Source organism: Sminthopsis crassicaudata, chromosome 3, assembly GCF_048593235.1.
Source record: "Sminthopsis crassicaudata isolate SCR6 chromosome 3, ASM4859323v1, whole genome shotgun sequence".
Classification (NCBI taxonomy): domain Eukaryota; kingdom Metazoa; phylum Chordata; class Mammalia; order Dasyuromorphia; family Dasyuridae; genus Sminthopsis; species Sminthopsis crassicaudata.
In genome coordinates, this window is record NC_133619.1 from 81,058,854 (window position 1) to 81,347,211 (window position 288,358).

The 288,358-nt window shown below is 35.2% G+C and overlaps 4 protein-coding genes across 12 annotated transcripts; 2 read left to right on the forward strand and 2 right to left on the reverse strand.

Annotated features, from left to right (window-relative positions):
- Positions 1-22,549: 22,549 nt before the first annotated feature.
- On the reverse strand, positions 22,550-74,793 carry CARF (calcium responsive transcription factor). 6 transcript variants are annotated; one of them, XM_074299005.1, is made up of 16 exons: positions 74,717-74,793; positions 69,843-69,933; positions 65,412-65,532; positions 64,066-64,293; positions 56,769-56,889; positions 55,540-55,669; positions 54,145-54,229; positions 39,669-39,858; positions 35,928-36,051; positions 34,439-34,582; positions 32,877-33,110; positions 30,198-30,360; positions 28,473-28,548; positions 27,683-27,813; positions 26,902-27,268; positions 22,550-23,907 (listed from the first exon to the last, which is right to left on the reverse strand). In XM_074299005.1, the coding sequence occupies exons 3-16, from the start codon at positions 65,520-65,522 to the stop codon at positions 23,816-23,818; spliced, it is 2,196 nt and encodes a 731-aa protein (XP_074155106.1). In that variant the 5' UTR covers positions 65,523-65,532; positions 69,843-69,933; positions 74,717-74,793; the 3' UTR covers positions 22,550-23,815. The 6 variants fall into 6 exon arrangements, with proteins under 6 accessions (XP_074155106.1, XP_074155107.1, XP_074155108.1 ...); XM_074299006.1 differs by having other exon boundaries at positions 69,843-69,959; positions 74,717-74,752; XM_074299007.1 differs by lacking the exon at positions 74,717-74,793 and having other exon boundaries at positions 65,412-74,404.
- Positions 74,481-96,591, forward strand: WDR12 (WD repeat domain 12). Its single transcript, XM_074299017.1, has 13 exons — positions 74,481-75,674; positions 80,987-81,081; positions 82,680-82,774; positions 83,488-83,594; positions 85,750-85,865; positions 86,483-86,637; positions 87,040-87,085; positions 89,216-89,301; positions 91,659-91,799; positions 91,906-92,011; positions 92,158-92,290; positions 95,039-95,111; positions 96,073-96,591. The coding sequence occupies exons 1-13, from the start codon at positions 75,634-75,636 to the stop codon at positions 96,142-96,144; spliced, it is 1,266 nt and encodes a 421-aa protein (XP_074155118.1). The 5' UTR covers positions 74,481-75,633; the 3' UTR covers positions 96,145-96,591.
- A 9,899-nt stretch (positions 96,592-106,490) lies between these two features.
- ICA1L (islet cell autoantigen 1 like) lies at positions 106,491-185,646 on the forward strand. Of its 3 annotated transcripts, none has more exons than XM_074299014.1 (13): positions 106,491-106,711; positions 134,179-134,347; positions 136,815-136,887; positions 147,858-147,981; positions 149,493-149,691; positions 150,859-150,984; positions 152,405-152,503; positions 154,105-154,190; positions 156,886-156,932; positions 174,562-174,636; positions 180,560-180,817; positions 182,130-182,228; positions 184,105-185,646. In XM_074299014.1, exons 2-13 carry the CDS (start codon positions 134,186-134,188, stop codon positions 184,221-184,223), a joined length of 1,467 nt encoding a protein of 488 aa, XP_074155115.1. In that variant the 5' UTR covers positions 106,491-106,711; positions 134,179-134,185; the 3' UTR covers positions 184,224-185,646. The 3 variants fall into 3 exon arrangements, with proteins under 3 accessions (XP_074155115.1, XP_074155117.1, XP_074155116.1); XM_074299015.1 differs by lacking the exon at positions 106,491-106,711 and adding an exon at positions 128,522-129,337 and having other exon boundaries at positions 182,175-182,228; XM_074299016.1 differs by lacking the exons at positions 174,562-174,636; positions 180,560-180,817; positions 182,130-182,228; positions 184,105-185,646 and adding an exon at positions 157,622-158,119 and having other exon boundaries at positions 106,492-106,711.
- Positions 185,647-188,527: 2,881 nt separating this feature from the next.
- FAM117B (family with sequence similarity 117 member B) lies at positions 188,528-286,601 on the reverse strand. Of its 2 annotated transcripts, none has more exons than XM_074299013.1 (8): positions 285,602-286,601; positions 254,420-254,571; positions 237,777-237,869; positions 226,778-226,891; positions 207,853-207,996; positions 206,079-206,247; positions 202,685-202,805; positions 188,528-194,244 (listed from the first exon to the last, which is right to left on the reverse strand). In XM_074299013.1, the coding sequence occupies exons 1-8, from the start codon at positions 286,233-286,235 to the stop codon at positions 193,926-193,928; spliced, it is 1,746 nt and encodes a 581-aa protein (XP_074155114.1). In that variant the 5' UTR covers positions 286,236-286,601; the 3' UTR covers positions 188,528-193,925. The 2 variants fall into 2 exon arrangements, with proteins under 2 accessions (XP_074155114.1, XP_074155112.1); XM_074299011.1 differs by having other exon boundaries at positions 206,022-206,247; positions 285,602-286,599.
- Positions 286,602-288,358: the final 1,757 nt, after the last annotated feature.

The following is a 288,358-nucleotide window of genomic DNA, read 5'->3' on the forward strand; positions in this document are numbered from 1 at the left end:
AGGGGTACCGCCCATCATCTTCTAGGTATAAAAGAAACAGAACCGGAGCGCTCTCTTTGCAGGAGCCCTTCCCCCCAACACATGGTATCCTTTCAGCCATGTAATGGTTCCTGCCCACCAGTGGCCACCTCTGGCCCTGGCATCTTTCTAACTGAACTTTACTTCCAAATTTCTACAATAAACCTTTTATTTATCAATTTAGGTTTTCGGGCTTGTAAATTCATTTACAAGGGACACTGCACCTCATGGGATTATCTTACTATCTGTGCCGAGAAATAGGGTTCCCCCTTTCCTTTCCCTCATTACTTAGACCTTATCATTTAACTCCCTGACCATTAGAAACCCCAATCTCATTTTGGTTCCCTAAATCTAGACCTCATCAAAGGGAACCCCAAAACCTAAACCTCATCATATTTTGGTTCCCATACCAGGAGCCCTGAAAATTAGACTTTACCTCATCAACATCAGTGGGACCAGAGTTCAAATTTGACCTTAAACACCTACCTTGTGATCTTGGACAAATCACTTAACTGCTTAATTTAATTTGCTTTAGTTTCCTCATTTTCAAAATGAGGTTAATAACAGCACCTATCTCTTAGGGTTTTTAAGCAAAATGAGATATTTATAAAGTGCTTTGCAGATCTGAAATCACTATAAAAATGCTAGCTATTATTATCATCAACATTGTAAAGGCAAACAACTTTGGAATTTTTAAGAGCTGTGATCAAGGCAAGGAACAAGCATGAGATTAGTATGCTTGAAAGAGGGGTGATGGGTTTAAGATATATAACGAGAAAAATATTTTTATAACTTGACTATTATAGGAAGTTGTTCTGCTTGACTACATATTTGTCCCTGGTTTGTTTGTTTGTTTATTTTGAAGAAATGTGGGAGAGAAAAGAGATTTTTGTTAATTGAAAAGAATATTAAGTTTAATAAAACCCAAAGAGTCATTTCCTTCTGAAAATTTCTCCAGTCAAATGGAAACAACAGTTAAACCTCATAAATAAGGAGGATGAATTACTTGAGGAGAACTGAAGGAGAAATAACAGAGTCTTTTATAAACTACTACAGGTCAATAGGGGACAATTCATTCCATTTCATGAATTGTTCAATGGACAACACTAAATGAACTACTGATCTGAGTGCATTTCCCTGAGGACTGCTGATCACGTCAAGGGAAGTATCATTGCTTTCATTGAAGTTGGCTGACTCACCAGAGAGAATAGACTGCATGGAGTCTGGAAAGCTTAACAACTTCTCATCCAAAAAGTTGTTTCTAATAAGGTTGAAATCTTTCACTGTATTTCCTATTGTTGCTTTTTCTAATTGTGAAAAATATTTGTAGCAATGTGAAACAAACAAAATATGAGGAATGAATTTTAAACTTAGCTTAAAATGGCACTGATGCTCTTGAAACACCTTTTACAGAAAAATCCTCAATGCAAAGTATAAAAGTGTAACTAAAATTATATCATTTGATAACAATGATTCTTAAAAAAAAAATAAGCAGAGATAGTGCTGTAAAACTGTTGAGTAGATGCTGTCATAGCATTTGATATATAGGAAATAAACGCTTGTAATTAAAAATTAAAAGAGACCCATTGTTTCCATGGAAATGAAAGTAGCTCATAAATGAAGAATGTGGAATAGGTAATTGATATGAGAATCTGCTGATCTAAAAGCCACTCCCAGTTTTTCAGGTAACTGTAAATTACCTGTTGTACTAGTCCAGTAAGAAATACCTGAAGCCTCTGAATAAGGTGCTTCCTTTTTATAAAATTGTTTTTCATCCCAGCTTTTTTGTTGTTATTGTTGTTTTGGGTTTTTTTTTAATGAAATTGATCCAAGGAGAAATTCAATTGAACATGTATTAAGGACTTATTTTGGGCAAGGAATCTTGGGAAATCTTAGGATATAAAGATGAAATAAGATATTGTTCCTCCCCTCCAAGGAGATTAAAATCTAATAGGAATAGTGGAATGCAAAATAAATAAGACTTAAAGAAATATTTATAATAAAAGGCAAAATGTAGAGTGCAAAAGGAGAGGTGCAAAATGTTATAAGAAAATTATGAAGATAGAGAGATTCGTTTTAGCTAATATATAAGAAGCTTCATTGAGTAAATGGGACAGGAAATGAACCTTGATTGAAGGGAGGAATTTCAACAGATAAGAGTTGAGAAAGGTAGGGATTCTATTCCAGGCCTGAAGAATGGAGCAGACAAAGTAAGAGAAACAGATAACCACCCAGATAAAAATCAGAAGACAGATAGTAGTCCTGTTCGGCTAGAAAGCAGAACACATGAAGGGTAATGATATGAGATGAGGCTATAAGAGTATTAGGTTAATTTGAACCCGATTTGGGAAAGTCTTAAAATGTCAGACTAAAGAGTTTATTTAAGACAGTTTGACATAGCAGGCACTTGATTATTATTTATCCAATGAACGAACATACTTAAAAAAAAAAACAAAAAACAACCCACCTCACCTGCACTAGAATAAGTACCCAATCCCAAAAGATAGAACTTGCATAGAAAGATTAAAAAAAATACTTATTAAAGTAAATGTTGAAAACTATCTTTATATGTATTTGGAAAAAATAAAATACTATCAAGTTGCAGGGAGGAGAGAAAGGTAGGGGGAAAAAGGATTTATTGAAAGCAATAAAATCACTATTCTATTGAAAGTAAGCAGTGGTTTTAGAGAGAAAAGCAGAAAATGGAAAAAATAATTATTGGAGTCATTATCTTTCCTATTACATCTTCATTCAGAAGGAAACACTAGGAATTTACACAGCAAAGCCAAATAATCCCCTCTCTATATAAAATAAACATTTCTCCAAAAAAATAGATATATCAAACCTTGATATACTCTTCTTACAAGATATAAACAAGCCACTATCAAATCCTAGAAAAGGCTGCTTATTTTTTAAAATATTCTTCATCTTACAGGCAGTGTGGGAGGTAACTATGGTCAGGAACACTTGGGTTCTACACCTACCTGGGATACTTAAAACTGCATGAAACTGAATGATTAACTTAATCTCTCAGGAACCTCAGTTTGCTTATTTTACATAAAATGAGGAGTTGGGTTCTATAGCTTCAATGATGCTTGTTGATTCTAAATCAATGACCCTCTAATCTATTTTACCATGTACTCATACTCTCTTATTCCAGAATACTTCCTCCTTCAAGATGACTACTCGCTCCAAAACAACTAACATCAACACCAAGAATTTGTGAAGTGTTTTTCAAAACTCAAATATGTGATCTTGTCTTTCTCTATTTAGGCTGCACATCCCCCTCCCTCATGACTCAGTGTCCTTGAGTTACAATCTTCAGATACTCCTATCTGAAATAAATTCCTTCTCCTGGGGTATTCCTACCTTCCAAGACATTCCCTTAAAGAATTCCTACTCTAGAACACCTTTTTCAAACATTTTTTCCCCAAATTTTTTTTCTTAAAGTATCCTTTCCATTTTGAGACTAACTTCTACCAGAAACTCTTTTATGAGACAACTTCACTTTCAAATGCTACCTTTTCATCTCTTGACCTTACATTAAATTTCAGGGGTTTATTACAATTTATTGACATATAAAAGGACACTAACAACTGTTCTTAAGAGTCAAAGGAGTGTAATCCTGGGCAAATCACTTAATCCCAATTGCCTCAGTGGGGGAGGAAGGGAAGAAGGAGGAAGAAGAGTCAAACTCTGCTCTGATTTCCTTTTCTGAATATACAATAGATTACTCTGAAAATTTAATTTTTCAATTATCATGCATTTATTTTTCTTTCTCATCCTTTCCAATTTAAAAGGAAAAATAAAAACAAAATTTTCATAATAATTACAAACTTAAGTAAAACAATTGTCCATGTTTAAAACCGTATGACTCATTCTGCATGTATCATCCATCTATCAGAGGTGAATAGTATAATTAATCATTAGTCCTTTGGAATCATGGTTTGTCATTGTATTAATCAGAGTTCTAGAACCCTTTCAAAATTATTTGGTTTTACAATGTTATTTTACCAATTGTTTTCCTGTTTCTACTCATTTCCCTCTGCATTCGTTCATCAGTCTCCCCACATTTCTCTGAATCCATCCCCTTTTGTCATTTCTTACTAAATAATATTATTCCATTATATTTGTCTGTCAAACATTCATCACTTGAGGGGACCCTCATATTTTCTACACAGTTCTTTACAAAAAGAATTGTATTTATTACATAGACATAGATCTTTCTTTTACCTATGCTCTCTTTTTTTTCTTATTATAGCTTTTTATTTACAAGATATATGCATGGATAATTTTTCAGCATTGACAATTGCAAAACATTTTGTTCCAATTTTTCCCCTCCTCCCCCCTTTTCCTTCCCCCAGATGGCAGATAGACCAATACATGTTAAATATGTTAAAGTATATGTTAAATACAATATATGTATACATGTCCATGTCATTTTGCTGTACAAAAAGAATTGGACTTTGAAATAGTGTACAATTGTGCTACTACTGGGCTTATATCCCAAGGAAATACTAAAGAGGGGAAAGGGACCTGTATGTGCCAAAATGTTTGTGGCAGCTCTTTTCGTAGTGGCTAGAAACAGGAAAATGAATGGATGTCCATCAATTGGAGAATGGTTGGGTAAATTATGGTATATGAATGTTATGGAATATTATTGTTCTGTAAGAAATGACCAGCAGGATGAATACAGAGAGGCTTGGAGAGACTTACATGAACTGATGCTGAGTGAAATGAGCAGAACCAGGAGATCATTATACACTTCAACAACAATACTGTATGAGGATGTATTCTGATAGAAGTGGATATCTTCAACATAGAGGAGTTAATCCAATTCCAATTGATCAATGATAGACAGAATCAGCTACACCCAGAGAAGGAACACCGGGAAATGAGTGTAAACTGTTTGCATTTTTTGTTTTTCTCCCCAGGTTATTTTTACCTTCTGAATTCAATTCTTCCTTTGCAACAACAACAACAACAAAATTCGGTTCTGCACATATATATTGTACCTAGGATATACTATAACATATTTAATATGTATGGGAAAGCCTGCCATCTAGGGGAGGGGGTGGAGGGAAGGAGGGGAAAATTCGGAACAGAAGGGAGTACAAGGGATAATGTTGTAAAAAATTACCTATGCATATGTACTGTCAAAAAATGTTATAATTATAAAATTAATAAAAAAATGAGCATTAAAAAAAAGAAATAGTGTGCAATTAACCTGTGAAGGAAATAAAAAATGCAGGTGGACAAAAATAGAGGGATTGGGAATTCTGTGTAGTGGTTCACACTCATTTCCCATAGTTCTTTCACTAGGTGCAGCTTGTTCAGTCCATTACTGCTCTATTAGAACTGATTTGGTTCATCTCATTGTTGAAGAGAGCCACGTCCATCAGAATTGATCCTCATATAGTATTGTTGTTGCAGTATATAATGATCTCCTGGTCCTGCTCATTTCACTCAGCATCAGTTCACGTAAGTCTCTCCAGGCCTTTCTAAAATCATCCTGTTGGTCATTTCTTACAGAACAATAATATTCCATAATAATCATATACCACAATTTATTCAGCCATTATCCAATTGATGGGCATCCACTCAGTTTCCAGTTTTTGGCCATCATAAAAAGGGCTGCCACAAACATTTTTGCACATGTGGGTCCCTTTCCCTTCTTTAAGTTCTCTTTGGGGTATAAGCCCAGTAGTAACACTGCTGGGTCAAAGGGTATGCACAGTTTGATAACTTTTTGACTATGCTCTCTTTTGTACACAGGCCTAAAAGAGGTATGATTAGGTCAAGGATTATTTGGAATATAATTTCAAATTACTTTCTACTTTGGCTTTAATTCATTCACAACTCCATCAAAACAGTGCATTATTGTATCCATTTTTTCACAGCTCCATCAACATCTGTAATTCTCCCTTTTTGTCAATTTTACCAAACTGATAGGTGTGATACACAATCTCAAAATTTATGTAATTTACATTTCTCTAATTATTAATGATTTGGAACACTTTTTTATGCGGCTGTTGTTAGTTTGAATATAGTATTCCTTTGAGAAAAACCTGTTCACATCATTTAACCAATTTTTAATTTGGGGAATGCTTCTTATCTATTTGAATCAATTCCTTGGAGATCTTGAAAATGAGTCCCTTATTAGGAAAACTTGCTGCAAAGATTCCCCTCCTCCTCCCAGTTACTTATTTCCCTTCTACTTTTAGCTGCATTGGCTTTAAGAGCTTTTCAATTTTATATAATCAAAATTGTCCATTATGTTCTACATGTTAGTGATGCAAAAACTGGGTTTATATCTACCTGAAATTCCCTCTTAACTGGAATTTGACCATTAATTGTCTCAGATATAGTTACTTTTACAATTTAAAAATTATTTATACAGAAGCTACCTTTTGTTTTTACCATTAGAAATTTTTCATTGTCATGTTTTCAAAAAAAATTTATTTTAAAGTTAAAATCATGAAAAAAAAATCAAATATGCCTAAGGAATAAAACCTCATGTCAACCTTTTATCATTGAGTAAAAGTGAATAAATCAACAAATTTGTATTAAAAAATAAATTTACTGGGGCAGCTAGGTGGCACAGTGGATAGAGCACCAGCCTTGAATTAAGGAGGACCCGAGTTCAAATCTGATCTCAGACACTTAACATTTTCTAGCTGTGTGATCCTGGGCAAATCATTTAACCCCAGCCTCAGGAAAAATAAATAAATAAATAAAACAAAATAAAATAAAATAAATTTACTGAGCAGAACCAGGAGATCATTATATACTTCAACAACAATACTGTATGATGATCAATTCTGATGGATGGGGCCCTCTCCAACAAAGAGATGAACCCAATCAGTTCCAATAGAGCAGTTATGAACTGAACCAGATATACCCAGCGAAAAGAACTCTGGGAGATGACTATGAACCACTACATAGAATTCCCAATCCCTCTAATTTTGTCTGCCTGCATTTTGGATTTCCTTCACAGGCTAAATGTACACTATTTCAAAGTCTAATTCTTTTTGTTCAGCAAAACAGCTGTTTGGTCATGTATACATATATGGTATTTAATTTATACTTTAACATATTTAACATGTATTGGTTGACCTGCCATCTGGGGGGTGGGGGGGAAGGAGGGGAAAAATTGGAACAAATGGTTTGGCAATTGTCAATGTTGTAAAATTACCTGTGCAAATATCTGGTAAATAAAAACTATTAAAAAATTAAATTAAATTAAATTAAATAAACAAACAAACAAACAAATAAATAAATAAATTTACTCTGTATTCCTGATTTTGAAACATTTGGTAGTAGTAATGATTTTTGTGTCAAAAATGTTTATTTCTGGATTTTCAAGTTGTGTTTGCAGAAGAAGTGAGATGTGCACCTGCAGAAACATTTGCCAAGTCATAACTCTATCCTAGTTGCTTATGATGCTGTGGGAAGTCCCTGGGCTGGAAACTGGACTAGTGGTCTGGGGGACACTATCATTCATGGGAGTTGAACTCCAAAATATGTTGGGTTTGGGGCCGATGTCTTGAGGTGTCTCAAAAAAATTTATACTCTTAGGTCATCTCTAAATCTAGAGGCAAAGATTTTATTATGATGCTATTGATTAACAGATTAAGTTCCAAAGAAAATTAGAGATTATCAAGGGGAAATCAGGGAAGGAGGGTGTTACCTAGTGGAACTCACCATTAGCAAGGAGGAAGACATTCTGAAGGGGAGCAAATTCCTAATGAACTAACCATTGTGAAGCTTAGTAAGTGAGCAAATTTCCTAAAGAATAATCCACTGTTAGGTGGTGCAGTGGATAGAGCACCAGCCCTGAAGTCAGAAGGACATAAGTTCAAATCTGGTCTCAGACACTTAACACTTCCTAGCTGTGTGACACCCCCCCCCCCAATTGCCTCAGCAGAAAAAAAGAATTGTAATGATGACTTTAAGGGGATGGAGCTGGAGCCAAGATGACAGAGTAAAGTTAGGAAGCTGCTTACAGCTCTCCCAGTTTCCTATGAAAACCAAGTCTCTGAGCAGAGTCTGATGGGAATGAAACCTCTCTCCAACTCAAGTTAGACCTGAAAAATTTCAAGAAAGGTCAATCTCACTGGAGTGAAAAGGGTCTTCAGCCCAGATCTCAAATCAGATCTGACTAGGAAAGCTGGTGAAGAGGGTCTTAATCAGCAGTTAAGACCCTCAGTCCTGGTTCATTACAGAAGTAGAACAGTGGGGCAGCTCAGAAGGCAAACTCTGGGAAACCAGGCTGGTTCCTGAAAAAAGCAGGCAAAGATACCCCCGCACAAAGGAGTGCTGTACTCACAGCCAAGGCTCAGAGAGGCACAGGAAGCTTGGAACAGCAGAGCAGAGCTCCACCTTAAAAGTAAAAAAAAGAGGAAATATGGAAAGAAAATGAGCAAGAAATAGAAAAGAATCTTTACCATAGAAAGATATTATGGTAATAGGACAGATCAAAACACAAACTCAAACAAAGACAAAATGTACACAGAAGAAATCTCAAAGAGTGAGATAAATTGGTCTCAAGCCCAAAGAGGCTTCTTGGATGTGGTCATAAAAGATTCAAAAGACAAATAAGAGAGGTAGAAGGGAAAATGAGAAAGGAATGAAAGGTATGCATGAGAAAGTCAAACAGCTTAGGAAAAAAAAAATTACCTGTAGAAAACAATTCCTTAAAAAATAGAATTAACCCCAATTGAAAAAGATACAAAAGCTAAAATGAAGAAAATCACACATTAAAAACTAGAATAGAGCAAATGGAAGCTAGTGAGATGGCAAGGATCAGTGAAACCAACTAAAAATGAAAAATGGAAGACCTCATTGGAAAAACAGCTGACACGGAAAATAGATCAATCCAGAAGAAATAATTTTAAAATTATTGGCCTACCTGAAGGCTATAACCAAAAAAGGAGCCTGGATAGCATTCTTCAAGAGATCATTAAGGAAAACTATCACAATATTCTAGAAACAGAGGGGGAAATACCCATCAAAAGAATCTATTGATTACCTTTAGAAAGAAATCCAACAAGGAAAACCCCAAGTAACATTGTTGTGAAACTCCAGAACTACAATCTCAAGGAAAAAAATACTGCAAGCTGCCAGACAAAAGCAATTCAAATATAAAGGAGAAGCAGTCAGGATTATCCAGGATCTACCATTTTCTACAGTAAAGGATCAGAGAGTCTGGAATACCATATTTTGGAAGGCAAAGGACCTATAGTTACAACCAAGAATTAACTACTTAGCTAGATTCAACATCATCTTTCAGGGGAAGTAATGGATCTTCAATGAAACAAGAGATTTTCAATCATTTCTATTAAAAAAAAAAAACAGAACTAAACAGGAAAATTAAAATCTACAAGAATTGTAGTAGCAATTAGGTGATTAAGGCCAATTCCAATAGACTTGTGATGGTGAGAGCCATCTGCCTCCAAAAAGAGGACCATGGAAACTGAATGTAGATTACACACTCAGTATTTTCACTTTTTTTTTTTGTTAGTTTGATTGCTTTTTTTTTCTTTTTAATTTTTTTCTTTTTTGGTCTGATTTTTCTTGTACAGCATAACAACTGTAGAAAAAGTTTAGAATAATTATACATGTTTAACCTATATTGTATTACATGAAAGGGGATGGGGATAGGGAAAGAGAAAAATGTGGAACACAAAGTTTTGCAAAGGTGAATGTGGAAAACTACCTTTGCATGTATTTTGGAAATAAAAAGCTATTAAAATTTAAAAAAAAAGAACTTTGGATCAAGATATCAAAAAAAGGGGGGCAGCTAGGTGGCACAGTAGATAGAGAATCAGTCTTGAAATCAGAAGGACCTGAGTTCAACTCTGGTCTCAGACACTTAACACTTCCTAGCTGTGTGACCCTGGGCAAGTCACTTAACCCCAGCCTCAGAAAAAAAAAAAAAAAAAAAATTGTAGTGCTATAAGGTGGGCAAAGCTCCTAATGAACACAATAAGTAGGGGACCAGTAGATTCCTTTATATGAGAGAAATAACCTCAGGGATTGCTATCTTTAATTTGGCCTCCATATTGGATCCAGTAACTTGGAATCAAGATAATCCTATCAATACAATGAATTCAAGGAGGATCCACTGCAACAAAGACCTACTTGAGGACAAGAAAATCCTGTCAATGTCTGTCTCTGCTTGCCTTAAAAAGTAGCTTAGCCTCCCTGTGGGAATTCACTAGGAACTATTTAAATTCTACTTAAATTCAACAAAGACCTCTCCTGTCAATGCCCTTCCCTATGGTCCACCTAGACACCAAAGATCTACTCTTTTGCCAACATCTTATTCACTCCACCAGTACCAATGTGAAAGGACAGAAAAGAAAGAACTCTGGAGAGGATGTATCCAATTTTCCCAATAAATCTGTCCATGATCCCTGCCATCTTTGCTGAATCTCTTTTGGATTAGCTTGCCATGGAATTCTGCCTTGTAGTGTCTTTCTTCTCAACCCTTCTTTATGCCTCACTGTAGAGGGTCACAGTCAGTGGGGAAACTCTAGGTAAGGTATAAGACCCTTCAGCCCAGAGGGAACCTGCTGACAATGTCTGGTTCAATTCCCAATCTCCCCTAAGAGCTCTAACCCTTCCTGAGAGGGAGTGACCACCAGTGCTCTACTTGAAGCAAGGGATACTTACAGCAAAATGCATTTACATATCAATAGCAGGGTGCTTATAGTTTGCACTTGTGCAGTGTGCTGTGGTGATGTAATGGTTTTATAGTTGGCACATGCTCAGTGTGCTGTAGTGATGTAATCATACTAAGGCATTTAGGGGCTGAGAGGACTTGAAATAAACGGATTCCATCTTTGGCCATCCTTGTGGGTCTCCTGCTTCTTCATTCCTCCACTAAGACCAAGGACTCGGGCTGATCCTGAGATCCTCCAGAGAGCTAGTCTGGACAGTACATTTTGGCACCCCAGTTTGGGGGCTCTAGAAAGCACACTACACCCCAGAGCATTTTTCTCCTTGTTTTAGCTGACTCTTTTAGGGTATTAAAATCCTCTATCGATTTATCCTACCAGTCAATGGTGCCCTCCCACTTTTCTTCTGGTTAATTGTGAGTTCCACTGGGGAAGTTGTGTGAGATATAAGACCTTGTATTTCTACAGAAATATGCAAGTAAGAGAAATATCCTATGAAGATAGCATCATATTGTGGATATTAAAATTTGAATTTATAGTTAAAACTAGACTAAACTAATTGTGGGTCATGAGGGCAGGAAAGTAAAGTTTATAACTACAAACTAAAATTGCTTTATGAATATTAATTTCTCCTTCCCAGGAGAAGCTTAGGTTCATTTTAATGATCATGCAATGTATGAAGAAAGAGGGGGAACATATGAAGAGATATTTGTTGAAGGTGGATCAGGAAAGGGTTATTAACTTCAATATTCCAGTCAATGGAGTAATGACAGAGAGACATTATGCTCCAGGATAGGATAAAACTGCTTGATCTGGCTTCTGTACTATGTGTCTGTGTGTTTGTGGATAGCACAACTGCTTCCTGCAAGAACATAATAAAGACCTGTTTCACCTGGGAGGCAGTTTTGTTTTTCATACTAGACACAGAGATTTTCTCATACTTCTTTTTTACCTTGTTAATTGTTAAAAGCCTTTTCCCTGCTAACTATATGATCTCCCTAGTCTATTTCATATTTACCATTCCTGGTTTCTATTTTACCTCTTCATTTTGTTGGTAACTTCTCATGACTAAAAGTATATTTTGGCAAGGGAAAGCCATTGTGAATTCTTCACATGTACCTCATATTCAACCTAAGAATTGCTGCCCCAATCTCATCATTTGGTGCCAAACCTTATCAGCTAAAAATGATTATACATACAAAATCATCTCATAACAGGGGCAGTTTAACAGTCATAGTTTGGGAAAGGATATTTTATTTAATTTGTTTAAATAATAGATTTTATTTTCTTTCTTTTTTTTTTTTTTTTTCCCTGAGGCTGGGGTTAAGTGACTTGCCCAGGGTCACACAGCTAGGAAGTGTTAAGTGTCTGAGACCAGATTTGAACTCAGGTCCTCCTGAATTCAGGGCTGGTGCTCTATCCACTGCGCCACCTAGCTGCCGCTTTTTATTTTCAAAATACATGCAAAGATGGTTTTCCACATTCACCTTTGCAAAATCTTATATCCCAAATTTTTCTCCCTCTCTTCTCCCAATATATTAAACATGTACAACTCTTCTTTTTTTTAAAAATTAATTATTTTTAAAATTTTATAATTATAACTTTTTTTTTTGACAGTACATATACATGGCTCATTTTTTACAATGTTATCCCTTGCACTCACTTCTGTTCTGATTTTTCCCTTCCTTCCCTCCACCCTTTCCCCTACATGGCAGGTAGTCTTATACATGTTAGATATGTTATAGTATATCCTAGACACAATATATCTGTGCTGAACCAAATTTCTTGTTGCATAGGAAGAATTGGATTCAGAAAGTAAAAATTACCTGGGAAGAAAAACAAAAATGCAAACAATTTACACTCATTTCCCAGTGTTCCTTTTAAGAGTGAGGCTGATTCTGTCCATCATTGATCAATTGGAATTGAATTAGATCTTCTCTTTCTTTGTTGAAGATATCCACTTCCATCAGAATACATCCTCATACAGTATGGTTGTTGAAGTGTATAATGATCTCCTGGTTCTGCTCATTTCACTCAGTTCATGTAAGTCTCTTCAAGCTTCTCTGTATTCATCCTGCTGGTCATTTCTTACAGAGCAATCATATTCCATAACATTCATATACCCATGTACAACTCTCTATACATATTTCCATATTTATTGTGTTGTCTAAGAAAAAAATCATATTAAAAGGGAAAAAAATGAGAAAGAAAAAACATACAAGCAAATAACAACAAAAAACATGAAAAAACTATGCTGTGGTCCACATTCAGTTCTCTTCCTGGATGCAGAAGGCTCTCTCCATCACAAATTTATTAAAAATGCCCTGAATCACCTCATTCTTGAAAAGAACCACATCCATCAGAATTGATCATCAGATAATCTTGCTGTTGCTGTGTACAGTGTTCTTTTGGTTCTACTCACTTCATTTAGCATTAGTTCATGTAAGTTTTTTCAGGTCTCTCTGAAATCATCCTGCTGATTATTTCTTTTTTTTTCCTCCTACATTATAGTTGCTTGTTTTTTTTTTTTGTTGTTGTTGTTTTTTTTTTTTAAGCTTTTATTTTCAAAACATATGTAAGGATAATGTTTCACCACTGACCATTGCAAAACTGATGGGGGTGAACCCTGAAACTGTGTCCCCTTTAATCTATAAAAGAGGGGTGATTGGGGTCTCAAGCTGTCCCCTGGGAAAAGCATATCTTTCCCAGACACAACTTAAGTGATCTCATTCAGTTGGAGATCTCGGCCTGATATTCCTATGAGGTAATTCAAGCCAACAACAACAAAAAGAGTGAAAATGCTGTGTTGTGATCCATATTCAGTTTCTACAGACCTCTCTCTGGTTGTGGATGGGTCGCATCATAATAAGATTATTGGAACTGGCCTGAATTGTCTCACTGTTGAGAAGAGCCATGTCCACCAGAATTGATCATTGTATAGTCTTGCTGATTCTGTTCATTTCACTTAGAATCAGTTCTTGGAAGTCTCTTCAGGTCTCTGAAATCATCCTGCTGATCATTTCCTATAAAACAATAATATTCCATTACATTCATATACCATAACTTATTCAGCCATTCTCCAGTTGATGGGCATCCACTCTGCTTTCAGCTCTTTGTCATAAAAAGGGCTGCTACAAACATTTTTGCACATGTGGGTCCTTTTCCCTCTTTTATGATCTCTTTGGGATATAGACACAGTAGAAACACAGCTGGATCAAAGGGCACACACAGTTTGATAGTCCATGGGGCATAGATCCAAATTGCTCTACAGAATGGTTGGGTCAGTTTACAACTCCACCAACAATGTATTAGTGTACCAGTGGGAAGGGGTTTTTTAGAGGAAGGTATTACACTCAAGGAAAAGTAAAAGATTGAAAAAATGGTTGGGGAAATTATGTATGTGTAAGTGGAGATTTTTTTACAAGACTTAACTAGGAGTATGTGATACAGTGACCATTACCTAAATTAAAAATCAGAGATTCTCAATATTAAAAAAAGGCAAAAAAGGGATTTATTATACTCTCTCTCTCTTTCTCTTTCTCTCTCTCTAGAGCATTTCCTAAAAGACAAGGTGTCAGGAGTGTAAAGCACAAACTGCAAAACACAAGTTTAATTACACCTTAAATGCAGAAGCCCCCAACCTCTTCTCCTATTGTCTGAGGGACTCCAGACTTACATTCTAAGCATGGAACTCTATCCTAGAAACAAAAGGATAAACAATAAACACTTAATTCAAATTTCCCTAGAGAACTCCTATACAAGCAGATATTCTTGGATGAGAAAATTCTTACCTGAAACCCCAAAGCCATCATCACCACTTGTAAAATGAATATTTAAGTGCTAATTAAGAGATGGGGGCAGAGGTACAGAAGGGGAAATGTTCATCCTAAACAATTGAACATCTGAAGGTTTTAACTATAACACAACTTGTCAAGTCACAATAGGGCACTCAGTTTATCCCATTCAGGAGCATGCTTATAGACTTGAACCATGAAAAAACTTGCTGGTTTTTCAGAGAACCTTCTTGTTTTTTACTTTCTCACATTGGATAATTTGTATTTTATATAACATATACGAATTATAATAAATAGAGGTTTATATTTTATAGTAGCATAATTGAGAACTGGAAAACCAGTGAAATGGAGAACTATAGAAATAGAAAACTAAAAACCCTTGCTTCTACCCACCAAAGGTATGTTTATATGGACAGGTAATGTTGAGTTTGTCATACAAGAGCATTAGTACTTTCAATAAAAGGGAGAAAAACTGACATCCCACTTCTTAAATAAAAAATTAGTGCAAGGAGTCTTTTTTTTGCTGTCCAAATTACAGTACTGCACCAAAGCAATTAGGCTTTATTGTTGACAAATGTGCATAATAAAGCCTGGAATGTGGACTAAATAGGTGGAGTACACAGACCTTCCCTGGCTGAACTTTGGTCCCGGTTCAAATTCATTTACAGTAAGCCTGATAGGATCTAGATAGGTAACAAGTATAAGTAGATAGATAAATAAAGCATTCTTAAGAGCTTAATACTTGCCAAGAAAATAAAGTAGTTATCTTTAACATGCAGATGACTGATCTATATTCCAGATGTAAAAGTCAAAAGGACAGATTTAATTTCAGTCTGGAGCACTCTTGGCCAGCTTCTGTTATCTTTTAGTGATAGCTATGACTTGATAGAAATCTGCCACCTTTATCTGGACAGGTTCAGGCCACTAACCTCTACGTGACTTAAAGCCCAGAAAAGTAGAAGCCTGCTGGACCAGGAGTCAGGAAGATTCTTAGTTCTAGGTTAGTTTCAGTTTCCTTGTCTGTAAAACTGGGGTGAATAAGAATGAGAATAACAATTTCCAGGTTGTTGTGAGGATCAAATATAATATTTCTGTAAGGCACTTAGCACAGGGCTAGGTAGATAGTAGGTGCTTTATAAATGTTAGCTATCCCTATTATTATTAATACTATTGGACTAGATTATTAAGAGCAGACCCAGCCAAGACATTGTCATGCTCAGTGAGAAGCAGGTCCAGCAAGCCCAGTGGAACAATCAGTTCATCAGGGGTAACACAGTCATCAAGGACCAGGCCTAAGAATATCACCAATAAATATCACCAACAAGTACAGGTAAATCTGGAAATAGATGAAAGATAAATCGTTAATTCATTTTTTTATGAAAGCTTTTTATTTATAAAACATATGCATAGGTAATTTTTCAGCATTGACCCTTGCAAAACCTTTTGTTCCAAATTTTCCCCTCCTTACCCCAATCCCCTCTCCTAGTTGGCAGGTAGTCCAATACATGTTAGATATGGTAAAACAAATGTTAAATCCAATATGTGTATACACATATATACAGTTACCTTGCTGCACAAGAAAAATCAGATCAAGAAGAAAGAAAAAAACTGAGAAAGAAAACAAAATACAAGCAAATAACAATTAGAAAGTGTGTTGTGGTCCACATTAATTTTCTATAATTCTCTCTCTGGGTGTAGGTGACTCTCTTCATTACTGAATAATTGGAACTGGTTTGAATCATCTCATTATTGAAGAGAGCCACATCTGTCAGAATTGATCGTAATATAGTCTTGTTGTTGATGTGTATAATGATCTCCTGGTTCCGCTCATTTCACTTAGCATCAGTTCATGTAAGTCTCTCCAAGCCTCTCTGGATTCATCCTGCTGGTTGTTTCTTACAGAATAATATCCCATAACATTCATATACCATAATTTACTCAGCCATTTTCCATGGGCATCCATTGAGTTTCCAGATTCTAGCCACTAGCCACAAACATTTTTGCACATACAGGCCTCTGTCCCTTCTTTAATATCTCTTTGGGATATAAACTCAATAGTAACACTGCTGGATCAAAGGGTATGTACAGTTGATAACTTTTTGAGTATAGTTCCAAACTTCTTTCCAGAATGGGTTGGATGTGTTCACAGTTCCACCAACAATGTATCAGTGTCCCAGTTTTCCATATTCCCTCTAACATTTGTCTTTATCTTTTCCTGTCATCTTAGCCAATCTGAGAAGTGTGTAGTGGTATCTCAGAGTTGTCTTAATTTGCATTTCTCTGATCAATAGTGATTTGAAGGACCTTTTCATATGACTAGAAATAGTTTCATCATCTGCAAATTGTCTGTTCATATCCTTTGACCATTTATCAATTAGAGAATAGCTTGATTTCTTATAGAGTCAATTCTCTCTATATTTTGGAGATTCCATCCCCTCAGTTTAACTGAGAAAAAAAGAACCTTTAAGTGGAGCCTGTATGCCTATCATTTTCAGTTGGTGTTGATCCACGGAGAACCTTGTACCTAGTGTAGGTATTCTAGGGAACCCACATGTGAAAAGGATGTGCAAATAGGTATAATAGTACCAATTTGATGGAAGTCTATAGAAATGAAATTCTCATTTTCTTCTGTAAGTCCTTCTACAGAACCTCCACAAACTCCTTAAATGATAAGAGCATTGATTGATTTCATTGAGTTATTATCTGCATTGCTAGGTGGCAGTGCATTTATAATATTCATTCCATCATCATGCATTATAACTCATCTTGGGAAATTTTGTCTTATTCAGAAATTTTGTCTTATTCATATATATATATATATATATATATATATATATATATATACATAAAATCAAAAAGGAAAGTATACTTTGTCACTCTAGTTGTAAGCTAGAATTCTTATGAATCCAGGGACATTTGTTTGGTCTTTTCTCTCAAAAAGGAAGGCAATAATGATCTCATTCCCTAAAAGACTCCAGAGAAGCTCTTAGAAGTCACTGGCAGTATTCCTGGCTGAGAGTTTTATTCATTTTTTTGTTAAGCATGGCGATCTAGATTTAGTGAAAGGTGACCTGACAATGGAAAAGGCCTATAAAATCTATTTTATTGACAGTTTTTTTTTTTTTACACCATTTACATTTCTTCCTGCATCCCTCTCCTTTTTTAAATCAGAGAGCCATCCCACATAAAAGGATTTTTTAAAGAAAAAAAAAAAAGAGAAAAAATAGTGGAGTTAATTGGTAGATTACACATATATGCAAAAGTTGAAAATACATGCAATGTTCCATATTCATGTACCTCCTATCACTGCAAATGGGGAAAAATGTCTTCCCAAATCTTTTTTTTGGGGTCAGGCTTTTTGCAATAACCCTTTAAAGAAAGTGTTCTGTGGTTCTTTCCAATTGTTTAATTACATATATGTATCTATAAATATATGCATACATATGTATGTGGAGAGGCAGAGACAGAGCATATGTTAGTTTTTTTTGGCTCTGCTTAATTTACTTTACATCAATTTATGTAAATCTTCTCATGCTTCTTTGAATTCATCATAGTTATTGTTTTATAGCATAATAACATTATAATTATGTATTGGAATTTATTTAGTTATTTCTCAAACAATGAACATCTACTTTATCTCTAATTAGTAGCTAACACAAAAAGTATTGCTATAAAAATCATGTATGTGGGAACTTTTTTTTTTTAATCAATAACCTTGGGATAGAATCTGCATCAAAGTGTATAAACATTTTAATTACTTTATTTGCATAGTTCCAAAATTATTTCCAAAAGTTACGCTAATTCACAGCTTCAGCAACATTAGAATGGTGCACTACAAAAGGTATATTTTTGTTCTGTTATTTATCCATTTATAATTTATGAATCAAATTTTCACCTAATTCATTTTCCCAGAGGACTTTATTGAATTATGCCTCTTGTACTTTATCTTATAGGTATTTATTATTATTATTATCAAAGACCAGATTATTTTGACTTTCAGTTCAATGACTTTTTTTTCCTATTTAGTCCTATATAGTTTTAATAGTTATACCATGATTTGCAATATGGTAGTACAAGTTTCTGCTTTTTCTTATTAGAGTTGCTGATAAATTTTTTAACACACAGCTTTCTGAGAAAAACAAACCAAAACACTATAGGGCATACTTTTACATTTAATTTGCATTATTCACATTTTATCCATCAACACAACATACCAAACCTTGTAGAGTTTGCCGATTTCTGAAGTGTAAATGTTCACAGTGAAAATTAAACAATTAAATTTAACAATAGGTTCTCCCAAGTTTATAAAGTTGGCTCCAGCAAAACCTTGCTTCTCTTCATTTCCCAATAATTACCTTTGAAATTTTAATGCAATTTTTTCTTTCTCATAGATGTTCTATTGTCTAATTTTTTGAAATAGCCCCATTTGAATTTTGATTGATTTTACATTTCATCTACAAATTACTTTTCCCAAATCTTTTCTTGTGTTACAAACAGATATCGACCATTTAAAGCACACCATTTTTCTCCTCAATTATTTATTCTCCCTTTAGTTCTATGGTAACTATGGTAACTCACAATAAAAAGAAAAATGGCACTTAGTCCAGTGCAATCTCTTGTTTATTATCAGAAAGACAGTGATAGAAAAGTAGAAAAGAAGTAGAGAATGTTAAGAATACACATCTTCTGAGACTATCTGTCAACATTAACTTAGTATAGCAAACTCTTTGTTCAATAACCAATAAACTGACTTACAATTAGAACTGAACTTCATTTATGTTGATATTTTCACACAAATGAAACCAGGAGGCAAGAGGAACTTGCAGTTAAATGAAATGATTGCTCATGTAGTCTCATGAAGAAATAAAGAATTTGGTAGAGTTGTTTTATAATGCATCCAAAGGCAACAAGATTTATATTTCATGGTATACTTAGTCACTAATTTTGAAGTCCCTTGGAAGAACATAAAGAAAAAAACGCCACTGTGAGCAAAGAAGTTTATATGGGATGACCTACTGGCTGATCTTCCTGCCTCATTTCTTCTTACTCCAGTCCATCCTCTAATGGATCATCATCAACTTAATCTTCATAAAGTACAGATCAGATCTCATTTTCCCCCTATTCAAATTCCAGTGGTTCTTTTTCTTCAGTGAGTTTATGTACCTCTTTTTTCATTTGACCAATTAAGTACAGCCTGAATATGTAGGGGTATACCTAATGCCAAATCTGTTGGTCCTTCAAAGCTCCTAAGGCCCAATTCTGACCATAGCAGGAGGGGAAGTCAAGGCAGAGGCACTCTCTTCCAACCCAAAACAAATTCTTTTCAGGGATTTAGCTGGAAAACTGTCTCCTAGCTTGCTGCTCATTCACATTTGCCAGTTCCAGAATTGGTTTGATATTTTACTGAGGACCCACAGGTTGTGAACAGATTAGGGTCAGAATTAGGAACAGTGATTAAAAGTTGCACTGATGAAAACTTTAATTCAATGTAAAGAAAAATTTACAATGAGAGCTATCCAAAAGTAGAATGGACTGTTTGAGAACTAGTGCATTCCATATCACTATAAATTTTCAAGTGGTAACTGGATGACTTTTTTTTGAGGGACATGTTAGAGGGAATTCCTGACCAGATCCAGGTGGGACTGGGTGACCTCTGAAATCTCTTCCAATTCTGAAAGTTCGTGATTTTCTACTCAAGTGAAAACAATGTGGTCCCTTCTGGCACTACCGTTTAGTTACCATGACTGAAATTGTTAATAATCATAAACATCAGAGTCTATCATTGAAGGCTTCTGGACCTTAAATTAATCTGGCATATCTGATGGTAGAACAAAGACTTCTATCCCTTCTGAGAATGACAGCAAACTTAGAGTGAATACAATAAAGAAAAAGGAAAGAATTAAAGAAGAAATAGGCAAATTTAGCAGACTTATTTACAAATGATCCTTTCCACATCTTTAAAAGAATTCTTTTAAATGCCAATGTTTGTTATTATAACAAGGCTAGTTATAACTAGTTATGCTTAATTAAGCACTTTCAGATTCCAAATAGATGTTTCACTATCAAAGTAGTTAGGTAACAAGATGTTTATTTTATAGCATCAAAATAAACAAAAAGCACCTCAATCTCCAAGAGAAATATAAAAATTTTTATAACAAGTTTCTTTCTTTTTTTTTTCTTTTCTTTTTTTTTTTAAAAAAGGCTCTTTTTGGTTTGTTGAAAAAAATTACATTATAACAAGAACACTATACATTGTTACAGTAAATATACACTTTATCTCTTTTTAAACTTTATACAAGTTATAAACATTTTTCATATCCACATGATTAAGCATGTCTCTATAATATATAAAGAGAAAACGTGGATTTGTTTATTTTAATACTAAAACTTGTCAAGACTAAAACAAGGGACCCGTGTTTTTTATCACTTTTCTGCATTTTAGTCAACAGTTTTTAGATGCATAAGCCTTTTGTTTTGAAGATACTCATTGCCTTTATGGGAAACTGACATTGAGAGAAATTGTAGTTGTTTAAAACTGATTTGCAGTGGGACTTGAAATAAATTTGGTGGCTTGGAATATGAAAAGAATAATTTTAATTAGTCAGTATTTCAGAAATTTGCCCAAATGTCAATTCTAAATCTTTACCTGCTTATTTAAATGCATAACCCCACTACCTGGGTCCACCTTATATATTACATACAAGAGAACATGTAAAAGTTTGCTATATAGAAACTAGGAGAATGCCAATTGTGTGGTTATAGAAAATGTTATACCATTATGACAAATTCAACACATGCCTTAAAACAAATCTAAGACAAAATATGTAAACACTTAAAAAAAAATTAACAAAAGCCTAGGCACCTTCAAAGACAACACTGATATAACCTGAGCATGCACTTGGGAGAACAAAGAATATTAAGTTTATAGAACTTATTTGGTAGTTACTTTTGGAAGAACTACTCAGTGAAAGACCCAGATGAAAATAACTGATATTTCCAGTATCTATCTATAAGACTGAAAGAAATGTAAAATCAAGGATTTAAGCATTCTTTTACGTTTGTTTTTAGGATATACTGTTGCTTTTTGTTATAATAAAAAGCAGAGATGAAAAGAATATTTGTACAAAAATCTCTTCTCATTAAGAGTTAAGTTTTATTATATTCTCTAACATCTCTTTAGCATAAGGTAACAGAACAAGATATGCTTCTTAATTATCATTTCACTAACCAATTCAATAACTAAAGGGAAAGAAAAATCTCTAAAAGAAACAGTGAAAATGTCAAATTAATAATTTCAGTAAGGCTGAGATTTACTATTTGAAATTTTAAGGAACAGTAATAAAACACTAATGTGAGAGGCAGCAATGGAAAGTAAAAGTTTTTTTGTCTCTATATCCCTAAATTTGAAATATAGACAACTTAACAAATTCACTCATTGGTTTTAGGCAAGATATCCACAAACTTCAGTAGAAATTTAAATTTAAGGCAAATTATCAGTGGACTTAACCAAAAAAAAGATCAAATATAACACAGACTTAACATAATTTGATCTAGCAGAGCTGGAGCCACTATGAATGCCCACATTCAATATTTTCATTCCTCAGGAAAGAAAACTTTTCTTACTAAAAAGTTTTAGACTTAACCAAAAATTAAACTTTATATTAAATAATACCAAAAGTATAAAATATATAAAGCAAAAATATTTATAATTAAGATATAGTTTCCATTCTTTATCCACGTGGAATGAAAGAACTCTCCAAATATAGACAGATACTAAAATAATTGAAATTAAGGAAGAGAATCCTTCATGACTTTGCCTAATCATTTTAGAAAAACAAAAAGTAGTCAAAATATTAACATCAAACATCATTTTGCATTGTCTACATGAAAATTCTGGATCTTTAATATCTAACACTGATGAATCCTTCTGTATAACTTTTTAAATAAAAAAAATTTAAGTAAGATGAATTCTTGACACTATTCTTGACTTTTCTGGCTTAGCAATATACCTGAAAACAGGGGCTTGTATTGAAAATGCTACTATGATACTTGGCATTTAAAGTTAATATTAATAATTTAATTAGTAGATGCAATAGATCAATACATTTTACTACTATAAATAACAATAAATTTTATGCATAAATACTTTTAATGGAAATACATTAGTTCTAAATGCCAGTCAATCCATGAAGAATTTTGTTTGGCATGGGAAAAAATGTAAATACATGCCCATTTTGTTTTTCAATGTAATAAAAAAAAATCCTCTGAGATCAGTTTAAAAAGGTTTATAAATAGCCTGTAACCTCTGGGAACCCTTCTGTGTTCTCAAAAGTTCTCTAATTCCATTGATGGTAGTGTTTTAACTATGAAGATAGTATTAATCTATGCTACATGTACTTCTATTGCTTTTTTGTATAATTCAAGTTACTTAAGGATATAGGATTTTCTGTACTTAGAATATTCTAAGTATCTTTCTGAAAATTATTAATTAACAAGCTCTTTTTAACTGGAAGTGCAAAAAGTTAAAGGGAAATAGCTGAAATAAAGCCACATTTCACCAGAAATGACTATGGGTATTAGTAATCATATTATAAAAACCGTTGTGTTTTTTTCCCAAGTGAAATAGATTGTAACCCTAGAGAAAATAATTTATTGTGTTAAAAATGATTTTAACAAACGATACCCATCACATATCATATTTTTTAATAAGCTTTCATGTATCATCCATGTTTTCTTTAACCTTGGAATGTCTAGCTTGTATTCAATCTCTTCATTAAGTACTTTTTCCCAAAGGAAAAAGGATCTGCTTATGAAAGCCATTTTTTTTTTCTTTTAGCAGTTTAAGCCCTAGCATCTTGTTTCTAAAAATTTAAATAGGAAAAAGGAAAAAAGCCTGCTTTATGACTAATGCATGTAAGAGCATGTTTTTGTCAGCTATGAAGCACCAGAATCAGATAAGACTTTCTGCAAGATGAGTAAGAGAAATATTTACATTGGCACCAAACCCTTGCAAATCATTCATTTTAGCTTACTTTTTGAAATACTGGTTAAATCAGATAATTTTGAAATAGCAAATCTACCCAAAACTGAGAAGAGAAACTCTTTTATAAGGTAACATAATGACTCTGAATTGGCACAAATCATTATCAGTTTTGTGTGAAAACATCCATTAGAACTCATCTATAACATACTCTTTATAATACCACTATGAAGAATGGCACCATTTTGACACTACTTTCATTTCCAAGACAGATGAATTCTTCAAAATTGTAAGTATTAAAAAGGCTTAAGAAAGTTAAACTATGGATGAGGTATTTCTGTTCAAATATTATCTGCTTGCTCAGATAACGCTGTTTCGCTGGGCTCTTCTTTAACTTGATTCACAGAAATAGGACCTTGTAGATTTTCTTCAACTTTAAAAACAAACAAAATCAGATATTAAGGTTTTAACAATGATAAGAACTTTAGAACTATATATTTTTAGAAGCCAAGCATGACAAGTTTAAAATATAACACAGTTAAGTTAAACTCTAAATTGTATATCTGAGGATGTAACAATTTTGTGCTTTATAATATTCATGTTACTCTTTGTGTGTGAAAAAAATTTATTGCTTGAGCATAACTAACAACAAAAAAAGGAGAGGGGAATGTGGACAAAACCATAAAGTTATTCTTCTCTAAATGTCTTCTATGAATAACCAGCTCATTAAATTTTAAAAAATCATAATAAATAGCATTTTTCAAATAGATGGTTGAAATTAGTTAAATTAGTTTTGGAAGATAGAATACAACTAAATATTTATGTAAATAAAAGGCAACAAAATTCACTTTTTTAAAAAGGAAATTCCAGATTTTTTTAGGAACATATGCAACAAATACTTATATGTGCCACCATTACAGCAACCTTTAATTAAACAGATTTCCATGCTTGTGTAGTTAAAAGTTGAATGAAATTGTCTCTTGATTAAGAAATTCTGATATTTATCCTAATTTGGAAAAAGAAAGTTACATCTTTAAATTAATTAATTAATTATTTTTTTTCTCAGGCAAGTGGGGTTAACTTGCCCAGCATCACACAGCTAGGAAGTGTTAAGTGTCTGAGATCATATTTGAACTCAGGTCATCCTGACTTCAGGGCTGGTGCTCTATCCATTGAACCACCTAGCTGCCCCTTTCAAGAATGTTTTAATTTGATATCTGCAGTATTCATTTCTTCTATTTACCAGAAAAATGAAGGGTTTCAGTATGTGTAATTTCCAACCTTAAACTGATTTCAAAGTAGTTGAAACCAAATAAATCTAAATCTAGTCTATGCCAGCAGCACTACTGAAAATTGAAAAGTAGGAGATCTGAGATGAAATCTTCATCTCTCTCTGGGACATCAATTTTTTTCAGATGATAAAAAGAACAGAGATTAAAGCAACCATATAGTTCTTGAAAGGGAAGTTGTATGTAGTAAATGCATATTCTCCCGCCCCCAAGCATCCATCATCAGCTGTCAACTCTTACTATTCTTCAGTGAAATATAAGAAAGATGTTTTTAATCAGCTAGATAGTATTTAAAACATTTCAGTTAGTGTTTTTTTTAATTAATGTTTTCTGAAGGAAATTACCAGACTTAATAGTCTGAATAAAAAGAAGTGATACAGTAAGGTTAGATAATTGTAATTATCAGTTCTAAAAATATATATCTTATGTTGTCTGTGACTGAGTTAACTTGGTTAGAGCATAATCTAGAGCTGAGGCTGTCAGCTGGGAATCTGTCAAATGTGTGCCACTGACTACTGGGGAGAGTGGACCATAATGTGAAGACCTCATACAAGTTCACTACCATTGCTGAACATTGAAGGTTCATGACCTAAGGACAATCAACAGTGTTACCCATGTATATCTAGGAAGCACATCAATGTTTAATTTAAAAAACTCATTACTAGAAATGTAATTTTTAAAAATGATTCTCACTTTAAGTTTCTGACAAATGTAATTACATTTCCAGTTATTTCTTTGGAGATACTTTATTCTCCCATTAGAATGGAAGATTCTTGAAACTAGTAGCTCAGTTACTTGGTGGATATAGCACTGGATCTGGGGTCAAGAAATCTTGATCTGGGGAAAATGATAGCACCTACCTCCCAAGGTTGTTGGAGGATAAACTGAAATATCTGTAATATTTGAAAAGGTTCTGCAAACCCTAATGTACCATAGAAATGCTGGCTATTATTAGAAACCAGGACTTTTTCACTCTTGTCTTTGAATCCCTAATCAGTGCTTAGACCAAAGCCAGGATTATCCTAAACTTTTAGTGAATGCTTGTTGATGGAATCAACTTCTATATTGTAGTCACTTACATTGATATAACTCATCATTCTAATGTATCCTTCCTGATAAATTGTTTCCATATGAATGACATGTTGAATGTCTTATACCTATACTCTTCCTTCCTTTTTTCCTATGAATTCACTGTGACCCACCCACTAATTTTTCTTGTTTATAAAATGTTACATTGTTCTTTATTTTCCTTACTAATGTTCTATTCCTTCAAGATATGCCTATTATCTTTAGTTGCAGCAGCTGAATCTGGTGTCTTTTTTAGAGAAGAAAAATTTACACACATGCAACAATCCTAAAACAAAAACACCAGAGACAGCAGTACCTTCTTTTCCTTTCAGTAGTGGTTTGTCTATCCTACAGTGTCAAACTTCAGACAAACTGCTACAAATAAGAAAAGAAAGGAAAAATCTACTACTCCTCTCAGTTACAGCTAGTAGTTTACTTGAAATGGATAAAGCCCATTATTGCTTACAGAGACTGTGGAAAATGGGTTCATTCATCATTTTCAGATTTCCTGGAGCCAACAATTCAACCTTTGTGATTCCTGGCTAAAATTCTTATTTCTTTTTCTTCCTATACAATTTGACTGATTATCAATTCTATTTTTTCTTCTTTTCTTCCCCCCTTAGTCCTTTCATTTTTTTAAACTTCCCATAACATATATACTTTCATCCTTTATCCTTCCATTAGAAGTTTCTTCATTTTTATTCATGAAGTACATTACTCTTCACACCTTCAAAATCTTGGTTTTGCACCTTTGTTGATTTTAGTTTTGATTAAATTTAGCGATTTAAATTTTGAACTAAGAAGCTGGGAAGGACAATAAAAAGAAGCAGAATAAAATAAACATGTTTAATTTTAAATAGCGAGATTTTTCCTTCTTTCTTTTTGTTTTATATATTTATTTTTGATGAGGCAATTGGGGTTAAGTCCCTCTTTCTTTTGCAGTTTTATTTTTACTCGAGTGAGATTGTAAATCTATTGAGCAAACCATAAATTTTCTCTTGCATGTATTCTTATATTGCTAGTTTCATAAATAGTAAAAGTGGCAAAAATGTAGGCAGATTTCAACTTACTAAAAGTAGGATGGCTGTTCACAATCCTGATTGGAATGGTTTGCACATCTCCCAAAAAAATCTGATGAATACTTCCTTCTAGGTTTCTTGTATCCTCAACACCTCCAACTGCTACCAATTGGCCCATTGTAACAAGGTTCTGATCTGGCCCTGGAAGGTTCCCCAAAGCAGAGGAAGCAGGATGATTCTGTGTCAGGCAGGTTCCTGCTTGAAGGTTATGTCCTTGAGTGAGCACGAGAGAATGGTTCATAACAGCACTTCCTACTGAATCCAGAAGGTTTGCAGAAGTAGAATGAGAGTGACTATTTACTGATATCAAAGCAGTTGTTCCATCAGTAGAAGTGAATGCTGGTTGCAATTGTAAACCCTTTAAAACATAAAAATCGATTACTAAAATGTCTAACTTAGGCACATTTTTTTTTTTCTTACAGGATACTGTTCTTCATTCAGACACTTGATACTTGGGACAAAAAATAATACTGGTTAAGTTTTCTTCCTCTAACATCCTTTGATTCTATCATTATACCATACTAAGAGGAGAAAGGAGAGTGTGTTAAGGGGGTGAGAACTTTAAGTAAACTTTAAGTATTAAAATTCAATTCAATTCATATTCAGTATATCATCAGTCAATGTAAAAAGTGCTAGGTTATTTCTAAAATGGAAATTTATAAGGAATAAATTCTCTGTGAAAATTATCATAATCTTTCTATCAAGAAAAAAAAAAGTTCTTTGAAAATCTGAATGGAAATAATTAAACTTGGCTGCTTTGTTGAACACCTACCTGCAACTGGGCAAATATTTTGGGCTGAAGTGAAGAGAGTGAAGATAGCAAGTGGGCTGTCTCTGGAGACAAAGACTCCCCTGTCTGATTTGCTTCCACTTTAGTGATAATCGATTCTCCTGGTGAGCTTCCTAAAGTATATCACATCACCAATAAACTGTTAAAACAAGAACTATTTCTATTGAATTCTAGGGCAATTTATTCCAGTCCCTAATTACTTGAGTTGGTTTGAAAAACTGGATTATAGAACATCATAAAGTTAATCCCTTCTTCATGTTTTTAGGCAAAGTAACACCTAAAATTCTCCAGATATATAAGAACCCTATCCTAGTTGCTGTTGTTTAGAAATCTCCCTTCATAACTTTCACTCTCTTGTTGTTGCCTCTTTATATGCAATATCAGTAACCAATCAATAACAGCATGCCTACTATGTATATTAACCAGCACTGTGGTAATAGGCACCAAGCTTTTTTGGTATCAAGATAAAAAATATCTGAAAAGACTCTTGGAAGATTAAGCTCAGAATAAAAAAAGTAACAATTACATTGCAGAAAGAAATAGGAATACAAAAAAAAAAATCACAAGGCCTTAACTTTTGGGTCAAAGGTACCTTTTTGGTTCAAACCACCTCAAGATGGTTGCTGATAGAACTTTCTTAGCTCTCTAGTTAGGTTAACTAACTGATTATCTTTTTTATTTATAAGAAAACATGCAAATTGGTCTTTAGGGAAATTTGCAATTGGTCAGATTCAGTTAAAATATATTTTAATTATATTTAGCATGAGCCTACCCTCAGTGGATGGCGATGCAAATGTAACTGTTACAGTCTCAGTGAGAATGTTCGCACTGTCTGAAGTCCACTGGAACTGAAATGAAAAACAAACTATTCAGTAAACATATGAAAAATATACATATCAAAGGAATGATATTGAAAATAATTAATAATTATTCTCTGTGTATTTTTAAAATTACAGTTATCTTTTAGTATGCATTTGTTCTCTTTATATCTGGGTATTTAATTATATTACAATGCTATAACCCCTGCCAATCAAATATAAAATAAAAATACGTCTGCATAACTTTTAGGATTTTAACATCACTGCAAAAAATGATAAAAGTAATGAGAATGACTCTAAAAGCCACAAGAAAATAATATTTCGTCATGGTATATTTCTTCAAGTGTGCCTAGAAATCTAGAATCATCTTTGATATGCAAGGTATTCCATTTGAAAGGAACCAAGAAGAAATCCTTAGTACCTGAACCCCACCATTGCAGTGGCTTCTTCCTCTTATCTCTTTTCCCTTATCAAGAAGGAGGTTAATAGAAGAGAGAAATGGGTTAAAGACAGGATTAGAGCTGGGATCCTCATCCTAACCTCACAAAGATTATAGGGTGAATGAAGGATTAATCCTACGTTTTGAAATCTTGAAGTGACAAGTCACTTAGCCATGTTAGCCCTCAGTTTCTTTATTTATAAAATGAGGGGTTCTGACTCAATGGCCCTGACTATAGCATATTTTAACATAGTTGTTTTCATCTTCTCTCCTTCACAATAGCATGAGCTCCCTGATACTAGAAATTGTTTTCTGCTTTTCTTTGTATCCCAGGCCCTTAATAAGAGTTTTCTGGCTTGACTATAAAGGTCCCTTGTAGCCCTAAATCAATGACCCCATCACCTTATCTATTATGCCTTGTTTTTTTGGTTAAACTGCCTACTTTGTCATCTATTAACTACATATTTCATCTGACAATGTGAAAATGAGTTTTTTTTCTTCCCAGGCCAGATGATCTAGGAAATTCAGATATACCAGATCTGTGCCGTATGATCTGAGAATAAGAGGAATAGGATGGAGTTCACTATCTTTTTAGGGATGAGCCACATATGAAAACCAATCTCATTACTCTGTAGTTGCAAGTGCATGTAGTCTACCCGATGATTTCACTATTTTAACTATACCATCAGTAAAATTTGGAATAAACTTTTTTTAGTTATAATTAAGATAATTTGAATAAATTTACATCAATAAATTGTTTGGGAAATGAAAATAATTAAGTACCACTTGTCTGTCCTGGGATGACACTAGCTTTCTTGTCTAAAATAATGGGGCTGGACTAGATCTTGCAACTTTCTATGAGTCTGTGAACTAATGTTGTTAAGGAGAAATCCATCAATCCTTAGGGATTTATGTTTAGATAACAAACACTCCATTATCTACTGCTAACACTTAATTTATATTTATAATTTCCTTTACAAAGTAAATATTCTGGTCTAGTCTTTTACATGAAAATTTACTATTCCTACTTGGTCAAGAAAACAATGCTATAAGCTTAAGAGAAATAACATGCATATTGTCAGAGTGACTTTTTATTGGATAAATTATTTATTTTTATAATAAATTCTAAGAAGTAAACTAAATGCTGGTTAACGTCATAAATGGAACCTATCATAGACACAACAGTAAAAGGAAGCTAAATAAGAACCATAAAAGAAATTAAATGAACTTCCAATCATACCGTAGCTGGAGGAGTTTCTGAATTATACACCATCTCCCCGTTTCTTAAGGACTTCTGTACCTCATGAATATGATTTTTTATGTCATTCACAGTTGGGAAAAAAGACAAATTATGTCTTTCAGGTATCTCATCAGGCTTAAACAATTCCCTCTCAACAAATTTTCTGTATGAAAAGGGAAAAATAATAAAATATATATGAAACCAAAACCAGAAATATTTTTTCTATATCAAGTATGGCTTATTAACTCCATAACTTTTTTATATTTTCCCACTTTAAATTTTTCTACAATAGAGTGTTCTAGACCATACATGGATAAGAAAACTTTAATGTTTTATTTCTTTAAGTGACTACATGTAAACTATTTTGGCATTTAATGGGGATAACTGAAAAAAATAAACCTTTTCTGCCCCAGGAAAACTAAGGGAGCATTAATAGAATAGTACAGTGGAATGGAATAATATATGAAACATAATGTACATAAAGAGATATGACTAGGAAAGTAGTAATTATACCAATTAAATGTGAAATATATGATGAAAAAGAACATACATACAGAATACTGGAGCTATTATTAGATAAACCATGATATGGTTTATCTAATGACATCATATACAAAAAAATATATTCATGTCATGCTATAATACTGTCTTTAGAGTCTGCATTTAAGATCTTTTTTAGGTGAAATCATATTATAACTTAGCCCTCTGATAATATTATGAAGTCTCTAAAGAAGAGGGTTCAAGATTTACTAAATTATGAATTTTAACATGTCATATTCATATAGGAATTCTTAACTTGGAATTCATTAATTTTTATAAAAACATTTTGGTAACTGTATTTCAATATAATTGGCTTTTCTGGGTAATAAATTCATTAAATTATGGATTTAAAAACATTATTCTAAGGTTTAGGTCTGCCATAGGTCTGCCAAAAGGGTCCATGACAAAAAAAGATTAAGAATCCTTACTCTAGTATATATTAAGTATGAAGTAAGAAAAAAATGCTAAGATGATTGCTATCATTAAGATCTATAAATAATCACACAGAAAAGTTATTGGGATTTTCCCAAAGGAATGCATGAAGATAACAAGTACCAGCCTGGATTGCAAAGATCATCAACTGATTTTGAACTCTCCATCTCTGATACTAGCTATGTGATCATGGACAAATTGCTAAATTTCAGCATGAAAAAATTTTCTAAACTTCAGGTTACTCGTCTGTAAAATGGAAATCATAATAATATGTTTAAGTACCTACCTCCCAAAGTTGATAAGAGAAGCAAATAAATAATGTATATAAAATGTATTGTAAACTTTAAAGTACGATATACATGCCAGCCATCACTGTTATTATTAACATGATGAAAAAGACTTCTGGTTCTCAAATGACCTAATTTTAAGTGAAAAAGTTTAATTATTTGTTGCATATCAAAGAATTCTGAACAAAAATCTACAGGTCAATTTCCTTTAAAAAAGGGAACATCCAAATTCATCCATTACAATTCATCCACCACACAAGGTGCCTCATTAAATATTATGTAAAATATTTCAAATATCTAGGTCACTAGATAGGTCTTAGTCCTAAGTGCACAGATATTTTTCTGTGGCTATTTTTATTTTAATATGATCTGACAAATACACTATTTTAAGTTAGTTTAGAGATATTCAAATTTGCTAGATTTGAATACTGTATACATGGTTGGAAACACTGGATTTCACAGTACTGTGATTTGCCATAATCCTGCTAGGAAATCATTGGTTAAGGAAGAATCATATTTTCTAATATAACCACAACATTTTGCTTATCTACTTAGTGAAAAAGGATTTAACAGCTAGGTGGCATATTGGATCAAGCACTGGATTTGGAATCCAGCCTCAGATATCATATAAGACCAGGCAAGTTATTCAATCACTGTTAGTCTCAGTTTCCTCATCGGTAAAATGGGGATAATAATAGTACCTATAATTCACAGGATTGTGAGACTATGAGAACATATGTAAAGTATACTGAAAATCTTAAAGGCTAGTTATTATTTATTCTGTAGCCATAATATGTTAGGACCAAGGATATAAAGACAATAACAAAACAGTCCCTCTCCTCATGGAGTATCCCTACTGAAGGGATATAATATATGCACAGATTAAGTATAATAAAGGCAAAATTTAAAAGGAAGAAAGCTTTAATAAGGAGTTGAGACCTGAGCTGAGCCAAGAAGGGAAGACAAAGTGTCTAGGAAATAGAGATGAGGAAGGAGAGCCTTCCAGGAATGAGAACTAAAATAAAAAACCACATAGAGGCAGGGAATGGAATTCTGAGTTCTGGGAATGACTAAAAAGTTCTGTAACAGAAATTTATAAAGGGGAGTAATATGAAATAAAATTAGAGAGGTAAGTGGGAACCAAATTAATTGCAAAAGGCCTTAAATGCAAAACTAAGGAGTTTGTATATTATCTTCCAAACAATGGGGAGCTACTGAAATGTTCAAGCAGGGGAATTAAATGGTCATATTTAATGATCTTAGTAAGATTATTTGGGCACCTGTGTGAAAATGGATAGGAGACCAATGAAGAATCTATACCTGTAGTCCAGGCACAAGGTAAGGAGTGATAGCTATGTAAATGGAGAGAAAGAATAGATGTTGAACACAACTTTAAACCAATATCTTGTTTCCATTATACCTTAGTTGTTTCCTCACTGCATAGACTTGTTCTATTCCCTGAGATACCAGTTCTCTGATCTTATCTGCTACTTGTGGATGTAGACGTGAGGATAAAGTGCAATTCTCATCCCGAACTGTATCTTCCTCATTTTCAAGTGAAGACACAAGAAGAGGGGAAGGAGAAGGAATGAGGCAAGGTTTCTGCAGTTCATGATATTGATGAGCCTTTCGGGTGGGCAACTGTACATACCACCTAATAAAGAGGAAAAATTATAAATTAAGGCATAAAACAGACATAAGGAAAATAATTTCTACTGAAACTATCAAGAAAAGAAATCTAGTAATACAAAACTTCATGATAACACAATTTTATAGGAAATTATAACATATGCTCTGTTCAACTTTTGTCAGATTGTATTCCAATTAAAAAAAAAAAAACTGTAAGCCTTTATAAACCTTTTGACAGACCTAAAATTGAAAAGACAGTGGAGATCAGAGTATTACATACATATAATTTTATATCAAGTCCTATGTCATTAGAATTTTACTTCACAATAAAAAGGCAATACTGTCAACCATCATATCCTGAAATGGGCATCACCCCATTTACCCTCCAATTTACCCCAATTAAGCTTCTGCACTGCACCTACCATCCTTTCATCCAAAGAGTGGATGTGATTCAGAGCCTGCTGAGCTATTTGGGATACTCTTCGCTCACAGGGGCTCAACAACACTGCCTCCACAGCACTCTCAGCTCCTGTTGGCCCAATGAGCAAGAGAATCAACTGGAAATCAAACACAGGTCTCTTGTATGGCAATGCAGAAAGCAGCCACTAGGCAAATGAACTAGCTTTGAAGGATAGTATTTGAACTGATGTTTTTATACATGTTTGCAATGGTAACTTGATGAAATGAAAATTACTTACAGTATCACACACATTGGATCAAAAGAAGATTCCATTTTGCTCATTTCCCATGTAACTAAATCTTTTAAAGGCCACATGAAAGCAGGATATTACATGGTTACATAACAACAGTCAAACCTGGCCTAAGTTAACAAAAATGAGAAATTTAGAGATAAGGCTAACTCTACTTTCTTATTTAATACCTAAATGGTGAGGGCAATATATCATGTTAAGCTCTTATTTTATTGCAATTTATTTTTATCACATTGTAGCAAATTATTGTCAGGTAAAATCTCTGTTAAGGAAACAGAATAACTTATTTAAACTCAATTATCAATTTTTTCCTTTTCTTATATATTTGGTTATCATCAGTAAAACCGAAGTTGGGATTTTTAATTAGGTTATAGAAACTATAATAAGATCATTTTGAAAAAAAACAAAAAAACAAAACCCAAAACATGGTTTGTAAACTCTTTGTTAATGCTTATTTATGATACCATCTATAAATTCCAAGAATGGCACAAAGAAAAATCTTCTTAATCCTTAGTAAACTATTAGTGAGAATATTTCTTTAAAAAAAAAAAGATAAACTGTCCTTAGATATTTACTAATTTTAGGGATTCTCTCAATTTAGCTGATAAAATGAAAATATCAAAGAAAAGTATGAAACTCATACCTGATAACCCCTCCAGCTTCTATCATATTCTTCTTCAACATGTTAAAGGCTTTCTCCTGTTCCATTCTGATGATTTTCTTATCAATTTTGGGGTCAGTAGAAACTCGATATTCAGGAAATTTCTGTACCTTTTTAATGTAAATACTGTAAAAATGAAAGGATTGTGACAGCTTAATATATAATATTTCCAGGGAATTCTAAATTATTGACACATGCACATATACACATCAACACTCATACTTCTTAAGAGATTCATAAAAAAATAAATTGAGCACAAAAGGTTATTTTTCAGCATATATCAACACTACACATTACATAAAACTTCATGAATGCCTAATAATGATCTTTTCTGCTGGCTCCTTCAGCCAATTTAGCCAAGAATCTGAGGAGTTTTTGTTAATGTTATCAGAGACCTAGCCTTTTTCTCTACTACTATTACTACAAACAACCTCACAACTCTGTTATTATTTTAATAATCTACTATCTGTTCTTATTTCTAGTCAAGCCCCACTCAAAGTTACTGTGCACAACAAAATTAGACTGATATTTTGCTGCAACATATCATACACTCTTACTGTAATGCCTTTTTTTTTTTTTGTTTTCTTTTGATCTGATCTAAGCCTTTCAATTAGGTGCTCAAGGTTTTCCATAACCTGATCCCACATGATCTACCCAGCCTTGTTTCTGTTTTTTGCTTCTTCTTCAAACCAAAATTTGTATAGTCCCCCAACAAACATGCTTATTCCATTTTTGAACTGTTATTGTCTATTTTTACCTAGAGGACATCCCCCCCCCCAACATATATACACACCCTTGGCTCTTCTCCAAATCCCATACTATATAACATCTGTGAAGTGTACCCTGATAACTTCAGGTCATACCATATTCTCACAAGCATATCACAAATGCACTTATTTTGCTCTCAAATTGTTTTGTATGTACTTTGCTTCTTGAACAAGACTATGAGTTCCTCATGAACATGGATATCATCTTAAACTTTCATATTTACCAGTATCTAGCAATCTGTTAAGGAAATAGTAGGTACTCAGTAAATATTTGTTGATTTATGGAGAGGTACTGAAAGTCAATTCACTGAAAAATATATAGAAGCTTAAATTTTTATATTCTTTGCATAATGAAAAATATAAATTTCCCTTTGAGATGTAAATATAAATATTGCCTAAATTAATGCAATCAGATTAAATATGAAAATTACTGTGCAGTGAGTTAATAGTATTTTTAGAATATTTTGTGATATGAGATCTGATGCTAAAATAAAGTATTACAAAGTCTCACAAAATTCCAATTACTAGTTTGTTCCACTTTTTGCCTTTCCTTTTTATGGGGCTTTGAGGAATACTTTCAATTCCTGAACAAAAATAACAAAGTAACATTTTAAGAAAATTTTCTGATTCTCAGTGTTTTTTATGCTTCTAATTATAATGGTATGTTCCTTACTCCACTGGGTCCTAGTCTAGCTGAAGCTTACCGTGCTGGACAAGTGGCTTTGTAGAGCTGACAGGAAGAGGTGCTGTCCTGCTCACCAGTTTTTTTGGCCTGGAAACCTTTCCTCCTTGGCCCAAACTGACATTCCATCACTATGGCTCTGCTCCCTATGGACAGATACCAACTATTATAATTCAAATATTATATTTCAAGTATCCATCTAATCTAGCCACTAAGTTGATAAATAAATTGCCAATGGCAATAAATCTTTTTTCATAATTATCATTTTAGGGAGAAAGGATAATGGTGGGTACCCAACTAAGGTTAGGTAGAAACAAAAACTGTATCTTGTTCAAGTTAATGCATATTTGTCCCCATTTTTTTTAGCTATAATGTATCATATAAGCATAGCAAACACCTTAAATGTGATGTAATAACACATCACAAAATTGACAATCTTTTTGTTCATTGTGTTTTATAATTATAATACTTTCACTAACATGCTAACTTGTTAAAACAACTGTGAAAAACTTCTTATAAAGTTTAAGCTTTTTGGCTGAATATTCTGTTCCATTGAATAGTGTATTTTATCTTGTGAGATCTTTTTAGTTATTATTATACATAATAAAAATAACTGATATTTATATAGCATTTATATCTTTACCAAGAACCTTAAATCCAGTATCTCATTTGATTCTCCCAGCCACTTTTGAAGAAAGGAAAAGGAGGTCCAGATAAGATAAAGGCCTTGCCCATGGTCTCAATACTAACACATGTCAGAAGCAGGAATCAAAACTAGATTTCTTCCTAACATCAAATTCTTACTTTCCCCTATGAGATGATAGGTTTATATTATATAACCTACAGGATTTCCTTCCAAGCTTTAAAGTTAGGTTTCTGTAAACTTCTTAGGAAAAGGAAAGGGGTGTGCTGGTGAGACATAAGAGGCTTCAGTTTTTAAAAATGTTCCCAAAAGTCCCATTCCACATTCAGTAGGAACCTGGTTTATATAGGTCATTAATTCTTGGGAAGGAGATTTTTTGAGGGAGCAGAGGGGATATAATAAAAAGTAATTATGCATTATGTAAGAAAAGTTATTAAATTGTTCATACCTTTTGACCCAGAAACCCATACTACCAGGTTTATACCTCACAGAGGTTAATGGCAGCAAAAGAGGCCTATATGTATGAAAATAATGATAGAAGTATTATTTATAATTATTAAAAAGCTGGAAACAAAATATATGCCCAATGTCAAAGGCTGTATAGATTTTGGCATATGAATGAAATGAAATATTACTAAACTCTGAAAACTAACAAAAAACACCAGACATTGGTATAAAATAATGCTGAAAAATGAAAGTAAAGCCCAAGAAACAATATGTACAATGACTATAAAAGTGTAAAAAAAAGGCAACAAAATTAAGACAACAGACAATGTTGGTACCAAGTAATTCAATTTAAAGTGCATATTCTTTTTTTACTATTAACAATCAATAAACCACAAAGGTGGAAATTTACTTATATCATAAATATTATTTATTATTATATATTATATTATAAAGATACATTTAAAGTTGTAATTTTTTTAGGTGATTTTGCTTAAATATATTCATTGAAATATACATGAGGGAAGAATTATTGGATCATGTTCATGTCAAAACCCACTATAACAATTTAAAAAATTATTTTAAAGTAACAATGTTTTCTGAGTATGAAATAACTTGAAAAATGCAAGACAGAAACTCAGACCTCTAAGAATCCTAAATCCTTTGGGGAACCAACTTGCCAGCTCCCAAGAACTTGGCCTTCTAATGGAAATTAAGAGAACTGCCTGTCTTGTGCAAAGTCACATTTGGGTAGCATGTGTCTCCAAAAGAATTAAAATCTCTGTTATTCTTTGAGTAACAGATTTACATATAATACCATCCTCAGTATCAAATTCTGGCAATAGGTAGTATGCAAAACTAGCTATAGAGGTTGAGCTATTATACCCAAACTACAGAAAATGAGCTCAGAAGTAGAGACTATCCTTAAGAGAACTACATCAAAATGCATTTAAACAAGTTAATCCTTTTACTTTTATTAAATGTTATTCAGTATTATATTATATCATAGTATATTTTATATTAATATGTATAGCATATTATAATGTGAAATCAATTGATTACAATGATAATCCAACAAAATAAAAGTCTCCAGGGAGTAATGAACACCTGGACAGGCAGAGCCTTTGATAAGAAATTATAAGAATGTTATACTATGCTAGGATGGTAAAAGGCTTAAAGGAAACATTCTGGTCTGCAGACACCCTGAAAAAGAATTCTGGAATTAAATATGTTCTATATTGAATTGCTTGATGTGTAGGAGAAGGGGTTGGGGGGAAGGAGGGGAAAATCTGAAACACAAGGCTATGCAAGGTTCAATGTTGAAAAATTATCCATGCATATATTTTGAAAATAAAAAGCTTTAAAAATTAAAAAAATATGTTCTCATGTAGAATAATATATTCTCATGTAGAGTAAACTTGAGCAAATAAGTTTTATACCTTTTCTCTCTCCCCACCACCTCTAATACTTCAAGTGAATCTAATCCTTCCAGCACTGCATCTGAGATTCCCCAAATTGGGTATGAGGCTTCTACAATTTACTGTTACATAAAACATTACTCATCTCAGGACCTCTTTAAGCCTTGCTTTGTCCTAAAGTGAATCTTTTGAGATAACATTAAACTATATTTCTAGAAACTGTGGTGCTGATATATATAATTTCAGGGACATGAGTTAGAAAATTCCAAGATTTAATTCCATCAATAAGACTTTAACTATTTATGCCATGTGAATATTATATAACTTTCATATTATTCCCCTTATGATAGATAGCAATTAAATTATTTTATAATTATTTCTCATCCCCCAAAACTTCTAGTAAACATAAGTAAGAACAGTGATGTTAATGGGAAAAAGAAAACTCAGAGATGATTATTATTTGTTTTAAGTAATAATATTCTGCTACTACTACATTTTTTTCCACTAAGGGCTTATTCTGATGCCTCACTAATGTAAAGGTAGTGTTGGGTACCTAAATAAAACACCAGTGAAACATAGGGTTCAAAAATCCCTTTACTTAAAAAAATTTTTTAAACCTTAAAGAGAGGCCAAGCAAAGGATTATATATATCATCAGAAGACTAAATTCATCAGAGGAGTTTTCATCTTTATAGGAAAAAAAAAACTACAGTGATGAAATCACAAATTTTAAAAAATATTAATTTATATTAATATTGTTGAGAAATTTTTTGTTTTTCAAACTAGAAAGAACATTATGAATTTGTGTTTTAAAATAGGTAATTTTTAGATTAGAAAGCTGATTTATTTACTGACAGGTTTTTTGTTGTTGTTTAACTTTTATTTAAATCTGCCAACATTTAGATAATGAGAAACAGTATAAGGTAGTGAGCAGCTAAAGCTAGTATTGGAGTTGGGTTCAAGTTCCAATTCTGACATATCTTGGCAGTGTTTCCCTGGGCAAGTTGCTTAACCCCTCCATGTCCCATGAAGCACACTGAGACTGCAAATTACTGAAATGTTGCCCATCTACATTGGTAGAGAGGATTTCCTCACCATCAGTTCCTTACATTAATAAAATCATAGGATTAGAGGAGATAAAAAAAAAAAAAAAAACAACCTTCCACCTAATTATCATCTGTTAAAGTGAAAATGCATAATCTCAGGAAAACCTAATTGTCTATGGGAAACAAAGTATTAAAAATACTCTTCAAACTTGCCTGCATTGACAAAAGGGATTCCATCATATGGAACATACTGGGATTTCCACATTAAGCGTGTAGCAGGTTTTGCTGGGCTTGGAGATTGGCGTGTCCCCCATATAGTCTTTGTCTGCTGCTTGTGAAGTGTTAGTACACTTTCTAATTCTGTCTCACTCACACAATAACCACGGTATGAATCTCCAATTTTCTGCATGGATTAGTTAAATAAGAAAAGAAAACTTGCTTTACTGAAAAAGAAAACTGAGATATTTTGGTATTTTAATAATATTAATAACCTGTTAGGTTGTGGTATAACCAGAATATTAATTTTATACTATAAAGTATTTAGCCCATTGCATGGCACTTAGTAGACACTTAATAAATGTAAAGTATTGCTTAAGAGAAAAAAATAGCACTCCATTAAAAATTTAAAATACAATGGATAAGGAAAATGTATATAGTAGGTAGGGAGTAGCAACTTTTTAAAGCTGGGAGTACATATGCTATATATATATAGCACATATACATATGAGTACCTAGTACTCAAAGTCTAGTTAAAAAATATTTTAGTTTATTAAAGCAAAGAGAAACAAGTGGACATTATGGTACTTTGTCTCTGAGTAGTATAAAATGAAGTCACTAACAAGATACAACTTAAAAACAACTTGATTACTTCTTTCATGAGGCAATGAATCCCAAGTTTAACCACTGAACATCTGTCTATATCCAGATTCTATAAAGAGATCTACCAAAAAAATTCATTCACATGACTACTCTTCTAGAAAAAACCAAGGACTACTATAGAAATGAGATATCTAGAGCTACAAGATTATACAGTTTTCTTTTATAGACTACAAGAATGGGAATATAGACTAATGTAGGATTATAGTTGTAATAATAATAATAAGTAATCTAGCTCCTCTATTGTCAAACTGATATTTTAATTTTGGAAAATAATTTAATAAATATAAAGAAACTGGTAAATGTTTTGCTATGCCTACACTTTTAACCTACAGAAAAATTTCCCTATACTAAAAGGAATTATATTGATTCCAATTTTTAAATTAAATTAAATTAAAATGTTTATTTCTGGAATAAAACAAGTACAATAAAAGCAGATGCATAAATATATATATGTGTAAAATTATTTATTCATAAAATAGAAGATGAAAATCTAATTGTCTACATGAATTCTTATATATGTATAACAGCTGAAACACTAGATTTTAAACTAGAATTTTACCTAAGTGACAAATTCAGAATTAGCTAATATAGTTTCTGATTATGTGAGGAGATAAAGAAAAGGTTTTATAAACTGACAATGACATCATAACTAATGTCAAACTCTAACTATAGAGACCATAACATAACCTTACCAGAAATATATCATCCCAACACATCAAAAAAAAAAAATCCTAATAATCTTAAAGTTGCTTTAAAAAGCAACTTTAAAAAATAAGCAAAAGCAGAAATTTTTTTTTTCTGTCAATTTTAAGCTAGATATCAAGTTCAAGCGAATTTGTGTGGATAAGGTACAACCTTTTACAGAACATGACTGGAGATATGGAAACAACCTGAAAACGTAAGCAATGCTTATAAAAGATGACACTGAAAATTCAATTAGGAAATAAATGCACTAAAAGAATATCCTGTTATAAGACTTCAGGGTTAGAAATTATTTCAGAATGTGAAAACGATAGGACTTTCCCCAACTCCTACTTGATAAGTTTTTAAAATTATAGTAATCCTTTAACCTCAGCTTTATTCATACAAAGCTCTACTATAACATCTAACTAAGGTAAGGAGCTAACCCTAGGTTCTTTAAAGCTATACTAGCAAAGTTCAAAGTTAGACTTTGATTCTAGGAATAATTTTTAAGAGAACCTCAGGAGAAGATGTCTTTCATGAGGAGGCTAGACTCCTGGTGATGAATTTTTTGGCCATGACAACTCCATAAAAAAGAAAGTAAACCAGATGCCTTTCACTCTTTCAAAATCTTCTTCCACTTTTGAAGTGATGGTAACAGAGTATAAAGATGGCTGAGTGCTAAGAATCACTCCATTTTTCATAACATAACTTACTCATAGAAACTATAAATATGAGATTTCTGTCCAATAACTAACAAAAGAACATACTTCTGCAGAAACTGATTTATATCAATCTTAATATTCTAAACAAAAAATGACCGCAAATGCCAAGAAGTTGAGGCTAAGTGGAAAGATGGTTATAGGCTCTTCTTGGAGAAGGAAAAAAAAAAGTTTCTTATTGCCTTTGGTTTTATCAGAGGTAGTAAAAAAACAAAACAACAACAACACCACCACCACCACCACCACCAAAACACCAAAACACCAAACCCAGGACCAATACTTGGTCCTTTTATGTGGCAGTAATTCACAAGTATTTGTGTGAGAAATATACCACTGTCAACCAGACCAGAACCAGCTTTTAACCTCTGGTGGCTAGAACAGAACAAAGAAAGTGAAAGATAGGAGAGTCAGGAATCAAACAGAAGTTTAATTTCAAAATGGGGGAAAGACTCACAAGCCAAGACCTATGTGCCAGAGTTCCACCTCTGGGAGATCTAGAGATGGTGTAGGGAAATCTCAAGACACATTCCTATGCTTATGCAGTGAACTGGAGCCTTGACAAAAAGTGATAACTAACAATGTGACAAGTCTGATTCATTGCCAAAACATGGGTATTATAGGTGTTTGTCCAAACTCAGAGATGACTTGCTCCTGGTGTGAAACAATTCTAGGATTTTTCTGTGGCTAAGATCACCCAGAGGGTGAGCTCAAAGGATTGTTGTTATGTCAAGCTCAGGGCACAGCCTGCTTCTTGGGTCTTTGCTTTGGAAAACAGGGGGCCTCCTAATAGTATACCATTAAGATAAGTGTAGTTTTATGCACTCACACCTATTTCAAAGTATGATAAAGCATGGAAATTCTTAAGTTCCTATTAAGATCTTCTCAATTTAATCAGCATATACTTTAATAATGAATGACTATTATGTAAAGGTTGGCATTGAAGAGAACAGTAAAAAACATTTTGAAAAATATTTCAGGACTAAAAGATATCATCAGGTTAAATGCAATGGCTCCAGAGGGCCAATGATCATACACACTTCCTTCCTTCTGGTAGTTAGTGAATTACAAATGAAAGATTACATATACTTTTTCAGAGGTAGTTACTATGATATTTTGCTCTTCTTAACTATTTTTCTTTATTATGGAGAAGAATTATTTTTTGTTTGGGGGACAGTGACTAGAAAATGCTACAAAAAAGCATAATTTTTTATAAAACAAAGCAGTTCAAGAATAAGAAAAACGGCTTGGCCTAGAGATTATGCAGAAGCTTTATATACATATACATCATAAACATTTTCTTACTGAAGAAACAAAACAAATTAAATTTAAAAAATGAAATGGACTATATTATAATAGAAAGGAAAAAAATTATTAATGAAGTAGAAGTTACTTCCAAATAGACTATCCATGCAGAGAACTGATGTTTTAAAACAAAGATAAAAATCAATACCAAATAAAAAGAAATTATAAAAATGAAAAAGCATGATACACAACTGAGTCAACTAAAACTAGACTATTTAACAAACTTCTGATAATTTTAAAATGGAAAATGGACAAAGGAATGGACTACAATGAACTACCATTTTCAAAGAAATTTTTACTACTATAAATCAATTGCCATAATACAAGACCAAATAAACTTAGAAAATGCTTCTAGCAAGTACTTGGTAGACATATAGGATAGCAAAGGGAAAGATGAGTTTAGATTATAAACTGATTTATAAAAGATAATATAACTCATTTGTTAAACTGAAGTAAAAAGCAACTCACTTCAATTTAACAAACATTAAGTCCTTCTTTACCAAGGCACTAGGACTACAAGGAATAACAAGAACAAAAGGTTCAGTCCTTTTGTAGAAGAAACAACATGTACTCAAATAAGTCAATATAAAATATATTAAAAGTAATAATAACTGGATAGAGCACAAGTGGATAGAGGCCCTGGAATCAGGAGGACTGGAGTTCCAATTCATACCCAGACACTTTTAACTTACTAGCTGTATGATTCTAGGCAAGTAATTTAAACCCAATTGTATTGCTTTAAAAAAAAAAAAAAAACAAACTACAAAATAATTGTGAGGATGGGAAAGAGTACCTTCAGCTAGGAATCAGGAAAAATTTCATAAAGAAGAGAGACCTTAGCTGAACCTTCAGAGAGTGGAAGATTCCAAGAGACAGAAGTGAAAAAGATAGTCTAGACATGTTGTAAAGGCAGAAAATTGATGATTACATGTGAATAACAACTGGTTGGAATATCACAAGTGCAAGGGAGAGTAATGCAAAATCAGCTCAAGAAAATGAGTTACAGTATTTTTCCCCAGTTACATTTAAAATAATTTTTTACATTTGTATTTAAAACTTTTGAGTTATAGACTCTCCTTTATCCCCCCTTCCAATCCCCATTAAGGACAAGTGAAGCTAAGCAAAACGTTTCCATAAAAGTCATGATGTGAAAGAATATGTAGATTTCCCCTCCCCCCCCAAAAAAAAACCCTCAAGAAAAATAAATTAAAAGAGAAAGAGAAAAAAAAGGAGGGAGGGAAAGAAGGAGCAGAGAAGGGGGAGAAAGAGGGGGGAAGGAAAGAGGAAAGGGGAGGGGGAAGAAAGAGAGGGAGAGAGACAGAGAGACAGAGAGAGAGACACAGAATGCTTCAATCTGTATTCAAACAATTAATTCCTTCTCTAGGTATGGATAGGATTTTTCCTCATTAGTCCTTCAGAATAATAATCATGGATCACTGTATTGCTGAGAATAGCAAAGTCATTCATAACTGATCATCCCACAACATTGTTATTACTTTGTACACAGTACATTCGTTTTGCTTGAGTTCATGGAGGACTTTGCTGGTTTTTCTGAGAGCATCCTGCTCATCATTTCCCATAAAACAATAATATTCCATCATAATCGCATATCACAATTTATTCAGACATTCCCCAGTTTATGGGCATCCCCATAGTTTCCTTTTTGCCCTGAGAAGAGAGCTGCTATAAATATTTTTGTACATATAGATCCTTTTCCTCTTTTAAAAAATTTTCTTTTTAGATTCATGCTTAGTAGTAGTATTGTTAAGTCAAAGGATATATGCATGATTTTATAGCCCTTTGGGCATAGTTCATATCTTTTAATCACTTATCAATTGAGGTATGGCTCTTTTTTTGAATAAAATAAATAAATAAGGCTCAGTTCTTGCTTCAAAATTCTTTTAACAATTACTATTGCTAACTGTATTTTCCCCATTTATTCTATTTTCTTCCTCTTTTTATCATTCTATCACCCTCCCCCTTTCCCATTTACCATTCCCCTTCTACCTTCCTGTTGCATAAGATAGATTTCTATACTCATATGAAGTGAATAGGTGATTTCCTCTTTGAGCCAACTGTGACGAGATTAAGGTTTGCTCACTCTTCCTCTCCTCCTCTTTTTCCCCTCCATTGTAGAAGATTTTTCTTGCTTCTTTTATGGAAGATAATTTACACCATTCTACTTCTCCCTTTCCATTTCTCCCAGTACATTCTTCCTTCACTCTTTAATTTAAAAAAAAATTATCCCTCCAAATTAAACTCACACCTGTGGCCACCATCTATATATACTCATAACAGTCATAATAATGAGAAAAGTCTTATGAGTTCCATGTAGGGAATGTAAACAGATTAACTTTATTAAGTCCCTTATGCTATCCCTTTCATGATTACCTCCTTATGCTTCTCTTGAGTTCTGTATTTCAAAATGGAATTTTCCATTCAGCTCTGATTTTTTTTTCGTCACAAATACTTAAAAGTCCTCTAATTCATTGAACGTCCACTTTTCCCCTGTAAGATTATACTCAGTTTCGCTTGATAGGTAGTTGTAATTCTAGCTCCATTGCTCTCTAGAAAATCCTATTCCAAGTTCTCTAGTCTCCAGGCCTAGCAGAAGCTGCTAGATCGTGTATTATCCTGACTGTAGCTCCACTATACTTGAATTGTTTCTTGATAGATACTTGAAATATTTTCTCCTTGACCAGGGAGTTCCGGAATCTGAATATAATATTTCTGGGAGTTTTCTTTTTAGATCTCTTTCAGGAGGTGATTGGTGAATTCTCTCAATTCCTATTTTATCTTCTAATTCTGGAATATCATGACAGTTTTCCTTGACAATTTATTGAAAGATGATGTGCAGGCTCTTTTTTTGATCAAAACTTTCAGGCAGAGTTATACTTTTAAAATTATCTCTTCTGGATCTATTTTTCCAGATCAGTTGTTTTTCCAATATTTCACAATGAATGGATCCAACCATTCTGTAGAGCAATTTGGAACTATACTCAAAAAGTTATCCAACTGTGCACACCTTTGATCCAGCAGTGTTACTACTGGGCTTATATCCCAGAGAAATATTAAAGAAGGGAAAGGGAACTGTATGTGCAAAAATGTTTGTGGCAGCCCTTTATGTAGTGGCTAGAAACTGGAAATTGAATGGATGCCTGTGATGACCATGTTAGCACCCTGGATACCTTAGAATCAGCCAGAGTCAGGATAAGCAAAAGTCTTTATTCTTGCTCTTTAGCAGTAGAAGTCAAAGGAATGGACAAGTAGGATCTCCATGACCTCACCTCTTTGTCTCCTGCCCAGAAGTGATCCTGGCTAGTCTTACTCCACCCTCTATTCCCTCCTTCAATTCTCTGTATACACCAAACAATTGGGCCAGCACAAGATAGTAGGAAGGGCCATTTTCCAAGCATAGTCTTATAGAATATTATCCAATCGGTAATTAGCCTCAAGTGCTAAGGCTAACAGGATGGACTCTTACTGTTGTGTCACAGACCTTTCCTGCTGACCTTTCAAGTTGTCTTCAGCTGGAAAATTGTCCTTCTCCAGCTTTTTATGCATTCTGATGCTCTCAAATTTGTTTAAAGTCATTGTTTAAAGGAGTTTGGAGTGCTTTGTGGAACAGGGAGTTCCTGCCTTTGCTCTGCCATCTTGGCTCTGCCTCTCCAGATAGAAGTAATCTCAAAGGATAGAGCAATGAAGAGTGGGAAGGATTGAGAAATCCTTCATAAAGAAGGTGGGATTTGAATTGAGTCTTGAAGGAGATCTAAGAGGCAGTGACAAAGAAAGAAATCATTCTAGGTTGTGGGGACAGTCTAAAGACAGAATGGGAAGAAAGTATTGTGGGCAAGAAACAAAAGGTAAACCTAGATGGTGGAATGTTTAAAGAGTGGTAAAGTATGAGACTGGAAAAGGTAGGAATGGGCCAATGTATAAAAGGTTTTAAATGCCAGAGGACTTAATAATTGAACATGGAGGTAAAAAGGGGGAATAATTGAGAGTCAAGGATGACCCTGAGATTGAGAACTGAATTGTTCATGCTTCGTTTTTTGAAGAGAACCGATGAAATCATGGGGTGATGTCTTAATGTGCAAGGCTTTTGTTTGTTTGTTTGTTTGTTTATTTGTTTTTTTTTGGATTTAGGTAAGGTATAGCTGCAAAAAATTCTCAGCCTATTCTTTCTTCTAGAGTCTTCAAAATCCAGTGGCAAAACAGATCACTGACCATGGTCTGGGAGGCAGTGCATGGCTTTGGCAGCTTCCATGCTTGCTCAAGATCTAAGTGCTCTACAATGAAGCTTCTACTGCCTTCATGGTCATTGGAACAAATTGTTCTCATCTACTCATTTCACTGAGGAAAATCTTCATATTCTTAGGGAGACATGCCACTACCCTATCGATGGCTCTGAGGCCCAATGGTGATCTTTAACCTAGTGTAGCCCATCTATTGAGATAATTTTTACTGAGAAATGGTCACTGCATGTTATAGCTTCTTGGAGCCACAAGTGAGAGTTGAATGAAAAGTGGGCACCAAGGGTGGATAAACAGTTTTTAAAAGGGCTTGGCAAGCTCTCATACCAGAGGTGCTAGACCTCCTTGACCACCCTAGACATTCCATGTAGATGGCATACTAGGTTAATGACTGAATAATGACTCTCAATGTAAGAAGTAGATAAGAAAAAAATTCAAAGCAAGTAATAGTTCACTCCATTATAGAAGACAGCATCAATCAAAACAGTGAATGAGTACTCCATATATTCAGAGAAAATAGATTTCAGGGGCAGCTAGGTGGTATGGTGAATAGAGCACCAGCCCTGAAGTCAGGAGGACCTGGATTCAAATCTGGTCTCAGACACTTAACACTTTCTAGCTACATGACCCTGGGCAAGTCACTTAACTTCAATTGCCTCAGTAAAAAACAAAAACAAAAGAATTTCAATTCATTTTCTAGTTTTCAATTGGTGGGATCATTAACAGAGAAAAGTTAGAAAGAAGAATGGATTTGGAGAAAAATGAATTTTGTTTTTGACATTTTTGTCCTTCAAAAAGTAAATGGACCAAAGGGTTGAATTCTATTATGGATGTGATTCTCATCAACAAATTGGTAGAAATAAGAACCTTTGGGTAGACTAACCACTTCTTCCTTGAGTCTATGCTAGAGAAAGAAAGGAAAACCAAGTATAATACAATAAACACTCTAAATTTGGGAAAAGCAGATTTCAAAGAATTTAGAATAAATATAGGGAGAACTGCATGGAATAAAGATCTGTAAGGAAAGTCAGTTAAAGTTGGATAGGAAACTCAAGAATTAATTTTGAAGAACAAGTGCAAAACATTCTGCTATAGAAGACAAATAAAAATTTTGGAAGACAGTGATTTGGATATATTATGAGCTAACACTAAATTTTTTTGTATTTCTCTTTTTTTTTTCTCTTCAATTTTATTTTTAGCTCAAATTTTCTTACATTTCCTCCCCACACTGAAAAAGGAATACAAAAACTGTTATAAATATGTATAGTCAAGTGAAACAAATTCTTGTTTTAGCTACGTTTTCTGAAAATGGCTCACTCTATTCTGAATCCACCCTTTATCTAGATAAAGTTGGGTAGCATGTTTCAACAAATTCTCTAGAATTGAAGTTGGTCATTATGTTGATCAGAGTTGCTTGCTTCAAAGTTATGTGCCTTTATACTACATAAAGACTATTCTGGTTCTGGACACTTTGCATCAGTTCACATAAGTTTTCCCAAATTTCTTTGAAACTATGACGTTTCATCACTTTCATACAGTATGACTTGTTCAGCCATTCCTAAATGAAGGCCTTCTCCTCTTCCTGAGTTTCAAATTCTTTTCTATCACAAAAGAGTAGCTATTAATATTTTTGTATAAATGGGCCTTATTCTTATTTCTTTAATCTCTTTAGGGAATAAACCCAGCAGTGTTATTACTGGCTCAAAGGGTATGCACAGTTTAATAATTTTCTGGGCATAGCTCCAAATTGTTTTCCAGATTGGTTGGACCAGTTCACAGCTTCACCAACAACAGAACTATTTTCCCATGGTTTCCTGGCATTTATCATTTTCCTTTTTTGGTTAACTTTGTCAACCTAATGGACATGTTATAGTACCTCAGAATTGTTTTAACAGATATTTTTCTAATTTTTAGTGATTTAGAGAATCTTAAAAGTATGGCTATTAATAGTTTGTTTTTCTTTTTCTGAAAATTGCCTATTCATATCTTCTGTCCATTTATCAAACTGAAGAATGATTCTAATAAAAGATTCAATTGCCTATATATTTTAGAAATGAGATCTTTGTCAGAGAAACATAGTGCAAAGATTCCCCCTTTTCCACCCTGGTTCTCTTCTAATTGGTTTTCTTTGTACAAAAGCTTTTAAATTTTATTTAACCAAAATTATCTATTTTATCTTCTTTGAAGCTCTTATTTGGTTATGAATTTTTCTGTTCTAGGTCTGACATGTAATTTTTTCCATCTTCCTCTTATTTATTTGTGATATCATCCTTTATATCTAAAGCATGTCTTCCTTCATTTGGAACTTAGCTTGGATATATGATATGAGACATTAATCTATATGTAGTTTCTGTCAGACTACTTTCTAGTTTTCCCAACCGTTTTTATTGAATGATGAATTTTTGCTTCAATAAATGAGATTTGGGAGTTTTATCAAATATTAAGCTACTGTACTCACTTGCCTCTACATGATGTATCTAGATCTGTTCTACTGACCAATCTTTTACCTGATACTAAACGATTTCAATAAGTATGTCTTGTAGTATAGTTTCAAATATGGTATTGATAGGTATATTTCCTTCCACATTTTAAAATATTTTATTTATCTCTTTCAACTAGGTCTTTTTTCCTGCTATTTTGTCTGAGATCATAACTACTAACCCTGCCTTTTTTTTTTTTTTTTTTTTTTTTTACTTCAGTTGAAACATAATAGATTCTGCTCCATCTCCTTATATTATCTCAGTATTTTTAATGCTGGGTGTTTCTTTTAAACAGCTTATTGTTGGATTTTGTTTTTAATCTATTCTGCTATTCTTTTCCATTTTATGAGTAAGTTCATCCCATTCACAATTGTTATTGCCAAATTTTATTTCCTTCCATGCTAATTTGTTGTTTTTTCCTCTCTTTCTTTGATCCCTGAACTTTAAGAATTTGTTTTGTTCCTGACTAAACTTTTTTTTTCCTGTTTCCCTGTTGGATGGGAAATTTTACATACAAACACAAATCAAGAGAAGGCTAAAAAGATAAACATAAATGAGCAATTATAAGAGACAAAACAAAGTTAAACTGCTTATATTTTTATAGAGATGATACATGTATCCCTTCAGAACTCCAAAATTCCCAGGGATCATAAAGGGAGTCTAAATTAGACAGAAAGCCTGAGAGTGATTCTGTCATCTTGATCTTAAAAGAAAAATGAAAAGAAAGAAGAAAATTCCCCTTGGGGGCAGGGACAAGTAAGGAAAAGAAAAAAAAAATAGCAAAAATCATTTTATATAACTGGGTAGATAAGTAAAAGTATATTTAAAAAAAAAGAAGAGTGTTGAGGGGAGCATATGAATTATGAGCTTCATTATCATCAGAATTGGTAAAAGGAGGAAAATAAACATAGAGCTAGTTATAGAAATTTCACCCAATGTATTTTTGCTATTTTTTTTTTTTCTTTTCCTTACTTGTCCCTGCCCCCAAGGGGAATTTTCTTCTTTCTTTTCATTTTTCTTTTAAGATCAAGATGACAGAATCACTCTCAGGCTTTCTGTCTAATTTAGACTCCCTTTATGATCCCTGGGAATTTTGGAGTTCTGAATGGCTCAGTTTCTGTCCTCTTGTCCTGTAGGCTGTTCTCTTGGAATACTGATTATTGCATTATCCCAGGATCTCAAAGATAGCTCAGGTAAGGGACTACCAAATTTTCAATACTCCCAGTGTGATATGATCTACAGCAAAATCTTCTTACCAGGTTGGCAATCTGTGTTTCATACTTTCTACTCAGGTTTGAGTCAAGGACAGAATTCTGTCACCTTGTCCTCAAGTTCTAAGTGTGGAAGTTTTGTAGATTTCTGCTAGACTCAAGTTACTATTAATTCACTATGAAGCTCTGCTTTTTTTGGCTCTCCTTTGGTCTGTTATTCCTGCCCTCATTATTCAGTGTATCCCTCAATCTTAAGTAGAGGATAGAAGTGAATTCTTGCTCTGTTTTTCTGATCAAAGCCACATAGTTTTTACTATTTGCTTTGAAATTCAACAGGATCCTTAACTGTGACCATAACTTTCTGTCATTCCTAGGGACAGGTTCCTCTTATTCTGTCTGATCTATGACCCAGAACTAGGTGGTAAGGGACATAGCTGCCAGATAACACCAATTCTTGTAATCTGCGTTACTTCAGAAATCCCCTGAGACTTTTTCTTGCTGCAGAGCCAAGTCTTGGTTTTCCAGATGAGCTCCTGGATGCTTTAATCTCCACAACACAGTGTGTTACTGAACAGATTCCAATCCTACTATCTGCAGATCTCTCTGGCTACCTAAGATGAACAGGGCTAGAAAAATAACACATTGATTTTTTATCTGCAGATCTCTCTGGCTACCTAAGATGAACAGGGCTAGAAAAATAACTCACTGATTTTTTTTTTTTTTTTCCTGGCATCTGCTGATCAGAATTCAATTTGGTGCATTCTCTAGATGGCTGTGGAGAAGGTGTAGTGGAGAACATAGGCTATACTATTCTATCATTTTGACTCCACCTTCTGAGGCACTCTAAATTTAATTTTTAAAAATATATGTATGGAAGATGGAAGCCATGATAAACATTAAAGCATGGCATAATCTTATAAAAATCACATCATGAGAGCTAAAGCTTGGACTAAGCTGAGACTATTAAGGAAAATTAAGGACAAACACATGGTCTGGGTTTTTTGTTGTTGTTGTTGTTTTTTTTTTAGTTGTAATAGTAAAGTGCATTCATGAAGGGACTAGATGTGATAGCTGTTGGAGTGGATAGGACAAGTATAACTGAGATCTGAAAGAAGGTAGGTTACTTAATTCTTATTTTGCATTTGTTTTTAATTCCTAAAAAGGAATGAAAGGATAAAAGCAGCTAATATGGAGATTATCTTCAAGAAAATAAAAAAGATAGCTGTCTTTGATGAATTCCAGTAACTTTGCCCAGATGAATTATATCTTTAGGGAATGAAAGAATGGTGGATGAATTTTCAATGGTATTTGAGAGATTATGACAAGCAAGTAAGGTCCCACTGGGCTAGAAAAAAGCAAATAATGTTTTTATTTTCATAAAGGGGGTAAGAATTATGGACAGTGAATTTGATTTTATTTCTGGGAAAATTCTTGATTGTACTGAGGACTAGTGAACATCCAGAAAAGGAAGAAAAAAATTCATAAAAATTAACATGTTCATTAAAAAAAAAGTCATGTAATATTAAATCTTATTTACTTTTTCATAGGATTATAAACTAGATTGTTCAAGGGAATACTGTAGTATAGTTTACTAAAATTTTAGTGAAATTGCTTTATGAAGCATCTCAAGTTATTCTTGTGGGAAAAGATGAAGGAATATAGATTATATAATATTGTTAAGTGGAATGGGTTCAGAATTGGTTGAATGGATGAACTCAAAAAAGCGGCATTAATATTTCCATTTCACTTGGAAGGAGAACTCTAGCGAAGTTCCTCAGAGGCCTCTACTGGCTCTATGCTGTTAACAAAATCAATGACAGTATCTTAATCAAACCTGCAAAGTCAGGATTGGGTAAGCACCCTATTGGATGACCTAGTCAGGTTTAAAATAGTATCTGAACAGGCTAGAATACAGGCTGAATCTAGAGAGCTAAAGTTATATAAGGGATAAATATAATAAAGTTTTATGCTTGGGTTTATGGAATCAATTTTACAAGTATAAGCTAAGGAAGGTGTGGTTAACCTGTAATTTGATGACAGTCTATCTGTACTATGCTTTGGCTTGACAACATCCAGAAGATTCTTTTCTGCCCACCACTTTTTAAGAGAAGCACTGGTAAGCTGAAAAGCATCCAGAGTAGAATGTTGTAAAAGTCTTTTGAGTCCCTTTAGCCTAGAGAAGAGAAGGTACAGTAAGGGAACATGAAAGCTTTCTTCAAGTACCTAAAAGACAGTCATATAGAAGGATCAAATTTGTTTTATTTGGGATTCAGAAGGCAGAACTAAGATTAACAGTTGAAAATTACAAAGAAGGAAATTTAAGCTTAATATAAGACTAAAATGCCTAATCATTCCAGCTATTCAAAAGTAGGATGGCTTGCTTGTGGTAGGTTCCCTTTCAATAAAGATCTTCCAACAAAAGGTTGTATGTCCACTTGTGAGGTATAATGTAATGAAATCCTTTTACAGGTATGGTTTAGACTAGATGGTTTCTTTTAATTCAGACATTCTATGAAAATCATAAGATTGCAGAATCATAGAAACATGAGAAGAAAGAGATTCAAAAAGGAAGAAATGATTTATAACAATAAAATAGGTTATCTGGACCAGAATCTAAATTTTCCTTGCCCTGAAGGAACTTACAATTAATTTTATTTCAGCTCATGCATAATAGATTTTATTCTAGCCTTTTATCTTTACTCTATATGTATAACTCTACTTAAATGTGTTTCTTATACACAATATATTGTAGAATTCTGGCTTTTAATTCAGTCTGCTATCCAATTTCGTTTTATGGGAAAATTCATCCAATTCACACTTATAGATGAAATTACTAATCCTGTATTTCCAACCACTTTATTTTCCCCAAGTAATATTTTTCTCTTTCCTTTCCCCGTTTCTTTCCTACCCAATATTTTGCTTTTGACCATTATCTCCCTCAAACAGTCCTCCCCTTTTATAGCCCCTTTCACTTTTCTTATTCCTTTCCCCTTCTATTTCTTTACAATTTATTTTAAAGAAAAGATAGATATGGATAAATTTACTTTGTTTATAAATAAAATATTTCATATAAACTCTATAGGTACAGAGAAAAAATACATGTTAGTAGTAATCTCATCAGGATTTTCCCTGGACTTAAATTAGGATGGTTTTCCATCTACCTGACAATTCCGTAGACGATGAGCCCACGTAGGAGTATGTGGAAGAAGTGGTTGCAGAGGGACAGGAAAAGGGTCTTCAGCTATTCTGAAAAGACAACATATATATCAATGGCCAAGAGAAAAAATATTTTAAAATACTTTGCATTGCTTTGCTAGAGTCAGAGTACAAAATACTAAGACAATGGATGAAGTTTTATAAATTGTGATTAAAAAAATACACTGTATAAAGGAATTTTATAGATTACTTTTTCTTTTTTTTTTTTAGTAATCATATATAATTGATATGAAGTTATGCATGTTAAGACTGCTAATATCTTTATCTCCCTAAATACTGAGTTTGACAGAATATTCTTTTTTTTTTTTTTTCCCTGAGGCTGGGGTTAAGTGACTTGCCCAGGGTCACACAGCTAGGAAGTGTTAAGTGCCTGAGACCAGATTTGAACTAGAGTCCTCCTGAATTCAAGGCTGGTGCTCTATCCACTGCGCCACCTAGCTGCCCCAGAATATTCTTCAATACAATCTGCAGTCATTACAAAATCAGTTATATTATATATCTGGTTCCTACACTTACTATTTAGTACAAATCAGGTAATGAAACATTTTTATTTGATTTCATGAGTATTAACAGAATCCAATCTAATTTGTCAAATTAGGGTAAAAACAAGTATGATTTTTTTTAACCAAAAAACTTTTCAAGAAGATAAAAACAGGGGCAGCTAGGTGGCGCAGTGGATAGAGCACCAGCCTTGAATTCAGGAGGACTCTAGTTCAAATCTGGTCTCAGGCACTTAACACTTCCTAGCTGTGTGACCCTGGGCAAGTCACTTAACCCCAGCCTCAGGGAGAGGGAAAAAAAGAAGACAAAAACAAAACAAGAGAATATAAAGTATAAGTCTTATCATAGAGTAACATAAGCAATAGTGTTTTGAGGTAAGCCTTAAGTAACTCATTTTTTTGAAAGCTTATTAACAATAAATTGTTTTTATAATTCTACAATATAAAATAGCCAGGTATCAAAAATGAAGCTTTGGGCAGCTGTACCTTCTGAAACAGTATGAAACTATATACATATATATATATGTATATATATATATTTTTTTTTTTTTTTGCTGAGGCAATTGGGGTTAAGTGACTTGCCCAGGGTCACACAGCTAGGAAGTGTTAAGTGTCTGAGATCACATTTGAATTCAGGTTCTCCTGACTTCAGGGCTGGTGCTCTATCCACTGCTCCACCTAGCTGTCCTCTGAAACATACTTTTTAAATAAATCAAGACTTAATATATTTAATAATAAATGAATTACTAAACTTTTCTATATTAGGCCATCTTAGAAAACGAATAATTTGGAAAAGATGTCCATGGTACTAGATGAGTTCTTTTTTCCCTATTGACCTACCTAGTTGCTGTCTTTTTAGGCAAGGAGAGGGATGCTTGTGGATGAAGAATATAACTACTGGTATTGTCTGCTATAGCAGTCACTGCTACAGTCTGTAAGTGTCCATCAGTGGTATTCTCTTCTGAAATATCTTAATAACAACAACACAAAATAATCTTGTTTAATAACATCAAGGGAATGTAGGTAACTATAATTTTTTCTCTTTTGGAAAAGCAAGAATTGTAGTTAAGATAAAGGTGGCAAAACAAATTATTTCACTGAGAATTTTCTAAAATAATTTGTTTTAAAATTTATAATTCTATCACTTTGTATTTTTAAGTTTTAAGTTGGGAAACCAAGATATGAACCAAAAAAAGTAGAAACAGCTGTGACAACTATCATTTCACAGTACTATAATACTTTCAAAATGAGCATTTTTGTACATGTGTTCATAATGTCTTACTTTTAAAAGTTCCCTTTATAAAGTGTAGTGTGACTGCTAACCTAGATCATGAAATAACAGTAATGTCACCGTAATGCCACTATCATAAATTATTATTAAAACAGCAAAGAAGTAGAGCTACAATTTTAGAAGAGAAAGAGCTAAAGTACTGGAAAAATATTAAATTGGAAAAAAAAGAAAAAAAATTATTATTTGAAAAAAGTTTAATTTCAAAAATTAGTGAAAACAAAAAGTATCAGAGTGACCTAAAAGGGAGAAGTGAGAAAGTGAAAAGGAAGGCAGAATAAAAAGAGGAAAAGCATGAAGCGTCTTTAAACAACTAGAGGACAAAGGAGGGTAAAAAGTGCAAGGAGCAGAGAGAAAACAAGAATAGTTGGGGGGGAAAAGGTATGAGTAACATGCTCATATACAAATAATCAATCCACCCAGAAACAAATGCAATACTTCTCCAGTGCCTGTTGGCTCTATGTCTTATTATTAGCATTAATGTTAATATTACTACTGTTACTATCAAAATTTTATTTTATGCTCACTGGTCCTTTAAGGAGGAAGCAAGAGTCAACCAGCTTCACAGAATTCCAAACTGAAATAGACAGTTAACGTAGACAAGGGTTGGAAAATGAACTTGAAATTTATTTGGGCCAAGCATCTTTGTCTAGTTTATTAATATTCACAATCCTACCTGAAGAAATAAATTTTAACATTGACTTCTCTGAGAGGATTTTCTGAAATACTTGATCATTAAAAAACATCCTCAGGTTCCCCAAACAATATTCATATTACTCACCTTGAGGACTGGTCACATCTAGGAGCTGCCCCTGAGGAATGATAACTTGTGCCATTCCTGTCTGAGTAGATGGAATTACATGAAGCACCTGTCCATTTTCTGATGGACTAGTAACAATCATCTTGAAAATGAGAGGGAAAAAAAGCCAATGTATACTCTTATACTTGTTTAATAAAATTATTTTTTTGTCAGTCACTTACAGGTATTCTACTTACACAATATCTTTCATATGCCCCCTTTTCATCATGTATACTATGTACTATCCTAATTCTGGTGCCAATAAATCTAATCTCGCCTGCACTATTATAAGAGCATCCAATGTCTCCTCCTTTAAACCTTCATTCATAGCGATGCCAAAAGTTTTCCTAAGTCAAAATCTAATTATATTACCCTGTTCAAAATTCCCCAGGATTCCTCATTGTCTAAAGCCTCTGGAAGTCTGGTGAAACCTATATACCACTTCATAAAACAACAGCTTCAAATACATAAAATACATAAGATTACATAGAAAACCAATTATATAAGAATACAGTTTTCAAAATGTTAAAATAACTAGCTATTCACCTTAAGAATTCTCAGTCTAAAGAATAACTTCACAGCTTGATATTTGAGGTTCTCCACCATTTACTTCTAACCTACCTTTCCGGGTTTATGTTACTTTACCCCCCTTCACATGTTCAATGTCTCAGCCAAACTGGATTACTTGCTACTCAGTCTCACTTTGTTCTCTTTCATCTTGATATATATCTATTCATAGAACACATTCCCTCCTTATGTCTGTTTGTTTAAATTCCTCCTTCAAGGATCACCATGGGCCACCACCTCCATGAAACCATCTCTGATTTTCTGATCACTTTAACTTTCTCTTACATTTTTATAGTGTTTTGTCTAAACTCATATCCTCCCTTATGGTATACTTATTTGTACACAGAAAACAATGAGTTTAAATTTTAAAAATGTATTTATCATACATGAAATTTCCTCCACTAAAATCGTAATTCATTGCTTAATTGTGATATGAAGAAAACCTTATTTTTTAAAAAGGTTATATCAGAAAAATTCAAATTTTGACAGGTCTTGCCAAGCAGGAAAGGCTTGAGTATCGTGTAGAGATCAACTGTATATATGTTGTTTGGGGGTGAGTTTAACAAATTTTAGAGAGGCTCATCAACAGATTAGCCAGAAGATGATAAAATTTTCAATCACAGAAATACTTTAAAACCATTGATTAAGTTATATTATGGTTACAATCTGTATTGCAAGAGGGATAATAGACCAATGAAATTTAATGCTACTTGAGTTATGACACACTTTTGCGCTGACAAATATGGTTTTATATAGTAACTTGCCTGACACTTTTAAATGGCTTAATTGCTAGTACTCAAGAAATGCCACTGTCATATAGCCTTCTTTTCCCAATAGGTCTTTTACCCTCCCCTGCCTCTAGGTGGCAGGAGATGCCACATAAATTGCAAATAACCTACTTTTCCTATACTTCTCTGCATAGCAGAGTTAATATTGCAGATGATACTCTATACTTTGAAAACTTCTTCTGATAATGGTATTTCTAACTTTGGTGGAAAAGCCACAAAAGAAAAGGAATAATTACAAAAAGTTCACAGACAGAATCTGGCTAATATTATCTCATAAGCCTAGTAAGTTTCTTAGAAAAACCTAGACAGCATGGGATAATGATAAAGTCTTGGATCAGGAATTAATGGACCTAGGTTTGAGTTCTGTCTCTGTATGATTTTAAGCAAGCTATTTAATTCTTCATATATAAAACAAAGATAACACTTAAAATTTTTATGACAATTCAAAAAATTAAAGTGAGCTATAATTGTCATTGTTATTATTACAATTACTATTCATACAGGTTTATCACACTCATTATTATAACAAAACCAGGTTGGCAAGTTTTGATGCTGCCACTTAGGTAAAATAAACATTACTGGTCACTGACAAGGAACCTCTCCATCTACATCTAGAGTCTGGGAGATCCGAGTTGAAACCTGATCTAGATACTTTTTAGCTGTATGATCCTGAGCGACTCACTGTCTTTCTTTCTTTTGCTTCTATAAATAGGGGAAGTAATAGTACCTCTTTTCTAGGGCTGTGCTCATGAGGATGAGATGTTGAGACTTGTCTTAATCTGACATAACAAACAATGAAAGATATGAGAGGGAGAGGTTATAACTAATGATCTTCCCCATGCTAGGAAGCACTTCCCAAATAGAAAAAAGTTTTCTCAGCATTTCTTCCTTCTACTTTTACTTACTACCTATATAATCTTGGAAAAATAACAATCTCTCTGACCATTCTTTTCTTCATCTGTAAAATAAGGTTACAGATCTAAATCTATGATACTATGATACCTCTTCCCTCTAAATCCTATGACTCTAAGCCACAGAAACTATGCCATAAACTCAGAGGACATTCAAGAAATACTTTCTGATTGTAGCAATATAGTTCTACAAACTTAGCTGGGTAGCACAATTATTTTTCTATGAAAGTCAAATCAGTTCCTGCCCTTACTACTAAGGGACAATATGATTTAATGGGTTGTGTCCTGGATTTCAAATCAGAGGAAAGACTACAGCTACTTACTACTTGGTCTAGAGTTTTTGGAGGAATCTGAATGATTAGACCATACCATTTGGGATGGCTTTCTGCTTTTCATTTTCCTCCTGACATTTTTCTCCTTTTTCTGGAAAAGTTTCATAGAAAGCAAGTATTATTTTTGTTACAAGTTTAAGTTGGCCAACTCCTTGGCTCAGCAATTAATTCTGGGCAATTCAATTACCCTCTCTGGGCTACATTTTCCTGAAGTATAAAATGAGGGGGATGCACTAGATGACTATGCATTGTTCAACTTCTTGGGACAAAGCAAGGAGCTAAAGCATGGGTTCATCTGTATTCTTCACTTGAGTATCTTGTCCTATTCCAAAACGTGGTCTTACATATTTCGTACCTTCTCTCCCTCCAAATATTCCTACAGGTTTGCCACAGTGTCTATTCAACATGTTAGGAGCCTTCCTCAAATTATCTTTCAATTAAACATGAGCTGTCGATTGTCCCCCACTTTTATTACATGACTGGTGCATCTTTTTTTTGGGGGGGTAATTAGGGTTAAGTGACTTGTCCAGGGTCACACAGCTAGGTCCGGTTTGAATGTGGGTTCTTCTGACTATAGAAACAGTACTCTATCGACCATCTAGTTGCCCTGGTTCATCTTTTTTTGACAATACATTTCTTTGATGACATCTTTTATATAATTCTTCTTAATTCCTTACCTGTAATGTGCTACCACCTATTTATACCTTCCTGTGCCTCTCCATTGATTATGGGATCCTTATTTTCACTTGTTCAGAGATTGTAGTATTTTTTGACTCACAGCCCCACAATCATTGCTAGGAGAATGCTAGTGATCTTAAAATGGGCTTTTGTTTTCCAGAGAAGCTTTTGAAATAATTTTCCAATTTCCCAAAGACAATTCATTCCTCTCTTTTCCTCCTATTCAATTCTCAGCTCAGCTCATGGTCCATTTTATCTTTCCAAGACCCACTTGCATACATATTATACATATCCTCACATGCATACATACTAAATAAAAACATGAACTCTTTAAACTGTCCACCCAATTTGCATGGTTTGACCACTGAACATTCTATATTCACTTAGTTTTTCTTGTGTATATCATTAATCCAAACTAATTTGAGTGATTATGGATCTTATTTAGCAGCTCTAAACTACTCTAAGGTTCAGTGCAATTAGTTCAACTGTCATATACAAAAATGATTAAACACAAGAATCTCACCATCTGTAGAGAAAATCTGATATCAACTATATTAGATGACTTTTAGAGTGATGGTAATTCTCTAGCAATGTTTTGTGAATTACTTGATATCAGTACTCAAAGGCTCAAAAAGAGTTATCAATAATATTTTTTGAGAATTCTTATAATTTTGACAAATGCAAGGAAGATATCTTATAGGAGGGCTTTTAAGATAGATCTAGAGGGGCAGCTAGGTGGTGCAGTGGATAGAGCACCAACCCTGAATTCAGAAGGACCTGAGTTCAAATGTGGTCTCAAACACTTAACACTTCCTAGTGTGACCCTGGGCAAGTCACTTAACCCCAGCCTCAGGGGAAAAAAAAAAAGATAGATCTATAGAATCAAATGCCTTTGTGGAATTGATAAATCACAAGGACAGTGAAACAGTGTATTTTCTTTTTCTTTCCCAATATTGGGCTATATAGTTTCTAAGTGCTTCACTCAATGAGAAAAGCTATGATCTATAGAAAATCACTTGTAAAAGTCTTCTGATGCCCTTCCAAAACCTTCATCAAGGAGGCTACTGATGTATATTATTCTCAAATTTTATGAGTTGAAGGGGAAACAACTGGGATCAGTAATGTTCTCATGGTATCTTTGGGATGAGGAGGCAATAAATGGAATATTTTCCCCATGCTTTTTGAATCTTCTTCTTCAAGTACCTTATGAAACAATCCTGTAATGCCTTCAAAATTCTGTGATCTTCAATATAGATCTCCTCTGGGCACATCTCCTTTCTTTAATGCTATTTCAATTTCTGAAACTGTGATGTTAAATAGCCAAATTAAATAATTCTGATGGCAAAAGGAGGTTGCTCTAAAAATCTTCACATATCTATTCAATTTTTCATTTGTTACTCTCCTTCAAATTTCATCTTTAAATACCTTCATAGTAACTTTGTTTAATTGAGTAGCTTGCCATGCTTTTCCCCATTACTTCTGTTCTAATAAGGCAATAATGTTCACAATCTCCTACTCAATCTCTGTAGGATTTTCTTTCTTTCTTTCTTTCTTTTTTTTTTAATAAAGCTTATTTTCAAAACACATACATAGTTTGACTTTTAGCCTAGCAAAAAAATTCTGAATAAGTTTATATTTGCTTTACCTTTTATATTTGCTGATCAACAGATCAAGTATTTATCCTCTTAGGAAGTTTTTGGATTACCTCCCTGTTTCAGTAACTAGTTTACACTTGTAAAATTTCTGTATAAAATTGTTATAACGGTAACTCTAGATGTCCTTCCCTCAATTCGTTAATTTTTGGGGGAAAAGGGGAAGGTTTAAAAAGTTAACATTTGCCATATCGTCCATTCTTCTTGAAAGTATTGACAATATAAAGGCATTATACTTTTGTGTAGTCTATAAGTCTTTGGCCTCACTAAACCCTTTTTCTGAACCATATTTTCCAACAATTTTTTGGTAACATCATCTATTTCAACCTTTGTATTCAATTCACTGAGTGTAATAGAAGCATATGCTTAATTTATTCATAAAATTTCTCAACTTCTTCATTCTCTACAATGGATATTGGTGCAAAAGTTGTAATTATTTTCATGATGGTCTCTCTAAAAATACTTATCATGAGTCCTACAATTTTGAAATGACACAGTCTATGAAATATTTTTTATTGTCTTTGGGCACAAGATGAAAGCAACTTTAACAACTCATTTATATGCCTCTTTAAGAAGAACCAATAAATTGTTTTGTTTTTTTTATTAAGCTACAATTTCCTTTTCTCTTCTTGTTTGATTTAAAGTTTCAATGTTGAACATTATAATTCAGTGCTTCCAGTAACATATATATTTACTTGATGGTTATTTAAAGGCTGTCTAAAAATTATGATTCTAACATCTTCTCCCTTTTCTACCATTCTGCCACTACAGGGTTGGAATAAAAACCATTTGGTATTTCTCAGTTGGGTTTGGTTTGTTGGGTTCCTGTCTGTGGTCAAGAAATTCAACATCAAGCAGCCAATCTTGTAACAAGTCTCTCTGTACTTAGCTAATCCTTGGAAAACTGATGTAGTCTGTGGTCAAGTTTACCTTCTAATTATTTTCACTGTGATAGAGAACCTGCCAAAAGCAAAGCTTGTACTCTGTTGGGATAGCCTTTGTGAACTCAGCTCCATAACATGATTTCACTGTTATGTTGAGTCTAGCTAATAAAAACCTTTATTAAATATTTTCCTATTAGTTATTCACCCTTATCAAAAATTTCCAATAATCCCCTGCAGGTGTGTACATGTACATGTATACACACACATCCCTCTAAAAAATTTAGATTTTCATGTGTAAAATGAAAATATTAAAGTTTTTAATTTTTTCCTTCCATGAGCATCATCTCTGAACTCTAATAATCTTAAGAATTTGTAGATTTAGAACTGGATAGAATGACAATGGGCACTTAGTATAATTTCTTCATTTTACAGATGAGGAACTGAGGCTTATAGAGAGAGGTTAAGTTACTTGCCCAAATTTGTACAGGTTGTTCAGGTCTTCTGATTCTGAATCCAGAGCTCTTCTTAAGAAAACGTCCTATTGTTCATCTTATTCTTTCTACTATTTATTTCCAGTCTTTCTTCCATATCTATTTCATATTCTACATAAAGCAATTCTTTAAGTCATTGGATCAAAAACTCTATTAAAAAGGAATTTTGGGGGCAGCTAATTTGGCACAGTGGATAGAGTACCAGCCCTGAAGTCAGGAGGACCTGATTTCAAGTCTGGTCTCAGATACTTAACACTTCCTAGCTGTGTGACCCTGGACAAATCACTTAACCTCAATTGCCTCAGCTAAAAAAAAAAAAAAAAAAAAAAAAAAAAAAGGATTATATTTTCTTTAACTTTCTAGCCTTCTTAGCACTAGTTACAATGCAATACATATAGAAGGTATTCAAGAAATGTGGAATTAATGTCCTTCCCTCATGTTTATCAGTATATCATCTTATTAGAAGTATAAAAAATTCATGTCTATACCTATCAATTTATTCCAAAAAAACCCCCTACAAATCCTTTCAAAGATAGTGTCATTATTTTTAATTTTATAGTTGATGAAGCTTGCGTTACTAACAAAAACAGGTTCAGGTAAAACCTAGTTCTGAACAAAATGTCAACTGATGAAAAGTGCAACATAAAGTAATATTTAATTATAGGAATTGCCTGGGCAACTTCATATTTAGGATACAAACATCTAATTCTCATTTAAATCATTCATAAAACAAGGATGTGAAGCTAAATGATCTCCAAGGTTCCCTCTTAAATTTTACAATCCTGTGGTTCTAAGAAACTGAAATTTAATAGAAGAATGTATATAATTTTAGGTCCATATAGTTCTTTATTGGTGATTAGTATTTAACTTCATCCCTACAATCCTTTTTTGGAAAGGTAAGATCTAAAAGGCAAAGCTGTTTACCTTACAATTTATGAAACATCATGAGCACTGGACTGTTTTCAGATATACTCACCATCTGTGTATTATAATCCCCTAGTGACTGAAGCTCATATTGAATAGGATGCCCATTTTGGTCTACTAGATGGAACTGCTCTGTGGAAAGAGACTGTGGCTGTGACAGCTGGACTGGTACATGCTGTGATGGGAGTGAATTATCGGCTACACCAACTGTGATGGGCAAAACTGCAGAAGAATCATTTTGTCCAAAGGAAGGATCCCTGGAATCCATGCAGGTTAGATGCTTTTGTATAGGAAAAAACAAAATATCACTTCAATTCTCCTGAAATATACTTTTTCACAAAAATTCCCATACCAACCCAACAACAAAAAATTCATTTCAAACACATTGCATTTTATTATGCAGTTGTCACTTTCCCCAGATAAATAATACTTTTTCCAAAAGGTTCAGTGGCATTAAGTTACTAATTTTGACATGTTGTGTAGTGAAAGATGAGTTCCTTGAGTTTACTAGAAAGGAGAACAGGGGAATCGTTGTGAGTTTAATATATTTGTGATCTCATTCATCAGATAATATACCTCATTTTAATAAATTTGTGAATCCCTGTCCCCTAAGTAATTTTATTATCTTTTTCTATTCAGTTTAGAACAACATGATCATTTAAAAAAAACTCCTTCCCTAAAGTGTTTAAAAAAAAAAGAGTAGAGGGATCAATTACATGTACTTCTACAGAATACTGTCCTACAGTCTCTTCAGTTAAGCTATCATTGTTATTGTTCCTTTATACATATCAAATATTGCATGAAACACAAAAATAATTCTAACTTACATTCACAGTTTATAAATAATTTGATCCAAAAAAAGTCACTATTTTCCCATATGATTTAAAATTTCTGATGCATCAATATATGTAATTTTCATTTTTATTTGTGGCCTATTTCTACTTCTCTTTATCTTAAAATTTACATAGGCAGTTACTATATCCGCATATTTCATTTCATTTATTTTATTAGAGCTGTAAAGGACTTTAAATTTCAACTTGTCCAGTCCTCTTTTTTTTTTTTTTTTTTTTAAACAGATGAGAAACTAAGGTCCACAGAGATTAATTTGCCCAAGATCACAGAGTAACTAAGCAGAAGACCTAGGATTCCTATTTAGGACCTCTGATTCCAAATCAAGTATTCTTTTCACTGCCTCCCTTAATATAATCTGACTTTAATAACAAAATTCAACAAGTTTTGCAGAAAATACCTTGTGAAGGTATACAATATTTTTATGCTGTTATTATTAATGAAATATAACATTTCTTAGGCAAGGTAAAGTCATTATACAAAAGGCTATTTCCCCCTCAGAATGAAAATAAGCTGCAAAGAAAATGATTTTTAAGTCTTAACTCCCACCTGAAGCACCTGAACTTCTCTTTCTGACTCTTCGATGTTATTATAGTTGACTACTAATAAATCATGAGATTGTTCCATCCTGGCATCATGGCCAGTTCCATTTTCTTCCATTAAAAGACAGCTGAAAGAATCCAAATCAAAGTCAATAAAAGTACTTTATGAATGATTTTTACAACCCCCTCCATTCCCACAAGATTAAACTCCCATTTCACAGGAAATTTAAGATTTGTTTGAATAATTTGTTCACATCTATTGAATAATCAGGGGTAAATGTCAGTACTAGGTAATTCCTACACCCTTAAGTCACATTTACTCTGGCATTCAAGGATGCTAGGGAAAGAAATTTATAATATTTTTTCTTCTTTCTCATTTTAGAGATTGTTAAGCCTAGAATAAACAAAGTAGGTTTATTTTTGCAGTTGGACAAAGCCTGACCTCAATATCTCATTATTATAAACTGTAAATTGTTTGTCATGTGTAAAAAGCATTATCATAGAACTCATACCATTGATTAAAAGCATACAGAAAGAAGCCAAATAAAGAGAAGTAAATGCTATAAAAACAATCAATTTGTGACTAAGTGATTTTAGGTACTAATATAACATCTGGTATTCCTCACCTTAAAGAATAAATTTCAATACAAATTTCATAAAGATTAAATTTGGACTATATCAAACAGCAACGGGTAGAAATTTATTTTTAAACAGCCATTTAAATGTTTCCTTAGGTTAAGAATACCTTAAAAGTAGCAAATAGCCCTTTGCCAAAAAAAAATACCCCCCAAAATAAAATATTCTAAGATATTACATTGAAAATTAAGATGATGCTGTTTTCAGCATTTTTAGTAGGTAAAATTAAAATCCTATGACTAAAAATTATGTACTTCATAAAAGGCTTCAGGCTTATTTTTAATTTTTCTATAAATATCTACTCTGAAATATAATGCCATATTTTATCAGACATTATTGTAGATATATGATTTTTGTTCAATTAATAAAAACTTGTTAAATACTGCATAAAGTGAAATCTATGTTACCTATTTCTACTTCCCTTTATCTTAAATTTTACATAGGCAGTCATTATATACTAAATTCTATATATTTCATGAACAACAACAAAAACACATAAAAGGACTAAAAATACATTCTAAGAGATACCTTTAAAATAGTTTACATAGATTTTAACATCTTGCAAAATTGATAGAACTAAAGTATCCCTTGGAACTCAGTAAAGAACAGAAGTAAGGCAAAAGAGGAAGAAGGAGACCCCAATATGATGAATTTCCAAGGGGAAATCAACTTTGATAAAAGAGGATCCATATCAACATGGAGAACTACCTTTGGAATAATCAAGTTTCAATGTGAAAAGATCAGTTGATGCAAAATTTTGAGTTAAGCCCTTGCAAACATGAAACTATTATCATAAATTCAGCAATTTTAAAACAAAGTTTGTTACCAAGAATAAATTTGAAGATATATTGGAAACTTTTGTATAAAATTCATGAGGTCAAAACAAAGAAGTGCTATTAAGAACATTTTATTTAGATTTTCAAAAAATGTGTGTACTATGAGATATGAATTAAGATTTTACATTTTATTGGTATAGCAACATGAATTGTAAGAGTTCATTATACAGAGAATTTTTTTCCCCTTCAACTACAATAACTGAAAATTTCTTTAAAAAGAATAGAATGATCCTTCTTGGGAAAATTTTTGTGCAGATCATAATAATATAATAAATGAAGTTATTAAATAACACAATCCTAATCAGATTTTATTTGAACAATATTACCCAAATATTTGCTAAAGTATAATTTTGAAATTCCTTTTCCTTCTTCTTAAAGAAAAAATATTAAAAAACGTAGACCCCTAAAAGGTATCAAAATATAAAGGAAAAGGTGTTTTTATAAATATTGCTATTTTTTCACTATTTAAAACCTGAAATGTTTAAGAACAAAAGTTAGGATCAATCACTAGTAACATTAAGATTTTAGTCAAAATAGTCTTCCTTAGAGAGGCAGAAATATAAATATTACTTAGAGAGAAAAAGGAGATTCATCTTTAAGCAAGTAAACTAGAAGCATTACTGTTCTTTAGGCCTTTGGACTTAAATTGAAATTTTAGTATGGATGGTTTTTATAAATTACATAGATCCCTTTTTAATACGCTGCTGCTAATCCACTTAATGTGAAAATACTTCTGTATAGTTTTTGGAGAACTGGTATGTTCAGGAGGGAAAACCTCTTTGAAAGGCAGCCACTTGAAAGGCACTCTCTCAAGGTAAACATACTTAGGTTACTAGGTATCTGTTGTCCCTTCTCACCCTAAACACTCAGCTAGAATTTTTTTATTATTAATTTATAGATTTGTGTCAACACATACTTTTGAAATTCAGTTCCCAGTAAGGTTTTTAAAAGTGGTTATCAATCATTCATACTTTGATAAGATTGATCTTTCCTTACACATTTAGCCTATAGTATTAGGTATACTATAGGAACAAAAATTAAAAGCAATCTTAGCAATTAAGAAATTTGTGCCTGTGGCACAAGAAAAAAGAAGGAAAAACCTCCTTCTTAGTCTTCCTCTGTTTTCATACCACCCAACATTCAAGATACAGATCTCAAGTTAGTATCATAAGTACTATAGTGAAGCTACATTATGGATTGTAGCTTTTATGTAGGCAAACTAATAAGTACTTATAATAGTATCACTCTAGGCAAATGCACTTCAAATTTCAAATTGCCTTAAAAATTAAGTTTTGGAATCCAGCTGATCACTACAGTAGAAAGAGAAATGAATTTAGGACTTAATTTAATAACTGTTTGGGAATAGTACCTGAAAAAAGATCTGAGACTGCATTAGGAGATGGTCTGACTTTTAGATATAAAGATGGGGGTTCCATGGTATGTTTTGATCAGATTGTTGACAGCAGTCTGTTCATAATACTGCATTTTAAGAAGTATTCAGAAGATAGCAACCAGGATGAAGTACTTTGAGTTTATGGGATATAATTAGTCACATGGCAAATAAGTGGGATTCAAGAAAATGATTCAAGGAATATGGGTTAAGATCGTAGACTTCTCAGTGGAAATATAATAGTAGCCTTCAAATATCTGAAAGGTTGTTATAGAAGAAGTGATTAGATATTGTTTGGCAGGGTAGAATTTGGACCAACACATAGTACTTGGAGAGACAAATTATGAATTGATATAAAACCAAACTTCCTAACAACTATCCAAAGTGGAATTAAAAAGTCCAAGGAAATACGACATTATTCCTTTTAGAAGGTCTGCCAATAAAGGTTAGTCACTTGTCACTTATGATTTATATTAGATGACTTCTGAATTTCCTTCTAACTGAAATTCTGTGAGATTCTCAATCCCAATTCTTAGACATGAACTATGTGATCTTAGGGAAATATTTTAACCTCTTAGTTTTAGTTTTTTCATCTTTAAAATGATCAAACTTTCATCTACCTATTGGGGTTGCTGTAAACAAAATACTTTGTAAATTGTAAGATGATACAAAATTTTGAGGACAAATAAGTAGCCCAGTAAAAGAGTGCCAGCTGGGCCTGGAATCAGGAATATGAGCTGAAATATGGCCTCAGACTCTTACTAGCTGTGTGGCCCTGAGCAAGTCAGTTAAACTTGTTTGCCTTAATTTTCTCACTCTAAAATGAGTTGGAGAAGGAAATGGCAAACCAATTTCAAAAGTAGAGTTATGAAGAGTCAAACATGACTGACCAATAGCAAAAGAAATGTAAGACATTATAATTCTTCTAAATAATACTGACATTTATACGGGGCTTTAAGTTAGCAATAGGCAATTCTTCCATGATTTCATTTGAGTTTCACAACATCCCTGTGAGATACATACTATTATTCCATTTTACAGATGAGAAGACTAGCTCAGAGAAAAAGATTATCTTCTTCATTTTATAGAAAAACAAATGGGGCTTAGAAATGATTTACCCCAGTCACACAAGTAGCAAATAGAAGAAACAAGATTTGAACTCAAGTTCTTTGACTCCCAAGTGATTTTCTTCTTATCACATTATAATCTTTCCCTGAAGTCATAGCTAGTCCTCACTGGAAAAGAGATTCAAATCCAGGTCTTACTGATCTGAAGTTATTCGTTATTTCTATTATTCCATGTCAGTTGAGAAATATCTGAATGACACGATCTTCTAGATAAATACCAAATAAATATAAATATAAAAACTTTCCTTTCTCCCCATTATCACAATCCTGCAAAATTTTTTTAAACTAGATCTGTGATTTTACTGGGCTAGCAAATTCCTGTATTACTAACTAACACACACACACACACACACATATATATATATATATATATGGTATCTCTTCTTGGTAATTTCAAACACCTCATTTTATTATGTCAAGTTATGTAAATATTATAAAATAATACTTACCACACACAATAGTTCCATGTCAAGGCATAGTTACTTAAGGACCAGCATGTTAGGTATCATGTCCATCCATAAATGAAATCTTCTTCCCCAACTGGTTACCATAAACAGAACAATATTCTAAGACAAGGTATAGTTTTGACTTTTTAAGTATGTGAAATGATAAAAAAAATATTATTCACAGGCTCTATTACTATACACTATTAATTTCCAAAATATAAAGATAAAATATTATTTCCATGCAATGATTAATTTAAACTAGAGACCATTAAGCAGCCATAAATGTATTTGTCAAGAACTGTGAGAAAACTTAAGTAGAATGGTCCTGAATACTAAAACCCAATAGGTGCTACACCTACATCTATGCCATTAGAAAAAAACCAAACAAATAAACCTTTGCATGACACAATTAGCAATTAAATTTTTTTTTTTCTGGTAGAAATGGTAAAAAAACAATAAAATATATTTCTATAAGTTTTTAACAAACTAATCTAATATTAGCAGATAAAACCTCCTAAGAAAATGACTTTACTAATTTTAAAAATCTGGTAAGAGCTTAGTTTGCAGGGATACAATAAAGCCAGAAATGTATAAAAGATAAAAATAACTTAAAATTATTTTGTTAGTTTCCATTGTGGAAGGAAGTGAGAAAGGTTGGGAATAGACCCTAATAATTACAGCATCTTCCTAGTGCATTTCTAAAAGTATTTTTAAAGTAACTCTATACAACAATCTGGTTAAATAAGTTACAGGAGACTATAATATTGAATAATTTGTCGAAATTACCTCAAGAACCAGTGATATCAAAAAACAAAATCTAGGATATTTGTATCCCAGATAACAGGCCAAAAAAATTAAGAGTATTTTAGTGGAGGGGTTTATTTTTTTTCCCCTTGTTAAAAAGCTGGTCTGTAGAAAGTTGCCAAATTAATCAAAAATTACTAATGAGAAAAGTAAATTAGCACAATTTTAATATAAATATAAATTTTTAAAAAATGCTTTTAAATTGGTTCCTGAATTATGACTTTTAAAAATAATTCCTAAATAGTCTGAAATGGCATAATTGTATTTGAATAGTAATAACCAGATAAGAATAAAAACTTAATCATCTCTAAATTTTGAACACTGAAGTGTTGGCCTCCCCATAGTATGTCCTCTCCTTAGTTGTCCGGGAGTCCTAATTTTTAAATTCTATTCTTTCCCTGTGAATATGCATAGACACACAAATCTATAATTCATATCTCTTTAGTGTAGAGAATGTAGAGAAAAGGACGAGCTGCTATATTAGCAAGAAATAACAAATTAATTTCTAAAGCCCCTTCCAACTCTAATGACATAATAAAATATGCAATCTGTTTTATAATCCTTCTAATCACTTGAAACCACCTGATCATCTACAATTTCCTAAATGAGAACTACTATAATAAATGAGGAAGATAAGAAATCATCATGGTTTTGATGCACACCAGCATTTTAAACAAACCAGTAAAAGAAATGATGGATATGATATTTAATATCTTTAAGGCAAAAACACTACATAAAGGCATAGTTTTTAATGATTGACAATGGTTACATAGAGAATACTTGAATATATGAAGTAAACAGTTGTATCTGTTTATCTCAACTTGATGACAGAATATGCTTCATATTTCATATTTAAGGATATTGAACAATATCAACACTAATTTTCTTCTCTAAGCAACAATGATGGGATTCAGCTGAACAATAAACAAAAGACATTCCAGCAACTGAAGAATAATTTCCAGTAATGGACAAGAGGCTGGATATGGAATCAGAAAGACCAGTATTCAAGTCTCATTTCTAACACAAAGAAACTGTATAACCATAAGCAAGTTACCTAAACTCTTGGTGTCCAGGCAATTTAATAGACTATTAAATTACAAAGGAATTGCCAGTCTTCATTTGTGGACATAACTTTCATGTAAATTAAATTAAAGATCTGGAATGCCCCCCAAACAACTGAAAAAGTATTTTTGTTACTGATTAGTGAAAATATATTACATATATTAATTTTCAGTTCATTGAATTCTAGAAGCAGAAGAAACTTCATAGATTATCTAGTTCAATCCCTAACATATGACAACTCTTTTCCATACATTGATACTAGTTTTGTCTGTTCTTTAGGGTCAAGCTAATTTTAAGCTGAAAACCTCTTAAATCTGACAACACTTCAGTATCCTTAGACTACAACCTTTTCCATGCTCTTTTCTTCTCCAGGTTAAAATGTCCTTCAGTTCATGTTCATATAGCATGATTTTGAATCTCTATATCCTGGTGTCTTCCTCTAGACTTGCTATAGCTTCTTGATAATCTTCCTAAATTATCATGCCCACTATACTACAGATGCTATACTTTTATTAAATGTACCTTATCCCAGTAGCTACTTTGATCACCAAGACAAAATGTTGATTCACATTTCATAATAAGTTTGCATCTCTTGAGACTATACAAATCAAAATGGTTTTGATAGTCTCAGGAAATGCAAAATGATGGTGAATATGTGAAACTTGTTGCATACTTTTAAAAACCCAAATGCAAGATTTTACATTCATTCTTAAATTGCAGGAACCACCATTCTAGCTTGTTTGTGGTACTTTTTAAGTTTTGATTCTTGTCTTCAAGATAGTTTTATCACATATAGTTTGTTTTCTTTAAAAAGAGCAATGTGGACAATTAAAAAGAATACATCCTGATCTTATTATATTTACTAATCACATTTGAGATATTTTAATTTTAAAAATCGATCTTCACATTAATTGAAATACAAATTAGGCATTTTTTCAGCTCAGCAAAATGCAAACCAACAATAAGATCTAAATGACCTAATATTTATGGAAAAAAACCCTAGACATTTCAATGTAAAATCTTTGTTAAATGACCAATTTTCCTTTTAAAAAAAATCCCTGAAAATCAGAATTCAGTTGTTTTCAGGTCTTACTTAATAAGTAAATAATAAGTAAATAAAAGTAATAAATAATAATTTAAAAGAGGAAAAGTTACAAGGGCACTATACAAACATCATAAAGAATAATGAAAAACAGACTTAAAAATTATTTCCAATAGCAGTGTTATTTCCTCTTAAACTTGACTAGTATATGATATAAATCAAAAGAACTTTTCCATTTATATGCCTTTTCCTTCAAGAGCCTTTAAACATCCATGTAGCGCAGCAATTAAAAATGTGTTAAACGAGGGGCAGCTAGGTGGCGCAGTGGATAGAGCACCATCCCTGAATTCAGGAGGACCCGAGTTCAAATCTGATCCCAGACACTTAACACTTCCTAGCTGTGTGACCCTGGGCAAGTCATTTAACCCCCAGCCTGGGGCGGGGGAGGAATGTGTTAAGTGGATTTTCAGGACCACTATATGTATATATTGTATAACATTCATTAACTTCAAGATTTCTTCTCCCTTTTTTCCATATACCATCTCTCAACTGCACGGTCCCAATTCAAACAATATCTAAATTCGAGCATGAAAATCATGGTTAAGTCTCTATTCTAATGGCAACATCTTTTTTTCTCCACTGCCCCATTACCTATTTTTCCATTCTTGTTTCTTCTTCCTGGCAATATCTCGAAGTTACAAACTCTTTAGTTGACATTTGTCAGTGGAATGACAGCACACTGAGGATGACTCTCCTCAGCACACCTTTTACATTTAACAAAGAGAACTAGTCTCTAAGAACTGTTTATATCAGCATTTTCCAAACTAATTTGGCCATGGAACGCTTTTGGATTTGAAAATTTCCTAAGCTAGCCATAAAGGCTGGTCCCTCGAGTCTGGGGCATACACGTGTATATACGTGTATGTGCGCGCACCTGGGACAAAGGGAACTTGGTGTAGAAAGAGCAAAATAGAGGGACTCCCATTTTCATGTCAAAAGAAGACCATTTCTGTCTTCTTTTGACAGACATCTTCGAGAATATGGAAAAAAAAAAAGAAAGTCGGGGACATTTTCTTCCCGCCACAGGTCTGGGCTGGACAAGTGCGGGGCTCGATGACGCCTTTATGCACCCAGAGAAGACAATGTAGGCATTGCAAGAACTGGAGGAGGTAGCCCTTCGGCTACACCCTGACCTGCCCCCTTCCCACGGACACACCCGCGTGCTTTCTCCTCACTCTCACATCCCCCAGCGCGGCGTCAGGGGACGGTTTCTAAGTCCCACCCCGCCCCCGAACACAGACGCCCCCACGGACACCCCGAGACTCCCAAGTCCTTAGGTCAGTCGGGTGGCTAGGGTGTCCTTGACTCGGTAAAACGCCCCCTCGAGGCGTATGCTTGGGGGAGGGGATACTGGGTGATGGCACTTGACTCAAACTGTCACCGTTTCTCCAGACAAAAGAGAGGGAGGGGCGGAGCTGAGAGCTCGGGAACCCCAAGAGCAAGGCCCGGACTATGGTGCATCCTCAGGGACTCTGCACCGAGCCGCGCCGCGGCGGCTTTTCCTTCAGCCGGGCTACCTAACCTCCGCCCGCCAGTGCCCGCAGGGTCAGGGGGCCTTCCCCGGGGAAAGGATCCGGAGGACCGCGGGGTTCTACTACGTTCTACCCCGTGACGCCGCATCTAGGGGGAAGCGGACGAGCCGCGGGCTCGGGGACCGGGCCCAGAATGAGGGGGCGGGTCCCGGAGTCTCCACAGAACCCCGGTGGAGGGTCGGGGTGGGTGACGGGGAAAGGGCAGGAGGATTGGGGGGTCGGGAGAGGCGACAGAAGCCGCCTTTCCGGGCGCAAACATTCCCCCCGCCCCCCGACTCCCTCAGCCCTATGGCCGCCGGGAGCCCTGCAGGGCAACCAGGGAAGTCCGCTAAGCGCCGGAGCCGAGGGGGAGAAAATTCAAAACGAGTCTACTCAACCTCGTCTTGGCTCCGCGGCACCGCCATGGAGACCAGCGCACTGCGCAGGCGCGGCCCGCCCCGCCCTGAAAGGGGCTCGCCGGCTCCACAGTACACCTGAGAAGAATGGCCCTCCTTGGCCACCGTCGCGGGATTCCCTTGGAATCTGCCTTTTTTTTTTTTTTTTTAAACTTTCCTCAATTTGGATTTGTGAAGAGGAAAATGCAGAGCAGAAAATAATCACATCCCATTTCCCTCACCTCTCCCTGACCCTCCGTGATTCCCAGGCTGGGAGTGTGACTGAGAAGAGAGGAGGCATAATAACCAAATCATTCGATGCTCAGAACTAAGACGGACTACCACTCCCAGTGTGCATTTCGGAGAGCTTAGGGTTACAAATTGAAGGTTATGGTCTTATGGGAGTTGTAGTATCTACTAGGATCCCTGACTGGGTTTCTCTTCTCATGCTTTCCCGATGATTTAAAAACTACGTACATATTTTTAAAGGACAGTTAATTTAAAGGACATTATATATCTCCCTGATGCATCAAGCCTGGAGCTAATAAAAGAAACCGGCTAATTAAAAAATATTGACAGCGTGGGGACGAGACGGAAGCGCCCTTTAAGAGGAGACCTAACTAGTAGATCGTAGCTCAGTGGAATAGTCAGTCGAACTCTCTGGCCTGGAGCATCCCCGGTAGTGCCGGTGTGCAGCCACGTGGTTGGTGCCTTTCCCTGCTGGCTTCTGCCGCGGTCCGAAGTCTTTTTCCCAGGCTCCCCAGTTGGTTCGGAAGGATTTGGAGCGGTCCGAGTCGAAGGCGCACACACATTCCCCCACTCCTCCGGCAGCGGCGCCCACTCCTCGTTCATTTCCGCAGGTTTGGTGCAACGCAACCTCTTACCTCTCCCCCCCCCACCATCCTTCAGCCGCCCTCACCATGGCGCAGCTCCAGACGCGCTTCTTCACTACCAATAAAAAGTAAGTATCTAACCGGCCGATTTTCTCTTCTGCCGGGAAACGTCCCCCCCCCCCCCCCCACTTTGTTACTCTGAGGGTGTCCGGAGTGACGGCTGCAGGAGGTGTTCCTGTCTTGGGGTGTTAAACGTGCTTGAATTTTAAAAAGACGAATTTTTCGCGTCTCTCTTCTCTAGAAAAGTGCTTCGAGAATAAAGTTTGGAAGAGGGGCGGCGGTCCGTTTTGTAGACTCCCGCGTTGAGCCTTGTGCTGGTTGTGAGGTCTCTTAGAAAACTCCGGGGGGCTGGGACGGACGTGCACGGGAAGCCCCCGAGCCCCAAAGTTAGACTGCCTGCCCCGAGAACAGAAGCCTTGGAGGCGTCCCCGCTCGTGGGCTGGCTTCGGGCTCCCCGGAATGGGCAGTCTTCTCTCTCTTTCTGTTTGGAAGATAACTTCACTTTTAGGCAGTTCTGATTATTGACAAGTTTCCCTTCTCAAGTCGCAATCTACCTTCCTATATAATTTCCACCCTCGGTCCTGAATCAGCCAGATCGTGAAGATCCTTGGAAACAAGGATGATTTTCTCCGGTCCTTTCACCTGGTTTTTAGCTCTGGTTGATTTCTTTGCTCCCCGGCCCCTCCACATATTGTGTGATTCTACTCGAGATATTTCCCCAGCATGCAAGGTGTGAGAGGCAGTTTGCTAAGTGCTGGGGAAACAGGGCCAAAAATGAAACTGCCCCTCCTCCGGTTCAGATCTTCACATCCTCTAGCTTGGACTTGTGCAAAGTAGCCTGCTCTCTCCCACTCTCTCTCAGTCCGTCCTCCATTCAGCCACTTAAAGCACAGGACCTGCCTTGTCACCCCTTTTCGGTAAACTACGATGGCTCCTCATTCATGGCCTCCAGGATCCAATAAGAGATGTTCAAAGCCCTTGGTAACCTAGCCCCCTTCCTGCCTTTCCAGGAGCTTTCCTCTGAGCGGGAAGGAAGAGAAGAGAAGAGGTGACTACAAGTTGAAGATAAAAGATTTTAAAGGCTAGATGGGGGTGGGGGGAGGAGAGAGGAAGACCTCTGGAGATGAGTTGAATTTGGGAAAGAGATTTATTTTTTGACTAAAAAGTAAGAGTTCATGAATGAGAGTGATATAAAATAAGACTGGAAGAGTAGATTAGAGTCAGATTGTGGCATAGCATCTTTGGGTCTTCTCTTGTTTTTGTTTGTTTTTTTTAAGTCTCTGCTTGTATTTGCAGGAGGGATTTCAAGTGCTTTCCATTTTAGCCTTAACTGTCATTCACAACATTTAATATCTTTTTTTTTTTTTTTTTTTAATTTTTTTTATTATATATATATATATATATTTTATAATATTATCCCTTGTATTCATTTTTCCAAATTACCCCTCCTCCCTTATTCCCTCCCCCCGATGACAGGCAATACCATACATTTTACATGTGTTACAATATAGTCTAAGTACAATACATGTGTGTGAATATCATTTTCTTGTTGCACAATAAACATTAGAATCCAAAGGTACATGCAACCTGGGCAGACAGATATTAGTGCTAACAATTTACATTCCCCTCCCAGTGTTTCTTCTCTGGGTGTAGCTACCTCTGTCCATCATTGATCAACTGGAAGTGAGTTGGATCTTCTTTATGTTGAAGATTTCCACTTCCATCAGAATACATCCTCATACAGCATTGTTGTTGAAGTATACAGTGATTTTCTGGTTCTGCTCATTTCACTCAGCATCAGTTGATTTAAGTCTCTCCAACCCTCTCTGTATTCCTCCTGCTGGTCATTTCTTACTGAGCAATAATATTCCATAACCTTCATATACCACAATTTACCCAACCATTCTCCAATTGATGGACATCCATTCATCTTCCAGTTTCTAGCTACAACAAAAAGAGCTTTATTTTAATAATATAAATTTTAATATTTTAAAATATTATTTAATAATAATAAACATGAAAATACATGCAAATATAATTTCCGGCATTCACCCTTGTAAAATCTTTTGTTTCCAATTTTTCTCCTTCCCTTTCCCCACTCTCCTCCCCTGCACAGCAAGTAATCCACTATAGGTTAAACATGTGCACTTCTTCTAAACATATTTCCACATTTGTTAGTTTGTACAAGAAAAATCAGATCAAAAAGGGAAAAAATGAGAAAAAAAAAATCAAGCAAACAACAACCAAAAAAAGATGAAAATACTATGTTGTGATTACTATGTGATCAATCCTCATAATTCTGTCTCTGGATGCAGGTGGCTTTCTCCATCATAAGTCTATTGGAATTGGCCTGAATCACCTCATTGTTGAAAATACATTCATTACATGTAGAGTGGTCTATATTTGATACAATACTTATCATTCTTGTCCCCTTCTCAGCTTTTCTTTGTTTAGAATACCCTCTCCTACTGAAACTATCCAGCCTTTAAAACTATCAGTTTTAATCTGATTTCCTCCCTTCTTTGACTACTTGATCCCACAAGAAGAGATATAAAGGTGCTATGCCATAATCTGGCTCTAATCTATTCTTCCACACATCTCATTTCACATCTTATTCATGAATTCTACTTACTGGCCAAAAAAGAAAGCTTTTTTTACTTATTTAACTTCTCATCCCCAGAAGCCTTCCCCCCTTGCTCTCATCTCTTTTGGGCCTTCTCCCACAAATGAGATAATATTTGTAAAAAGCATTTAGCACTGTATCTGAAGCATAGTAGATACTATATAAGTGTTTCCTTTCCTTTTCCTTTTCTTTTCTTCCTTTCTTCTGTCCTTTGCACCCTGTAAGACTAATAAACCATGTACTGATCTTTTCCATTCAATTTTTGATATCAAGATTTTTAATGTGTATAAGTAGTACATTGGGTAGCTAGATAGCACAGTGGATAAGAATACCAGGCCTAGAGTCAGGAGGATCTAAATTCGAATCCAGGCTCAAGATGCTAGCTGAGTGTCCCCGGAAAAACCATTTAACCCTGTTTGTCTCAATTTCCTTCTCATCTCTAAAATGAGCTGTAGAGATGGCAAGCCATTCCAGTATCTTTGCTAGAAGAACTCCAATTGGGGTCATGGAGAGTCAGACACAATTGGAAATGGCTAAATGATAACAAGAAGAAAAATAGGACATTATTGTTATACTGGTATACTACATTATACTCCAGACATGTAAGAATCACATAGTTTTATTAGTGATGATTATCATTGTAAATAAATGTGACTTCATATTCAAGTAACTGAACCCCAGATATTTGTCAAATTTAGGGGAAAGTATTTGATAATAGCCAGAAAATACTAGAGGCATATGTGAAATTATGGAATGAGTAGCTTAGACTCTCAGAAGAGGAAAGATCTTTAGGGACTCTCTAGTCCAAAGCTTCTTAAACTGTGGATATGGAGTCACAAAACTGAATGTGGGGGTCATGAAAGATTTAGCAACAGTAAAGGGTATAGAGTAAATTCTTCCTGTAAAAATAAACATCCATCTCATTTGTATGCAAATTTGCTTTCATCTTTAATAAGTGGTAAATTTTGTTTTGTTTTGTTTTGTTTTGTTTTGTTTTTGTTTTTTGAGGCTGGGGTTAAGTGACTTGCCCAGGGTCACACAGCTAGGAAGTGTTAAATGTCTGAGACCAAATTTGAACTCAGGTCCTCCTGAATTCAGGACTGGTGCTCTAATTGTTTTAAAATAAATTTATGATTTATTATCAGTAAATGTTTGGCTTGTATAACTATTATATGTTGCGTATATTATATACCCTATACCCACTCACATCAAAATTTCTTAGATGAAAATGGGTCGAGAGTAGAAAAGCCCTCTCTCTAGTTCTGAGCTTGTTCACTTGTGTCTGAACAAGAATTCTTTATATATCATTACCAGACAAATGATCATCCAGCCTTTTCTTCACTTCCTGAAACTGCCCATTCTGCTTCTAACCTAGCAGAAAGCTTTTCCATATGATAAGCTTATATATCTGCTTTGTGTGGCTTTCACCTGTGGCTTCTCATTCTGCCCCCTGGAACAGCAAAGGTCTAATCCTTTTATATGGCAGCCCTCAGTTTTCTTATAGGATGAACACTAGTTCTTGAAGTCAAGTTCTTGGTCATCCTTGACTCCGGATGCTCCCTGCCTCATGGCTACCCTTCCCAAAATGTCATGCCCAGAACTTAGCACACTATTCCTAAATGTGGTCTAGCAGTAGCATGGCAGAGTAATAAGGGACTAGTCCCTGCCTAGACCTGAATGCTGTGACCCTCCAGTGTAAGGTCCTGTTAGCTTTCTGTGGCTTCTTGCTGCCTATGGGGTCAAAAAGTTTTTAAAGCCCTCTCCCACATGTCCCTCCCCTGCCTTCTTAGCCTCATTGGACATCGTTTTCTCTCCTGCACCCTTCAAAGCAGCCAGACTGACCTTCTCTATTACTCCCACGTGACCCCTCTCCATGCCTCTGCACTTGCTGATCCTCTGGCCTGGAATGCATTCCATCTTACCTCTGCTTCATAGAATTCCTCTCTAACTTTAAGAGACATCCCAAGCATCATCTTCTGCATGAAATCTTTCTTGAGCCCCCTCGCTACTAATCTCTTCAGTCCCAAACTATCTTGTATTTAGCTACTCTGTGGATGTTTGTATTTAGTAGCTATATTTATTACACACACACACACACACACACACACATATATATATATATTTTTTTTTATGTGTACTTATCTCGCCCGAGTTTTAACTCATTACAAATACTGTTTAATTCTTTGTACTTGTATCCACAGTGCCAGACTCGTAGCAGCACTTAATAAACACTTGTCCATTGTTTGATATTATCTTACAGCACATAAAAACCTTTGGATCTTTATTAGATAACCTGCCTAGGCATGCTTTTTGGAAATAAGTTAAGAAACTACATTTAGGGTAAAATGTTTAAGTTAGATTCTCAAAATTTTTAAATTTCTAGAAGGATTGTGTTAGTTAACCCTTTTCAGTTTTGTGATTGACTTTCTGAACTGATCCAGAAAATTAGATAGGTGTTTTCTTGTGTCTTTATTTATTCTAAAGGAAAGCAGCATCATTTGCGATTCAATGTGTGTATTAACTAGTGAAAAGTTAGGCAAACAAATGACAATTTTGTGATTAAGCCTTTGAGTTCCTAAATTGAAAGACACTATTATCTGTACTGGAGATTTTTTAAATGGCATTGAAAAACAAATTTTGATCCTCCCTTTCTGGGTATGGGAATTCTAGAACATTATGTATGATAAATTTAGTAAAGCAGATTTATTTTAGTTTGTCTTGTTCATGTTAAGAATACATTATTCTCTCTTTTTATAGATATGCAGTAGACAATGTTCCCTTCTCCATCCCTGCGGCCTCTGAAATCTCTGATCTTAGTAACATTATCAATAAATTATTGGAAGCCAAAAATGGTGAGTATGTTTATCTAAAAAATTGAAACTTATCTGTAAGTTATAATAGTTATTTTGTTAATTTTTTTTCTTTAGAAACAAATAGATTTTGTGACTGCAAAAGTGCATTTATTAAATTTGTTTGTTAGCCCAGCAGGTTAGTTTTACATATTTTAGAAGAAATGTTGTAGTTTTCTGATAAATTTTCATTATCAAATTAAATTGATTTTGTAACTTTATGCACTAGTTCACCATTTAGGAATAAAGCATTTATTATTACAAATAATTGTAAATTGTGGTTTAATCAATGATCTTTCTGCCTGGAGATTTCCTATTTTGCTTTTCACACATAAAGGAAGTCTGCCCACTCACCTTTAAGTGATTATTGGATCTCATATTTGCAATTCTTCATGACATTTGTAAAGTTTGGTAGTCCCACAAAGGATCTTTTACTAAAAGTTGTAATCAAATGGAAAGATTAGTGAGGTATCTGACTTATTTTCTTTGACTTTTCTAAGTCATAGTAGTTAACTGGTATGGTATCCCAAAGGTTAGTGTTGGTAGTAATAATTTACATTGGTTTTATCTGATTTGTTGGTTTTATCTTTGCTATGTCTTCACCAAAGCAACAAATAAGCAACAGAGTTTTTAAGGTTTACTTCTTTTGTCTTCCATGGTTTTTGCTTATGAATAATACTTTTGTGAAAGAGGAAAACAGCCAAGCTCTGGCGAGTGAAAATGCAACAAAGACAAACTGAGGCACAGTTTTCTTTAGGGCAAGATGACAGTTTATAAATAATGACTCATGTAACTTAATAAAATGAGTTAGAATGCCCCCTGTTCAGTTGGGTTAGCAACCATGATGGGATTGATTTATGGAGTTCCTAAAGGGAAGAGGGGTGGGAGGTTGGTCATGGTTGTATTAAAAAATAAATAAATAAAACCCAACCCCTTTCAATTAGCTGCAGTTAGGAAAAGTGGGCTAGTCATTCAGTTATGGCTGATCAGACCCCTCTCTGACCAGTAAGGAAATCTACTTTATGAGTCTTAATTGCCTCCAGTAATCTTGACTAGAAAATCGTAACCACCTCAATCAGGGTCTCTCCTGACCCTCCCTCTTAAGCTTTCTCTTGGAGATCAAATCACCCCAAACTTTGACCTGGAGAGAGCAGCAGGGTCTGGTTCTTTGTTGATATTTGTCCTTCCTTCAGGTAAACTGAAGTTTGGGTCCCAGTTTAGGCAGCAAATGTCCTGGGGGGGGGGGGGTAAGACATATTCAGCCACACCTTTGGTTGGGCTGGTTTCTGTCTTTTGAACTAGACTGAAAAATGGGGTTTGACAAAATGGGGAATAGAATGGCATACAGAATAATTGTTTTTTAGTAAGTTGTTTCCAATTATTAAATGATAATAGCGTAATATTAATTTTTCACATGGCAGCATGAGATGTTTTGAATAATTGAAGCATCAAACTCTGATTCAGTTGACAGTCAAATTTTTATCCCTTCTGATTATTTTTAATAACTCATTTCCTTTTAAACACTACTGTTGTACATATTAATGACTTGGTCCCTAAGGAAAAATGTTCATATAAGAAATGTTGACTTTTATTTTTTTCAGAAGTCCATAAGTATGTGGAGTTTGATTTCCTTATTAAGGGCCAATTCCTGCGAATGCCCTTGATTAAGCATATGGAACTAGAGAACATCTCAACAGTAAGTTATTTTCCTCAAAATAGACATTTTCACATAATTACTTTATCTTCTTACTAATTTGTGTCATGTTTAATCATCTGTCACACAGTAGCTAGTTTTCATGATCATGCTGAAATTTTTTAGGCATTTAAACAGGTTCTTGTCTACATCTCAATTCTCCTGCTGTATTTTCCTGCAGTGTACCCAAAGGCAGAATGGAAGAATATTTTCAACATGATTTTTCAACTATTTTAAATATAATATAAACATCTACAAAATAAATTTACAAAATATGAATATATAAATGAATACAATATAAATTCATATAATTAAATTCTTCATGGCATTCAGTAGAAACACATTGACAGAAAAAAGTTCATTCATCTTCATTTAGACATTTCATTTACATTGCTTGCAGCTGTAATGTTCACTAGTCATTTATTATATTTCCTGCCTTACTTTTTTAGTATAGATTTTCCGATATTGGATTTCTTTAAATTACTTTTGGCATGTGATATAGGTGCAAGCAAGAATGAAACTTAAATTTGTGTTAAAACTATCCAATCTTTTGCATAACTCCGAGTTGGAGCTTAAAAACTTTTCTCCTATTGGAAAGGACTCTTATTTATCTAAAATGGCATACCTTTGAGGTGTTGAAAAAGTTCTGTGCGTGTGTGTGTGTGTGTTTTGTCACTTCTTTTCCTGATAAGTTTCTTGTTTCTTTGGGTGAATAGGAAGAAGTAGTGGAAATTGAGTATGTGGAAAAATATATCGCACCACAACCTGAAGAATGTATAGTCCATGATGACTGGATCAGTTCAATTGAAGGAACAGAGGAATGGTATTTCCAGTTGTGTTACATCTTGAATTTCCTTCATTCTCATCTCAGAGTTGCTGTGTAGTCTCTCATTTTATGGAAGGTTCCTTGGTATTTGTTTCTTTATTCAGCTCAGCCATGTGTATCTTTTTCTGGATCTTGGGGGTTTTGTTTTGGATTTTTTCGGTACATGTAGTTGTATGATTGTGTTAGAGAGCACTGAAGGCTTATATAATATTCAGCATTCCCCTGTAGGGTTGGTAGTGTTCTAGATGTCAGGACTGGTCAACATCCTAGCCTAAAGTTGTTCTTGCTGTTGTATAGAAGTGAGGTTCTCAATCGAACTGACCCCTTTATCGAGAGGGAAGAAAAGCTAGCCTCCTTATGCTCACTGTTCTTCAATTTTCATAACTACATTTTGCAAGAACAAATTTCCCTGGAGAGAGAGCATTAAGCAATGGATACAGAGCTGGCCGAGTAGTTAAGAAAGGCCCGTGTTGCAGTCTGATGTCTGACATCTGACATGTGCTGACTGTGTGATGTTGGCTGGGTCAGCAGCTCTCATAAGATTCTTAAAATTGTCATCAGCTGCTTTTCTGGAAGATTAGAAGAAATTTCTTCTCTTGCAGTTCTCCATACTTCAAAAAAGTTTTTGTAAAATCTTAAGTTGCTAAAATTAGGTCTATTTGTGGAGTGGTGCTGTTTGGTCTTGTAAGACAAGGTCCAGTGCTTAGATCAGTTAGCTCAGTAAGCTAAAACAAATGTTAAGAAAACTAAGGCCAGAAGTCTAAACTGTATGTAATTTAGTTATGTTACAAGAAAAAAAAAAAAAGTTAAAGACTTTACTCTCCAGGCCATCTTGAAAATGTTAATCATTGGGATAACAATCTAGCACAGTGAGGAAATTGTGTAATATGGCTGTGGAAGCACTGGTCAAGAATCCCAAACTCTGCCATTCACCACCTACGACAGTGGTAGTGAGGATACCAATATTAGCTACTTCACAGAGCTGCTGTGAAGATCAAATTAGAGGAGCTATAGAAAATCCTTGGTTATCGCACAGGAATTGTGTAAGATAAGCTGTTATGATCAGTCACACCAAAGAGTGAGTGACTTAGGGCAAACTTGTAGTATGGGAAATAGCAAAGACCATCTCTGGAAATATTTCAGTTTTGTCATCTTATGATATAAAGTATATTATGTTATATAATTCACTATTATATCTCAAACATTTAAACTGTCAGAGTTGAAGTTTTTTTAGTTTTTGCCAGTTTCTACCAGAGTTTGTATGACTGTAGAGTAACATAAGGTAGATTTTTTGAGATTTTAGGTTTGGAGAAGAGTCTTTGTTTTTCTCTGGAGAATTTCACTGAGTGTTGGATTTTTTTTTTGATTGAGCAGAGACATTCTATTTATGGCATCCAGAAAGATTGTGTTCAAGACCATTTCATTCATGTGTGGTCAGCAGTTGGCGATTAAGCATGATGTCTTTGGGTCTCTTTTTGCATAGAAGCTCACCAGTCAGATTTTCTTAGGAAGCACTTGATTCAGAATGTTCACTTCTGTTTAAAACTTTCTGAGAATTGTGAAGATAGCCATAAATCAGAGGTGCCAAACTTGCATGGTGCTTGGGAAATGTTTGACAAAATAAAAATATAATAGGACACAGAGAATGTTAATTTGTAATTTTTTAAATAATTATGTTTCCTGAAGGGATTGTTCTGTATATTTTAGCAGACCTTATTCTGTTTGACATCTGTCATGAACCATAATAATGTAGATACCTAATTCAGAAATGTGTTGGGCCATTCAAAATTGTGTAGAATAGATCTCGTTCTCTTCCACTCTTCCACTTTCCTGTATGATACAGTTTTACTAAATTGCAATTGGAATTCTTAATGTTGGTAAATAAAGAACTTTGTTTAAACTAGATATTTGGACTTCTCAGAGTAATGTTTGTTTTCTATAGTTAAGAAAATACAAAATTTCTGTGAGAGATTAGTGAAAGTAAAGGTGTAATTATTTTTTCCCATTCAAGTTCACAGAGCGCTTCCTTTCCTCCCCCTCAAAGTGACTCATGACTCCTGATTAAGAGTCTTTGGCTTAAACACTCAAGGATTTGCCTGAGAAGCAGACCTGACTTCAGATAGGGGAAATCATTTCTTTTTGAATCCTTTAGGATCTTGACTGGCTCCTATGACAAGACATCTCGGATCTCGTCTCCAGAAGGAAAATCTCTCATGACAATTGTTGGACATAGGGAAGTGGTGAAAGATGTTGCCTGGGTGAAGAAAGGTCAGTTCCTTTATACTGTTTAAGAAATAATAGGTGGGGCTGGAAGAGAGAAAAGACTCACCACAGAAAAATAAATTTTTCATTTCCAGTGACTTGAGTACTGTCAGTCAGAGAACATTTAAGACTAAAGGGAAATCTCATAAATGGGTAGCAGTAAGTCCCTCAGTAAAAAGTCACCTGCTACATCCATATTTTCAAGTTTCTAAAATTATGTTATCATAGTAACAGAAAGTTTCTTCTTTGCAGCCTAGATTCAACTTTTTTCCTTCTGAACTTGACCACATAGAAGATCTTGCTAACTTTTAAAATTATTTCCAGTATAAATATGTTTACACATTGGATTTAACATATATTTTAACATGTATAACATATATTGGATTGCTTGTCATCTAGGGGAGAGGGTGGGGAGGAGAGGAAATTCTGAAGCACAAGGCTATGCAACAGTCGAGGTTGAAAAATTATCTGTGCATATGTTTTGAAAGTAAAAATCTTTAAAAATTAAAATTAAAAAAAAAGAAGGAAAGAAAGAAAATTCTTTCCAAAACAAGGAAAATTCTTTGGCTCCAGAATATGACCCAGAGCCGATGTTGGCTTATCCTTGTTTTCTCTCTGCATAGACAGTTCTTCATGCTTGCTTCTCACTGCCTCAATGGACCAGACCATCCTCTTGTGGGAATGGAATGTGGAGAGAAACAAAGTAAAAGCTCTCCATTGCTGTCGAGGCCATGCTGAGAGTGTGGAATCTGTAGCTGTTGACAGCACAAGGACTAAAGTAAGCCTCAAGTGGAGTTCTACTGAGCTGGAATATGAGTGGTTTGCTTAAAATGTGAAGGGATTTTTTTTCCCCTCTAACTTAAATAATCTTTTGTGGTTATACCTATTACTCTATAGTCAGTGAGCAAGAATACCAGCATCATAAAATAAAAACTATTTGATACTTTGATAGTAAAATAAAGTATATAACTTTCCAAATAGAATGCTGAAACAATAAAGATATGTATTTTTAAGTCTATTTGAACTTACTAATCACAGTCCTGACCTGTTTTGATTAAGGGGAAAATATTTCAATTTATTAAGTTGCTGGAATGATATATCTACCATCTGGGAGAGGGATGTTGGCAAAAGGAGATAGTATATAATCTTCTCTTTTGTTGATCTGTTTCCTTTGATTTAGTTTTGCAGTGGCTCTTGGGATAAGATGTTAAAGATCTGGTCTGCAGGTAAGTCAAATCTTTTAAAATTCATCTGGTTGTCATATGAAGTCATTTTGAAAGGATAGGTACTTAAATGTTTGTTGAATTGAAAATACTTATCCATTCTGGTGACCTAAGTGAACAAAAAGATCAAAACAATTTAAACTAGTTGTCAAGGAACGCTTGAGCTTTAAATTGTAAAATGATGTTTATGTCAGGGTTTTCATTTTTCCTTAAAATTTTATTTACTTTGCATTTCAGGAGTGATTTAGTCCCTGGCAATTTAATATAGCATTATTTATTGAGTGCCTATTATGTGTCTAGTATTATTCTAGGTGCCTTATTAGATGGATAGGGTTGAATTTGAACTCAGCTCTTCCTGATTGGAGATGGTATCAGAAGGAAGGCACTAAGATGGAAGAGGATTGTGAATAATTTCTTGTGAGAGGGTGGACTTTTGCCGAGGCTAGGAAGAAGCCAAGAAAGTGAAGAGGCAGCGAAAAAGAGGAATAAGTGTTCTGAACCTGAGGGGACAGCCAGTGACAGTTCTAGAGTCAGGAGGTAGAGTATAGAACAAGGAGGAGGCCAGTGTCCCTGGCTTAAAGAGTATGTGGAGGGAGGAAAGGAATCAGAAGGCTGGAAAGGTAAGAGGGCTAGGCCATAGAGGCTTGAAAAGCTAAAAAAGAGGATCTTCTGTTTGATCTAGAGCAATAGGTAGATGCTAGTGTTTACTGAATGGGGGATGATGTGCTAACAAGGGCTTTAGCACCATTGATTTGATAGCTGAGTGGAGAGAGATTTGAGGCAGATAGACTCCCCAGTAGCTATTACAATAATCTATGTATGAGAGAACAAAGGCCTGCCCCGGCCCTGGCAGTATCAGGGGGAAGGGAGCATATACAAAAGACTCTGAAGGTGGAAATGATGCTCAGAATGCTAGTCTGGGTCACTGCCCTTGGCAGTGATGGGGAAGTTAGAAAGAAGGGAGAATTTGGGGGGTAGAGAGGAAAAAATAACTATGCAGCACTAGGTCCCAAATGTTTAGGGAATGTAAATTCAGAAATCTGAAGTTCTGCTGAGGACCATCTTTTTAAAAATACTTATTAGTATAAATGCAACATAGTCAGAATGGTTTTCCTTTCATCTGACCTCTGGGATTGGAACTTTCCCTGAAATAAAGAAAAATAATCCCAGTAACAGTTCAACTCATTTAAGAATGTATTTGGCTGGGATCTCTCACCAGAGCTGTCAAATCCAAGTGTCAAATCAGACACTCCTAGCTATGTGACCCTAGGCAAGTCACTTTCATCCTGTTTGCCTGTTTCCTCATCTGTCAAATGAGCTGGAAAAAGAAATGCCAAACTGCTCCCAGGGTCTTTGCCAAGAAAATCCTTTCTGGGGTTACAGAGTCGAGTACCAGTATGTCCAGTTTTATTCCCTTTAACATTTGCTTACAAAAGAAGTTGATGGAAGCCAAAATACATGCAGTGTTCACTTTCCTGCATAATTCACTAAATGAAAAGCAAGTGATTCTGAAAAAAGTAGTAGTAAAAATGTTCTATTTTCTTTGTTTCTTCTAACTATTGCCATTATGGTGATTCTGAGAGTTTTGGTTTAGTTAAAAAGAAAAATTCCATGGGTCGCAGTTCTTTTCCATGATTCTTCCTTACCAGCTCCATTAATATGGCTTATAGCACCAGTGCCAGTTATGTTATTTGATAATGCTTATGATATTTGTTTGTTTGCAATCCAGTTTTGCTCAGTAATATGCATGTAAACTGCATATCTGAAATAAATGTAAGCACTTAAAACAGAATCAGATACAATTGAACCAAGAGGTGGTTATTATTGTCATTGTGTGTATGGCTTTTTTGATTCTGTTTCATACAAATCTTAATATAATTCTCAGAATGCTTCATATATCAATATAATATATTGATATGCTGCAAGTTATTCAGATATTCTCCAAACAAAGTACATTCATTTTGTTTCCAGTTCTTTGCTCTTCAAAGTGCTATGGATGTTTTGTTATATAGGACTTTTCCATCTGGCATTGACTAACATGCATTCACCCTATAAAGGGCCTTCCAACTCAATCTGGGTACTTAAAAAGTTTAAGTTTAAACTTTAAACATTAAGTCTTATTTTATGTTTCAGTCCCTACAAATGAAGAAGATGAAGTAGAAGACTCTACAATCAAGCCCAGAAAGAAACAGAGGACAGAGCAACTGGGATTAACACGGGTAACATTTTATAAGAAACTATGGTTATTTTGGCATCAGATATGCTCAGTGTTACATGCGCCACGCACACACACACACACACACACACACACACACACACACACACTCATTACGCATACATTTATTTCTTAAGGGCAAATTCATCTCATATTTCAGTTATGAATATGTTATAAATATAACATGTTCTTCCAAAATACCTTCTTTCAGGAATACTTTTTGTTGTCTTTCCTAGCAATTTGTAATACCATTTTTACACTTTGCTAAGAAAATATATTGTAAATATCATCCTGTGATGTTTTATCAGAGATTGTTAGGGTCTTTCAGCCTTACTAAATTACAAGTACTCCATTAAAATTTAAAATAAAACAAAAAGCTATTCCTGATTTATATATGGGGTTTCTTGATTTCTAAGATACTTTCCATGATTTTATATTGTAAAGGAAATATCAGAATGCATCTAGGTGTTCTGCTTCTTTTAACCAACCAAGATTCACTAGGGATGCCTGTCCTTCCATTAAAGAGGGTGGACATGTCATTGAAGTCATGAGAAATGAAGGACTGCACTCTGACCCTCTGTCTATGCAAATCCAAATGATTGTATTCCACCAAATGTTTGAAATCAGTTATTGTTCATGGGTCTAGAATATGGAAATCTTTTACTTATGTAAAGATGTTTCTTGTGAAAATCATCAGAAAATCTCACCTGTCCCTTTAGCTGTCTTTTTATACGTGCTCCTTTCCTCAGATACAAATGTTACTTTTTTTTTTTTTTTCCCTTTTTCATCTTTTCAGATGCTTATGGTAAACTTGCCCTGAACCATCTTTATGTTCTCACTTCACTGCTTTTTGTTACCAGTATATTATATCTTTAGAATAACTGGTCAGAATTACCACTAGAGCCCTTGGTATATGGCCATGGCCTTATTCATACCATTCTGATGCTATCGTTGCCAAGTGGTCCAGATGGTGGTATATATGAAACAGGTAAATGATCTGTTTTAGCTGCATTTAAACTGAACTGCAGATAGGAAGATCTTGTAAAGTAATCTGGCATCCAATGTAAGAAACAAGAAACCCCTTGATCATTCCATCTGGGAGAATAGAAATTAGAACTGGAAAATGCTTCATGTTTTGTTTTGAATTCTGTATCAGTGATAGATGCTTGAATCTTGAATACTTGATGCATGAATCATGTCCCTGATCAGAATCCCCAAACAAAAAGATTTTCTATGTTTTCTTCAAAAAACATAGTTGCTTTTCTTTCCCTCCTACCCCTCCTTTTCTAGGCAAGTGTATAATTGGAACATTAAGAGTCAAAGGTTCCTTCGAGATCACTTTGCAGATGAAAAACCTAAGGTTTTCATTCTATTTTTCTAAGATTTAAGTTTATATCTGCATAAATTAGTAATGATTTTGTATAGAAGCTCTTGAAGTACTTTAATTGCAGAAAAATTGGTCAGCAAAAAAAAGATTGTCTAGTTTTTTGAGTTAAACATGTCAAAGACAAAGTTCATTTTCCCTCCAAACTCCTTTCCTCCTCTGAGTTTCTCTATTTCAGTGACTAATGCCATCATATTACCAGTTAGTCAATAATTAAATTTCATTCCTTCATATATTAGCCTAGTACCTTTGAACAATAACTTCCATTAGATATGTCAGCCTGAGTAAGGACCTTTCCTCATGTGAGCTGATGTAAAAACTTTTGTGCACAGCTTTTCCCCAAGACTACTTTATTTTCTTTCCTGCTATGAAGGGTTATAGTCATGCTGTTGTTTAAATTGTTATGAGTTCCCTTCCTATTGAGGCAGAATTCTTCATGATCTCTTCATTTCTCACTTGTCTAATGGATTTTTCTGACTCTTCTATTGCATCGTCACATAGTGTGCCTTTCTCCTGCCTCACGTCATTTTAGATTCCTTTGTGAGTTGGTCTCCCCCATTAATTTGTAAGCTTCTTGAAGATAGGGACTTTCTCTTTTTTTTTGTATTTGTGTTAGCACTTTGTACAATGCCTGACACTTAGTGGGCCCTAAGTAACTGACTGAATTTCTTCCTTAGGATTTTCTTTTACTTTTCTTGGGAACATTTATCAATTTCCTTTTTTTTCCATTCTCAGCTTATAATTTGATTCTTTTTACTTTTAATTATCTTTTGAGGTATGAAAAAAATGACAAATGTTAAGAAAGCCTTGAAAGTAATAATATTTTAATAGATTCATCTGACTAATTTTTATTGAGGTATATGGTAATTTACTCAAGATTTTAATTCATCCACAAATTTTTTTCTAACCCAAGTATGTATATAGTTGGCGAGCTAATGATTGTTCCTCTGAAATGAAAAAAATCTTTTGATTTCTAGACTCCTATTGTGACTTTGTCTGGCCATAATGATGCAATTTTCTCAGTGCTTTGGTCAGATGCTGGAGAAATTTGCAGTGCTTCGTGGGACCATACAATTAGAGTGTGGGACGTTGAAACTGGCAATCCTAAGTCAACTTTGGTGAGAGAATTTAAGTATTTCTCTTTGATATTGGTATTAAGATAGCCAAGTAGAAAAAGCCTGTTGGAGGTTCTTTACAATCTTTTTCTTTCTCTCTCTCTTTTAGACTGGAAATAAAGCATTTAACTGTATCTCCTATTCTCCACTTTGTAAACGTTTAGCATCTGGGAACTCTGATAGACATATTAGACTATGGGATCCCCGAACTAAAGGTGAGCCTTTGCAAATTATTGAAAATAACTTATGGGACAAACATATATACTTACAAATATGGATTTTATATAAACTTGAAATTTATCTCGTTGACTTTTTCATTATTTACTAATTAAATCTTTTAAAATCTGTTTTCATTATTCAGATGGTTCTTTGGTGTTATTATCCTTAACTTCCCATAATAATTGGGTGACATCAGTGAAATGGTCTCCCACACATGAACAGCAGCTAATTTCAGGTTCCCTGGACAATTTGGTCAAGCTTTGGGATACAAGAAGGTAAACTAAGACCTGTTAAATAAATGTCATAATTACCTTACAAAATAAGAGAGAAGTGAAGCACTTGGATGTTTCAAAGACAAATGAATAGAAAGTTCTTGATAATCCCTTTTGCAAAGAAGTAGCTGCTACTAAAAATAATCTTAAAGATATATTTTTCTTATATAGTTCTTCTAAATTAGCATTTTAATATTTTCTCTTAAGCTAAAATTATTTATGCATTATTTAAAAAATATATGTATATAAAGCAGATCCATCTAGACTTCAAATTGATATTATAGTTAATGGTCAGAGAAGATAGAGATTAATGTAAATATCCATGGCTAATGTATCTGTTAGATATTCTTAAAGTGAGATAATGAATAGGCATTAAATAAATAATCTTTACTATGCTCTATCACAACCTTTACCATTTCTAGCAGGGGTTGGCAAACTAAGGTCTGGCACTACCTGCCAGCTTTTGTATGGCCTGGAGTTAAGAATGCTTTTTACAAATTTTAAAATAAATTTTAATTATATTTTTAAATGTCAAAACCATTCTTAATTCACATATAAAAATAGTCCTCCTCAGTCCTTAAGTTTGCTCTCATCCCTGATCTAAAGATCATTCCCTGCTTTAAATCTGTCACCACCAAGGGCCTAGTCAGGGTTGGGGATAGGAAGGGAGAACAGGGTAGTAGGGTAGGTGGCAGGAAGGTAAAACACATCAATGCCCAGGAATAGTTGGCACCTCTTGGATTTTAGAAGTTGTGACCACACATATCCCTTCTGTGTATAATTGTTAACTGTGCCTTGTCTCAACATACTCTGCCAGCCAGAAATGACTGGCTGCTTAGCTCTCAGACCATAGGAGCTCAGAGGCGGCTCGAATTCTGCCTATCTGTGTGACCTAGGGCTAGAGTTTAAACTCTTTATTTGCCTTCTATATATACACATATATAAATGGGAATCATAACAGCACTTCCCTGACAGGGTTATTTTGAGGATCAAATGAGATAAATTGCTTTGTACAGTGGCTCACACAAGAGGTAGTGCTTAATAAATGCTTATTCACTTTCCTTCCTTTACCCTTGCTTCCCACTAACATTTCTCAGTGAAACCTGCCATTGCATTACCATTGTTGTAATCTGTGTGTGTCTGTGGAGCTCTCCTTCCTTTCTCAAAAAATCCTATTCCAAATTCACAACTTTTGTGTCTATCCTAAAACCTTTTTTCATATTAGAGGATTTAAATATTTATAGAGATGTCCCCTCAAAAACCCTGGATTCTTAATTCATCAGTCTTCTTAGCTCCCATAAATTACATCTCTCCTATACTTCATTTAATACTCAGAATTTACTACTAACCAAAACTTTCCCTTCTCTAAACTTGAACTATGAAATTCCCATCACTGATCATAATTTCTTACCATTTATCTCTTTCTAATGCATCTGCAATTATTTTAGACACTTGTACATCATTTGTCAGCATCTCAAACGCAACATGTCTAAAATTGCATTAATTATCTAATGAATTGTCCCTTTCTCCTTTCCTATTTCTGTTGACAGTACCATCTTTGCAGTGACCCAAGTTGGTATCACTCCCTCCATCCAATTAGTTGCCACATTCTATCTGATGTATCTTAGATCTGTTCCCTTTTATCTAATTGCTTGCTACCCCCTTGAAGCATTCATGCAGAGTATTCTGATTAAAACAGCTTCATTTCTAATCTCTTCATTCTTTCATCCTCCATAAAGCTGTTGCCAAAATAATCTTCCTTCCTAAGGCATAGGTCTGATCATGTCTTATCCTTCCAAAGAAATTTTGAGTGGTTAGTTCCTTGTCATCTCTAAGACAAAATACACATTCCTTTTTCAAGGGCTTCTAAAGATGGCTGAAACATATCCCATGCTATCTATCTTTTCAAAAACTTCATTCTAGACAGATTCTGCTGCTAGACTCCATGTTTGACATGCCATCTCCTTCTTCGATACATGCACATAAACTACCCCCTTGTGCTTGAAATGGATTTCTACCTCATCTCTGCTTTTCAGAATCCTGCCTAATTTCAAGACTGAGCTCAGGTGTCACCTGCCCTGTGAAGCCTTGCATGACCCTCTGCATTGTTAGTGTTCTCTCTCTCCTCACATTATCTTTTATTTGTTTTTGTACATGTTATACTTCAGTACAATGTAATAAGTGGGGACTGTTTCAGTTTTTAGTATTCTCAGCTTTGAGCACAAATAGTAGGGACTTAAAACACTTATTTAATTGGCTTTCATTTTGTGCAGTAATACAAAATTAATTATACAAACTGGAGATGACTGTATATGAAGGCATATTTTTTTGTTTCCTACTATAATAATAATAATAATAATACAGATGTAATTACAGTGTATATAGGACTTCTTACATACCATTCAGTGCCTAGAATACGAAGAAACCTAAATACTGCAGTCCGTTGGGTTTTTTTTGTGTATTTAAAAATACCTGACTTGCTGTAAAGTTCAGATGTTGAAGTCCTTTCTCTTTGGAAGTTCTTACTATATTTTAAAATATTGTAATCTATAATCTTTTCATCTAATGATATAGGAAAGAGTTAAGAGATATGTTTTAACCAAGTTTCAGAATTTAAGAGATTCTCTTCTATAAGTTGAGCAGTTTTGTGTATGTATGTGTGCACATGGAAATATTCTTTTATTTGATGATATAATAGTATAAAATATTTATCAGGTTAATGTGTTTTGTTTTGTTTTGTTTTGTTTTAAGTTGCAAAGCCCCTCTTTATGACTTGGCTGCTCATGAAGATAAAGTTTTATGTGTAGATTGGACGGAAGCAGGGGTAAGAAATTGGCAATTGTATGAAAGGACAATACATTAACTGATAAAATTTATCCAACATTTGTACTGTTAACATAGATGGAACAATTTCAGTTATTTCTGATAAATCTTCTGAAAACCTTAACATCATAGTTCAATTCAGATACAAAATGAATTACTTATTAATTTTAAAAGAAAACTTTCTATGATATTCTTTTCATTTATAATTATTATAAAAATTTTTAAATTTTAAAAGTATAACATTTTATTAATTCATAATGAGAAAAAGTTGTTGTCAGCAAAAATATAGTTGCCAAATATTTGAAGAAATGTGATTTCATTACTTTTAAGTATAAATACTAAATGTAGCTACTAATAATATAATCTTTCTTCAACAATGAGATTACTAATTTATATTTTATAGCAACTATTCACTTAGAAATAATGGTATGATATCCTTAAAATTTGTAGTACTCTATGCCACTTTCAGTTTCATTCACCTTCATGTCTTTGCAAATCTTTTCTTCATAGAAAGTTCAGAGGTAGACACCAACACACCTTAGACAGTGACCAATTTTTTTTTTCTTTGTAATAAAAGATTTTTATTTTTCAAAATACATGCAAAGATAATTTTCAACATTTACTCTTGTAAAACCTTGTGTTCCATATTTTTCTCCCTCCCTCCCCACCTCACCCTTCCCTAGATAGCAAGCAATCCAATATAAGTTAAACATGCAATTTTTCTAAACAAATTTCCACATATATCATCATGTACAAGAAAACAATGTTCACATTTTAAATAAAGGTTTTAAGTACTAATCATAACAATGCAGATTGAAGTGATGATTTGATAATTAGTTCTTGTAACTTAAATCACTCAATAAGTAATTTTTTTTTAAAAATATAAAAAAATGTCACTTTGGCTCATTTTCTACCATAATTGAATTTTATTCATTTTTCTGCTTATTTTTTTCCTTAACCAGTTGCTGTTGAGTGGAGGAGCTGACAATAAACTGTACTCTTACAAATATTCAGCCACTGCTTCAGATGCATGAAAATGGATGACGATTTGACATAAAAGATTATCTATTAGCATGTAAAACATCATTGATTATATAACAGATTTGAAGATCATTGTCTTCATCAACCAGCCTTTTACAACCTCTGTGATATGGTTTTTGACTGTCAGTCAAAACAGTCATGTTTTATTGTATTTAGTTTAGTATATTTATAATATACAAATATAGGTATTTATAAAAATGTGAAATGCATCCAGTTCTCTTCACCATGTTCAGTACTTCTTGAAATTATGTTTTGTTCTTTTCTGAACATTTTGGCTTTGAGTAACATAAAAAAGGACTAGAAAGTTTATAATAAAGCAATTGACTTTATACATCCTGTGGGAAAAGTTTTTTCTTTGAACTCATACTGTTGGAAAATGCCATATTAAAAAGATGAATGAAATTAGAAATAAAGAAAATGCTTTACTATTATGCTTTTAATTAACTGTGTGGTGTCTTTATAATTCACTTGTCATCCAGTATCATCAGGTATTTCAGACACAGAAAATTGTAAACATTGATAATCCAAAAGGGACTCATTTTAATATTCTAGATGGATATCCTACCACCAAAAAATGGTTTTTTAAAAATTGTTTGAAATACCTATAAATGGATCATAAAATGTCTTTCATTGTCAGAAGGTAATCTCAAGGAAATATACCTTGCCTTTCCACTACATATAAAATAAGATTTAGTCCTTGCATAAAGTTAGTTAAATGCTAGAGGAAAAAGCCAAATTGTACTTTGATTTGTTCATACCTATTTGTTTAGTAACCATACTTTAATCAGACCATGTATTCTATATAATTCTTCTACAATAAAATGTTTCAATTATATGCCATTATCAAATAATGCCAGTATAACTCCATTTTTCTTCTCAGGGCATTTCATTGCTTCATTCAGAGGAATGTAATTACTCAGTAATTTGCAGAATAACTTCTGCAAAGCCTTTGAGCTCATTCTGCAAGGGATGTATTGTACCTACAGCAGCAGAATATATAAAGGCTAGAAATGTAGGCTTGAGTCAGATTGTAGAAGACCTTTAAGGAGTTTTTTTGTTTTGTTTTTTTTTGCTTTTTTTGCTGAGGGGAGGCAATTAGGGTACCAGCTAGGAAGTGTAAAATGTTTGAGGCCAGATTTGAACTCAGGTCCTCCTAACATCATAGCTGGTACTCTATCCACTGAACCAACTAGCTGCCCTGGTTTGTACTTATTTTAGAGACAACAGGAGGCTATTAAGGGGTTTTGAGTATAGAGATCTATTAGAATTCTTACAAGATTCTAAGTCAGTGTAATTGATAGAGACAATAGTTGTTTAGCAGGGTGCTTAACAGTTCCACAGGATTCATACCTTTAAAACAACATATATAAGGAGGAGCCCACAAAAACACAAGCCCACTCAGAGGCGGAGTCAGATTCATTCCATTTTCCACCTTTGTGCTAGCTGGAGATTCGGAGGGAGCTAGAGGCTAAAGCTGGCAGAGGCAAAGGACTAGTGGCAAGAGCTCTCGGAACCAGAGAGAGATAGGCCTCTAAGAAAGCTAACTGGGCCCAAGGAAGGAGACAATACTTGGAAAGAAAAAATAAAGGATCTGGACTTTAAGTCCTGGCTGCATTTGGGGTGATTACACTGGACTGAAACTAAGGCTGTTTCCAGTAATTATAGTGTTCCTTCTCTGAGTGTAGCTGATTCTGTCCAGCATTGATCAATTGGAACTGAATTAGATCTTCTCTTTGTGGAAGATATCCACTTCCATCAGAATACATCCTCATACAGTATTATTGCTGAAGTGTACAATGATCTCCTGGTTCTGCTCATTTCACTCAGCATCAATTCATATAAGTCTCTCCAAGCCTCTCTGTATTCCTCCTGTTGGTCATTTCTTACAGAACAGTAATATTCCATAACATTCATATACCACAATTTACCCAACCATTCTCCAATTGATGGACATCCATTCATTTTCCAGTTTCTAGCCACTACAAAACCAATTCTACTTCTTATGGAGTTCTTTTCTTCGGTGAATTTTTGTACTTCTTTTTTCATTTGGCCAATTGTTTTTTTAGGCAGTTCTCTTCAGTGGAATTTTGAACCTTCATCCCTCCCCACACTTAATAGTATTTTATTTTTTTCTAATTAAATATAAAGATAGTGTCAAACTTTTTATAAGATTCAAAATTTCCGGTTTTTTCTCCTTCCCTTCCTCCAAGAGGACTAGCAATCTGATATAGGCTATACATATGGAACTATATTAAACATTTTCTTTGTGCCTCTTTTGTTAAGCAGTTGACTATCTTTTCACGAATTTTCTTGCAACACTCTCAATCTTTTCCCTAATTTTTTTCTTCACCTCTCTTAAATTTGATTTTTAATATCCTTTCTGAGTTCTTTCAGGAAGTGGGTTTTTTTTGTTTTGTTTTTTTGGCCTATAACCACTTCATATTTTTCTTTGAGGCTCTGCATGTAGCTGTTTTGATTTCAATGTCTTTTGAGTTTGTCTTAATCTTCCCTCTCACAGTAACTTTCTACTGTCAGCTTCTTTTCTTTGGGAGTTATTATGTTTGCTCATTTTCCCAGCCTATTTCTTGACTTTTAATTTTATGCTGGAGTTGGGCTCTGCTCTTAGAATGGAGGGGGCACTCAGGTTTTTCTTGCTTCTATTTTTGGAACTGTTTTCTGGGGGTCAGTTGGATTTCAGTCCTCCCAAGGTGGTATGATCTAGGGTATATTCAATGCTCTCCTGACTTGTGCATGACCACAAGTATTCTTTTCCATCTTAGAACTGACCAGGATTTCCACTCTTGGAGCTTGTACACCACTTCATCCTGAGGCTGAACTAGAATAGCACCAAGTGCCAGCAAAAGGTCCTGTGTTCTGACCCCCTTAGCTTTGTGGGCTACAAGCTCAAGAAGCCACTGGTGATATACAGGCCTCTAAGGTCTACCCTGCACTGGATTCCACTCCCATCCCAATGAATCAGACTTTTCATATCAACCTTCCAAGTTACCTTAGGCTGGAAAAAATTTTCACCGTTGCCAACCTCTTGTTGGTTCTACCACTCCAGAATTCACTTTGAGACATCATTTTAGAGTTGTTTGGAGGGGAATTTGGGAGAGCTCAGGCAAGTCCCTGTCTTTACTCCTCCCATTCTGACTCCTCAGGCCCCTGGACTTTTTTAACAGCCTATTTTTTCAACCTCAGGCCTCTTCCTTTACTGTTGTTCATTCTTTACAGAGTCCAACAGTTTACAGTCCCACCTGGGAATTTCATGGCAAGGATTCATTTCCTCCTCTAGCTAATTTTACAAATGAAGAAGTGAAGGGTTAAGTGACTTGTTCAGGTTCACTCAACCAGTAAGTATCTGAAGCCAGATCTGAATGCAGGAAAATTAGTTTTCCTGATTTCAGAATCAGCCTCTATTCACTGCCTTGGGCACAATGCCAAAGCAATTTTTCTAATACAAATGTTCATCATACCCCATCCCCTCAAAAAATTCCAGTGTCTCCTCATTGACTATTAAAATAGTAATGAGTAGTTCCAAAGACAAATTTTAGTGTTTTTTAAAAACCAATTTTAGTGATATCTTTTTTTAACATTGTTTTAATTTCCAATTATATTTAACTCCCTCCCACACCCATCCATTTTCTTCTGCTAAAGAGGGATTACTTGACACCTCAATTTTTTTCCATCTCATTAACAATTATTTCCAGTTTTCCAAGATGGTGTTAATAGGCAAATATGAATCTATACTTCATTTTTCAATTTTCAGTGAAATTCAGAAAAGCTTTCTAAGATTGATTTTGTTGGTTCAGAAATTCCTGGTCACTTAATAGCTAGACATTTAAAGGGAAAAACAAGTGTATTCAGTGATCTTTCTTCATGATCCTAGGAATTATAAAAAAAAAAAAAATTTAACATATGAGGGTAATATTTGTCTTCTATCTTCTTTTTTTATATGAAAAATAGTTCATTGGAAATTTGTTTTAATGCAACTTTAATAATGTTTATTTGGAGTACTAGAAAAAGCTTGAAATTTAAAATATATTCTAATTAGTATGTAAAATCAATATAGTAAAGTTATTACCCCTAGTTTATATAATATATACTTGACAGTATTTGCTGTATTGTGTCCCTCTTGGATTGTGAGTTGGCATTTTAAGGATATTGTCAATTATGCTTAACAACTTATCAAAATGTTGTTCCAGCATCATGACAAGAGGAGAAAGACATCAAAGTTTAAATTTATATATTGTAAAATAATATTTAATTACATTTTAAGAAAAACAACCATGAAAAACAAAACTAGTACCATCTGTGATTTTCTGGTAATACCACAGCAATCTGTTCATGCTGCTAAAAATCTCTTGATGTGTTTTTGCTATGAAATTCACAGTAGGTTATCTTCTTTTTATAAAATATATAAAAGAGGAAGAATGTTTTGAGAATTATATATTACCACAAATTCTATTCTCATAGGAAAAATGTAAATCTTTTGATAATAAGATATATAGAATATCTAGAATTAAGGATTTAGAAGACACCCAATCCAAACTTTTAATTTTATAAAGAATTTTGATCCCAAACAAGTGAAGTCACTTAAATACCTTTACACAGATAATAAATGGCAAAACTGGACTTTAAACTGAGGTCACCTGACTCCAAACCCAAGGCTCCTTCCTCTACCTCTGTAGTTCATGATCTGCTGGGGACAGAGGCCAGAGTCACAGTCAGTGATAGGAGGTGGTGGCAATTGAATCCTAGTCTAACCTGGACCAGCATCCTATCTACTATGCTATGTAGCCTGGGTTTCATCAACCAAAAAACAATCTGTGCAAAAATTGCTGGTTTGGCTTATGTCACTTTTAAAGAACATTTTAAAAATTGTAAAATGTACATTAACATTTTATTGTGTGAATAAAAGATTCTGTAGGGTTATTTAGTAGGGTCCCAGTCTTTCTCATTTATTTCATGACGTGTAACTGGGCAAATAATTTATTCTACCTCGGTTTTCTCTGTGAACTAAAAACAGCTCAAATCTGTTTCTTTTGTAGAAATGATGAGTGAATTCCTAAAATGTATGAAATGCTTTTAGCATAGTACAGTAGGAAGAGTGAAGGACTTTGAGTCAAAGATCTGGTTGGCTAGGTTTGAACCCTGTCTCTGAAGCTGGGCAGGATAGGGCCTGAACCTCCTTTTCCTCTCTAGTTCCATAGACAAGGAAAGAAGCACAAGAAAGTTCTTTGGATTATTATATTCAGCACAGGAGCAGAAGAATATGTCACTGCTTTATAAAGTACAAAGTGAAGAAAAACATCTTAGAATGATCTCTATTTGTGTTCCCCCTAAGAAGATGTTATATACTACACATCTCTTGCTGATGACATTCTACTTATCTTTTTTTTCTATCTGATCAACCAGTAAATTATGTCTCCACAAGCTAACTGACTACTTCTAGAGCATCATCTCCAATACTTTTTTTGACTTGTTTAGTAAGATTAGCCAGAACAGCTAGAAGAAAGAGAGATGTTGCCATGACCACAGTTTCAAGTTTCCTAGTTGGAAAAATGAGGGCAGACTCTAAAACCAGGCTCATTCATTTCAGGGATCACTCACAGGTTTATCTAGTAAGGTTAAAATGAAAGGTAAGATTATCACAGCCACACTCTTAAGGCAACTTTAAGAACATGGGTAGTCATCTCTGAAAGCAATTTGTAATCATGTAAGTAGAATTAACTAAAATATCCATACCAGAATTTTCACTGATGGACAAATACCCTCAAGGAGCATCAAATATTTAAAAGAAGGTTCCTTAGATACCAAAATATTTATGGCAGCATTTTTGTAGTAACAAAAGACTAGAAATTAAATTGATACCTATTGACTGGAGAATGGATAAATAAATCATAGTACATGAGGGTAATGAAACTAATATTGTGCTGTAAGAAATAATGAACATGAATACAGAGAAGCATAACCTTATATGGACTAAAATAAAATGAAGTAATCTGAGCCAAAAAAAAAAAAAACCCAAACCATACACTAACTTATAATAATGAAAATGGAAAGAAAGAATTACAATATAAAAACAAAACAGAACTACAAAATTGTAATGACCAAGTCTGGCCACAAAGGGAGAACTGTACATAAGTGTGGAACATTTCATATATTAGACTTTTTAAGGTATGTTGATGATTTCATATATTAGACTTTTTAAGGTATGCTTCTGCTGAAATTTTTGTCTTATTTTTCTTAAAAATTCTTTGTTATGGGAGATAGTTTTTTGGGTGTTAGTGAGAGGTATGCAATGAGAAATGAAGGTGATATTAAAACAAAAGATCAAAATTTTAAAAGTATTTCTTGTATATCTGTTCCAGAATCTTGCATAGTTATACATATAGACGACCAATAAAATTATGATTATTTAATAAATAAATGAATCTGATTCAATCACTTCTGGAAACTCCCAATGTTTTAATAGTTTCCCTTCTTCCATTATTATATCAAGGGCTGAGGAGAGGGAGAAGAGTAAAAAGTACCTATTGTGTGATATGAATAGGGAATATAATTTGTTCCTCCACACAAAAAAGAAATGCTAAACAAAAAATCACAATAAAACTTAACTTATAACTAAAATTACAATTAGCTGGGAGGTAATATTTGAACTTCCTGAGAAATAAAGCAGGCTTTCAAGACTATTAATTAGGCTTTTTACAAATTTCATCCCAGCATTGAGTTTTGAAAACACTATGTTGGTGACACAGCTAGGCTTCTTCTTATAGATAGCTTACTTCTGGTGGCAGAAGTTTCCTTTACCCCAGTTATGTTCCTGGTAGACACTGTTGCTCCCAACCTTCCAAACTCACAAAATCACCTATTTAAGGAAATGGAACCTAAAGGAGTTCAATCTGAGATTAAGGCCACAGGGACTTAAGTGGGTAAAACAGGGAAAGTTGTTCCTGCCTGACTCTCAAGACTACAACTAGAAAAAGTCTATTAGCTAAGAGAGCAGAAAGGAAGAAAGGGATAGAGAATAGTTTCTTGATTCTGTATAGCTAATGGGTCATCAGCTTTTCTGTTTTATAAGCCAATGAGGGGACTCATCTCCCAAGGTAAAAATCCCTGAATAATACTTGTTGAGAAGCAGAGTTCCAAAACTCCAAAATAGTCACTTGGAAGCAGACAGAGTATCTATCTACAAATGTTTTACACTTCAGGAAGCTCAAGAAGACTTATATAATTGATGCAGAGTGAAGTAACCAAAATCAAAATACTTTACAGAACCAAATGAAGAAAAAATAACCCTGAAAGAATGATCATGAAGAATGCATCTTGTCTCTCTGTCAGAGATGCAGAATCATGTTATAGGCCAGAACCCTGTCCTTAAAACAAGGATTCTTACAAGGTGCCAAGTCAGTGGAATTCATAAAGACAATGGTTGTCTAGTTTAGCATGGTGCTTAATAGTTCTCTAGTTCAGTACATGTACTTAGTACTTAATATAGTTCTACAAGATTCACACCTATGATAATGTAATTATAAGAGAGCATATAAGATGGGACAAACTCAGCCAGAGTGAGAGCCAGAGACAGACTCAGAAGGGACTCAAAGCCAGATTCATTCACTTCATCTCACAACATCCTGGTGTCTGGCCTCCTGTACTTGCCCCACTGAGACCAAGGCCGGTCTGAAAGGCTCTCTAGAAAGCTGGGCCAGGCCCGGGGCAAGGAAACTAGACTGTGGAGATAATAAAGGATTGGACTTTAACACCAGGCTATCTCCTGGTGATTACTCTACTGAAAAAGGCTGCCCCAGAGACCTCTAGAAAACCAAATGAGAACCCTACAGAATCAGACACATGTTTTTAAGCCTAATTAATGTTTGGGTTTGTTTTGTCTGATTATATTTATTTTGAGAAAGATTTATTGGTGAGGGGAGTATGTGAAGTAAAAGTGATAAGGAAAAAAAAAGTCTGGGCTTTCTTTATACATCTCTAGTAAATGGTAGGATTACCACATTTAGAGAAGGATTTACCACTAAATGAAATAATGAAATGGGTAGGGAAAATGAATCAAATATCGTGCACTCAGAAAGCCCTAATTCTAATTGCTATGAGTAGTTCCCTGAAGTCATAAAGATAGGAAGAGGGCAAAGATTTGAGCCTATGTCCTCAAATTCCAAATCCAGCACTTTGACTACATCACAGACTCCAAAATACCATGTTATAATAATGTATCCAATTTATCCAATCAACTACCATTATATTAAAGTTAGATTCTTGGGAGGATCCAGAGATAAGATCTAGTTCTTGCTGCCTTAATGGAGATCACAATATAGGAAGTCAAGGAGGATCAGACACATAATTATGCAAAAACTGTAAAACAGAGTAGACATGATAAAAACAAGAGAAAATAACCCTATCCAAGGTAGCATAGTTTTGGAAGGCAAAAAAAAAAAAAAAAAAAAAAAAAGGCAATTTCACAAATTTTAACAAATGTCTTTCGATTCTTCTGGTCTAGCTGTTTTGTATTATAATTACAAGAAGAAATGGGGAAGGGTAAAGGAGACAAACATAAAAGGCAATGAAAGAAAAAAAAAGCTAGGGAATACAATATTAGAGGGAGAGGAGAGTAAGAAATCAGGGAAAAGAACTTAAGAAAAAGGGATATTCTCTCTGATTTGCTAAAAATGACAGGAAAAGATAAATGCTGGAGAAGATGTGGGAAAAACTGGGATACTAATACTTTGTTGGTGGAATTGTGAATTGATCCAACCTTTCTGGAGAGCAATTTGAAACTATCCCCAGAGGACTATAAAACTTCACATCCTTTGTTCCAGCAGTGTCTCCACCCACATGTGCAAAAAAAAAAAAATGTACTAGCTCTTTTTGTAGTGGTAAGAATCTGGAAACTGAATGGATTACCATCAATTGGGGAATGTCTGAATAAGTTATATGAATGTAATGAAATATTGTTCTGTAAGAAATGAAGAGCACAATGATTTCAAAAAAGCCTGGACTTATATGAACTGATGCTGAGTGAAGTGAGCAAAATTATGTGATGATCAACTATGATAAACTTAACTTCTCGATAATGCAGTGATTCAAGGCAATTTCAATAGACTTGGGATGGAAAATGACTTCTGCATCCAGAGAGAGAACCAAGGAGGCTGACTGTGGATTGAAGCATAGAATTTTCACCTTTTTTTGTTTGTTTACTTTTTCTTTCTTTTTTTCCCTTTTGCTCTGATTTTTTCTTTTGCAACATGACTAACGGAAATATGTTCAAAATGACTGTACATGTATAACAAATCAGATTGGGAGAGGATTTGGAGAGGGAGTGAGAATAAATTTGGAACACAATATCTTACAAAAATGAATGTTGAAAATATATATTTGGAAAAAGCAAATACAATTGAGGAAAAAAAGAAAAAAAGTGTTTATGTTTGGAAAGGTCATTTGGAGGAATAAATCAGAAGATCCTAAAGTGATTTACGACTGAGGAATAAGATCGAAGGGTTTAAAAGAAATGGCTAAGCTATAAAAAGGAGGGACTTTGGAATAAGAGGGGGGAAAGAGGGAAAGAGGTTGAAGAATAAAAGGAGGATAAGGAGCTGAGTAATAAAGAAGGGAAGGATCTAAATGAGGAATGTGGGGAGTAAAGATTAAAGGGGAAGATAAATAAGGGGAGATGGAAAGACTAAGGGAGAGATGAAAATCGGAGAAGTTTAAGATTAAGATAAGGAAGATGTAAAAAATAAAGGTGAGATAAAGAACAAAGGAAGAAATGGAAAACGGGGGTAAAAGTGAAGATCCAAAGGAAGGTGAATATGACAGAAGTAAAGTCTAAAGGAGAAGGTAAAGCTTGAAAAGAATGAACAGTGAGGGGAAAATTGGAGTAAAGAGGTGAAGAGGGAGAGGAAGGGAAAGTTTATGGGGTAGGAGCGTGAGGAGGAGGGAAAGCTTAAAGAGGAGGCGAAGAGTGAGAAGAGGGAGTTTAATGGGGAGGTGAGTGAGGGGAAAGGGAAGTTTAAGGAGGAGGTGAGTGAGGGAGGGGAAGTTTAACGGAGAGGTGAGGGAGGGAGGGGAAGTTTAACGGAGAGGTGAGGGAGGGAGGGGAAGTTTAACGGAGAGGTGATGAGCGAGGGAAGGGGAGGACTTAGAACGGAGGGCGGGAGGAGGAACGGAGCGCAATTAAAGGCAAGGAAAGACTTGAGGAAGCGCCGGAGTGGAGGGTCGGGGCCGCCCGGGAGTGGGCGTGGGAAGGGCCCAGGCTCCGGAGCACGGCGAGGGGCGGGCCTCGGGGACGGTCGGGGCGGAGGGGGAACCTGGGCCGCCGCCAGGCGGGTTTGAATCTGCCGCCGCCCGCAGCCGGAGTTCTCCACGGGCGGCGCCGCACCAGGGCGGGGGGATTGCTGCGGGGAGCGGCCCGAGTGCCGTCTCGGCTGCCGCTGCGGTGACAGGGACGGCACGTACCTGCCAGTGGGACCGAGCGCCACCTGAGACGGCGGTGGAGGACGAGGATCTGGCCCGGGGGCTGCCGGCTTGGCGCGTTCCGGCATTTCGGTGAGTCCCCGGCCTCGCCGGTAGACCGACCGCCGTGCTCCCCCCCTCCCCCGCCTAGGGGCGGCCCACGCAGGTGCGCGCTTCCCGATGCCTCCCGGGGCCAGGCCGGGCCTCCTGCGCGGCCCAAGCGCCGGGGGCCGCAGGGTTACCATGGAAACTGGGACGGAGGAGGCCCGAGGCGGGAGAGCCCCCGCAGCACCCACCTGAGAAACGAGAGGATGCTGGTCCTCGGCCCGATAGCGAGGCCTTCGGACCCTTGGGGAGAAAAGGGCATTCCCCATCCGAGCCTACCCGGAGCTCTAGGGTTGGCGTTTATTTGCTGGGGTAGGGGGTGGGGGTTGGCTGAGTAACTTCGGGGGCGGTGATTAATTAATTGAAGGGGAAAGGAGGGGGAGTGGAGAGCCCGAGACCAGCAAGACTGTATTTAACGCCGCACCTGCCCCCCCCCCCCGTTCCCCACTTGTATCCTAGTCTACATCCTCCCCATTTGCACTATCATTTGTCTCTGTCATCAGTCTCCACCTGCATATCAGCCTTCTAAGTCTCTATTTCCTCTCTTCTATCCTTTCTCTAACTGCATCTCAGCTAGTCACATCTCTTCTGAGCATCAGTGCTCATCCTCTACATCTATATATACCATTTCTGTCTGAGCGTCTATCCATCTATCTCTTGATTGATCGATCGATTTGAGATGGTCCTCTTGGACACTTGGAAAGGCGCCAACAGTAACCAGAAAAAGAGTCTGATCTATGGCAGTGAAGAGATTGGCATTTTGCAAAGTGTGCTGAACTGTAAGGTCTTTTTTTTTTTTTTTTCTTTTTCTTTTTTTTTTTTTTTTTACACCTTCCCCCTTCCTCCTTTCCCTTCCTTCCCTTTCCTTCCCTCCCCCTCCCCCGCTTCTATTTGGTCCTTTTCTGACCCTTGGGCCGACTCCTCTTTTCAGAAGTATAGAGAAGCCATAGTTGTCAAAATGCCCAATTCCCTCTCGGAAGAAAATAAAGGTTCGTTGAATGGGGGAAGAAATCTGAAAAACAAAATCACATGGGATACCTGGATACAGGCAAGATGCTACAGTGTTGCCAGTAGAGGGGGTAGGCATTTTTCTGGTGTGTTCTCGCCATTAGGATGCCTGGAAGCAGGAGATTCGTTTATGCTGTACTTGGAGCAGTGGCTCTTAATCTGTGGTGCCAGAATTTATTTTTGGAAAAAAAAAATTCCACGATATCTGAATGTCAGTGTAACTGGTTCCTTTTGCAGTTCTAATTTATTTTGTTCATTTAAAATCATCATTCTGATTAAGAATCAGCTGGACTCCTGAATTAGAGTAAAAGACCGCATAAAATTTTTATTGGAAATAAAGTTTCATATGTGCTGATGGGATTGTGTGATATGTGTGTGCAGAAATATGTATATATTTGTGGATATATTTAGTAAGGATTGCAAAGTTGGGTCATTTAGTTACCATTTATATGTAGGCACTGTATTAAGAGCTTTAGGATTGATGGTTGTTTCCAAGAGGATCAAAATGACATCACATTATGTTGGAGGCAACATAGACTCCAACTAAGAGCTAAGGATACAAAAAAGGCAAAGAAATCACATTATAACAAGAGAGGCAACATGTAAACAACTTTACACATACAAGATACATTAACAGTTTAAGTGGAGGATAAGAGGAAAAGCATAAGCAGTGGGAGAAACTGGGAGAAGCCTTTTTCAGAGGGTGGGAGCTTGAGTCTTGAAGGCAGTCAGAGAGCCAATGGAAAAGGAGAATATTCTGGGCACAGAATGACTTAATTCCTCATGTCTTCATCTTGATTAATATTTATAAAGGGGCTGGCCACAGGTGACCAATTCTGTTCTGTGAGTTATTTATTAAAACTATCATCATTATGATAAAATATTTAGCAATTCTGATGATCCAGTTATATTATTCAGTTTTTCATCTTTTGAATCCCAGTAAATTTCAGATAAAGATTATTTACATTTTTCTTTTACTCTTCCTTGGATTAGTGTATTCAATTGATTGTGCAAAATTATTATGTGTTCTTATAAAGGAAAACTGAAATACTGCTTTTTGATTCTACGTAATTACTAAAGTCAGCCAACAAGGACTATAATAATAATAATAATAATGATAGTGATAACTGTGTGCCAAGCTCCTAGCTAAGTTCTGAGAGTACAAATACATGCAGAAAGAAATTCAGTCTCTGTCCTCAAGGAACTTTTATTTTAAAAGGAAGCTGAAAGTGGAGAAATGAAGAAAAGGGAAGGAAAAATGACTGGCTTGGGAACACTTCTAAAAAAGGAGGTTTTGGGAGAAGTCAGTCATAGAGAGGGGCTACCAGGCCAGATGATATTTCTGAGTTATGAATTCCAGAGCTGAAGTGATATTCCAGGATGAAAAACTTTCTGGGGCATGAGGAATTCACAGAAGATTTATGGCATCAAAGAAATTTAGAGCTGGAACAGACTTTCAAGATCATGTACTCCAAAGAGCAAGAATTGTAAACTTGAAACATGTTATTTTGTCATAGTTATAGATGAAAGTTGGAAAGTACTAATAATTGGAATTCAAGTCAATAGAAATCTTTTGGCTTAGATTGAGAAAGCAAGAGAAACAAAATCCATTATAGATTTGTTTAGTCAAGCAAAATAAATTCTAGGATTAGCCATGTCTTAAAAAAAAATATTTCTCTCTCTGGAAGTAGATAGTACATTTCATTATAAATCCCCAGAAACAGTGATTGTTTCCACTGTGTTAATCAGAATTCTTGGGTCTTTCAGAGCTATCTTTCCAATACTGTTGTTAGAGAAATTGTTCTGATTCTTTTTCTTGTTACTTTGCACTAATTTGTAGAAATCTTAAGGTTTTTCTAAAAGCATCCCTTTTATCATTTCTTGTAGGCCACACATTTCAATCATAGCAAAATCAGATTAAAATGTAATTGGGAGATGATTCAGACCAGTCCCAGTGATCTTGTGATGAAGAGAGCCAACCTATACCCAGAGAGGACTATGGGAATTGAATGTGAATCACAACATAGTATTTTCACCTTTTTTGTAGTTGTTAGCTTGCATTTTATTTTCTTTCTCATTTTTTCTTTTTTTGATTTGATTTTTCTTGTGCAGCAGGATAATTGTGTAAGTATTATGCATATGTTGGATTTAACATATATATTTTATCATGTTTAACATATATTGAGTTACCTGCCATCCAGGGGAAGGGATGGGAGGAAGGGGGGGGATTGAAACACAAGATTCTGCAAGGGTCAATGTTGAAAAATTATCCATGCATATGTTTTGAAAATAAAAAGCTTTAAATAAAAATGTAATTGGAACATATTTAACAAAATAGGTAAAATATTTGTATAATGTTAATATAGTCTCAACTTTCATAGGATTAATGTTCCTAGAAAACAATGCAAAAGTGAAAAACACAAATATTGATATATTGAATTGATGGGAAATAGGGGATTAGGTTTCTGCGAACACTAGAAAATGCAATCTTTCTCTAGAGATTGCAGAAGATATATTTTTCTACCTACAAAAGTTTAAAAAAAACATTAATTTTGATATGTACTTTTCCTAACACAGTTACATGAAATAACTCACAAAATGCAGTACACAAAATAAAATTACTAATATGCAGAGCATTCTTTTCTGGCTAGGTATATTCTTCTCTATTCCCATTCAATATTCTCCATCTGTCTATAATATCTAACTTTTCTGAAATTCTATTCAGGTCTTTAATTTCTTTTTTGTTTTGTTTTGTTTACATCTATCTAGATCTGAGTAGGACAAATTGAAGTCCTTTACTATAAAGTTTTGGGATCTATTTTTTCTATTTAAGAATTTAGATGCCATTTGGTGAATATGTTAAGTATTGATGTTAATTTACTACCTCTGGTGCCTTTTAGCAAAATGTAATTTCCCCATTTATCTTTTTTAAATTAGGCCTACTTTTTTTTTTTTTTTTTTTTTGCTTTACCTTTGATTGTTACCCTTGGCTTTTTTTTTTTTCCTCCAAATTTTAGCTGAAGCATAATAGATTCTCCTTATTCCCTTTATTTTAACTTTGTTTCAAGTGTATTACTTATAAATAAAATATTGTTGGATTTTGATTTCTAATCTGTTGTTTTATTCCATTTTATGAGTTCATTTCATTCATAATTACAGTTGCTAACTGTATGTTTCCCTTTGTCTTATTTTCTTAAATTTTTCTTTTTTTTTTTAACCTGCTTCCTTTTCGAGACTATTTTGCCTCTGATTAATCTATTTTCAATAAAGAATTAACTTCTTCCCCTTACAACTTTTCCTTGAGATTTCTATTTGCACATTTTGTTTATTAGAGATTATTTTTCCCATTCTTTCTTTCCCTTCCTCCTCTCCACTTTAATCTTCCTCATCCTTTTTCTTCCTCTTCTAATATCATCAAAACATACAGAGTCAGTCCCAGGCCATAACCTGATTATAATACAATTCTGAGGTGCTACATCTATCATGCTTCTATAAAACAATATACAAAGTTTATTTTTGTTTAATTCTTTATGTTTGCATGCTCAGGTTTACTTTTTTGGCTTCTCATGATTCTGGTATTTATATGTCAGCTTTTCTAGTCAGCTTTGGGCTTTTCAGCAGAAATGCTGGGAAGGTTTCTTTTTCATTAAAAATACAACCCTCACTCCATATACTCATTTTTAAAGTTAATTGCAAGCCTCTACCTTTTGCATTCTGGAATGTGTTGTAAGTCCTCCACTCTCCATAAATTGTAGCTTCTTAAGTGTGTATGATCCAAGTATAACTTTTGTGCTTGAATTCTTTCTGGCTGCTTTTAATATTTTTCTTTGAGTTGGTAGCTTTGGATTTTGGTTATCAAATTTGTGGATGTTTTCATTTTGAGGTTTCTTTTAGTTGTCTACATTTTTCCCTTCCCACTTTGTCTTCTGATTCTAAGAGATTTCAGCAGATGTCTTTTAAGATTTCTTGAAATATTGTGATTAGGGTCTTTTTAAAATCATGGCTTTGTAGCCCTGTGATTTTAAATTATCCCTCTGCTAGGTCAGTTTTTTTTTTATTTTGAAATATGTAGTATTTTCTTTTTTTAAAAATTCTTTTGACTTTGTTTTAATAATTCTTGATTTCTGATGGGAGTCCGTTAGATTCTGCTTAGTCAATTCTAATTTTCTAGGACTTATTTTCTTTGGTAAGATTTTGTATATTTTGTTCCAAGTTATCATTTCTCTTTTCACATTTTTTTTTCATAATTCTCATTTGGTTTTTAAAACTTTTTCCATTTTTTTAAACCTCTTGTTTTAATTCTTTCAGGAATTCTAGTTATATTTATGTCCACACTACATTTTTCTTTACTGCATTGTTCTCTTGGACTGTGTTTCTGTTTTGAGATTCCATGTCACTATAGTAGTTTTTATGGTGGGATTCTTTTTTTCCCCTTAAAAAGCCTACTTTTTGACTTTGGATATTATATCAGAACTAGTCTCTGAACAGTTCTGTAGCATCATTTAGCTTGAGCTTCTGTTAAGCTTTCCGTGATCCTGGTTAAAGTTTGCTCGTTGTCCTCTTGGTCTGAGCTTTACAAGTTTCTAATTGAGCTTTGGAACAGTTAACTTGTCCTTGGTTGGAAGTTAGCCTCCTAGAAGGCTCTGCAGTTTCATTGTGACTGAACTACAATCTCCCCTTTGGTCTGGGACTCCTGTCCTCCATATTTCACTGCAAGCTTCATCCTGGTCTACTCTTGGGATCAAAACTAGTACTAGTTACTATTAAACTCCTTCCTTGCTTATATGCACATGGAGCCTGCTAGCAGATTCTCCTTTGGGCTCACCCTTCTCTGCCTGGATCTGTGACTGAAAACAGGAGAGTGAGCAACAGACCTGCTAGATGGCACCTGTTCCTGCATCTGACACTACTTCAGCAGCAGCTGGAATTCCCTCCAGCCATTGTCTTAGCTATCATTCAGTCCTTGGTATCTTTCCTCTTCAATTTATACCATTTTTACATGAATTATACTATAAAGTCAGATCTATAAGTGTCTGCTGTATACAACCCATCTCAGAGCTTTTTAAACTGTGGATTGAGACCCTCTATGGGGTCATGTAATTGAACGTGGGGGTCATGAAAAATTTGGCAACAGTAAAAAGTATCAAATATTCCACCAACAGTTTAATTCTTTATAAAAATATATAAGCACATCCATCTCAAATAAAAAAAAAAGAATCTTTGATGCCTCCCTATTACTTTAGAATAAAATATAAACTTCTTTGCCTGCTATTTAAGCCTTTACAATCTGGAGCTAAGCTGTTGGTCCCTCAAGGGACCAATATTAATTCTCCAATATTTCTTATCTCTCATATACCTGGCTACATAACCACTAGGACATAATAGCACAGGATTCAGAGCCAAAACATCTCACTTCTCACTCTTTCACTTTTTACCTTTTAGAATCCTGAACAATCATTAAATTTCAGGTGATGACCAATCCTTTTTTTTCCCTTTCTTTTTTAAAAATAATATCTTAAGTGAAATGAGCAGAACCAGGAGATCATTATACACAGAAACAACAATATTATACAATGATCAGTTCTGATGGATGTAATTCTTTCCAACATGAGATAATTCAGTCCAGTTCCAATGATCTTGTAATGAAGAGAGTTATCTATATCCAGAGAGAGGACTATGGGGAATGTGGGTATCACAACATAGCATTTTCACTCTCTTCGTTGTTTGCTTTCATCTTGTTTTCTTTCTCATTTTCTTTCCTTTTTGATTTGATTTTTCTAGTGCAGCAAGATAACTATAAATGTGTTTACATATATTGGATTTAACATATGTTTTAATATGTATAACATATATTGGATTGTTTGCCATCTAGGGGAGGTGTGGGCGGGAAGGAGAGGAAAATTTGGAACATTTGAAAAATTATTAGTGCATATGTTTTGAAAATAAAAAGCTTTAGTAAAAAAAAATAGCTTATTTCTCAAAATGTATGCAAAGATAGTTTTCAGCATTCACCCTTGCAAAAACCTTCTGTTCCAAATTTTTCTCTGTCTTTGACTATCTCCCTCTTCACCTAGACAACAAGTAATCCAATATAGGCTAAATATATGCAATTCTTCTAAGCATATTTCCACATTTATCATGATGCACAAGAAAATTCAGATCAAAAGGGGAAAAAATGAGAAAGAAAAAAACAAGCAAGCAAACAACAAAGGTGAAAATACTATGTTGTGATCCATATTCAGTCTCCATAATCTTCTCTCTGGAAGGTTATGGCTCTTTCCAGTAGAAGTCTATTAAAATTGCTTTGAATCACCTTATTGTTGAAAAGAACCACATTTATTATCACATAATCTTCTTGTTTCTGTGTACAATGTTCTCTTGGTTCTGCTCATTTCACTTAGCATCAGTTCAGGTAAGTGTCTCCAGGCCTTTGTGAAATCAACCTACTGATTGTTTCTTATTGAACAATAATATTCCATTACATTCATTTACCATAACTTGTTCTGCTTTGCCATTACAAAAAAGGATGTTATAAGCATTTTTGCACATGTAGGGTATTTTCTCTTTTTTATGATCTCTTTGTGATACAGACCCAGAAAAGATATTGTTGGAGCAAAGGATCACAGTTTGATAGCATTTTGGGCACAGTTCCAAATTGCTCTTCAGAATGGTTGGATGAGTTCACATCTCCACCAACAATGTATTAGTGTCCCAGTTTTTATACGTCTCCTCCAACATTTATCCTTTTACTTGGCTGCATTGGTTTTGTTTGTAAAAACTTTTAAATTCAATATAATCAAAAGAATCCACTTTACATTTCATAATGTTCTCTAGTTCTTTTTTGGTCACAGATTCCTTCCTTCTCCACAGATCTGAGAGTAGACTATTCTTTATTCTCCTAATTTGCTTATACCATCTCCCTTTGTGTCTAAATCATAAACCTATTTCAACTTTATCTTGGTATACGGTGTTAGGTGTGGGTCAGTGCCTACTTTCTGCCATACTAGTTTACAATCTTCCCCGTCAGTTTTTGTCAAATAGTCAGTTTATATCCCCAAAGCTGGGGCCTTTGGGTTTGTCAAACTAGTTTGCTATAAGTCATTAACTATTGTGTTTTGTGACCTAACCTGTCCCACTGACCCACCACTCTATTTCCTAGGAGTAGCCAACTCTGTGGAAAGTCTTTCAGGTTATCAGGGGTCTTTCCTTTCTGACAATACATGCAATATCTGTAATCACCCACTTCTTCAATGAAGGGAGGAAGGTATATTTTTTAACTCTTCTCAGGGGTCAAGCATGATGATTTTAATTAAACATTGGTCAGTTTTGTTTTATTATTTCTTTCCCTTTATTTTGATGTAGTTATTGTGTATATATTCCTGGTTCTACTTATTTCATTGTGTCATTTTATATAAGTACTTCCATGTTTCTCTAAATTGCTAGTCTTCATTTCTTGATTCACATTCATAGGTTTTGGAAGTCTTTAAATCCTAAGTTGAAAAGTTTGTATTTTATTTTAAAGTTGTTGGGATATTCTGGAAAAGACATTGAAAACTGGGATTTCAGGAAGCTATTGCAATAGTTAAAATGAGAAATAATGATTCTTGCCTCCAACCAGTATTTTATATTTATTAGAATCATCCACAATATCTTGAATGATGTAACAATTAAGATAACTCGGATCTTTTCATTATCAGTGTCAATAGACATTGATAGAGGAATAAAACAAGGAGCTAATGTTCACCAAAGGCATTCACTACAATCATGGAGGAGATCTGGTGCAATCCAGATTAAAGAGAGATTCCAAATGCTCCTATTTGCAAATGATTTTGTGCTGATTATAACAAATCTTAGAACACTGCAGAGTCAGGAAGGGGAGAGGGAACAAGGATTTAAGTTATTCTGTGTAAACATAGTGGAAGTCTACCTCCCATTTTACATTTGAGGGAGTTGAAGCTGCCATAAGTTGCCAGGGACACAGAACTAGTAAAAGCTTGAGAGAATTTGAACTCTGATTTCCTTGATTCCAGCCCCAGTGCTCTCTCACTACTGTTACTATCTAACTGCCTCATCATCTCATTCCTTGCCCTGAATGTGTTGCAGAAGTCATAGATAGTTTTGGAAATCAAATCAAGGGTGTGACTTCTCCAGGATCATTGATGATACCCTCCCTTCTCTTGCTGTACCCTGAAGTAGCTATCATATCCAAGGTTTGGGAGTTGTATCCCTTCCTTTTCTTTGTTGACAGCTGTGTTCTTATTTTTTCCTTTGCCCCCTTGAATTTTTAATTTTGACTTTGGTTTATCCCTCAAAACTTTTACATTACTCACAGATTTAATCGTGGAATTTAAGAATTGGCCATCTAGTTCAATTCTACCTCAAAGGACTTGACATATGATTGTCTAGCCTCTGCCTGAAGGCCACTACCTCCTGAGGTAGCCTTGTTGGATACCTGTAATTGTTAGGAAGCTTTCAGATAAAATTGGGCAAGCTTTGTGGGTACACTAAAGTAGCTACCAAGACACCAATCCTTACCTTTTTTTTTAACTGCTACTGACTCATTTATTAATTCTCTGTCCAGATTCCAAGGCAGTCAAGAAGTGTCTTCTAATAATTCTTCATATTTAGTAGAAATTGACATTCTCATGAATTATTTCATTTGTTCTGTGTTCCTGAGCTCCCACTCCATTTTAGAAAGTAGAAAAACATTTTTTCCCCTAAATTTTCTCTCTCCTCATTGTGTCTCACACAAACCCCTGGGAAGCACTAACTTTGGAAAATGCCTTATTAGGAATCCCAAGTTCAAGAATTATTGAATTTGAAAGCAAAAGAAATGGATCACAGAGAGACAAGATTTCCAGATACATCATGTTCCATGGAAAAAGAAGAGTCCATATAGTTCTACAGTATTCCACTTGAAGATTAAAGACAGGGAATACTAGTTCAGCCTCTAAAATACATGAACCTTTAGAAGAGAATATCTCTAAGCCACATAAGTCTTGGGAAATTTATATATGACCCTGGAAAAGGGGAGGCAACAGAATGACACAAAATTATTCCCAAGGCAGTGACCACCAGTTTGATTTCCCTCTGAGGGTGGGGTGTAGCTAATGGACTGTTTTAATGTTGTGTTTATATATTCATTGGCCTCATGACTCCTTAGTATTTTAGGTATTTTTGGTGAATTAAAGGCTGTTTCATGTACAATACCCATATTGTATTAAATGCCAGTGCAGGGTCATTCTTATTCACATTTTCTCAAATGTAGGTGTATATACTATACAACCTATACTTAAGCTTTCTTTAGGAACTTTTCTTGGAGTAGCATAAGGTGGAGGCAGTTAAATCAAAGAAAGAAAAACTGAGCCTTTTGTGTCAGCCCCTTGTATTGGACTTGGTCCATGTGATCCCAGAATCCTTGGGGGCACAGACTTTTGGTTACAGTATTCATAATTCGATTCTGTAAAGATTTTTAAACATCTCCCTGTAAAACACTTGTCATAGGACCAACATTTCTTCAACACAACTTCTTTCTGCAACGTGAGAAGGCTTTCCTTTGAAGTAGACAAAGCTGTTCCAAGACCATATTGGTCCTAGTTTCCCTGATGCATTTCCTGGTCAACGAGGGACTAAAGTGTCCCAGCCTCATGAAATCTAGTTTCCTTGAATTTGGTGGGTTTCAGAAGCCACAGAAATAAACTTACTCTGGATTTCCACATGGAGATGAGGAGCCACAACTAGAGATGTGATTGGTCTCCCTGCTTCAAATCTCTCCTTATTCCAGGACATCTTCCACTCAGTTGTCAAAAACCTGAAATTCCTGAAATTCAATTCTGACCATATCATTCCTCTATTCAGTAACTCCAGTGGCTCCTTTTTACCTCAAGAATCAAATATAAAATCCTCTATTTAGATTTAAAAGTCCTTCATGACTGAACCCCTTCCTATATTAATCATCAGAAAGGACTCTTTACAAGGGATCATGCTGTAACCCTTATAAAGAAAATGACAAATGAAATTTATTTTTTGACTGACTTTTAATGTTGCAGTTATCGACTTTCACCTATACTGAATACTCCTCCACTGATGCAGGATCCAGTGTGCTGTGATCTAGTGACACCAGCCTCTTGGCTATTTCTCAGCACATCATGCCAGCTCCCAACCCCAGAAGTGTACACTGGGTGGCCCCTATACCTGGAATGCTTTTCTTATTATTATCTCTTTGGCTTCAAGTCCCAGCTAAAGTTGTTTATCTTAGTGCCTTCCATTTCCTATACTCCCAGTATATCCTGTATATGTCCTCTGTGTATATTTTGTTTGTACATAATTTATTCTATGTGGTCTTTTCCATTAAGCTGTAAAATCCTTAAGATAGGAACTTCCTTCCTTTGTATTTTCAGCCCTTAATGCAGTGCCTAGCATATTGTAAACACTTAATAAGTGCTAGTTGACTGAGTGCTTTGTTGTCCTTTTTGCACGAGCAGCTTTGTGGCGCAGTGGATACAGTATTAGGCCCAAAGTCAGAAAGACTGAATTCAAATCTGACATCAAACACTAACTATGCCATCCTGGGCCAATCATTTAATCCTGTTTGTCTCAGTTTCCTCATCTGTACAATGAATTGGAGGAGGGAAATGGCAAACCACTCCAATATCTTTGCCAAGAAAACCTCAAAAATGGGGTCAAGAGTCAGCCATGAATGAAAATGACTAAACATATCCTTGCTGTGCTAGGGAAAAGTAAACCTCCTTGTGATTACTGTTCAATGACTTATGAGAACCTTATTTCATTCTAACATTGAAGTTAAAACATAGAGGTTTCTGGGTTTTGAAACCATACCTCCAATGTAAATCATTCTATCAATTAATGGAAGTACAAATAATGAAAAGTACATATGACACAGACCCCGCTTTCAAGGATATTATAATAGGAAGTAAGGAAGATGAAGTTTTAAAATATATAAAGATATAATACATTAATATAAAATATATAAGGAGTAAAGGATTTTTTCAAGTTCACATACAATACCCACTTTCCTTCTCTTTGATCTACCTCTTTCAATTTCAGAAAAAATTCAGAATAAATTTGGCCCTTGATCACCATCTAGTGGTGAAAGTCGATAACTGCAACATTAAAAGTCAGTCAAAAAATAAATTTCATTTGTCATTTTCTTTATAAGGGTTACAGCATGATCCCTTGTAAAGAGTCCTTTCTGATGATTAATAATTCTGTTATTAATTGTATTAAGACATTACAGATTCTACCTTCTTCATTGAGAACACTGAAGGCTTTCAACATGGACATCTTCAGCTCCCTCTTCTCAATACTGTCCCATTTGCTGTTATCTAACTGAATACAGAAGAAATATTCCTGCTACTTACTAGGACTAATGCCTTTGCCTGTGTCCGGGAGCTCATTCTTTCCCGCCTTTTGGGATCTTTCTCCATGAAGCCTCTCTTTTCTTTTCTCACCTAGATGTGCTACTTTGGAACTTCTCTAAATGATGGGTTCCATTCCTGGAATTCATTTCCTGGGAAATCCCAGACTTCATGAAGGATGCAGCAACAAGTGCCAACTGGCAGCTTTGTCACCAAATACAAGGTTCCAGGTCCCAGAACCTGGGTATTTTGAGGAAGAAACTTGTACCCAAGGCAGTTTTTTTCCTTGCTTTATTATTTTTTATTAATTTTTATAATTATAACATTTTTTGACAGTACATATGCATAGGTAATTTTTTACAACATTATCCCTTGTACTCCCTTCTATTCTGAATTTTTCCCCTCCTTCCCTCTACCCCCTCCCCTAGATGGCAGGCATTCCCATACATATTAAATATCTTATAGTATATCCTAGGTACAATATATATGTGCAGAACCAAATTTTGTTGTTGTTGTGGCAAAAGAAGAATTGTATTCGGAAGGTAAAAATAATCTGGGAAGAAAAACAAAAAACAATGCTCTCAGTTTACACTCATTTCCCAGTGTTCCTTTTCTGGGTGTAGCTGATTCTGTCCATCACTGATCAATTGGAATTGGATTAGCTCTTTCTATGTTGAAGAGATCCACTTCCATCAGAATACATCCTCATACAGTATCATTGTTGTAGATCCCCTAGTTCTGCTTGTTTCACTTAGCATCAGTTGATGTAAGTCCCTCCAAGCCTCTCTGTATTCATCCTGCTGGTCATTTCTTACAGAACAATAATATTCCATAACCTTCATATACCATAATTTACCCAACCATTCTCCAATTGATGGACATCCATTCATCTTCCAGTTTCTAGCCACTACAAAAAGGGCTGCCACAAACATTTTGGCACATACAGGTCCCTTTCCCTTCTTTAGGATTTCCTTGGGATATAAGCCCAGTAGTAGCATTGCTGGGTCAAAGGGTATGCACAGTTTGATAACTATTTGGGCATAATTCCAGATTGCTTTCCAGAATGGTTGGATTCTTTCACAACTCCACCAACAATGCATCAGTGTCCCAGTTTTCCCACATCCCCTCCAACATTCATCATTATTTGTTCCTGTTATCTTAGCCAATCTGATAGGTGTGTAATGATATCTCAGAGTTGTCTTAATTTGCATTTCTCTGATCAATAGTGATTTGGAACACTCATATGAGTGGGAATATTTTCAGTTTCATCATCTGAAAATTGTTCATATCCTTTGACCATTTATCAATTGGAGAATGGCTTGATTTCTTATAAAGTCAATTCTCTGTATATTTTGGAGATGAGGCCTTTATCAGAACCTTTAACTGTAAACATGTTTTCCTAATTTGTTACTTCCCTTCTAATCTTATTTGCATTAGTTTTGTTTGTGCAGAAACTTTTTAATTTGGTATAATCAAAATTTTCTATTTTGTGATCAATAATGATCTCTAGTTCTCCTTTGGACACAAATTCCTTTCTCCTCCATAAGTCTGAGATGTAGACTATCCTATGTTCCTCTAATTTATTTATGATTTCATTCTTTATGCCTAAATCTTGGACCCACTTTGATCTTATCTTAGTATGTGGTGTTAAATGTGGGTCCATGCCTAGTTTCTGCCATACTAATTTCCATTTTTCCCAGCAGTTTTTGTCAAATAATGAATTCTTATCCCAAAAGTTGGGATCTTTGGGTTTGTCAAACACTAGATTGCTATTTTTATTCACTATCTTGCCCTGTGAACCTAACTTATTCCACTGATCAACTAGTCTATTTCTTAGCCAATACCAAATGGTTTTGGTGACTGTTGCTTTATAATATAGTTCTAGATCAGGTACAGCTAGACCACCTTCATTTAATTTTTTTTTCATTACTTCCGTTGAAATTCTCGACCTTCGAGAAGGACAAAGGACAAAAAAGGGTACAACTATACCAATCTAGTCTTCGACAAACCCAAAGATACCAACATTAGGGATAAAAATTCATTATTTGAAAAAAAACTGTTGGGAAAACTGGAAATTAGTATGGCAGAAATTAGATATGGATCCACACTTAACACCATATACCAAGATAAGATCAAAATGGGTCCATGATTTAGGCATAAAGAATGAGATCATAAATAGATTAGAGGAACAGAGAATAATCTACCTCTCAGACCTGTGGAGGAGGAAGGAATTTATGACCAGAGGAGAACTAGAGATCATTATTGATCACAAAATAGAAGATTTTGATTACATCAAACTAAAAAGTTTCTATACAAACAATACTAATGCAAACAAGATTAGAAGGGAAGTAACAAATTGGGAAAATATTTTTACAGTTAAAGGTTCTGATAAAGGTCTCATTTCCAAAATATATAGAGAAATGACCCTAATTTATAAGAAATCAAACCATTCTCCAATTGATAAATGATCAAAGGATATGAACAGACAATTCTCAGATAAAGAAATTGAAACTATATCCACTCATATGAAAGAGTGTTCCAAATCACTACTGATCAGAGAAATGCAAATTAAGACAACTCTGAGATACCACTACACACCTGTCAGATTGGCTAAGATGACAGGAACAAATAATGATGAATGTTGGAGGGGATATGGGAAAACTGGGATACTAATACATTGTTGGTGGAGCTGTGAAAGAATCCGGCTTTTCTGGAGAGCAATTTGGAACTATGCCCAAAAAATTATCAAACTGTGCATACCCTTTGATCCAGCAGTGCTACTACTGGGCTTATATCCCAAAGAAATACTGAGGAGGGGAAAGGGACCTGTATGTGCCAAAATGTTTGTGGCAGCCCTTTTTGTAGTGGCTAGAAACTGGAAAATGAATGGATGTCCATCAATTGGAGAATGGTTGGATAAATTATGGTATATGAAGGTTATGGAATATTATTGCTCTGTAAGAAATGACCAGCAGGAGGAATACAGAGAGGCTTGGAGAGACATATCAACTGATGCTGAGTGAAATGAATAGAACCAGAAGATCTCTGTACACTTCAATGTTGTATGAAGATGTATTCTGATGGAAGTGGATATCTTCAACATAAAGAAGATCCAACTCACTTCCAGTTGATCAATGATGGACAGAAACAACTACACCCAGAGAAGGAACACTGGGAAGTGAATGTAAATTGTTAGCATTACTGTCTATCTACCCAGGTTACTTATGCCTTCGGAATCTAATACTTAATGTGCAACAAGAAAATGGTATCTGCACACATATATTGTATCTAGGTTATATTGTAACACATGTAAAATGTATGGCATTGCCTGTCATCAAGGGGAGGGAGTAGCGGGAGGGAGGGGATAATGTGGAAAAATGAATACAAGGGATAATGTTATAAAAAAAAATACTCATGCATATATACTGTCAAAAATTTATAAATAAAATTAAAAAAAAAAAGAAATTCTCGACCTTTTGTTGTTCCATGTGAATTCTGTTGTTATTTTTCCTAGGTCATTAAAATAGTTTCTTGGGAGTCTGATTGGTATAGCACTAAATAAATAGATTAGTTTAGGGAGTATTTTCATCTTAATTATATTCGCTCGGCCTATTCAAGAGCACTCAATGTCTTTCCAATTATTTAAATCTGACTTTATTTTTGTGGCAAGTATTTTGTAATTTTTCTCATATAATTCCTGACTATTCTTTGGTAGATGGATTCCCAAATACTTTATACTCTCAACATTTGTTTGGAATGGAATTTCTCTTTGTATCTCTTGCTGTTGCATTTTGTTGGTGATATATAAAAATGCTGAGGATTTATGTGGATTTATTTTGTATCCTGCAACTTTGCTAAAGTTCTGAATTATTTCTAATAGCTTTTTAGCAGAGTCTTTGGGGTTCTCTAAGTATACCATCATGTCATCTGTAAAGAGTGATAGTTTGATTTCCTCATTTCCTACTCTAATTCCAAGGCAGTTTTCAATGAGAATGGTCAAAAGTCTTAGAAAATATGCTAAAAGAGAAACAAGTTCTAAAGCAGCAATGTGGCTTAGGAGTAGCGTGTGGTCTTATTTCTAACTTCCAGCCCAATCTGCAGCCTTTATAAGAGTAATCAGGGCAGGAATATCAGAGAGAGCTTTCAGTTCTGTGGCTCTGAACCAGATGAGCTTTTCAGCTGGGTAATAGGACCAGAGCCTGGAAGCAATCTACTCTTGTTCAGATATCTGGTAGAGGTATTAATGGGTCAAAGGGTGTGCATGGTTTAGTAGATCTGGAGGCATTTTGCATTCCAGAATGGTTGGACTAATTCACAGATGCATCAACAATGGATTAATGTACCTATTTTCCCCACATGCTGTAATACAATATTAAATAATAATGTTGACAAAGTACATCCTTGCTTCACCTCTGATCTTAAAAAAGGACTTCTAACCTATTCCTATTATACATGATTTTTACTCTATGTTTTAGATACATACTAATCATTTTTTTTATTATATATTTTTTATAATATTATCCCTTGTATTCATTTTTCCAAATTATCCCCCCCTCCCTCCACTCCCTCCCCCCATGACAGGCAATCCCATACATTTTACATGTGTTACAATATAACCAAGATACAATACATGTGTGTAAATACCATTTTCTTGTTGCACAATAAGCATTAGATTCCGAAGGTACATGTAACCTGGGCAGACAGATAATAGTGCTAACAATTTACATTCACTTCCCAGTGTTTCTTCTCTGGGTGTAGCTACCACAGTCCATCATTGATCAATTGGAAGTTGGCTCTTCTTTATGTTGAAGGTTTCCACTTCCATCAGAATACATCCTCATACAATATTGTTGTTGCAGTGTACAGTGATCTTCTGGTTCTGCTCGTTTCACTCAGCATCAGTTGATGTAAGTCTCTCCAAGCCTCTCTGTATTCCTCCTGCTGGTCATTTCTTACAGAGCAATAATATTCCATAACCTTCATATACCACAATTTACCCAACCATTCTCCAACTGATGGACATCCATTCATCTTCCAGTTTCTAGCTACAACAAAAAGAGCTGCCACAAACATTTTGGCACATACAGGTCTCTTTCCGCTCTTTAGTATTTCTTTGGGATATAAGCCCAGTAGTAGCACTGCTGGGTCAAAGGGTATGCACAGTTTGATAACTTTTTGGGCATAGTTCCAAATTGCTCTCCAGAATGGCTGGATTCTTTCACAACTCCACCAGCAATGTATCAGTGTCCCAGTTTTCCCACATCCCCTCCAACATTCATCATTATTTGTTCCTGTCATCTTAGCCAATCTGACAGGTGTGTAGTGGTATCTCAGAGTTGTCTTAATTTGCATTTCTCTGATCAGTAGTGATTTGGAACACTCTTTCATATGAGTGGATATAGTTTCAATTTCTTTATCTGAGAATTGTCTGTTCATATCCTTTGACCATTTATCAATTGGAGAATGGTTCGGTTTCTTATAAATTAGGGTCAGTTCTCTATATATTTTGGAAATGAGACCTTTGTCAGAACCTTTGCTTTTAAAAATATTTTCCCAATTTGTTACTTCCCTTCTAATCTTGTTTGTACAGAAACTTTTTAGTTTGATGTAATCAAAATCTTCTATTTTGTGATCAATAATGATCTCTAGTTCTCCTCTGGTCATAAATTCCTTCCTCCTCCACAAGTCTGAGAGGTAGACTATCCTCTGTTCTTCTAATCTATTTATTATCTCACTCTTTACGCCTAAATCATGGACCCATTTTGATCTTATCTTGGTATATGACTACTTATCATTTTAAGAAGCTCTGATTATTTCTTACAGAACAATAATATTCCATAGTACCATAATTTATTTAGCCATTCTCCAACTGATGGGCATCCACTCAGTTTCTAGTTCCTTGCTGATACAAAAAGAGCTGCTACAAACATTTCTGTACATGTGGGTCCTTTTCCCTTTTTTATGATCTCTTTGGGATACAGGCCTAGTAGGGACACTGCTGGATCAAAGGGTATGCACAATTTGATAGGCCTTTGGGCATAGTTCCAAATTGCTCTCCAGAATGGTTGGATCAGTTCACAACAACACCAACAATGTTTTAGTTTTCCTAAATTCCTTCCAACATTTATCTGTCTTTTCCTGCCATTTTAGCCAATCTGAGAGGTACCTCAGAGTTGTCTTAATTTAAATTTCTCTTGTTGGGGGTGGTAGCTCCCTTTGATATTCCTTGTTTAATCTCCAACTTCCTTTGGGCTAATTTCAGTCTTCAGCCCCAATTCTAATGATCTGAAATTCCTTTCTGGGCAGAGACTGAAGGAGATAACAGAAAATTTTTGTCTTATTTACAATAATAATAAAATTCCTGTCTTATTTACAATAACAGAGAATTCTTGTGTTATTGACAAATATCTCCAGAACCTCTTGATAACATCTCTGTGCAAACATTATTTTGATGACTATAGTTATGTATATAAGGAAGGTTAAAAAATGAAATCTTTGCATTTGGTGTATACCAGCCAATGCCCCTCAACTGACTTCCCCTTGCAGGCAGTTTGGGTCTTCCTGAAGGCCAAATGCCTGTCTATCCCTTTACTATCAATAAAGACTTTGTTTCCATACAGCATTAAGTAGCAAATTCATTTGCTGCCAACCTGCCCTTGGTTACTTTGGGGAAGGAAGGAGAGAGAGAAAAGGAACTGACCCATCTCGGTTTATACCTCAGTTTACTCCTCATCACTCTAATCAATTGTGATTTGGAATATTTTTCATGTGATTAGAAATAGCTTTAATTTCTTTTCCTGAAAATTGTCTGTTCATATCCTTTGACTACTTATCACTTGGAGAATGGTTTGTATTCTTATAAGTTTGACTCAGTTGCCTATATATTTTAGAAATGAGGACTTTGTCAGAAACACTGGATGTAAAACTTTTTTCCCCCCAGTTTTCTGCTTCCCTTCTATTCTTGGCTGCATTAATTTGTTTGCACAAAAATTATTTAATTGTGATAAAAATTTTCCATTTCCACATAGTTTATGTTGTGAATTAATTGTTCTTTAAATATTTGACAAATTTAGTGAATAAATCTATCTGGTCCTGAAGTTTTTTAAGAGAGAGTTTAAACTTGTTCAATTTCCTTTTCTAAAATAAGGTTACTTAAATTTTCTTTTTTCTTTTCTATTAATCTAGATAGTTTATTTTATCTCTATATGGAAATGTGTATGGTCAATAGGGCAAATTATAGTGGCACCTGAAATCTTTTTATGCCTTTAAGTAACCAGAAAACTTCAAGGCCTGTCTGGTCCTGGGAATAGCTTTGTTACCACTTCTCTATTTCTCCCTGTTGCTTTAAATTGGAGGAACATTGATCCTATCACTCATATGAGAGTTGATGTATACTTAAAAAACCCCAAACTATACTTGATAGATTCATCATTTCACCTGCAATCTTATTTTTTTGTGCATCTTTTGATATGGAAGTATTCAAATTTGTTGATGGCTGTCAATCTTGTAATGAAAAAAAGTATAGATCAGTATAGTGTGACAAATATTTTTTCTTAGATTTTAGTAAAGCATCTGGTGAAATCTCATTATTCTTACAGAAAGTATCTCTAAATAAGAACTAGATGGTTATTCAGGGATATAGTTTTAGAACTGGTTGAATGAAATCAAAGAATTATTGTTAATGGTTCAATGTCAGCATAGGAGGAGGTATTTGAGTATTTTAGGGATCTATGCTATTTAACATGTTTTATCAGTGACTTGGATAAAGGAATCAATAGCACACTTATCAGATTATCAGATATTCAGTTGAGCTGAATAGACAACACAGTACATGACAGAATTAGGATCCATAAAGATCTTGCATCTGATAAGATGAAAACTAGGGTTAGAGTTTTACATCTGGTTAATAAATCAGCTTAACAAGCATAATAGGTGAGAGGCATGGTCAAATAGTTGGTCTGGAAAAGCTCTGGGATTTTTGTGGACTAATAAGGTCAGTGTGGGAGGGTGCTGGAATGTGGTGACCAGACAAGGAAATGGGATTGGGGGCCTAATTATGAAGGTCATAGCTTCCAAGAATAAGGTGGTGATGCCATATGAAGATGCTTTGGACTAAATGATGTTGGAAGTCCCTTCAACTCTGAAATGGTTATTCTGTGAGATTTGAGATAGGGAGGGACTAGATTTGAGAAGGAGGGGAAATGATGAAACAAACTCCTGAGAGAAAGGCGGCACGGGGAGATGGGAAAGGCACAAGTAGGTTTTGCTTTGGGGAAGAAAAGAATCATTTTTAAGACAAAGAGTTGTCAGACTCAATGACATCTTCATTCTTTTTTTAACTGCCATTTAATATCCCACCTCTGGAATTAGGCTGATAAGGAATGTCCCACACAGCCAAGAACGGAGGAGTAGACTCTAAAGAGTGGATATCAAGTATACTTCATAAGGCAGGCCTCTCTCTTTGCCTCTTTCTTTTTCTACTTGTAATTATCAGAGATCCCAAAGCTTCAATATGGGACAGAGGCAACAGATAACAATTTGGGAAGTGAAAAATCTGGTGAAGCATCAGGAGGCTCTGACAGGCTCTGTCAGAAATAAGACTTCCTTTTAAAAATCTTAAAATCCTGAACTTACCTTAAAACTGAGCATTCTATGTACAACATTTAAAGATAGGATCGTACATGAAACTATGTTTCCAGACAGTTTGGTTTTCCCCTCAAATCACTGTGTAATTTTAAATATTACAATGGCCTTCTGCTTTCTCCTTCTAATCCTTCTCTTTCTTCTTGTTCTGATGCTTCTGCTTCTGTCTCATCATCACTACCCCCTCTCCTTCACACTACCTCCCCCCTACAAAACCAGGGGGGCGAGCCTGGGCCTTTTAACAAACAAGTATACTCAAGCACAACAGATGCGTGCTGAGGCCCGTCCAAAAATATCAGCCGGCTCGGCGGAGCCCCCCGCCGGCGGCGGCCGTGGCCAGTCTCCTGCCGCGAGGACAGTCAGATACAATGTTAGCGCGTGGAGGGCTCTGGCACGTCCTGGAGAAGTGGGGATCTGGCGCAGGGGACATCCTGCAAACTCAGCAACGGACCGAGAAGTTTGCTTTGCTCATTGGCCAGGGTGGGGGGAGTGATTTCTGGCCCCCGGCATGACAGCGGAGGGGCCCTTTGAAGGCTTTCCGGAGCGTTGGTTTGTATGGCGAGCACTGATGCCTGCTGGACTCTGTGCCTGAGATAAGCCGTGTCCTCCTCCCGGGAGTTCCCGCCTCTGCACGCTGCGGCACCCTCCCTCCTCACGGCCATGCGCTGCTCCCAGGGCCCCGCCCTCAGCGTCCCGCACACGCACACGTGAGCAGGCCCTCGAGGCGCTGCTGGATTCCTGTTCCTTTGACTTTCTTTTTGGCGGCCCGCACCAGTTACGTTCCTGCCCCGCCGCTGGACTCCGACGAGTCTGGGAGAGAGGCTGAGGTCTGTGACTTTGCCCGGCTCTTTCTCAATTAACTCCAGTGCTCTGGAAAGGTGCGACGTCTCTTGTTCCTCTTCCGGAGCAGGACAGACAGCAGCGGTCTGCGCAGGCCCGCCTGGTGTTACAGATGCCCCTCGGAGACTGGGGGCTTTCGTTTTCCGGCGCCAGCGCTGGCAGGCCACGTACATACGGTCCGTGGAAAGAGCAGCTGCCTTTCTTTCAGGGGGAAGGTGCGGAAAATACTTGTTGCCCTTCAGCCCTATTCTAGGAGAACAGACAGCTTTATGAAGGAGTCCGCCCAGCAGAAAGTCACGGAGGCCGAAGGTGCGAGGGATGGTTGGACGGCAGAGATGGTGACCGTGGTCAGGAAGAATGATTTAGGAGGGTGAAGAAGTAACGGTGATTGTGACCAGGACCATAAAGATGGAGGCGGGGGTGAGGAGCCAGTGAGTCCGGAGGCCGGTGGTTTAACAACGTCATCAGCATAAATGTTGACGTCATCAAGCAGTTTAGAGGAGAGTTAGCTGCACACTGGAGGGCTGAGAGATTCCTTGGAGGGGCACAGCTAATATAATGTCAGAGTGAGACTGGAACCCGCGCTTTCTGGGTCCTGGAAAGGTTTTATCCACAGCGCCAGCGCGAACCGTGGGAAAAAAGGCTGAAGAAATCGGGAATATTTTACCCCGGGGAAAAAGAAAATCTCTCGGGATTTGAAGGATAAGAGTTTAACTCGTCCTCCTGAGGGCGGACTAGACCAAAGGTAGCTGTTCTGAAGAGCCAGATTTAGATTTCACGGAAGGAATAATTTCTGTACGTTTAGAGCCATTCAGAAGTGAAATGAGTTGCATGGAAGCCAGTAGATTCCCCTTCACTTAAGACTGTCGGCCAGTCTGCACAACCGCTGGACGGTTTGAAATAGAGGCTCTCAATCCCTCTCTTCCATCCTGAGAATCGCTTATCGTCATCTACTCCCCAATTTTCAAACTATCTTCCTCCTTAAGAAAAATCCCTAGATTCTCACCATCCCTATTAGTTATCCTCCTTTTTCTTTACTTTTTTTTTTCTTAGCCAAACTCCTTAAAAAGTCCCTCCATTCCCTCTTTTGCTCTCAAGTCCCTGACCTTATCTCCAAAGTCAGCAAAGATGTGTTAACTGCCAAGGATCATGGCCTAATTTCAATCCTCATCTTGTTTGAGCTGCAGTCTTTGACCTTGTTGATTTCTCTCTCTTTTAGGTACTTTCTCTTTTCTGGCTCTTTGGGGTCATTGTTAGTTCTAGTTGCTGGTTGCCAGTTGGCTGTGCTTCTACTGGATCTTCTCTTTTCTCTGTATTCTCATTTTATCATCTCACCTATCTATCATAATCTTTTTTTATAAAGCTTTTTATTTTCAAAACATGCATAGATAGATGCAAAACCCTTGCAAAACCTTGTGTTCCAAATTTTTTCTCCCTCTCTTCCTTCCACCCCCTTCCAGACAGCAAGTAATCCAATATATGTTAAACATTTGCAATTCTTCTATACACATTTCTACAATTACCGTGCTGCACAAGAAAAATCAGATCAAAAAGGAAGAAAATGAGGGAAAAAAAACAAAATGCAAGCCAACCACAACAAAAAAGTTGCGGTCCATACTCAGTTCCCTCAGTACTGTCACTGGGTGCAAATGGCTCTCTCCATCACAAGATCCCTGGAATTGGTCTGAATCATCTTGCTGTTCAAGAGTCACGTCCATCAGAATTGATCATCACATAATCTTCTTGTTACTGAATACAATGATCTGGTTCTGCTCATTTCACTCAGCATCAGTTCATGTCTGGAGAGACCTTTCTGAAATCGTCCTGCTGGTCGTTTCTTACAGAGCAATAATATTTCATAATAAGAGTCATATACAATAATTTATCCAGCCATTGTCCAACCAATGCATCCACTTTCCAGTTCCTTGCCACTACAAAAAGGGCTGCCACAAACATTTTTGCACATGTGGGTCCCTTTCCTGGAGATTTTCTTTTGTTCTCTGCTGTGTATTTTGTGCTTTATTCTTTTTTTCCTCCCTTCTTCTCCCTCCCAATTCCCTTAATCAGGCTCCAGTTAAGCATGGAGATATTTATGAATGCATACATATATACATACATGTAACACACTTGGATATATACATACACATATACATATATATGCCTATGTACTTAATGCAATATATATAACACACACACATATATGCATACATCTAAAATAATATTAACATGGCTGATATCTAATGTAGATTTCTTCTTGATTGAATCTTTTTTGAGTTTTGACTTTGTCTGAGATCAATGATTACTACCCCAAATGTTGAAAACTATCTTTGCATGTATCTTGAAAATAAAAAGCCATTATTAAAAAAATAAGTAAAATAGCAAAAAATGGAAGGGGGGGATGAGAAAACAGAGTAGACATAACTTATCCAAGGACATTCTGGTTTTAGTTGTCAAGAGAAAGAATTCAATTTTGGGTATTATAAAACTTTAGTTTTGGGCTCAATCTAAAGTATGATGGATGTTAGTTAATAAGAATGTAATTAAAACCTTACTGTGATATGTATACATATATTAAATGTATATATAAATGATTACTATCTCTGCTTTTTTCCCTAATAAATGCTACTCCCGATCATTGTTTTTGTGTTTGTGTATATCTCTCATTTATTGTCCCTGCTAATTCTTCTGTCTTACTTCTGCCTTGCTGTTATGTCTACTGAGCACCTCTTCCCCTCCATGGATCCTTCTCTCATCTTCTCCTCCCCTCCTTCCCCCCCTTTTCTTTCCCCCTTTATCCCATTCCCATTAATCTACACACCCCTCTGTACTCCACCTAATCTATTCTCTCCCTTTTATTTCCTTATAGATTTGGAGGCTATGTGGTTGTGTGTATGCTTACATATACATCTATATGTAAGTACGTATATGTGTGTGTGCTGGCTGGTTGAAGCGAACCAAGATTACATTGCCACGTTAGAGTCAAGTCACAGGGTGTCTGACTATGGCTGACCAGACCAACACAAGCTTCTGAGTTCTGGTGAGGGCACACCATGCTGGGTAGTCCTGGGCCAGCATCTCAGTGTCTCACAATCGATTCTAAAGTTGAGACCTAGAGAGGGTCCTTGTATAGCTTTTTTTCTGACCACTTTGTGAGCCCTTGCCCTGGGTGAGTTCTCAATAAAATAATCTTTTTGGCAAGCGTACATTTTGGCATTTGAACAAAGAGGCCAGCCCAGTGGCTCTCTGCGGTAGAGTTGGGGTGCTGGGCAGTTTAGATTGAGAACAGATCTCACTGTCTAGTGTCTCATCCTGCCAGGTGACCTTCAGGATCTTCCTAAGACAATTCAAGTGGAAGCGATTCAGTTTTCTGGCGTGGCACTGGTAGACTCTCCAGGGTTCACAAGTGTACAACAATGAAGTCAGCTCAAGGGCTCTGTAGACCTCCAGTCTGGTGGTCAGTCTAATTCCTTTTCTCCCCCATTTTCCTTTGGAGCCTTTCAAATACTGAGATAGCTCTGGCAATGTCTGAATCAATCTTATTATCCATATAGATGTCCCTGGAAAGTATACTGTCATGGAAAGGGAAGTTATCCACAGCATTGAAACCTTCTCTGTTTACTATAACTGATGGTTCCACCAACGGATGGGGTGGCGCTGGCTGATGGATGATGCCTTTTCTTGGTGTTAATTCTTAGGCCCAAATTAGCAAAAGCAGCAGAGAATTGATGCTTACTTTGCTGCATCTCAACTTCAGAGGTTGCCCTGAGTGTATATTTAAATGCAAACAAAAAATACCATATCATCTGTTCCTCAGTGCCTTCTGAAGCCACACTGGCTCTCAAGTAGATGGCCTTTTTTCTCAGTGTAGGGTCAGTCAGCCTATTAAGGAACTGCGAACAATAACTAAGAGAGAGACACAGGAGGGTCTGCAGGACAGTCTATTTATTCCCTTTATAAAGATGGAAAATGAAGATGTCCTTGAACTCTTGGAGTATAACTTCCTCTTGCCATATAATCTGGAAATTTTCAGTCACTTTTGTAAATTTCAGCAGGAACAAAATCAGCACCCTCTGCTTTACCTCACAAAAGTGCTCTGATGGCATTCAGAACCTTTTCAGTTGGAACTTCAGCTAAGGAGTGATTGATTCAACTGCAGGTAAATGGTCAATAGCTTCAGCACTGAGAGATGATGGTCTGTTGAGGACACCATGGAAGTGGTCAGCCCATCACTCTAGAATTATCCATTAGCACAGAGTAGCTGAGATGTACCATAGGTCTTTGGTCCATAAATTGCCTTCAGTGCATCATAAAAATGCTTTGGATTGTTGCTATCAGCATAAAACTGAATTTCATCTGTCTTTTTACTGAGCCAGGAATCTTGCATCTCTCTAAGTTTCAGTTGTCCTTTACATTTGAAGGAATTGAATGCTAGCTTCTTAGAGATAGGTGTACTATCCTGCTGGTGCACTCTATGGAGTTCTCATTTATCATTTAGCAACTTCTGAATTTTCTCATAATTTTTATCAAACCAGTCTTGATGTTTGTGAGTGTTCTGACCCAGATGAGCAAATATGCATTTATGTGTATATATGTATGTATATATAAAATATTATGTGTGTATACATATACACAAACATATACCTGTGTATATGTGTATATATTTTCCTCTTAATCCATTTCCAATATGAGTTGGATTTCAGAACTACTAGCTCTCTTCTCCCATCTAATTCTTCTGTGTTAGTTCTTGCTTTTGCAATTCATTTGTATAGTATAATTACTATTTAATTTTTCTTAAACAGTTTTGCTATTTAAAGTCATATCATACTCAGCTCTACTCCAATTAGCTAAATTTTCAAAGATTCAGTGACACCATTTTAAATAATATCATGGAATTAGTTTTTTCAAGTAAAGGGGAAAATTCAATTCAATAAATATGAAATTTTGATCAAATAAAGGAGGAGGCAAGCTTATAATTAAGAAAGGATTTATATAACATTTTATATATATAACATATTTATAATAATTTTTAAACTGGATTTATGATTTCATTGATAAATGGAACTCTTACTTCCTTAGAGGAACTCTTGATGAGGAAAAACTCTACCAGTGATTATCAGAAACTCTTTGGCAATTTATAAACTTATAATTATGTATATTTATTATATAATTATATATTATAAATATATATATATATATATATTATATAAATTTATAAAATTGTAATTATAAACTTATAAAGTTGCCTAGAACAGTGAAAGATTACAACCAATATAATGTAACAGGTTAGATCTGAACCCAAAGCTTTCCAGGTCTAACAACTTACTAATACTCTTTCTTTTTCAGTATATTGCTTCTATCAGATTTGTAAAATACTTGATTACATCAGTCCTATCTATGTTTTTACCTGTTTTCAATTCTTGTCCAAGTTCTCATCAGTGAATAGATTTATACATATTTTAAAGGAAATAATGGTTTAGTTAATATCTTTAACTTCTTGAATTATCTGTCATTCTAGAGAGATTCAACTTATCAGTAAGGATTAATATTAGTTATTCAAAAGTTTAATATTGATCTTTTTTTTCATAGTCACTTCATGGATTCCTTTGGGACAACTAAATCAGAAGATGACCAGTCAGTAGTCAGCAGAATGCAAAAGAAATACTGGAAAACCAAACAGGTCCTAATCAAAGCAACAGGAAAAAAAGAGGATGAGCATGTGGTAGCATCTGATGCAGAGCTGGATGCCAAATTGGAGGTAAATATAAAAATTCCATCAGTGTAAACGCATAGAACTACTTGAAATGAGTGGACCCGAGGTAGGATGTATGACCTTAGAATGTTAATACATCATATCAGAGGTAACTAAGACTTATCTGTTAAGTTATATACTTAATGTGTGGATCAGTGTATATCTCAATAAGGATTTCTTTTTTTTTTTTTTCTGAGGCTGGGGGTTGTGACTTGCCCAGGGTCACACAGCTAGGAAGTATTTAAGTGTCTGAGATCAGATTTGAACTTGGGTCCTCCTGAATTCAGGGCTGGTGCTCTATCCACTGCACCACCTAGCTGCCCCCTAAGGATTTCTTAATTTTAAAAAAAGAAATGTTTTGTTTCAAACAGATGCTACTTTCTCTTGTGAATTTAGCAAGTAAGACAATAATGACCATGGAATGAAAAATATGTCTAGCTTTAAACTTGTTAACCTAACTGAAACTTAAGTAAATCAGAAATCTTAATTATAGAATATTCTTTTAAAGAAATGTTTTATTACTTTTAGGAGTGTGTAATAATTCAAATTAACTGTTAAAAGGTACTTCTAAGCAGTATGCTTACTGAATGTACTTTGATAAGTAGATAAGTTGTTTATAATCAACACTATTTGCAATAAAAATAATAAGTAAAAATCCTTGAATAATTTCTTTTAGTAAGCAGATCAGTTATGACTCCTGAAGTTTCTTGTATTAATTTCTTTTTTTTTAATTTTTTGTTATATATATATATTTTTATAATATTATCCCTTGTATTCATTTTTCCAAATTATCTCCCCCTCCCTCTATTCCCTCCCCCCGACGACAGGCAATCCCATACATTTTACATGTGTTACAATATAGTGTAGGTACAATACATGTGTGTGAATATCATTTTCTTGTTGCACAATAAACATTAGAATCCAAAGGTACATGCAACCTGGGCAGACAGATATTAGTGCTAACAATTTACATTCACTTCCCAGTGTTTCTTCTCTGGGTGTAGCTACCTCTGTCCATCATTGATCAACTGGAAGTGAGTTGGATCTTCTTTATGTTGAAGATTTCCACTTCCATCAGATTGTATTAATTTCTTAAGCATTTTATTCATATTTCTAAATGTAAATTTCAAGTCAGGCTATCATGACTGAGGAATTAGTAGGGTCTGAGTTACTAAGCATTTAATGTGTGTGTGTGTGTGTGTGTGTGTGTGTGTGTGTGTGTGTGTGTGTATTTATGTGAAATAAAATGTACTTTGAGTAGACTAGGTAAAGTAAAATGGGATGGGATCTTTTATTTGATGTCTTTTAATTTTCAATGTTGTTCCCATAGAAGTATAATATTTTGGGGGTGTTTCTATAATTGAATTGTCTCTGGATGATAATTTTTAAAAGTTTTATTGATGCCTTCATGTTTTTATATGATTTTATGCTACATTACCTCCTGAAGCCCTCCCTTTTAAGTCAGGTAATTTTAGCAGCTATTGGAGAATTCTGTATTTTTGTACATATAGTGTTTGTTTTAAAAGATCAAATCATATCTTTTAAAATTGTCACCATAAGTGTGGCTATAGGTTCCAAATCCAATACAACTTTTGGTTCTGATGAAAAATTGACTATTATATCTATCCATCCAGATAGCAATTGTTTTGTTAATTCTTTTTTAAATAAGTAATCAAGATCATTAAAAAAAAAAACCAGAGAAACCTAATTTCAAAGGATTCCACATGATGGTAGCAATAATTCATAGTAGTCACAAACATAAACAATAATTATCTGTGATGTATAAAGCCGGAGAATTTAGTAATGAGAGCTTTTTTAACTCTAGCTTTATAAAACTCAAAGTGTGTTACTTTTTTGGAAAGAGTTTCTCTGAAAAACCTATACTTGTCATTGATACAAAGAGTAAGGTAAAGAATTTCATAGAGAACTACAAAAAAACATGCATACTTCTACTTCAATTATGTATAGACATCCCCTGCAGCCTAATATAGTACATTTTTGTTATAAGGGAAATCAGTAGTATGAAAATTATTAAGGAGAAGACAATGTTGAAGTAACTTATAGTTAATATTGCAATATTTTGTAAAATGTTTGCAACATTATGTCCCTAATTATATTTTGCTTATTAAAATCAGTTTATTTTCCTGGAACACTCATCAGCTGGGCCTTGCAGGAAAGCCAAGTTAGAACTAATTTTTTTAAATGAATAATTGTATGTTTCTTGTTTATTAAGATTTGATGGTGCTTAATAATATTTGAATGAAGTTGTCACTGTATTGCTTAGGAAAATTCACTGTACCCAATTGCTAGAATTATTTTAGGAAGTAAAAGTAGAACTTAAGTATGCCATAATGAAGGACATTTGGCACAGTACTTCAAAGAAAATGTCCATTTGTGAAATGTTTTCTAATTGGTATTTTATATCTTTTTATAGTTCTTTAAATTGATATCCAAATAAACTTTATTTTTCAAGGTTTTTCACTCCATTCAAGAGACATGTACTGAACTTCTGAAGATTATTGAGAAATATCAGCAAAGACTCAATGGTATGCAAGCATAGATGTCTATCATTTTGGTTAAATACTCCTATTTTTAAATGGAATTTTAAAAGTTATTTTCTATTTAAAAATTAAAATTTTCATTTGAATGTTAAATGAGATGTCTGTTCACTAAAATATTTTTAGTGGTTTTAGGTAAAAAAGAATTCTGTTTTCTCCAAATAAATGTAACTGGTGCTAAGATTATTGTCACAGCATATTGTAAATGTATTTCACCTCTGTTACCTATCAGTTATAGAGTTCAAGATTCTTATCTCCTCAGTAACCATCACTCCCTAGTGCATAATCCAGGTTGGGGAGCCAATAGGTTTTATATAATTGATGCTTGATTATAATTGATGATAAGCTTCAACTGGATTGAATCCTATTTACAATGCTAGAGAGATACAGTTTCTCTCTGATATAAAACTCAGACTCAAAATAGAGATCAGAACTCTGGCCTCAGAGAATTAATGACATGCAATTCATTTCTGCAGAGATACTTTCCTCTTGATTGACAGCAATGAAATTTTGAAGAAAAACTTGATTAATCTTTTTCTTTTTTTCTTTTTTTATAAATACCTAGTTTTTCTCATCAATTATATATTTTTGGTTTTTTTTTTTAATCATACATTTCTATCTGCTTTCTCTTTAGTTCAAGTAGGTATTGTCACACCCCTATGGACTACTCTAACCTGGTAGCTCCCCTTAGAGCTACTCTTAATGCCTGTCCGTCCAGGGCACGGCTAGGCTTATCTGTCTTCGGGCACCAACCCGGATCCCATAGAGACAGACCACCAGGAGGTAGGGGTAAAGCAAAAGAGAACTTTATTCTGAGATAGCACATATTTATACCCCTGATGATATGGGGGAAGGGGGAGGTCCTCTAGGAACCTGGCATAATGGGATTGGCCCGAGAAGAAGGAGGGAGGCATGCTAGGCTTTGAGAGCACTAAAGAGGGAGGCGGGGTACCTGGAATCAGACATTGCCTCTTGGGGCTATATCCCACCTTCACGTAGGACTGTGCCTCGGAACCTCTCATCCCTCAGGTCCTCCCACATGCCTTGAACTGCATTCCTTGCACTAAATTCTTATGTTCATTTTCCTCCAAGCAATAAGCATTTTGAGTTTCTACTTTGTTCCAAGTACTCTCTAAGCATTGGGAGTAGAAAAATAGATTACATTCTAATGGGGAAAACAATATGTACATATAAAAATAGGGAATATATACAAAACAAATATATGATAAATTTGAGAAGGAAGCTTTATGTATAATGTGGTATTTGAGTGGACCTTGAAGAAATTCTGGAATACCAAGAAGCAAAGATGAAGAGGATATACATGGATGTATGAGTTATATCTGAGCTCCTGTTCTGTAGGAATGGGGGTGGGGGAAAGTGACACAGTTGCTGCCTTTTAGGAAGATCGCTTTGGCAGCTGGGTGAAGGATGAAAAGAACAGGTAGGGGGACTCTTAGTCACATTCTGAGTAGGAGCTGGTGAGGTGGGTGATTAGGTGAGTGGATAGTAAAGGTTGTGTGCAAGAGATTGAAATGACAAGATCTGCTATCAGAATGAGGGGTCAACACAAAGGATAGTTCAGAAGAGAGTTGGAGAGATAATAAAATAGGCTTTGGATAGATTTACATATACATTTGGAGATGTCCACTGGGCATTTGGTGATGTAAGACCTCCCAAGAGAGGTATATCAAGAAAGATACTAGGGCTGGATATGTAGATCTGAGAGTCATTTACAGATGATTATATAGAGATAATTGAATCCTCAGGAACTGATACAGTTACCAAAGGAAAGATTGTAGAGAGACAAATTCTGATCTTAGATCTAGACTGATTTAGGGATAATTCTAATGTCCCCATAAGTCTTTTCCTGTTTGTTAATATGTAGGCATTTAAATTCTTTGTTATATTATTTTGTGCTTGCCATATCCAAAACCTACTAATTCTGTTTTTTACCCAAGAAAATGCTCATGATATAAACCATGAGACTTTTATTTAAAGTCTTTGGTTGTCTTTTTTCCCCTGGAACCATACTTTTCAATATATTTCTTTCTATCTTCACATTTTCCTACCTTTGCATAGAGGCCACTGAGTATCAGAGTATATTAGATTTGATGTAAAGGGTCTTATTCAAGTTCTTTGTAGAAATCCTGTCTATTTTGCCTCAATAAGTGATATTTGGTGTATAAGTTGCAATTATTTTCTTGGTAGCCTTTTTGGAAATGCTTATCATTAGTACTGCAGTCTGATGATTAAACATCCCTTGTAATAATCCATTCCACCAACTCCTTTCTTTACTTTTATGAAGGAATACCTTTAAAATGACCTATCCTTCTATTTAATTATAACTTCTTTCTTCTAATTTCCTTTACAGCAAGAAAGTCAAGACTTTTCAAGCTAAATTATCTATTTACCTTCTACAGTAATATGTTCACTTTTTGGTCATTGGACAGAGATTTCACATTTAGAATACCACCAGGCAAATTAAAGTTTGTGGCTGTCTAACTGATTTTTAGCATCGCTTAACCCCTTTCTCAACTTGTTGGTACATCATCAAAGTCTCAGGACTGATCATTTTAAATTTTTCTTTATTTTTCGTGTTGCCAGGATGGGTCCTCAGAGATCTTGCTTCGATGGGCTGGTCACCGAACCTAGCCTGGATCTTGTTCCAGGACCTGGTGGCTCATTCTCCCTACTCTTCCAAAATTCACAAGGGTCTAGCCTCACCTGTTTGTTGTTGTTTGGTTGTTTCAGTTGAGGCTGACTCTATGAGCCCATTTAAGACTTAGAAAAATCCTGATGTGATTTGCCATTTTCTTTTCCAACTCATTTTGCTGATGAGCAGATTCCAGTGAACAGGATGTGGTGTCTTGTCCAGAGTCCTACAGCTAGGGGGTGTCTGAGGCTAGAGTTGGAGTCAGGAAGAGGTCTTCCTGACCAGTATTCTGTCCACCAGAGCCTCACTGCCCGGCCATGTGCCCTGTCCTTCGTTTGAAAGAATAAAGAGGGGCTCAGCAGAGAGGCTCGTGGACAGGGCCTACTTGTTGTCTTCACACTGGGAGGACTATAGCTTTCTTTTCACTGTGCCTTCTCTGATTTAAACTGCAACTAGTCAGGAAACAGACTGACTAAGGGCTCAAGTATTGTTAATAATCTTCACATATTCACAGATAAGAGAAGCAGGATGAGATCATTGTTGTTGTTTGTCCTTTATCCTTTTTTAATAATAGTTTTTTTTTAATACATGCAAAGATAAGTTTTCAACATTCACCCTTGCAAAACTTGTATTGCAAACTTTTCTCCCTTACTCGTTACCTTCCCCTCCCAGACAGCAAGTAATCCAATATAGATTAAATATGTGCAATTCTTCTATACTTATTTCTATACATAATTTCACAATTACCTTCTTGCACAAGAAAAATCAGATCAAAAAAGGGAAAAAATGAGAAGGAAAAAATTCAAGCAAACAATAACAAAAAGAATGAAATTACTGTGTTGTGATCCACATTCAGTTCCCACCGTCCTCTCTCTAAGTGCAGATGGCTCTCTTCATCACAAGATTGTTGGAACTGGCCTGAATCATCTCACTGTAGGACATCATATAATCTTCTTGTTACCCTCTACAATGATCTTCTCATTTCATTTAGTATCAATATCAGCTAGGCCTCTCTAAAATCGTCCTGCTGGCCGTTTCTTATAGAACAATAACAGTCTGTAACATTCATATACTGCAACTTATTCAACCATTCTCCATCTGATGGGCAGCCACTCAGTTTCCAGTTCCTACCACACACCCATTCAATGGTTAAGAAAGAAATGAGGCAAAGAATGACCTTTTTTTTTACCCAGTCAAAAAAGAAAAAAGAAAAGAAAAAAAAATCAATCTGGGAGGGTTGGACCTCCAGGTTTCTGGTCAAAACAATTGCTTTTTATATTGACTTTGAGCCAATCAGAGGCCAAATAAGAACAAATAGGGCTTGTCCTGGAACCTTGTTGGCCACTCAATGAAAGCCATAGTGACTTGGGTTTAAGATATGGACCTTAAGAAAGAAATTTAGCCTGTGAATCCTATTTATCTTGCAAGGTTTTTGTGATCAAAGTTTATATTTCTTTGGGCAGAGCACCCAAAAGGAAAGGAAAAGAAAAAAAAGAGAAATAAGGTAGGAGAAAGAGGGGGAGGGGAAGGAAGTAGGGAGGGAGGAGGGGAGGGAGGGAGAGGGAAGGAAGTAGCTAGCTAGCTGTGTTGCCTAATCCTCAGTGGAAAGGATTAGATTAGGGAACAGCTAGCAGTCTAATTTGTTAGGAATGTTTAGTACATGGAGAGAGAATAATATGAAATAAGATTGGAAAGTTAAGTTGGCTTCAGATTTTGTTTCTTTTTTTTAATTAATTTTTTTTCAGTTACTAAAAATCTACCTTCTCAGGGCCTAGCTGTACCAGACCTAAAACTGTATTATAAAGCAGTGATCATCCAAACCATTTGGTATTGGCTAAGAAATAAAGTAGTTGATCAATGGGATAGGTTAGGTCCATAGAAGAATATGGGCAATAACTATAGCAATCTACTATTTGACAAATGCAAAGACCCCAGCTTTTGGGATAAGAGCTCACTATTTGACAGAAACTGCTGGGAAAATTGGAAATTAGTATGTCAGAAACTAGGTATTGACCCACATCTAACACCATATACCAAGATAAGGTCGAAATGGGTTCATAATTTAGACACAAAGAGTGAGATTATAAGCAAATTAGAAAAACAAAGGATAGTCTACATCTCAGATTTGTGGAGAAGGAAGGAATTTGTGGACAAAGAACTACAGTATATTATGGAATGCAAAAAAGAATAATTTTGATTGTATTAACTTTAAAGGTTTTTGTATCAGCATAACCAATGCAGATAAGATTAGAAGGGAAGCAATAAACTGGGAATTTTTTTTATATTCAAGGATTCCGATAAAGTTCTTATTTCTAAAATATATAGAGAATTAACTAAAATTTATAAGAATTCAGGCTATTCTCCAAACTGATAAATGATCAGAGAATATGAACAATTTTCAGATGGAGAAATTGAAACCATTTCTAGTCATATGAGAAGGTGCTCCAAATCACTATTCATCAGAGAAATGAAAATTAAGACAACTCTGAGGTACCACTACACACCTGTCAGATTGGCTAAGATGACAGGAAAAGATAATGACAAATGTTGGAGGGATGTGGGAAAACTGGGATACTGATACATTGTTGGTGGAGTTGTGAACGAATCCAACCATTCTGGAGAGGAATTTGGAACTATGCTCAAAAACTTATCAAACTGTGCCTACGCTTTGATCCAGCAGTGTTTCTACTGGGCTTGTATCCCAAAGAGATCTTAAAAGAAAGAAAGGGACCTACATGTGCAAAAGCCCTTTTTGTAGTGGCAAAAATACTGGAAACTGAATGAAAGCTCATCAGTTGGAGAAAAGCTGAATAAGTTATGGTACATGAATGCTATGGAATATTATTGTTCTATAAGAAATGACCAGCAGGATGATTTCAGAAAGGTCTGGAGAGACTCACATGAACTGAGTGAATTGAGCAGAACCAGGAGATCATTATACACAGCAACAAGATTATACAATGATCAATTCTGATGGATGTGACTCTTTTCGACATGAGATGATTCAGGCCAGTTGGAATGATCTTGTGATGAAGAGAGCCATCTGCACCCAGTGAGAGGACTGTGAGAATTGTTGTGTGGATGACAACATATTATTTTCACTCTTTTTGTTGTTTGCTTGCATTTTGTTTTCTTTCTCATTTTTTTCCTTTTTAATCTGATTTTTCTTGTGCATCATATTTGTGGAAATGTGTATAGAAGAATTGCACATGTTTAACCCTATTTTAGGTTACTTGACATCTAGGGGAGGTGATTGATGGAAGAGAGGGAAAAATTTTGGAACACAAGGTTTTACAGGGGTGGATGTTGAAAATCATCTATAACTTATGTTTTGAAAATAAAAAGCTTTAATAATAAAAAAATAAAAAAATTACCTTCTCTCTCTTACCTTCTCCCTCTCCCCAGTCCCCTGAATTGAGAAGGAAAAGAAAACAAAATCTCAGTTACAACATGTCTAAGCAAGCAAAACAAGATTCTTACATTGGCCATATCCAAAATATTTATGTCTCAATCTGCCCTCTTTAAGTAGACCTATCAGGTGGTGAATCACATGATTCATCTTGAGTCTTTTGGAGCTGTAGTTGATAATTGATCAGAATTCCTGCGTCTTTCAAAGTTGTTTGTCTTTACATTATTTTTGTCACCATGTAAATTGTTCTCCTGATTCTAGTCAACTCCACTCTTCATTAATTCATATACAGTTTGTGCCAGGTTTCTCTGAAAACACCCCCTTCATCATTTCTTATAACTAGATCCCATTAATGTGAGTTGAAATAATGATAAATTCAATAGAGGGTGGATTAAAAAAATGATACCAAGTAATATTTAATGCAAGCCATAATTTAATTAATATGACATGTATGAACTAGTTGAAACACTTCTTTGTCACTCTGCCCTTGGTTGTTATCATAGATGGATTATTTTATTTTAAAAAGAACCTTTAAGAAAATGGATAAAGAAAGAGGGCTTCACATGGAAGTACTGCTAGTACAAAAAAAAGAAAGAAAATGATTACATTATAACAAAAAAGTTGATATGAGCTATTAGATGCTTGAATCTGTGATATGCAATAACCACGCAGATGAAATAACAGAAAAAGTAAATTTGCACCAACTTTTTGTGGTTTGTAAATAAGGAACAGAAGTGTTAATATGACAGAAGGGAAATATCTTTTGGCTATATGAATTGAAGATTGCAATAAAAAATGCATCCCTTTTAGCAGAGCAGCCATTCAGTCAAAATTCTCTGTTTCAAGTTCACAAGGAAACAAAAGAAAATAGAAATAAAGAGAATCGTGAAGAAACATACTACAAGAGTTGTTTGGGTGTAGACCCTTTTATTCAGTAATCTCACTATTGGGTCTGTATCCCAAAGAGATCATAAAAGAGGGAAAAGGACCCACATGTACAAAAATGATTGGAGCAGCCCTTTTTGTAGTGGCAAGGAACTGGAAACTGAGTGGTTGCCCGTCAGTTGGGGCAATGGTTGAATAAGTTGTGATATATGAATGTGTAATGGGTTATTATTGATATAGCAGAAATGATGAGCAAGCTGATTTTAGAAAAACCTAGAAAGAATAACATGAACTAATGTTGAGTGAGATAAGAAGAATCAGGAGAACATTGTACACAGTAACAACAAGATTATATGATGATCAACTGTGGTGGACTTGGGTCTTCTCAACAGTGTGATGATTCAATATAATTCCTACAGACTGGGATGAAAAATGGCATCTGCATTGGTTTGATTGCTTTAAAAACAAGTTTAATTGCATAACATTAAAAAATATTATGGCCAATAGGATGAATACAGAGAGGCTTGGAGAGACATACATGAACTGATGCTGAGTGAAATGAGCAGAACCAGGAGTCATTATACACTTCAACAATAATACTATATGATGATCACTTCTGATGGACGTGTTTCTCTTCACAATGAGAGGATCCAAATCAGTTCCAATTAATCTGTAATGAGCAGAACCAACTATACCCAGAGAAAGAACATCTGGAAATAAGTATGGACTATAACATAACATTTCCACTCTTTCTGTTATTGTTTGCTTAGATTTTTGTTTTTTCTTCTCAGGTTATTTTTACCTTTTTTCTAAATCTGATCTTTCTTGTGCAACAAGATAATTATATAAATATGTGTACATATATTGTATTTAACATATACTTTAACATATTTAACATGAATGGGATTACCGGCCATCTGGGGAGGAGTAGAGGGAAGGAAGGGAAAAGTTGAAACAGAAGTTTTTGCAAGGGTCAAAGTTGAAAAATTACCCATACATATGCATTGTATATAAAAAGGTGTAATGAAAAAATTGATAATTATAAAAAAAGTATGGCCAGAGAGGTGACCAGAGCATATGCGGATAAAACATTTGAATATTCTGATGTTTTGAAGAAAATAATTGAAAAACATGGACACACAGATACACACATTTTTAATATAAACGAAACAGGCTTATTCTGGATTGGGAAGCCTTCCTGAACTTATCTTTATTTTTTTTCTCAATTATATGTAAACAAGAAATTTTAACATTCTTTTAAAAAATTTTTGAGTTTCATTTTTTCTCCTTGCCTTTCCATACCTCTCCCTTTGAACACAAGGAATTTGATATAAATTATGTATGTGCAGTCATGAAAAACATTTTCATATTATCCATGTTGTAAGAGAAAATGCAGACAGAAAACCAACCCCCAAAAAAGTATGTTTCAATCTGCATTCAGATTTCATCAGTTCTTTTTTCTAGAAATGTGGAATATTTTTCATCACAAGTCCTTCAGAATTGTCTTGGATCGTTGTATTGCTGAGAAAAGCTGTCATTCACAGTTTAACAATATTACTGTTACCATACATAGTGTTCTCCTGTTACTGTTTATTTTACTTTGCATCAATTCATATAAGTTTTCCCAGATTTTTTTGAAGGCATCCCACTCATCATTCCTTACCCCACAGTAGTATTCCATCACAATCATGTACCAGAGCTTGATCAGTCATTTCCCAATTAATGAGCATCTATCTGCTAAATTTCCATTTCTTTGAGACTGCAAAAAGGACAACTATAAATATTTTTGTACACATGGGCCCTTTTCCTTTTTGAGATATAGACTTAGTCATGTTATTGTTAGGTTAAAGGGTATGCTTTGTTTTATAGCCCTTTGATCACAAAAATGTCATTTTTCCCAATAATTATTTTTTTTATGATTATAGCTTTTTATTGACAAAACATATGCATGGGTAATTTTTCAACATTGACCTTTGCAAACACTTTTCCCCTCCTTCTCTCTACCTCCTCGCCTAGATGGCAGGCAATCCCATGTTAAACATGTTCTTTCACTGGGTGTAGCTGGTTCTGTTCATTACTGATCACTTGGAACTGAATTAGATCTTCTCATTGCCAAACATTTCCACTTCCATCAGAATTGATCCTCATATAGTATTGTTGTTGAAGTGTATAATGATCTCCTGGTTCTGCTCATTTCACTTAGCATCAGTTCATGCTACTTTCTCAAAACCTCTCTGTATTCATCCTGCTGGTCATTTCTTATAGAGCAATAATATTCAATAACATTCATATACCATAATTTACTCAGCCATTCTCCAATTGATGAGCATCCATTCAATTTCCAGTTTCTAGCCACTACTAAAAAAGGCTGCCACAAACATTTTTGCCACATACAGGTTACTTTCCCTTTAATATTTTTTTGGGATATAAACCCAGTAGAAACACTGCTGGATCACTGCTGGCTCAAAGAGTATGCCCAGTTTGATAACTTTTTGGGCATAGTTCCAAATTGCTCTCCAGAGTGGTTGGATCTGTTCACAACTGCACCAACAATGCATCAGTGTCCCAGTTTTCCCACAATCCCTCCAACATTCATCATTATTTGTTCCTGTCATTTTAGACAATCTGAGAGATGTGTAGTGGTATTTCAGAGTTGTCTTAATTTGCATTTCGCTGATCAATAATGATTTGGAACACCTTTTCATATGAGTAGAAATAATTTCAATATCATCATCTTCATATCCTTTAACCATTTATCAATTGGAGAATAACTTGATTTCTTATAAATTAGAGTTAATTGTCTAGATATTTTGAAAACGAAGCCTAAAAAATGTCATTTTTAAGAAAGAAAAAAAATCTAGATTTAATATGTTTAATGATTGCTTCACACTTCTCCTGGGAGATATTGCAGAAGAGGATTTTAAGTTCAAATTAATCTCAAAAGTCCCCCAGCTTTGAGAAGCATTGATTGACTCTTTGGCAGTCACATAAAGCATAGATGACTAAAACTGTTTTCGAAGACTGGTTTTCAAGTTATTTTAGTTTAGTTGTTGAAGAATATTCCAAGGACAACCATCAAGTTTAAAGTTCATTGTGTGTTTCTCCCAAATCTTCGCCCCCCCCCCCCCCCCCCCGGCTGGTTAAGTGACTTGCCCAGGATCACACAGCTAGGAAGTGTTAAGTGTCTGAGATCACATTTGAACTTGGGTCCTCCTGAATTCAAGGCTGGTGCTCTATCCACTGCGCCACCTAGCTGCCCCTTCTCCCAAATCTTGAACTGGGAACTTCTCCTCTCTGACTGTATTTCCTAATCATTCTCCAGTCTTGTTCCTTACTTTACCCTCTAATTATTTTAGTCTGCTCATATTCTCTTAATCTGATAATTCTTTTCACATTTTCTCTTGTATATTTTTCTCCTTTTTGACCTACCATTTTCGTGTATATAGAAATAATAATTTGGTAGGGAGCAAATGAGCTTGACAAAAACAAATCAGAGAGATGGAGGAGAAGGTGAAGATAGCATTTTGGGAGAAATATACATTGGCTACAATACAATACAAGGAAGAGGAACTGGCAAAGGAAACCTAGAAGGAACAGAAAGGAGGGGATAAAAAGAGAAGTGTTAGAGATAGCAAGGAAAGAGAGGCCATTGGATGTTTTCTTAATCCCTTAGACACTTTTCCTGCAACCAGAAGGAAATTTATAGGTCTTAGTGCCAGCTCTCTAAGTAGTATGATGGGCTTGAATGCAAAGAAGGAATTACAGTTTAGAAAGCTGGGCCATATTGTGAGTACACAACAGCAGTAAACATATTTTCCTTCAAGAGTCAAGCAAACATGGCAGAAAGAAGGTGTTTTCTAAAATGCAGTCTTTCATTGATGGATTTCTGTATAGTTTAGAATCATAGGTTCTTACTTGATAGCATATCATTGTAAATAAATGAGTGTTTTAGTTTTAATTATGCTAATAATTGTGCTAATTGGAATTTTTTTTTTTTTTTTACTTTCCTAGCTATATCTGAAGAAGAAAATGAGCTTGGGCTCTTTCTAAAGTTTCAAGCAGAACAGGACATAACTCAAGCTGGCAAAATGATGGATGCCACTGGCAAGACACTCTGTTCTTCTGCCAACCAAAGGTTTTTAAATTAGGGTCTTCTTCATCTTTGTCATATTTGGTTTAATTAGTGTTATATTTTAAGAGATAAAACAAGTGTTATAGGGAAATTATAATGTAGCATATAAATATTTTATATCCATTACATTCTATGCTATTATTGTTTCCTTTAAAATAGTTATTTTCATCCACATTAAAATTATCAGTAGCTTGTTCTTTATCTGATAAGGAGAATTTCATTTTGAATTTAAATTTTATTGAATTTAAACTTATTAAATTTTTAATTCAAATTTATGTAATCAAGATATAAATATGATATAAATATTTTAATAGTTTGCCTTGCCTGATTAAATATGTAATTACTTACTGTGCAAATCTACAAATAGCTATTTACAAAAATTTGTAATTTATTTTACTTATCTTTAAATATAAAAATATTTTCCTTTTATGCCATAATTCACATTTATCACATCATTGTTTTTGAGCACAAAAAAAAGCACACAAAAAAGTCACATTATGCTGCATTTACTTAAAGTAGCCAAATTTCCTTAAGTTTTTAGAGGAAAAGAAAAGCAGTATTACTAATTACAGATCAGAGTACTATTTCTTTGTGATTGTGTAGTCAAAGAAACATTGAGTCAGAAGAATGCATAAGAAAATTGTCAGGAGAGCACCAGCTGTGGCAAATGATCTAATAAGTAGGGAAAGAACTGGATTTCAAGTCAAAAAACCTGGGTCCATATTCCAGCTCCACTGTTTACTAACTCACTGACCTTGAGCAACTCATAAAATTGCTCAAGAATGAAATTTTCTCCTCTGTAAAATGGGAAATTGGATTAGATGATTGCTGAAATGCCTCCCTACTCCATATCCTATGATTTTCTATTTATGAAATTCTTTAATTAGGTGGGAGAGATTGATGATGACATGCTTGGTATAATGTTGAAAAATAGAACAGTTTGCTTTGACATGATTTGCTCATAGGTCTTTTCAGTTGCGTGGAAATGGATTGTTTTATTATCACTTTGGTTATTTTATCTGCCCTTTTTGTACTTAGACTATGTGTCTATGTAAATGAAAGACTTGTTTTGGAAAGAGTATGTTACAAGTGGCATTTTTTGAAAAATGTGATACATTTATTATAATTATTACCTGAATAATGTGGCTGACATAGTGTTCCAAAAATGAGGGATGGCAAAAATAGAGGTGTAGATATACTTCATTTATCAAATCAGTGGATATCTAAGTAGTTTTTAAAAAATTGGTTTATTTTAGCCTTTTGGTATATTGATTTCCTATTATTATATCCATTATGCTATTAAATATTTTAAAATTGCTATATTTAATTAGATGACTCGTTTGTAGATAATAGAAATTTGATCAAGTTGATGTGTCATACATGTAGAAAAATCATTACTATGATATTTAATTACATGATCTCCAAAATGGTTTCAGAGATGAAAATGTTTTAGTTCCCTCAGTTTCTAGTTTTTATTTAATGTTTCCTCTGAATCTAATTATTTTTATCATTAGATTAGCCTTATGTACGCCCCTGTCTCGTCTTGAGCAAGAGGTAGCAACTTTTAGTCAGAGGGCAGTATCTGATACCTTGATGACAATCAATCGAATGGAGCAGGCCCGTACAGAATACAGAGGGGCTTTGCTGTGGATGAAAGATGTATCACAAGAACTAGACCCAGACACATCCAAACAAATGGAAAAGTTCAGAAAAGTAAGAGAATCTTTTCCCTGTATTAGTATATATTTTAAACCACAATTAACTTGACTAACTGAATTTTAAAAATCTGAACATTAATAAAAATGTTATATGCTACATGGTGTTTAAAGCTCTTAGGACTTTGTCTTTATTAACACTTTTGTTCTGTTAATTTCTTTGAAATGAAAAATATTATTCATTGTTGCTCTTATTTGTTTGTTTTATTTGGATTCATCATTTCTTTCTTTTTTTTTAAAGGAATGATTTATTTCTGAGCAAGTTTTTTTTTTTTTAAACTTAGGAATAAATAAATAAAAAACAGTGATTAATATAAGAAAAAATTAAGAGGCTATAATATTACCCTATCAGACTCCATAGCTTTTTAAATGACTTAACAGGAAAGCATATTTTATACCAAGCCTCAGATAGATTACTTTATTTAACTTCACTTTATACTATTTGAGTTTCTAGAATATGAATTATAAAATGTTTATCAGTACTGCATAAAAGTATCATTCTCTGCTGCTTCTGTTCCCCTTTTCATAGTTCTTAATGTTGTATATTGCTGTTGTATATTTTATATAGTTTATCATTAATAACACAAATATTTAGCAGATAGTACATAGCATGTTCTGAAAAGGAACTATGATCCTTGATTGGGACACTAAATGGCTCACTGAATAGAGTGCTAAGTCTGGAGTCAGGAAGCTCATCTTCCTGAGTTAAAGCCTGGGCAAGTATTTAATCCTGCTTATCTGTTTCTTCATCTGTCAAATGAGATGAAGAAAGAGATGTTAAAACATTTCAGCACCAGGAAAACCTCAAATGGGGTCATGAAAAATTGAGCACAACTGAAAACCATCTGACCAAAAAGTCCTTGTTTATTCTTAAAATGGTATAAAAACAGGTGTGTGTGTGTGTGTGTGTGTCTGTGATTTCTCTACAACAGACCTCATCTATAGTCATAGACTTATGCTATATTTGTAGCATATATGAGATAATAGAATAAAGGTCCACAGTTCCCGTGCCCCCTGTACTGTCTGCCAAACATTTAAGTCATTAAAGTAACGTGTGTGTGTGTGTGTGTGTGTGTGTGTGTGTGTGTGTGTGTGTGTATACAAACATACACATTGCTTCTGTGGTCTATTATTGGCAATAATAAGATGGGCTTTTCATGACCAGGTGCAGATCCAAGTGAGGACTGCCAAAGCTTCTTTTGACAAGTTAAAGATGGATGTCTGTCAGAAGGTGGACTTACTCGGAGCCAGCCGCTGCAACATGTTATCCCACTCACTCACCACCTACCAGGTACCGCCTCCAGGGATGCATGGGCTTGCAGTACCGAGGTTGCTTATTTTTTAAAAGTTGACTAAGGACCTAAGACAAGTCAATGACACATAAACTGGAAACATGGCCATGCTCGGCCTGCTGCTGTAGCCTGAAACCAACTCTGTTCTTCGCCATGATGGGTTGCCAGGGTTAGCAGGGATTGTCCAACGCCACAACAAGGAGCACTACACGGAATCAAGAGCAATAACTCATATTCATCAAAATTTCCTTTTAGGACGGTAGGGAAAATTGCAGTTATATAGAAAAAGCATTAAAAACTTGGGAAAGGAAGCCCTCCCGGCCCTGAGGAAAACACTTAATTCTGGGTCACTCAAGAGTCAACGTCTGGACAAATGAGAGTTGTCTCTCTTCTCTGTCTAACAGACCAAAAAAAAGCAAAAAAAAAAAAGAACAGCTGAAACGGGGAGAGAAATAAAGAGCTGGGGCAAACCTCTTCTAAGTCATTACCTGAGCATGTTTTTTTTTGAAAAGGGGTGTATGTGCATGTGTGCGCATGCACACGTGTGTTGTGTGAGGTGTGTGCATGTTGTGTTGTATGCATGCAGACACGCACATCATGTTGCTCGGTGTGCACTATGTTGTGTGCTATGTGCATGTGTTACAGTGTGTGTGCCTGTTGTGTGTGTATGTGCATGCATGCACGGCATGTTCTGCTGTATGCGCTGTGTTGTGTGTATGCATATGTGCATACATGTGCATAATGCATTGCTGTTCACTGTATGCATGCACTGCAGTGTGTGTGCATGTGTGTTGCATGTACACATATACATTACATCATGTTCTGCTGTGTGTACATGAATGTCACACATGTGCACAATGCATTGCTGTTCACTGTGTGCATGCATTGCCTTGTGTGTGCGTGTATGTGTATGTTGTGGGTGCACTGTGCATGCACGTCATGTTCAGCTGTGTGCACTGTGTTGCATGGGTACATACATGTGTGTGCATGCATTGTGTTGTGTGTGCATGTGTCTGTGTGTGCATGCATGCAATATGTGTTTGCCTTTGATAAGAGTTAGCTCTCAGTGTGACTTTTCTCACCCAGCTAGTCATAAACACATGCCTGTGTAATAACTTAGTGATTATACACGTGTTCTCCTTCTGTACAGATGGATCATATTAGTGATTACATCATCTTTCCTTTTCTTTGTATAATTAATTTTAGGAAGCTTTTGAGCAGTTATTTCTACAATACATATACCCAACAGTTAATTACTATTATCTTGAATTGCCTTAGTTATTGCCAAAATTTGGAAGAACTAAAAAACTTAATTGCCTTTTCTTGAAATTATTCATTCATTATGATAGTGAGGAAAGTAACAGTAACAAAATGTTTGAGCGAAGTTTTATTATAGTAGCCTCTTACCTTTTCCTGCAGAGAACACTGCTTGAATTCTGGGAGAAAACAGCTCGAATGATGTCTAGGATCCATGAAGAGTTTACAGGCTTCCGTCCATATGATTTTGTTGCACTAAAGGTGAAATTCTTTTAATGTTATTTTATGTAATTTTGGGGGAGGGTTATTGAACTGTTTATTTTTGAACCTTTTTTCCTCCTTTGGTAGACCAAATCCTTTACTTGTTTGCCAACTAGTCCAAGCAAATAAATCTGAACGCCAATAGAGAGCCAGTATTATAAGTAGACAAAAAGAAAGAAAAGAAGGGGAAGAAAGAAAGTGTCAAAGAAAGTGTAAAAGAAGAAAAAATAAGAAGAAAAAAGTATAAAATAATAAAACAGTTCATGTGACTGGCATTCTATAGAGCTCTTTCTTTTTGGATTTAAAAATATATAAAGAATTCCTTCCTATTATTATACCTCTGGTATCTCACATGTTATTTTTTTTAAAGCTTTTTATTTTCAAAACATATACATAGTTTTCAACATTCATTCTTGCAAAATCTTGTGTTCCAAATTTTTTTCTCCATCCTTTCTCCCTATCACTTGCTCTAGACTTCAAGTAATCTAATATATGTTAAATGTATGCAATTCTTCAATACATCTTTCCATAATTATCATGCTGCACAAGAAAAATCAGGTCAAAAGGGAAAAAATGAGAAAAAGCAAAATGCAAGTGAACAACAATAAAAAGTGGAAATTTTATGTTTTGATCCACACTCAGTCCCTATAATCATCTCCCTGGATTTCAATGTCTGAAAGGCAGTTGGAGATGTAAGATTTAAAGTCAGTACCAGATTTGAGAATTTTAGCATAAAGATGGTAACTAAATCCATGAGAACTGATGAAAATCACCAACTAAAGTAACATAAGAGAAGAGGACCCAGGACAGAACTGTGAAGGAAGGCTATAGTTCAATCTAGGGCATGATCTAGAGGAGCAGCTAGCAACAGAGCTTGAAAAGGAGCAGTCGGAGTAGAATCAGGGGAGAGTGGTGTCCCTAAAACCTGGGGAGAAAAGAACATCAAGGAAGGATGACTGGCTGCAGAGAGATCCATGAGAATGAGGACTGAGGAAAGGCCACTGGATTTCACAACTAAGAGATCATTAATAATACTGGAGAGAGCAGTTTTGGTGGAATTTTAAGTTCAAATGTTTCTACTGATGGAACTGCTCAAGAAGCTGAATTGAGTGACTGAGAGTCTATCTTACATTGTTTCATAAACTTCTCTTTGAATCTGATAGTAGGTGTTATATTAAAATCACATATTATCAACCATTACAATACATGCTAATCTTCATGCCTTCACTTTCTACTGTTTTATAGATATGGATATACCATTTGAGTGATGACTTTCCTTCTAGTGTTGTTTATAAGAATTTTAAAATATGTTTACAATTTTATTGAGGCAGGGCCATAAATTGACTATTATTTTTATAAGGTTATCATAAAACTTTAAACACTATGGTCACCTACTTTATATGCTGGGCCAAAGAATGTGATAGCTTAGGTTAGTCCATCATCACCATGAGAAGAATAACTTAAAATCTCCCAGAGATACATCACTATGCCTTTTTCCACATTTATTTCTAGTGTTATGTTTTTAATAAATATTATTTTTATTTTCTTTATATGAGGAAAATGATTCCTTTATATATTTAAAATTTGATTTCTTATTTTAGCGACTCAAGGAGTCTCCAAACAATCATACTGAAGAACACAAAGAGGACAGAGTAGAAAATAATATTCTTACTGCTAATCTTGACAAGTAAGCAGAAAATATTTATATAATATTATTAAATACCATTTTAATTCATTATCACTTCAATTTTCTATGCCTTTTTTTCTGATGAACATTAATTATTTTATTTTGTAGCCTCTTGAGTTTTAATTTCAAGGTAATAGGCAAAAGAGTCATTACTAAGGGAGGGGAAATTAGAAGGTTTAGAAGGTTTTGGTCCCAAATTGGATGATCTCTTTGGGAGAGCTACTATAACTGAAATTTTATAATGGTGGAAAAATATAAATAATCAAGCTTAGATACAATCCTTTCTATCATTATAAGGGAAGCCCAGGAGAAGCTAACAGAACAACATTTCTTCTTACTTCCATTGGCTTTATGTTGTTCATTTTGATATCTTCATTTTTATTTTCTTTTAAAGCTTCCCCTGATGACATCTCATATAAAAATATGACTGGTATATACCTGAGACTTTGTCATATCCACCCCATTGTCACTCTCGTTTTGTTGGGAAGAATGCAGCACCTGAGAGGGTTCTAGGGACTAGGAACAGAACTATCTTCTCTACGTTTTCCTATTTATCCATTTGTCTCACCTTAGCCACATTTCCTATCTTCTTCCCATAATTCTGAGTGTGTGCTTTAAAAACAACCCCCAAAAAAGAAACATATTGTTTATAGCAACAACAATGACAAAACTCCCTCAGTCATTTAAAAACTACATTTTACATTTGAAATTAGTTTTAATTTCGTGAATTTGAGTCAATCTGACAAAATTAAATAGAATTCTTTATATGAAGTTTAATTTTTCTGTAGAATGTACAAGAATGTAGAATGTAGAATCATAGATCTTGCTCTTTGAAAAGTCTCTCAGACATTGTTTTAAAGGAATCTGTTGGACAGAAGTTTCATAGTACTTCTCTATATATTTTCATTTCTCTAACCATGAAAAATCAGACTCCCGAGTTCCATGCATTTTAATAGAAACACAGAAGTTTCAGAATTGGAAAGAACCTCAGAGGTCATCTAGTCCACTATTTTTTTCTATTACCATTCTTTTCAAAAGGATTATCTATATTTCAAGCTCCATTATAAGAACGATGTCCTACACAATCTCTTTCCTATTTTACCTTCTCTTTGAAGAATTTTGAGCAGTCTTTTCTTTTCTTTTTTTTTTAATTATTTTTTAATAGTTTTTATTTACCAGATTATTTGCATGGGTCATTTTACAACATTGACAATTGCCAAACCATTTGTTCCAATTTTTCCCCTCCTTCCCCCCCCTGCCCAGATGGTAGGTCGACCAATACATGTTAAATATGTTAGAGTATAAATTAAATACAATATATGTATGTATACATGACCAAACAGTTGTTTTGCTGAACACAAAAAATCGGACTTTGAAATAGTGTACATTTAGCCTGTGAAGGAAATCCAAAATGCAGGCGGACAAAATTAGAGGGATTGGACATTCTATGTAGTGGTTCATAGTCATCTCCCAGAGTTCTTTCACTGAGCGTAGCCGGTTCAGTTCATTACTGCTCTATTGGAACTGATTTTGGTTCATCTCATTGTTTAAGGGGGCCAAGTCCATCAGAATTGATCATCATACAGTATTGTTGTTGAAGTATATAATGATCTCCTGGTCCTTTGAGCAGTCTTTTCTTGAAAGGAATTGATCATAGAAACAAATATTTGTTTAGGAAATTCTGTCCTTAGAGTACTTCTACAGGACACATTCGGACAAGTGATTAACCTTTCTTGAAATTATTTAGTAAGGGAAAATCTCCTACCTCCTGAAGTAGATTGTTTTTACTTCTGAATAACTCCGATTATTAGGAAAATTATTCTTATTTTGAGCCATATCTGCTTTTCTGCCACCTTTATCTATTATTTCTACCCTTCAGAACAATCCTCTTCCATGTGGCAGACTTTCAGATACTGAAGAGTTCTTACTGTCCTTTTTTTTTTTTTTTTCTGGAGTCTTCTCTTTGGTAAAGCAATTTATCCACTGACCTTTAAACCATCCACTCTAAAGTTGCTTTAATCTAGATGCTTATCAATACCATCCATGAATTGTGGAAATCATAATGGAACAGAATGTGTCAGATGCAGTTTGACCAGGGCAGGATACAATGGAATGATTGCTTCCTAAATCTGGACCTACTGCCTTTTTTTTTTTTTTTTTTTTTTAGGATAGGCTAAAATTGCATCAGCTTTTCTTGTAGCTGCCATATCTCTGTGGACTCTTGAGTTTGCAGTCCCCCAGCAGCCCCAGATGTCAAAGCATGCTTCTCCCATATTGTGCTTGTGAAGTTGAGTTTTTACAATCTAAATGCAAGATTCTCTCTTAGATTTTATCTCACTAGCTTTGACTCAATGTTTGTCAAGAGTTTTTGGAGTCTGTGATCCAATGTGTGATCTTTCCATACTTTGTCACCTGCATAATTAAAAATATGCTTTAGGTCTTTATTCAAATCACTGATTCATATATTAAACATCACAGGGCCAAGCATCCCTTAGGTCACCTCTTTCAAGTTGATTTGAAGTCATTAATAACCATTCTTTATGCTTTGCCATTTGACCATTTCTTAATCTATTTGATTTTATTATCTAGCCACATTTCTCCAACTTCTCCACTCAAATAGCATGAGAATTTGTGAAATACTTTTGTCACAGTCTTTTAACAAAAATCTTTTCATATTTTTATTTTGGCCACGCAGGCTGATTTTGTTGGATGAGGAAGCAAGTGAAAAGGAAAGTGAAACAGGTAAGATAACAAATTGAATATACTTTTTTCATGATCATATTTAATTACTATAACAATTCCTTTCAAAAAGTTAACTATATTTTAAAAGCAGTTGATAATAGAAACAGAAATATTTGTTTGGAAATTCTATCTGAACCTTAAATCTTACTGAATTGATAACTAAATAAATAAATGTTATATTGTTATGATTTAAGTGTTAGATATTTTGTATGATTTATACTTTTATCATGGTGCCATAAAAACTTAAAATAAATAACAATGTGATACCATTGCCCCAAAATATGGATGATTTATTTGAATTTGTTTTATATCCTGTAACTATGTAAAAATTATTTCAATTAGTTTTTAATTGACATTCTAGGAATTTCTAAGTAAACCATCATATTATTCGCAAAAAAGTTATCATTTTGTTTCTTTTTTTACCTTCAATTACTTTTTCTTTTCTTTCTGATATACCTTACAATCTGATACTATATTCATTAGTAATGATGATAATGGATATCTTTGTTTTGCCCCTTATATTACTGGAAATGCCTCGAGTTTATCTTCATTACAAATAATATGGGTTTTTGAGTATTTTTATGTTGTTGTTGACTAGTTGTGTTTGATTCTTTGTGACCCCATTCAGGGTTTTCTTGGCAAAAAATTCTGAAGTGGTTTACCATTTCCTTCTCCTGCTCATTTTATAGATGAAGAAAGTGAGGTAAATGGGGTTAGGTGACTTGCCTAGGGTCACACAGCTACTTTCACCTCAGACCTCCTGATTCCAGAACTGGTACTGTATCTGCTGCCCTACTTAGCTGCAACATAGATAAATCCTACTTATCATATTAAGGAAATTTCCTTTTATTCCTTTCAAGTTTTTTGTTGTTATTAACTGGAATGAGAATCCCATCTTTCTTTTGGAATAAAAGCCTTTTATTTTCAAAATATATGCAAAAATAAATTCTCAATGTTTACCTTGCAAAATCTTGTGTTCCAAATTTCTCTCCCTCCACTACACAGCAGATAATCTAATGTATATTAAACATGTGCAGTTCTTCTAAACATATTTCCACATTTATCATGCTAAGCAGAAAAATCAGATCAAAAAGAAAAAAATTGAGAAAGAAAAAAAAAAACAAGGAAACAACAAGAAAAAAGGCAAAAATACTGTTTTGTGATCCACATTCAGCCCCCATAGACCTCTCTCTGGGTGTAGATGGCTCTCTCCATCATAAGGCCATTGGAACTGGCCTCAATCACCTCATTGTTGAAAAGAGCCATGTCTACAATTGATCATCATATAGTCTTGTTGTTGCTGTCTGTATACAGTGATTTGGTTCTGCTCATTGCACTTAGCATCAGTTCTTCCATGTCTCTCCAAGCCTCTCTGGAATCATTCTGATGATCATTTCTTATAGAACAATAATATTCCATAACATTCGTGAACCATAACTTACTCAGCCATTCTCCAATTGATGGGCATCCATTCAATTTCCAGTTTCTAGCCATTACAAAAAGAGCTGCCACAAGCATTTTTGCACATGTAGGTTCCTTTTTCCTTTTTATGATCTTTACAGACCCAGTAGAGACACCACTGGATCAAAGGGTATGTACAATTTCGTAGCTCTTTGGACCTAATTCCAAATTGCTCTCCAGAATGATTGGATTACATCACAGTTCCTCCAACAATGTATTAGTGTCTCAGTTTTCCCACATCCCTTCCAACATTCATCATTGTCTTTTCTTGTCATAGCCAATCTGACAGGTATGTAGTAAGTAGTACCTCAGAGTTGTCTTAATTTGCATTTCTCTAATCAATAGTGATTTAGAGCATTTTTTAAATATGACTAGAAGTGGATTTAAGTTCATCTGAAAATTTCCTATTCATATCCTTTGACCATTTATCAAATGGAGAATGCCTTGTATTCTTATAAATTTGAATCAATTTTCTATATGTTTTAGAAATGAGGTCTTTATCAGAACCTTTGAATATAAGCAATTTTCCCAGTTTATTCTTCCCTTCTAATTTTGTTTGCATTGGTTAATTGGATAATTGATTTTCTTCTTTCTCTCTTTAAATCAAATTAAATAAGGATTTGTGTATTTTATTGATTTTCATAAAACTAATTCCTAGTTTTGTTTATTAGTTCAAAAGTGTTCTTACATTCAGTTTTATTAATCTCCTCTTTTATTTCCAGAATTTCAAATTTGGTATTTAATTGTTTTTTGTTAGTTTGTTTTTTAGTTTTTTTTTTAGTTGCATGCCCAATTCATTGATTTTCTAGAGATATAAAATTCCCCTGAGAACTACTTAGGCTAAATCCTATAAATTTTGTTATATTGTCTCATTATTGTCATTCTCTTCGATGAAATTATTGTGTCTATGATTTGTTGTTTTACCCATTCATTCTTTAGGATTAGGTTATTTGGTTTCTAATTAATTTTTGATATATTTTTCCCTGTCCTTTATTACATGTAATTTTTATTGTCTCATGATTTGAAAAAGAAGCATTTACTATTTCTGCCTTTCTGCATTTTATTTTTAGGGTTTTAGCCCTAATACATGGTCAATTTTTGTGTAGGATTCATGTACCACTGAGTAAAAAATTTATTCCTTTCTGTTCCCATTCAGTTTTCTCCAAGGTTGTATCATACCTAAATTTTCTAAAATTCTATTTATCTCCTTAATTTCTTTCTTGTTTATTTTGTAGTTCAATTTGTCTAGTTTGGATAGAGTGAAGTTGAGATTACCCCACTAGTATGGTTTTGCTACCTATTTCTTCTTGCAACTTCTCTAGGAATTTGGATGTTATACCACTTGGTGCATGTATATTTAGTATAGATATTACTTCATTTTTTATGGTAACCTTTAGCAATATGTAGTTTCCTTCCTTATTTCTTTTAATTAGATCTATTTTTTACTTTTGCTTGATCTGAGATCCTCTGCTTTTTTTTTACTTCAGCTGAAGCATAATAGATTCTACTCCAGCCTTTTACCTTTACTCAGTATGTATCTCTCTGCTTCAAATGTGTCTCTTATAAATAACATATTGTAGGATTCTGGCTTTTAATCCACTCTGCTATCTACATTGTTTGATGGGAAAGTTTATTCCATCCAGTTAAAATTATTAACTCTATATTTCCCCATCATCCTATTTTCCCAAGTTATACTTTTCTCTTCCTTTTCACCCTTTCTGTCTTCCCCAGTATTTTGCTTCTGACCACCACCTCCCTAATTAGCCCTCCCCTTTTTATGCCCCTTCCTCTTTTCTTATCCCTTTCCCCTCCTTCTGTTCTCCCTTGTATTACCTCCTCCTTTCTTTTCACCTTTTCTCCTCTTACTTCCCTATAGGGTGAGACAAGTTTCTCTATCAAATTAAATATGTCTGATATTCCCTCTTTGAGCCAAATCTGATGAGATTAAGGTTCAAATAATACTTATCTCCCTCAATTATAATAGATCTTTTTTGTTTTACCTCCCTTTTCTCTTCTTCTAGTACAATCCCTTGTCCACTCCTAGTTTCTTTTTTATACCATCACAATAAAGTCAAATCATAGCTACCTCCTCTAAGTATATCCCCAACAAAGACACAGTTCTCAAGAGTTAAATGTCATCTTCCCATAAAGGGATATAAACATTTTAATCTTTAAGAAACATGGTTTTTTTCTTCTCTTTTTATCTTTCTTATGCTTCTCTTGAATTCTGTATCTGAAGATCAGATTTTCTGTTCAGCTTTGGTCTTTTCATTAAAAATAATTGAAAATCTCCTATTTCATTGAATGTCCATCTTTCCCCCTGAAAGATAACGCTTAGTTTTACAGGACAGTTGATTCTTGGCTGCAATACAAGCTCCTTTGCCCTTCAGAGTGTCAGATTCCAGGTCCTTTAGTCCTTTAAAAGTGGAAGCTGTTAGATCCTGGGTAACCTGATTATGGCTCCGCGATATTTGAATTGTTTCTTTCTGGCTGCTTGCAATATTTTCTTCTTTATCTGATAATTCTGAAATTTAGCCATGATATTCCTTGTAGTTTTCATTTTGGGGTCTTTTTTCAGGGGGTGATCAGTGGATTCTTTCAATAGCTATCTTGCCCTCTCATTCTAGGACATCAGGACAATTTTCCTTGATGATTTCTTGAAAGACGTTGTCGAGGCTCATTTTTTCATTGTGGTTTTCAGGTAGTCCAGTAATTCCAAGATTGTCTCTCCTGGATCTATTTTCTAGGTCAGTTTTTTTCTGATGAAGTAATTTACATTTTCTTCTTATTTTTTTTTTCATTTTTTTTTTTTTTTGGTTTTGTTTGACTGATTCTTGATGTCTCATTGATTTCCATTTGTTCAATTCTAATTTTTAGTGAATTATTTTCTTTAGTTATCTTTTTTTACTCCTTTTGCATTTGGACAATTCAACTTTTAAATGAGTTATTTTGTTAATTGGATTTTTTTCCCATTTCAAATGTTTTAGGGAGTTGTTCACTTTTTCCATTTCACTAATTCTGTTTTTTAAGTTGTATTCTTTTTTCCATTTCATCAAATCTATTTTTAAGGAGTTTTCTTCAGATAATTTTTGTGTTTCCTTTTCTCAACTCTCTTGCAAAGTTCTCATTTCCTTTTCCCACTTTTCTTCTAACTTTCTTTTAAGATTCTTTTTGAAATCTTCCAAGACAGCCTTGTGAGATGGACACCAACTCACGTCACCCTTTGAGGCTTCATCTAGGAATGGTTTGCCTTTATTGTCCTCCAGGTTTGAGGTCTGTTCCCTGTCTCCATACAAGCTGTCTATAGCCAGAGCTCTTTTTGCTTTTTTTGCTTATTTTTAAATGTTGAAGTCTGCTCTTAGGGCAAAGGGGAGATTGTCCCAAGCTTCCATACAGGGGACAGTAACTTCCTGCTGCCCTGGGGCCAGTGTTGCTGGCCAAGTCCTGCATTATTTTGGGGTTCAGGACTCGCTATTTGCCTTCTGCAGTGGTGGTAGAGATCTCATATCTGGTCTGCTGACCCACTGGCTTCTGAACCAGCACAGAGTAGCCAGTGCTGCCATAGTTTAGCTAAGAGCCTCCTGGCAGATTGGCTCTCTGTGCTGTGTGTATTCTGGGCCATATCCCTCTGGCCTGATTGAGACAGACCTTTGCTGAAGTCCTTTGAAAACATCTACTGCTATAAATGTGTTACACTCCAAATATTTGTGGACTCCAAAGTCTGTTCTGCAGCTGGATCTGGTATTGATCTGAGGGAAGTCGGAAAGAGATTAAAGTCCTGTCTGCTCTCCATCATCTTGGCTCACCAAGGGCAGTGGCCATGGCCAGCCAGAGCTGGGAGGAATCAATAGCTCCTATGCCCAAGAGTGTACCCCAACCTTTACAAATAAGCTTTTATGGAGACAGAGAAAAACAGACCTCCAACTCTGGAGACACCAAAGGCAAAACATCTCTAGACAAAGCTCCAAAGGATGATATAAGTTGTTCTCCATTTCACAAGGCTCTCTTAGAAGAATTCAAAAGGGATCTTAAAAGAGAGTTAAAAGAAAAATGGGGAAAGAAAATAAGAGCTTTGCAGGAAAATTTGAAAAAGGAAACAAACAAAAAAAAAGCTTTTTTGCATCTATTAATATAGTCATATGATTTTTCTTGTTTTAATTAATATCATTGTTTATAATTTTCCTAATGCTTCCTACTTTAGTAGCCCTGCTTTCCATATATACATCTAGTGTGGTATATAATCTTTGCCTTGTGTTGCCATGGTCACCTTGCAAATATTCTATTTGAAATTTTTGCATCTAATATTAATAGATATTGGTCTAGTTTTTTCTGTTTTAATTTTCCCTGATTTTGTCATCAAGACCATATTTGCATCATAGAAAGAATTTAGTAGGATGCTTTTCTAATTTTTTCAAAGAGTTTATAAAATATTGGAATTAATTTTTTCGTGGAATTCACTTGTAAATTCCTCTGATCCTTTACTTATGTCTTGCTTAATTTCCTTTTTTTTTTAAAGAAAATTTTTTTGTTTCTTGTTCTGTTAACTTATGCATTTTATATTTTTGTAAACTTTTCATCAGTAGATGAATGTCTTTCCAGATTTTTCTGAAACCATCACATTCTTATAGCACAATAGGATTCATTCATTTATGTAGCATAAGTTATTTATGAACACTCCTTTATTTTTCAATTCTTTGCCCTCCAAAGAATTTGCTACAGATATTCTACATAATATTCTGATATTATGGAATATTATTGTTCTGCAAGAAACGACCAGCAGGATGAATACAGAGAGGTCTGGAGAGACTTACATGAACTGATGCCAAGTGAAATAAGCAGAACCAGGAGATCATTATACACGGTATCAACAAGATTATGAGATGATCAATTCAGATGAATGTGGCTCTCTTTAAAAATGAGATGATTTAAACCAGTTCTAATTGTTCAGTGATGAAGAAAGCCATCTACACCCAGAGAGAGGACCGTGGAAAGAGAATGTGGAACACCACATAGCATTCTCGTTATCTCTGTTGTTGTTCATTTGCATTTGATTTTCTTACTCTTTTACTTTCCTTTTTGATTTGATTTTTCTTGTGCAACAAGATAATTGTATAAATATGTTTAACATATTAGATTTAACATGTATTGGATTGCTTGCCATCTAGGGGAAAAGGTGGGGGGAAGGAGGAGAAAATCTGAAACACAAGGCTATGCAAGGGTTGAGTTTGAAAAATTATCTGTGCAGATGTTTTGAAAATAAAAAGCTTTAAAAAAATTCATGTTGTTCTTCTGGGTTTCAACATGCTCTGTTCCTTTCTTTTCAGTTCACTTTTGTGTCTTATTTCTCCCATTAAAATATAAACTTCTCCAGAACTGGGACTGAATTTTTTCTTCCTTATATTGTATTCCCAGTACTTAGCATACTGTTTGGCACGCAGAAAATGATTAATAAATGCTTATTGTTTTTTCTTGATTTTCTAGCTTTTTTCTTTCTTTCCAAATGAACTTTTTATTGAGTTTCATAATATATCTTTTTTATCATTTGGGTGATTTTGAATTTGTTTTTAATTTTTTTTATTATTTTTTTATTATATTGACACTGCTCATTCATCATTAATCAATATTTCTCAAGCTATTTGAACTGTTCTTTACTTCTTTAAGGAGCATTTTGTGATATCAAGTTTAAAGCATTATTGATTTTAGATAATATATAACAAACACAACAAAAATATTTTTCCTTATTAATTGTTGTTATATTAATATTAGATTTTATTTAAAATTTTTTTCATTGAATATTTCTATTGAGCTGGAATCAATTATAACTTCAGATAATGTAAATTCAAATAGTGCAATCACTCAGTGAGATTTAATTTTCACACTTAACTGGACCTAACATATTCTTTCATATTCATATATCATAACTTGTTTAGACATTACCAAATTTATGATCACTCCCTTGGTTTCTATTGCAAAAATAACTGCTTACAAATATTTTTGTATATCCTTAGTTTAAATTGTTTTGCTTAAGATTAATTCCTTCTTTAAACTAATCTCTCTCTTATTCCCCTGGGTGTCTTAATTTCTTTCCTTCCTAGTTCCCTACTCAGTGAAATGTATGCCCACCTGTTTATCAGTATATACTTCTCCCTCCTTTGATGAGGTCCAAGTTATTCCCCACTTATTCCATTCCTTCTTCTTTATATATACTTTAACTTATACACTCTTGTTATTTGAGATAATTTTCCCCATTTTTCATTTCTGTTTTTTTGTGCCTTTTCCTTTTTTTCCCCTTTCCATTCTTTTTGTAAGATTATCAAACTAGGATGTACTTCTAGGCCTTCTGTCTAATGAAATTTCCTCTCTAATCCCTGATGATGATAGGGTTCTGAGGTGACACCTGCATTATCTCTCCATATTAAAATGTAAACACTTTATCCTTGTTTATGATTGTTCATTTATGTTTACTTTTTAGCATTTATTCTTTTTTTTTGATAAAACTTGAATTTATTTTCAAAATAAACCACTTTAAGGTTAATTGAATGTTCAAATCCCACAACAATTCTACAAGAATTTTGTCACGAGATTAATACTAGAACCAGGCTATCCAATTTATTAAACACAGAATGATATTATTCAGAACACACATTTTTTTTAGCATAGAGATAAAAGCTGAGAAAACAGTTGTTTCCTATCTGGAATATTCTGGATTCTGGAATTAGGGGTGCCTGGGAATTTTAAAATCTTAGTGACCAGCTAATAGATGCAAGTATTTGAAGAGAAGAAAAAAATCCCATATTTTCCTAATTATTTAACAATATTCAGCACTTTGGATATATGAGTTAATTTCAAAAAGAGAACAAAGTAACTTGTTAGGTTATTTAACTCCTACAAATAACCTAACAAGTTACTTTGTTCCCTTTTAAAATTGACTTATGTCAAATATCTTTTTTTTTTTTTTTTTTTTTTGCTAAGGCAAAGACTTTCCCAGGGTCACACAGCTAGAAAGTGTTAAGTGTCTGAGATCAGATTTGAACTCTGGTTCCCCTGACTTTAGGACTGGTGCTCTATCCACTGTGCCATCTAGCTGCCCCTATGTCAAATATCTTCAGGGACGTTTAGCATTCACTTTTAATTCTTATATTTGCACTTCAAAGTTTCTTTGCAACTCTGTTCTTTTCATCCGGAATGCTTGGAACTTATTTAGTTCATTAATTATTCTTCCCCTCTTCCCCACCAATAGATTCATAGTCAATTTTTTTGGATGAATAATTCTTTATTTTAAACTTCCATCTTTTTGTTTAAATCGGGTATAGGCCTGATTTTGGCTGTTTGTTGCTTGAACTCTTTCTTCCCAACTGCTTACAGTTTTTTTCATTGACCTGGAAGCTTTGAATTTCCATACAGTGTTTCTAAGAGTTTAACAGATTTCTTTCAGGAGAGAAGTGGTAAATTCTTAAGAAATTTGGGCAATTTTCTTTTCTTGATTTCTTGGAATAGCATGTCTGGGCTGGGTTTGGGCAAAGTGGTTTGCAGTTAGTCCCATCATTTTTAAATGGTCTCTCTTCAATTTGTTTTCTAGGTCAATTGTTTTTTGCTTTGAGATGCCCTACATAATCTTCTATTCTTCTCAATCTTTTAATTTTATTTTAAAATTTCTCATTATATCACAGAGTCATTGGCTTCCATTTAATCCATTTTCATTTTCATAGATTTTGTGGTTTAAGATTGTGTACGTCTTGGATCAAACTGGTAATTCCTTTCCAATTCTTTCTTCCATAGTTCTCATTTCTTTTTCAGTTTTTTCCTTTAGTGCTCTCATTTCATTCATAAAAAACCCTCATTATTTTGAACCCTTGTTTCTAACTCTTGCTTCATCTCTTCCAGGAATTCTACTTAAGTTTTTGCTCAAGCACTGTTTTTCTTTGAGGGTTTACTTGTAAATATTTTTTTTTAATTTTTTATTTTATTTTATAATTATAACATTTTTTTCGACAGTACATATGCATGGGTAATTTTTTACAACATTATCCCTTGCACTTACTTCTATTCAGATTTTTTCCCTTCCTCCCCCAACCCCCTCCCCCAGATGGCAAGCAGTCTTATATATGTTAAATATATTACAGTATATTCTAGATACAATATATGTGTGTAGAACCGAATTTTTTTTGTTGCACAGGAAGAATTGGATTCAGAAGGTAAAAATAACAGTTTACATTCATTTCCCAGTGTTCCTTTTCTGGATGTAAATGATTCTGCCCATCATTAATCAATTGGAATTGGATTAGTTCTTCTCTATGTTGAAGAAATCCACTTCCATCAGCATACATCCTCGTACAGTATCATTGTTGAAGTGTATAATGATCTTCTGGTTCTGCTCGTTTCACTCAGCATCAGTTGATGTAAGTCTCTCCAAGCCTCTCTGTATTTCTCCTGTTGGTCATTTCTTATAGAACAATAATATTCCATAACATTCATATACCATAGTTTACCCAACCATTCTCCAATTGATGGACATCCATTCATCTTCCAGCTTCTAGCCACTATGAAAAGGGCTGCCACAAACATTTTGGCACATACAGGACCCTTTCCCTTCTCTAGTAGTTCCTTGGGGTATAAGCCCAGTAGTAGTATGGCTGGGTCAAAGGGTATGCACATTTTGATAACTTTTTGGGCATAATTCCAGATTGCTCTCCAGAATGGTTGGATTCTTTCACAACTCCACCAACAATGCATCAGTGTCCCAGTTTTCCTACAGCCCCTCCAACATTCATCATTATTTGTTCCTGTCATCTTAGCCAATCTGACAGGTGTGTAATGATACCTCAGAGTTGTCTTAATTTGCATTTCTCTGATCAGTAGTGATTTGGAAACTTGTAAATATTTTTGAATCATTCTCTTTTAATTTTGTTCTTTGAGCATCCCTGTCACCAATAATGACTTTTATGATGGAACTTCTTTTTTTTCCTTAGTCTTCCAGCCTACTGACTTCAAACGAAGTTTAGGCCAACCTCTATGTACTTCTGATGGGATGCTCCAAGCCATGTCTGTTACTGTTTTTTGGAGATAATGATTACAGTTTTTCCAGTGTCTCAGGGCCAACCCAGGCTGAGAACCTACAAGTTTTCAGTGCTTCCAAAGTTATCTGATTCCGAGCAAAATCTGATCACAACCCTTCTGCTTTGGGCTCTGTAAGGTCCCATCCCTGCATTTCAGTCTGTGCCCTTGCTCTGACCAGAGCTCTAGTAGCTGTAGCTGGCATCAGTTATTTAGAGTTATCCACAGTTGCCCTTTGGTCTAGAGATTCTTTCCCTTGTTAATCTCTTGCCAAGGCTTGGACTGAGACACCTTTTTCACAGAGCCACCCAGCTGCTGCTTGCTTCTGAGCTTGCTCCTTGCTTAGTATGTAGAATAGGGCCTGTGACCATTCCTCACTTTGGGATGCCATCTTCAACATCCCTATGTCTGGCACTGGCTACATGGTCCTAAGGTATGGAGCTGGCAGTGGGCACCTGGATGTACTATGCCCCACAGGTAGAACAACCCCTTCCTGCAGGAACTTCACATGGCCACAGATACCTTTGTCTCTCTCTATGGACCTCAGCTGGAAAAAGGATCCACTATCATTTTATTCTTCAGCTTTGCGGTCAGGACTTGATCCTGTTCATTTTCCAGGTCACGGTATAGAATGTCTGTAGGATAGAACTCTTCTGCATTTCTTCCTGCTACTCCAGTAGCTTGGCTCTGACTTTTTCCTTCTTGCTGACAGACAACAGAAAATATCTTCTTTTCTGTTGTTTTCCATGGAGTTGATTAGGGTATATGACCCATTGTCTCCATTCTCAGTCTTCCTTTTTTTTTGGGGGGGGGGGAATGGACAACCTCTCATTCTGCAGTTTAGTCCCTCAGTGTACATTGATTCATCTGTTGTAAGCATTGTAGAGCTTGTATATGTTGTTTCAGGCCAGCTCCTTATAAAGTTCATCACTCCACTTTCATGTTTATTCCCTTGTGTGCTTTTAAAAACAAATACCTTGTAGATCACAACATAACATTCTCATTTTTTTGGTTATTGTTTGCTTGCATTTTGTTTTCTTGCTCATTATCTTTCTTTTTTCATCTGATTTTTCTTGTGTGGCAAGATAATTGTATAAATATATTTACATATTGGATTTAACATATATTTTAATGTGTATAATATATATCAGATTGCTTGCCATCTAGGGGATGGGGGGAAGGAGGGGAAATTTTGGAACACAAGGCTATGCAAAGGTCAATGTTGAAAAATTATCTGTGCATATGTTTTGAAAATAAAAAGTTTTAATAAAAAAGGAAAACAAATAAAAACAAATATCTTTTTTTAACCCAATAGATATCTTTTTTGTTCTGTTTTTTTTCTTTTAATAGTTTTTAAAGATGAGGATAATATATTTAATCTCTTATTTTTTCCTTCTTTTTAATTGTGATTTTGTTGCTTTATGTCTCCCATTCTTTTCATGTTGCTGGGCAGAGTCAGTATACTCAGCTTGTTGCACATGGAGGATACAGTCCTATCCAGGGTAGGGTTTTAGCTGAGACTTTGAAGCAGGAGGGAAATCTCTAAGTCTAAAAACACAAGTATGTGGATTATTTTGTTGGCTATTTGGGAGTAAGGAGACAGGTAGAAGAGAACTGTATAAACATTTAATGCTTTTAAGCTTGTGGTGCTTTCAGCTTTTTTTTTTTTTTTGAGATTAATTCAATTCTCTTGTTCTACCTCTGCCCCATAAATAATAATATTATTTTGTAACAGTACATTTCACTTTGCATGAGCTCATTGAAATCTTTCTCTGTTTTTCTGCTCATTTCTTTTTTTTTTAATTTAAATTTTTTTTATTTTTACAAAAATTTTATGCATAGGTAATTTTCCATTGCAAAACTTTTTGCTTCAACTTTTCCCCTCCTTCCCCCCACCCCCTCCCCCAGGTGGCAGGTTGACCAATACATGTTAAATATATTAACGTATAAGTTAAATACAATATATGTATACGTGTCCAAACAGTTATTTTGCTGTAGAAAAAGAATCGGACTTTGAAACAATGTACAATTAGCCTGTGAAGGAAATCCAAAATGCAGGGGGACAAAATTAGAGGGATTGGACATTCTATGTAGTGGTTCATAGTCATCTCCCAGAGTTCTTTCTCTGGGTGTAGCTGGTTCAGTTCATTACTGCTCTATTGGAACTGATTTGGCTCATCTCATTGTTAGAGAGGGTCTCATCCATCAGAATTGACATCATATAGTATTGTTGTTGAAGTATATAATGATCTCCTGATCCATCATTTCTTATAGCACAGTAGTATACCATCATAATCACCTACTTCAATTTAATCGCCAATCTCTAGTTGATGGGCATCCCCTCAATTTCTAATTCTTTGTCCTGAGAAAAGAGCTGCTATAAATATTTTTGAACATATAGGTTCTTTTCATTTAAAAAAATTTTTTTTATCTCTTTTGGGGTATGTGCCTACGTGCATTGTTAGATCAAAAGGTATGCATGTTTTTTTTTATAATTTATTAATTTTATAATTATAATTTTTTGACAGTACATATGCATGGGTAAATTTTTTTTTTTACAACATTATCCCTTGTATTCACTTTGCCAAATTTTCCCCTCCCTCCCATTACCCCTCCCCTAGATGACAGGCAATTCCATATATGTTAAATGTGTTACAATATATCCTAGATACAATATATGTGTGTAAAACCAAATTTCTTATTGCACAGTAAGAATTGGATTCCGAAGGTATAGTAACCTGGGTAGAAAGACAATAGTGTAAACATTTTATACTCCTTTCCCAGTGTTCCTTCTCTGGGTGTAGCTATTTCTGTCCATCATTGATCAACTGGAACTGAATTGGATCTTCTCTATTTTGAAGATATCCACTTCAATTTGAATATATCTTCATATAAAATCATTGTTGAAGTGTATAGTGATCTCCTGGTTCTGCTCCTTTCACTCAGCATCAGATCATGTAAGTTTCTCCAAGCCTCTCTGTATTTCTCCTGTTGGTCATTTCTTACAGAGCAATAATATTCTATAACATTCATATACCATAATTTACTATTCTCCAATTGATGGGCATCCATTCATTTTCCGGTATGCATGGTTTTAAAGCCCTTTGAACATAGTTTCAAGATGCTTTACAGAATGGTTGAATTAGTTCACACTTCCATAGTACCTCAGAATTGCTTTAATTTGCATTTCTCCAATCAATAGTTAGAGTATGTTTTTTTCATGTGGCTACTAATAGCTTGATTACTTTATCTGAAACTTCATATCTTTTAATATCTATCAATTGGGGAAAGGTTCTTATTGACTCACTTCCCTCTATGTTTGAGAAATGAGTCCTTTATCAGAGAAACTTGCTTCAAAATTCTTCTCACAATTACTTTTGCTAACGTATATCCTCCCAATTTATTTTGTTTTCTCTCTCCTTTTACCCTGTTCCTTCTCAAAAGTATTTTGCTTTTGATTACCTCTGCCCCTGATATGCCCTCTTTTCAATCACTCTCCCCCCTTCTCATATCTTCTTCCCTCTTACTTTCCTAAAGGGTAAAACAGATTTCTCTACGCAAATGTGTATATTATTTCTGCTTTGAGCCAATTCTCACGAGAATAAGGTTTACTCACTCCCCTTCTTCCCCTTCATTGTCAAAGCCTTTTCTTATCTCTTTTATGGCATATAATTTACACCATTCCACCTTTCTCCCAGTACATTCCTCCCTCACCCCTTAGTTTTATTTTTAGATGTTATCCTTTCATATTCAACTCATACCCCTGCCTTCTATCTGTATATACTTTTCTAATTGTCCTGTCATAATAATGAGAGAATTCCCATGAGTTACAAGTATCATCCCCCCATATAAGAATGTAAACAGATTAACCTTATTAAGTCCCTTGTGATATCACTTTCCTGATTACTCCCTTATGCTTCTCCTGATTTCTGTATTTGGATTCACCTTTGGTCTTTTCCTCATAAATACTTAAAAGTCCTGTCTTTCATTGAATGTGTATCTTCTCCCTTGAAGATTATACTCAGTTTTGCTGGGTAGGTGATCTTGGTTGTAATCACAACTTCATTTTTTCTTCAAGTATCATATTCCAAGTCCTCTGATCCTTAAATGTAGAAGCTGCCAAATCTTGTGATATCCTGACTGTGGCTCCACAATACTTGAATTGTTTCTTTCTAACTGCTTGCAATATTTTCTCCTTGGCCAATCAGGATCATTTAGCTAGATTCTTCTCTCAGCTGATGGCTTCTAGCTGTCACTGCTCTTGTGTCTTCAGTTATTCTTATCAGAATCCTATTTCATTATCCTTCAGCAGCTGAATGAGATTTTCCTGCCTCCCAAAGACTCATTTTTACTTAAAAAGCCCTAATTCCCCAAATTTCTCTTATTAAATCAATCATCTTTTTTTTCAGTCATATTTTTAGTTGCCAGATGTTAATGTAATTTCTCTCTGTTTTTTAGTTTTATTGTCTTTTTTCATAAAACATTTGTGTGTAGATGAGCCAAGGTAGCTTTAGTGTCCTTGAAACTTTGTCTTTTCATTCCAATTTTTCCAGTTTTTAATTGCTAAAAGTTAGCTTTCTGCCTCTTTGTAACCTCAAACTCTTTACACACAAGTAATGTATTCTACTTGTTCCCAAATTGATTTGTGCCTTAATATTTACACCCCAGTTCATTATTTTCTGACTAAAAGTATTAAAATCCCATTTGAAAGCTGTTTCCTCATGTAGATACTAATAAGTAGTTGCTTTTTTTAAAAGTGAAGTAAATTTTTAACTTCTTATAGGTATCAAAATATTTCTTGTAGCAATTATATATTACATCTTTTAATAGTTAATATGAATCTTTTCCTTTACACAAAAACGCCTTTTCTGTACATTGCATATTTAAACTGTCCCATATGGATGGAGCCTTAAAGGGATAGTGCATCTTTTACTAGTATAATTTTGATTTTTGAATAGTTGAAGTATATAAGAAGAAACTTCAAGTCAGTTTCAGTTAATTGGAAAAATCATAAGGCTCATAAAAGGGAAGAGAACTCAGAAAAATCTACCAATTCTCTAAATTTGTAAGGCTTTTCAAAAATGTTCTCTATTTTTTTTCCCTCTATAAGATTTTTCTAGGGATAAGGATTCCCTACTTCTCCCTCCACAGTTCCTAAACTCTTCCATATAGTGAACCAACATTTTTTTGCACTTAAGACTATTTCCTTTTATTTGGAACCATATAGACAGAGAAGAGCTGTCCAGCTCTTCATGTACTCTGCATTCAGCCGTGTGTCCTTGGACAAGTCATTTTACCTGTTTTTCAAAGTTTCTTCAACTGTAACATGGGGATAATAATAGCAGCCATATCCCACAGTTGTTGTGAAATCTCAAATGAGATAATATTTTCAAAATGTCACATAGCAGACCGTAGTAAAACATGCTTGTCTTCTTGTACATTTGGAATAAAGTTGTGGGCATTTTATTTTCTTAGCATGGTTCCAAATTGCTTTCAAAAGTGATTAATGATGGCACATCCCATTTCTGAAAAACAATTTCTTATTACTTTACAGAAATAGATTCCAAAGCTTCTAGTGGGAAAGCTTTCTGAACTTAATTAAAGATCTCATATTCAAAACTTTTCTAGCTTGGTAGAAAGACCTCCCCAAAACTGGGCTTCGACTTTAAGAATTTAGGGTCATCTGCTTAACATCTTTGTACCACTGGCCTGTTTCAAAATGTTTTAAAACAAAATGTTTTCATTTTTCAGGGTGGCAACAGATTTTTCAAAAGGAGAAAGTCTATAGAAATTTTCAAATTTATTCATCAGTCTCATGCATTGTGTCTTTCTCACCAAACATAGAAGCCTTCCAAAATTGCTGTTATTGTTCTTTAGTGTTGTGGCCAACAGCTGAGTTTGAAATAGGTTTAGTATCATTTCCTTCAAGAATTAACTCGTCTTTAGGGGCTTGAGAAACAGCATAAGCAATACCTGTTTTCATGTTTACTCTTTGGATATAATTTTCACTTAAAAAGTTTCTGATTTCCACAAGTGAACTATTCTCTTGAATTAACCTGAGAGCATGCCTTTGATCGTATTTTGTGAATGACTACAGACTGGGAATTGTTGCAAGTTCTTTTTTATTTTCCTGCTTGTTAGTTTTTCTCTTCTTTCCAAAGAAAATGAGCTCAACATGGATATAAACATGGATATGGATATAAAATATGGATATATTTGAAATCCCTCTGAAGAACATTTCCTGTTTCCTCACAGATGCATTATAAGCACACCAGTGGTGCTACAGTGGAACAAACACTGGCTGTGGTGTTAGGGAATCTGGGTCCTCATCTGATGTTTCTCCCTGTGCAACAGTGGGCAAGCCTCAGTTCCCTCATCTTTAAAATGAGAGGTGGAACGAAATGGGCTTTCTGAGGGCCCTTCTCTGCCCTACACCTATGGTCCTGTGACCTTCAAGTTCAAATTCTAATCCTGCCACTTGGTACCCGCAGGACTTTGGGGTGTTATTCAGCTTGTCTGGCTGTTTCCTTATCTGCAAAAGAAGATGCGACAGCAAGTGATCTAAAATTCTTAGCTCTACAGCTATAATTCAATGACCACCAGTTCAAATCCTGGCTCTACCACTTAATGACTGCATAATTTTGGTCAAGATATTTAACTTCTTTGAGTTTCATGCTTCCCATTTGTAGAATGAGGAAGTAAGGTTAAGATACTTTTCCAACTCAGAATTTATGATTTATAAATATCACATATATTTCTACAATTCAGTTTCTCTGGAGTAGGGCATTCATCAATAAAGGTCTTAGCCTTTCTCTAGATTACTAGACTAAGAATTGCTATAGCTGAAACATTACTACCTGGAACTTAGCTAAATTAGTTTACAGTTTGCAGAGACACAATCCATTCCCAACCCCATATGTGAAACCTTTCCACCTTAGTAAAACCATTTTTCAAGAATTCAGGATTCTTTCTAAGCCAACCAGAGGTAACATGGAATGGGACTGGAGAAATAACCACATGCTGAATTGGTTCTTTTGGGCTTTGCAGATACCTATTTTGTATTTTATCTTTTTTTTTTTTAACCTGAAATCAAACAATGGTTATTTTCTTTCAGCAACAGAGGATCACAAAGAAAACTATTTTCAAATGAGCGAATTTGAAGCATCTCAGTTTTCTGGACCTGAAAATGGTAAGAAAGTAATTCAAAACCCTGAGATGTTCTTGTATTTATAGAGTTATAATTTAAAGCTGGAAGAGCTCCCAGAAACCATCTAGTTCAATCCTTTCATAACACAGAGGAAAAAAACTGAAGTCAAAGAACTTGACCAAGTAATGAGTGACCAGGTTAGTTAAGTGTCAGATGGTGAGATTGGAACTGTGATGTGGAAAAAGTTTGAGAGACATCATTTTTGGGTAATCAATCATTTTATTGATTATGCCAGCAGACAATTAATCAAAGAGGTCAGTGGCCCTGTCCAATGACAAAGATGGATTGTGGCAATTTCTTAATGTTTTTGTGCCCTTGGAAGAGTGGGTATTCCCAATGGGGGGCAATTTATTCTCACGAATGTTATAATGAGAGGTAGACTTATTCTAATGAAGGGTTGGTGGTTATGACTTTGATTATGTCACTCATGGACAAAGAGAGACTATCTCAAACATCTGTCCCCTAGCCTGCCTGAGTAGAAAACAGTGGGGCAGAATTCACTTCAGATTAAATTCTTTGTAAGGTTCTCTAGTTGGGTGGGATAGAAAAAGCATTTACCTCAGGAATTTGAGCAATCTCATCCATCAACAGTGTTCTTCAGAGAGCAAACAACTTGTAGGTTTCTGGTTTCTACATGGAGAATTAAGAAGGGAAAACCTCAATCCTAATTTAAAAATTGGTTATTAATAGAGAAATTATCATTTTTCTCAAAACTCAGGTCTTCTGACACTAGTGAAATTATAGAGAGAATAATTGAATTTTTAATTGGGGATCTGCCTCATTGCCATTATTCTGGATAGTTGGCATTTTATTATAGATAGTGATATAGTGAACTTATCCACGAATTGACCCAGTCAAACAAGCATTTTTAAGGTTCCTATTATATTCCAGAGAAATTTATGAGGTGTGGGAGAGGATAACTGATGGATGTGGATGTGGAGATGGCATGAAAGAGACATGGATGACATCTAATTCACCAATTTTTCTGTAATTTTCACTTCCTTTACCCTGTGACTAACAAACTCCTGCATCTTTTGCTCCTCTTATCCTTGTGGTTTAGAATATCTATCTTTTTGGTAACAATCCCTTTCTCCTTCTACCTGGCCTTGCATTCCCATTCTTATGCAGCTCAGCTCGACACTTCTCCACTTCTTGCCTTGCTCACTTCCATTGTGACCTCTGAAACTCACCATCTAGTGGTAACCAATTTCCCTTTACCCTAAACCTCATCCTTTTGTACATTTTTCACCTTCTCTCACTCAAAGTTTCAAAGAAACTTGTTTTCTCCAAAAACACTTACCACATGCCAGACTTTTCCAATGCTGGTCATTCCCTCTCTGATACCCCTAACACACAGGTATTCAGAACTAATCACAGTCCTACAGAAGTGGTTTGATCAGAGCAAAGTATCATAGGATTATCACTTTATTTCATCTGTTAGTGAAGAAACATGTGTAAATGAGCTCTCAGCTATTCTTCAGGTAGTAGGACTGCAGTCTTGTACTGGGGATCTAAAAACAAAAAGAAAGGAAGGAAAGAAGGAAGAAAAAAAGAAGAAGAAAGGAGGGAAGGAAGGAAAAAGGAAAGGGAAAAAGGAAAGAAAACAATCACTACTCTAAAGAAACTTATATCCTAGGAAGGGAAGCACAAACACACATATGTAGGAATCTTAAAAGTACATTTAAAAAATAGGGGAAGTATAAAGGAAGAGGAGGCTTTAAGAGAAGCTGACACTCAGTTTTATATGTTTTAAAGATATTCACAGAACATCTGGGTGATGTTCAAGAAGCAAGTGGAAGTAGAGGTTGCTTCCTCAGCACTTCAGACTAAATATGTCCAAGATAGAATTCATTATGGATGACACCATGATCTTTCTTCTGCTCTTCCTCCAGCGTACCTGACAGAACCATCAAAACCAGTCATTCAGATATATAAGCCAGAAATCATCCTTGACTCTTTACTCTTGCTCATCCACACATTCAGTGAGTTGTCAGTTTTGTAACTTTACCTTTATGACATCTCTTGAATCTCTCCCCTTTCTGCTCACTGTAATGTAATGATTAAATTACTATCAAGTATATCAAGTCAGTTAAGAATTAAGCACTTACTACATGTCACATATTATGCTAAGTTCTGGGGATAGAAAGAAAGGCAAAAAATGTGGCTCCTGCCTTGCAGAAGCTCACATAATGAAGGGGCCCACATGAAAAAACTTGCACATCTAAGTTATTTACAGGGTAAGTGATAGGTGATCTCACAGGTAATCTCAGAAGGAGACCAGCTAACAGGGACTTGAGCTGAGTTGTGCAGGAAAATTGGAGGCAGAGATAAAGAAGGAGAACTTTCCCATCATGGGGAGACAGTCAGTGGAAAGTCATTGTGTAGAGTGCTGGAGCAGTGGGCTGAGGACCAGCAGTATTCAAGTGTAAGTACATGGAGAGCAGGAAGTACAAGGAGCCATCAAAGGTGGCAAGGGGCAGGCTTGTGAAGGGCTTTAAAGCCAAACGGGAGTTTTAAGTCTGATCCTGGAGTGAATTAGGAGCCACTGGAGTTTATGGAATAAAGAGGACAGTGACATGGACAGTCAGGTCCGTGCCTCAGAAAGGTCACTTCAGCAGCTGAGGATGGATTGGAGAATGAAAGCAGGGAACCCATGAAGTAGTCCAAGTGCGAGGTGAGCTGGGCCTGGGTCACGGGATCACTGGCATGAGAGAGGAGAGCAGCTACACGGCAGATCTCATGAAGCACAGGATAGGATAAGACTTAGCAACAGTCTGGTCCTTGTGGGTGGGCTACTCGTGGAGTTGAGAATGACACAGGTTATTGGGAGGATAATGGCGCACCTCAGATAGTAATCCTCTGAAGGACTTAGGATGAAAAATGCTATCCATCCCAGAGCAAGAATTAATTGTGTCTGAATATAGATTGATGCATACTTTTAAAAAATTTTATTTTTCTTGAGAGTTTTTTTGAGCGGGAATCTACATATTCTTTTGCAACATGAATTTTATGGAAATGTTTTGCATAACTTCTCAAGGGTCTTCTTAATGGGTGTGGGGAGAAAGGGAGAGAATCTGGAATTCAGAAGTTTTAAAAACAAAAACAAACTTTAAAAACAAATGTTTTACATGGAACTAGAAAATAAAAATATTTTTTAAAAAACAACTGGAAAAAAAGTTCTGAAGAAGAGAGGGTTTAGGGGGAAAGATAATGAGCTCTGGTTTTGACATGTTCAGTTTGAGATAGTCAAATGACAGTTGGAATGAGAGATTGCAGCTCAGGAGAGAGGCTATGGCTAAATTTATAGATTTGGGAATCATCTGCAATGAATTCATATCTGAAAACATGAAAGCTCATTATATAACCAAGTAAATTAATATATAGAGGAATAAAAAAAGACTCAAGAAAGAGCCTTGAGATATTCTCATGTTTAGGGGGCATGACCTTGTTGAAGAATCAGCAAAGGGGTCTGAAGAACAAACAGGTTCAGGAAAAAGAAGGAAGGAAGGAGAGAGGGAGGGAAGAAGAAAGGGAGGAAAGTGAGCACTTATCAAGCATTATTAGAACTTATTAAGTACTAATTGCTTGGAATGAAGAAGGCCCCTGTTCATGTCAGGCAAGGGTATAGGAGTAAATAGACATGGGTGACATGGAATGAAGAGGACAAAGAGGGAGCCTTCTTCCGTGAAGGAGGCGGGATCTTCCACTGAGAGGGTGGGCCGAGAGAACCCCAGGAAGATCAGAGCGAGGAGTTGTGAAAAGGTTTGAAATCACTGCTGAGAGGGGCAGGGATTGTCAGTGGGAGGTGTACAGTCCGCCTTGCTTCAGAAGGGGTCCAATAGGGATCTAACAACATATTATCTGGAGTGGCCCCAGTCCACATGGTTCTGTGATTTCTTCCGGCTCTGCCCCATAGCATGAGTATGAACAAAGGTGGGAACAAAGGGGAGGACTGATTTAAAGCTGGAATTTGACAAGGCATAGAATGAGGGCCCCAGGGAGAGACTGGAGCATACAGGATGAGGTAGAATTACTCCTTCTGGCATCTTCAATTTCTCTCCCTCTCTACTGACTATTCCCTCTCTTCCTAGAAACATATATCAGTCTACCAAATATAGTTTTAAAAGATTAAACCCCAGCTTCTCTATTTACTTCCTTTTACTGTGGAAGCTTTTGAAAGAATAGTTTATGCTCACTATTTTCACTTCCTCAACTTAACCCCTTTCAGGCTTCTGTCTTCAATGCTCTAAACTTCAATACTCTAAACTATGCTCTCAGAGATGTACTATGACTTATAAGCATTTGTTTTCTTTCTTTCTTGTTTTTCCCCTGGTACAATTGGGGTTAAGTAACTTGGCCAGGATCACACAGCTAGGAAGTATCAAGTGTCTGAGATCAGAGTTGAACTCTGGTCCTCCTGAATTCAGGGCTGGTGCTCTACCCACTGCGCCACCTAGCTGCCCCAAGCATTTATTTTCTTTCCCAGTTGAAAAAAACAAAAACAAACAAACAAAAAAACAAAACCAAAAATATGTGAAGAGTCAAAATAGGGAACGCCTTTACATTGACTTTGCAAATATGTTTTATATCATTCTGTCTTTTCTCCATCATTCTCAAGAGGTGATAACATTCTTCTTTGACTTTCTAGTGTTGGCTGTTGCATAAATCAGAAGTTTGAATTTCTAACGTTACTATAGTATCAGTTGCTCAGTTGGTTCTGCTCACCTCTCAGTCAGTGGTTATCAGTCTTCCCGAGTTCTCTGAAGCTCTCTCTCTTTTTCATCTCCTTCAGCATGACAGTTGTTCAGCCTTACTGTGTCAGCGGACACCCTTTCAATTTCCAATTCTTTACCACCACAAAATGAATTACTAAAAATTTTTTTTGGATATGGGTCCTTTTTCTATTTAATCCCAAAGGACATATTCAATTAAGTGACTTTTGGGGAATAATTTCAATTGCTTTACTAAATGTCTGGTCCAGCCCATAAGGCTACCAGCAGTGCATTATTGTGCCTGTTTCCCACAACCCCTCCAACTTTTGTCATTTTTCTTCTTTTTATTAAGTTTTTATTAACTGAGATTTGCCTTAATTTTTGTTTTTCTAATCATTAGTGATTTGAAACTTTTTTCTGATGGCTATTGATAGCTTGAATTTCTTTTTTTAGAAAACTGCCTGTTGGTTGTATATGTATAACATCAGATTGCTTGCTGTCTTGGAAAGAGGGGAGGTAAGGGAGGGAGAACAAACGTGGAATTCATAATCTTACAAAAAATGAATGTTAAACACTATCTTTACATTGGAAAAAAAATACTATGGAGAAAAAAAAGAAAACTATCTGTTTATATGCTCTGACCTTTTGTCAATTGAGGAATGAATCTTATGCTTATAAATTTGAATCATTGTATATATTTTGAAAAGAAACTTTTATTATAGAAACTTATTACAGAGGTTTTTCCCTCCAAATTATTTCTCATTTGTTCTTTGTTGCATGCAACCTTTTTAAACATAATTTTGTTTCTTATTGATGAAACTCTACCTTCTTCCCCTCTCACCTTCCCCCCACTGAAAAACAAGTTTTTGAAAAATCCTTTGTACCAAATGTGAATAGTCAAATAACACAAGTGAATGTAACCCTGAGTAGGGATGAATGCAGCTAAATATGCTGATCCCCTATTAAGAAATTTTCCTATTTTCCTGTTTGTACTTAGTTCCATATATATTCAGCAAACTAAGCTGGTCATTTTAAAGTATTCTTGTTATCATGCTAATATTTAATAATTTACCAAAATGTGCTATTGTAAAGTATGTTTTTCATATGAACTACAGTGGCTAATTGTTCTCTTTATTGTTTTTGCTCTATATTTTACTTTATTTTTTCTTTTAAAATTTTTTCCCCCAAAACAGTTGCAAAAGATCTTCTTGTAGATTCTCTGGAAGGAGAGGATTTTGAGAAGGAATTCTCATTTTTGAACAACCTACTGAGTCCTAGCTCCTCAAGTACTGGAGAATTTAACCAAGAATGTCAAAATGTCTGTGGGAGCCCCAACACCAGTGTCCCTGCTCAGAATTGTGCTTCAGGAGCAGAGTCTCTTGCTAAGTCATCTGGATTCCTCCCTTCACAACTCTTTGACTTGGGCCTCCATGCTGCTGGAAACTTCAGTAGTAAGTATTTCAGATATATTTTTATGTATATATGTATATTTGTATGTATTTTCTTTATATTTGCATATATTTTTTGTTTCTACAAGCAAAACTCTTAGAGTCAAGATGAAGACCTTTCAAGTTTATTAAAAATTAACACTGAAAAACTCATATTGCTGTATATAGCAATTTGTATATAAAATGTTCACCCTTGAAATCATTTTCTTTCCCCCATTTCCTCCTGGTCGTCACAGAAAACCCCAATACTCAGCTTCAGTTAATTTACCTTCATTGTTATTCTAAGTCTAGGTAGCTCCTTACTTACAAATAATCTCAATTATAATCCATAAAACTGCCATGGGAGCTGGCCTGAAAAACTTGGAACTTTTGGACAACAGGCAATGCAGATTTTATAAATGGATTTTAAAATGGAGTTTTTTAAGCAGTCGCTTCCTAAATGGTCACAATAATAAAATAGAAACTCTAAAATTGGGAAATTTCAAACAATGCAGGGTTTAGAGGTTCAAGATACCTTAGAAAATATGCAGTCAAACCTCAAATTCAGAAAAGACAAATGCCTTTCCCAAGACCATCTGCGTGTGCAGAATTAGGACTCCAAACCTATTCATCACTGGCCAAGGTTAGGATTCTTTCTATAATACTGTCCTGGGAAGAGTAATTCACTGCCTGGTGCTACTGCATTAAGCTGAATTTAGAAAAGTTATTGCCAGTTAAAGTCACTTCTTAATACAGATTATTATTATTTCTGTCTTCTCTCAGCTTTGCCGAGATAACCTTATTTTATAGATGTGAAAATCAAGATTCACACAGTCATGTACATCAAACTGTGGCAGAGCTGGAAGAGCTTATACATTATATGCATTATATATATTATATACATATACAATATATATTAATATGCATTAAATAGAAGTTCACGCACTGTGGACTGGAGAAATTTCCTGGTTTTGTCCATCCAATTCAGTCATGCGCGACTCTTCATGGCCCCATGTAGGGTTTTCTTGGCAAAGATACTAGAGTGATTTGCCATTTCCTTCTCTGTCCATTTGATAGATGAGGTAACTAAGGTAAACAGAGTTAAAGTGAATGGCCCAGGGTCACACAGATAGTAAATGCCAGAGGCTGGATTTGAACCTTAGGAAGATGAGTCGTCCTGACTCTAGGCCCAGCTCTCTGTCCACCATACCACCTAGCTGCCCAATTGAAATATTGTACTTTTGGGGGAAAAGTCTTAGGGGATTTGAAACCTTGTTTCCTTTTTCAGTGACATTATTTTTGTGTGTGTCTCACAATTCATTAATTTTTCTTTAAGGCTGGACCTCTCAGAGGAAATCAGTATTTTCTCTTTCATACACAGATTCTGATAACCAGCCTGTGCCTTCACAGAGTAAACCAAAGAAATCACCAATATGTAAGTTGTCTTTTATTCTCACAAAAAAGAATGAATAGAACTCAAATATTTTTCAGGAATATCAGTGGCGTAGGGTTTTCTACATAATTGATAGAATGCCTTGCTGAATAAAAGGGAGATTGTTGAGGAAGGAAAGGTGTATATATTGGTGGTCATAGTAAAAATTTAAATTGAGGAGATTGAGCTCCTTTCTCTCACTTTACTGGTTTGTATCTCAGCCACTAAAAATCAGGTTTGTGACCAATACCCAACATGTTGCCCATAAATAGGACAGCTGCTAAATTTTGAGTACCATTCAAATTATATAAAACCTCAAAATTGTTGTCATGTTTCAAGATTGTAGGGCTTCAAAAATATCAGAATAGTGATTCTCTAACTGCTGGGGGGTCCTACAGCTGACTTGACAAGTTTATATTTCATAAAAATACATAGTAGTGTAGACAAGATGTATTTGTCTCTTAAAGTAACCCACTTTTATGGTCTATATTGATCCTTATCAATTTCCAGTCAAGACACACGTTGCTCCAATAAAAAGAGGTATGAACTAATAAAACAAGATAGTTTTAGAATTTTAAATAGGTTTGGAGTTGGCACTGAGTTGTGCCTAAATGTTCAAAGACATAACAAAGTCCTCTAAGGAGACATTTTATGTCTTGCTTTTTACATATCTTAAACATTTTCCTGATTTCTGTAAATAAGTTGTCTGTTAAAAACTATTTATAAATATATTTTTTGCCATTCATTTAGATATAGATATTAGCCTTAATCTTGAATTTTACCCAAGTATCTTTGCAATGTGGTATCATGCAAGCACAAACCTACCTAGGAAATTGCCACCTCCTAATAGAAACTTTGGACTTTTGTCTCATTTGATTTTTATACCCATTTTTGCAATTTCTTATGGTTTCCAGCAGTTGTTTAAGTATAACCCAGAGGCCTTCTATGAAATACAAAGTGTCTCTAGCTGCTTTTTAGATTTGTTCTTAGGCTTGTCCTTCTACTACTCCCCCACACCCCAGCCTTCTTGGCGCAAATAAAAGAACCCAGAAGTATTTCTAGCGTCTCTCCCTTTATCCCCAACCACGATGCAGTAGTCCTATCCTCCATTCACTCTCCTTTAGCCCAAGTTGCCTCCCTTCTGAGTAATCTCAGATGGGCCCCAGAAGGGGTCTCTCCTGCCCCTCGCGGTTTTCACAAGTCCTGGGAACCCTTGTTGGTCTCAGACTCTTCTGCTCACGGGTCACTTTCCTCCCTTTCTTTCCCCTAAAATAGTAGGGCTTAGAGAAAGATTGTTTTTTAAGCCCAGGACCTGTTTTACCTTGCCGCCCAACTGTCTCCTTTATTTTTTACCCTCAGATTGTTGTTCTGGTTCTGAAATTTAAAAAACAAGGCCTTTCCTGTCTTCCTCTCTCAAAAGCTACCAAATTTGTGGAGTCCTTCTTTGCCTCCAGCTGCTCCCCAGGTCTGTGTGTGGGACTGGCAAGCTCACTATCCCTGGGGGTCTGGACTCATTCCTTACCTCACAGTGTATCCTCACTCTGCCACCCTCTGTCACCTGTGGACAGAAAACCATACTGTATCTCTGCCAGGCCTGTGTGAGTACTCAGCACGCCTATGTGAAAAATCTTTGAGAATCCTTCTGGACTAAAATTGACAACTATATTCTTCTGTGAGAAGTGCCGTCTACACTCTATTGTTTTAAAACAAGAAAAACAAAACTCAAAAATATACACATTTGATCATTGATATAATTCATAATTTCTTGTGTACAAATTTCTTTAAAATATTTGTTTTAAAGCTCTATCAAAATAAGATTATACCAAGATATTAAACCACTCGTCTTTAACGTCCCTTTTCTTCCCTTTTTTGCTCACAGCTCCAGAAGGTGGTAATAACCAAGATATGTCTGCCTGGTTTAACCTGTTTGCAGACCTGGATCCCCTTTCGAATCCAGATGCCATCGGACACTCAGATGATGAACTCCTTAATGCTTGACTAGAATTACTAAGTAGACAATTAAGTAGATAATTATAACGTCCCATCGATGGCCTTGAGGTATCAAACTTTGTAACATATTGCCTTTGTGGGAAGGAACTCAGACTGCAATTCAGACACAAGCCTGTCCTGTAGGAGTCAGACACTTGATGGGTGGTGTCTAGTAAAGCACCAAGCGAACACCTTACCCGGCTCTGTCCATGTTTCCCAGGAACATGTGGAAAGCACCACAAGCTCTTGAGAGCCCGAGAGATATTCCCAGAGGATAGATGCCCATTTCCATGGAAACAGCCTGACTCGGGCCATGTGATGGTCGGAGCCTTTTGGGAGCCCAGCCATTGTCTGGCACAGGGTTCTGTGGCTGCAGTGAGAGAGCGCTGCAGCCGGCAGGTGGGTGTGAGAAGCAGGGGCCTTGAGTTCTATGTTAAAAGTCTTACTGGGACCATATGAACTTTGTTAATTTAAAACTAGATTAAAAACTTAACTCGGTCTGAAAGGATTCCACAGAAAAGTAGTGCCTATTTGCCCATTGAAATCAAGTTTGCCAGTTGCTTAATTTTTAATTCTTTGAAAAGCAGGAGAACCTCTATTCTACTCAACTAAGAATATGGTTAAAGTAGGTTAGTCTATCCCAGCTAAGTGGAAAATTCTTCCTATCTCACATATTTACGGTGTAGTCATGGTCCTGGACCTGTTACATAATGTATTCCAAAGGGGGGGAAAAAAGGGGGAAAAAAGGATATAAAAACGCCTGAGCAAGCCACAATAGTGTCTTCCAGATGCACACTGAAGATGCCTTCACCTGTATTTGATTTAGGTCCTATTCGTAAAGAGCAGGTTCCTTTAAGATTTTTGCATAGACTTTTCCCCTATCTTTTGCAGGGGCTTCAGGCCCCAAGAGCAGAAAAACGGAATGCAAGCTTCAATGGGGGAGCAGCTTGATTTTGCTGGTGGGGCTGATTTAGGCCTGTAGTTCTCGAGGCAATTTGTTACAGTTGAATCTTTAAAGCTTTGAGGCAAAATCTTTCAACACCTAGTAAAGGTACAGTAGCATCAGTTTGTGCGGGGAAGAGCTGATGAGCAGTGTGAAGTGTGCAGTATGGCTTCTTTCTTAGCATCATGACCTGCTTTTGTTCTTTTTTCTTGTGGCATTCTTTGGTCCCCAATATGCCCCCCTGCTAACTGATCATTGTGTATGTTCACTGTTGCTTCCGTATGCGCCTACGGACACAGAACATTTCTGGAAATTGAAGCCTTCACTTAAGCTACAACATATAACTTGTCCTGCTTAGAAAACAAGGCAGGTGAAAAGGAAAGCTCGTCATTTCCAGAGAATAAACAACTCAGAGGGATTAAAAATTAGGTGGGAAAAAAAACCATATTAGCAGAGGTTTTCATTAAAAAATACTTCCAAGAACTCACATTCATGTTGATCTTCATTCAGTTGTTCCTATTTCCCCAAAAGAAAAGTGTGCTTTTGTTCTAACAAAAGTAACACTTTTCCGCTCATGGCTTTGTACTCACTAATACTCATTGCTGAAATAAACAAGGGTGTCAGGAAACCATACTGTTAATATTTTGGTGCTCTCAAACTCTATTGAACTGGAGGTGCTCAAAATAATGGCTGCTTTGATAGACTTTAAGAAGGGTGTGAAACGTCAGATAGAGTTGCATTTCTTTCTTTCTTAAGACGTATTCTTCCTCTCCACACACCCATGAAAAAATGTCCATGTAACCTTTGAATTGGCCTTGGCTGCTTCACTAAGTAATCAAAGCAGGTCCTATAAGAAGGCATGAAAAACCATGTAGGGCATAAAGGACTCCGTTTAAAAGCACTGCCTGAACTTCTTTGAAAACTTTCTTTTTCTAATTAAGGTAGAGAATTTTCACTCTGGCCGAGTCCAAGACAAAGAGCTTGAAGGCTAACCAGCCCTTTGGATCTGACAATTAAGTATACTATAAATAATCTAACAAATCAATATATCAAAATGAAGTTAAGGAGACTAAAAAGAAAGTTTAGTAAAACTGTGGAGTCCTTTTTTCCCTCTCACTTTATGTCAATCAATTCACTAAAAGGCAATAAACTACCATTAAGCTTTCAGAGTATGGCAAGAATATTCTTAAGGGAAAAAAAAAAAAAAAAAAAAAAACCTTCCCATTTTTATACTGATTGCTTGGGTGGGGAGAAGATAGCAAATCTCTTCCTCCATGTTTTTATACCAGAGAAGAATGGATTTATATTATACAAATCTAAATGAATGGCTTCAGAAGTAAACTTTACCTGTCATCTATAGAGATCACATCAAAATCCAATAAAGTGGATTAGGCCTATGTTAAGATCAGATTAATGTAACTTTGTACTTTTTGAAATCTTTAATTATAGAATTTTATAGTTATGAAATATTGGGAACTGGAATTATAGCTGCACATTCAAAACAAATGTTTGCATTAGAAGTCACATTGTGTCAGTCATCAGCAATCGATCGTTTAGTTCAGTTTTACAAAGTGAGTCTGGAGGGTGCTACAGGTACTTTTCTTTGTCTTCAAACACTTCAGAAGTGGTATCCTACTGTCTAGAAATTAAAATCTTGATGGATTGTTTGTCAGTTATCAGGATTTTCACTAAGAGCTAAATTCACTGAATTCATGTAGTTATCCAATGACAATGAAAATAAAATGGGGCAATTGGTATTACTCTTGTGAGATTGATTCTTTCAAGATTCAACCTGGGAAACTTTTGTTTCTTCATTATAAATAATGAAGGATGATAAAAAAAAAAAAAAATCACTTGTTTCTGAACCTAAAAATACTGGATAATCAAATACAGTATGTTCTCAGTGTACCCCAAAGATCAGATTTGGAAAAAGAAAGACTTAAAGCAGAAATATGCAAAGCCAGAACTTTTTCAGTGACAACATGACCTGATTTACTGGTGGCAGATCAGGATTAATTCTAGTGATTGCTAGTTTAAAGAAGCTGCCCTAAAGATGGCAGTCTTGTCCTTTCTTACCTTGGGGGGAAGAGAAAATCAATCCATTCTAGAAATGTTAAAAGTTTAAGAAATAAATAAGAAAGTTGCGCTTAATGGGCATTATTAGATAATTCAAGATCTTGGGAAAAAGTTGTTTTTAGTAAGGCAATTTAGGTGTAAAGTGAAACACATCTTATATACTCCTATCTTCCCAAGCCTATAAGGGGTAAGGGTGTAAGTAAAAAGAGCTGGATCCAGCTGAATCCAGATTTAAAAGCTCTTCCTTCTGAATTTTCAGAAATCGAGGGCATCTCTGATGACGGCAAAGGCCTGTTCTGGGACTAAGGGTACAAATGGGACAGCCAGAAGGCAAACAAGTAGCAAGACCCAGCTAATGTTAACTAGGTGCCAAGATGTTGAAATCCAGGAAATCCTGTAGTAGCCATCTCTAGAATAAAATTCTGAAATCGGCCCATGAAGGGATTACATGATCCAACAAAGAATATTTTCATAAATCTTTTTTCTCTAAAGAAAAATCAGGCTTAGAAATATATTTATTGAGGAGACAACTAGATGGGGCAGTAGTAGTCAGGAGGCCCTGAGTTCAAATGTGCCCTCCCAGACTTAATACTAGCTGTATGACTCTGGGGGCAAGGCACTTACTCGAAGTTGCCTGTAAAAACAGTAATTAAAAAACCACCAAACAAAAACATATGTGAGATCCTGTTGGATCAGGTCAGCATGTCTTGAGATTCTGTATCAAAGAAATCTCTACCTGTAGTAATATAATAGTAGTTTTTGACTTCAAATATTAAAAATTCCCAGAACAAATTTTGTCTTAAGTGGTCAGCTGTGGGTCTTCCTCAGAGTATTTTGCCTTCTGGCATTAGCTCTTCTCTTCCCTAAACTTCAAGGTCAGACTTTTATCAAAGAATAGGGAAAGCAAACAAGCCAGTGAAAGCTTTCCATCTGGGATTCTGTCCATAAGTTGTGACCCTGGGAGAATTCTTTTTCTCGAAGTTCATCCCAATACCTTTAACATCTCTATAAACTGACAGCAGTGTTAAAAACTGACAATAATAACAGCGCCTGATTTTTGTACAGTCCTCGAGTTTTAAAAGCATTTCAAATTTTGTTTAGGAGATCTTAACAACTATGTGAGGTTAGAGGTTTTCTAAGGAGCACAGAACTTTGTTTTCCTCTAAATCCAAATCTGTCTTAAAAATGGAGGTGCAGCAGCACAGAGCAGTAATATTCACCACAAACAAGATGTAAATCACATACTTATATTTACAAGTGTCTTGTAAAAAAACAAATCAATGTAACACAAGCAACATTCTGGAGAATTTATTTAAGGGGTATGAATCAGATGGGCGTGGCTAGGCTGGAAAACTTCTAAGAAATGTTTTGCAGACTTAGTCTCAAATCCATATTTTAGTAAACGAAAACAGCTCCAAACAAAAAACTTTTCTGCATACCCAAAGACTTTGTAAAAAAGGAGCCATATGTAGCGACAAAGACTGTAAACAACACACTGTAAATCTCATGTAGCTTTCTGATAAAAATCAAGATTTTAAAAAACGTACTGACAAAAATGACTTTTGGCAAGAGAAAAAATTCAGGCTATGTCCCAAAGGCAGTGAACTGCTGTGAAAACGATCATTCTGTATTTTGGAGAAAGCTTGTAGATACCAACTGAAGGAGAAATGATCACAGTAGCTTCCAAATGTAGGTTTCTTGCACATTTAATACTGTCAAACCAGGTAACAATGACAAGACAATGAAGATTAAGATGCTGGAAATCACATCTCGGCTAATCCTACAGTCTTCAAAAGGGAAAAGGAATATGAATAACTAAAAGAGAACAAAAGAAAAGTCATCTACCATAACCCAGCTCAGTAACTCGAATTACAACGGAAGAGCTTTATTGACAAAATTGTGGGGTGGTATTAAATTCTAGCTAATTAAATTTTTTTATTTAATTTGGTTTTGACTATATTTTAGCTCTTTAGTTTTTAATTTTTAAGAAAAAGTCGTTATTTTTGTCACTGGTAGCAATGGAGGTTTCTTTTCTCATTTAACGTGGGCCCAATGTCTCCCAGCTTTCCCTACTAAAACAGTAACATACTACTTCATGGTACCTGGTACCTTAATGCAATACTAGCAAGATTGGCGGTCTCCTCTGAGAAAGCCTATACCTTAACCCAAGACAAATGTCTTACGAATACATGCTATTGGTCTAAAGCGGTGCATAATCCATCAGTATGGATGGAAAACCAGCTCCCATACAGGAATTTCATTCTTCAGAGAGAAAGGAAACAAGCTGGGAAGCAAACTCATCTCAGGTTATAACGGGCACTTCTTGGAAAACCCACTCTTAACCTTCACCAGTGTTTCTTTCATTAGTAATCTATAAACATAGTTCCTGGAGCTGATGTTCTTCTGCTCTTGGGGGTACTGGGGGGAGGACAGCAAAGAAGCAAGGATTGACTAGATCATCATCTTGCTACTTTACGTGCATCTAATTTTTTTTGGATCAGTTTACTACTGTAAATCATTCCATTTACAACAAATTAAAGAAACATACTTCTGGAACAAAAATATAATGCAAACTTTTCGTGGAAATATTCTTTTAACAGTAGAAAGGAAAAATATCTGTTAACTCCACCAAGATGCACAAATACCTTGTCTTTACATAAAATTTAAACTACTTTTTTCCATGAGGCACTGACAATTCTTAAGGTACAACATACACACTTAACACCTTTTATACATATGAGAATATTTAACATCATTAACAACACTGATGTACAGGACAATTTTTCAAGGAAAACTTTTCTAAGTGCACACCCTCAATGTAAATTAAAGATGCAATAAGATTTTTCCAATACCTCCCCCAAAATTCTCTTTATCATCAGTGTGCTATTTGTTGTTGGCTATTTTGCTTAAAAAAAGTCCTTGAACTAGGTTTAAGCTGTAAAGTGCCAAGTCAAAATTTTTCAATATTAATGATAGTTACAGCACCAATGATATAGCTGGATTAAAAAACCATTAATTATGAAATGTTTCTAAAGTACAGAGTAATAAAGTGAACCCTATTGGTGGCATGTAGGGCACTTTTATTATTTAACAAAAGAGATGAAAAGAAGGGTTTTTACCTAATCACCTTCTTCCAGCAAAATCTACATGCTGGAAAAAAAATGAAAGGTTTTCTGCTTCACCACTCATTTCTTCCACAGGTAGAACAAAATGGCTTCTTCACATCACAGCATTTTAAAAGGTCCCCACTGAATTTCCAAGCTTTGATGGACGTTTTTTGAACATCCTAGCAAGGAACTTATGGAATGTAAGACTTATTTTAGGACTCACGATAAGCCACATCATTAATTTTGAAGAAACCCACCCAGGGTTGGCTGGCCTCCTGCTGCCAATTTGATTAGATTCTCATTCCAAGTCTTGTGCCCTTCCCTTACACACCACCACCTCATATTCAAGTTCAAAGATAATAAATTGGCTTTTTATTTTAAGAAAGCTATCCGACAGCAAGAAAAATTCATCTACAGAGAAGGAAAAAAAAAAAAAAAAAAGGACAGTCTCTCCAGAGGAACACTTGCTCTTCTCAGCCCCGGCCCTCCACCAGGAACATGGTACAATGTTTGATTTGGAGATGGCAGATCTACGTTTCAGGCTCAGTTCAGCCTATTATGTGATGCAACAAGTCATTTAACCACTTTTGGCCTCATTTTCCTCATCTGTAAAATTAAGGAGTTCAAGGAGACGATCTCTAAGGTCCCTTTCTTAGCTCTAAATCCATGATCCTTGACATGAATTTGTAATTAATTTATGCTACCCATCTGCCACTATGTGAACATATGCATAAATACATACATACACACACACACACACACACACACACACACACACACACACCCCACACGCCTACATAGGAGGTGTGTACACTGCTTGGTTAATATTTTTGGAATATAACACTTTCTAGACTAATATTTTCTCCCAAGTCTCATTCATTAAAAATTTTATTCTATTTAATAGCTCATAAACCTAAGAACTTAATTGTAGTAGCAACATTATATTTAAGATTAAGCGTCATCTTAAATTCATCAGATGCCATGAAAAGAGACTGGTGAAAGGCTGATAGAGTTGTTAATAATTTTTCAAACTTACAATAGAAGCTTATGCTGAAATTAGCCCTTTGGCAATTGCTGTAAAGTTCTGTATCAAATCAAATGAAACAAAAAGACTCAAAGCTCAGGATCTAAAGAATGCATTCAAGCTTAATTTGGAAGCCAAGAGAAGTATTCTATTTGAGAGCTGAGGATTAGATAAGATTTTGTTTCAATTCCAAGTCAACATAAAAACTCTTAAACATCTGTTTCAAGTGTAATTTTTAAATGTTTCAGATTTAGTAAATGTGGAACATTTCAAGGTATTGTCTGTGTTGGATAGAGGTATACATCTGGGTGAAAGCATTCAATTTGCAATCAATCTGGATTAATTATGATATATTTTTTTAAAGGTACATGTATAAGAGGAAGAGAAAATATAGCAGATTATTAAAATTCATAAATTATCCGGGAACTGTAGTGTTCTTAGTCATTGATTTCAACTTCCTCCTGCACCTTTCACCAGAAGCACTGACAGACCCAAATTAATGGATTTGTTTTTCATCTCTTCATATCCCTGGCTCTTTTTAGTAGAGTAGCTAATGAACAATGAATTATCTCAGAAACAACATGGCAGAGAAATGGGATTCTGAGATAACAACTGGATGATTAGCTTCTGAATAATTGAAAGCTTTGCTGCACAAGGAGATATAGTATACTCAGAATTCATCTCAGATAAAAAGGGTATCAAAGTACACTGTACCTACCAACTGATGTGTAACAGATTTATTCAAATATTTGCATATGGCTAAGTCACATCATTTTTAAATTAACAGGTTTTGATCAACCAATTGTTTGAAAGGAACATGAATACAAGTTTGGTACAGTCTTTTGAAAACACTTATTGCTACTACCAGTTTTTCCCTGAAGGGATGGAACTGTGAGCTTAGAAAAACTATGGCTGATTGAACATTAAAGTTGTTTTCTTCATTTCAAGTGCCTAATATTGGATTCTGACGACAATATTTATAGGGATATAAAATTATTGCATATTAAGATAGATACTGTATGAAGTTTTTAAAACGATGCTTCGATTAGTTTTATTTACTTTGATACTGCACAAGTTACCCCTCAAACTCTCTACAACATAACTACTAATGGGTCTTATCTTGAATATTTCTGAGAGTTGTTTTGATAATCAAATATCTACAGCTATTGGTTCTATCTGCAGTTTTTTGTGTGAGGACTTGCTGAAGCCGAAACTTGTGTCACCTCTCATTGGGAGAAGAGCCCCCTCTTTAATTTCTTTTCCATTTTAATTATCCTTTCTATTTTTTCCCTTACACGGAAAAAAAACCCCCAGAAAACAAAATAAAAAAACAATCTAACCATACCCTCAGAGACTGAGATCAGGAGGGTGACCTTTGGGGAGGGAGCAAGAAGGGGGACCACTGGCTGCAGTGGAACAGAGCACAATCTGCCCTGAATAAATCCACAACACTGACTGCAAGGTTACAAAAGCAAGGGAGAGGAACCATGCACAGCCACATCAGGATCACTTGGGGTTATGATACATTGAAGGTGGAGCTGAAGAAGTGATTTTTGTTCTAAGGGGAAAGATCACATGATTTCACACATTGTCAAAAACTAGAGGAGTATTCTAACTCCTAACTATAGTGATCAAGAATGGGGGTTAAGTTACTTTTTGGCTCATTGATTTTCTAACAAAACTCCACTGATAGCATATTAAAGCACTTGAATCCAGAGTGTAATTTTTTTTTCACCATGCAGATAAAGGTATACAGGAATCTTAAATGTGGAAGAGGGAATATAGCACTTTTAAAAGGATGGTTTATCCAAAGCACACAACTTTTGACATCAAAAAACATCACATAATGAACTAATATTGCTTTGTGTTGTTTTTTTGTTTTTGTTTTTTTAACATACAAACGTTCAATGCATTTATTTATCGGTTGTTGGTTGGGAGAAGAACAGTCAAGCGACTAAGATTGCTGGAAAATTTCAACAATCCCTTTGGTCCCAGCAGCTGGAGAACAGCTGAGAATAGCATACATCTAGAAAAGGAAACAAACAGTGGCCAGGGAAATGTCTTCTGAACATCCTATTGTCTGCTATGCATCTGAAAATTAACATTTGTTATTATTATAAAATAGTCATTTTCATATAAAAGATGGTTGTTCTTGCAGCATCAGTAACTTCTCCCTTTGGTAATTATGTTTGCAGGGATCTGTTCGCTCTTAAAAAAGTCTAACTTGGGACACAAAAAACATTGTGATAAAATGGTCCACCAAAAGTAAAGAATGATACAGCTTTTTTTCTTTAAACCAGTGCTTTAAAAAAAAAAAAAAGTGGGATGTGAACTGAGTTTGAGACTTCACAAATGGGATACAGCAGTCCCAAGCACTGCTTGCTTACGGAAGCTCATCATGACATCAACCACAGACAGCTGAGGCATGTCACTATCAAAAAGCAGGAGTCTCTTGGGGCAGACTCAATGCTGGAGAGAGGCGTGGCCCAGAAGGCTCCCTCCCGCCTTGTTCCCAACTAGGTTCTCTCAGTTTCCCAGAGCAGCGCCCGGGTGGCAGTAACCTATCCTTCCGCCTCCTCCAAGGGTCCCGACTGCTGGAGCAGAGAGGCCTGCGGGATCACGGTACTCGTTCCTCGAGAGATCCGCTCTTGCTCTGGGCTGGCAGACAGGGAGGCCATGGCGATGGGCTGCAGCAGAGTGGGGGCCATGCCAGTGGAGACAGTCAGGCTGTGGCTCGAGCCCTTCAGGGTAAGATCCTGGGTGGGAAGAAGTGGCTTGAGGATGCTAACCAGGCAGAAGGCAGAGCCGCTCTTAGGGATGAAATTCACTTTGTTCTTGTCAGGACAGTAAAAGGCTGGGATTTCATGGAGTTGCTTTGGCCTAGGGTCAAAAGACAGATTACAAAATGCTTTCAAAAATTTTTGTCTATCTTAAGTTTTCCAGGTAATCTATAAGTACATAAAGAAAATCAATGAATATAAAAGCCAATTGGCTTCCTCCCTCAAGTAGCTAGAGTAAAAAAACACTTTAAAATGGGAGATGTATTTATGATGCCATTGTGGAGAAGAGAAAACTGCAATAGCCATAGTTGCCATTTTCTTGAGAATCATCCTCCAAAGGCAAGAAAGAGTAGTTAACCCCAGATTTTCGATTTAGGAAGCAGTCTGTAAAGATACATTAATAACACTGGCATAAAGAAATACAAAAATATATAAATTATAATATTGCATTTCAATTGCAATAGCCACCTGATATGTCTACAAATTTTGGCTGTTAAAAATGAAGCACCAACATTTCACCCAGGCCATACAAGTACCTGTTGTCAACTGCAGAGATCATCAAACTTATTGCAAGACAGGTACCTTACACAGTTTCAGAAGGTAGCTAAATTCAACCTCTCAGATCAAAGAGAAAATTTTACAAGAAACAAGAAAAAACAATTCAAATATCCTAGAATTGTACAAGACTTATCAGTAGCCACAATAAAGGACTGTAGGTCCTGGAATCATAACTACCAACAATCAAAAGAACTACTCCTATGATGAAAAACATCATATCCAGCAAAATTATCTAAATTTTCAATGGGAAAAAAATGGACATTCAATGATCTTGCAGTTTCAGGTCTTTCTATCAACCAAACCCAAACTTAACAGAAAATTTAACATATAAGAGCCAATATCAAAGATCAATTTTAAGGAACTTAACATGGACAAACTATTATTATTTTTTAAGATTCACATCAACAAAAGGGTAGCTCAAAAGAAAGAGTGTGGCAAAGTTAAGGTAAAAATAGTAATCATGTTATACAAATGAGGTATAGAGGAAGAATAGACACAGAGACATTAGAGGAGGGCTCTTAGTTCTGAAAATCTACTTGCATTGGGCATGGTTAAATAGGTAATATTATATACATACCATGAAGGGTATAGCACCCTCCAAAATCTATAAAGAAATGAGAGGGAAGAAATGGGCAGAGAAGGATGTAAAGTATAGGGGAAAAAGCCAAGGGAGGGATAAATAAGTGGGGGGAAATTAATAGCAAGACAACTTAAGGAGCAGAATTTAATTAAAGAGTCAGCAGTGATAGGCAAGACATGGGTGTATATACACACACCATATATATTTTCCCTTAACTGTAGCTTGTTTGGGGTGAAGAAAGTGGAGAAAAATAAAATAACTAAGATGCACAGCAGAGAACCAAAGAACAATTTCCAAGAAAGTAAAGAAAAAAAATTGGCATTCATGAATACAATTTCTTCTACTAATACACACACACACACACTCTCTTGATTTGGTAACTTGTTACGTATTTTGAATCCTCCCTGATGTTCTGGGCACAAGACAAATGTTTTTTGTTTTGCATTCCTTTTCTTTTTTTCTTACTGTTTCAAAAAAAAATTATTTAAGTATATTCCAAATAAGTCGTAAAAGGTAATTTTGTTTGTTTGAGCTTCTGTACTAGAAGCATTAGTTCATAATATTAAAAATTATAAACAAAGATTTTTTTTTACATTTAAACCCCAACTTTCTAAAACACCAACTCAAGTCTTTTGGCTTAAAATAAATTTCAAGAACTTAAAAATAAGACAAGATTTATAAAAAATGTGGCTCAAATCACCATATATATATATCTTTACTTGAAATGTGTAAAAAAGGAAAGAAAGAAAACAACCTAAAACTACATTAAAGTTTTTTTCAATCACACATTTAAATGGTTAGGACAGAGTTCTAAAGTCACAAAAATTCAGTAAGGAACTCAATGTCTTTATGTTATCTAAAGCCAATAAATTTAATCATTTTCAAATAGCAATATGAAATTTGATTTAAAAAAATGCATGTTATATGTATATATAGTACACCTTGATGCTAAATTATTTTTAACATTTCAAAATAAATTTCTGTACTAGAAAATCTTTTATTGACACAACACATAACCCATTATCTTCACCAGGAAATACAGCAGTGAAATCAGGAACACAGCTATGGAGCTAAAACAATGCAAGGATTACTAATCTGGAAATTTTATAAAGCAATTTCCTAAAAGCATTTATATTTGTTTCCTACTCCACCTATCTACCCCTAGCACGCTGGCTTCAATTAGAACACAGGTTCATGTGTCTAGAATAAAATAAAAATAATTCAGAAATAAATAACATTTTAGAGGTCACAGCATTTTTATGAAATTCAAATTTCCCATGGGAATCATCCATCAAAATTAAACTATGTTTCTTTACATAAATTTAGAACCTGTAAACAGCAAAATACATTATAATACTTCCTACAGCTTTCAGACCCATATACCCAATACCCAATCTAGATTATCAAATTCCAGAAAGAAGGTATTTCAGGGATCTATTTATTCCATTTCTAAAAATGGGGGATTTAGAATAAAGAAGTCATGTGACTGTCTTAACACCTCACAGCTAATGTGCAGTGATGTCATATCTGTAACAGAGGTCTCCTAACCTTACTCGGTCCATTTTTCATTATCTCCTGCTGCTGACTGCCTCCATCCATTAGGTTCCACTGTTGTGATACTTTCATTTTAATTTTACTCAACAAATTATTTATAAAATGTATATTATGCAAACTGTGTAAAGATGTTTGTATGAGGCATGCAAAGGGCAGATAAAAAAGAAGAAAGAGAGTAAGTTTAAGTTTAGGCTGTCTGCAGAACATCATCCATTTTGAGATGTGTGAAAAGCAGTGAGTCTGGGCCAGGACAGAGAGAGTGAAGAAACAGGGAAGCTGAGGAGATTACAAGTCAAACCAGACTATGGAGAAGCTTTGTTTGTTTTGTTTGTATCAACTTGGGAATCCCCCGCCTTAAAAAGAAATGTTTCTGGCTCAAGCCCAGCTGCTACTACTCTCCCAAATGACTTGTTTCACACATTTGACACCTATTTTGGGGATGTATACAATTACATAGTATGATATAAATTCATTACAAGCAAGAATTGGCTCACTTTTGTCTTTGTATCTCTGGTGTTGCACAATGGGCTTGAGGGATAGAAAGCACTTAACAAATGCTTCCTGATATCGGGGGACATCAAGATGATGCTAGTAACAGATGTGGTTCTGGAATACAGGTCAGGCCTGGAAAGAAGTCAACTCACAGAGTAAGGGACAAAAGAGAAGAAGCCAAGGCTATGTCTTTGGCCACCACCCAATAAAAGACCGTGGCTGGATCTGCAGGAAGAAGAGCAAGTAAAGGAGATGGGAAAAGGATAAGTAGAAAATTGGGGGAAGGAGAAGAATGAAGCTTCATGAAGTAGCGAGTTTAGCTCACTTTCCTTTTTGGACAAGGTTAATGGAAGGCAGAACTAAAAGAAAAAAGAAAAAAAAAAAATCTGGATCACAGATTCAGACCTGGAAGATTCCCTAAAGGCTGTCAGGGAGTGATAAGAAAGCAAATTCAGTAGTTCCCCCCCCACCCCCAGGCAATTAAAGTTAAGTGACTTGCCCAGGGTCACACAGCTAGTAAGTATTAAGTGTCTAAGATCACATTTGAACTCAGGTCCTCCTGATTTCAGAGCAAGTGCTCTATCCACTATGCCACCTAGCTACCCCCAAATGCAGTTTCATATCCTAAAAGTTAGAGCTATCCTGATTTCACTGCTGTATTTCCTGGTGACGATAATGGGTTATGTGTTGTGTCAATAAAAGATTTTCTAGTACAGAAGTTTATTTTGAAATCTTAAAAATAATTTAGCATCAAGGTGTACTATATATATATATATGTATATATATGTGTATATATATATATATATATGTGTATATATATGTGTGTATATATATATATATATATATATATAATATATATATATATATATATAACATGAATTTTTAAAAATCAAATTTCATATTGCTATTTGAAAATGATTAAATTTATTGGCTTTAGATAACAAAGACATTGAGTTCCTTACTGACCCACCAGAGCCATGGATTGTTTAACCAATGGCATGGATGAAGGCAAAGCTGTCGCGCTTGGGGTATCTATAGAAGAGAGGGCTGGCAAAGACTGCTGACATCATAAATAGCCAAGCCATGATTCCAAAAGGCCTCGAACAGGCTGGACCGCTATGGGCTGAGCCAGAGAACATGAGGACAATTCAGTAAGGCCTGACACCTGGTCTCAGTCCAAATATGTGAGCTTTGGGTGGGACAGTCAGACACCCCTTTGTCTTAAAGTGACTGCAGGCTGGAGTAAGTCATCATTAGAAGGCACAGCCGCCCAGAAAGCTCAAGGGATCTGGGGCAGCAGCAAGAAAGGCAGTCCAGAGCCAGGAAAGTGCCCACTCTTATTAAAGGCTTGGATGATAAGTAGGAGAACATTTAAAAGGGCCTCATGAAGATCAGCTGAAAGAACTAAGAATATTTCAGCTAAAAAAATATAAATTTTTTCCCCTGGCATTCCACAGCTATTTTATTTCAAGAAATAGAAAGGATTTTAATGGTTACACATCTACCCAATCCCAGAAGAAATCTCTTGCTAGAACATATCCTACACATTTACAGAAAGGTCATTCAACCATCCTTGAAGAAACCCAAGAGGGGGTGAATGGAGGTCCCTTGTTACTTTTTAGGCAGCACATTTCATTTTTGAGCACCATTAATCTATTGGAAATTTTCCCTAACATTAAGCCTAAACCTTCCTTTTTCTGTTATTCATTGCTCCTGATTCTGTCCACTGGGGTTCAAAGAAAAGGGCTAATTCTCTAAGATGTCCCAAGTGTATAACAGCTGTCTTCAAGTCTTTTTTTTTTTTAAACCCATTAAAGAGGGTTAAACTTATTCCTGGTTGTTGCCAAAGAGCAGAGCTAAGTCAAACATCAAAACTGCAACAGTAAAGTCAGACCTGCAAGTCAGCAAAGTTGTCTTAACAATTAGGGATATGAAAAAAATAGAATGGGATGACACAAGAGGTGAAAAATGCCCCTCTCCAGAGGAGAGAGGTTCAATGACTATTGGTGGATTTTAGAAAAAGTTCCCCCCCCCCCCCCCATGGATTGGAGTAGATCAATAGGTAAACTATGTGATAAGGCCAAAGGAAGTCTATCATCACCTGTTTTTGTAAGGCTTGCCAGTTGAGAAAGGTTTTTATACTTAAAGACCAGGTTAGAGACCCTGAGTAGATAGTTCATGGGGTACCTAACTAAGAATGTGGAAATCTTAGACATATTTCAAAAGTTTTTTGAGCCACTACTATCATTTATAATGATGATTTGCTATATTCCATTTACCTGAAGATCATCAGACCTTTCTCATGAATGTGAAGTTTCCACAAATACTCAGAGGGAATTTAAGTATTCATAGACTAGGTAAAAAGTGACAATAAAGGATAAAAATTTGTATAAGAAGGGAGATGATCAAGGAGGTCTGCTGAAAGGACTCAAATCCTTCTGGATCACAGGCAATTGAGGATACTTATCGTTTTGGAGAAAAAGCTGATTTGTCTCTCTTTTGTCAACTCTGCTTGAAATACTGTTCTACTGTTTCCATTTGGATAAGACCCTTACAGGCACTAAGGCATATGTGAGTCTTGGAAAAAGTTACTTAAGTATGTGCTGGGTATAAGGGTAAGCTCCAGTAATACATACTATCGAAAGTCTGGACTGTCACACCTGATACATTTAGTGCTAAGAACTAAACATCCCACAAGGACTCTATTAGCCAATCTGACCAGCTTGTACTACTTTGAAGTTTACCCAGCAGAGATGTGTACTTCTGGGTCTACATCACAAGGCAATCATAAAGTAGGAAAAGGATCGACATGTGCAAAAATGTTTGTAGCAGCTCTTTCTGCAGTAGCAATGAACTGGAAAAGGAGTGGATGTCCATCAATTGGGAAATGGCTAGACAAGTTGTGGTAAGTGAAAGTAATGGAATATTATTGTTCTTTAAAAAATGATGAACAAGCTGATTTTAGAAAGGTCTGGAAAGATTTACATGAACTAATGCTGAGTGAAACAAGCAGAACCAGGAAAAATTGTACACAGCAACCAGACTTGGTTCTTCTCGCGATTCAGTGATCCAAGGCAATCCTAATAAACACTGGATAGAAAACATCATCCACATCCAGAAGGAGAACTATGGAGACTGAACATAATAGCCAAAAAAAAAGTTTTTAAAAAATATGTAACTGGGGAAAATTTAAGGGAAAAAAAAAGATACTGAGGTGCTTAGACCTTAGGGTATTACTAAATGGAAAGTCTAATGATTCTTTAATACTGTTTATCACAATTACAAAAATTTATCATAACAGAACTAAGATCTCACAGACAAATGCTAGAAAGGTATAAATAGCAATTACATGGTTTTCAGAATGTAACACAATAAAGCTATAATAAGGAAAACAGGAACACAGACTTAAATGAAGATCAATGCAATTATAAATAGATCAAAGAACACAAAAAAGTTAAAGAAAATATTACTGATATGTGAGAATTTCTAAGATATACTTAAATTAGTGAGGTTTATTATTTTTTTAAACAAAATTTAAATCACTGAATATCTGTACTGACAAAAGGGAGAAAAAGAAGACCAACGAATGGAATGTGGAACTCAAAATGAACTGGAGAAGGAAATGAAAAATCACTCAAAAATTTCTGTCAAGAAAAGCCCAAAATGGGGCCATTGAGTCAGCCATTGTAGAAAAATGACTGAACAATAACAACATATTTCCATAAGAAGGCTAATAAAGAAATAGAATATCCAAATGATTAATTTGGCCCAGATTAATACTGAATGTAAAGCCTAAAATATCTGACAAAACTGAGCAAGTCATATGTGAACATCTTAAGAACAAGATTCATGATTAAATGAATCTATAATCCTATTGAACTTTCAAAAAATAACTCCTTAAACTGCAGAAAAGAGCAACTTTATTTAATTCTATGAGAGAAATATGTCCGTGATATTCCAATGGAGAAAGAAAATTAAAGATTAATATTACATGTATGTATATCTATAAATTTATGTATACATATATAAATATATGTGTATATATAAAATTTAAATAAAACAAAGCTATCATATTTTTCTTTAACTTATTTCAATTTTCTTAGGGATGCAAAGATAATTGAATATTAATATAACTATAATCAAATGATAAAATAATAACCAGTTACATCCACAGAATAAAACATCTGATTAAGAGTTCCCTTTTAATTACATTATAAACGTTAAAAAGAACAAAAGGATCATTCCACAGTCAAATCAAAAAGGTAGAATTATTTCGAACTGAAAAATATCACATATTTTTCAGTAGGATTAAAGATGGGTGTTGTTTGCATTATTGTTTGGCACTATCATAGGACCATTAAGGGAAGCAGTTAAATGGTGCAGTACATAGCATGCTAGGACTGGAGTCAGGAAAACTATCTTCCTGAATTTAAATCAGGCTTCAGACACTAGTTGCATGATCTGGGCAAGTCACTTCATCCTTTTGCCTCAGTTTCCTCATCTAAAAAATGAGATGGAGAAGCAAATGGCCAATCACATTTCTGCCAAGAAAAAAATGGGGTCGTGAAGAGCTAAAGAATAAAAGAACTAATGATGCTAATTATAGCATAAGAAAATCAGTCCCCGAGAACGTAAAATTAACTCTATTTGTAGTTAATAATAAAACTTATCTTTTTAAAGTTGTAAGTCCTAGAAAAAATGTCTGAAACAGTCAAGCATTTCACCAATAGCATAATATACCACTAGGAAAGGAACTTTTAAAATGATGAAAACTGTAAAGAACAATGAAGAGTAAAAGGAGTGGGAACTCAGCATCTTAAGCCTTATAGCACAATAAATCAAATTTCAAATCAATAAATGATAAGAAGATCACTCTGGGGAGAAGTAGTAGTTTTATCTTTTTGCCTTTGACAAATGTGAACAGGGGAAGAATCCCAGATATGGGATCAAAGAGATCATGACAAATAAAACAGAAAAGCTCAATTATATAAAATATAAAAGTTTGCTAAAATAAAGCCATTACAATTTGAATTGTAATGATGTAGATAGTAGGAAAAAAATATCTTTGCATTAAAAACTTCCTGGAAGACAAATTTGTGAAATTAAGAGTTTACATTCCCCAACAGAAAAATGGTCAAAGGATAAGAATTCATAAGAAACAGAAACAAATCCCAGTTTAATCAATAACCTGGGAAAAAATTCAGGATCACTAATACACAAAAAGAATAGAAATTAAAATAACCAAGGTATTACTTAACACCCAGGAAATGAACATATCATTCAAGAAAAAAAATTATAAAACAAAGTAACTGGGTCAATTAAAAATATTTTTCTTTTATTTTTAGCAAATACTTACGAGCATTCCTCAAAGACTTTCACCCTTTCACAGCCTTCAGGAGGTTCCCGTTTAAACATATAGCTGTTGTTAGGTTTTGGTGAGGTGGCATATTTGGGCAGAGGAGAGTTGTTCCCATTTTCTGAAAAGAAGAAAATAGTGGAAAACTTACCAAAACATAAACACACAAAATATAAAACACTTAAACAAGGAGTTAATAACATGCTAATTTAATAAAACTATGGGAAATTCCTTTACCAAGTCAGTTTTCTATGGCAAAATTTAAGTCTTTTCCCAATTTCCTATCCTTAATTTCTCAAGAATCTGTGCTCAACAGTGTAAAATCTTTTTAAATAGAAGTATGATGTAATCAAAAGAACACTAAATTAACAGTCAGAAAATTAGTATTTCAATTCTGGCTTTGCAACTTACTACTTCTATGACCTTGGACAAAACACTTTTCAGCTTCTACCGTTTACTTCTCAGCTTCAGTTTTCCAGTTCCTAGGATTTAGAGTTGAAAGGGATGGAGGGAGCCACTGAGTTTCATTATATAGGTGAGCTGTACTTAGTCAGATAGACTGGCTTGCCCAAGGTCACACAGGTAGTAGAGTCAAGATCTGAACTCATCTGCAAAATAAGAGGGCAGGGCCATATGATTTGTATGTTCCTATATATAAAGACCACTGCAGCCTCAAAGGCTCTCGAGCTCCTGGGAAACATTACAATGCATGCCTGCATTATAGTAGATTTGAAGGAGAATTGGGGATCAAATGGTAGTAAATCTAGTAGAGAATTTAAGAAGTTCTTATTCAGTTTTCTTACTTTTGGATTGTCCTCTTTGGCCTCACATGTTGTTGATTATTTGCCTGTAATTCTGGGCTACCTCCATGTCTCTTTTTATGCTCACTTCCTGAATTCACATCTAGTCTCTATTACCACCTACTAAATCTCTATCTCCTACATTTACTTTATGGGTAAAGTCTCTGCAAAAAAATCAAAGTCCTATCTTATAGGAAACCCAATATATTTCTATTTTTGATATCCCTCTTCAATACCCCAAACTTTTCAAAACTAAGCTTATCATCTTCTACTATGACCATGAATCAATAATCTTTGTTATTGCTTAGTTGTTTCAGACACGTCCAACCCTATTTGGGGCTTTCTTGGCAAAGAATACTTGAGAGATTTGCCGTTTCCTTCTCTAGCTCATTTTTATAGAAGAGGAAATTAAGGCAAATAGAGCTAAATAACTTGCCCAGAGTCACATAGCTAATAAGTATCTGAGGACAGATTTTAACTCAGATCTTCCTGAGGCTAGGCCCGGTGCTCTGTCTCCTAGCTACCCACTGCACCATAACAATCATGCTTAGTATTTTTTAACAAATTTTTAACTTTTAAAACTTACTTCATTTTTCTGACCACCTGTTCTATAACCAAAAAAACAAAAACAAACAAAAAAACCCAAACCTGTCCAATAGCCCTCTAAAAGACTTTTTCCTTTTTATCCTTTTAGCTGGCCTCCTTGTTGCTCTCTTCCCCCAACACACACACCTACCCAATTCAATTATGTAGAGATTCCTGCCCAGTCCTTACTATTAACTCCTCAGCCTAACTTCAAAAGTCCACCAAAATGTCCATCTTGCCTGCCCCCAACTTCATTTCTCAACTCACCCATTTTGTAGCCACTGCTCCAGACAATGTCTATGTCTTATTCCCATCCCTGCATTTCCTCTAACTCAAAGGTATCCTAAGCTGAAAAGAGCTCACAAGCTGCACTGAGGTGAGGCACACCAATTAAATCAGGGATCCTTAAAGGACTGAAACAATGAAATTAGATGTTAAATATTCTAAAATAAGATCTCATTTGTATGTTTCCTGCTCTTAGCTAGATTGTAAACTCTTTGAGGGGAAAAAAAGGGTGTTTCATTCTTTTGTAGATATCACGAGAAAGATCCCCACGTGTCCAGTATCTTTCAACAGGCATTTCAAAAACATCAGCGTCATCACCTGAGTGCTTGAAGGGACCTTAGAAATCCCCACGGCTGACCCCTCTCATTTTATACATGAGGATGCCGCAGCTCATGGAGGGTAAGTGCTTGGCTCCGAATCCAGCCTTCTCCTCACATCAGCCCCCCGCCTTCTGAGAGAGAGAAAGAAGGAACTGGCCTTCAAGCTCCAGAGGAGATCCCAGGGAGGAAGCAAAGACATAGGAGAGGGAATATGACTTGCTTGTTCATGTCTCAATGTGGACTTGGGCACATAATGTGAAATCTTATATGTTCTCTCTGTAGGCAAAGGTCAATACTAATAAGCAATATTTTAGAAGAGCTAACTAAGGCTGCTTTCAAGCATTCACAAAGCATGAAAGTAAGCCAACAATTTCTTGTTGAGTGCAAATCCTTCATAATTCATATAGCTACTGCTTCTAAAAAGTGATAAACATTTTCTTCTTTTAAGTAATTTAAAACTGTCAACCATAAATAGAGATAGGAGCCATTGATTCTTATATATGAAGGGCCCTGAGAGTCACTTAGTAATTTAACTTTCATGTTCTATTATATTTTTATTTATTTTGTCAATTATTTCCCAATTATTTTCATGTAGTTTGGACCACTCTGGAGAATGCTATGAACTATGTACTTGATACCTCTTATTTAAAACACTCTCTTCTCCCTATCCAGATTCCATGACTCTCACTTTTACAGAAAGAGCTCTAATAATCCTCTTGGAAATACCATGAGTTCTGAATCTGATCACCAGATTCATCATTCTAAAGACCTCCTGACTAAGATGCTTTATTGTGCTATGATGTACAGGAGACAAATGACCGACCTGTATGTACCAAAGCATTCAGAATCAAGAGGTCTGGCTCCTGACATCTTGCCTTTCAGTGCATGGTTTACATCATCAATACCTAACTTTGAGCCAAGTACATAGACCTGGATTATAAGTGACTGCTAGTGTAACTTTAGGAGGCAAGTCATTTAACTTCTTTACTCTAACTCCTCATCTATAAAATGGGCTCAATACCACCTTCTCAGACCTCACAGCATTGTTAAGACAATCAGTGGCTATGAAAACATACTGTAACGATAAAGAGCTATGCAAATATAAATTATCATTATACAAAAATATAAGGAAAACCCAGAAATAAAAGTATAACCAAATTCTTTTCAATTCTCTATATGAATATGAATAATGAATCTGAATTCAAACATCTCAATGCTCTTTAATACATGCTAGAAAATGAGTAGAGTACTTCTGTAGAGTACTCTTATTAATATGATTAGCAATTAAGGTTTTAGATTGTAAGAGTTGGATTAACTAATAGTAGCATTATTTCCTTAGGGCTATACCTTTATCTCTGGGATCAACAAGAAGGTCATCAGCAGAACAAGGGCTCTCTTCACTACCTTCATTTGAGATGGTAAGGAATGAAGTGGGGGACACAGATTGGGAGCGGCTGCTATTGTTACTTCCCCTGTCTGCTCCACCAGGTGTTTGGGTATCAATACTGCGCGTACTACTACTGCGCTGTACCAGGGGAGGAGGTGCCCGATGACCATCTGGAATATCTTGTGGCTGTTGTAAATAAAAAACAAATTCTCCACTTAATTGTTGATTTGTAACTGTGCCCATTGTTAACCTTCTTAAAGCACATACCAAAGGTTTTTAAGCTATTCCCTTTGCCCACCACCTAGGTTATAAACTTCACATCTATTACCTCCCTTCATATTCAATAGGCCTAATTAAAGGGGAAAAAGTCATGAACCAAAATCTTCTTCTTTATCTTACTATTTTATCTTACCATAAAGAAGAGAATTAAGAACATGACATTGGGTTCAGAATCAGGAGGACAAAGGGTCCAGTGGTGTTTTACCTGCTGATCCTTTTTTCCCCAAGCTACTCTCTTCTTTTTAGGTCTTGTCAGAAAGAATAGGAGGAGTGGCCAGACCACAGCCTCTGCAGAGAAGGTAAAGTACCACTTCACAAAAAATTAGGAGTACTGAACCCATCTGTGGCCAATACTGAAGAGATGCTTCAAAGTAATCAATGTTTGCCCTCCCTCTCCCTAAGTGAGCCCAGAAGGAAGACTCAGAGAAATAAACCAGATGTTACTGTATAAGCATTGCTGCTTGAAGAAGGTGGGATCCTACCTGCCTGGAACAGAATTTGTTATTTCTTGTTTGCAAAATCAGGAGCTGAGATTTCTTGTAAGATCAAGTCAGTAGTACCCCTCTCCCTAGGGCCCTCCCAGTAAAGTTGCAATACTGGGTACTCTATTTTGACAGCTCAGGAATTCTCCAGAATAATAATTGTACTGGACTATAAATACATGACCCTTGATTCTTCCCTCCTCTTTTTCACTGATCTCTATTTTAGATCAATACGATCTGAGACAATGAGTTGAAAAGAGAAACATTTAGATTGAATTGTATGTCTTCTCAGTTAAGGAAACTAATGGAGATCAACACTCATGAAATTGCCAAGCTAAAGAGCTGGCCCAGGGCTACACACAGTCAGTATTACAGGCATGACTATAGCACAGGTTTCCTGGCTATGTTTATGGCTAGCTTTCTGTCCACTGTGTCTTACTGCATCTCAAATGGTAGGATGGCTCAACAGCAAAAAACTGGCCTCTTGTCCAATCAGGTTACTTTGAAACAAGAACTACCATAACCTAAATCCTTAACTAATAAGCAACTAGTAATGAATATGAAGATTTTTAATATGGAAATGTTTTAACTATCAAATACTTATTAAGTCAAAAAGTTGAATATTTCCCAGAGGAAAATAATCACTATATATGAACATCAATTTAAATAATTTCTACACAAAAAACCTGGACCTCTTTCTTCTGAAAAAGCTAACTCAGTAAAGCATAAGAAAAATTTTTAAAAACTTATGTTAACCTTGAAAGAGACCTAAAATCTCTTGCTACAGAAAGAAAAAGGCAAATCTTGTTTTTAAAACTGCATTTTCTCTTAAAATAAAAAGGAATAAGTGAGTTTATTTTCCCTTTTCTAACTTTTCAATTATAGATAATAAAGCAACTGGGAAAAAATATGAGCTATGAGGAATTCAAACATTTATTACATACCCACTTTGTAAATAAGACATAATAAATGAATAAATTAAATAAACTGCAAAAATAAGATATGTTAAGATTTTAAAGAGAATACTTACTATAAGCTGCTCTTCTTTTTCACCAGTTTCTTTAATTATTATTTCAATCTCCTGATTCAACCCTTCCACACTATTCCTGAAGCGTGACCCTGTGGATTTGGTGATGGGAATCACTGGAATAAGGATACTCTTTGGAATAGGAGCCTAAAGAAAACACAGAGTAAAACCAAAAGAGGTTCAATGTGACATTTTAATTCTCTATTCAGCTCAATTAATATCTATTAAGTACCTACTGAAATCAGAGTGCTGGAGATAAAAAGACAAAATGAACATATGATAAGCTTTGAACAGGCTTAATTACAAATTTAACCAAAAAGAGGGAAAAGTTTATAGCTAAAAAATTGTAATCTGATTTTTTGTCTAAATAATAATAAAAATTTTAAAATAAAAATTCAGATTTTTATCCCCTAGATGTGAGACAGATTCTTCAAAAGTTCATTTATCAAAAATTTTTGAAGTATTTGGGTTTGGAAGAAAACTCTTAAATCTTTACTTGAGGTTCAACTGTTTGTGTAAATTCTCTTTGTAGTACAATTTTAAAACACTTGAGCATCAAATTCTCTGTAGCAGAGGAAAACAAATGAAAATACTTCCAATGTGTACTATAGTAAAACTAATAATGAACCCCTGTACAGAATGTACAGAATACTGCAGCTGGGTGGTGCAGTAGATAGAGTGCCCAGCCTGAGTCAGGAAGACTCAAGTCAAATTCCACCTCGGATGAATATGAGGTATGGATGTGTGACCCCATGCAGTTCATTGCACGTTAACTCCAAAAAATTTAACTGATAAAACCATTTCTACTCCTACAAAAAAAAAAAAAAAAAATGCTCTAAATCACTACTGATCATAGAAATGCAAATTAAGACAACTCTGAGATACAACTACATACCATTCATGTTGCCAGACGACAGGAAATGATATTAATGAATGTTGGAGAGAATGTGGGAAAACTGGGACACTGATACATTGTTGGTGGAACTGTGAACAGATCCAACCATTTTGGAGAGCAATTTGGAACTATGCCCAAAGGACTATCACACTGTGCAAACCCTTTGATCCAACAGTATCTCTCTTGGGAGATAATGATCCCAAAAAGATCATTAAAAAAAAAGGAAAAGGATCCACATGTGCAAAAAATGTTTGTGGCAGCCCTTTTTGTACTCACAAGAAACTGGGAACTGAATGGATGCCCATCAGTTGATGAATGGTTGAATAAGTTACAGCATATGAATGGTATAGCATATAATTGTTCTTATAAGAGATGATCAGCAAGATGATTTTTTTTATTATTATAGCTTTTTATTTACAAAGCTTTTTTATTTACCCATATGCATGGGTAATTTTTCAGCATGGACAATTGCAAAACCTTTTGTTCCAATTTTTCCCCTCCTTCCCCCTGATGGCAGGTTGACAATACATGTTAAATATGTTAAAGTATATGTTAAATACAATACATGTATACATGTCCATACAGTTATTCTGCTGCACAAGAAGAATCAGACTTTGAAATAATGTACAATTAACCTGTAAAGGAAATAAAAAATGCAGGCGGACAAAAACAGAGATTGGAAATGCTATGTAGTGGTTCACACTCATTTCTCAGAGTTCTTTCGCTGGGTATAGCTGGTTCGATTCATTATTGAACAAATGGAACTGATTTGATTCATCTCACTGTTGAAGAGGGCCACACCCATCAGAATTGATCATTATATAGTATTATCGTTGAAGTATATAATGATCTCCTGGTCCTGCTCATTTCACTCAGCATCAGTTCATCCAGCAGTATGATTTCAGAAAGGTCTGGAGAGACTTACACGAACTGATGCTGAGTGAAATGAGTAAAAGCAGAACTTCCACCTTTTTATTGATACTTGCTTTTCTTGTGATTTTTCCACGTTTGATCTGATGTTTTTTCCTTGCAGAGTATGACAAATATGGAAATATATTTAGAAGAATTACACATGTTTAAACCACACTGACTTTCTTGTTGTCTCAAGGAAGGGGGAGGTGGTAAAGAGAGAAATTTGGGACGCAAGATTTTGCAAAGGTAAACTATTAAAAACTATCTTTGCATGTATTTGGAAACATAAAATACTTCTGGAAAAAAAATTTAAAAATTAATTGATTATGTAATACAGGACATTATCAGCTTTCCTGATAAGATGGCCAATACTAATATTAGGAGATTATAGATTTCATATATAGAAGGTACCTGAGGAATACAGATAAAGACAGTCATTTTGCATGTTCCTTGGTCTAACTGAAGGGCCTTATTCATAAGGAATTGCTTCACAAGGTTTTCCCCACTACCTAAAGGTAGTGCTTGACATGATATTTAATATATGGCTGCTTATTGTTTTATATTATTGAATAGCACATACAGCATCATGCTCTGGGTCACAGAGCTAATATATTCTTTTTAAGAGTCTGGTAGTTTCCATTTATAGGATGGAAAAAGGTCAGCAAAATTGATTAGCTTTGAAATGAATTAAGTTAATGTATCAGCCCTAAGGCAATTCTGATATAACTCCTAACTTATAGATTATCTGTGTGTATATGAAGATGAATATAAAGAAGTTAGTTAGCCTAAAGGACCCAGTAGGATTGCACTTCCATTTGTGTAACTCTCTATTGAAACAATCTTAATGACTCTTGGAATAGATGGCATTTAAAATGACTTTCTTGTAGCTAATTATTGTCATTAACACAAAAAATGTATACCCAATCCTTTAACTACTGGGTCCTTTAGGCTAACTAACTTCTTTATATTCATATTCATATACACACAGATAATCTATAAGTTATATTTATCAAGTGACAGTTATCCTTAGCTAAAAGGAGAGAAACAGCTCCCCCAGTTTTATAAAGTCTTCTCTTTCCCCAGAAAACAAAGCAGAACTTGATAGATGAAAGAGACAAAGCAAGAGCATCACCTTCTGGGTCCTTTAACCTTACTTCAATTTTAGTAAAATCGAGAAAGAACAAGGAGATGGGAAAAGTGACATACAACCACAATCATACAGCTATGAAATCTATGCCATCCTCTTCAATAAACTATAAACTATAAAAACTAAGCTGTTCAGGATAAAATGAAAAAACGCTCTAAAGAACACAAATGACTACTGACTTAACAACTAATGGATGATTCATTTTTGAAAAAATGACAGTCATGACTAATTAAGGTAGGTTAGTTTCCAAGTTGGTACAAAGTCTCATGTTGAGAACTGAAGGCACCATTAGCCATAAAATCAATAGCAATCAACTGTACTTTAGGAAGAGCAGAACAAGTGATGGTAGTAATTGGAAACCTTTTTATTAAATCCTAACTTACAAGTCTTCTACACATAAGAATTTGCATATAATCTTGTAATAATTCCAACAAAAGTACCCAAAATTTTACTAACTAGATACCTCCCTGAATAGCTATGGTTATGTAAACAATTCTCAGCAATCTACCTAATTAGAACTTGCTTAAATAGTAAGCTCCACCAAGTGTTAAGCATTACCACAAATTATTATTCCAGCTTACTAAGTGACTGTAGTCATGTAACACTTGTGCTTCTTGGTACAGGGATGCCTTCAATAGGTCTTACACTAAGCTTTATTTGGTCATTGTTTGGTGTCTGGTTGACTCACATTGAAAGTACATAGCAGTCACTTCTGCTTTGGCCAGACTTGAGGGTCTTCCCCTCCCAGATTTTTTTTGTTTATTTGGACTAGGTGAAAGAGATTCCTTCCCTCAATAGCTACCCAGCCTTGATTACTGAATGGGTGTATCCTCAGTCAGTGTTGAAGACCTTACCTTAAAAAGGCCAAGGGGCTCCATTGCACCCAGAGCCATCTCTAGGTCCTCTCCATCTATATTTTGCCACTGGTCCCAGATGGCTCTGGAGAGCAAAGAGAGCACAGCCTTCCCTCATTTAAATCCAATTCACTTGTATGTACTGGCATTATGTCCTTGAGGTGATGAACAAAGCACAAACAAAAAGAAGCCTCCCTGCTACTTTGCTAATGACAGTGACCTTTCAACTAAATAAATTCTCTAGAATCCCTAATCTATTTGTTTTATAGTTTTTATCCAATGCCAAATATTTACCAACTGGTTTTCTCTACCTAAAAAAACAAAAACAAAAACTTGTCTAGTCAACATTTCAAACAGTCCTACTAGATATCAGTGGAAAAAAAAAAGAAATTTAATTAATCAATATTAAGCATCTATCAAATTATATACCAGAATGTGAAGGAGAATTAAGACACAGCCTCTGCTTTCAACAAGGTTACAATTAAGGAAAGAAAACAAAACGTACACAAATAAAAAGAATGATTTTGCTGAAGATAAAGAACATTGACCTTTTAAGTTTTATGGAAACACAAGCAAAGAGTAATACAGGTCTCCGAGTTTCTTGTCTGAAAATGAGGGGGCATCCAAAGCATGCAACATGCATAGCCTGAATGTCACTGCCTGAAATTTATAGTAAAAATTAAAACAAGGCAACAAACAATACCTTACATAGATTAATAAAAGAGCCTTAAATAGCTACAATTTCTGGTTACATAGCCAACCTCTGAGGCAGTGTCTTAGTTATGGCAAAACACCTTTATGACTTATTATAGATAACTACTAAGAGCAAAGCTGAGAGTCACTATTATCGATACAAATTTGAAAATAAAATGAACATTTGTCCTGATTGCATACATTCCAAGATTCTAAAAAAAAAGTTCAGATAAAATACCAGAGTTGTAAATTAACTTGACCAAAACTCATCAGTAACTGGCACTTGGCTTAAAACTGTCCATTTATGCACAAAATTAATTAAAATATGATTTCCTAAACTTTGTTGATATTGAAATATTAAACTATCTAATATTAACACTATCATCACTTAATAATAAAAAATTCATGTTTTACATAGATGCACTTCCATTTGTGGAACTCTCTATTGAAACAACCTCAATGACTCTTGGAGTAGATGGCATTTAAAATGACTTTCTTGTAGCTAAGTCATTAACACAAAAAATGTATACCAAAACGTGGTATGTCTATGTGTCTAGCTATCTTATAAAAACTCAAGTAACCAGAATTCAGATGAGAAGGAGTATCCTAGTTTTTTTAGTCTAACTGGGAATCAAATAGAAAACATTTCATTCCTTGTTAAATTTTTTAAAAGGTTATTATCTGACCCTGTCACGACCTTAGCATAATGTAATAAATGTAATTCTTAACTTTCTTTGAGAATTTTTAATGTTAGAATGCCTCAGGGGCAGCTAGGTGGTGCAGTGTAAAGCACCAGCCCTGAAGTCAGGAGAACCTGAGTTCAAATCACATCACTTACCATTGCCTAGCTGTGTGACTGTGGGCAAGTCACTTAATGCCAATTGCCTCAGGAAGGGAAAAATATTACAATGCCACAAACACCCATTTTATTTGCAAAGTACCTTAAAAACATACGGTAAAATATATCAGAATAAATCTATTGATTCTTGGTTTTATAGCTAGAAAGTTATGGTACTGTTTATTTTTCCTACAGAATAAATTGCTGATAACCTTTTTTTGGGTCTAGTTTTACTATCTTAAAAAGGACACGTAAAACAAATTCTAGGCAATTAAAGATTCTGGTTAAGACTATAAAATATTGGGGTTAATGGATCAACATATTCTAATAATGAAATTAATCAAATACTACACATTATTCAAAAATTGAAAGGAATCCTATAAGCAACAGCTATTTAACTGTGTCACTTGGGAAAATAAGACTCTTCTGATATGATTCAGGAGAAGTAAAAGAAATGCTTAACTTCAGCAGAAATCTAGGAGGCTAGAATAGTGTCTCAAAGTAAAGAAGGAAAAACCCAAGAAACAGTTCCGATGAGAGAGAGAAGGAAAGTGATGACAGTTATCAAAAGGATTGGAAATTTGTCGTTTGTAAAGATTAAAAATATAGCAAAGCCTTTAAAGGGAACTTCACCTCTCCAAAGGACTTGAGAAGCAATGCACTGAGTCCTGGGACATAGACTTAAGTTTTGTAGTCTGATAAATGGATCCTGTCCCTTCTAGCTTTAGTGCGATGGTCCTATAATTTTACATGTAGTGCCTCTTCCCTAAATGTAATTCACCTTTCCCATACTTCTTATCTATGAACACTGGTACTATTTGTACCCATTTCTAGCACCATTACCCTTTGGTCTTGGCTGGCTCTAACAAAAGCTTAAAACTTCAAGAAAAACAAAGAGCTTGGCAACACAAAAGCTACTTGCCTTTTCTCTTTTAGGCATTAAACTAATTAGGGTGGGTCCAGTTTTGTCCACTAACAGCGAAGAGTAAAGAATTTTGTTCTCCCAGCTCCTATACAGACTCCAGCTACAGTAATAGGAACCAAAACTCCATACTTTCTAGTCAGCTCCACCTTCAGGCTAGTGCTCTTATACTAAAACAACTACACCACAGGTTGCTTAATCATGCCTTCTTTCTTTCAAAAGGCGATGGTAATGGACACAAAGAACAAGCAACATTTGCACTGTCTATCCTGATTTTGTTACAAGCAACTTTCAGTCTTTAAGTGAGGAATGCTGGATATCACAGGGATGATTTTTCTGAATTATGAATGCTTTTTCTGGACCTGCTGATGAAGAAAATTATTTTTTCCTCATAATAAATTCAAGAGGTATGCAACTTTTAAAAATACAAAAGAATTATCAGATTTCCTGAGGAATAAGAATTCAAGGAACCACCTGAAATGCTCTATCATAATAGCAATATGTTTTAAAAGTAGTGATATCCCTCTCTTTTTACTTATGGAGAAGCAGAATTAGGCCATTTCACTCTTAGGAGTCTTCATAGATGTGGCCTTTTAGCTTGGGAAAGGAATGACCCAATGACAGTCATCGTTTTTGTAAGAAAGAAGAGCTTTTATATACTTACTCTTAAATACTGTGGAATCTCTTAAAGATGAAGGCAAGGGGCTACAAGTAATCTTGCAAAAATACTAGATCAGTGTGGAAAAAAAATTTAGTTCATCAATATTAAGCATCTATCAAACATATACCAGACTGAAGGGGAATTAAGACACAGACTCTACTTTTAACAAGGTTACAATTAACAAAAGAAAATAAAATGTACACAAATAAAAAGAATGATTTTACTTGTACACAAATTAATTATTTTGCCAGCTACTATTATTTACCATTCTAATTTATTATAATTGTTTTTATGGTTAATGGAAATTAACAACTTAAAAATCACATTTCAAGAACTCAAGTCTAAATGTTTTATAAATAATATGGCACTTTTTACTTAAGATAATCTTATCACAAATACTATTTTAAGCAATATACTCTGGCCTAATCAGTATTGTATTTCTTTTCCCCAAGATCAGAGATTACAATGTAGAAAGATGTCCTCTGCATCACTACCAAATTGCAGATCAACAGCTATTTCGTTACTCACAGTCATACTTTCTTGCATCACTAAGAGGTTAAGATGCCTTTCCCACATTCACATAACATGTTTTAGAGTAGAACTTGAACCAGATCTCTCCAACTAGAGGCCAATTTTCCCATAAAACTGGACAGCAGGATCTGTGTGGAGTCCACACAGTTAAGACCATTAATCACATCAGTAAATATAGTTAAAAAGAAAAACAACCCAGAAATTGGTTTGGATTTTTTTAAATGAGGGAAAAAATGGTATATCAAAAAGTTGAAAATTTTGAAAGATATCTCAAACTAGGTTTATCCTGTAGAGTATCAACATTTCCACTAGTTTTGTTGAATAATTTACTCAATACCATTTGCAGATATGATTACTTGTCACAAAATGCAGATATGACATGGTAGGGGTTTTCTTTGAGAATAGGGATGTATATGTGGAAGAAAAAACTGGAGGAAAAAGAGACAAAATTATTCAAAACATTTACACACACAGTTTTGAACCAAGGCACATTGGTAAAAAATTGTGGATGTCTACTCACAGACAGAAAACCTATTGAAGTTAATAAATATTTCAAAAGTAGTTAAGTCTTCCTTAGAATTTAAAGAATTTATAGCATATTGTAGTTTCGTGTACCAAATAGCACAATAGATTGGGCACTAAGATATTTAAGTATTAATTGATACTCAAATATCTCATTCATTTCCATTTTGCAGTTCCCTGAAATGATGTAAATGGCTTACCCATCCATACAGTAACAAATCTAGTTGGTGTCCTCTCCTCCTAAGGACAGCCAATGTAAATAAACTTCCTGATTTCCTACAGAGCAATAGAGCCTTGAGGCTGTCCACCAGACAGCCTTTTCCTTCACCACCACTGATTTGATAAGATCTTTCCAAAAGATCTGATAAGATCTTTTCTTCCCTCCCCACTTTAAATTGTTATACTGTGGCCTACTCAAACCTAGCATATGGTTTTTATCCTGCCTTGCATAATATTCATTTTCAACTCTTTGGAGACTGTCCTATACTTACAGCCTTACCACACCTGTGGTATTTAAAAACAATAACAAGAACAAAATCTTTCTGGAATAAGTGTGGGATCACTGAAGGAGTATATAAATTCTGAGGAAATAGAAATTTTTCCCCCTCATCCTATTTAATTCTGCTAAGCAGAAATATCTGTTCCAGTTACACAAATGGAAAAAAATCTATGGACTGTCCAACAAAGTGCATGTTAATAATTTGGGCAAAAGATGTTTTTCATCCACTTGAGTATTTTTCTATGTGAATGATCCAGCCAAATTTATAAGTGGTTCTGTACTGATCTCATCCAAGAGGCTCTGCAATGTTTCCAGAGCTTGAAATAATTGATATGATGTCATCTATAAGAGGGGAACAAGTAGAAGACTTCATTATCTATAAGGAATCCTTCATCAAACTAGATTTTCCAGTATGAAGAAAAGATTCTTCATAGTAGGGGTTGTTTTTCTTTTATACCCTTTGTATACTTAAGTATCTGGCTCATAAAGCCTTAACAAATAGCTGTTAAGTGACTGTTCCCTATCATAATGGCAAATACCTCTTGCAAACATACAACTCACAGTTTCTTGGATATAAGAATTGTTGAATGAAGTTTTAAAAAGCTGCAACATTTTTCAAGGGATTTGGAATGATTGACATGTATGGGAGACACCTTTTTTTTTGGGGGGGGGAGGTGATCTTGAAGTTTTTTCCTCTACAAAATTAAATTATTTTTTATTAATAACAGGCAAGGTGAGATTTTGTATTCTGTACGGTTCAACTAGTGGTAAATATGAAGGCCACTGACAAATATTGCTTCTTAAAGCAATATTTAAAGCTACTAGCATGCTTCACAAAATACAATCGACACAAAATACTTGCTCTGGTGATTGTGGGTATTCAAAGACCAACCAAATGAGTCTACTTTCTGGAAGGTTCTACCATGCTTGAAAGGCTTCCAACAGCAAACCAGATCTGTTTTCTGAGTAGCAATCTAACTATAGAAAGGTTCAAGCCCAGTAGGCTGGCCACTTGAATTCAAAAACAAAAACTACAAAACAAATTCTCATCCCTGTGAAGCTCCCTCTTACTTCTGTAGTGATGTTAGAAAACGTATTCTACCAAAAATCACAAAATTAAGACCATTGCTAAATTTTAATTTGACTGCTGGTTCTCTAAATGAGAATAGACACTACTGGAGGTACTGAAGCTCAACATACTTGGTATAAATGAAAAAAAGAAAGGAAAAGGAAGTTGCAGTTAACTCTAAGAATAGCTTATAAGAACAGGTTCTCCTTGAAGCAGTTGGAAGAAATAGTATTTCATAAGAGAGTTCATTACCTTACATTACTATGTCCATGCAAATTATCTGATAAAGAATCCCCACAAAAATAATTTCAGCTTATGAACCGTTTGATCCATGCCACCTTCTGGGTAGGCAAGAAAACAGGTGCCAAGCAAGTCCAACCAGCCCCATGCCACCTCTCGATCACTCCCCATTCAGCATCAGGACAGTGACAGTCCGAGCTGGAGCCGCCAGGCTATTGGCTGTGCCTCCCACAAGGCCCCATGTGTATCACTGTGTAAAGGAGAGTGGCCAAAGAGCCCAGGAAACAGCTGTGAACCCCACACCACCACACCTCATTTCCACACTCATCACCCCAAGAAACAAACCTTGTGCACATGCACATCTGCAGGGGCTGCAGTCCCCATTTCCTTCAGCAACTACAGCTACTTGAGACCCCCCCCCCAAAAAAAACAACTTTTCAGTATCAAAGTCCTTGGCTCAGTCAAAGTGTTTACCATCAGAAATAGATATGATTTTATCAGCAGAAATAATGTATTTAAAGATGCAGCATTACCATCTGCTTTGCCACTAAGCCCCAAGAGACTTTTCTATTTGATCTGAAGCTGACACTTCCTGTCTGTAATGTGTTTTCTTATTGGAGGGAGGGACGATTGTGCTTTTCTGTTTGTATCCCCATGCACAATGCACAACCACAGCTCATAGTAAATACTTTATAAATGTTTTTTCATTCATTCAATATCAGGTACAGAGGAAGAACAGATTGAAAAATACTATGAAGACCCTCCCAAATTAAACAAGTATGCACCTTGAATTTCAATCACTTCAATTTAAAGGTGGGAATAAGTTGAGGATGACTGATAAATTATCAGAAAATATTTGTCAGAAGTAAACAGTAAAAAATGTCAAAAACAAGGAGATTATACAGATGTCTCATACTTCCACAACCTGACTACTTTCTTCATTGGAAATGTCAGTAGGGAAAAATAAAGATTCAGTAGGCATTGGGCATGGTTAGCAATAAATAACATTTTAAAAAATTGATTATACTTTAATAGACATATGGGAATCATAATTTCTTGAACCAAAGATCAGAATTAAATAAACCTGACCTATTTAAATCAGTGACTAATAAAGAAGCTCAGTAATATATGGTAGAAATAACAATATCTTAAGTTAAATCAATGTAAGTCAACTGCCCTAATAAGGAAGAAAGAGGGAAAAGCATCTTCATTAGGAAATATATGAAGATTTACCAAATAAATAGAAATGACAGTTAAAGACAACACCAGCTTAGAATATATAAGCATTTATTAAATCTTAATTAAAAGGATGACAAAAGAATGAACACTTCTGCTTCATAAAGCAGAAAAAAATTGGACTATTAAAAACAAATTCAAAACAACAACATAGCATTTTCACTCTTTCTGTTTTTGTTCACCTGCATTTTTAATTTTCTTCTCACGTTAACTTTGCCTTATTTCTAAGTCTGATTGTTCTTGTGCTGCAAAATAACTGTATGGATATGTATACATATATTGTATTTAACATATAGTTTAACATATTTAACATGTATTGTCTACCTGCAATTTAGGGGAGGGGGTTGGGGGAAAGAGGGGAAAAATTGGAACAGAAGGTTTTGCAAGGGTCAATGCTGAAAAATTACCATGCATATATCTTGTAGATAAAAAGCTATAATAAAAATTGTTTTTAAAAAATTAAAACAAAAAAACAAATTCAAGTAAAAAGCAAGAGACCCATTAACTGAACTTATCCCAACAGTATTTAAGAATGAAAATAAAAAGCTATCAAATGGAAGAAAAATGCAAAAGATACAAAAAGAATTTTTAATAACAAATTTTTCACTGTGAAGAACTTGCTACAATAGTACTATAACATCATAGTTCCAGATGTGATTATAGAGTTAGCAAAAATGGAACTAAAGATAACAAAGATGGAAAGATGGCTGAACCAGACCAATTGTACATACAGGAAAGGCATAGGGAAGGGGACAACTGTAAGAACATTAAAGGAGAGAAGATTACCTAAGGTACAGGAAAACATTTCAGAATTTATTGATACTCACAAAAATCAGCCAAAAGAATGCTAACAACTCTCTAAAGCTGACTTTCCAAGCTATAAAAATTTTCCATTCAGGACATGTTATAACACGCTGAGGATATTAGTTGACAAAATAAGAAAAAAGTCAAATATTTTCCAAAATGGAGTCATTCATGCTAAAAATTAAAAGTACAATACAATTAATTTATTTAGAATGATGGGGAAAGGAGACACTAGAGTAAACTTAGGGGCTGGTCACCATGTAAGAGAGCTTAAAAGGATTTCTTGCATCATGCATCTATGTTCACATGGGTGTCAGATTTATTTATGCAGAGCCATATCTTTCCTTCAAACCCCTTCATGCCTCCTTATTGCTTTGTAAATTCAAACCCTTTTTCCTATTATTGTCAATTTGTAGCTACCCTACCTTTCCAGTCTGATTTCATGTTACTCTCCTCCATCTCTCAGTGCTTTAGTGAAACTGCACCATTCAATGTCTCCTGTTTACAGACCATTATTTTCTGCTTCGCTCTGAAATCATGTTACCTATACCTGGCATAACTTCCTCATCTGACTTTTTAAACGTCATTGAAATGGTACTCCTCCAAGATCAAAAGTAGGAATTGGCTAGAATCCCTACACATAGACAATCCATTAAAACATTTATGCAATTATATTTTCAGATTAACTGTCATGATGGTGATGAGGACAAGAAGAATGTCATAAAGATATAATAAGTAGGGGCAAGGACATTATAAGGTTAAAAAGAAATTGTGCTATGTAAATGTCTCATTTAATTAATTATATTAATTAATTAATTATAGTTATAACTAGCTATAATTCTCAGCCTTCAATAACCAGGCCTACAATTTGGTGATGATTTAATCCCAAAGCTCAAACAATGTTTACAGAACCACAGGAGAGTAAATTGTTAGATGTTTAACAACCAGCCTGGGGGAGGAGGGAATAAGGGGTAGCTGAGGAGCATGCACATACACACTAACATTTCAAAATTTTAATCTGTTTTCACCAATACTTTTGTAAATCTGGATAACCACTATGTCAAATTTAGCTTACTGGAGCTGGCTTCGGTATCTGGCTACACACACACACACACACACACACATATATACATTTTTAGGGCTAAACTTAAAATTATATCAAAATAACATGGAATATAATAACATTAAACATTATTAAGAATAGGACTTTTAAAATGATGGAGTAGTAGGAACTTGTGGAGGTGAGCACCTAACTACAAACTTTTCCAAACAGATCTGGAATATGCACTAAACCAAATCTGATGAGGCCATTCAGGAAAGAGTCACCATGTGGAGTGTGGATAATGAGGTGGCACAGTGGATAGAGCCCCGACCCTGAAATCAGGAGAACTAAGTTCAAATCCAGCCTCAGACACATTTTAACTGTGTGATCCTGGGCAAGTCACTTAACCCCAATTCACCTCCACTCACAAAACTCACAACGCAACATTTGTCCAGCCCAACTTGGCAGAGGGGAAAAGGTCTGTGGTCGCTGGGCATGGGGTAGGGCTCAAGAAGGGGCCAGACCTATGCCAAAAAATCCTAAGACCCATATCAGGTCACTTCGATGAGGACAGGTGGTAAATGACAACTTATTTCCCCGCTACCTAGTGCTGAGCCATGTCCAGGATAACAGAAGGGCACCTGAACCCAGGTATTCCTGGGTAAGGAAAGGTTCAGGCTGGGGGCTAAACAAGAAGGAAGGTCATAAGGTGGCAGCAGGAGCAGCAGCAGCAGCAACAGCAACAGCAGCATGGCTCAGATCCCAGATTCAGAGAAGACTCTCACATCCAGTAGCCAGTCCAACCTAAAGAGGAACCAACAGAGCATTCCAACGGGCTGATAGGGATAGATCTGGGAGCAGTTCACTCTTGTACAAATCTATATACAGGTCAGGAACTTAAAGACCTGGAGGGGAAGGGGTGTGTGCACATGTGTGTGTGTGTGTGTGTGTGTGTGTGTGTGTGTGCATGTGCATGTGTGTGCACATGGCATGCTCAAGTGGGGGAATACATTCATCTACACAAAAACAGAAATGAAAGTGGGGAATTAAAAGTCTATAGGATCCTGGAATAATACATTATCATTCATTACCTTCAGGAGAATAACACAAACAAGACCAGCCTAGATATTCCTCTGGAAGTGCAAAAAGTCCAGCCCTAATCATTGATCTGACCTTAAAAAGCTTTTGTGGTGATAGGAATGCTCAAGACAAACTTAGAAGGAAAAAATTACTCCAAATTATCCATGAGCAAAGCCTTAAAGAAAAACAGTTTGAGAATAAAAGTTCAATTAGAATTTCTGAGGGAAACAGAGGAAAAAGTTAAGAAAAAAGTTTTGAAAGGTTTTTCTAAATTAAATGAGAGCACTAGAGGAAAAAAAACTGAAAAAGAAATGATAGCTACAGAAAAAATAATTGAAAAAGGAATTAATAGATTTGCACTTGAGGTAACAAAATCTTGCCCAAGTAACAAACTGAGGTAACAAAATCTTACCCAAGTAACAAACTGAGGTAACAAAATCTTGCCCAAGTAACAAACTTCTTCAAAATTAGAATGTACCAAATAAAAACCAACTATTTTAATAAGACAACAAAAAATATTAAAACAAAGGCAAAAAGCTGAGAAATAGAAAATATGAAGTATCTCATAGCAAAAACAACCAACCTGGAAAATAGAAAAGAAAAAAAATCTAATAATCATTGGCATATTGAATGTCATGACTGAAATATTAAGAGAAAACTGTCCAGACCTCTTGTAACTAGAAGACAATGTACAAAAGAGAAAAAATGCAAAAATTATCTCCTGAAAAAAACTCACAAAATCAGAACTCCGGAGAACACGAATAACAAAATAAGAACTTTCCAGTCAAAGAAAAGAATTGCAAGCAGCCAGAATGAATAAATTCAAGCACTGAGAAGCCACAGTCAGAATGATAAACAATTTAACAGCCACCACAATAAAGGAGCAAAAAGTTGATGAAAACATGTTACTTCAGAAGGCAGTACATGGGAGCTTTCAGTCAAAAATAACTTAGCCAGCAAAACAATATAAAATTATAGGGAGAAAGGGATCTTTAACAAAATAGACACATCGAGCAAGCATTCCTGATGAAAAGACCTGAGACGCAAGAAAGTTTTAAAAGTATAAACACAGGAGGAAAAAAAACCTTTAAAATGGTAAGCATGAATGAAAAATGGGAAAAAAAACTTTAAAAAAACTTAAAAACTGTGTATATGAGGAAATAATACACAAATCCTCTCTGAACCCTATCATCACCAGAGTTCATCAAAGGAGTCCAATTAGACATAGCTTAGGAGTGGTTCTGTTATGTTATAAAGATCTTTTTTTAAAAGAATGGAAAGAGAGAAGTAGTATATAGTGTAGGGGTGAGGAAGGAAAGAAAGGTAAGGGAAATTATCTCAAATAATTAGAATATGCAGGTAGACAATTATATAAGCAGCAGGGTGAGGTAATGAATGATAATGTATTATTCCAGGATCCTGCAGACTTTTAATTCCCCACTTTCATTTCTGTTTTTGTGTAGATGAATGTATTCCCCCACTTGAACATAGCGTATGCACATGCTTGTGCGCATGTACAAACACACATGCACACACCCCTTTCCCCTCCAGGTCTTTAAGTTCCTGGAATGGCTGACATTTGAACCTCACTTTCATCTGAATTGATCAAAAGGAGGAAAAATACATAATAGAGAGTCTGGTATAGAAATACATTTCATTTAACAAGGAAATAGGAGAGAAGGGGGAGAATGGGTGAGGGGAAAGGAGATTAAGGGAGGGATTAGTCCTAAGCAAAATAGCTTTCAAGGATCTGCAAAATACTTATAGCTCTTTTTGAGGAGGCAAAAATTAGGAATTTGAGGGGGTACCTATAAATTGGAGAATGTTCAGAGAAAGTACCGATAGAATTTGAACATAGATCAAAGCATAACTTAAAAAACAAAAAAAAATTTGTGGTTTTTTTTTTTTTTTTTGAAGGGGAGGGATCTGTAATGTTCTTTTACAACATGACTATAGTGGATATATGTTTTGCATGATTGCATATTGTATAAACTATATCAAACTGCTTAGGAAGAAAGAAAAATCTGTAACTTAAAATTTTAAAACAATATTTAAAAACTCAGAAGGAAGCACAGAAAAGCAGTGTAGTTTTGAAAATGATGTGCAGTGTTTGTTAATAATTGATTTTCATTTAATGTAAACAGTATGAAAAAGAAATTCATAGTTTCATAATTAATCTTTTTTTGTGTTATGTGTATGCACATGGAAATGCTTTTTTTCAGAGTTGAAAAGCTTTACAACTATTTCTCAGTACTACATACTTTCTATACAGAAATAGTATGTGTGTTAAGGAACAGAGAAATTTTAAATAAATGTTAAAAAAAAAAAAAAGAGTAATAGGCTTCATAAGTGATAAAATATCAAGTTTAGATGGTAACAATTTTAGATGGCAATATGAACCAGCATGCATAGAACACATTTAAGGTTTGCAAGGTACATTTCATACTCTTTTATTTCAGCCTCACAGGAGCCTGGTGCTGAATATCTCATTTTACTAGGGCAGATATAGAGGTTAAGAGGGGTTAAATAACTTGCTCAGGTCACAGAATAAGAGCCTGGGGCTGGATTCAAACTCATATCTTTATTGACTTCAAGTCCAGTGTATTATCTACTCTCATCTTCAACCTCCAGGAATTTATTACAGCATGTTAGTGAAGCAGTCCTAGAGAGCCAGGCCTCCTTGGGAGAATGGGGCATGACACTAAGAGATGAGTTAGATTAACCAATCAGATGCTAGCAAGATAAATCCCACTCTTCCTTGGGCTTTTTCCCAACACAATCACTCTTACCTTTTAACCATTATTCCCTAACATTCCACCACGGCTATACAAGTTTCCAATTATCTTTTGGCCTCACTCTCAGGGTACTTATAACATATCTTCTACTATGGAATATCCACCCCCTGACTTTGGCCACAGCAGAAGGCTTTCAAAAGGTAGGCTCTATATAATAATTTTGTAAAAGAACAAATATATACATGGAAGACAGTGGTAGGGAAGGAGTCTATTTGCTCAGAAAGTTTTTACTGATAGAGTTATACAGTCAAAAACATTGGAGACTACTGTATCAGAGGAATAAGAAACCACCACAAATTGATAAATATAATGTAGAATAAAAATATGTTATGAGTCCCAAAACGAAATGCTTTTGGAGGTCTGTTTTAAAAGGCAACAACCAATCTATCAGGGTGTTCAGGGATTATATAAAATAAACAAAATAAAAATAAAAGGAAATTCCAGAAGTTTCACTTTTCACCAATATATTCCCTAATACAACTGTCATGTAATACAATCAATACAAATATCACCTAAATCTTATTATGTGAACTCCTAAGAATCTATATTTGTACAACTTTAATTAAAAATAAAACATTTATCTTCTTGTTACACTATTCTAGCAAAGGAAATCATTTTGTATATTATCTTTATTTTAGACATCACCCATATGCAGTACTATTTTTGCTAAACTTTAAAGCATTTTAAAAAATGTTCTCTAAAGACTAAAGTAACTTGTCTTTCTACCTCTCATTTGGCCAGAATCCTAACTAGCGATTTTGCACAGGGGTCATAATCCAAATAAAAAGAGGCAAAGATAAGGACCAGACTTGCATCTTTACTGGTTAGGGTAAGGAAATGCCTCCCAGCACAAATCTGCATCATATTGGAAAGATGTCTGGAGGTTGAGAAGTTAAGCGATTACCCAAGGATGCCCAGCAGTGGGTGCTAGCCAGAGGCTAGAAATTAGCTCAGCCTTTGTGTTTCCAAGACTATGTCTCTAAGGACCATGCCAAGAATCCAGCACGCTAATGAAACATGGGAATCACAACTGGTACTCCCAAAGGGTATAGCTTCTTTGGGACACCATCATTAAGGAGGAAGGAGAAAGAAAGAAAAGCATCAGCTCTTGTTTTCCTTACTCTTACTAAGATCATAGGATAACAGGTACAGAATTATAATGAACCTAATTCAGAAGCCCTAAGTCCAGCCTTTTCATTTTACAGATGAGGAAACCAAGTTCCATGGAGGTTAATTAACCTCCACCGCCAAGGAGCTGTACTAACCAATTTTAGGGGCAAGATATTGCTAGAACATAAATGTAACCAAGTCTTAAACTGTATCATTTTAAAAAATGATTATTTTAAATCTCTGTACTTTCTAAATGTTGGTATCCTAGAACAAAGTCCCAGGGGACTTGAGGTCAATTATGATTATGCCCCAAGGTTATAAATTTAAAATCAGTCATATGACAAAGTTTATTGAATCCTTCTGCATAAAATTTAAAAATACCTACAAATGTACAAATTCTTTCTTTTTAAAACAATTTGCTGTGTTTTTAGTATATAGTATACCACAATGAACAAAAGCACAATAATAAAATATCTAAATTTTTCTTTTTATTGAACTAAGTTCTCTCAATCTCATGAAGCCTCATTTTCTTCATTTGTAATTGGGAATAAGACCTGAACTATCTTTCTCCCAGGACTTTTCAGAGAATCAAGGAAGGCAAGCACATATAAAGTATTTCGACCCCCTAAGGTAATATATACATATAAGCAATCATATTCTTTAACCTTCAGTAATGAATTTTTTATAAGATGTTTTAGAAGAGTTGTGCTCTCTACATTTGTCAGTATCTTAGTTAAAATGGGTACCGGGCCCCTCATTTTAAAGGCACACTAAAAATGAAGCTATTCAATTTTAACTCTTACAATTATTAGTTATTTTCACTTCAGACAAAATAAATGATGGGAAACCAAACTGGGAGAGATTTGCAGGTTCCTCCACGATGGGAGGTTCTCAAGTATGACACATAAATTTTCTTTTACAACTCAAGTAACATTTCTTTTTGAAGCAGTTTATGCAGTTACTCTCAAATCACCTTTCAAGCACATACTGTAATTTGATTCCCCCCAAAATAATCACCTGTCAAAGAACAAATTGCAGTGACATTCACCCCTTCCACAAGTTGCAGCAGATGACATACCTGACACTGGTTAATGGCTGCATGGTTGCCATGGAATGGAGACTGCCGGTCTTTATCCCGATGATGCCTACTGCTGTGTTTACTTCTTTGTAACTGCTGGCGCAGTTTTGCAATCTAAGGGGGAAGATAAAAGGCATCATTTTAGAATATTTTTCCAACTGCCTGAAAATACATAAAACCATTTAGTCACTCCTTGGACATGGTATATTTATTTGAACCCAAAATTAAATTCACAAAATCTCAACATTTAATCTCAAACAAAAAATTTAAACATTTATAACACAAAAATACTTTTCCTCACTAAACTTTACTGTGACCCTTAACTGTGGAGGAAGATAGTGATAGATTTGTCTTTTTAATTAATGTTCATTTATTTTCTTTCCCACTCCACTGAAAAATGAAAACAAAAACAAAGTCTTCCATATAAAATCTTAAAGATGTATTTCTCATTCTCCCTCTTGGGTACATCATCCCTGTCATGAAATTGGAAACATTATCTATTGATCTGCTAAAAGTGTGATTGGAAATTAATTGGACACATTTTTGTAGTCTTTCAAAGTTGTCTTTACAATGTTGTTGATACTATAACATGTTTTCCTAATTCTGCTTACTTCATTCTAAATTATAGTATAAAATTCTCCCCGTGTGTCTCTGGAAACGATTTCTTTTTTGATTCCTTTTTTTTTTTTTTTTTTTTTTTTTTTTGGCAACACAATCAGAGTTAAATAATTTGTTAAGTTAATTAAGTGTTAAGTGTCTGAGGCTGGATTTGAACTCAGGTCCTGCTAACTCTGGGGCTTATGCTCTGTTCACTAGGCCACCCAACTGCCTTTGGTTGCTTTTTATAGTACAATAGTATTCTACATACATTCATAGTCATCATTTGTTTAATTTTTCCCAGGTGGTGGTACCACATTAGGTTTTCAGTTCTTTGCTACCACAATCAGGACTGATATAAATATTTTAGTGCTGATGGATTCCAGTACCAATTAAACATAACATAACGGTAGGTTCCACCCTGAACTAGAAAGATTTTGATCTGATGATGGGTTTGCATGTCTGTTATCAAGTATTCATCTATCAAATAAATTACTAAAAATTATTAAATGAAGGAATAAAAGAGCATTTCTTTAAGTACATAAAAATGAAAGTCAAACAGTCCTTGTCTTCAAGGAAACAACATTTTATCAGAAGAAATATCCTACATATACAGCATTACCTAAAAGTCTTAGTGCAGTTTTCAACTATAACATTAACTCTAAAATTTTTGGAACACTCTGTATTCTAAGTATCTAGTAGGAGCCAGTTCTGTACATTCAGGAGACACAAAATAGGCACTAAACAGACATAGAGAAAATTGGATGGGAGAAGAGTGGCAGCCAGGAGGATGAGAAAAGCTTTGTACATGCATGGAGATGGTAGCTGCCAAGGATAACCTTAGCAAAGGCAAGCAAAACCTAACCAAGCTCATCACCAGGCTACCTGTTAGGATTACAAGGTGAGAACTCGGGTTGTCTGGACAGTGACAAGGTGAGAACTCAGGTTGTCTGGACAGTGACAAGGTAAGAACTCAGGTTGTTTGGACAGTGAAAAGATGAGAACTCAGGTTGACTTGACAGTTCTCTGCCTCAGATCTTTGGTTCGGGCCTTTAATAAAGGGAGTTTGCACCTTAGGAATTCTAAGCAAGTTCATTGGTGGAAGTATTTCCCCATGCCCCATTGAGTTCTCACATGCCTATTCTCTGGGAGGATAAAAGAAGGGCAGCATTGTGCCTGGAAGAATCTACTCTTAGATAGAGTTGTGACACCAGGCAGGCTGAAAGGAGACCAGTCTGATTTGGGGAAGGACAAGAGCTGGAGGAGATTCAGAGCTGCCAAGAAACCTGTGCACAGAGGAAAAGATTTTACAGATCTTCTCCTAGAGAAGGATTATAACTGAGCAGACGACCAGACCCTCACAATTCAAGAACTTTACATTTTGGCGCCCAACGTGGGACAAAGACTTTGGCTTATCCTGACAAAGACTTATTCTGAGCCTTTCAGAGGAGCTAGCCAGGACCTTCATAGCTACCCAATGCACAAAGTACACTTCGGCCAAAGCAACACTAACAGACCACCTGTGGAGCAAAAAGATTAAAATGTGTACTGACAAGAGGAATAGCTCACATAGATGAATTGACTGATGCTTAGAAAAAGTAAAACCTACTGTACAGCAATGACATTTTTAACATTTGTGACCAATCAAATCATTAACTGATAGATAATTCATACACTAAACAATTATTAACTTATTTCTCTTCAAAATACACACATTATTTTCATGTATGTACAAATTTTGTTTTATTTTCAATCCAAAGGACCCATCTCTATCAGCAGAAACAATTCCTTTTCAAATATTTTGAAAGGCTTGTTTTTATATCTTCATCTAACACAGCAGTGAAGTTATTAGTTGTGCTTTTTGTAAACATCTGGAATTTGAATAAGTCTTTTGCCATTTTGAATAAAATCAATGTTGTTTTTGCCTAGCCATACAGTCAATTATTACTTAAATTTGAAAACTAAGCTAGTTTTAATTTTTTTTAGGCTTTAACTATATAGTTCTTTATTTTTCTGTGATTAAACTTTGATAAATTAGCAGCCAAGTTAAAATTAAGTTTCTGATGCTCTGAATTTTTTTTAAAGAGAGATAATGGGAAAATTAACAAGTTACAACTGAATATAATTAATATATTAAACAGAAAACAATATACTGATCTCTCTGTTCCTCCCATATGACTCAACAGTTCCACTTTCATGTCTTTGAAGAACTGCCCTCATTGAAAAAGGGGGCACTTTTCTCCCAAAGGAAAACTCCTTGCATGTAAGAAACTATTCCTATTCCCTTTTTGTGAATGTACCTCAGCCCCTAGCACACTGTTTAGCCCACTAGCAACTGCCAAATCACATGTGATTCTCATCTCCAAAAAAAGACTTTTATGACAATGACCCTGGTCTGCACACCCAGAGAGGATATCTGATGAAAATGAGAAAGGAAAAGGTAAGCATTCACAAATGATTTCTTTTATACTGGACCACATCCTCACTATCACACAACTAATTAAAAAAGGGTAAAGACTAATCAATACAGAGTTATAGAGAGCTTTAAAATCTGCAAAATATAGGCTCTCTTTTGAGACTCCCAACTACCTGCGAAGTACTATTATCCTCATTTTGAAGATTAGAGATTCTAAACATATACCCTTCTCCCTCATACACAAGCACCCACAGATGGCATGGGTCCCTTTGGCAGTCTGGTGAAGCCTACAAAATACTGTTACATGATGTTTTAAATGTATTTTTTAAAAAATATATACTGTTGTTTCTCTTTCCCCTTACCTCCCCCAATCCAAATTCACAGTGATGTTCCCTCTTCCCAATCGATTCCTGGTCCTCATGGAGGATGGGAGATCCCAAGTTAATAATTCTTATAATAAATTAAGATACTGAGGGTCAGAGAAATGTAGTGAATTGCCAATATTCATATAACTGGGAAAAACTTCCCATTTCTAAATTAGTGCACTCTAGTCTCTATTATTTAACCTTTTTTTTTTTGGGGGGGGGGAACGGTGGTAGGTTTAAGAATTGATATATACTACATAAGAACACACTATATTTATGCATTATTTTATTTGAATGTTTATTACTTTGTAGTTCTTTAGTTTACAACCACAAAAACAATGCAAAATGTAAAACCTAAAGTAAAAAGAAAACTGTTAAATGATCTATGCCAGAGTATAAATTATTTATTATTTATGGATATTTCTTATTAATGGTAATATGAACAACTTCTAACACTTTAGTAAATAATCAATCAACAAGCCAAATAGCTTAACATCTAGCATTAGATAATGATAGAAGTAATCCTCCCCTTTTCAAACTAAGTTCTAGAAAGAAAAGCATATGGAAATATAAACTTAGCTATTCTCAGCAATAAAATGATCCAAGACAATCCCAAAGGACTAATAATAAAATATTATCTGCCTGCAGAGAAAGAACTGATACTGATTGAATAGAAACTGAGCATGCTATTTTTTTTAACTTTTTTCCTTTTCATTTTTTTCCTTTTACTTGAGTCTTCTTTTACAAACTGACTAAAATAGCTATGTTTTGTATAACTTCACATGTATAATCTATATCTGATTGTGAATTGTCTCAGGGAAGGGGAAAAGGAGAAAGGAATAGAATTTGAAATTCAAAACTTTAAGTAAAAATATTAAAATATATATTGAATAAAATTATATTAAGAAATGCAAGAAGTCTGAATGATCACATCAAATGAGTCTGATGAAAGTATACAATTTTTCATTTTTTTTAATGGTGGTTTTTTGAGGGTGAAGGAGTCTGTGCTTTACATGTTTATACATGTATAACCTATACTTAAATTATTTACTATCTCATGTAGAGGAGAGGAGACAGAGGGAGAGAATTTGGAACTAAAAAAATTTTTGGATGAGTATTAAGAATGAGTGTTTTTTATAGGAGGAAAAATATTCTACTGTTTAAAAAAAATGCACTAAGAAGTTGAATAATAATTCAAGTAAAAGAGAAAAATAAATGAAAGAAAAAAGGCATTAAATCTGATGTTTGAAAGAAATTAGATTACACAAGAAAAATGAACAAAGAGGGAGGGTATTCCAGGCAGGAATGAGAAACTGCATAAGCATGAAGGATGGAATGAGATACCAAGTGTGGCTGGCATCAATGAACCCAGTGTGAAGAGGAGTAAAGCACAAGAAACCAAGGAAAGGTAGACAGAAGACAGGTTGTGAAGTGCTTTAAATGCCAACTGGAGGAATTTGTGTTTGTTCCTAAAGGTAAAATATGGCACTATTGGTAATAAAAACCATATCAATTTCTTGAACCAAGGAGTGCTACGAGATGTGATTTTAAGAATATCATTTTGTAGCTCTGTGGAGAACAAAAGAGAAAGGAGTTTGAGACTTGCACAACAATTAGGAAATTACTGATGTAGCAGTCCAGGCCAAGGTGATCAAGTCCAGAACTTGGTATTCATGTGAGAACAGAGAAAGAGATGTGGTAAGAAAATTGACAAGACTTAGCAAGCAAGGACACAAGAAAATATTAGGAATCAAAAATAAGTCCAAGGTTTTGGACTGAAAGGATAGTGGTACCCTAGGATGAAATAAGGAAGTCTAGAAGCAAGGGCAAAGATAATGAATTATTTTGTACATATTGAGTTTTAAACACTTACAAAGCATCTTAATTCACAACATTTTAGTAGGCATTTAATGACCAGAACTATGAAGCTGGGGGTGGGGGGGTGGGGGAAATTGGGAGATTAACTGCATAGGGATGTTAATTGAGCTCATAGAACTAATAACATCATAAAATAAGAATGGAAATTAAGAATGGAAGTGGACTTACTTAGTAGAGCCCTGGGCAATCCCCATGGAAGGGGCGGACTATAAATGCAGATCCAGAAAAGAAAACAGAGTGGTTGAACAGATAGGCAGTGAGGCAGTGTAGTGTTTCCAAATACTCAGAGGAGGCAGAATCAAAGAGATAGTAATTAATAAGATCCGATACTAGTGAATAGTTAGGCCAAGGACTAAGAAAGATTCACATATTCATAGTTAAAAGTGATTTTAGAGAGAGCCAACTTCAGTTCAGTGACAAAGCCATAAGCCAAACTGAAAAGTGAATGAGATCAGAGAATGGAGAGGACAAACTGAGGTATGTTGGTAGGGAGCATGGAATAAGTAAAGTGAGAAACAGAAATTAAAAATGAGAAAGGAGGGGAGAAAGACTGTGGGGACAACTTCCTAAGGGAGCCATTTAGGTCTTAGAATCAAGGCTACAATCTGAGTTGGTCTCTCCCTATCCTGTACCCCCCCAAGACTGAAGAAAAGAACAACTAGGGCATAATGTCAAGGCATTTTGAGATGTGGAATAGAAGGGAAGTCAGGGTGAAGAGCATTTTTTCCCCCCTCAGTGAGGTATGAAGTGCTGTGCTAAGTCCTGGAGATACAAAAAGAAGGGAAAAATAAACCTGCCCTAAAGGAACTCATAAGACATATACAAACAAACTATGTACAGAATAAATGGGGAATAATTAACAGAACGAAGGTACTAGAAATAGGAAAGATAGCAAAAGGCTTCCTGTAGAAGATAGGCTATTAGCTGGGGTTTAAAAGAAGCCAGGAGGCACAGATGAGGACAGAGAACATTCCAAGCATGTGGGACAGCCAGAGAAAACACCTGAAGGCAAGAGATGGAAAGTCTTGTTTAGGGGACAGCCAGGAGGCTAATGGAAATGGATCAAAGTATCCACGTGTAGGAAGACTGGAAAGGCAGGAGGGAGCTAAATTCGGAAGAGCTTTGAATGTCAGAACAAGTTCAGACCTGTACCTTAGGAAAACCACATTAGTGGTTGAATAGAAGCTGAACTTGAGGCAGGCAGATCCAGCAATTCTTATTACAATAATCAAGACATGATGGAAGAAGGGATAAGCAGAGTCAGAAGACAGAAAAGGCACATGCTAGAAGGCTCTAAACAAACAAACAAAAAAGTCCATTCTCCATCCTTGCTATGTATGACAGTCTAATCAGAGAAATTCTGGCTCAATACCTGGTATATAATCATACAACTCCCATTTTTGCCATTCAGCAACAGAATGAGAATCTTCCTTTTTTTGTCTAAGGGCCTCTTGGGAAAATCTGTTTTCTCTGAATTCTTATGGGTTAACCAGATATGGATGGCTTTCTCCTGCTTAGAACATGTCCTGGTATTATCTTGACCCCCAACAGTATTTTGTCACTTCACTTTAAATATACACTTATAAAGCCCCTACTATGTGCCAAACACTAGGCTGAGCACTAGGGATACAAAAAGATAGTTCCTGCCCTCAAACTTACAAGATCTGGGAAACACTTAGCAAGCTACAGACAGGATAAATAGAAAAACACTGAAATTAAGAAGAGTTGAGAAAGGTATCCTGGGAAGGTAGGATTTTAATAGGGACATAAAGGAAACTGGGAAGTCAGCTGGTGAAGTGGATAAAGGAGATCATTTCAGGCATGGAACTAACCAGGCCTCCATACTGCTCTCTGGTGACAAGAGACCCGTGACTTAAAACCATACAATATTTTCTTTCTTTCTTTTTTTAATTAAAACTTTTTATTTACAAAACATATGCATGGGTAATTTTTCAACACTAACTTTTACAAAAACTTGTGTTCCAAATTTCCCCCTCCTTACCCCCATCCTCCTCCCCTAGAAGGCAGGTAATCCAATATACCATACAGTATTTTCAATAGGATAATGAATTTGTTCCAGGGTAAAATTGAAGTAATTGAAATAATTTTGCAAATTTCCAAAAGCAATCTAGTCAAATCTTAATGAAGAATACTCAATCAAGAATAAATCAACCACATATTTACAAGAATAAAGATTTAATATTTTTCTTTTCTTCCCCACTTTTTACTAATTTACTATTGTAAAGATATACTCTCTGGATGCTATTATTTGCAAAAGCCTGTCTACATCAGAGTAATGATTTGGGACTATTTTATCAATGTTCTCAATAATTCCTTGTTATAAAATCCTAATAATCATCATGCAGATTTGTCATATAGAAACGTTGTATAGATAGGAACTATATATGTAGGTTGATGAATATTAATAAATAATCATATTCTTTTTTGGTGATAAATTGAGATTTTTAGACTACTGCAATAACACCTTTATTTCTTACGCCTTAAAGAATTTTTCAATGCCCTCAAAATTGTCATTTCCAGTAGATTTCCTGTATGTAATAATATCATTCAGTCACTTGTTCCTTCATTTTGATAAGTTCCAGTTACAATTCCTCAAGAAGCAGGCCTTGATATGAGTGTAGGATGGTGATTTTATTATTCAAATGGAATTAAGTTCCATTATCCTCAATGATAAAAAGTTTGCTATAAAAATCTTTACTAATGTTCTCAATGTCATCCTTTAACATCCCTCAGAATGAAATTAAAAGTTTTCTTTCAATTGGTTATACTACTCCTTTTTGAGATGATATTGCTTATGATCTTCCAATCAATCTTTGCTAAAAGAATTCTAAACTTGTGTTGCCACTGGTTTGCATTCTCTATTTGGATAGAAGATCAAATGTAAGCTGATTTTAAAGTATCTTTAAGGCTTTTTTCATCTTTCAATTGATTTTTATGTCTTTTAAAATTTAGGAAATTATCACTGGAAATGTCTATTTCCATTCATACATTTTTCCCCTCTTAATATCTTGCTAAAATGTGTCAGATTGAAGTTTTTCATTGCACACCCTATCTTCTCATTTCTCTTATTTCTAGTCTTTATTAATATTGATCTTCACTCTAAGCTGATTATCTAATAATAAATAGATGGACAACTCAAGAATGGATTTATAAGCACAAGGCTTCGATATAGTACAAGCCTTTGATTTCTTTCATTATTGTTCATGAACCACATTTTCTAGCAAATATTTTGCTATGCTCTACACATCCAATTTTGAACAGGTATCACTATCAAAAATTAAGCTAACTTGGTAGATCTTATTTATCTCTTCATATAATTTCTCTAAACCTTTTTCTCTACCACAACATAGGCTGACATTTTCATGATGGTCTCTTTTGCAAAAACTCAGTATAAGCAATGCAAAAGGAGATTAACAATTGTCCCATGAAATCTATTTCTAATTGTTGTTAGATACACAAACTATCTCTTCCAATTCCTTTAACTGATTTGTCTATTGATAGAGAATTCATCAATTATTCTTTCATTTTAATGGCTTACATATTTTTATCTTCTGCTTCCATTTAGTGAATGAAAGGTGAAACTGAACTAATTAAGGCGAAAATGGAACTAATTCAGAACTTCCAATTATGCCACAGGATCATAGATTTAGAACTGGAAGAGACTATACAAGTCATCAAATGCAAATCCTTCATTTTACAAATGAGAAAAGTGAGGCTTAGAAATATTCAGTGACTTGATCAAATATATTAAAAGCATTATAAAGCTTGAAGTTCAATAATTATTACTTTCCATTGTCACTAAGCTAGTAAAAATCTGCAGTGTAATTTGAACCAACAAACTAAAATGTATAATAAGGATCCCTGTGGGTCACATATTGGCTTACTTTTAAAATGTAATGTTATATATGTTTCTTATATATTTCGTAATTACATTTTAATCTGCTTCAGGCTACATACACTCAGGAGAATATATATATGGCTGTGGGAGAAAGTAGATGAGAATCACTTGGGATAGGTAGCCATAGTCGGGTGTGAATCACATCACTAGAGATAATTCTGCTTTCAATGAAGTCACATATCTGTTTTGAAATATCGACAAACTTCACACTAGTTTCTAGAAATCTCAAGTTCTAAAGATCACAGCATTCAATATACACTTTTGATCATGAGTTGTCACACAGACTCTGCTTCTTCCCATAGTTTATTTGTGGACTATTTATACATGCAAATTATCCAATCACTTTTTTTACACTTTCATAATTGTAAAAGACAGCAATTTAAATTTTTTCTTTGGTACCTGATGCCCTGTCTCAAGGATGTTTCTCTCATGAGTTTTAAAAAATCTAACCTACCTTAATTCTGTGATGATTTCTAAAAGTCTCTATTTTCTCTATTCAACAATAAAATACTAATAGGCAATTACTATTTTCTTCCATTTTGTGATTATGAAAATAATCATTTGACTGAAATAAGTGATGGATGTCTTATAATACTGATCTTCTTAATGACTTATTACAAATACTAACAATCTATTACAACTGATTAAACTTGTTAGCAACCATTTAGACAAATGAAATTCAACACAGAAAATAGTGATAATTCTGTGCTAGCATTCTGGGGAGATCAGGAATGACTTCATTCAGAAGATAGTGTTTGAGCTGAGACTTAAGGAAGAGAAGGGCTCTATGAGATGTAGACCAAGTCTGTTAGCAGTTCCCATAATAAGATATTATCATTTTATTTACCATTTTAGTTGTATGAATAGTATTTTCTAAACTAACTTGGTCACCAGTGTAAAGGCCCTTTAAATAGGCGGCGCCACAGCGCAACAGGAGATTGACTGCCCCAGGAAGTAATCTCTGTGGATATAGGACTGCCCTGTGGGTGGGATCTTGGCCATATTGAGATAGCTTCATAATGGGTGACGACTCTCTCGCTTATTAGCTGTGTGTGTGACCTCACAGGCCCTTTATAAGCCCACTGCAGACAGCAGTCACTCTCTTTAACCTGGCACTCTTTAACCTGGCTCCCTAGCCTGGGTGGCCAAGCCAAGATGGGTAGCCAAAAGAGGTAAGGATTTTGGTAGTGAACACGTGGGTCTTCTGACCAGGTGTTCACTAGGGAAACAACAAGTCAGGGCATTATGTGAGTAGGTATAATAAAGACTTTTAAGATTACACGTGGCTGTTTTTTAGCGTGCTACCGGTTATTAAGCTATAGATTCAAGAGATCATGGCCAGAGATGTTTGAAGGCCTCAGAGGAGGCGAGCCGGATAGCGTTGACACTGCAAAGGTCAGTGGTCAAAGGTACTCTGTTGGGCCTAGGACAAACTAGTAATTGTAACTGCCAGGAGGGCATATTACACACCAGGGTCTGGAATATGCCAGCATTCCCTGAAGTTCAATCTAAAAATTATTAATATTAACACAGAGATGTGAATACAAATATGAATGTTTTGAGTTGTTTTTTAAAATAAGAATATTGATATTTACAGTGATATAATAGACACAAGCTAGAATCAACAAAAACAAAATCTGAATAAAAACTATCCCTGAGAATCACCAGAGTAATGACCTCATCTTCCCGCTCAATAAATCACATCAGCTGACTTTTGTTCAGTTATTCAAGTTCATGAAAATCCTCATATAGCACAATTTTGTGGGTAAGACTGGCTCAAGCAAATTGCTTTAACTCAAACAATTATATATAGGAATTCCTGACCTCTTTAAGCTGGTCTGTGCTGCCCCAAGATGCTGAACGCTTGTGGGATCCTTTCTTCTTCTCTGAGTACTCTTCAGCCCATGCACTCTCTGTCTGCAATGGGAAAAAAAAATTTGATCAAAGTTGATTCATCACATCAAAAAACAAAACCCAAATACATGCATAATGTGAAAACATTTAATAAACTGATTAGGAGAAATCTGGTAAAAAAAAGAAAAAAAAAACCCTGAAAACCCAAACAATAAACTATTTTAATATTTCATATAGGGTGGGGGTGGAGGGAGAACTCCTAAAGGAAATCTGAGGAAGGAATGAAAAGATAAAGGAACAGAGGGAAGATAAGAGGGGAAAAATAGGGAAGAGTTCACAAAAAGTCTTAAAAGAAAAGAATCCAGAAATACTAATGAAGGGAAAGGGACCTATATGTGCCAAAATGTTTGTGGCAGCCCTTTTTGTAGTGGCTAGTAACTAGAAAATGAATGGATGTCCATCAATTGGAGAATGGTTGGGTAGATTATGGTATATGAAGGCTATGGAATATTATTGTTCTGTAAGAAATGACCAACAGGATGAATACAGAGAGGCTTGGAGAGACTTACATCAACTGATGCTGAGTGAAATAAGCAGAACTAGGAGATCATTATACACTTCAACAATGATACTAGGGGCAGCTAGGTGGTGCAGTGGATAGAGCACCAGCCTTGAATTCAGGAGGACCCGAGTTCAAATCTGGTCTCAGACACTTAACACTTCCTAGCTGTGTGACCCTGGGCAAGTCACTTAACCCCAGCCTCAAAAAAAAAAAAAAAAAAAAAAAAAAAAAAAGAAAGAAACAATGATACTATATGAAGACATATTCTGATAGAAGTGGATATCTTCAACAAAGAGAAGATTTAACTCAGATCCAATTGATCAATGATGGACAGAATCAGCTACACCCAGAGAAGGAACACTGGGAAATGAGTTAGCATTTTTTGTTTTTCTCCCCAGGTTATTTTTACCTTCCAAACCCAATTCTTCCTTTGCAACAACAACAAAAAAAATTGGTACTACACATATATATTGTACCTAGAATATACTATAACATATTTAATATGCATGGGAATGCCTGCCATCTAGGGGAGGGGGTGGAGGGAAGGAGGGGAAAAATTTGGAACAGAAGGGAATACAAGGGATAATGTTGTAAAAAAAATTACCTATGCATATGTACTGTCAAAAAATGTTATAATTATAAAATTAATTAAAAAAAAAAAAAAGAAAGAAAAGAAAGGAATCCAACAAACGGTACCTCTAGAAGTCAGAGGTAAAAATGCTGTCGGTATGTATTACACCCTAGCCTGAGATGAAAGAGAAGCAAGTTTACTATTCTGTATTAATGAGATATATATGTGAGAGAACCTATCTCTATACCATATCTTCCTGTTCATACTAGATCCTTGGGTAGACTGAGGACTCACCATCAGGGCCTGGAGGAGGGTAAAGGCATAGCACAAGCTGCAACCACTGTGTGCTTACCCCAGGATTAGAGGCAAACAAAAATTGACAGGGTAAGATCAGGCACTGCTGGTGTCCTCACTATTCCAGGACCATAGCTCAGAGGAGAGAAGCCATCAATGTCATTTTGTGCTGCTTGGCAAAAGGAACAGAAAATGACTGATATGAAGGTTTCCATTGCTTGCTGCCAAAGAATTGTAGTTTTAACAGACAGCAATAAGGGGAATGGAGACAAATGGAGCTATTGCCTGAGGAGGAAAAAACAATTACCCCATAGCTTCATATAAGCCAGCCTGTGTTGCCATCAAGGCTCTTCTTACCCATTACTGCCTCTAAACATATTAAAGAGGAAAAAAAAGAGGCAAGGAACCAAATTTCATTCTTATATAAGCTGAATTAACACAATGCATGGTAGAAGACATATCAAATTGTTAAATTATTTGATCAAAATATAAAAAAGTACTAAAGAGATATTCCTGGGCAGCTAGGTGGCACAGTGGATACAGCACCAGCCTTGAATTCAGGAGGACCCGAGTTCAAATCTGGTCTCAGACACTTAACACTTCCTAGCTGTGTGACCCTGGGCAAGTCACTTAACCCCAGCCTCACCGGGAGGGGGGAGAGATATTCCTATGGGAGGCAGAGAAATAAAAATATTTGTAAAACAGATGATTAAACCTTAGCTGCTTAAGTGAGATTCAAGATGGGGAATACCACTAAATATATAAGATCATGAGGGGTGACCTTGATTCTGAATTTGAAGAAATTCAAAGAAACAGCCTTGCAAATGGAAAAAATCCAAAGGACTCCAATGTAGAGAAATATAAAGTTGTGAGTCTTCCAACCAAGATGACTGCCTAAGCAAAGACAGATGGCTCAGTTCTCACATAGCTTTCAGGAAAAACCTGAAATATGTACTGGATTGAACAATGATCAAGAAATTCAATGAGAAATACATTAAGTGACGTCTAGTCTAGAACTGCACATGAAGTCAGTAAGATATTCCTAGGTAATGGAACATAGCAACTCAATAACAAAATCAGCATAGGGAAAGCAAATAGGTTACTAGACTCCCAAAACTATCTTCCAGAAATGAACCAAAAAGTCTTGTAGCCTTCAGGACTTTCTGTTCAGAGGTACCAAAAGCAGAGAAAACTCTTAAGGGGGTCAGTAACCTGAGAAGACCTAGGAAACCACCATCTGCTGGAGTAGGTAGATTTCAAACTGAGACTGTTCTGGCTCCCAAAGGAAGGGAAAAAAGGAAAGATAGAAGAAGTGATGGCATAAAAAAGGTCACTGAAATATTTAAGTAGTGATAATTTTGAAAAGAATGGAATTATATACTATCTTTAAAAGCAAGACCCAGTTAAGAATCTCCACAGCCTTTTCAGCAGGAATAGGGGAAAATTATTTTACTCAAAAAATGTCTATATAAGATTCAGAATTAGATTTAAAATTATGAATCGTGAATTTGAATATATTGACTAAAAACCATTATCACTTTGAAGTTTTTATTTTTAACAAAAATTGTTACTGAAAGAATATTCCATGTTTAAAAAGACAAAGCAGGAAATTTAAGGCTTATTCCAATGACCAAGCAGGTAAGGAAATACACAATCTGACAGGTCCTTACTGAAAAGGCATCAAGCAGAAGACTAGTGACACACTAAGATGTGCACTATTCAAATAACTAGCCTTGCTAAGATTGGAAAGGTTCTCTTCAAGACTAGGTGAAGAGAAACTGTATTTTTCAGTCATAGAAACTCTTGAAAACCATCTTTTTGAGTAAAGAAATATAAGTTTCATTACTAAAAGTCATCCCAAGCCTTAAAATAAACTATATTATATTAATATCCCAAGTATCGACATAGGTTGGAAGAGAAGGTGGAGACTAGTAGAAAAATATTCAAAAGCAGTATCTTTTTTCCAATGTATAAATGGTCAAGAGGATAATAAACAACTTACAAAATAAGACATTTATCATAAAATATGATAATTATACTGATAAAAATAAGCCTTTAAGATAAAATATTATAATAATGATATAAAAATAAGAAATTTATTATAAAATATGATAATACAAAATAAGACAATTATAAACAACTACTTGGGGGGAATATTTACATGTATACTGCGAGGTTAAAAATATAATTAAATTAATTTTTAAAATTAAGAAAACCAAGAATAGAAAGAACAAAAAATTTAAGATAGACATCTCATCTTGAAAATTTATTACGGGGGCACAATGGATAGAGCACCAGCCTTGAATTCAGGAGGTCTGGAGTTCAAATCTGGTCTCAGACACTTAATACTTCCTAGCTGTGTGACCCTGGGCAAGTCACTTAACCCCAGCCTCAGGAAAAAAAAAAAAAAAAGAAAGAAAATTTATTACAATTCAATCTTCATTCAATTATTTGCTACTAGGTACGAAAAAAACAAACAGTTGAGTGGAACAGAATAAAAATCTAGAAATAGAAATCTTTCATAAACATAGTATCTCAAAGAATTCAGAGAAATCTCAGAGAAAACAAATGTTAAAAGAATTTTGAATTTAAAAACATAAAAATATTTATTTTCTTAAAAATCACAAATATTCTCCCCCCCTTTTAAAATGTTTTATTATTTCTGATGCTCACATTTTAACTTTCTTAGAATTCAAAATTACTTTCCAAAACGGTTAAATCAAATCAATTCATAGCTCCACCAACACTGCAATAATATGCCTATCTTTAGATAATCCCTCCTGTATTTGGCGTTTCAATTTTTTATTGTCGTTACCAATTTACTGTGTAAAAAGCAGAAACCCAAGAGTTGTAAACTTTATTTTTTTTTGTTATTAGTTATTTGGAGCATTCCTTTTGAAAGGTTGGTAATAATTTTTTAAAATTGAGAACTGTATTTATAACCTTTGACCTCTTATGACACCTGGTTAACAAGTCATGGTAAGTGAATGAAATATCTTGTAAGAAACAAATATGATAAATACATAGTTGCATGAAAAGACTTAATATAAACAGAAACAAAGTAAAGTATGCAGAGCCAAATATATACATAAATCACATAGTAACAATGGAATGAAGAACAAAAAAACAAAATTCAAACTGAATGCTTTTAATTACAATGCCCATGCTTATATTAAATGAAGAAGCTAGATGAAAAAACACCATCCTACTTTATTTGCAGATGGACACATTTGGAACAATTATAGGTTGCCATTATGTTTTCTATACATTTTTTAGTTCTACTAAACTATGCTTTTTCTTTTATAAAAATTCTGTATGAGGAATGACTAGCAGGGAGGTGGGGAAACACACTGGGAAGCGAATGTGGTGTTATAAAAAAAAAATATCAAATAAAATTATCTTAAAACAGCAAATACAATAAAGTATAAGAAACTTAATCCCTACTACTTATAGGGTACTGATACAGACATTCAATCTAAAACCTTCCAGCATGATTTAACAGGAAGACCAGGGTCTCTCACCAGGATGATCAGCAGATTGACAGACAACAATCTGCACCCACTGTGCTATGTTCACAGATGCATTAAAATATTGACATAACACTTCATCTAATATTGGATAAGTAGGCCAAAAGACAAAAACAAGAAAAAAATGATTTAGATCAAAAAAGAAAAAGATACACATAATAGAACTAATGACTTAAAAAAATGTTTAATGTCACCAATAAAAATGCAAATTTAAAAATATAGGCTACCATTTCAAACTTACCAAAAAGTCACAAAACTGAATATTGCCAGTATTGTTTTTGAGGGTATTCTAGCAAGACAAATTTGAACTGAGTATATCTGTATTCAACTCTACTTGAGGCACAAAACTGGTTTCAATAAGACCATAGGGAACATGCCCTAAGAATCTTATTATCCTTCAATACTTCAAGGATCTGGTGATTTCCTTTGTGTGCATAATTTTCCCCCTACCAAAGCAAGTCACAAATCCACAAAGTAAACAGATGGTCTTCAAGAACCCCAGTAACCAAAATAATTCAGCATCTTAAGAACAATTGCACATTGTTCTGAAAATCTCCAAGGCCAGTTCTGGAAGTCCATTAGTGTCCTGGAAGCAAAGTCTTTCTAGGTGAGGAAGATTGGTCAGAGGCTTTAAGAACCCAGTGTCATTCCTATCCTTATCATAATGAGGAACTGGAATAGTAAGGAATTCATGAAAGATGGTTATCATATAGAGAGGCAGTTCTATATAAAAGCTATAACTTACAATAGAAAAATAAGAGACAACTTACTTATCCCACAAATTGGTGAATGGATGAATATACTACAGCATGCCAATTTAAAAAAAAAAAATGACTACTCCCCAAATAAATAAATAATAGATAAATAAAAGGAATACCAAAAAAGTTGAATACAATTCTGTGATCTATATCCTGAAAGGCTAATTTTGAGACAGTAAAAGATAACCAAAACAATTGAAAAGATTTACATTAATAGAGCCAAGAAACAGAAAAGAAAAGAACATTATACACTGAAAACTAAGTTAAAAAGTAAAATAAATATACAAATACAAAGAGAATAAATAAAAGACATGATGAGCAGGGAAATATCTTCTCTGTGCTTTTCTACACATGGCAAGAGTTACCTGAATTGATACTGAAGTGCATAGTTATTTGCAAAATTTATTTGAAATTCTATAGAAAGTTAATACATAGGACATAACTAATGAACTGTTAGGGACAAGATGTAGACAGAAATTCAAAGTGCAAATAATTGTAAATATTTAAATTTGGCCAATAAAATTAGATACTTAATTTTAAATTCTCCTTAAAGGATTCAAGACGAAACATGCTATCACCTTCAAAAAAGAGAAATGATGGAAAGGATACAGACTGATGCATATTTTCACCTACTTTTTTTTTTCTTGAATGGATAGAAGGGAGGTTAGAGGATTTCTGGCTAAAGCAGAAATCTTTATTGCGTGTCTATACATTTTTTAATGGGTTTTATTTTTATTGACTTTTCAATGAAAGAAAGAAAATTGGAAATAAATTTTTTAAAAAACTTAGCCATGTCGGGGCAGCTAGGTGGCACAGTGGATAGAGCACCAGCCTTGAATTCAGGAGGACCAGACTTCAAATCTGATCTCAATCACTTAACACTTCCTAGCTGTGTGACCCTGGGTAAGTCACTTAACCCCAGCCTCAGAAAAAAATAAAAATAAAATAATAAAAACTTAGCCATGTCAATATAGAAACAAATATTATATATGAAATTATGTACTTCTGTTAATTTTTAAAAATGCATATTATTACTATATTTAACAAAACAGTAGAGAAACGCAATTATTTTCATTTTCTGAACTTTTTTCAGAGTGTTTTTCAATTTTTCACACTTTTCTCATATATTTTGCATCTTACTTTCTACTATCTTCTGAACATCCCAAAGATACCTTCTCTTAAAACAAGCGTGTATGTCCAGATTAACACTGGGACTATGTTTGAAAATATGTCTCATCTGCCAAAAGGCAAGAGGCAGGCTTCACTATGAGTCTTAAGTCATGACTGGTCACAGTACTGATAAGCTTTAAAGTCCTTTCAAATATTTTTTCCTTATGTTACAATCACTATCCTAGAGGTTGTTCTCCTTCTTTTGCTTATTTCACTATAAATTTAATTCATATAAATTTTCTAAATTTCTCTGGATTTTGTATAGTTCTATCTTCTTACAATACAGTAACATTTTACTCTATTGATATTTCTACAATTTTTTCAAGAATTCCTCAATTGATGAGTACCTACTTTTGTTTTCAATTGTTTGTGAATCCAAAAAGTGCTGCAATAAATAGCTTAATTCAATGAAGCCTAATCAATTTTCCAATATCTTTTAATAATTCTAACAGTTCTTCCTTATGCTAAAATGATTTTTCTTTCTTTCTCTAATTTCTACCTATGTGATCAGCAGAGTTTTCCCCACTGAAGATACATAGATCTAGTCTAGCCTTCCACATGGACAGACCACAAACTTCACAGAACTAAAAAATGTTGTATTTTATTTTATTTACAAGGTCCTAAAAAATTTTCTGGCTTAACTTTCTTAGTACATTTAAGATGAACAAGTCACATGTTTAGCTGGGATCTACAAAATCAAATTTATCAGCCAAAGCTCCTGTTAGCTAGTTTCCTGTTTTACCTGATATAGATCTTCCCTTTCTGCCATTTCTTCTTTGATGTGTAAATCATTCCCTTCTCCTTCCTACTTTCTGTAAAATTCCCATGTACCCACCTTATTTTGTAACCAAAATCTTTTTTTATCTGGGGCTTTCTGATTTTGTTTAGTAATGTCTAGTGTCTAAAGTTAAAAAGAAAAAGAAAAACTAACCTTCTGACAATTTTTGTCTTAAAACTAAACAAGAAGTATTCCTCAAGAACAGGCCATGCAAACCAAAACAAACAAACAAAACAAAACAAAACAAAAAAAAAAAAAAACCAAGTCTCATTTTTCAATTCCTCCCCTTAAAAAAAGTTACTATGGGAATTAAAAAAATATCTCATAAGAGTCATTCCCAAATGGTAAGGGGACCAAAAATATGAGCAAAATTCTTAAAAGAAGGATTCTAGAAAACTATTAATAGTGACAGGAAAAACTATTCTCATTTACTCACATCAAGAGAGCTATGAAAAGAAGACAGGTACTAGAGTTATGAAATTGGTGCAACAAATCTGGAAAGTACCTTCCAATGTTCTTCCTCCCCTCCCCCAGCCAGCCCCTTTGTGAGGCGCCCATTCCATTCCCCTGTTCACCTCCCATTTCTCCCATTCCAATGCTGCACCCACACTGCTGCCATAGTTTTCCCTAACCATGTGACTCCCCCCACTTCAAGTAAACCAGAGACCCTTTAACTATCTGAGAGATAAAACCCACTGCTTCTATTGAGCTTTTAAAGGCCTATCTTCCCAGCCTCAATGGATTTGACTATCTCTGCAATCGTCTAACTCCTCAAACATAATCTACTTCCTGCTTTTTTGCGCCTCTGCACCAGCTGCCCACAGGACAATAATGAACTTCTCCTTGGCGCCACTTAAAGGAAGAGAAGTCCCTCTCTTCCTTTAAGAGTTCCACATCATTTTTTGTGTGAAATCCTTTCTAATCCTTCCCTGAAGTCTTCAAAAATCCCAGTGACCACCTGCCCAAACCCTCTAATATTTTAACTACTATGTATTTACATTTATTCATTTTATCTTTATGCAATGTATGTTTTTATGTATATTTACCTCCTCCATTAAGGTAAGCCCTTTGCAAGTAAAAACTGTTTTATTCTCAGCATTTATATCTCCAGGTAGCAGGCATTTATTTATTAAGCATTTACATTGTGCCAAGCATTGCACTCACAAAAAATAAGTAAATAATAAGATGCCTGCACCTCTAAGGGCTTACATATTAATGAAAGACAACAGTGAACAAATGGAAAGAAAATCCCAGGGGGTCATAGGGTGAAGATCAGGATGAGAAAAACTTCAAGAAAGGCAATGTATCTAACACAGAGTAGGTCCATAATATAAATATTTATTGATTAACTAATTCAAATAACAAAACATTTATTTAGGGATTACTACATGCCAAGAACTATACTAGGCACTAATCACTGGAAGACAAAAGCAAAATAGTCCCTGTCTTCAAGGAACTTACATTCTAGAGATACACAAGTATCTATACAAAACACAGAAAACAGGAAAAAGGTAACCTAAGAAACAAAAACAAAAATAGCTGGTGGGAATAGAGAAGATTTGAAACTGGCCTGAATGACTAGGTCCAAAAACTAAACTGTAATTGACAGGTTTATTTCAACCAAGAAGAAAAATAATCTAAGAGAATGCCATAACTCTAGCTCTAGGCCCTGTTACCATGAAACAAGAAAGACTATTATCTACTAAAGTCCTACTAATACAAAGGGATTCAAAAATATTGCTAAAACCATGATCCTTTTAATTTTAACTGTACTGGTTTTGTTTCTGTAAAAGCTTCTTAAATTATATATAATCAAAATTATATTTCCTTATCCTACCATCTTTTTTTTTTTTTTTTTGGAGGGGGGAGGGAGGATCATGAATCCTTCCCCTATTCTAATTTATGATATAAGCTTTTATATTTAGGTTATGGATCATTTTGAAGCTTATTGTAGCATATGGTATAAGACACTGGTATGAATAATTTCTGTTTCTCAGCAGCTTCTATCAAATGTTTGGTTCTTATTCAAAAGCTAAGATTGTTTGGTTGAATCATGTTGTACAGAAGAAAAAGGAACACACTACTATGTTCTTTTGGATTTGAATGTTGAATACCTAATTTGTATTAGTTTGCAGTTTGAGATCTCCCCAGATTAATTGTTATTATTTTTTCTATTTTTATGAAGTAATCCTGTAGTACAGTGGTTTAGTTCTAAATCTGCTAGCTTCCGTTGCCTTGTCGTTTGTATTTTATTGGCACAAACCAAGCCTGAGACAATTGTATATTTCCCAGATCCATGTTTAGCTATTCTTGTTAGCTCTCACTTACTAAGAATTAAGTTCTGGTGTTAATCAGTTGGGGAATGGCTAAATAAGTTATGGTATATAAATATAATTGAATATTATTTATCGTTAAGAAATGATCAGACCAATTTCAGAAAGGCTTGGAGAGACTTATATGAACTGATTCTAAGTGAAGTGAGTAGACCCAAAAGAACATTGACACAGCAACAACAAGATTATGCAATGATCAATTGTGATGGATGTGGCTCTTTTTAATATGAGGTGATTCAGAGAAATCCCAATAGTCTTGTGATGGAGTGAGCCATTTGCACCCAGAGAGAAGACTATGGAGATTGAATGCGGATCACCACAAAGTAGTTTCACTTTTTTTTGTTGTTTGCTTGCTTTTTTTCCCCCCTCTTTTGATCCGATTTTTCTTGTGCAACATGATAAATGTGCAGAAGAACTGCACATGTGTAACTTATATTGGATTACATGCTAGATCTAGAGGAAGGAAAAGATAGGGAGAAAGGGAGAAAAAATTTGGAACACAAAGGTTCTATAAGAGTGATTATTGAAAACTACCTTTGCATATATTTTGAAAATAAAAAAACTATTATATAAAAAAAAAGAAACAAAAAAATTCAAATTCTGATGACCCAATCTAGAGATTGATGAACACAATTCTGGAGAGCAATTTCGAACCATGCCAAAAGGGCATATCCTTTGATCCAGCATTGTCATTACTGATCTCAATCAAAAAGATCATAAAAGAGAAGTGGCAAGGACCTGAAAATTGAGTGGATACCCCATCAGTTAGGGAATGGCTGGATATTCATATGAATGTAATGGAATATTATTCTTCTATTAAGAAATGATGAGCAGGCTGATTTCAAGAAAAGTCTGTAAAGACTTATATGAACTAATGCTGAATGAAGTTAGCAGAACCAAGAGAACACTGTTCACGGTAAGAAGATTATGTGATGATCACCTATAATGGATTTAGCTCTTCTCAACAAGAGTAATTGGAATGGAAAATGCTCTCCGCATTCAGAAAGAAAACTAAGGAAACTGAATATAGATTGAAACAATATTTTTACCTTTTCATCATTTTTTTCTCTTTTTTGTCTGTACAACATGATACAATATTAGAAAGGACTGCACATATTTAATCTATATCAGATTGCTTGGGGATGGGAAAGCTAAGAAAAGGAGAAAAAATTTGGAGCACAAAATCTTACAAAAATGAATGTTAAAAACTATCTTTACATGTATTTGAAAAAATAAAATACTATTAAGAAAAAAAATTTCTGCCCTGATTTTTTCCTAATATATTTCCTTTTCTTTTCTCTCTAATTAATATAGCAGATCTCCTACTTAAAACTTTAAAACTGAAAGCTTAAGTATAAATTAACCCCCAAAACTTAAAAGTTTAAAACTTTTTTATTTAAATATATTTTGCATATTTATAAGCTATATCAAATTACTTGCCTTCTCAATTAGAGGAGCAGGCATAGGGAGGGAAAAGATTTTAGAGCTCAAAAAATTAAAATGAATATTAAAAATTGTCGTTTACATGTAACTGATGAAAAGCAAAATGATAAAAATTTTTAAATAGAAAAATAAAACTATTAGTTCTCCTTCCAATTCTTTCCTCCATAGTCCTCATTTTGATTCATTTCTTCCAGGTAATGTTGGATCTTGAATGAATGAATCTGACAGCCAGGAATTCTTTATCCTGATTTTCATTTCCCAGATTGTTTCTGCTGACAGACTCCTTCTTTTGGTATGACTGCAGCCAGATCCTTTCAAGGTTCCACGTTGTCGGCTTAGAACCAGGTTGTCAGCTGTTGCTAGTCAGGGACGTTGGCTGGTTTTCTGCCTCTTGCCAAGGCTTCCTTGGTCAGTTGTAGTATGTTTATCTATCTCTCTCTGCCTCATTCATTGTAGTGGAAGATCTCTGTTTTCTGGAGGGATTCCTAATCAGGGCTATGATGTAAGCTTCTTATATGGGACTGTTGTGGACAACCACTCTGTTTCTCTTCGTAGCACTCAGCTCTTCTAATGTCTACAACTTCCAGCTGCCTTCTGGTGCAGATCTGAGCTGAATGAAGGAATTTAATGATGTTTCTCTTCACATTTCTTGGTCACTATTCAATCTGATGACCTATTTCTATCACTGCTAGAGTAAAACTTGGAAGAACTGGGCTCCCATATAACCCAACACAATGCAATCTTACCTGGATGTCTTACTTTATAATTCTAAAACCTATGAATTCAGGGTCTTAAATATCTTTTAACTTTAGCTGAGAAAATTACTGGCACTGTTAACATCGTGAATAGAGAGTCAGTTAACCCAGAGTCAAGAAGATGTGGGTTCTACGTCTTACCTCTGACACACAATGTGATCCTAGTCAAGTCATTTAATCCATCTCTAGGAACCCAAAACAAAGTTGTAGAATAGGTGATAGAGGGAGTTCTTCCACCAAATCCAATAGAACTAAGATTGAGAATACAACTGATTAGGGAAAAGTCTTTGCAGAAAGTTTTTCTGGTAAAGGTCTCATTTCTAAGATTCCAATTTATAAGACACTCCCCAGTTACTAAATGATCTGATGTGAAATGGAAATCCTCATGCAAAATAAATAAATAAATATATATATATATACACATACACACCCCAAGCTATCTAATGTTTCAAATGAGGCTCAATTTGTAATAGGACTTAAACTATTTACTAAATTTAATTGGGGGGAAGGAAAAGAGGGGAGAAGAGACTAAGGAATTCCACAATCTTTAAAGACTGAAAAAGTTCCTTCCAAAATGTCTCCACAATCCTTTCAGAAAAATCAGACTTGACTACACCATCCCCAGTTGTTAATGTCCTGTATCTTTTTTTCCCTTCCTGACTAAAATTTGTTGGAAAGCCATTAATCTTATCAGACTTAATTTCCTGTGATCTTATTGTCTTTTAAAATCTCTGGAATCTGGTTTCCAGTCAATGGTAACTGCCTTTCCAAGTTACCAAAGAATTCATAATTACCAAATCCAATGACCTTACTTACCTTCCTTATTCCTCCTTTGGCGGAAGAACATGGCTACTTAGGAAAGGATCAAATTCATTTTAAGATTTCCACTAAAATCTTGGACAAGAGGAAAACTCATTTATCTTCACAAAATCCTCAGGAAGTAAGAACAGTTATCCCTGTTTCACAGATGGGTAAACAAGAGGCAAACAGAGATGCAGTGAACTGCTCAAGCTCAAAGATAGTTAAATGTCTTAGGTCAAACTTGAACCTGACTACAGGTGCAATGTTCTATCACTTACTGCAATGAGGGCCCACAGGAGGTTAAATAACATAAATTGACTGGTTTTTTTTTTCCCTAATAAGATCATTACACTAGTAGATGAGGGTAATTAATGCTGGGCATACTATTTACCTAGGTTTCTGAATTTGTTCAAGTCTCACAATATGGTTGAAAAGGCACAAATATGGAAATCAGAGGACTTGGTCTAAATTATGCCTTATCTGTCAAATAAGAAAATAAACCAGATAGCCTCTAAAGTTCCTCTGAGTTTGGTGATCCTGACCAATTAAATGATTGGATCCAAATTTCAAAAGAAGTACCCCAAATATCTGTCCTTGGTCTTGTGCTGTTGAACATTTTCATTAATAACCTGAATAAAGACAAAGATATTAGACTTATCAAATTTGTATATAACAAAAGTTAAGAAAGATAATTATACCTATATCATACTGCTTGCTGTCTTGGGAGTGGGGATAAGAAAGAGGGGGGAAATTTTTGAAAAATAAATGTTGAAAACTATCTTTACACAAAATTGAAAAAAATAAAATACTATGAAAGTGGGGGGAAAGGAAGATAGTTGTAATAATGTGATATTGTATAAAGTTAAGTAAAAAGATCTTGATAAGCTCAGTTTCATTCAAATGTAAAAATATGAAATTTCAAGTCTTATACTTGAATTTTAAAAATCCCTTTCAGTAATACATGATGCTATCACATAGTACAACTGAAAAAGAATTGCAACTGATTACAACCTCACTGAATCATTATTACATTAAAGCATCATCTTAAGCTACATTAATATAGAAAGTGTTCCAAAAGAAGAAGACATTAACGGCTCATAGTACCTGATTAGACCATACATGGAATATTAGGTTCACTTTTGAGTATTCCATTTTGGGAAAAAGACAGACAAACTAACTGGATAAGTCTCAAAGGAAGGCAAACAAAATCGTGAATTTTGAATTATGAGAATTTTACCAGAATACGTGAATTACCAGAGTTTTATTGAGACCTTTTTTTTTCTTAACAACAAAATTGTTTTCCACTATTCCCTCACTATTGAATGCCTCCCTTGTAACAAAGAAAAACAGTTAAAGAAAATTACCAGCCAAATAAATTCTGTCTGACAACATAGGCAATATTCTGCTCTTGTAGGCTGATATACTGTCATTAAGAAGAGAGAAATGTGTTTTGCCATCTATTCTCCAGAATCAAGATTGCTCACTGCAAATGAATTCAATCATTTTTAGTGTTATTTTTACTAGTTATCATAGCGATTACATATATTGGTTCTAGTTCTACCTGTTTTACTGTTATACCTTATAAGCTTATCTTTCTCCTAAATTTTCATAGACATCATTTCTTACAATACACCATTATTCCATTAAGTCAACAAAACCACAATTGGTCAGTAGCTATTCCCCAAAGAATGGGGAATCTACTCTGTTTTCATTTTTTGATTACCATGAAAAATGATGGTGCCTATATTTATATCATGGAATATTTATTTCTGTCTTTAACCAATAATGTCTAGTAGGGCAACCTCTAGGTCAAAAGGTATATGACACTTTACTTTTTCTAACAGAAATAGATCACCTATTTATTCTATTGCAGCTCAGCCTAAGTGTAATTAATGTTCCATTTCTTGCATTACCTTGTTTCACTTGCTATGCATGTGTTCAAATCTCAAGAGTTATTTCAATTTATACTTCACTTATTAGTCATTTGGATCACTTTTTCATAAGATTGATAGCTGAAATTTCTTCTTTTGAAAACTTCATACTGTGATGGCAAGTCATAACCCATACAAAGATTTGCTGTAAGAAATAGGGATATCTTGCTTCAAGAGAAATTTTAAAAATTTAGGAGTTTTCTTCACATACTTGAAGGACTGGAATCAGACTTATTCTATTTGACTCCATAGACAGAATTTTAATACTTATGGGTTATGTGCCATTATGCTAAGTGCTAGAAATATAAGTACAGTCTTTTCCTCCCCCAAAACAGAGTTCTCCTGCTCTCAAGGAGCTTATATTCTAATGGTGGAAGAGATCAGTAAAGAATTATCTTTATTGATGGAGAACAGGGGAGAGACAAAGTAAAGAAGTCAGAAAGTCAGGAGTTGAGATGATGTGAAGTCAAGGCAAGTGAAGTGAAAAGACCCAAAATTAATAATCCTAACTACCTAAAGTGCAGTGGACTGCCTTTTTAAGCAGTGAATCTTGCCAATGCCTTCATTAAAAGTCTGCTAGCAATTTATCAGAAAGGATGAAAATGGAATTCTTATTCAAACAAAAGTTATCCTGGATCCCATTTGAGATTCTTTCCAACTATGAGAATCTCTGTGATATAAGTCCTTATTTATAATAGGCTGAGATAATTCAGGATCCCAGTGTTGGTTCTATCCCTAATTAGGTAAGCTCAAGCAAGTCACTAACTATATAGACCTCTATTTTCCATACACAAATACTACCTTATATCCAAAGTTTCTTTCACCTGTAAGACTATGATCTCATCACCCTAACTTTATTCTATTCCCTTTTGTGTCCAGGGTATAACATTCAAGAGACTGTTCATTTAAAATCCCTATTTTGTCAGTAGGTGTCCTTATCTCCTTATTCAAAATATGCCTAAAACTTTAATATTCAAAGTTCTTACAGAAAAATTAGCTCTCAAATTTATCAGTTCTGCATATTTTACTGTCAAATAAAAAGGTTTTTTAGAATGAAATTGATATTTTCCCTATGTATTTAGATAAGAAATTTTAATACTGAAACTATCTGATTCACTTTCACAATCTTAACAGAAATCCAAAAACAAAACTAATGTTTAAATTTAATACCTTAAACAGATTTTCTTTACAAAATAGAAAATTATTTAAGAGTTCCTTCATAAGTGAATGTAAATTGTTAGCACTACTGTCTATCTATCCAGGTTACTTACACCTTCGGAATCTAATTCTTAATGTGCAACAAGAAAATGGGATTTACACACATATATTGTATCTAGGTTATACTGTAACACATGTAAAATGTATGGGATTGCCTGTCATCTAGGGGAGGGAGTAAAGGGAGGGAGGGGATAATTTGGAAAAATGAATACAAGGGATAATGTTATAAAAAAAAAATTACTCATGCATATATACTGTCAAAAAAAACTTATAAATAAAATAAAAAAAAATAAGTATCGCAAAAAAAAAAAAAAATACAATTTCTCATAAAAAAAAAAGAGTTCCTTCATAATAAACAAGAATAGGAAGAATAAGCCTATGTAAAAAATAAAAAGACTTAAATAAAATTATGAGAAGGTATTCAGTAGAAAAATAAAAAACCTCTCAAAATAAAGGCATTTAGTAAGCTTACCTGTGTAGATTTGTCCCTCATGCATGGGACAGACTGTCCATGATTATCACGAGGCCAGTGTCCTGCAAGATAAGGGGCAGCAAGTGTATCTAATGAGGAAGTTCGACGAATAATGCTGGAGGGGCTTGATGAAGGTGGCCTTGGTTTGTCACCTAAACCAAAGACAAAAACATTTATTTAGAACTTATTTAAAAAAACTGAAAATAGGTCTTAGCATACTATGCATATGAAAAAGTTTCATAACTGATTTTGATATTTCCTTTACTAAAAGCAGGTTAATATTTAACATGTATTGGTCTACCTGCCATATGGGGGAGGGGGTAGAGAGAAGGAGGGGAAAAATTGGAACAAAAGGTTTTGCAACTGTCAATGCTGAAAAATTACTCATGCACATATCTTGTAAATAAAAAGCTATAATAAAAAAAAGCAGATTACAATTGATTTGTTCCAAAAACTTAAAATCTTATTCTAACCAATAATCAAAGGATATAAAGTACAATGTATTACAACCACATGGAAAGAATGCAAATTGCAAATAAGAGAAATGAATATCCAAATAACCCTGAGGTTTTGCCTCATACTCAACAACTTGGCAAAAAACAATTAAAAAATGGCAACAATCAACATCAGAGAAGGTGTGGAAGGATCAACATATTAAGACAATGTTGGCAGAGCTGTGGAATGTATAACCACTCGTAATTATGGAAATAAAGTCATTAAAATGTCCATATCCTTTAAACCAAAGACTCCATTATTGAACTTATACCCATATAGATGGAAGCATTTTTCTAATAGCTAAGAATTGCAAAGAAAAGCAGATGTTTATCAAATGGGGATTTGGTTAACAAATTGTGGTACATGAATGTAATGAAGGATTACTATAGTATAAGAAATAATGTATTCAATGAAGCCTAGAAAGATCTGTATGTACTGATGCAGAGAGAAGAAAGCACAACCAAGAAAACAATACACATAGTGACCACAACACTGTAAAGAACTACACACCAAAAAATAAAAAATAAATGCAACAAAATTATGAAGACTACGTAAGACTCAAAGAGTTAAGAGGACATGCCCTCCCTACCTCCCTCACCCCCCACCCTGCTACTCCTTAAGGAATATGGGAAAGTTCACAGAAGTTACACATTACACATGATTTCAGACTTTTTAGTAAACAGATTCCCTAAAGAAGAAAAAGATGAAGCTCACACTGTATCTAGTGCTATTCTATAAGTTTTTTTTTTTATCATCTATGTGTAGTATTAAATCTATTTCACTAAATATTTAGAATAAAGTTTTAGGTCGCTACATATTTAGAATTGTCTTAACTAAGTAGAAGCAACCAAGGGTCACAGGTCCAATTTCCTATAAAGATTTCATACAAATAAAAATCTGTTTCATATATTAATGCTAGGTTCTAAATCAATTAGTCAGTTAGAATGGAATGATGTGTTGAGAACAGAGTGTATATGTGTGAGAGTGAAGGAGGGAGAGATTAAGAGAGAGAATCAAAAATCAGAAGGATAGAAACCATGTAGATCAAATATTTTTATTATACCATTCAACTTATGCTGCAAAGAAATATAAGAATAAAAGGACATGCCTATTAATAAAGTCAATAAAAAAGATCCAAGAAATTTAAAAGTTACCCAGGAAGACAATAAGAAAACCGATCAAGGATCCAAAATCAATTGAGTAGAAGTGTACATGTATATGATGGGAATGTGTGAAAGAGAGAAGAACAAAAGAAAATAATAAAAGGAGTGACTGAAATTGTGCAAGAAATCATGACAAATGCAACTGAACAGGTAAAAGAACCACTAGAAGAATTTTAAAGAAAAAAAAATTTATATTACAAAGATTTCTATTAAAGAAGGTACCAGAGGAAAGTACAAAGAACAAACTCTTTCTATACATCTCAAAGATAAATACAAAATAAAAACAAAATTTAAACTACAAGCTAACAAAAGTCTACCAAAACAAAAAATTGCAGAATACCTTTTTTTAAAAAATGCTACATTACAACTTAAACAATCAAAAGTAACAAAAGAAACACAAGTGGATAAGGAAACAATACAATATCCTAGATGTACCCTGTGGACAAAAGACACTTAAACAAAGCAAAAACAACAAATATGTCCTTAATAAACAATGATAAACAATGAATTTTTAAATAAAGCATTAGCAAGATAAAACAAATTGTTAGAAAGTTTATAAAATACACTATGATCTGGTTGGATTTATACCAGTAACGGACGATTATTTCAACATATGACGATAAACATAGTGAACAATGTTAAATAAGACAAATAAAAACAATGATTTTTATCCACAGATGTCCAAGAATAATTTTCACAAAATCCACCACTCAAATGCATTGAAAATTCTATCATTTTTTCAGAAATAAATGGAGTTTTAAATAGCGTTTTTATAAATCTAAGAGCAAATATTTTATGTAATACAGAGAAGTTAGAAGAATACCTTCCAATAAAAACAAGGTTAAAGAGATGCCCATTTATCACAACTACTTAACACAAATCATAAAAATGATAGCTATAGTAATAAATCAAGAAACAGAAACTGAGGAAGTAAGCACCAGCAAGGGAAGAAATTACAGTTATTTCTTCCATATCACTGGACCTAGGAGCACAATACCCCCACAATCTGGAAAATCCATGTAAAATGCTTTGGCCTTTCCCTTGTACCAGAGAAGAAGTCTTAAATTTTTTTCTTTTCTCCCCAGGATGCTTATAGCTCCTTAATGTAAAATTTGGGGTGATATTACACAATATTATACATTTACTTTTTCGTTGTTATGTAAGGCTTCTATAAAACTCCTAAAAAATTCCCATTTAAATTTTTTAAGCCAACTTGCAAAATATCAAAACTGTGAAAGATGTACTCTAGAGTTCTTCCTAGAAGTGACTGAAATTAATTGGAAATATACCTTTATCAAAATTATAGGATATGAAAGAAATCTACATATATTCTATAATTTATTTAAAAAGCACAGTAGGGGCAGCTAGGTGGTGCCATGGATAGAGCACCAGCCTTGAATTCAGAAGGACCAGACTTCAAAGCTGGTCACAGACACTTAACATTTCCTAGCTGTGTGACCCTGGGCAAGTCACTTAACCCCAGCCTCTAAATAAATAAATAAATATAGATAAATAAATAGATAAATGAAAATAAAAGGCACAGTAGCAAGAGCTTAAAAGGGAAATTATATTCAAAATAACTACAGAAGCTATAAAATTCCTGGGAGTGAATCCTTTAAGATTCATGCAGGCATTCTATAAATCTATAGATTTAATCTATAAAACTATAAAACAGTCCTTATTAATAGATCAAGAAGATGCCTAGTCAATATAATAAAACTTATAATACTACATAAAAATGTCCATTCTCCCCACTCTTGTTTGACAGTTCTAGAAATGCTAGCAATAGAAATAAAAGAAAATGCTGATAGCAGTATTTTTTAATGTATCGATTTAATTTCCTAGATTTTTCTCCCTATTCTCTTTAACAACAAGATTCATATCATTAAAATACATTATAGCTGAATTAAAATACTTCATAGTTAAAATAGCTTGGGGAAAATTCTGCAAAGGGGTATCTATGAGCATTACAGAAGACTTCTCTAAGAGCAACTGATAAAGAGAAATTGGAATGTTATATGCACAAAATTAGGAATTCTAGATGTTGTATCCAGGCCAGAAGGCCCACAAAATTCAGCATAATTCATGAAACAAAAAGATGGATTTTTCAAAGAATGTGGCAAGTTTACATATACACATACTTTTAAAAGAAGTGGTAAAAATATGTTATCTCAAATCTCACAACAACCAGTAGATTACTAGATAGAATCTTTAGAGTATGAACCACTTAAATGTTTTAAGACTTGCAGATAAAGGAAAAAAAACAAAAAACCACAGAAAGAAGTAAGGTTGGGGTAATTCCAAAATGAAACTACCATTGTTGATAAAAGGGAAGAAATCTACTTGCAAACAAAGAAATTTTAATTAGCTTAGCAGGGTTCATCACCATGGGGCTATAGTAGAGAAAGTTCAGAGAGTCAAGATGGAAGCCTGAAGAGGAATGAAAACATGGTTTCCCTGGGCACCATCCTTAAAATAAGACTGGGAGAAGCAATGCCAATAGCAGAATTCCCTTCCAACTCTCAAATTTCGTGATTCCAATCCAGTGCCTGAATCACTGAACCTGTCTGGCAGTTAGCCCTACTCCAGGACATAGTGAAAGGAGACTAGCTAGGCAGGATTTAGGGCTCAGAACATGGGGCCATCCTTCAGTTCCTTTGTTAACCATATTATCATGTGCTTTTAATATTCAGTTAAGTAGATGCTTTTGTAGTAGATTAATAGTAAAAGACAGGCAGACAATGAAGTTTAAGGGGGGGAAAAAGCCACTACCCTCCCATCATGCAATTAAAAGAAAAATGAAAAATAAAGCAATATGGGTAAAAAGTGATTAATTTATAGAGAACACTTGAGGAAATTTATCAAAGTAAAAAAACTGGATGCAATCACTATTGTTCATGAAAGCAGTCAAGGACATTTAGGAAAATCAAAAGTAAGTAACAAAGAAAAAAGAATCTACAGACCTTCAACAAGGGTAAACACAAAATTCAATTCAACATGCACAAATGTAGTCAAACTTAGGGGGAAAAAAAGCTTTCAGTGGCCAAGAGATTGAAATAAAGTCATCAAAAATAAATAAAAACCACTCACAAGATTTAATAAAACATGGCATATGTAGGTATTTTCAAAAGGGGCTTCAAGACCAGAAACCAACTTACCTCAAAAATCTTATCATTCCATTTGAAAACAAAACCTGGACATCCAAAAACTAAACAGCCAGCCGGCTCTCAAAGAATTTATGAAAAAAAAACAAAAAAACAAAAAAAAAAAAAACAACTTCAAAAGAGCTTTTGAAGCTAAGCTGGAAAAACATTCAGAGAGAAACATTTGAAACAACAGAAATAGCTGAAGAACAATAAATAAGCTTTTAATCTCAATAAGATGGTAAAAATATGTTGGTTATAATAATCAATGATAAAGTTAGGTTTAAGAAAAAATAAGCAACAAAAACAAAAATGCAAAATGAATTAAAGGTCTATAATTTAAATATCATCATAGATAACCAAAGACAGAAAAAAGGCAGATGGCAATGTCCATTCCAAATCAATATTTCTATTTCTCTAAAAATGGCTGAGAGGTGGAATCAAGTCTGAAATACATTTAAGAGTTAATAGCAATTTGATGCTCCTATATTAAATTTAGCCAATACCAGCTAGTACTATTATTCTTTTCAATAGAAAAAAAAAAATAAAGTTTCTATTACTTTCTATTCAGAATAATTTTTACACAGCAAAAATTAAGTCAATTTTTAAAATTACAAATTAAATATAAATGGCTTGAATTCTCATCTGGAAAAAAAAAAAAAAAAAAAGGAGTTAGAGGGGAAAAAATGGAACTAAAAGCACACTGTGAATCAGTCAGCAAATGTTAAACGCTCACCATGTGCCAGGATTGAATATACAAAGAAAAGCACAAACAGACCTTTCTCTTAAGACGCTTATATACAAATAACGAAGTACAAACATGACACAGATATGTGTACATGGAAAATAATTTAAAAGAGCAGGAAAAAATAAAGAAATAATATAGTGCTTAAAGATGCCACAGAAAATGAATGAATATTTTCCCTAAATATGTCTATCAAATAATTGGTAAAATATATATGCCAAATCTGGGGGAGCACTTGATTGAGAATAGAAATATAAGGATAGGCATAAATATTTATATCCATGAATCCACAAACCTATTATTAGAGTATTTTTTCAATTATCTTTTTTTAAAACCAACATTATAAAGAAAAAGCTATTATTTGTAGTAAAAACAATTTAAATTACTATTGTCTGCTGTTATTAGATTTGATGATTTTGGAAATGTTAACTATAATAATAAAGCATAAAAATGAAATGAAAGGAATAATCTTTGGCAATGGAAGGGTTTAAATTCTCTATTTGCAGGCAATATGGTCATTCATTGTCTTTAAAAATTCAAAAGATGCAAAAAAAAAGAGTTAAATGACTTGTGAGTTGGAGGAATGTGATTAATTTATAAAATAATCTGCATTTTTAAATAACAAAAGCATAAATACTTCCTGAATTAATTTATTTTTTAACTACCAGTTACTTCATAAAATTAAGAGGAAATAAGAAAACATGTGGGGAAATTAAGTACTCCGGCAATTCAGATTAGTGTTTAGGAAATAAAGCTGTAAACTTTCCAAAATTCATGAATTTTTGAAACAGAGAATTACCCTAACAGATTACAAAGTACACTGTGGAACTATGATGACATAATATGCAAAATGAACTAAATATAACAGATTAAAAGTTTCATTAGTACAATATTACAAAGCACCAGAAAAGAATTCCTCAAAAAAAGTAATAATGGGGAAGCTAGACAGTACTTTTATGAACATTACTGATATTGACCAAAACATCACATCAAAAATAGCAATGAGACCAATGAAAATATTTTTTAATTAAAAAATTTTTTTAACTCAATTGTAGAAAAATTTTTATCTAACAAATTATTCCAACTAGATAGACAATTATATTTAAAAGTTATGATTGTGTGACCCTGAGTAAGTCACTTAACCCCAATTGCCTCAGGGGAGAAAAAAGTATGCCTTACAAAAATGCATCAAAAATTAAAACAATGAGTGAAATCATTAAATATATCAAATGAAAATCCAAAACATATTAAGACATTTTCATTTTATGACTTGAAAGTATGTTCAAATTTGTAAGTAATCAGAAAAGCACTAATTGGGGATCCTACTCCTATCAAATTAACAAATAAATTAGAAAATAATTCCCTACTTGATAAGAATTTCTGGGAAAAGTGAGAAGCAATTAGGGAGAAACTAGAATATCTTAGGTTATATTCCACAATAAATTCAAGATGAGTACTCAATCTGAATAAGAGATTCAAAAATAAAATTAATCAGATCATTTTTATAGCAAACAAAACAAGAAAGAGGCAATTCCAAAAAATGAGGATTTTTAAAAGATTTGGACAAACAAAATAAATGTATTTAAGGTAAGTAGCAAAAACAAAATTAATTTTCCTAACAACATAAGTGACTGCTGAGATGGTAAGGAGAGGGGTAAATCTTTGCATCAAGTTCCTTGAATAAGCATTTGGCACCAAAGATGCACAGACAGCAGAAATATTTATGACTAAAAGTGGTGAAAGAGTACTAACAAATAGTTAGTAAAAGTGGCTATTTCCCAATCATTAATAAGTGAAATACAAATGAAAACAAATCAGAAGTTTCACCTCATTCAAAACTGGCTAAGAAAACAAAAGATGGGGATAGTCAAGTTTGACAGGATCATGGAAACAACTCCTTTTTTTTGGTTCTCATCTTTGATTTCTCAGCAACATTTGGCCCTGTTGAGTACGTTCTCTTCCTATGTGTTCTCTCCTTTCTGGATTTTCATGACAAGGCTTTTTCTTGGTTCTCGTCTTATCTGTCTGACCATTCCCGATCTTCTTTATTGCATCATCACATACACAGCCTCCTTACAACCTGGGGTTTCTCTCCCAGAGAATACTATTAATGGAATTATGAATTAGTACAATCATTCTGGGAAGTAATTAGGAATTTTGTAAATAAATTGGCTAACAGCACCATATGCTTTGATCCATAATTTTCACTACTAGACTTCTGCTTTCAGGTATACTGCTAAAAAGAACACTTCCATAAATACCAAATATTTATAGACGCATTTTTTGGTGCCAAAAATCTAAAAACAAAGTAAATGCCAATGAATCACAAAAGGAATGGCTAAACAACACAAAGGTAATGAAGTATTACTATGTTGTAGTATACAATGGACATGATAAATAGAGAAGGATGCAAAGGCTAACCATGTAAAATGAAATGAGAGCAGAGAAAACAATATGGAATAAGCAACGTATGGAAAGCATGGCAGGTTGGGAAGGGATTCAATTGTCAAGTAGAAGATTTTATATTTGATGGAATCAATCAAATTTATTGAGTAAGGGAGTGATAAAGCTAGATCTGAAGATAGGAAATCAACTCCAGGATCTCAGCAGCAACTCCAGAAGCCAGTCTGAGTCAGCCTCAGGGCCACACACTGCACACCTCAGACTTTTGTTATTCATGTTGTTCAGCAGCTTTGTCCTGGTCCCATTTGAGTTTTCCTGGCAGAGATCTGGAATAGCTTTGCGATTTGCTTCTCTGGCTCATTTTACAGATGAGAAAACTGAGAGAAACAGGGTTAAGTGACTTGTTCCGGGTCACACAGACATGACCAAACACTTCAACAGCCCTGGAAAGTCTAAGAAGACACCATGGGGCAAGCCTGAGTGGGTTGTTGATGACTGTCTGGGACAAAAACCTGGGCCAGGTCTAACAAGTCCCAGATGAGTGCTGGTGACAGGGCCACCTGATTGGGATCATAGCTAATTTGGGGGGGCTTCAGGTGAGTGATAAGATCAGAACCCTGGTGGCAGGAGGCGCTCCTGGGTAATTCCAGCCCAACACTCCTGCTGTGTGCTCTCTCAAAGCAATCACAAAGCTCTTCCAGTCACTAGCCAAGTCCTCAGGGACTGGCGGCCTGACACTGGCAGTGGGGGGCCTGGAGATGACCCTGGATATAGTGCGCAATCTTGGCCTTTTTAAGCCAACCTCTCTGAAGCAAGTCAGCTTCCTTTGCCTTCACAAAAGAATCAAATCTGGGAGGCTGATCTAGAGAAAGAAATGGCAAATTACTCCATGATCTTTGCCATGAAAATTTCCAATGGAATTTAGTCAGACATGACTAAAAGGACTGAACTACGACCATAAAATCAAAAAGAAGCTTGCAAAAAACAGGCGTGTAGTGTGTAGTAAAGGCAGACGCAAGGAATGTAGACAACTTTTTCTAAGAATTTCTCTGTAAAGCATAAGAAGATAATAGGGGAATGGTAGGATCTAATGAAGATTTTTTTAAGTCAGAATGAGAGGAGCGGCTTTGAGCCTATTCCTAAAACATAAAAGCACTAAATTAGTGTTTCTCAATTTTTGAGTATGATGGCCCCTTACATTTAAAAGCTCACACTTTCACATGCTAGTAATTATTATCACCAGCAGCAATATTAATCAAGAAAATACATAATGATAAAATACCATGAATTCAGTAAGGTTTTAAACGAATTTGTATTTCTTAATTACATTCCTAATCACATCAAATTTACATTTGAAAAATAATTAATACCTGTTCAAGACAAGTATTTAATTTATAGACATGTCAGTTATATCTGATAACTATTGAGTCATACTTTGTTGATGCCAATTAAGGAGCAAAATGATAGGGTTTGATACCTATATGAATTCTCAGATACCCTTGAGTTCAAGCCTCAGCCAAAAGTTAGGAACAACTGAAACTATAAACTATCATGATACCCCAATAAGATTTATTTAAAAAAACAAACAAAAAAACAAACTTATCTGTACCAAATCCAACTTAACTCCCAAGTGAGAAATTAAATTTTAAGTAACTCCAATGTCAAAGTCATTATGCTAGACATTGAGGTGAAGTGTCATATACAAAAACCAGTAACACTAGATTAGAAATATGGATGAAAGAGAATTCAAGTATAAGAATACTAGGCAAGTAGGAAGGGATCAGGTTGTGAAAACAGATGGTTTTATATTTGATTCTGAGTTAACCAGGAGCTACTGGAGTTTACTGGGTTGGGAGAGAGGGTAGTGCGATGTGACATTATCAGATCTGTATTTTAGGAAGATTTTCTAAAAGAAAAAGTGGTCAAAGAACACAAACAAATAAATGGTTCTCAAAAAAAAAAGAAACTTTTTGTTCCTATGATGAAGTTAAATGTAAACAACAATATTTTGTTCAACAAGAGGACAAAGATGACAAAAATATTATTCAAAAGACAAACTATGGATCCTGCCAACACATGGAAAAATGTTTATGAAACAACTTAAGTGGAAAAAAGCAAAACAAAATAGTATGCACATATTGATTACATCAACCTAAAAATTCACATATACAAGAAAGAGCAGATCAGAAGCTGAGTGCCATCTTAACACATTAAGATTTTTTAAAAGGAACAATTTTCTATTATACTAAATATATTATAGTAAAATACAATCAGATCTCTAATCATATATTCAACTGCCTAATTGGACAGATCATAAACTCATTGAGCAGGTGCTAAGACACTATTCTATGATGACTGGTGATGGGAATAATTTTTTAAAAGGACCCCAATTTCCAAATCATATGATAGGAGACGAGACATTTTCTCCAATCCTCATATCTCTCAAGCCCCTAAAAAAAAGAAATGATGTGCTAGGAATAAAGCAATTTTGGCTCTCTCCTTGGTCAAGGAATCCAAAAATCCAAACTTTTAGGTACTAGCAGCATTCACTCAATACTCTTGTCCTCAGTGCCCTCCAAGGCTACCCAACTGGAAAGATAGGCTAACAATAACACATAACTCTATGTCCTAACCACACTCTTCCCTCCTCCTAGTGCCATGGGAAAAATATGCCCAGACTATCGTAGCTGTGCAGCAGTGTTCTACATCAAGAGAGCAGAATGCAGCAAACTTAGAAGGACATTTGGAGTTGGAGGGGTCAGGAGGTAACACAGCACTCCAGCCCACGGAAAAAAGCATCCAATTCAGCAGAGGCCAATTTTGTCCACGTAGAAGTGGATTGGGGCAGAGTAAACCTTGACTGGTGAACCATGATTTTCAACAGCGTGGAAGGAGGGCTAAGACACTGGGCCTGATTCAATCTCCCAGGAAATAAACATCAGTAGGATGTCTGGCAGAAAGTAAGAAAGAGAGTAATGGGGGAAAGAATGAAATCACCAAAGATCTCAGAAGGAAAAAGACCTTGAGCATAAGTAGATAATCAACAGGGAAAACATTAAAAAGCACACGGAAATATAGCCTCCAGATCTAGTAAAGGAGTTCACACATCTTTGAATAAATATTGCAAAACAAAGAAAAATAATTCAATACCTGATGAGGCAGAGGCTGCTATGGATTGAGGGTAGTGTGGAACAAACACAGCACACTACTGAATGACTGCAAAGAATTAAGAATTGGTAGACAAAAATTATTAGGCTGCACAGCACAAAGAACTGGCAGAATAGAAAAACCTCTATTGAGAATGCAAAGACACAGAAATGGAGAATATGGAAATGAAGTAAAAAGGATAACATTAAAACAGATTTCAATCTTTGTTACAAAGCTGTCATCATCAAAACAATCTGGCACTGGAAGAAAAGATTTAGGCATCCAATTTTGTTGTTCAGTCATTTTACTCATGTACACTCTGTGACTTTATTGGAGGTTTTCTTGGCAAAGATACTAGAGTGGTCCTTCTCCAATTCTATTTACAAATGAGGAAACTGAGGCAAACAAGTAGCTTGCTCAGAGTAACATAGCTAATAAGTATCTGAGTAAGACCAAATTTGAACTCAGGAAAGTCTTCCTTGATTCCAAATCCCATGCTCTATCCACTGTACCCTCCTACCTGCCTGTAAGTACACAATACAGGATAGTAAATGATCATGGTAATCTAGAACTTGATAAATCTGAAGATTCAAGTCTTGATGTTCATAATTTGACAAAAATTGCTGGTAAAACTGGAAAACAGTTTGACAGAAAATTAGGCATAGACCAACATTTCACAAGATAAGCAAATTCAAGGAACATGAAAACTTTTTTTAAAAGAATCATTTTTTTTTGTTGTTGGCAGCCCTTTTCATAGTGGCTAGAAACTGGAAATTGAGTGGATGCCCATCAATTGGCGAATGGCTGAGTAAAGTGTGGTATATGAATGTTATGGAATTATTATTGTTCTGTAAGAAACAACCAGCGGGATGAATACAGAGAGGCTTGGAGAGACTTAACATGAACTGATGCTGAGTGAAATGAGAGAACAGGAGAACATTTTCCACTTCAACAATAGTATATGAGGATCAATTCTGATGGAAGTGGCTATCTTTGGCAATGAGAATCCAAATCAGTTCAAACTGATCAGTAATGAACAGAACCAGCTACACCCAGTGAAAGAAAACTGGGAAATGAGTGTGGACCACAACATAGCATTTGCACTCTTTGTTATTGTTTGTTTGCATTTTTGTTTTTCTTCATTTTTGTTTTTCTTCCCAGGTTATTTTTACCTTCTTTCTAAATCCAATTTTTCTTGTATAGCAAGATAACTGTATAAATATGTATACATATATTGTATTTAACACATATTTTAACATATTTAACATGAATGGGACTACCTGCCATCTAGGGGAAGGGGTAGAGGAAAGGAGCGGAAAAGCTGGAACAAAAGTTTTTGTAAGGGTCAATGTTGAAAAATTACCCATTCAAATGTTTTGTCAATAAAAAGCTATAAAAAAAGAATTATTTTTATTTACATAAAACTAAAAACACAAAATAACAAACTATAAAAGATAGAAAAGGAGGGGAAAAAACTGTGATGTATCCAACAAAACATCAGGAAGAATTCAAAAATGTAACAATAAACTTCCATTTAGCATATATAATAAAAGATTACATATTCATGATTGTCCCTCTTTTCTTTACTTCCTTGTAGGTTACTCTTTTGTTCTCTGCTGTGCACTTTTCTTTTTATCCTTCCCCCCATCCCCTTCATGCCTCCCAATTCTCTCAATCAGGCTATAGTTAAGCATGGATATATTTATTTGTACATATATATGTGCCTATAAACATATGTATATTTACATATACGTAAGTAGACACACATACCTACACATAAGATAAGACAAGCATCTAAATATTTATATGGTTGACACAATGTAGATTTCTCTCTTGACTGAATCTTCAAATATGACTTATCTTAGATCAGATTACTAGCCCTATTTTTTTCTTAAAGAATTCTACTCCAGATCCTTGTTAGTTTGTATACAACTTATTTCCTATCTCAATTCTTTCTAGTTTAATTCCACTCCTTAATTTGCTTTGCTATTGCTTAACCTCTCCCACCCATTAATTCCTGCCTTATTTTCTTTCCCTCCCTCTTTATCCCATTCTCATCTCTCTACAGATGTTATCACACTCTCTTTAATCTAAAGGCTCTGGATCTCACCTTATCCTATGCCACTTCCCTCCCTTTTAATTCTTTTCCCATTAACCTACATACCTGGTCCCACTGCCATAAATCTATGGTCTTCTATACTCCATCTCATCCTACTCCCCCTCTTTAACTCTCTTTATATACTTGAAGGTCTATACCCATGGTACATAAATGCATTGTCCCCTATTTAACCCATTCCTGATGTGAATAGGTTTTCAAAACTATCAGCCCTCCCCCTTCTTTGCACCTTATTCATATGGCATAATTATTTTTACCTTTTCCTGCATTTTTTTAAGAGTCAGAGCATACTCAGTTCTGCTTTTGAGCTACTCAATCGTTAATGTCAATTTTATACATATGGTACATATTTCCATGGGGGGGGGGGGGGAAACAATTGTTCTTATTGAGTCCACTGAAATTATTCTTTGAAGTTGGCATATATATATATATATATATACATATATATTAAATTTCCTAATGAGTTCAGGATTTGTAGAGACAAAATTTTGAAAAAATGCAAATTTTTGTTGCTGCTGTTTTTGTTCAACATTATGGTTAGTTTTGTTGGATGATATTTTTGGCCACAGGACTAGTTCTTTTGATAGTCAATACATATTATTTGCAGTCTTTTAGTGTAGCTGCTGATAACTCCTGTACAATTCTAATTGTAGCTCCAGTATGTTTGAATTGTGTTTGTTTCTTGTACAATTTTCTCTTTGATCTAGGAATTTTGTAATTTAGCAATGATATTCCTATGTGTTTTCCACATAGGGTCTCTTTGAGGTGGTGATCAGTGGATTTGTGTTATTTCTACTTTCCCTTATTATTCTATTACTCCAAGACAATTTTCTTGTATTATTTCTTGAATTATTGTGTCAAGGTTTTTTTGTTTTGTTTTGTATTGTTTTTGGTTTTTTTTGTCACAGGTTTCAGGTAGTCCCATTATTATATTTTCTCTTCTGATCTAGTTCTCCAGGTCTGTTGATTTTCTCATATGTTCTCTTCTCACATTCTCTTCTATTTTTTTCCATTCTTTATATTTTGTTTTGTTATTTCGTGGTCTCATAACTTCACTGCCTTCCCCTTGTCCAATTCAAATTCTTAAAAATTTATTTTCTTAATACTCTATTTCCTTTTCTAGTTGGCTAACTTTTTTTTTAATTTTTGTTTTTCTTGTTTGTTTTTTAATTTTTCTTCAATCTGTCTCATTTAATTTTTAAGTCTTTTTTTGAGTTTTTCTATAAATTCTTTCTGGGCAGATAGCATTTGATATTACTCTTTGGAAGAGAAAAGGTGCTTTTTTTTTTTTTAAAAAAACTTCAGTGTCCTCTGAAGATGAACCCTGGTCTTCCTTATTTCTCATAGTAAGTTGCTCTGGTTGGGTTTCTTCTTTCCCTGTTCATTTTGTTTTTAGAAAAACTAGTTCTAGTTCTGAAGGGAAGGGGAAGGGAATGTTGTCTCTGGCTTCATCTTAGCTCCTCCTTCTGACCTGGAACCCCAAATCAAGGCTGCCTTCTCCTGTAAGTGGCAGCAGCCAGCAGCCTCCCCGCTCTCCTGCTTCTGTACTCACTAGGTGGCCTGATTTCTTCTCCCCAGGGCCTGGCATTCCCTTGTTGCCTAAGTCTTCCAGGACTCAGACCTTCAACTCCAACTGCTGTGTAGGAACTGTGAAAGTTCCAGTGGTAGTAGCAGAGACTACAGCAGAACCTCGCTAGCCCCAGGGCTTCAGTTTGCAGTTTTTGAGGAATTGGCCAGTAGTATTTACATTTCACACCTATTAAAATCCTGCTTGGGGATCTTTCTTTGAGCCTTCTCAGGTTGTCTCAGGAGGACCCTATTCTGCCCCAAGTCTTGTTTGTTTTTCAGCAGTTTATGTTTGCCCTGAGGTGCAAATTTATTTGGGGAGAAAATCTGGAGAGCTAGTAATTTTCTGACCTACAGTTCTGCCATCTTCCCAGAATCCTCCCACAAGTTTCTCTACCACCTCACACCTATAAAAGACAAATGGAAAAATTTGGACACCAATGCACTGCAGGATAAAGTTATGGAGTGATTCAAATATTTTGGAACACAATTGGCACTATGTCTAAAGGGCCATCAAAGAGTGTACTCTTCCACCCAACAATACCCCAAAAAGATCAAAGAAAAAGGACCTATATCTGCAAAAATATTTGTAGAAGCTCTTTTTTGTGTGTGTGGTGGCAAACAATTGGAAATTGAAGGGATGCTCATTAATTGAGAAATGACTGAACAAGTTATGGTAAAATATGGTTGTGATGGAATACTATTGTGCTATAAGAAATGAGTGAAATGTTCTCAGAAAAACCTGGGAAGATTTATATGAACTGATGCAAAACAAAGTGAGCAGAACCAAAACAACAATGTACATAGAAACAGCAATATTGTAATGAGATCAATTATAAAAGATTTAGTTATTCTAATCAATACAATGATTGAAGACAATTCCAAAGAACTCAATGATAAAAAATAAACAAAAGAAAATCTCCAGAGAAAAAAACTGGTCAACTAAGTACAGATTGAAGCCATTTTTTCCCCACTTTTTTCTCTTTTTTGGAGGGGAGGGGGCCAACATAGCTAATGTAGCAATATATCTTGTATGATTCCCATGTACAATGAACACCATGACTTACCTTCCCAATAAAAGGGTTGGGGAGGAAGCCCAAAAGGGAGAAAATTTGAGGAAGAACAAGGTAAATGGGGACAAAATAGGATAGAGGAAAATTGACATTTAGTAATTAACTCATAAAATATAAATGGATAGAAGAATGGATTAAAAATCAGAATCCAATAATATGTTTTTGGTTTTTTTTAAAGTACTTGAAATAGATAGTAAAAATAAGGTGTTAGAGCAGAATCTTTTAGGCTTCTAAGTTTTAATTCAAGAAAAACAATTAAAATCTCAGACAAAGCAAAAGCAAAAATAAAGCTAATTAAAATAAATAAGCAGGGAAATTACCATATTTTGTTACAAGGTATCATGGACTATAAACTAATATCAATACTAAAATATATCTATCAAATGGCATAGCAACCAATTTTTTTTTTTTTTTTTTTTTTTTTTTTTTTTTTTTTTTTTTTTTTTTTTTTGCTGAGGCAATTTGGGTTAAGTGACTTGCCCAGGATCACACAGTCAGGAAGTGTTGAGCCAAATTTGAACTCAAGACTTCAGGGCTGGTGTTCTATTCACCATACCACCTAGCTGCCCCAGTAACCAAATCCTTAAAAGCTAGATGAGTTGCAAGAAGAAGATAAATAAGAAATAAGGAGATGAATATAATTTTATAGAAGTCAAGATATAACAGACATTTGGAGAAAACTGAATGGGAAAAGAAAGAGATATATTCTTTCTTAGTTGTATGTAGCACCTTAAAACTAGCAATGTATTAAGAGCATAAAAACTTCATAACCAAATGAAAAAATATTAAGTGCATCCTATTCACATCATAATACAATAAAAATTATGTTCAATAATGAGCTATGAAAACATGAATTAAGAAATAATTAGATAGGGCTAATACCTAAATCAGGAAGAGCACAGAGAAAGAAAATTATGGAACAATTTCACTAACAAACATCAATGCAAATCCTAAATAAAACAACAATATTATCCCAAAGACTATGACCAAGTGTGATTTGTACAAGAAATGCAGGGCTAGTTCAATATAAGGAAAACATATCTATATAAAGAAAACATATCAATATAAAATTGACCATATCAATAATAGAATTTTAAAAATGATTTGATTATTTCAATAGACACATAAAAAAGCTTTTAACAAAATAAAACACTCATTCCTATTAAAAACCCTTGAAAGTAATTTAGTAATTTTATCAAAGTAGCAGAATATAAAATAAATGCAAAAAAATTATCAGCATTTTAATATTAGAATAAAGCCCTGCAAAAAGTGATAGGAAGAAATTATTTTGTTTAAAATAACTGTAGACAAAATAAAATACCTAGGACTAAAGCTGCCAAGATAAACCCAGGAATTACATGAACATGATTAAAAAACACTTTTTAGACAAACTCAGTTTAGATAACTGGAAAAATATTAATTGTCCATGGATAGGTGCAATAGTCCGGTCTAGCTCCTCTGAAGGGCTCAGAATAAGTCCTTGTCAGGATAAGCAAAAGCCCTTGCCCCACGTTGGGCGCCAGTTTGTAATGTGCTGTTGTCTCCAGAAGCTGCTGACTGCTCTCTGGGAGGAGATCTGCTGTGTCAACTCAAATCTCTAGGACAGATTCTTCTTCCTGTAGAGAGCCCTTGTCTCCAGACAATTGCTGTCAACTCTGGTCCAGAGTAGTAACTTCCCTTCCTGCAGAGAGCCGCCTTAGTCTGGTCCAGACAAGACTCTCTATCTCTTGAGTGCCGCCCTCTTTTAACCTCCCAGAGAATGGGTGTGGGATAACGCAAGGGCTTCTGGGAAAAATTACTTCAACCAATTAACTTGCTCCTCCTAAGCATGCAAGCTCCTCCCCAGGAGTTCACAAGTAAAATTCCCAGTAAAGGCTGCCAACTAGAGAATTGTCAAGTACCGACTTAGCACTTAGTAAGAATCTAATATCTCATTATCTCATTAGCACTTAGTAAGAACCTAACAGATAGGTAGAACCAATATAATTAAAATGACAATTCTACTAAACAGATCTACTTATTCAATGCCATCCTAATTAAATTACCCCCAAAATTTTAAGCTAGAAAAAATTAATAAAAATTGGAAGAACAAAAAGTCAAAAATATCAAAGGCAGTCTAGCAGTTCCAGATCTTAAACTATATTATAAAGTGATAATTATTAAGATTACTGATTCTGGCTAGGAGACAGAAATGGTGGGGCAGTGAAACACAGAAGATATAATATGCAGTAGTAAATGATTATGGTAACCTTGTGTTTAATAAACAAAGATTTAGCCTTTTGGGCTAAGAATTCACTACATAATAAAATTCTTAGGAAAACTGGAAATCAGTATAGCTTACACTATTTATCAAAGTAAGGTGAAAATCGATACATGATTTAGACACAAAGGGAAATGTCATAATAAGAACATGTAACACATAATCTATTAGCTTTATGGATAGAAGAATTTATGAATGAGACAGTATTATAAGATGTAAAAAGGATAATTTCAATTATATTAAATTAAAAAGGATTTATACAAATAAAGGCAATGTAACTAAGATTAGAAGGAATGAAAAAAATTAAAGCATGCAGAAGGGGAAGTTTTTATAGACAATTTCTTTTAAAAAAGGCTCATTTCAAATATGTAGAGAACTGAGTCAAATTTATAAAAAATCTAAGTCATTCCCAATTGATAGTCAAAGGATAAAACCAGGCAATTTTCAGAAGCAGTTATCTAGAATCACATAAAAATGTTTCAAATCAATACTAATTAAGAGAAATGCAAATTAAAACACCTCTGAAGTAGCATATCATACTTCATCAGATGAGCTAAAGGAAAATGACAAATGCTAGAGAGGATGTGGAAAAAGTGGGACACTAATGCTCTGCTAGTGGAGTTGTGCTACAACTATAAGATAGTAGATCCATACCATACTGGAAAACCAATTTGGAACTCTGCCCGAAGAGCTATCAAACTGTATACCCTTTGATCTAGCAATACCATCTTGGTCTGTATCTCAAAACAATTAAAGGAAAAGGAAAAGCATCTAAATCTACAGAAATATTTATAACTCTTTCTGTGATGGTTAAGGATTGGAAATTAAGGGATGCCCACTAATTGGGGAATGACTGAACAAGTTGTGGTCTATTTGATTGTGATAGAATACTACTGTGCTATAAGAAATGACGAGCAGGATTGCTTTTAGAAAAACCTGAGAACTTATATGAACGATACAAAATAAATTGAGCAAAACCAGGAGAATACTGTACATGAAAAGGCAATGTGATAATCAACTGTGAATGACTAAACTACCCTAAGAAATAAAATATTAGATGGTACCATCGTACAATACAATATCCAAGACAATTACATGGTACATGTGATGAAAAGTGCTATCTATCTCCAGAGAAAGAATTGATAATCAAAAATACAATTTTAAAAAGTTTTTTGAATATTATTTTTTTTTACATAACTAAGAAGATAAGAGGGAAAAAAGAATGTTTCAATTGAAGGGAGAGAGTGCACCCTCATTCCCATCTCAAAAAATGATGTATGAACATTTAAAAAAAAAAAACCAATGTAGAGTATAATATATAAATTAGCATATGATCATGCTCTAAGCCAAACGGCAACACCACCTATCTGCTCTATCAAGACAATGATGCCTTTATCCATTCAGAGTATTTAGCTATTCTCTTAGAATTTCAACTCAATCAGAAGATTTTTAATTACTGTTGGACTTTTGATACTTTACCCACATTCCATGTAACTACTAATTACTACTTCTGCTTAAGCCAGAAAGCATAGGGGGGAAAATTCATATAAAAAATAACAAAGCTGCATTCATCTTCTAGAAGAAAATAATTCAAAACAGTCATCTCTATAATTGATAACTTCCTTTATTTCTAGGTATCTCTCTGTAATCTTTATTTTCTCCAACCTAGGACTTTACAAAATAGCCTTTATAAATGCTAGCTATTATTAGAATCCCTAGTGGATTCCAAGTCCAAAATGACTTTATTCTATTAATTTATATAGAATTATATAGTTCTATTTCCTTTCCTTTTCTTTTATTTTTTCTTTCTTTTTTTTTTTCTTTTCTTTTCTTTTCTTTTTTTTTGGGGGGGGAGGGGGGAACTGAGGCAGTTTGCCCAGGATAACACAGTCAGGAAGTGGTGTGCCTTAAGCCAAATTTGAACTTGAGTCTTCCTGACTTCAGGGCTGGTGCTCTATCCACTGCACCACCTAGCTGCCTTTTATATAGTTCCATTTCATTCAGATATGCCATTGCTCCAACTAATGAAAGAGCTAAGCAGGTCAACCAAATAGCACAACTGTTATTTTTTGTCTCGATATTATGACATTATTTAGTTGTGTGTTCATAGGAACACAAATTTTATTTATATATATTTGTTGTTTATATAAATTTAACTAATTAAATTAATTTCTACAGAAGCACTATTCTCTTAGTCACCCAAGCTTAAAACCTCCTATTTGTTTTACCTGCTCCTCTGCCAGTAGCCTCTTATCTCCCATATAAAACATTGAATCTTTCTCTCTCAAATCAATCCCTTCTCCTTTCCATTCCAATATTACCATTTTAATTCAGGATCTTATCACCTTACACTTACACTACATAATAACCTTGCTATCTGATTTCCTAGCATCCCAGTCTCTAACTACAAGGCAACTAGCAAACTATTACCAGATTAATTTAAAAATACCTGTGGAATTAAGTTTCTTGGTTCAAAAAAGTTCCCTTATCTACAGACAAAAATTCAAGCTCATTAGTTTCTGTTTGAAGCCCTGTCCAGCTTTGTGCTTCACTGTAACCCATAGAACAAACCACAGTCAAACTGGACACACCCTGTCCCCACAGAACATCTCATCCCTTCCTATCCTTTCATTTTTCTTCTCAGGTCCTCTCTGTTCTTCAAAGCCAGCTCCCCTCCCCCTCATTCTTTCTCAACTTTTAACCCCCATCTCCTCCAAATTCCTAGCACTGGACTAAATTAGCAATTAATCATGCATTGTCTACCTTCTATCTGTTATGCTCTTTCTCTCCAGAGAACTAAAATTCTAGGAAAGCAGGGTGGTACTTCATATTACTCAATTCAAAATAATTTATTTGATGCCCATTATAGGTCCTCAGGAGACCAAAGATCCCGTCCTCAAAGAAACTTGCTGAGGATGCAACATACACAAAAGGAAAGACAAGGCAATATGATAAAATTAAAACAAGACCTGGGACTTCTTCAGATTTTTTCACTTACTAGTTAAATCCTAAGGAGCTGTCTCTGTTAACCAGAGTTTAAGTGATATGCCCTCAAAGTCCCTTGGCTAGTTTGACACATGTAGGATTAATTCAGATCTACAAGAGTCCAAGACCAGTATTTGATTGCCCATGCCTTTATAGCAGGAGTTCTCAAGGTTTTGTTGCTGTTAATTCAGGATTGAAAGCAATGAAATGCTAAATTTCTCTTAAAAGTTAATGAAAATAAAAGATGCAAATTTTCTTCTCCATTTAAGGTCAGAAGTCCCCTGAAATGTCCCTCTTTGGGAGTCTACAGCCACAAGATTAAGAAACTTTCATTCTATGTATATCTTAGTATCATGAAATAAAAGATAAAAATGTAGGATGGAGCCAGACTGAAGAATCCAAAATTTCAAGCTAAGCAGTTTGTATTTAATCCTAGAGGAAACAAGGGAGCTGGTAAAAGTTTTACAACAGAGGGATATGAGAAGAACTTGTACTTTAGACAATTTGGGGAGCTGGTTAGATGATAGATTGGTTTCCAGCATGTAGATATCTATCTATCTATCTATCTATCTATCTATCTATCTATCTATCTATCTATCTATCTATCTATCTATATGTATATATATATATATATATGTATAGGCAAAATATTCAATTAGTAATTCACTTAATTTTGAAAAAGAGCAGTTCTAATAACAATATTGAACATTTTTATGGTTTTCATATTTAAAAAACAAATCACACCACCCAAGTGACTTAAGTAGCAAGAATCCCCATTTTAAAGTTGACAAAACAAACATAAGTAATGCAAATAAGAGGAGATATAGGCTCAAAAAGGATAAATATGAAGCCCACAGTCACAGACAGCTAGAATCTATAAAGCTAAGATTGCATGTGCTCCAAATACATTTTCCCTTCCCCTAAAGTACACTGTCTCCAATTTTTATTAATGAGTTTGTCAAAACAAAATATAGCACAGGATTTCTAAAAACACAGTTAAGGTATTCTCACCATTATACCTGAATATTAATTTCCATTAAAAAGAATAAGCACACCATAAGCCCTAATCATTTCTTCATATTATTTTAACAGGGCCAAACAATGGCTCACTCCAATGAAAGGAAAAGTCATAACCTACTGAGATAAAGGTAGTAAATTATTCATAGCCTACAAATAAGGTCACAGGTCTAAAAACAAAAGAGGAACTACAAATGAGGGGTACTAATTTCCATTTTCGGATACCTTACTTAAAATACAAATTGTGGAAATTATTTGTCAACAATGTTATTGTCAAGGGTGTAAAATTGGAGCAGTCCAGTCCACATGTCAAACTCCAAATTCTTATACATTTAACAAGCAATGCCAAATTATACAAATAAAAGTTTGAGCTGCTTACAGACTTGACTCTGGCTATTTGTCCAATTTGCCCCATTGTCTTATTTCTTTATTGGTAATGAAGGAACTTGATTAGATAAAAGGTACCTTCTAGCTATAACCAAGTATCCTAATATGAATCTAATTCAGGAATTCATGATTTCAGCAGTTTTAAGTATTCTCCCCATAAACCTTACCAATCTTACATGGTTCCTAAAATAAAAAATTAAAAGTCACTTAATGGCTTAATACCAAACTTAAACTCTTCTTTGGATGAGTCATACAACAAATGATTGATTTTATACTTTTCAAGTCAAGAATTAATTAGTAGTACTATGGGTACTACTGTCAATAACCCTAAATCCTAAAACAAGTCCAAAAAAACAAAAACAAAAACAAAAACAAACATCCCTTACTCTTGAGGAGCTACTATTCTAATAGAGGAAGACAATATGTAAAAAGTATTTTACAACATATAACATATGGGATAGAAATAAAGTATAACTGGCTTGGGCCATTCCTCAAAATCAAATGTTCTCTAAGTTGGGGAATGGCTAAATAAGTTATATGAATGTAATACAGTATTATATTGTTCTATAAGAAATGATGAGCAGGATGATTTTAGAAAAGTCTAGGGGCAACTAGGTGGCACAGTAGGTAAGGTACCAGCCCTTAAGTCAGGAGGACCTGAGTTCAAATGTGGTATCAGACACTTCCTGGCTATGTGACCCTGGACAAGTCACTTAATCCCAATTGCCCTGGGGGGGGGGAGGAAGGGGAGAGGAAAGAAAAGCCTAGATTTACTTGAACTGATACAGAGTGAAGTGAGCAGAACCAGAGAACATTGTAGACCGGAACAAGATTATATGAAGAGCAATTATGATGGGCTTGGCTCTTCTCAGCAACGAGGTGATCCAAGGCAATTACAATAGATTTGGGATGGAAAATGCCATCAACATCCAGAAAAAGAACTCTGGAGACTTATCAAATGTGGGTCAAAACAGTATTTTCAACTTTGTTTGAAAAAATAAAGTTATTCAATGGTTTCAGGAGAAAGTGGAACAAAAGAGTATTTCAGGGAAAGGCAATGGGAAAGGGGAGTATGTGACAGTATGAGAATGCTTTCTAGCTTGGAAGGATCTACCAACCCCAGGTATCATTCTGATGAGTTTTGTTATTTAGTTACTAATTTTGCAGTCATGTCTGATTCTTCATTACCCTCTTTGGGGTTTTCTTGGCAAAGATATTGGAGTAGTTTGCCATTTCCTTCTTCAATTCATTTACAGATGAAGTAACTGAGAGACTTATGATTTGTGCAGGATGACGAGGCTAGTAAGTCTGAGGAGGGATTTGAACTCAGAAAAATGAGGCACTAATCTACTTAACCGCCCACTTCTGATAGTACTGCCTTCAAATACTCTGGGAAACTAAAGGCAATAGGCATTAGGGCAAAGATACTAAGAAGCAGATTTGGAATCAATATAAAGAAACTTCCTAAAAATTAGAAGCATAAAAATGTTTGTGGCAGCCCTTTTTGTAGTGGCAAGGAACTGGAAAATGAGTGGATGCTCACCAGTTGGAAATGGCTAAATAAACTATGTATATAAATGATATGGAATATTATTCTATAAGAAATGATCAGCAGGATGATTTCAGAGAAGCCTGGAGAGCCTTACATGAATTGATGCTGAGTGAAGTGAGCAGAATCTAAAGAATATTGTACACAGCAACAACATTATGTAATGATCAACTGTGGTGGACATGGTTCTTTTCAACAATGAAGTGATTCAGACGAATTTCAATGGACTTGTGAGGGAGAGAGCTATCTACATCTAGAAAGGATCATGAAGACTGAATGTAGATGACAACATAGTATTTTCATCTTTTTTTGTTGGCTTTTTTTTTTTTTCATTTTTGATCTGATTTTTCTCATACAGCATGATAACTATTGATGTGAAGAAATGAACATGGTTTAACCTATAATTGTATTACTTATTATCTAGGGGAGGAGGGTAGGGGGAAAGAAGGGAAAAAATTTCGGAACAACAAAGTTTTTGCAAAGTTGAATGTTGAAAACTATCTGTGTATGTATTTTGAAAATAAAAGTTATTATTTAAAAAAAAAAATTAAAAGCATACAAAAGATGAATAGACGACTTTAGGACATATTCAACATGAGGATTTTCTTTTATAGGAAGTCTTCAAACAGGCGCTAAATGACCCCTTGTCAGAAATGTTGACAAGATAATTCTTTCCTATCCATAATATCAGCTTGACTAGAGCAGTGATGCCAAATTCATAAACAGGACAACATATTGTTTCAGAAAACAAAAAAATTAACATTATCTATATATTGTATTATATTTTTATTGTTAAGCACCCACTACTCTTCTAGTCTTGGGGTCCCTTGAATCTAAAAGCTATCTCTATGCATCAGTCTCATGGAGTACTTGTTCACAAAGTAGGAGGATTATGGGTATGGAATGCTATGTCAGACTCACATATGATGACTTTTCTGAATATTTTTTGAATTTTTGTCCTTTTTTTTTTTCTTTTTTTAATTCTTTGATACAAGGAAACCCTGAGGGAGGAAAATTAAATATCTGGAAATGATAGTGATGGGTAATATAAAGATAAAAATTATCAATTAAAAAAATCCACATGTAAATTACAATGAATTATAAACAAAAAACTCCCATGAAATATGGAAAAAAATTAGGGGCAATATGCCATTATTATCTAATCCATGATTATCTTACTTTTTTACAGTGTGACATTTGAAAATACAAAGAACTCAAAAGGCTTTACAACTAGAATAATAATATAACCAGAGCATTAAAGTAAAAGGCACTAAGGATAAAAAGGCTCACACAATGTTTTTTCTCTTAAAAAAAAAAAAAAAAATCATAGATAGGTAAAAAACTGTTTTAAGTTTTCAGAAACTACTGTTCCATGACTTGTAGCCACACAACCCCAAAGGAAGAGTAATGGGCTTTTGTTTCTGGGAGAAGGGTGGGTCCCTTTAAAGGAAGTTTGTCATAGCTTGACTGCAATCCAACTGGCTCTAGTCCTCCAGCTTAATTCTGGGCCCAATTTGATGTCCACTAGCACTGTCTGTCCAAGATACACATTCTGAAAGCCAAGTCTATCACACCGGTCATCAATGAGAGGAAGAGTAGAAGCCTCCCAAAGAAGCACCCATGGGGCACTGAGTGAAGGCCGACAGAGAAAAATGACATCAGATAAGCCAGCCATGGGATGGGGAAGGAGAAGAAATGACCAAAGGGCTGTGTGAGGACCATCCTATTAGGGAAGGTGCAAGGAGTTCCAGCAGGGCTGAGGGCGATCTCAGGGTCCTCTGAAGGTGAGAGTGACTAGGCCTTGAACCAATATCCCAACACAGCGACCTGGGCACCTCAGTTCCATCATTCTAGCTCTCAGGGGCATCTGGGGCAGGATTTCCTCTGGAAACAAAACTTGGAAATGGCCCTCCAACTCCGTACCTGGGCCTAGCCTCAGATGTGATACATCAGGCTGGTTTTTTCATGACATAGAACAGAAATATACACATCTATTAAGCAGCATACATTCAGTGTCAGCATCACACCAGAGGCACTAATGAAAGATGAAGAGTTTAGAAAAGATAGTTCCTTCTTTCAAGACAAGATATCAATGCAAGGAAATAGATTAGACAGAAGTCCCTTAGAAATAAAACAAAAAGCACAAGAAATCTGAGGAGATTCAGACTAGGGAAAAAATTCTGGAGAAGTTTCTTACAGGGGGTGACATATGAATTGGGTTTTACAAAATGGGCAATGAAGGTAAAGCATCATAGGGCACATGGAAGAATGAGAGCCATAACACAGGGTCATGAGAACACACCATTTATTGCAAACAGGAGCAAAGGGTAATTCAGTTTGGCCATTTACTGTCCACTGGGATACATGTGAGCAGCAAAACTATAAAGCTAGGAAGACATAGACAGTGTGAATATGTATTTCAATAAAATTTAAAGTAAATGAGATATATAATGACTATTATTCTGTACCATAATTAGGCATGTTACTGTTGTCTGTCCTTCAAAGAGGACCAGAGACATCAGAAGACTAGGTCTTGACCCATGGGTGAACTGGATTTAAGTAAAGTGTAATTGCACAAACTCAGGTCTCACTCTCTTCCAAAGTCTTCAAAATCCAATGGCAAGACTTAAACTTACAAGTGAGGAGAAGCAACAATGGCCCAGGATACAAAGACAACACTGGCATCCTCCCTTGCCTTACCAAGGCAAGCCCCTGCTCCAGCCTTTGCAACACGCTATTCTCACCTGCACATTCTATGGGGGAAAATCTTCCCATACTTGGGGTAGACACCTCACTAACACACCTATGGCTTTGTGATCATCAGGTGCTCTCAACCTGGGTTATAGCCCGTCTGCCAGAGCAGTTAGTGTGGCTGCTCTGAATGCTTCAGCATTATAAGTGAGAGTTACAGGTGAGAATCGAGCATCAGGTGGACAGCAAAGGTAGAGGTGCTGGTCCTCTCAACACCCAGGCCCAAGTTAAAAATAGGGAGCAAAGGGGGGAGGGGTCAGACAAGCTTTACCTATACCACAATTTTCTAAGGGAGTTTTGCTGATTGTCCTGATAAAAATTTACTAAGCTTTACCTTCACAACTACCCTGTGAAATAGCTATTGGTACTATTACTCTTTCCCCTTTATAGGTGATGAAACTGAGGCTACAAAAAGCAACAAACATAAGATCCAGATTCAAATCTCTCAGTCTTTTCATAATAGGAGCAGAACTTTTGGTTTGGTGTCACCTTAGGAAGGGTAAGAACTAATCACTTTATTAGGGTTGGCAAGCTTCAGCTTGAGCAGTGTATTGCACAAAATGACTTAGGACCCAAATTACCCAGTGAGTTATATACAACTCACCCTACAGGAAAATAAACAGTTTACATTCCCTGACCACAGTTAGGTTTTTTATGGGCAAAAACTGGAATGACAATAGGACACAGAAGTGTAAAAAGCAGTAGTCAATTTCTATCTCTATTAAAGGGGGGGAAGAAGTCACATTATACTCTCTTTCTGGGGGAAGAAGGCAAGTGGTATCACATCTATCCAAAAGTTTCTACACAATTTCTACTCAAAGTATGCCAATGAAAAACTTAATAAGGGAAGGACAGTCATTTTTTTTCTTTAGTATGAATTATTGAGCAGATTATTTTATTCTGGAGTGAAAGCAAAGGGGAGATAAAATGAAGTTGAAAAACTTTTTGCAGCATAGTACTTACTTCCTGTGTGGCCTATCCAAGTCACAAACTCCATAAGCCTCAGTTTTCTCCTATGTAAAATTAGAGTTAGATTAAATCCCTCTCTGCTCTAAAGATGTAAACTTTATAATGTTAAAGAGGTAGGAACATTAGATGACAAAAGCAGTTTGGGGCTCACTGAGAAGAGTATGTATAAAGTTTTGAAGGACCTCCTCCTCTTCTTAAAATGGAAATGGGAGGAGCCTTCAAATAAAAGGCATTTAACTCTCTAGCCACCTTTCATCATGCCACTGGCTTACCTGAGAAGCTCCATCTTTCTCCCTGCCTGTGAACTGACTTTGGAATGATGCCGACATCCGCAGACAAATTATATTCTAAAAAACAGATCTCATCCTTCAACTCTTTGGAAATTGCAGAACATCTTCACTCAAACTTAGAGAATACAGACTCAATTCTCTCTCAGATTATATTCTCCCCACAGTCATTTTCTTCCCTTCATCTTGACTTGCTGGTGAAATCTATTCAACTCTACATTGATTGTCCTCTCCTCCCTTCTTCAGATGCCTTCCTCTATTCTTTCCTCCTCCACCCAATTTCATGTAAATTCACTCCTCTGCTTGTGTACAAGTGATCCCATTTCACCTCATCTTCAGCAAATTGGTCCTCTATCATCTCCACTCTCTTCCTTTATTTTCAATCTCTTCCTCTCCTTACTCACTCCTTCCACTTCAGCTATTGTCCTACTATCTCTTCTGCCCTTAGGAGCTGAACTCCATAAAACTTTCCACAAATGGCTGCCTCATTTTCTCTTTTAAGCCCTTATCCAAACTTTACAATTCCAGCCAAACCATTCTCTGAAGTTACCATTCTCTTAGTTGACAAACCCAATGGTTTCTTCATCTTCCTCCTACTTGATCTCCCTGCAGCCTCTCCCAGAGAACTGTTCTCCACCATTTCTTCTCTATCCCTTCGCTGTGTCCTGCTCCAGGTCCCAGTCTCTCAGGGCTCTATCCCATTCTTTTGGCACATAGTTCCCTTGGTGATCTCCATGGGCATCCATGGGCTTAATTGCCAGCTCCATGCTGATGATTCTCAAACCCTCCTCCAAACATCCCCAACTACCTTTATGATCTCTAAGAAGTGGATTACAGTGGAGGCCTTAAACTTGATTATGTCCAAAAGAAAATTCATTATCTTTTCCCCTATTTGTGTGGAGGGCAACCCCACAGCCCCACCCCCCTCAGGTCCCTAGCAAAGTTCTCACCAATTACAAACTGTTGCCAAGGTCTGGGGATTTCACCTTCAGACATCTTTAGACACCACTCAGGCAGATGCTCACCACTTCCCATCAGGGTCATTGCCATAGCTGCTGCTTCAGGTCTCTCCCTAATGCAGTCTTTTCTCCGTTCAGCCACTGTGTTTTTCCTAAAACTCAAACCTGAGGTCTCCCTACTGCAGTCTCTTTTACCCCCAGACAATCTGCTCCAATGCTTCCCCATTGCCTCCAGAAACAAAGATAAAATGTTCTGTTTGGCATTCAAAATTCTCCATGTTATAGCCCCCCCCCCTTTTCCAGTCTTCTTACACTTTCCTCCCCAAACCTACTCTTCCAGGAAGTGGCACTGGCCTCCTGACTGTTACATTAACAAGGCCCTGGCATTTTCTCCAGCTTCCCCTGTGCTGAAATGTTCTCCCTCCCCAAATCTGCCTTCTGGCTTTTCTAGATTCCTTTAAGTCCCAACTAAAATCCCACCTTCTACACAACGCCTTCTCTAACTTCTCTTAATTTCAATGCCTTCCTTCTGTTAATCATTTCCTATTTATCCAATATTTAGCTTGCTCTTGTATAAACTTATTAGTACTTCATCTCCTCCATTAGACTGTAAACTTTTTTAAGAGCAGGAACTATCTTTTTTTTTTCTTCCCCACCAGCACTTAGCCTGGTGCCTGGCACATAGCGGGCTCTCAATGTTTACCTGATTGACAAAAATTTCTATTTTCAAAGTGAGATCCCAGGAAGTAAGATAACAAAAACATAGAGGCCGTACAACCAAATAGCTAAAAAGCACCCCTCCCAGTTTCCACTCAACTCTAACAAGGAAGGAACTAGACAATGGTCCAGCCCTTCTCAGATACTAACATTTCAGTACCTTCTAAAGTTCCTCTTCTTTGTACATTTCTATCAACTACTCATATGACAGTACCTACAACCCAGGCCTATTGTTGTTCTTTTCCAAGGACAGGTTCCAACCCTGAAAAACAGTAATCTATTAATTCAAAGAAACATGTTTCTGAACACTGAAATGTTCTTAAAATACGAATCTGATTAGTGAACCAAAATAAATTCTCAGACGCACAATTTGTATACTCCAAAAACATTCCTATCATTACAAACACAAATACACTCTTTCTGCTATGCTGGATTCTGAATGCAGATGTCCCTGTCCTAAGCAATTTTAGCCAATGTCTGCCTGGTTTTAAGAAATACAGTTTCTTAAATGTTTTATTTATCTAATATAAAAATATTTTCTTTTACAAATATATCAATAATCCTAGTAGGAAAAGAACTACCATTAAAAAAGATCCTGCATCTTATCTTCCGCTGACATCAATAATAAAACTAAGTTCAACGACTTTCAAGCTTTCTAGAATTCCAGAAGTTCTTAACCTTTTCTTACACCATAAAACATAAGCTTTTAGATGCAAAAATATATATTACAAAGATAACTATTTCTTTTGAAATAGTTACGATAAAACTTTTTCAAAAACAGGCTCACAGACCCTGATTAAAAATTCCTACTCTGCAGGGACTAACATTTGCAAGGGGGGCTGCAGAGCTCTCTGAATTTTGATACTGGCTTTTTTTTTTGGGGGGGGGCAGAAGCAACAGGCACTTAACCATTTCACTCAACAAAGCCCACCCTTTCTCTTTAGTCCACATTCGAATTGTTTCCGTTGCTTTTTTTTTTTGTTTTCCCTAGAAAAGAAAGAGATGTTCAACCAAAAACGGAGACACTAAGACCTCTTAAGAGTGACAAACCTCCGGGTTTATTGATTAACGAAAATCTGAGCAAGCTGGTGGCAAAGGCATGCCCCCTCCCAGTGAACCGACACATGGTGGACTCCAGTTCAATTGAACCATTGTCGTCGTCCCCCCCTCCGCCAAAAAAAAAAAAAAAAAAAAAAGAAACTGGGGGGGGGTGGGCACACTGCTGGGATTGGTCGGGGGCGGGGTCAACAGCCGGCGGCCCCCGCCCACGGAGCAGCACGAGCAAACCGGAGGCCGCCCTGGCCCCGCCCCCAACCGCCACGGCCGCGCGAGCCCCGCGCCACCGGGCGCCCAAGGCAGGCTCAATGCTCCACGCTCTGCGCGGGCACTTCCCCGCACGCCCGCCCCGCCCCGCCCCCGGCCTCCCCGCAGCGCCTCCTCCGGCACCTACCGGCTTTGCAGACCGGAGAGCTGGGGCTCCTCCTCTCCGGGGAGCTGCGGCTCTGCTCCGGGGACCGCCTCGGGTGTCGGACCCGGGCAGCTGCAGGGGACGCGGTGGAGTCGCTCGGCAGGAGATGGATAGGGGATGAGCAAGGGGACGAGACGGTTCCCAGGAGCGGCTGCGGGGGCGGGGGCTGAGAGCGGGGAGGGCTGCCCCGCGCGCTCGCGCCCCGCGTGGGGCTGGTGCCCCGCGTGGACGTCGGGGGCGCGCCCGTCTGCGTGGCGACCGTGGGGCTGGCGCGAGCGTTGGGCCCGCCGGCGCCGGCGCGCGTGGGGCTCGTGCTGCGCGAGGAGGTGCGCGGGACGTTGACGCTGCCGCCACCTCCTCCTCCGCCGCCGCCTCCCGGGGGTCCAGAACTGCCGCCGCTGCCGTTGTTACTACCCCCGCCGCCGCCGCCGCTCCGCGTGGGGCTGCCATGTTGCTGCTGCTGCTGCTGCTTCAGCTGGAACGGCACAGTGGCCCTCATGGGCTGCAGGCGGCTCCCGGGGGCGCCCCCGGGGCCGGGGCCGGACGCGGTGCCCGCGCCTCCGCCGAGAGGGGCGGCAGGCGTGGGGGACCCATTGCGCCTCACCCGTTGGGACATGACGCCCCCTCCCTGGGCCGCGCTGCAAGTGCGGGGGGCGGGGAGGCTGCTCCGCGAGGCCCCCGAGGCCGCGGACCAGGCCCCTTCCAGACAGCAGGAGGCCAAGCAGCCCCTAGTCGGTGCAGCCGCTGCGACCCCCGCTGCTGCCGCGGCTGCTCTTGCCGCCGCAGCTGCTGCTCCCGCTGCTGCTGCTGCTCCCGCGGCGGCGGCGGCTCCTCGCTCCTCATCAACAATAGTGTCTCCGGAGCTGCCCCCGCCCCCCACGGCCGCCGATTGGCGCCGCGTCAGCCGCGCTGGGGCCCCTCGGCCGCGCCGATTGGTCGCCGTGTAGCTTGGGCCGAGGGTCCCGCGGCCTTAAAGAGACCGGGGCATCCTCTCGAAGACTGTTGGCTGTCGGAGGCAGGCGGGGAGGCCGGACCCGCCCCTTTTCCTCCTCCCTCCTCCCGCCGTCGCCCCGCCTCCCAGAGCCTAGTAGTGCGGGAATGTGTGTATGAGTGTGAGTGTGTACGCACGCGCCTTGTGTAGCTTCCCCTGGCCAGTGCGGGGGCGCCCGGGCTGGGGGTCTGATGGATACTGGCCAGGGGAGGGGAGGACATGGGGTAAGGGGTGCAAAGAGAAAACATCTGTCTGCCTCTGCTGGGAGCGGGGGCGGGGCCTCCCTGAGGGGAGGAGGGTGGGTGTTCCCGGCGCAGCTGCTCTGCCCCTTCCTGGGGGAAGGGGGGAGAGAGGATAATACGGGGAGGTGGGGGAAAGCACCCCCGAAGGAGGCCTAGCCCTTCCCTTCCTGAGCGCCTGGGACCCGGCCCCTCCCGGGGCTCCCCACCCCTCCCAGACGTCTACCAGGCCGCCTTCGAAACAATACAAAGGACTGATTGAGATAAAAGAGAGACTGCTGCAGGTGGTTCGGTGCACTAGCCCTGCCTTGCCCTCTGCAGTCCCTGCGCTCCTGGGGCCTCAGGGTCCCCGTTTGTAAATCAGGGGGTTAGGTGGCCCCTTCGGAGCCTCTTTTTTGTTTTTTTCCTCTTTGCCGCCGCCTCAGGGTTTTGCCCAAGTTGGCATTCCCGCTGAATACCATATCCCAACCTCAACAGGTCCCAAAGAGCTGCTCGGCTTCTCTCCATCCAAGCCCCCTGCCTCCCTTCCCTCCTCGTGCGCTCGAGGTTCGACCTCCAAGCCGCCTGCTTCCTCTCTCGTGGCCACATTTGCTCACTGTACCTTTTTACCAGGTCTCTAGAATCCATCTTCTGCCTCCCACGAGGGCGTTAACCACCCTAGGTCGGGCCATTGTCAGCCCACCTCGGCCCTTGTAATGGCTTCCATCGTCTTGTGTCTCAACTTTTCGGTCTGACCTCCACCCAGCTCTTCCAGTGATACTCTAAGCAGATCTTGTTACTTACCTTGCTCAGTGAACTTCTGTGGCTTCCTTCTTAGCTCAAATATAAACTCTACTATTTGGCATTTAAAACACATAACAATTAGGATCCAATCTATCTCTATAGGATTATATATGTTGTTCTCCATCATATACCCTAAAGTTCCGCCAAACTGACCCTCTTGCTTTTTCTTACAACATTCTGTCTCCAATCTGTGTTTCTCCTCCGTTCCTGGAATGCATTCTATTACCTCCTTTATTTTTTAAATTTCCTAGTTCCCTTAAAACCCCACCTCAAATGGCCTCTGTTCCTTTGCTCAATCTATTCTCTAAACCTGGTGTCCTTCATTCCCTTGTGCAAATCATAGTGAAATGTAGTCAGAAGAGCTGAGATTAAATTGCAGCTTGGTCACTTATTCTCTGTGTGATTAGACAAATCGTATCTAAAGCTTTTATTAAATATTTTAAGTTCATTTTTTCTCCATGCCAAATAACCCTAATTTTATTTTATGCATACATCTTTCTGATAGAATGACATCAGTGACTGAAGGGGCTTTCATTTTTCATTTTTCAAGCTTATGGTGCATAATAGGTACTTAATGATTACTGATTATGAGCCCATAAATGCTTCTGGTCCCACAAGCCCACTTAGTAGATGATGTAAGACATTGGCCAATATTTCTGAAGGCCTGATAGGCAAAACGATACCCTAAAACTCTCCCTTTAAATTAAACCTCACCTCTTCCCTTGG

Bases quoted from the DNA above. Each gene is read 5' to 3' on its own strand.
- CARF (XM_074299005.1), bottom strand. From the start codon at position 65,522: ATGGAAGAAAATGGAACTGGCCATGATGCCAGGATGGAACAATCTCAT. The intron at 27,814-28,472 runs GTAGGCTCATGC...GATATACTTTAG, and splicing joins TGCATCGCCATCCACTGAGG to GAAGCTCACCAGGAGAATCG. The intron at 27,269-27,682 runs GTAGGTGTTCAA...TATGTTTTAAAG, and splicing joins AAATATTTGCCCAGTTGCAG to GGTTTACAATTGCAACCAGC.
- WDR12 (XM_074299017.1), top strand. From the start codon at position 75,634: ATGGCGCAGCTCCAGACGCGCTTCTTCACTACCAATAAAAA. The intron at 82,775-83,487 runs GTAAGTTATTTT...TTGGGTGAATAG, and splicing joins AACTAGAGAACATCTCAACA to GAAGAAGTAGTGGAAATTGA. The intron at 92,291-95,038 runs GTAAACTAAGAC...TTTTGTTTTAAG, and splicing joins AAGCTTTGGGATACAAGAAG to TTGCAAAGCCCCTCTTTATG.
- ICA1L (XM_074299014.1), top strand. From the start codon at position 134,186: ATGGATTCCTTTGGGACAACTAAATCAGAAGATGACCAGTCAGTAGTC. The intron at 134,348-136,814 runs GTAAATATAAAA...TTATTTTTCAAG, and splicing joins AGCTGGATGCCAAATTGGAG to GTTTTTCACTCCATTCAAGA. The intron at 154,191-156,885 runs GTAAGCAGAAAA...TTGGCCACGCAG, and splicing joins CTTACTGCTAATCTTGACAA to GCTGATTTTGTTGGATGAGG.
- FAM117B (XM_074299011.1), bottom strand. From the start codon at position 286,235: ATGTCCCAACGGGTGAGGCGCAATGGGTCCCCCACGCCTGCCGCCCCT. The intron at 254,572-285,601 runs GTAGGTGCCGGA...TCTTTGGTTTAG, and splicing joins CTCTCCGGTCTGCAAAGCCG to GTGACAAACCAAGGCCACCT. The intron at 206,248-207,852 runs GTAAGTATTCTC...TATTTACAACAG, and splicing joins AAAAAGAAGAGCAGCTTATA to CCACAAGATATTCCAGATGG.